The sequence below is a fragment of the Oenanthe melanoleuca genome, chromosome 14, assembly GCF_029582105.1.
Source record: "Oenanthe melanoleuca isolate GR-GAL-2019-014 chromosome 14, OMel1.0, whole genome shotgun sequence".
Classification (NCBI taxonomy): domain Eukaryota; kingdom Metazoa; phylum Chordata; class Aves; order Passeriformes; family Muscicapidae; genus Oenanthe; species Oenanthe melanoleuca.
This window is the reverse complement of record NC_079348.1, coordinates 2,384,724-2,630,219: the sequence shown is the minus strand read 5'-3', so window position 1 is coordinate 2,630,219 and position 245,496 is coordinate 2,384,724. Positions and strand designations below refer to the sequence as shown.

The following is a 245,496-nucleotide window of genomic DNA, read 5'->3' as shown; positions in this document are numbered from 1 at the left end:
TACATATTTCAATCAAGCCTGTGTCAAACAGGCTGGTCCAGCCAGTGCTCTGAGACAGGTCTGTTTCCAAACCTCACATGTGTGTGCAGTGACAGAAGTGCCTCAGCACTGCAGCTGCTGATGTTGTAGTTATGAATTTGCACTTTCTCCCCTTCTGTTGCAGTTGGTACCACAGATTTGGGGAATTCTACCAAATGCTGTCATCTTCAGTACAAATTCCCCAAGTACTATATCTAGCTTTTTAATATGTATCCTCAAGTAGGCAACTCACTGGTGATTACATCAAATATTATTTGATGCCAAAAATTATTCAACATGTGTTTAAAATAATTATTCTGTTAGAGTTCAGATCTATAAAACTTTTCAAATGCAACACACAACCTCTTCTCTGAGGAACTGATAAAGAGATACTATGGACCTTGTCAAGGAGTTGTATTGCTGTACTTGTAAACACAGTATTATAAGAGGATAGGCTTTGATTTCTAATCTCTGAAAACAAGTAAATTTGATTTTGCCACACTGCTAGGTACTTACTAAAAAAGATAATAGCAGGTACTAATGAGTTCTCTCTTCTTTTCAGGATTATGTAAACTTTTTCAATGTTTGTGCCACATTTTAAACAGAAAAATTAAAGATTGTAGTTAGGATCCTTTTCATAAATTTCAAACCTTCTGCTGTGGGGACTTTTCAGTGTATCATCTTGTAACAGTTAAGTTTTTATGCTATTTCCTTAAACAGGTTGTGAAACAATGTAAACCAAGAGATTTTAAAGAAATGAGCTACCCAGCAAAGCACCACTGTTCACCTGGAATAAGCTGTTACCCATTTTCTACAACCACTGGAAATCCTATTCCGGGCAGCTATTCCTACTTTTCTTTGCTATTGTTTGGGTTGTTGGGAGTTTTTGCAGATAACATTGGAGAGTTATTAAGAGGAGATGCTTCTTTTGAACTGCCCACTAAACTATGGCCATGTCGTGTTTTAGGGATTCAGGACTCTGAAGTGGCAGTGTGCTGACTTTCAAGGCATGACTGTTGAAGAAATAATTGCCTTTTTTTTCTTCTTGGAAGTTTACACAGAATCATGGAATTGTTAGTGTTGGAAGGGACCTCTGGAGATCACCCAGTCCAATCCTCCTGCCAAGGCAGAGTCACCTGGAGGAGTGACACAGGAACGTGTCCAGATGGGTTTGGAATGTCTCCAGGGAGGGAGAATCCCTGACTGCCCTGAAGAGCCTGTCCCAGTATTCTGCTACCCTCAATTTAAAAAAGTTCTTCCTCGTGGTGAAATTAATTGTGGTTTAGTTTATGGCCATTGCTCCTTGCTCTGTCACTGGGCACCACGGGAAAGAGTCTGGCACCGTCCTGGCACAGGCTGCCCAGAGAGGCTGTGGCTGCTCCATCCCTGGGAGTGTTCCAGGCCAGGCTGCACGGAGCCCTCAGTAACCTGGTCTGTGAGTCACATCTCTACCCATGGCAGGGGATGGATGGAGATCATCCCTAAGGTCCCTTCCCACGCAAACCGTTCTGTGATTCCTTGATTCTGGGACCCTCCTGGCACCCACCTTTAAGGTATGTATATGTATTGATAAGATTCCCCCTCAGTCTTCTCTTCTCCAGACTAACAAGGCCCAGCCCTCACGGTCTCTCCTAAGACAGACACTCCAGACCCCTCATCAGCTTTATGGCCTCCGCTGGACATTTTCACACGACCTACAAAACATAACAAAATATACATATAACATATATTATATTCGCTATTAAATATACATATACAGATCAGCTGCTCAGCCGCCCAAGGGCTGAGTCCCGCTACCGCCCCCTCCACTGCACGGGCCAGCAGCTGCCGGGCTGCCCCGCTGTGAGGGCGGCGCGGGGCGGGGCGGGGCGGGCGCCCCCCGCTCCCGGCGTGCACCGGCGCGGGGCTGCCTGGCCACGTCCCCGGGCCACGTCGCTCGGTGCCCGCTGAGCTTGCGCCATCTTCGCTCCCCGGCTCCGGCTGCGCCGCCGCCTCTGCCGCCGCCGCCGCGCCATGAACATCTTCCGCCTCACCGGGGACTTGTCCCACCTGGCGGCCATCATCATCCTGCTGCTCAAGATCTGGAAGAGCCGCTCCTGCGCGGGTGCGTGCGGAGGCCGCGGGGCGGGACCGGCCGGGCGGCTCCGGGCCGCGGAGCCCCGCGGGAGCCCCTCCGGGGCCGGGCGGCGTCGCCCCGAGCTCGCCGGGGCCGCGGGGTGCTGTGATCGCCCCGAAGGACCGCGCCCGGGGAGAGCGCTGCGAGCCGGGGCGGTGTGGGGGGGTCGCGCCTGTCTCTGGCCCGGGAGGCGGCCCTGGTGAAGCGGGGAAAGGCGGGGAGGGGATTGACCCCGCCGGGGCGGGCGGGCAGAACTCGACCCGGGCAGGAGAAAAGGGATGGTCGCTCCCCTCCGTGCAGAGGAAGGGGCTCTGCCCTCCTCCTGACCTCCCCGCGATTCGGCCCCCTCCACATCCAGCGCTGGCGGAGCGGGCGAGCAGCCGGCAGAGGGGGAAGGAGGAGGCGCATCCCCGCTCCTGGGTGGGGGTGCGCCGGCGGGAGCTGCCATTCCCTGAGAAGTGTTGCGGTTGCCATTATTTGTACTTTAATCCCTGTGCACCGCCGCTTCGGCTGTGTCCGAGAGGGTCGCTCCTTCCTTATGTAACTGCCCGGCGGCAGGCGAATGAATGGGGAGGCCGGTTTGGAGGAGGAGGGGGAGGAATTCGTCCCCCGCGGGGCGGGCAGCCGCCCTGCCTTCATCTCTGTCCCTCCATCCCTTCCCTCGCCTGCCCTGGCCGCGCCCGGGCCTGTGCCGCCGGTGTGCTCGGCAGCGCCGGTTCGGTGCTGACTCGCGGTTCGCAACCTCTGAAGTTTCCCCGTCTCCGCTTCCCTCCGCGGTGGCCTCCCGCTCCCCCTCTCCTTGGCTTTTGTGCAGGAGCCGAGCTGTGTTCGTGCCGCTGTTCGGGCTGTCGGCAGGGCCAGCCGGCAGTAGGAAGCGGCAGAGGGAGATTCCCGGCGGGAGCCGCGGGCCCGTGTGACGTGGCAGCGGGAGCGGTGCCGGGTCCGGCCGGGCGAGCCCCGCTCCGAGCGCCGCGCTGCAGTTCCCCGGGCCGGGCCGGGCTTTCCCCCTTCGGCTGTACGGAGTGGTGGTTGGAGGGAATTGCAGGCAGTTCCATAACTGCAGCGTAGCTGATTTCTTGCAGAAAACTGGGAATTGTTGTCATTCAAAATGGACATTTGCTTGCGGTGTGTGTTATGTGGATCGGACCAGGGAATACCGGTGCATTTGTGCACAGGAATTTGACTGTGAACTTGACTTTGCCTTCTCTCCACTGAGCTTCTCCTTCTTTAGTGAGGGTGGTTGTTCTTGAAATCAGTTTACCATGTGTTGATGTTCAAATACCGGGTTAGCACTGTTGAACAGATATATCTGTAAAGTTTTCAGTTAAAAAGCATGAAGAATTAGTTTAAGTTGTACCCTGAAATAACTGAGAATGGGGAAATGAAAGAGATTTACACTGCAGGTAGGAGGAAGTACAGGTTCTGTATGTTGTTGTGTCAAATCACTGGTGAATCATTTGGTAGCACAAAAGAAAAGTAAATTAATAGTTTTGTTTTTTAAAAATAAACTAATAGCTTTGGTTTTTTAACAGACTTTAAGTAAAAACTATTCTTAACTTTACAAAAGAAGTAACTCTATGGCCTGCTTTCAGTGGTAGTGCAGAATTATTGTTCCTGGGGTCATGAGCACAAGAGCACCTTCCTGATGAACTCACCTGGCTCAGGCTCTAGTGCATCACAGGAATCCTGCCTGGACCTGGCAGGAGAGGGCCTTGCCTCCTCCAGCTCTTGTGTAGAGTTTAGTCCTGTGTTTGAGAAATGCAGTTGAGATTACATACAGCAGGAGGGTTAATGATCTAAAGACTGAATATCATTTACTGTCTGAAGGAAGAAAATGAGAAATTCTGTTGCAAAGGTGAAATTCAGATAGGGTTTGAGCCAAGAGATCCGTAAGTGACCTTTGGATGTGAGGTTATTTGCACAGTATAGTACAATGTGACCTGGTCCCATTTTTCTGTTTAAAAAAGTGATCTGATGTTGCTTTCCTTAAGCCAGTTGTGATTAAGAATCTGTAATACTAGGGGCTTATTCATAAGAAAGCAGGCTCACACCAATCATTGATACAGCCTTCTCCAAGACAGAAAAGTAACCCAGGCCTGTATCACATTGTGATGGAGCTCACCCTTTCCCAAATTAGCCAGCGTCCCTGGACACACACACACATGCATGAGCTCTTTCAGTAGAAAATGTTTGCTTAATTCATTTTCCTGAGGAAAAAAAAAAAGAAGCAGGGATGTGTTTGTCAGGAGTTGTTTCTTTGGTGCTTTCTAGTTCTGCCTGAGTCCTCAGGAGTAAATCCAGATTCATATTGGTGTTTGAGGCCTAACAATGAGAATTTCTCTAGAATGAGAAAAACATGAATACCTCAAAGGAACACAAGCAAAGACTTTTATTTTGGGGGCTCTATTCTATTCCTCCTAGTGGTTCATTGTTGTCAGTTGGGATTTCTATTGATGAAACCTTTGTAAATATACATTTGCATATGTTTGTAAAGTCATACATGATAATAACCCCTAAGTAGTTACCAGTTAATGTTGAGCAGCTATGAAGAGCCTTTTATTAGAGGGCTTTCTGCTATTTCTTTACAGTGTATGGTTATTAGAGCCATTTGTAAATTAAATAAACTTACACTTCGTGGTTATTGGTGACTAAGGAAACACGGGCAAACCAGCTGCTACTGTACTGTGCACTTTTGAAGCAGTAGAGGCTTTGAAAATAAATAAGGGCTTCTAACTGCTGACTGGATTGCAGGCTGTGATCCATGAAGAGCTGGCAAAGCACATGGTGCCGACTCCTCTCCTGGTTGCATCTGTGTGTGAGGCCTTTGTTCCAGGAGAGCTCAGAGGCCTGTAAAAGCAGCTGGAAATGAGGGACACAGCCTGTGCACCTCTGCTGCAACCTGCTGTTTTTGGAGACTCATAGTCCCCATTTTCTATCCTAAGAAGTGACTCCTCTAATTGAAGAAGATAGGTAAGGCTAGGCTCATCTGCACTTTGAACAGTCTGTGTTTTCTGTGTTTGAAAAACTTAATTTTTTTTTTTCTTACTTAGTTAGTCACTTGGTTGAAAAGACAGCAAAGGAGAAAGCAAATCCAAATCATGACTTAAAAATTCGGAGCTGGCAGGGAAACGGTTTTTTTGCATGTCTGGTTATTTGAGTTTCCAAATTTAGAATTTGGAAAAATGTTGGCCACTCAAAATAACAGTTCAAAAATCATTAGGAAGAGCCGTGGAGAATGTAGAAGATAACTCCATTATTGACATCCTGTCATAATTAGGAAATTCATGAGACTTGAGGAATCCTGTGCTTTCAAACATTGTGCTGTTCAGTCTGTATTTTCTTACCTATTTCAAGTCAAATTACATTGTTTGCAGTGCAAATTACTGCCTGAAAATTGATTCCCACTTCTCTGTGCCATTTATCAAGTGTTAAAGGTGACCTGCAGTTCCAGTGCTGTCAAATTACATGCTTTATACTCTTAAAAAAGTAGTGTAGATAATAAATGTGTAGTACTTTTGCTAGGTGATATAGCTGTAACTCAATTCTATGTGTCTATTGTGGACTAGATAATATGCTAAATTAAGGCTTCTGACAGTACTTTGCCATAGGCTGCTGCTAATTTGTCTGTATTTTCTCAAAAACTGCTGCTTTAGGTAGCTTTCAAGTTTTTTCTCTCTCTTTGAAGGAAAGTATTCCTTTCTCAGTTGGAAAATTTGTCTTTAAAATTAGTTTGGGTTTTTAAATTGGAAGCACTGGAGTCTTAATGCTGGTACTTGTTAGCAGAACCAAAGAAGTGGTTCTGTGGCTGATGTGGACTTGGTACAGAACTAAACTACTTTATTTTAAAAAGTCTGTGAAGTTTCCATGGGAAAGTATGGATCAACCTTTCTTAGAAGGACTTTTGTTTGTAGCTTTTATGGCTGTGATGTGCAGTTCATAGTTGGCAAGTGCTGTATACACTCCACAGTTCAATGCCTCTGCTCCTGCCTGCTACTCCTTACCTGACTCACCACAGCAAAATGAAGTTGATAAAAAAATGCTGCAATTTCAGCTCTGCCCTCCTGCCTGGCTGTGAAAATCACCTGAATTAAAGTTTCATGTTGTGGCTTTCAGCCAAGCTGGAGCGCAGAGGTTGAAGTTTTTCCACATGTGAGGATGAAACAAAACTGAGAGCTTTGGCTCCCAAATTTAAGCCCAGAGCTTTGGAAGAAATAAAAACATTTTTATTTAGTTCAAAAACAAATAAGTGTTTGTGGGAGTAAAAGGAAAGGGAGAAGGATGAGAATAACATCACAGTAGCCTCAGTGTATTGCGGTTGCCAGCAGTGAGGCAGGGTCAGTGCTGTGATGTATTGATGCATTTCCTAAAGTTTTGAAGTGCATCAGCTGTGTGTTTACCTGTTCTCTCACCCTGTTTTTGCTCATGGTTTAGATGTTTCTCCCAGTTTGCCTGTCCCTTCATGGGCCTTTGGTTTACAATTTAAACCCTGCCTAGTCTAGGCTACTTAACATGAAAATTAGTTTCTTTTTGGGTCAAGAGTGGGATTTCACAACTATTCTAAAGATTCAAAAATCAATGAGATTGAAAAGCCTTAATAAGCCTTAATAAAAATTACAACTTTGGGGTTGAGGAGGTGAGACTGGCAGTGGCTTAGAAGAATTTGTCAAGTATATTTTATGTATTAATGACAGTATATCCAGATCCAGATTTATAGCTCTTATCAATAATTAATGTCTCTCATATGCTTTTCTTCTTTTTTTTTTTTTTTTTTTTTTTTTTTTTTTTGCTGTTCCCAGTTATTTGCTAAAAGAAAATAGCATGCTAAATAATTTAGCTTAATTATATTCTGTAGGGTGATGCTGTTCTGTAATTTGTCCAGGTGGATTTCTTTGTCCTGTGGATTCTGACCTTAGGACAGCTTTGCTTGCTGGAGGGTTTTATTATCAAGTTGTGATGCCAGCAGGCACACCTAGAATGAGCCCAGAGTCCTGCTTCAGCTGTCTATGCAATGTGGTTGTAGTTCAAGAAATGTCAAATGTATTTTTTTCTAAATTTTGGGAGGTGGTTGGTTTGTGGGTTTTTGGTGGGTTTTTTGTTGTTTGTTTGTTTGATTGATTGTTTTTGGTTTGTTGTTTTTGTTTGTTGGCTTTTTTTTTTTTTTTTTTCTGGGAAGTGAGGGTGTTTTGTTTGTAATACTTGCAGCTTGTATTTTACAGCTTTACAGCCTGCAGGTTTTGAGGTGGTTTACATTCCCTGTACTGCTTTTGGGTTGTTCTGTAGGTGGCACATCAGGCTCATCTTGCAGACATTTCACATATGAAAGTTGCAAACACCACCCTTTCTAATTGTTACTCTTTCAGCCATTCTTGTACTTCATAGATTCAATTCCTTCATCTGGAGCAGTTTATTCCATGTTCCTTAAGCTGGAGAGAAAAAGGACTTCAATGGCCATAGCAGATTGCCTTGTCCTAATTGCTTTATGGCACTGTTAATAAAAGCTTTTCTAGAAATATCTCTGTATAAAGGGACAGAGATTTTCAGCCTTGCATCATAACCCTCTCCTACAGAGTATTTTCCCTCTTGTTTTTTGAACGAGACTTTCATGCTTAGCTGAACAGATTCAATTATATTCACCCTGGATGACTGAAAACAAGAATAATTGGAATAACAAGATAGAGGCACAGAGTGGGTTGTTTTGTCCCCTGCTGTGACACACCACCACATCAGTATTATGGAGCAATGCTTCACCTCAGTCTTGGGAAGCTTTTAGTGATTGACTGTGCAAAGCTTTTATGCTTCTAACTGTGCTCTAGTGCTTGAAGTTAAGTACAAACAAACGTTTTGACATTGGGGCTTTGACCTAGAATCGAAAGTTGCTTTGAAGATGCAGTGTAGATGTCTGACATTTTATCTCACTTCTCTCTCTTTTTAAAATTTTGTTTTAGTACATAATAACACATGGGTTTGATTGTTTGATGTTTTTCTCACCATGTGGCAAATTGAGTCTGTGTATTGAATTGCCTTATGTTTTAAAATCTATTAATTCCTCTAAAATCCCATTATTGGTGCCAGCATACCTTCTGCTTGTCACTGAGTCTGCCTATTGCCCTTCTACCTTTCCAGCTATTCAGCATCTAAAGATTGTACTGAGGCATGTGACAGCACTCTGAGAACTGAAAGCTAGTGCAGTTTTGCCCAGTGTTAATACAGAACAGATAGCTTGCAGGTGATATTTTTGGAGATGCTACTACCTGCTGTGAGCAGCTTCTAAACCTTGTGTAGTGCCAGCACCTCTTCCAGTACAGGGTAACTTATGTTCACACTACTGAGCTATATGGGCTTAAAATTCTGTTTGTGCAGCTTGAGAACTTGGATTTTGTCCTAATTTTATCATCAACTTGCTTAAAAATAAAGGATATATCCTTTCGCATCCCAGACATCAAGTGTTTCAAAGCACCTCATCACTTTCTAAATAATTAATTATTTCCTTTATCACTTTAGGTATTTCTGGGAAAAGCCAGCTTCTGTTTGCACTGGTCTTCACTACCCGTTACCTGGACCTCTTCACTTCATTCATTTCATTGTATAACACATCTATGAAGGTAGAGTATACTGGAGAGTTAGAAAAGCTAGTGATGTTGCATGCAGAGTACATAATTTCATTAATAAAAGCCACTTTGAATGGCACAGTTGTTACAGAGCAAGTTCTAGATGGGCTTTAGATAAAGAATGTGGAAGACGGACTCAAAATCCTAGCTTTTTTTCTCTGTACTCTACATGCAGTTTTAAAAAACTGTTTATATCAGGACTGTGACATTTAGAACAAGTGGCATTTTGGTTATTGAAAATACAAACATTTGGAAAAATGGCTCAAATAAACGGTGTTTCTCAATTGAGACATTAAAGCTCAAGTAAATCTCCTTTGATACACCACAAGCTAAATCAGTATTCAGGATGCACTGCCAGAATTGCAGCTACTGTCTGGTCAGAGGCTGATCTAAAGCTGACAAAAGTAAACTCTAAGGAATGTAGCTTCTGTGAGTTATATCCCTGTCACTTGGCCACTGAATGTCAGTGAGCCTGAACTTGAGTTTGTTACTTATTCATTCCTGCAACTTCTGGTGCTGAGTACAAGAAAATAAAGCAGTAGTCTGGGAGAGGGCAGTATGTGTGTACTTTTTTAATCCAGTTACTTTATTCTTGGATTTTCTTGATGTTTTTCAGGTTTAATTTAGAGACTAGCATAACTTTGCCAAGGGGAAAGACCAAATAATCAATAATGCAGAATGTACTGAAGAATTAGCAAAATAATACTGTAAAAAAAAATTTTGTATCTTAAACTCACACTTGCTTTCCAGCAAGTAAAATGTGTGTGCTTAAATTTTAATATTAACAGTGTAGATGAAGAGTGGATTAAATAAAATATTCTTGAAACAGAAGCTTTTTCCATATGTAATTCCTGATTGGAAGGTACCATTAGGTGCACTAAAGAAGCAGGTAGGGGTTTTTTGCCATTTATTTATTTATTGGTTTTGATTCAGGGCCATGACCACATCTGTGTTCTGCAGCCCTCCTAATCAGAAAAGGAATGAATGTGGAAATACTTTCAAAATGGTAGCCTCTATTTCAATTTCAAAGGTTACTGCTTAGAGAGACTGTTGGATGCAATTGTCTTTTCAGCCCATTGTTACAGTGTCAAGATGAAGCTGCTTGAGTGTCCCAACACAATTTTGTGTTATATTTATATATATGTAGGAGTATATAATGTTACAATTGTTGAGAACTTTAGCTGAGAAGTTGATTCTTGAGACAAAGAAATCTGTAATATAAGGAATTTGGATTCATTCACACTTCCTTAGTGTCTTCTATGACCATACCTGCTGTGATTAGTTTACACTCATAGTAAAGGTTCCCTGTATCCTCTGCTGTGGTTCTTTATCTCTGCTCAGCTGGGGTGCTTGTGTAGCAGAGCCACTGCATTCTGAGCTCCTTAATACAGTATTCGTAGGATTTTGTGTTTGTGAGCAGAGCATTCAGTGATTGAATAGCATCTGCAAACAGTGGGATTTTTAATCTGTTACTTCTCTGTTGCAAAGAACCCTTTTTAATGTGATAAATGATTTGGAACATTTAATCTTTGTGCTGAAACTGGCTGAAGCTGAAATATTTGTCTAGTCTGCTGTACTGTATTGACTCCAGGACAATGAGCTCTGTCCTGATGATGGCAGATTGACCTTTAGAAAGTCTTAGATTCTCTCTAGTTCTGTTTTCTCACCTGTAAAATGAAGTTTTTTGCTTATTCCACAGGGAATAGCTATAAAGTCTGCTGTGCCATAACCATTCAAAATGGTTAGACATCAGCTCAAATTGAATTCTGGTTCATTGCTTCTCTCAGTTTCTTAGTCCTGCAGGTTTTGTTTTGGTTGGTGAAGAACAATGTCCAATTGCCAGTCCTCAGATTTTAGAGATGTTTAAAGGTCCAAAGCAAATCAGTTTGTGATATGGTTGTCTGAATGGGGCTTATTGAATATTTTTTTTTAATTTCCACATGAACCACACCATGCTGGGTTTTTTGGATGTAGAAAGGCCCCTTCCATTATTACTGTGTGTATGCACCTGCACATTTTTAACCCAAATGTTTGGGGCCAGTGCTTCCCCTGCAGTTGCAGAACATTCCTTCTTCAGTCACTTCCTTAGTTCTGGAAAGGGTCTTCACCTTTGGCCAGTCACTTCAACCATGGGCATGTGATTCCTTTAAAGCAACAAAACAAGCAGAGCCCAGAATCACTGATTTGGAATTACTACTCTGCTGACAAAAGCCCAACAGCCTGCAAAGCCAGTGCAAAGAATCAGAAAGGCCACACTTACTCCTCTTAGTGCTCATTCAGGGAGTGTGATTTAATCCTGGAGCCTCTGTGGATTGTTTTGGGGTTGTTTCTTTCCTTGCCCCCAGCTCATCTACATCGCCTGCTCGTACGCCACCGTGTACCTGATCTACATGAAGTTCAAGGCCACCTACGATGGAAACCATGACACCTTCCGAGTGGAGTTCCTGATAGTTCCTGTTGGTGGGCTCTCTTTTCTTGTCAATCATGACTTCTCTCCACTGGAGGTGAGTTGATTGTGGGCAGGAGATGATTTTTTTTTTTTTCCCCTAAAATACTTAGCATGAGCATTTTTAGCCTGACCAGTGAATGGTTGAAGGGTGTCTTATGTTTAGTAGGTTTAGGCTGATCCTTTCCTCGGTGAATCTGTGTGATGCAGGTGTTTGTGCAAATTTAAGGCACCTCAGGAGACCAGCACTGTTACCAGCATTGATTATTTTATTAAGCAGAAGACTCTGTTTTTCCCAGTACACTCTGATGGCTGTATTAATTCAGAATTCCTTTTGTTCTGTTTGTTAAAGAAATCCCTAGGAATGCAGTTTGGGAATAGTTGGTGCCACCTGGTGAAAACAAAAGGAATTATACTGCTACTTAAATTCTATAGAATTGCAAATCATCTAGACTATTAAAGGAATTGCATTATATTTAAAATGCAGCTATGTGTTTAATTGCAGATAAAATATGTTAAAAATGTAATTATAGACAGTTCAAACTGGTAATTTTTCCTATAAAAAAGAAAGTAACTTTGCATGGTTGTCTTACGTCAGCTGAGCTGCATTTTATGTTTGGATTGATATTGTAGAATACGGTAATTTGAGTTGCAACACTTTGAGACAGATTTTAAATTTTTTTTTCTGTGTTAACTCACTCTTAATCAAATAGATAGAAAATGGAAGAACATTAGGAGGAGGGAATAGACTTCATCTTCCCTGCAGCTTTCTCAGCATGGACTCTGTAAGCTGCATTTCATTTTAATGTGAACTGGCTGCACATAAGTTCCCTCAAGTAAACCTGTGTGTGCCAGCTCAGCAGAGATCTGGTTTGGAGAGTCTGCTGTCTGCCAGGAGAGTTCCCTCCTCCCATCTGCTGCTTGGTTGTGAAGCTTTCAACTTAGTTTTTCCTGTACCAGGGAAAGTTTGCCAAAATGCTGTACCTGTATGAATAGGAATTCATCCATAACATTGTTAGAGAGTAAAAAGTCAAGCCAAGTCAAATGTTTTCTGTCCTGCTATTATCAGTAAGACTGTTGGATATACCTGTGGCTTTTTCCTTTCAGATACTGTGGACCTTCTCCATCTATCTTGAATCGGTTGCTATTCTCCCTCAGCTTTTTATGATCAGCAAAACTGGGGAAGCAGAGACCATCACTACTCACTATCTTTTCTTCTTGGGTCTGTACCGTGCCTTGTACTTAGTCAACTGGATTTGGCGTTACTACTTTGAGGGATTTTTTGACCTCATAGCTGTTGTTGCTGGTGTGGTCCAGACCGTTCTGTACTGTGACTTCTTCTATTTGTATGTTACAAAAGGTAAGCAATGCAGTAACTTCCAGCTTCAGGTTGTGGAATGTAGCAGTAAACAGGTTCATAGGGATCTGCTACATCAGCATTACGAGCTCATTAATTCTGTATGCAAATTAGTTCTTAAATATCCTTAATTTATCAACTACACTTCCTGCTAGTGTGGGGCATTTCTGAGGGGTTTTTTTTGGGGGGGGGATGTGTAGAATGCAAATTTATAAGTGGTCTGATGAACTTTTGGAAAAACTTAAGTATGGCTAAGTATATATTGTTGTTGCCTTCCATGGATAAGCATGATCCTTCTGCTTCCCCTGACCATGTACACTGTTACATGTAAGTCCCATGCCTACAGTGATTTAAATACCATAAGAGTTGAAAGTGTTTTGGATGTTTCTGTTTATGCTGAGTGTAAAAGCAGGCACTTCTGCTGGGTGCATTAATAATTCTGCCCTTACTCACATTTCACCTTCCATCATGTAACCACAAAGCTGCATGGGGCTGTATTATTTTAGTCATAACTTTTAAGAGGCTGTGATGAGGGGCTGGTATGTCCTATGAGGATGAAAAGTGGAAACTCCAGGGTGCCACAAGAGGGCAAGGTTAGAATTGTTAATTCTAGTTTTACCAGTATGTATTGAAGAGAGAAGGGCAGCCTGGGAGGATTGTCTGCAGTGGACTCATTTGGTGTGAAAGGTTTTGGTCCCTTTGACATTTTAACAGTGTTTGTTTTTTGCTTTGCTGACTGTTTTCTTTCCCGCTTTTCCTTGCAGTTCTCAAGGGAAAGAAGCTCAGTTTGCCAGCGTAAGTGCCAAAACATCACCAGCATCTGTCCTTTTGGATGCTTGGACAGAACAATCCTTATCACAAGCAAAGGTGAAGATGCTTGAGACAGAAAGTCAGAAACACAGCTCTTTATAGTGCAGGTAGTCATCAGCGGCTCTGTAAGAACGGAGGAAAAACAACCAGCAGATTTCTGTTTGATGCATCTTGCCTTTATCTTTTTTATTACTATGTATAAAGATTTTTTACATAAAGAAACTTATACTGTATTAATAAATTCAGTGTATGGTTTCAATTGGAATAGTTCCAAAAGTGAGATTTTTGTGAGATTGTTTATGACCAGGAACAAGTGCAAACGTTTTTTTTAATTTTCAAGATTTTCTTTGAAATGACTGATTTTTTTTCTTTTTTTTTTTTCAGTGCACAAATATGTGCATCCTTGATGGATGGTAGTTATCTGTTCTTTCCCTTTGATTCAGTTTTCATTCCACTATATTTATTTTTTTTTCCAAAAGGCGAATATATGTCAACTCTAAATCTGAAACCACCGATGTTTGATGTGATGTGCTGGTGCCCAGTCTTTGTGCCATCTGCTGACATGGAGTTCCTTATTCAAAACATGTGTTGGTGCTAGGAGGGGAACAGTCACATCTTGTAGTTGTTCCCCTTCTAAAACAGACTGATGGCAAGAGGGCAGTGAGGAAATCACTTGAGGCCACAAGGACGGGCCCTTTCCCTGTTCTGCTATGGTGTCTGGGAAGATATTCCCAATAATGAAAGCACTTGGCAGCCCAGGCCATGAGGGGTAAGAGATGCAATTGTGTTAATTAGTGGCAAATGCTTGTGACTGTGCTGTTTGTTCAGGAAGAGAAGGTTTAATATCTTGAATGTCCAGCCCTGCTCCACCATTACAGCTGTAGGAATGGGACATTTGTGAGTTGTTGATTACAGAAATCTGTGGGTGATCATTTTAAACAATATCTACATTTTCTTATTAATGAATGCTTTATAAGCAACTTCCATGTTCAGCTTCAAGTGGTTTTCGATGTCACTTTTGGACGATTAATATTTTTTTTATAAACTTTTCGGAATCAGCAGCACCAGTTACCATTCTTCATCCTTTAAATGATTCCCTTTTTTTACTGAGCTGTTGCATGATTTATCCTGTGTTACCATCCTCAATAAACACTTTATGAAATGGTGAAAACGTTTTGAGTTTTTTTTCTTTTTTTCCTTCTTGAATGTGAAAGTTTTCTGTTTGCCTGGGGCTGGATGAAAAGTTGCGGTGAGCGTGAGTTGCTTAATGTCATTGCTGTATTGAAATAAAAAGTTTTTAAGGCTCTGAGGGGCATTATCACTGAGGGAAGCAATGATGGCTGAGCTCTGCTCTGGTAAGAGCTGAAGGCTTCAGCCTGGTTCAGAGGGTTCAGTGCTTGTATGTGTTTTGTTTTATCTTCGGTTTAATTTGCCGTCGTTATCTCGGTAGCGAGGGCTGGTTCGGTCAGTGCAGGACGGCGGAGGGAGCGCAGGGCACTGCCCGCTGCTCGCTCTGTGACGTCATTCAGCGGCCTTGTTGGAGTCTTGTTCCGGGGCGGCGTGACGTCACGGGGAACTGACATCCGGGTCCACGCCGCTCCCTCCCACTGGGCCGCACTGCGCACGCGCTGTGGGCGCCACCGCCCTTTTCTGCCGCGTGCGCGCGCCCCGGGGGGCGGGGCTCCTCAGGCGCATGCGCGGCCCGATCGGGGCGGGGCGATGTGCACAGGGCGGAGCTGGCCCGGTGACGTCACGGCACCGTGAGGCCGTGCCCGCCCCGGCGGGCGGTGAGGCCTGAGGGCAGCGCGGGGTGTGAGGGACTCGGGGGCCCCGGGGGACCCGCAGCATGCCGGGGCTCGTGCTGTTCGGCCGGCGCTGGGCCATCGGCAGCGACGACTTCGTACTGCCGGGAGCCTTCGAGCTGTTCGTCAGGCTGGTGTGGTAAGGCGCGCCCCGGGGCCGCTGCCCGGCGGGGTGAGCGGTGCCCGCGGCCCGGGCGCTGTCGGTGCCTGCGCGGTGCTGCTGCGCTCAGGGCCGCCGCCACCCGCCGGGCTCAATCTGCGAGTAGCGCTCGTGTGGTTTCGTAATTAATGCGGTGACTGCTTTGTATCCTCCGGCCGCGGTGCTCTGGGGTCTGAGGGAGGGAGGGAGCAGCAGCAGGCTCGGTCTGCACTCGGCTGAAGTGTAATTCCTGCTGAGTGTTGGTGTAGTGCTTTCATCCTGACACTTTCCTTATGTAACAGGTCCCTCGCTGGTAATCTTTGTGCAGTGCTTTCATTAAGACGCTGCTGCCGATCAGGTGATCACCTCGCAGAAGGCACTTTTCCCTTCCTGCTGTAACTGTTGTTATCTCCCTTCCCGGCAGGTGGATTGGGATTTTTGTCCTTTACACGGTTCACAAGGGGCAGTTTAATTGTCCCGGGGGAGGATTGCTGCACAGCTACCTGCTCGGCCTCATCATTCTTCTGGCTTCCATAATATGTGCATTGTCTGCTCTTGTATACGTCAGTATGCAAGGTAAATAGTTAATAATTATGTTTTGTGTTTATCTAGTAGGATTGTAACAGATGTGTGTTTTTAATCCGGAGCTGACATTAAAAGCTACCAAAAAATTTGAATTGTTTTCATTGCAGTCAGACTTGAAAAACTCCATCAGTATTAACATATTTGCTTTAATAGTATTACCTTTGTTAGCCTGGAACCTCACATAATAAATAGATAGAGCAGCTTAGTGCAGCTAATGGTTCATTGCCATGAGAGCATCCTGAAAACTCTCTGTGCACGATCTCTGATGTAACACTGCTCCACCTCTCTGACAGGAATTTAGGGAAGTGTATTCAGAATCATTTGAAGTATCCTGTTAGTTCTGCCTTGCATAAGCAGGTTTATTCATGTCTTGTGAAAGTCCCTTAGCTGCAGAGGGCTGCTTGGGGAAAAACGCACAGAAAAGTGAATTGTATAAATGTCATCATGAAACTGAAAATGAATACTGTTAAATAGAGCAGGACAGCTTGAAATGAATGGCTGAACAGAAGTAAGGACCCAAATGCAACTTGTAATTATTTTTAGAAATGGTTCATTTTGGGTTAAAATTGCTAGGAAAGCTTTTTTCTGGTGAGGCACCTGATCATCGAAGTAATGTTAAGAAGATTAATTTGAAATATATGTGGGCTCTGGAATTACAGATGGAACTCCACAGTTTCTAATATCTTGGTTCTCATGACTCACTGAAAATAAGTGTTTATGCTTCTGTAAATAAGTATTTATACTTCTTTCCCTTTAAGAAATTTTAAGAGTGCATGAAGAGAAACTATGACAGAGCAGAGGTGTGGATGGTAATCCTGGCCTTGAATCTGACTGCTGTTTTTCTTAGAGTTTGCAGAGGAGGAGAAGTAAGATCAGCCAGACTGTGATGTTTATATCAAAGTTTCACAGAATAGTCTGGGTTGGTAGGGACCCACAGCCCTCATCAAGTCCAGCTCTTAAGTGAATGGGCCATAGAGGGGTCAAACCCGTGTCCTTGGTGTTGTCAGCACCAGGCTCTAACCAAAGTTACAGAGGTGAGAGATGTAACTGTAAATAGCAGTGATAAAAGAACCTTGTTCAGTATGAAAGTACAGCTATAAGGCCACTGTAACTAAGAAATGGAAGAATTCTGAGGCTAGATCTCCAGGAAAACAAAGACTGAGGTGTGTTGGACTGTGGTTGGAACGTGTGGGTTTGGGTGTGCTTGCAGCAGCCCTTGTGCTGTCCTGAGGATTGGTGATGCCAGCAGGAAACCTGGCTGGAGCCTCACACCCTGGGGTGGTGCTGAGAAAGGAAAAGTTGTTTAGAGGACACACAGTTCCATCTAATTGTGTCTGTGTAAGCAAGCACGCTGCTGCAGGACAGTCTGCAACCTGGGAATGGGAAAAAGAAAACTCTGGATCAAGGGCTTTTGAAACAGTTTTATCACTGGGTGTGAACTGTAACTTTGTAATTGGAGAGCAGTTCCCAAAGTTGGTTTTTTTTCTGCAGCCTTTCCAAATTACTTGTCTACACCTGAGCACGCACACCCCACTACCTCATTGCCCTGGTATCAGCAGACTGGTTTAAGGAGATGAGCTGGCCAAAAGTTACTCCTTTTTTATTGCCTTAGAGTGCTAAAATGAGAGGTTATTAGTAAATTAACAATACAGAAAATAGTCTGAGAAGTGTTTGTCCTGGTAATGGTCCTGGTTTTGTTCTCCTGTTATTATTTAGTAACTCTATTAAAAAAACTTCATTGTAGCCCAGCAAAATAGCATCTGAAAATGAAATATTAACCAGCTAAAAGGAATAATAAAAGCAGTCCCCAAGAGTCACAGGGAGCTGTAGGTGAGCCAGTGCTCCTGGATGCAGCTTTGGCTTACGTGAGGCACAGCACTACTGCCTCAAGTTCAGTGCAGAACTGTCTCTGGCTAGAGTTGTTTTGGGTTTTAGCAGAGTATATTCTAAGAATCACAGCTACAAATCCATTGTTGTTTTTCTTAGCTTCAATTATAGCTTTTCATTAGTATGAAAGAACTTCATAGTTTCACTTACATTTCCTACTTTCTGTAAAATGCAGAAAGTTCCTGTTTCCAGACAGGATTTCATGTACTCGAGGTGCATTCGTGAACAGTTCTTATTTAAAACTCTCTTTCTAATTTCAGGAACAATTTCTAATCCAGGCCCAAGAAAATCACTTCCCAAAATACTTTATACTCGCCTGCTTCTCTATTTCCCTGAATTCATCTGGGCTGTTGTAGGAGCTGTGTGGGTGTCAGACAACAGCGTGCAGTGTGAGAAGACTGTGATCAATGGTGTCATTGGGACAGTTATTGCAAGGTAAAGGTGCCTCCCCACAAATCTGAGCTTGGCAGTGTATGGGAAAAGGAAAACGAGTTGGGATCCTTCCCTAAAAAAGCTGCTTGCCTTGGAAAAGAGAACATGTCCTGCAGTGAAGGAAAGGAAGTGAATGTCAGAAAGGGTAAGAGGGGCAATGGGAGTGTAGAAAACTGGATAAATATGAAGAGAGTAGTAACCTGATCACTTAGCTGGTGGTGAAAAATGGAGCTGCCACTCCTCTGTGCTGCTGCTTCCAAAGCACTGGGCTGTGATTACAGGTTTGATGCCCTGTGTGAGCTGAGCCAAAGCCTTGTTCTGGTGCCCAGAGCATTGCAAGCACAGTCCAAAGAGCTGCAGCCTCAGGACAGCAGCAGAGGCCTCCATACAGAATTCCATACCCAGCTTGGGTTTCAGTCTGCCAAGATCTGTAGTTGGGATTTCTTGCACACTTGTCAGAAGTGTCTGGTTTCACAGTCTGTTATCCCACTCCCTCCTGTCTGGCAGCTGGATTATCATCGTCTTTACCGTCATTGGAGTTGTCATTGTCTTTGACCCCCTCGGGGGGAAGAAGACTTTCTACCTGGACGGTGTGAGCCGCAACCTGGAGAGCAGCCAGTCGGGGCAGCTGCTGTACAACGTGAAGAGCTCTGCCACCAGGGTGTGGGAGAAGAGGATCAGGCTGCTGTGCTGCTGCATCGTGCAGGATGATGACCACAGGGTGGCCTTCACCAGCATCGCCGAGCTCTTCCGCAGCTACTTCTCAGTAAGGGGACAGCCCTGCTCGTGATTGCCACGTTGAGCTGTGGGATGGTTTCACATCTTCCATGTCTTTGTACAGGACACTGATCTGGTGCCAAGTGACATAGCAGCTGGTTTGATTCTGCTCCATCAAGAGCAAGATAAAATGGAAAATTGTCCCAAAGAGCCTGAAGAAGTCCTGTGTCATTCTCCATCTTCTCTCGTGGTAAGATAGGGTTGGTGCAGCCACTGGTGTAATTCTAGGAAATGGTGCCAGATCAAATTGCAATACACTTCTTTCTGGGGAGGGTTTTTTTGTTTTGTTTATTTTTCTAATAAAATTAAACACTGCAATTAAAATTCATAGCAATATACGTTATTAATAAATGCAGTGAAAACAAGTTTGGGGCCAAAAACATTTTTCTGCTTTTGCATGAGTAGAACTTTGAATGGGGAATTTAGTGCAAAAAAGGAACCATTTAGGACATTTGATTATTACTGAACAGTTGGGAGAGAAAGGGAACAGAGGGAGAATGATAATTTCATGCTGTTTACATAGAAGTGAGAAGGTAATATTCTAGTATGTATTGTGGGCTGTTTGTCTGCTGCAAATACCCAGACAAGGTAAGAAGCAAAAATAGCACCTTTTAAATGATTGCAGGTGGTGAGTTAGTTTGCTAACTGGTTTTTGCTGGTCTTCAGTGGAAAAGTACCTTTGTAAATTTTTTCCCCTCGTTTTAGCCTGTGTTTCATAGATGTGTGTAGTTGTACCTCAGCTAGTTGCATCTCTGTCAACTTCCTTTTGAATCCAGCCAGTGTCATGGGGTTGTGCTTTAAAAGTCTGTACCAGAGAGATCTGCTGCAGACTCTTTAGCCTTCCCTTGGACATCCTTAGGTAACATATTTGAGTGAATGTTTTCAGCATTGAGCTTATCAATGTATCAGCATTGGAAGAAACTGATTCAGTGAGTGCTTTTCAAGATCCTTGAGCTGTGTAGTTACATAAATAAACACAGACTTTTTCCTGAAATACAGAGTGGCTATTTTTAGTTCCTCTTAGACCTTGAGGTTTTCCTTTTGGGTAGTGTGTATTTCATCATGCCTTGATATTCACTAGCCTGTGTTCAGTTTTATTCTGTGGCTGCCTAATACACCTTCCTCCCTTTCTCTGCTTCCTTCTCTTTCCCTGTGTGCTTCCAGACGGATGATTTGGATGTTGAGCTGGAGAATGCTGCTCACTACATGCTGTTTGCTGCAGCTGCCTATGGCTGGCCCTACTACGTGTACACCAACCCATATACTGCACTCTGTAAGCTCAATGGTGACTGGTAGGTTTGACCCAAGAGCTTAAAAACAAATAGCTGCCTTCTATTTAACTAGTCTTAGCAGAAATAAAATAGTTATATTATATATATATAGAGATATGATAGCATTATTTTTGTTGCATGAAATTATATCACTCTTGGGAGTACATGAGCTTGACTGCTAGAGTTATCTTTCAGAATTTCAGAGAAACAAAATTCCAATGTCTCTCTACCCTCACACAGATTGGCTTTTTTCATGGGAAAAGTTTGTGATTGAGATAAAAAAAGTCATTTAGTAAAATGACACAGAAAGAATTCAAATTAAATAAGACATGTTTTAAAATGAGGCTTTTTAGAGGTGCCTTTTGGGCACAAATTTACATATAGAAATAAAAGTTTATCAATAGTTTTCTCTGTTCTAAGGAATTAGCAGAAGTTCCCTGTCCCTCCAGCCTCCTTTTTGTTCCTTTTTACCCCTTCACTCAAAAATATTTATGGTTAGTATGTAATTTTGCATATTGCTAGGCAGGATTACTCTATGTGATCACTGATACTTGTGACTGAAATAATTATTTTTGTAATTCTTAATATTAAATGTTCACATAGTCTACTGAAATATAAATTCCTTGGTGAAAAAATTATCACATAATACTGTGGGTAAAACATGAGGATAAGATTGCTGTGCAGGTTGAATTTCCTTTTTCCTTGTTTGTATTTTATCTCAGTGGCTTGTAATCTTAAGAATTCTTATCTTACTGCACTGTTTGCTCTGCCAATGATCCTATAACAAGGCAGAGGCAACATCTTGCATCAGAATTTTTACTGGTGCTATTGCAAAATGAAAGCAGTTTTGATTCCTGGCAGAAGGCCCTCTGCAAATTTAACTGAGTTTGATTCCTTGAAAGGAAACCAAGCATGAAAGTTTTTTCTCTTCTGTGTTTGTTAGTTGCAGAAACAGACCAACAGATTCTGATATAACGGGCAGTGATCGTCACAACTTTCACTTTGGATCCATCCTAAAAATAACAGGACTGCAGTACAGAGATTTCATCCATATCAGTTTTCATAACAAGGTAAACAATCTGGACAGGCATTCAGCAAGCTGTAGTGACTAATTCAGGGAAAACAAGGGGTGAAGTTTGCCTTCAGTATTTATGAAGTGTAAGAATGCAAAGCCAAATGAAAACATTCAGTTTGGATTTCTTTTCTAATTTAACAGAACAGCCACAAAACCATTGATGTAAATCTGAGTATTGAAAAAGGGCACTTAGACTAACTAAATAAGAGACAATTCAGCTTCGTTCCATAGTACAGTATGGAGCTCTTTAAGAGCTTCCAGAAGGTGAGAACAAGTGCTTGCCCTTACAAAACTTTGGTGCCTTTACTAATTACATTTTTCTCCTCCAGATCTATGAGATTCCATTTTTTGTTGCTTTGGATCACAAAAAAGAAGCTATTGTGGTCGCAGTGAGAGGAACCTTGTCTTTTGAGGTATCATCCACCTGATATCAATAATTAGCTTCATAGAAATGAGTGAACTCCCAGTACCTAGTGGAAATTGTGTTACACTGACACATATTAAAATAACTCACTCAGAGATAGGAGTCTTCCAGGTTTAAGCTGTAAGCCCCTCTGCCCTTGGATGAGTAATATTCCCTGTGCTACTGGAAGAGAGAGGGGAGGACAGGCAGGGGTAATTTCAAGTCACTGTGAGTGGAAGTGCATCTATAATGGGTGTCTGCAGTTGGAAGTAGTTGCCAGGCCTGGAGCTGTGGTTGCTGTGTGTTTGCTGGGGTTGGTGCTGTGTGGTGGGATGTGTTGTGCTGCTCACACACCTGGCAGCCAGCTGGTGATGTCCCTGTGACAGGGCTGAGCAGCAGAGCACAAGCCATGAGCCCCACAGCCCTGCAGGGAGCTCTGACCAAGGCTTTGTTCACAGGACATTCTCACTGATCTGTCAGCAGACTGCGAAGACCTGACCCTGGAGGAGGTTCTGGAAAATGGGTTTGTGCATAAGGTGTGTGCAGCCTGTGGCTCTTTGTAGATCAGCTCAGCAGCAGCAAGCTATAAACACCTGGATCCTTAGTTAAACAGAAGAATATTCTTCTTGTCAGAGGGATTGCACAAATTATTTGAGTGTTTGGTGTATCAAATACTGCACTGCAAGGTAGAATATTTGATCCTCTTGTCAGACTTCATATCCTCATGAAATACCCCAAAACCTTTGTAACTCATATGTACAATACATACAGACCTCTGTCAGGAGGATGTCCAGGAGAAGACCAGCTTTGCAAAAAGAAGTTTTGCTGTGATGGTGTATTTAAACTATACATGTATCACACCTCAGATGAGGCACCCTTCTAACCTGAGCTGCTCTCTTGTAGGGAATCACTCAGGCTGCAAATTACATCTATCGAAAACTGATAAACGATGGAATTTTAAACCAGGCTTTCACAATTGCTCCTGTAAGTTACCTTCCAAATAATTTGATTTGTCAGAAAAATGACCCACAGATTTTTCTGTGTCCATCTAAGTTTGTCTTTCTGTCTGCAGGAATACAGACTTGTGATCGTTGGTCACAGTTTGGGTGGTGGGACAGCCTCTATCTTGGCCATCATGCTCAGGAACTCCTTCCCCACACTGAGGTGTTATGCCTTCTCTCCCCCAGGAGGGCTCTTAAGGTGAGACACTTGGTTCTGTGTCTAAGCTCTAAAAGTCAAGACAGCTGCCAGCTGTGTTAGTTGGTAGCTGTGGGCTGACTGTGGGAAGAGTTTGTATGTTCCCCACTCTCCACTCAAATTAATTTGCTCCATCTGGAGTTACAGTCGAGGTCTTGGCAGAGCATTGCAGAATGAAACACATCTGGGGAATTCTGTCATTCAGTATAATGAAGAGTTTAAAATAAATGTTCCAGACCTGACTTGTCTGCCTTGGCCTATTGGACATCTACACACCCTTAGAGTCAGCACTGAAGTTACTCTGTCACCCTCAGCAAGGAGGTCTGAACACCCACTGAGGCACTCACTGCAAATGGTGCTGTCACATACTTGTATTCTTACTGAATTATAATGATCATCATAAAACTAAAGTGTGCTTATCTCCTTAGTGCATCTAAACTGCCTTTTTTCTTTTCTTTTTAGCAAATCACTTGCAGATTACACTAAGCATTTCATTGTTTCAGTCATTGTTGGAAAAGACCTTGTTGCAAGGTGAGATGAAAATACTTTTAAACTGATATTTTGAGATGTGTTTCATAGCAGACAATGGGAGGCTTTGCTTCACTTTGTTCTGTGTGTTTAAACAGGTTAAGTATGCCCAACATGGAGGATTTAAAGAGAAGAATAGTGAGAATTGTGGCAAACTGCAACAGACCCAAGGTAACCAAATGCAGTTCCTGGCTTAAATTGTGGAATTGTTACCTGGGTTATGCCATGCCCAAATTTAATGCAGTAACTGCTGGTGTGTGTATTTTTGATCTTAAAGCTGAGAGCTTAAATTGTTTCAGAACAAAATCTTTTGTTTTTAATTCAGTGACATTTGTATTATTTTCCTGTCCTGTGAGGTTGTGTTGTTGGAAATTAGGATTCAGTAAGCCTCCCAGTATACCAGTTTACAACATCAAAGACTTGAAATTATCTGTTTGCTAGTTTTGCTGATAAAAGGAAACAGTTAAAAATGGGAAAAAATCAAAACCCTGAACAGCTAAATTGTGTAAAGTCAGTAAGATTACTTCCTTTAATAGTGTAATAACTACTGCCAGGAGGTGAACAAATTATTTTTACTTATATATTACTGTTAGAATTCATTTGGGAAGCAAGCACTTCTCTGTAACAGTGTTAATTCTTTACCTCTTTTTACTGTGAGTGGGAAGCAGTTTTGAACAGGCTGGATCAGTGTGGTGTCAGCAGGATGGTACTGGGAATACAGAGGTGTGGCTTAAAGATTCAGAACTGCCATTTTTGAACATCTGAATCTGCCACACCCACAAGGCTTCCATGATGTCCCAGGGATGAGCAGAGGGTCTGTGTGACATCATAAATCCAGAATAAGATAATGGACATTTAGAAGTTGCAGATGCAAGAAAAGTTAAACCTGCAGAGCAGAATCCACATGGAGTAATTCAGCTAATAAAGATAGTAATGTTTTCTGTAGTATTAATGAAGGCTTAGCATCCACACTGTTGAAATGAATGTAACTGTGGGAAAAATTCAGGAAGGAGATAATTACCAAACAAAATTTGGGGAGCATGTGCATAAAGTAATCTTTTATCTTTTAATTGTATTTTCAGAGGAAGTGTGTGCAAGCACACAACTAGAATAAGTTACTTGAAGAGATGCCAGACCTCAATTGGACTGTTCTTCTCTCTGATTTCAGTACCAGATTTTGCTGAGGGGGTGTTGGTACGAGGTGTTTGGAGGAGATCCTGATGACTTCCCAACAGAGCTGGATGGGAGGAGCCAGGATGCCCTGACCCAGCCCCTCCTGGCCGAGGAGAGTCTGATGGTTCATCGGTCGCCTTCCTACAACGCCCTGGAGGAGGAGCCACACTTGAATTCACCCCCTCAGTATCCTCATCTGTACCTGCCTGGAAAGATTATCCACATTATTGAAGAATGCAGCTCTAGGAGGTAAGTGGAAAGATGAATTCCACTCTCCTGTCTCCTTAAAATCTACTTACAGCTCCTTGTCCCTTTTGAAGTACACATTTCCAACTTTGTGACTTACCTGCATCTCCAGTACCCAGTTTTGGCTGTTGCACATTGCCCAGTTTTCAGTTTCTATTCTGTCCCTCCCAGCTTCCTTCTGTTTCACTTCAAGCCCTGAGCACTTTTCTCTTTATGCCTGATCCCACCCATTTATTGCAGTTGCTGAATGAGGACTTTAAACACCAAGACTGGCAAGTTCAGCTTTGCCAGGCTGCAGTTTCTGCCCAAGACTGCAGATCTGCAGTGTCCTGGTAGTGGTGAAGTGCTAACAAAATACCTTGTTGCTGAGCAGTGCCATGAGTGTTGGTGATTAGAAAGATGTACAACAGTGCCTGTAATGCTGACCCAGAGCTGCAGCTGTCCCAGCACCCAGAGTGTGCCCACACATTCTGTGGCTTTTCCTGTCACTTGCTGCTTTTCTGTGGATGCAGGAAGCTGAGACAAAGACACCAGAAAGCTGAAAGTGCTGGAAATGTGAGAATTGTGGCTTTGTTGGGGCAATGTTGTGTTCAGGGGTTTTTTTGTGTGTTTTTTTGTTGATGTTGGGTTTTTTTAGACAAAGCAACCTGAAACAGCCCATAAGCCAGGCAGGCCCTGATATCCTCTCATGTTCTGAAACCGAAATAAGGGCATTTCTAACTTGCATTTGTCCCTTACAAAGAGGAAAAGACTTGGGAAGAAATTAACTTCTTTCCTCCCATTCAGAAGATCAGTGTCTTGTTTAAGCTTCACATCTTTAATTTCTAACAATTTTAATACTGGTTTTCTAAGTTAGGTACTTGAACACCTCTGACCTGGACAGGTTTTCCCAATGGCTGCTTTTCTACTTTACTGAGTTAATTTCTTTTCTGTCTTTTACTCCACAGCACAGCAGTTAATAATGAGAGATTTTTCTAAGCAGACCTAGCACACAAGAGCCCCCATAATGTATTTGGGATTTAATTTTAAAGAATGGTGCATCCTATGTGCAGCATTAAATATATTGCCTGTCTCCTATTGATACCACTGTGTCTTGCTCCCTAAATTTGACATTTACCATGTGAGTGTGCAGTGTTTAATGCCCTCCCCCTCCTTGCTCAGGCTGTATTCTGTGGTTTTGGGAGCAGGATTATTTGAATTTTGATGGCTCCTTTCCCTGTTAAAGCACAGGGTAGTTTGGTGCAGTTCTGCCCTTGGGGACATTTCATGGCAGCAATTCCAGCTGTTTGCTGAAGGGCAGAGCTGCAGCTCTCTGGGATCCCTCCTGCTGCTGTGAGAGGGTTCCAGTTCCTCCCTGAGCCATGTCCAGTCTCCATGTTGTCTGTGCAGTTCTGACAGAGCCATTGCATTTCTGGTGTGCTTTTTCCCTAGGTTGTGTTCTTCAGATATTAAATATACGGCAAGGTGGTCAAACGAAACCGTCTTCAGCAGCATTTTAATAAGTCCCAAGATGATCACAGACCACATGCCAGATGTTGTGCTCAAAGCTCTGAACAGTTTGTCTCAGGAACATGGATCGTGTCTGTCGTGTCAAACGCGAGGATACAACCCCAGTGCAGTATAACCACAGCTCCAGGACGGCCTGGGAGGCTTTTTGCAGGTTTCAGGTATTCAGGACACATTCCACTTTCATGCATAAGTGGATTTCAGTATTTTTCTCACATTGCATAAAATGAACAAGGGTCTTAGTGCCCGTGCCTCTGCAGTGACCTCGGGGACTGTTGTGCTGGTGAGAGCACAGACTGTGTCTCTGTGCTGAAGGCTGGGCTTTTCCAGAACGGGTCAGGACGAGAAGCTCCAGCCGAGCCCGTGTGCGCTGGCGCAGCAGCCGAACCCTTGACCAAAGTGAATGTGTGGGGCCGCACGTGGGGCCGCGGCAGAGCCGAGGGAGGGCGGCGCTGCAGCTCCGGGCTGCGGCCGAGGGAGCCCGGCCGGGCGGGGCTGGATCCCGATCCGCCTCGGTCGTTGCACTGTTTCCTTACAGATTGTGCTGGGATCCCGGGGTGTGGGGGAGGGCTTGTTGTGGTTAAATGCTGCTTGGATATACATGTGCAATATTCTTTAATCTACCTGTCTTTTGTATGTGTTGATCTACATCACTGCTTTTATTGATTTGAAACTAAAACAACTTAATGAGAAGGAAAAACATACCATACAGACCATGGCATCATGTTGGTCACCAGCTCTAGCTCCAGCTAGTGAGCACCACTCTGATTCTGCCAAGAATGTGTAACCAGTTGTAACAATTTTTAAAAAGTGGATTCCTTGTTTCTAGTGTATAACTATTTTAATTCTTTTTTTCCTTTTTAAGGCTCAGCAGCATTTATTTAAAAGAAATTGATGTAAGTAAAATATGATGTGGTTGAGAATTAACTGTGTGGATGTTCCTGCTGTGATACTCGATATGGAGACAAAATTAAATACAGAATAAAAACGTGGCTCCTGTGCAATGACAGGTACCAGTGCTGGCTGTCAGAGCAAAGAAGTCAGTCAGGGACCGAGCTGCTTTCCAGGCCTGTGGGTCCCAGGGCACCAGCCACTCTGGAGGAGGGGAGGCAACACACAGAGCAGGGCTTTCAATAAAAGCCTGGAATCTGGGGCATTTAAGCACAAACTGTGAGCGGTTCAGAGGAAAAGCATTTCTGTTTGCATAGAGGGGAGTGGAACAGAGAACCTGCCCCCCACTGTTGGCAGCTTTAACCAGTGCACAGGCAACAGCAGGAGCTGTAACAACTGCCCTGAGAGCAGGGCCTCTGCAGAGCTGTTGCCAAGTGCTGTGTTTAGTTTGGGTTCTCAGAGCAGCACTGCCAGCCTGGGCTTTGCACACTGCCCCTGAGAAGCCACACAGGGCTGCTGGCATGGAACAAAAATGTGTGCTCAGAGTGGCACAAGAATGAGACTCACTCAGAAACTCAAACATTACCACACTTGTGATTCAAGGATTTATTAAGTCATACATGCAAAACATACTGCCAATTGCATTAGCAAAAGATCAATGTAAAAACTTCACAATTTTGCAACTTTTATTTTTAAATTTTGCTTTAGTGGTTGAAAGGGTGTAGTTCAACATTATATTCCTGCCAGTTTGGAAGGTACAGAACATTAGCACTAATTACAGAACCTCACAGACCCAAGTTACTGTTACGCAATCGATGCTGCACATGGAGTGACAGAAAGAACACTTGGCTGCATTAGTCATGTTACAGTGGGGGGACCTTGCAGATAGTGATGGTTGAAAGGTTTGTCAGTTACAGAGGTTTAAAATATAAAAATTACTAAAATGTGTAAAGCTGCTTCACATGATTTTTACACCTAGTTAATAGACTAAAAGCTCCTCAGAAAGCATAACTTACTGGGTCAGAAATAACAGGAAAATGAGGATATGCTTGAACATTCTACTCTAAAAAAAAAAAAAAGAAAAAAAAAAGCTAACTTCTATCAATCAGAAGGTTTTAAAATACAAGTTATATTGCTCAGTAAGAAGAGATTCTACAAGAAAAGCATTTACTACATAAAAGTGGGAATGACTGATGCAGAATTGTACCTACATGAATGCCCTACTTGAAATTCAAAGGAATTTACCCATGAACACCAACCTCTCTCCACCACTGCACCTCTGGGAAAATGCTGAGCTACTCTGGCAGTGTAGTGTAAGTCAGCTGTACAGTGTCAAAATACTGTCTGGCACTATCTCCTGATCCAACCCAATATTCCACTTATTCATCACAATACAATGCTGTCAAAAGGACTAGATACACTTCAGTAAGAATAGGTTTTTTTCAATCACAGCAGCAAGAACTAGATTGCAACCAAGCCCTTACCAATGATAAAGCATTTACACTGTGACTCAGGGGTGTCAGTCATTGCCAGAGCTGGTGCTGGAGGCACCACAGGCAACGGCTGCGCTGGGAAAACAGTTCAGAATAAAACACATTAGAGCAGTGTTCTGCTAATTCCCCGGTACTGTTACTTACTGTGAAAAACTAGAAAGAGATTTTGCATTTCCTACCAGAAATTAGAGTCATTTTCAAGAAGAATCTTTAAAAAACAGTTTAGTGTTTGTAGCACAACAATACGGCTTAGTTCAGCAGATAGTTTGGCAACATTTAGTTGAGCAAGAAGAGGATTTTAAAAATAAGGCTTTACATAGGTGTGTCTTTTCAGTTTACTCTTAGAAGGATGCAAGGTAAGAATCAGACTTTAAATGAAACCATGAAATTGTCAACTGATTCAAGAATTGATGGAAGAGAACTAATTTATAACAGAAAAAATTGGCATGTGAATGCTCCATTGTTTGAGCAAAGCACAGGGTTGATGGGGTGGGGGAGGGTAACGTTTACAGCAGCAGACATTTTCTCTTCCTCTTCTTTACAGGAGGGGGGCACAGCACTGCTCGGATGGCTTCATCAAACACTGTCTTGAGGCCTCGCTGCGTAAGTGCTGAGCATTCGAGATATTTCACTGCGCCTGGGGGAAGCAGAGACACAGTTACAGAGGTTACAGCTCCAGCAGCACTGCTCCCAGCTGGCCCCACAACAAAAGCCAGGCATTCCATTTAATTAAGGTACAAGGTCTCCCACAAACACAGCCTAGATCCAGCCCACAACAGCCCTGCTGCTGCCATACCGATCTCTTTTGCCATGGCAAGGCCCTGGGGGTAGGTGATGGGAGTCAGCTTCTTCTCCTTCAGCTTCTCAATCGTGTCCTTGTCATCCCGCAGATCGAGTTTGGTGCCCACGAGGATGATGGGGGTGTTGGGACAGTGGTGCCGCACCTCAGGGTACCACTGCAAAGACAAATACAAAATGGTGTCTCTTGTGTGGGGCAGAGCTCCCTGAAGGCCCTGGAACAGCACATCTGAAGGCTCCCAGGCCTTCACTTTTGGTCAGTCAGTCAGTCGGGGTAGAGGGACGATCCAGATCCCATCAGGGCAGGATTAGAAAAGTCACATCACTGTTAATGAAGCCAACAGCTATTTCCATATATTTTAAAATGTAGCCCATTAAGGGATGTATTTTCCTCACACACCAGAAGAGCCCTGACCCCACCTTCCCCATGGAGGCACCTCCTTCTGCAGATGAGTTGTCAAGAGAGGGAATACTCCCAGTCACAGAGCACATGCAGAAGGATGGCTGATGCAAGGAACAAGTGCTACCAACCCAATTTTTACATGCATTTGTTTTAAAACTCATTTGTTTCAAACTATACTAAAAGGAAAGCTCCTGTTTGTGATCTCAGCACCTTGCTGGCTGAACACTTAAATTACTGTTATCAATGCATCAAGGAACAATTCGCACTTAAGTGTGTCATGTGCCCTGAACTTCCATGACTCACAAGTTAGGCAAATGGATTTCTGCTTCTTCAAACTGCATTTCATGGGGCACGTGGGAAAAACAATTTAAAAAAGCACCTAATATTTTCCAAGCTCTGCTGTGAAGTGAACAGTATGATGAACATTCAGAAATAAAATGGTACCAGCTCATCCTTACCTTAGCACGGACATTTTCAAAGGAAGCTGGGCTCACGAGGGAAAAGCAGATTAAGAAGACATCCTACAAAACAAGTTGACAGAGGTCAGCCCAACAGAAACCACTGCAGAGTGTGATAACAGGCCAATACCACCAGTGCCTCCATGACACTGCCAGCTCTACCAGACTTGCAAAAGGCAAGGTCAGCTACACAATTGCACATGACAATCAGAGGCAGCTTTCCCAGTGGGAAATCCATTCCCAGGCAGCTGCAAGCAGCCAGAGAGAAAGGGGGAAACAAATAACAAATAGAATGCAGTCAAATTTATAATCAGCTATTGCAGTAGCCAGCAACTAGGACACTAATACCACTGCCTTTCAAGGATTTTTTTCTCTAAATGTCATTTCTTCTTCACTGACCTCATCAGCACAGGATGTTGCGAAGTGTTAACAATTAATACACAACTTTAAAGTAGCCTTAAATTGCAAAGGCCAATTTCAACGGTATGAAAAAAAAAAAAAAAAAACAAAAAAAAACCCCACACAAGAATTTCTACAATTATTGTTTCCATACCCAAATCACAAGCAGCTTGTTGAACTTTTTATAAAACTTCACTCCTACTGAATGCCAGTAAAAAAAAACATTTTATAACTTCTCTATAACCAAATTAGGATTGAAAAGGTCATTAAAAATCTCAAAGCTCCTCCCTTTCCTTTCTAAATAATGAAAAAGCAGAAAGAAAAATGGCCATTTTTAGGGATCTTGCACATCTTTCTTTTCAACTGAAGGCAAAAGATTCTGAGTAAGAGCAGGTAAAAACACTTCAGATCACATGTTTATAGTAACCACAGGATACAATTCAGGTTTCATAGATGACAAGCTCCAGCTCTTCAGGCATTCAGAACACTCATTTCCTCTGTCTGTGCTGATGTAAACTTGCTGTATGACCCAAAACTTGGTAGGTGTCTCCTGAACAAGCCCAACTTTCCCCAACCTACCTCTGCATCCGTACTTATTCTGGTACCAAACGTGCTACAGAATCAGGCATTGCAGTGTGTTAGTTGATTGTGCTGCATTTCAAGGCATTTTGTTAGGTCAGCAGCTGACATCTCACTGCTAAGCACTTGCAACCCAGTTGTTCATGCATCACCCCAACCAGTTTCCGTAGCAGCGTCCCAGAAGAAGAAAGAAACAACATCAAATAACGTGATACTATGGCCACTACTTCTGTTTTCCAATTCTGCAGGTTTGTGGGGACTCAAGGGCTGCACTTGAGGAGACTCTGTCCTCCACTAGCTCCAGAGATCAAAAGATTTGGTGTAACCACAAGGAATTACTGGAAGATCTCAGGTGTCTTGCACACTAGTAGGAAAAGCTATTTGTTTTCAAGAAAATATTTAATCTTAGCAACTCATATAAATTTGGTAACAGAGTTCTCAGATCTAGCAATTTAATAGTTCCAAGAGAAGTATTTGTTCAAAAAATAGGGGCCAATTTATCACTATCATAGGCAAGACAAGATGACAGAACTTGGAACTGAAGTTTATTTAAAGTTTTACATACGGCAATAGGTTGATCTGTCAGACTGGAAGATATATTCTTACCATTGGTTCCTCCAACCTAATAACAGTAGGAGATAAAGTTACTCCTCAAACAGATTTAAGGGAAATGTTTTCAGTCAGCAATTTCTGCTCACAGATATTCTCAAGGAGGATTTTCTTCTTAAGAGAGACGCTGCCCTGTAATTCAGCACAACCAACAGCACCCAGAGCAGACACCAGCCTTCCCCAGAAACCAGTTCTGCACTGTCAGGGGAAACCTGCAAGATCAACCCTCTCTTGAAAAGCACCCAACTAACAACTTCTCTTTGGTTTGGTCTCCTGAGGAAACAGACCTGACCACCATTTCTGTCCCAACTTTTTCCTTCCCCAAATATTTGGAAATAGTAGTAGGTTTCAAATGCATTAAGGAAGATATTAAATTCCTGCATATTTTAAGGAATAAAATAAAAACATGAATGAGAAAGAGTTACAAATTAATGCCAAGCCCTCACTGTGAAGTTACCAGCTGTTAACTGCTGGGTGGCTGATCCCAGCACACGCTGCCCAAGTAACCAACACCTGCTGCTTTCACCTCGCCCACAACATCCTTCAGGTGCACAAACAGGGAAAGGAGGGCCACAGGAACATGCAGGGGCTGAGTTTTAAATAGCAAGTGAAGGAAAAGGGAGGCTGAACACAGATCCTAAAAAAAGTCAGGTTTCGTCAGCACCACTGTTCTCTTCCTCTGTGCTTTTTGTTAGTTTTGTGGGGGTGATGAATCTGAAATCTGAAGAATTCTTCACTTCAAGATTTACCACCCTGTTTCATTTACTGCTGCAAAAAAGCAATCCAAATGACTGAAAGTACTCCAAACCTGTACTGCACAGTCATACATCCTTGCACAGACAATGGAATTATTTTGCAGTCTACCAGAAAGCCACAATTTTAGCAGGCTGAAGACATGCATGTGCATTCTGTCCCTTTGTCACAGACACTCTGTCCCTACTAGAGATCTTCCATCATACCTTCCTCTACTTTTTTGAAAATATTTTTACTTTTATGATGTTAAGCGAAACTGAACTTTGAAGTATCCTATAAATATCTAAGTCTTAGAGAAAAACAGCTTTCAATTGTCTCTCATTCTAAAATATACAGGTATTTCTGAGATTTCAACTACAGTTGCCCACAACTGGTAAATTCATATCAATCTTGTGTATCATAACTGATGGGGAAGCCTAATGACTGTAAGTTAGTGACCAGTGAATTAAGGAAAATTGTGAATAAAGGACAGATTACTGAAAATAGCAATAGAATTCCTTAAATAAGATTCACATTATTCAAGAGAGCAGTTATGCTGTAGAGTGAAACAATTTTGCATTTTTCATTATTAGCATTTTAACATATTTGACAGTCAACAGCAAAAGTATTCAGTGCCAAAAAACTCCTGCAAATTACTGTTTCTTTACTCATAGCACAGCTCCATCAGGTAAGAGCCATTGCTCTAAACAGATTACAAAACACCTCTACAAAGATTAACTATAGCTGAAGTCACACTAGAAAGAAGAGAGTAGATCACTTCAGTGTTTTCCTTGAACATGGAAAGATGCAGGATGCAGGCAGGACTTTACCAGGTGCACACGGAGAAGACAAGCACATTTGTATTGATGTCACAGCACAAACTACAGCAAGCAATAAAATAACCACGGGCTCAACTACATTGGAAAGCTGGGACACCACAGCCTCTGTCAATATCAATAATCTCTTCATTCAGTGCTGCCTCTTTCACATGTAGAACATCTTCACATAGACTAAACAATATCAAGTGCTTAGCAGTGACAGTGTCAGGTTGCAGCCAAACATCGCCTAAAACCAAAAACAAACTCTGCCTTTGGCAGGCATGCTAACATTAAAATAAATGGACTAGCTGATGGGACTATTCACCAAGATACTCTGAGATAGTTTTGGAGTGTTTTTTTTAATTTTAAATCAAGCATTCTAGACAATTCTGAGGCTCCAACTACACAAAACCCAGCAAGTACAAACACAAGTGTATTTGTGCACACAAATACACAGGGCATGCAAATTTTAACTTTTTTACAACTGCACACACCCCAGAGATTATAAATTACAGCTACAGCACATGAAATGAAAGAGGTCACTGTTACTAATAAATGCAGCTCCAGGTGTGACAATGTTGGCCATATGTTGAAAAGGAAGAATGCTAATGTTAGACAAAGCTGTAGAGACTGCTCCTGGTGTCACCCTGCAGCTCTTACTGTTTGTGGGTAGGAGAGTGGACGTAGTCTGTCATAGTCCTCTTGACCAGCTGTGTCCCACAAACCCAGGTTGACCGGTTTTCCATCAACCATTACATTGGCAGAGTAGTTGTCAAAACTAAAAATAAAGAGAGAGTTAACTGCATTAGCTTGCAGTAAAATAAGGCACTTGAGGATTTTTCCCTCACAGAGCGAAAAACTGGGAAAACTGGGGAAGGGAATATTTTCATTGCATCCACCAGCTCCCCAGAGACAGCAAAGTTGTTCTTCCCCTAACAAGCATGATATTGGGTAATGGAATAAAAAATTATACACAACAGACTCGAATTTAAGACCAAAAAAAAGGAAACAACAGTAACTAAGGCAACAAGGCCTTGGACAGGTAACAAAACTCATCTGCAAACCTCACTAGAATGTATTTTGTTGTCTGAAAAGCTCATCAATACTTCAGAGAGCACCATAACCAGATGAAAATAGAGAGACATCTCTAAAAAGGGCAAAGAAGCTGCATATGTATAAAACACCCTCAGCAGGCCCTAGAAAAGAGAACTGCACTAATACTGATACTGACAAATCCTTATGTGAAAGAAAAAGGGAAGCACCAGAATAAATGAGTCTCCACAGTCTCGCCTGAGGAGCTAAAGAGCCGTGGCTGGCTTAGCACAGGATTGGCAGTAGCACAAAAAGTGGAAGGAACAAATAAACAAAAAATCACCAGCCATGTAAGACAACTATTTCTGACTATGATATAATGTTTTACAAGCTGTTCAGCCTTGGGACAGCTTATTATGAATGACATTAGAGACAGAAACACACTATTTTGGAAGAGAACAACATCTGGTAAAATGTTAGCAAATGTTAGTCCCTAATCTGCCAGGCCCAAAGGGTACAGAGAGCCAAAACTCAGGGACCATCAGCAAGCACTGGTGTGACTGTGCTGCAGCAAAAGCTCAAAGTGTTCCTTACAGACACCTGAGGGGTGCTTGCAGCCAATTCAAACAATTCAGGTAAGGAATCTGAAATGGCAGTAGGCATTGAGAAGCTGACAGAAATGAGTTTTTTGGATTTTATAAGTACTTACACCGTGGGTATATACTCTCCAGGAAATGCATTGGTTGTGTAACTGATGAGTAGGCATGTTTTACCTACAGCACTGCAAAAAGAGAAAGTTCACATGTAAAACACATTCATCTTGAATAACGAGAAATAATATACCTTGTAGGAGGAAGAAGACTAATTACATCCAGACACCCAAGGACAACTGAACATCTCCAGTCATTACTGTGCAGGAAAACAGCTGACAGACTGCAGCTTTAAAATTACTGACAATAAAAAAAACCCTAGTATAAACATCCATTTTGTGAAGTGATAAATTACCAAATTTTGCTCATTTTTAGTCACAAAAACCCCCAACAAATCCATATGTATTAATTAGACTACTAACATCCCCTAGTCACCTGACTGAATACTCAGAAAGATGGCCTTCTTCCAATGCTGAAATTAAAAAAACCTGAGAAGAATTTCCAGACACCCTTACACAATTCCAAAACTCTTATATTTTCCAGAAAAATGTATACTTGCATATAAGTGAAGTTAAAGCTTGAAAAGTGTAATTTCTCAACACATCATTACTTTTGAGTATTTAAGGAATGAATACAAATGATAACTCTCATATTATTTACTGCTATTGCAAAGCGACTCCCCACATGTGTGCACCCACTACTCAAACATTTCATTAACTGATTTACAGATAAATTACATTCCAGTAGTGGAAAACTTGGAACACCAAACCTCTTCCTACTGATCTAATTCACAGGAGCCTCAAATGAGGGCAGGACAAGGCTTTGTTCCAGGATCCCTTCAAAACTCTGGCAGCCAGCTCGTTCCCTTCTCCACCCTCCTCCCCACATCTTATCTGGAGTCAAACATATGATTAAGGACAGCATTCAATTTTTGTTACAGTTTCAATTAAGTGTTGGAAAACTTGAGATTGGGCCTTATTTCTTTCTTAAAATAGCCTCTGCAAAGAGTGTTCGTGACACTGCAGCCTGGTTCCCTTGCAGGCTTCCCACTTGCAGTGCATAATCCTTAGAGTGTGAGAGATTCCAGGGGTGCGCTGGCTCCTCCAAGGACGCTGCCAGACAGCCCCACAGCCCGACCCCCTCCTGCTCCCAGGCAGGGCAAACTGCATTGTCTTGCAGATGTTTTATCACTACAGCGATTTGCTCAAAGCCAGTCAGCAGCAACTTTGAAATCCTGCTGCACCTACAAGTATGATCGTGCCATTAGTGTGAGGTTTGACTCACGAGCCTCCTGAACTAAATCTTTCACAAGTGAATTTAAGCTGTGTCATATCCCTAAGTCACAGCTCAATCTCGAACTAAAGTACCTCCATTCAACTTTAAGCAGTTCCTCTCTGCATTAGCCCAAGAAGGTATTTGACAGCAGCTTCTGAAAGCACCTGAAACACTTGAGCTATGGAAGAGATGCTTCAGTGTGCAAAATTATCTGGGATTTTGTCCCCCATATCATTTTAACTGTAATTTGCTTTACATTTCTGAGCCAATACCTGGCATAACACCCTATCTGCTGCAACCCTGATCATACCATGCAGTTTTCCACCCTGCTTTTCACACCTGCTTCTAAGACACCAGCCTCACATAGTCTGAGGGATTTTTCCTTTCAGCACACACTCTTTTTACCAAGCTATAATAGCATCATGAAAGGAGGCATTTAATTCTGTTCCCATTAAGGACAATCTCTGAACATTCCCTTGTTGTAAAAGGTCTGAGACATACTTGTGCTCAAAAGTAGATGGATTTACCCTTAAAAAAAACTTGTGTGGGAAACAATCAAGGAGTAGTTCACCACACAGATACCTGTTCAACAGCTGTCAAAAGAGGAGATCCCATCTTAGATCCTGAACTAGCATTCTAACAAGCCAGAACAAGGAGTTAAGGAAAGTTATTCCTCCCCCATAAGGACAACTTGCTATTTTAGCTGCCTGCTGATGAGTTAGATCAGTTTGGATGTGCTGCTGAGTTGCTCTCACATCACCACACAGCCGGCTGTGCAGGGCCAGCTCACAAAGGACAGGTGGGAAAACCTTCAGGATCCCAGGCAGAGCAACAGCCAAATGCTTTGGGAAATCTCTCGAGGCACACAGACACGTTCTGGAACCTGTCTGGGCTGACTCTTCAGCTTCCATTAAAATCATTACAGGTAATTTGAGCTTCCACAAAATTAAAGTTGAACTCAACACTTTCAGCAGTGGATCGAGAACTGTTCTATGAATCCAGGCTCCTCTGCCCACCTTGCACTGAAACTCCCAGGTCTGCTCTGGCTAATCAAAATAGCACAGGAAGGTGGTGAGAGAATTCATTCCAAGTTTAGAAGTGCCTGTAGTGTGTTTCTGCAGCACCAATCAGCCAGAGTCATTTAAACAAGAGAAAACACGTTCAACAACCCCATTTCAGACTTACTCCATCCAGGTTTCCTGCTTTCCTTGCCTTTTGGCTCACTGCCACACAAACCAGATCATCATGGTCACCAGTCTTAAAAATAAACACTAATGCCTACCTTTATAAAGTACATCCTCTAAGTGCTTTATCAACTTTTTAGACTACTAATTTCTGTAATATAGCAACTCCCCTAAAGAGAATTCCAACTGCTTGGCAAAGTTTAAATCCTTGTACATAAAGGCTGAGACTAAGAATCTAAAATAACACCAAGATTAGTCATAAGATTTCTAGCAACTACTTAATCACAGCTCTGTCCACCCACTATTACATAAATAAAGCTAGCAACATTTGACTGTCATTAAAAACATGGCCTACAGAAATCCAGCTTTAAATGCTTAACAAAACTACCTTAACAAAAGACAGCACTGAGTCCCTTTTTGATTCCAAGTAGCACGCAGGAATCAATGTATTTATATAACCACATATGTATTGATTCCTAAACACAAAACATATCTTCTCTTTAGTTATGCTAACAAGTTTTATGAAATTTCCCCACAGTAGAGCTCCTTGGAGCCATTTTTTACCTGCAAACAGGTGGTAACCCTCACAAAAGGCTTTGCTTGAGCCATTTCTTTCTTTCTCTGATGCACATGAGCAAACTCTCTGGCAGACATGATGCCCAACAGCCCAGGTCTTTGGTGAGACATTGGAGTAACTGAGATTTCCCTAGTACCACCCTCAGATCAAGAGTTCAGTGCTGCTGCTACAGGAGGTTTAGCTACATGAGGCTCTCAGATAAACTCTATTACTCACTGTGCCACACCCTCTCCCAAATATGCTCTTCAGTACTTATAAAACAATTACTTTTTAAATCACTTTTTTAGTAACACAAGTTACCAAACTTCACGTCACTGCACTTTCTCCAGACGGCACGGGAGGGACCCGAGGTGCTCAGAGTCTCACATGAACACTGCACTACCCTCAGTAAAAAGCCAATCCCCCTACACATGCCCTCCCCTTCTCCCAGTCATCAAAGCAAATACACACAAAAAAAAAGCACAGCTTTAGCAGACAAGGCCTCAGATAAAAAAAAAATTTCAAACAAGGATTCCTAAATTACTGCTCTTACAGTATTGCCACAATTAAAAGATGCCTACAAAAGAGCATGAAGTGCAACAACTTCTGTGGCATCTAATAATTGGTAATTTCTCCAAAACACAGAACTTCTTCTGGCCTTACACAACATCACTGGAGATTTTGTACCACTTAGCAGCTGCCTTTCTGGAGTGAAAACAAAAGCTGCTAAAAATAACTTCCACCAATGCTTGTTCTCAAGTGTCAATCAACAGCAATTCCTGCAGTTACTCCAGCGGCTGCTCTTCATCTGTCCTGCACATTCCTCCTGCTCTCTGTCATGACAGCTCAAAGCAACAGTTGTCATTTATTTTCCCCCAAACAATCCCCACAGCGAAATAAAAAAAAAACAAAAAAAACCAAAAAAAAACAAAAAAAAAAAACAAAAAAAAAAAAACCAGAGGAAAATACAATAGCCCAAACTAGCACACATGCCACACTTTTCTAGTCTAGTTGTCTAAACATCCAGTAATGAAAACTCTAAAGACAAAACGTGAGTTACATATGAGAAACAGCCTCCTCATTAACAAATTTTAAAAATAACCACAGGTACTTCTAAAGCTTTGTTTATTTTTGTTCCTAGCAGATCTTTGTTGAGGGTACATAAAACAATACCCAAGTTTTATATTACATAAGCAAATCTTTAACCTGCATTGTTTTACAGGAACACTAAAACTTTGGCCTTATCTAAGCCAAACACGACATTTCCTAGAATACCTGCAATGCTGGAGCTCTTGAAGGATCAATAGCACAAAGGAACACAAATAGTTAAATACATTTTAACAAAACAGTGAACAGAGCATTCTCATACAAAGCTACCAAAAATGAGCAACAGTATCTGAAAAGAACCTTAAGAAAAATTTGCTTCTAACTGAAGAGGAAGGAAAATAAATTAAACTACTGTATTTTGTTCACACATATGTAGAAAAGTCAGGTAGAACTACACCACCTACATTTCCAAGACAAAGAAAAACAAAAATGCTAGGAAGAGGGATGGTTTACAAAGCAAATGACCCAAAGAACTGTTCTGTTGAATGTGTTACTGAACATTATACAGCTGGTTTGTGCTGAGTTCTCACTTCTAGAGGAGGAAGTAGACTGAGCCTTATCCCCACCCAAACATGATGCATCACATTTATTTACAGCACTGTAAATACAGAGTTCAGATAATTTAAAAAAAAATTTAAAAAAAAAAAAAAAAATATATATATATATATTAAAAAAGCAATTTTGTTTGGTTTAAATTTAATATAACCAAAAGAGCAGTCCGCAGTTATCCTATCTGGTATCAAAGAATTACACTACTATGACAATGATTTATTGAGATACCACTTTCATGTTCATATTACTCCAAATCTTACACAGCAAGTCAAAACAAATTTGGCACAATGTAAGGTTCATCTTTCAGCCATATTTAGCTGCCTTTTTAAGGAATTCTACATCATTAAAAACAAATCAACAAACCAACTCCTTCCCACCAAATAACTTGAAAATTAAGGCACCATGTTAAATTACAGACCACTGTGGTGAGTCCATTTAGCTACACTTCACTCCTCTGTCATCTACAGAAGTTTGCTGTGATACCAATTATGCTCAGTCTACACTGGGATTTTTGTTTCTCCTAAAGGAAAAAAAAAACAAAAAAACCAAAAAAAACTCAAACTGCATAAGACAAGTCTTGTTTTCCAGCTGGCCCGTGATGTTCCCCTGAGCTCTGACATCGAGTAAGAGAGAGAATCCCTCTGGGCTGAGGGGAACAGTATCATGGAGAATATTCAAAAATACCAAACACACAAACTCTTTTCTCAATTCCAGCACTCCTCACACTGAAATCCAACTGCTAAACTTATGGGTTAACTCAATTCTAAACAGCATTCCCAACTTGTTTCACATATAGGTTAGACCATATTAAGATACTGTAGGTGTAAGAGCTCTTCACAGACAAGTATATCATTAACTATTTGTATTTCAAGGGCCTATCTGTCTCCTTTAGACAGGAGCCTTACAAGACCAGTTGTCTGCGGCCAAAAAACCAGTTTCTGCCCAAAAGCATTTATGATCTGCATGGAGTTAAGTATATTTCACTCAGTTTTACTGCAAAAGTCAGACGTCAAAAATCAATCTCTTAAAAGGCAGTAAGTTTGTTACTTTCACAAAAAGTATTTAAATCAGTATTAATTTTCTCATATAATTAAAACAGCAGCAAATATTTTAACACGTTTGGACGACTCCGGTGATGCAAGAACAGCAGCAAGCAGTGGCAGTGCAGGGAGCGGCCCGGACAGCCCAGCACACCCCGTCCATTGAGGCGGCCGCTTCTGCCCGCACCAAGGCGGAACGCTCGGTCCCAGCCCGGCCCCGGCCCCGCAGCAGCAGCCCCGCGGCGATGGGGGCTCGGCTGGGGAGGCGCACGGCTGCCGACCCCCGCACACCCCGCTCCGGGCCCGCCGTGCCCGCGCTCCCCGCCCCGTCCGGCAGCACCAGCAGCAGGAAGCCGCGGCCGCCACCCACCCACTCGCCCCTGGCCCCGGCCGCCCGCCTCGGCCCGGCCCCGGCCCCGCTCCGGGCCAGCCCCGCTCCCTCAGGCCGGGCCGCGCCCGCGCCGGGATCGCCCACACCCCGCGGCGGGGCCCGGAGCCGCTCCCGCCCCGCGGCCCGACATCCCCCCGGAGCGGCGGAGCGCCGGGCCCGGCCCAGGGTCCCTCGGACTTACCCGTCGCCCACCACCACACACTTGATGGCCTGCATCGGGGCTGCTGCTGAGCGGAGCAGGGAGCGGCGGCCGCCTCCGCCCTGAGCCTGGAGCGGGGACGAAGCAGCGGCACCACCCAAGGCGGGGAGGGAGAGGGCGGACTGCGGGCGCAGGAAGCGGCGCCGCGCTCACATCCGGCCGGGCCGCGCCGGGGCCGCGTCGCGGGCGGTGCCTCGGCTCGGGGCGGGAGCGGGCGCAGGGCCGGGGCCCCGCTCCTGCACGGGGTCAGTAGCACAGCCCCGGCCCTTGATCCGTGTGTGCTGTGTTCAGGCGGAGCCGTTCCGAGCGGGGATGGCGGCGCTGGCACTGCTGGCAAAAGCCCGCAGCCCGGTCAGGGACAAGGGGCTGGGCATCGTCCCACAGCAGCCCTGTCGCGTCTTAACGAGTCGCTCTTGAACACAGAGCTGCCGTTGACACCACCATGTGTCCCGTCTATCACGCCTGGCACCTGTCATAGAGAAACCTCATTCCTGGCAGCTCTTAAGCATGTTAATGTTGTGTTTACCCCACAGACGTACTCAGCACGTGTAACTCGGGTCACCGCAACGTTCCCCCTCTGCTCCTGTGGCCAGGTGCCCACTTTCCCCAGCCAGGCATGTGCCATGGGACCATCTCTCACAGTGCCACCTCTGCAGAGCCAGATTGTTTCACTTCATCCGTGGATCTTCACACTATCCTCCCTCCTCGTGATAAGCTGTGTGTAACATTAATTGTGCTGGCAAGTTTCAGATCAGATCAAATCAGTACATATCCAATCTTCTCAAGATGGGACAACTCAGAGATTGTCAGGCCTCACAGAGCTTTGGGTTTCTTTTTTCCCTCAAGCAAACCAGTTATTTCCATGAAATAGTGAATCAGAAGTCAAGCAGAGAAGGTCTGATGATCCCAAGAGTCTTAATTTCTACAATTAGTTCTTGCCATAGTTGTACTTGCCAGAGCATGTCCTGGTTGAGCTGATGCACAGAAGCACTGTTCCTTTGTTTGCACTGCCATCTGCTCCTAAAGGAAGTGTGGAGAGGGGACCCATGCACAGACTGATCCTGCAAAGTGAGGATGAACAAAACCACCATAGAGGGTGGTTTTCCAGTGATTTGGTCTTCTCTTAATTTCAGAACATTTCTAAATTATTTTGATACCACACAATGCAACTTCATCAGTGAGCAGAGCATTCCAAGACAGTTTCATTTCCTTTCATTTTTCTTTCATTAAGCAGAGATAATTCTCAGATATTTCCCATCAGAGAGGAAATCCTGTCACTGTGAACCGAAAGGCTACTTTTGCAACACTTGTATGTCCGTGTTCCCTCACACAGATGGAAGCTGGAATGGGTTGTCACTTAAGCTAAATATCTTTAAAGCCAAGCCTTTGGCGCTGCCATTGAGCTGGCACCGGCTCTGTGCCCAGCAGGAGCGCAGCGAGCGGAGGTGTGGGCAGGACCGAGGGAGGGGCAGGATCCCTGCAGGATCTCTGCGCTCCTGCTGCTCCTGGCTGCTGCAGCAGCCCCTGGGCCTCTGGGATCCTGCACAGGAACACAGCAGCACCACCAGTGTCTAACTGGTGTCAGACCCACCACATGGGGAGATTCGAGGGACATGTAAAACTGCTTCTCATTTTCCACCACCTGTCTCTTCCTTCACTGTTTCTTTTTTTATCCAGTGTATAACAGAGGGATGATTAGAGCTTTTTCTATGAAAAAGAGGTACAACAGCATTTACAATATAATTACAAAATAGCACATAAAGACAAGGATGAAGGCTGTAAGAGACAAAACACTTTAGCACAAATTGTTTTATGATCCTGTCATGAGAGAAGCATTATCTTTTTACATATGTTCTTTTCAGTGCTCATCCACCCTATTGTTTTGGGATCAATTATTTTGTGCTCTCAAAAATACTTAAGTTAAACCACAGGGCATGGTTTAAATAGGTTTTAAACTGACAATTTTATACTGAATTTGGTAAATAATTGACAACATTAGAAAATGCCTAGATGAATATTTACTGTTAGTCATTAAAAACAATATTACAGGTTGGGTAGATTATAATAATGGCAACATATTTAGACAATTGTCCTCCACACATTTGTGAATATTTATTTCCTCAAATGTTATAAAAAAGGCCATTTGGAATTTTTTAAGATTTTGCATTTGAAATCATACCTGATATTTCTCTTACAGTAGCTTTATTTGCCCTGGCAGACAATTGTGTGTATTCTCCTTAAAATATATGATGTTATATTCTATTGTGAAATATTATTATAGTTCAGCTACATTTTATTTTATTTTGCATCTATTTGGTTTACCTAGATGCAGTGTGTTTGTTTTTAAAGAGAAAAAGATAACTCGCATCATGCTACAAATACTCAACACTTTGCAGGTATGGATTTTCCCCTGAGAATGAGAAGAGAGAGCAATACGGAATACTTTGAAACATTAGTTTAACAAAATAAGCTTACAGGCAAAGGAGTGAGAAGTTAACAACAGACAACTTATTAGAATTCTCAGTTTGATACATATGACTGCAGTGCTGAGTTGTATACAGAATAGTTACAAATGCACCTCAGAGGAGTAGGATGGAAGTAAATAACGAGTGGCAGTGACAATAACACATTATAAATCTTTCCATACCTCTGATAAAACCATGAATCATACAGCTGAGGCTTAGATCAGTCTTAATATTATTCCACGCTCTATCACCTTGTCTTCTCTCACATTACAATTGTTGAGAGCCTTTTTCTTAGACATCAAGAAGAAATCATTATTTAAGATTGTTTGGGATAGTGCCTGAATGTGTGTATTGTGTGTGTGCTGGCAATGAGGCAGGATTATTCTCCTTTGTGGATGGGGAGTGGCAGGGTAATCACGCTGATGCAAGTCTAGAAAGTTCTACTCACCATGACACAGACTATCAACATTAGAGAGACAATAATTATTTGCACTTTTGTTATATCTTTCATCCCCAACTATTACTGTGCTCTGTAACTGACAGCTCATTAATGAAGCCACAGGAGTAGAGAAGGCCCAGTATACACTCTGAACAGGGAAACAACCAGAACACCTGGCAGTGATTCATAGGTGTGCTCCCTTTCTCACAGATGACACCTCCTGCTGACAGCAGTTCTGTTCAGTTGCCTCCAGGACTCAGCATGTACAGCATTGAGGTCAAAAGGAACCTTCTGTCCTTAACGATAGTGGAAAAACTGGTTTAGGGTAAAAAGCTGTAACTGTAATTCACAATCACTGGAAACTGGGCCTTGGACTGAAGTGCAAAAGCCAATTTTACATGAAGCAAAGGTGTGAAGTGTCAGAGGGTGGAATAAGGTTTTCAGCATATTGCACTCTTCTCTCTTTAGATAATTTATTTTAAAATCAGCAGCAAAAATCCCCCAAACATCACAAGAAGCAGAGAGACTTACCTTACAAGAGAAAACAGGGTTTCCAGATGCTTTTTCATCTTAAAATAGCTGACATAGTTGTCTTTTAGAATTGTAATTAAGGCTTGGCCCTAATTTGAGTGGCAAAAGTAAGGAATTTAATGATGCAGTATTAGGTACACAGTAACTGGTAGAAAAAAGTCAATGTCAGACAGCAGTGGGCATCCAAAATTCCTTCCTGGACTCTAGTTCCAGCTGTGGTGTTATCCATCTTTCTGGCCTGTCACTCCCTGAGCCCCTCTGCCCCCCTGTTTTTAAATCCAGACAGTAGTACTTGTTCCAGCTGTTTGGACAGTAACTGCCACTTAAAGCTTCTCACTTAACAGTTGCTGCCTGAGATTCCAAGTCTTTTGCTTAATGATGTTTGAATTCTTTAGTTGATATATCTTTGTCAAGCTAATGGACCACAGATTTTTAATTGGGGAAAGTGACACTATTGCTGTGGAGGAAATTCAGTTATCTTCACTTGGAACTTGGGGAGGTACCTTGACATAAAATTAATATTAGAAAATATTCTAATCCACAAGTAATGGATAGATATTCCAGGCAAACAGCTTTAGCATGATTAGCTTCCTGAGTGTTGAAAAAACCCTGTACTTGCATGTGATATGTATGCTGTTCAAATATAGCAGTCAGTCTGCTCTAGAGGAACCAAAGCCAGCAATAAAAAAGGAACCACAACTTTTAAATGTCAGCATTTGCTGCATCAGAGAGAACAGATTAAAGAAGCGTGAAAATAAAATGAAATAATGTAAATCTTTACATTATTAATAAAGCATTGTAAAATAAAAGCATCCTATTCATGTGATTCTAGCATAGATGATGTCTCTGGTATATGTATAAAACAGAAACAAGTCCTGTATTTCTTTAGGTAGCTTCTGACAAATCTTTCTTCTCTCAGGAATTTCAGTTACAAAAACCACATAAGGCTTTGCATTCACTGATGTCTACCCTCAGGTTTAGCAAGCAGTAACAGACAGTGCTTCCACTGTTGTTGAAGACCATGGGACTACACAACAGTAATCCCTGTATATGACTGCGAGCTTTTTGGAATAGAGGCATCATTATATATTTATAAACAAGGACCTGAGACTTCTCTCTGTGTCTCTATCATCCTAACTCCCTCAGCAGAAATATTGGAATAAGCCTTTTATAGGCATCACATCATGCCCTGAGTGAGGCATTGCTGAAACACACACACATGTAAGCTGCAAGTGCCCTCAAGTTCTGCCTATCTTGACATCAAGCATTTCACAGAAATGAGCATTAAAATATCAAGAAAAAGGATATAAAGGTTTAACCATGACATAAGCCCATTTGGTATTACTAGTTTTGCTGCCTTCCATTGCCCAGTCATTTTTCACATGAATAAAACTGAAAGTCACAAGCTGTGATCTGGCCCCTGCTTTCCTTAGAAAGATTTAGTGTTTGTTTTGCTCCAGACTTGCAGACAAACTTATGGACTTCAGCAGAGCTAGGACCTAAAAAAGGACCAAACCTTCTGTGGTCGGTTTGTCTGAGAACAGATGGAATGGGAAGGAGCTGACTTCCCCCTGTCATGCTGCACAGCTGTGACTCACATCCCAACTGAACAGCTTCTCTTGGAGTGGAAAGCAAGACAAAAACCAGACAGCTTCAAATGACACATTAGATCAAAGCCGGAAATTAAAATCAGGGGTTCATCATATAGCATGGCCAACATTTGAAACAGAAATGCACATTTATTGCAGAAATAAGACAATTGTCAAAAAATGATGATATATTCTGGAAGCTATTACTCACTGGGATTATTTGTGGAAATTCTGAAGAACTTTTAAGAGTAATAGATATAACAAATAAATGCAAAATAGCTTATTTTAGCATAAATAGAATATACAAATTGTATTAAAACCTACAGTGTTTTTTTCCCCAGTGATATTATACAGATAAGATGCTAAGTTATAATTTTGGGGAAGAGGAAAACTTCTCAAAATAAGATATTTGATTTATTCCCCATGAGAAAGATTAAAGAAATGTTTTGAAAATGTAATACCTCAGAAATGTTGACTCACAATGTTTTTTCTTTGAATAGAGGAATATCTGAATACCTGAGAAGAAATTTTAAGTAAAATGAAATAAAACATGAACAGTTTAGAAAATATGTTCTCTGATCCAAACAGAAAAACACAAGTCAGGGTTGAGAAGCAAAAGTGAGATGATGGCATTTAAGTGATGGAAAATAATCACTACAGGCATCGGCTGCAAATTGCATGTCAATAGTTTTGGACTTCTGCATACCAAAGTAATCAGTGTTTTAGCTAAACTGAAAATGATTTTACCACCATGACAGAGCTGAAATCAAAAGAGGAAGTGTGGGATGCTTTGAGGTTTAGTTTCACTATAAAATAATTAGCTAATTTCCAAACCTTCATGTGACAAAATCTCTGGTAAATCTCTTCAATTGGTATTGAATTGCATTATCTGCTAATTTCTTTGTTGGAAAGCTAAAGAGTGTTTCTTCAATCTCACTATTTAATGAAATCATTAGATCCAAATAAATACTGACGCTAACTTGTTATTATGACCTAATTTTGTAATTATATTGCCTATTTTAGTGTAGAAAGTAATTTACTCTTAATCAAGATTTAAAAATTGATACTGTCTCACATCTGTTGCAATGTGCAACATAAGCCAGAACTAATGAGACTGGCAGACATCTACTGGTAAATACAAAGTTAATCAGCTTCCTGATTTAACCTTTCTGTATCCTACATGTTTTTCCAATTAATAATGGAAAGCTGCTAAATGTGCTGTTCTGGAAATTGTCCTGTCTTTGTACATCAGCTTGATTCTTTGTCAATATAATAGTATTTTATAAGAAGTTTAGATCAATTTATTGATTTTTCTGTTTCATTTCAATTATTGAAGCTGATTGAATGGAAACTGGAAAGAACAGTTCAAGAGGAAAAAAATGGGGCTGTGTCCAAAAATTATAGTGGTCAACTGTTCATCTTTTGGGACATTTTTGCCACTGAAAAGTGTCATAATGGGAATTTATCTCGAAGACCTTTCTAGAAAATGTTTGCAAAATGTTTTTAAAATTTTGTGTGTAACCCAGACCTGAACAGTGTATTTTTAATTCATTATGTAACTCAAGTATTGGCTTGAAAGGCAAAGCAAAGCATTTCCTTGTGACAGTAGCTGGCTCACTGAATTCTTCATGTGGCTGTGTAAACAACAAAAATCACAATAAAACGCACCAAACCCAGAAACCATGATTGACATTTCACACTGAAAGAGAGTGGGTTTAGATGTTTGGAGAAAATTCCCCCATGTGAGGCAGGTGAGGCCCTGGCACAGAGGCCTAGAGAAGCTGCCCCAGCCCTGGCAGTGTCAAGGGTTGGACAGGCTTGGAGCCATGTGGGATAGAGGAAGGCGACACTGCCCGTGGTCTGAAAGGTCCTTCCAACCCTATGATTCTACATCCATGCCCCGTGCAGGTGTTACTGAGCAGGCCGGACAGCACACCTGGGTCACGCCCTCAGAAAATGGGTTGAATCACGGTAACCCAGGATTGGTTAAAATCGGGTATAAGTAGAAGGCTTTTCCCCGAGAGGGTGGGGCTGGAACAGACTCCCCAGGGAAGTGGCCAGAGCACCAAACCTGACAAGGGCCCAAGAAGTGCCGGACAAAGCTCTTAGGCACCTAGCGGGACTCCTGTGGAGTGTCCTGTGCGGAGCCAGGAGCTGGACTCGACGATCGCTGCGGTGACCCCGCGCGCTCCCCTCACGACACCGACACCCGAGGGCGGGGCCGCGCCGGGGGCGGGGCGGCGGCGCGTGAGGGCGGCGGGAGGGCGGGGCCGGTACCGCCCCCGCGCCAACGGCCCCCGCGCCGCGCCCCGCCCGCCCCTCGCGCATGCGCAGCGAGCAGAGCCGCGCGCTGCCGCAGCCCGGCCCGGCCCGGCCGGCGCACGCGCGGTGCTGACGCGCGGCCGCGCGCCCCGCCCGGCGGGCACGCGCAGCGCGGGGAGGCGGCGGCGGCGCCCGGGCGCGGCGCGGCCGCGGGAGCGGGGGCGGGTTTATGGCGGCGGCTCTGTCCGCGCTCGCTGCCAGGCTCTCCCAGTCGGCCGCGGCCAGGTCCTACGGCGTCTTCTGCAAGGGGCTCACCAGGACCCTCCTCATCTTCTTCGACCTGGCCTGGAAGCTCCGCATCAACTTCCCCTACCTCTACATCGTCGCCTCCATGATGCTCAACGTGCGGCTGCAGGTGGGCGGGGGCGGCGGGGCCGGGGCGGGCTCGTGTCCCGGTGTCACCGGCCGGGCCCGGGGCGGTTCGCAGCCGCTACCCGAGTAACGGCGGAGCGCGGCCGGACGAGCGGCTGTCCCTGCCCGGGGCGGGGGCCGTGCCCTGCCCTGTGCCACCGGGCACCGTCCCGCGGCTTGTGCACGGATGGATCCCCGCAGCCTTGCTCTTGCCGGTGCCCCGCTGTGCTGCTTGCTCTGCGTGTCACAGCAAACGTGCCACTTTCCTGTTCCTTTTCCTAAGCCATAGTTGACTTAAATACTGGGAATAAATTGTGACTATGTGCACTTTGATAGCACGGTCCTAACACCTTGTAAGGAGCGAAGAAATAATTTTCCTTCATCATTTATTGGGGTTTTTTAAAAATCAAGAACAGTTACAGCACGGAAAATACAGACAGTTTTAAATACAAGTTTATTGCATGAAAAAGACGGTTCAGATTTAATTTGTATCTCTTCTGTTTTGAGCCTGTTTCTACAAAATGTGGAACTCTCTAACACAGCTTTGACCTGTTGTGGGGTTGAAGTTTCGTTGTTTTTGTGATGAAATGAGATTTGCTTTTAACTTAACTGGCAACAAAAGCAGGCTGTGCACTGTCACTACAAACAACTGTTCTAGCCAAGAATTGGACACTTTCTCCTCGTAAACATAGCTGTAATCAAAGTTTTGACATCTGGCCAGTAGCCAAGGGTTGAAAAACAAGTCTGGTGGGAGTTTGTTACTGGTAAAAGATAATTTGAAATGGGAAGAGACCAAAATGTGGCATCTTCTATTTTTGTTTTTGGGATTTGCCCACAGTTCTGAAGCCTGAAAATGAGCCAGATGGCCAGGAGTTGTACACGTAGCCTAGTAACCTTGGTAGCTGAAAAAGCCTTGTCTTTGCTCATTATCGGTGTTGAACAGAATGGTTCTCCTGGAACACCACCAGCTTGTCCTTTGTGCTACAGCTGACACCCGCTAACTGCTGGGGCAGCCAGTCTGACCAGTTCCCTCTGGGAAGCTGTTGATTTCCAGTGCTGTGTGTCTGATTTCAGCTTGCACTTCTGTTTACAGGAGGATTACTTTAATATTAACCTTTTATGTTAAGCCCCTAATCAATCCCAGCCTGCTTTTCTATTGGTTAAATGAAATGCTGCTGTTACACAGCAGATCCCTCTGGCTGCTCGTTTGCTGACTCACTTTCATGCCTGTCACCAAAAGAGAATTTGTAGCAGATTAAACTGAACTACAGAAGGGCAGCTGGTATTTGGGCGTACTTCCTACCCCTCTGGATGTGCTCAAGCAGCCTGTAGGGAGACTCGTCTGTTGGGACAACTGTTACTTTCTGTAGCTGGGTTATTCTTAATGTGAAAGATTTAAAATTATTTTTGGTTCAATACACTGGGAACCAGGAAACTGGGGTATCAGTGTATTAACTCCCTGCATTCTCTCTCTTTAGGTCCATATTGAGATCCATTGACTTGTGACTTGGTGTGCTGCTTCTGCTGTATGCTGCAACTACAGTCAGTCACACTTCAAATCCAGCCTGTTGAGAAGCAGCAAAGCTGTGCTCTAGGACTATGAAGAAAGAAGACTTTACCCAGAAACGAGTATGTGACAATGGCCCAGATGATCATAAGCCGGCAGCTCATCTGACACACATGCATTCCATGTTGGACAGTTCTCAAACTCATAGTAGCAGTTTACAAGAATTATGTAACACCAGGAATTGTTCTCTCTGTAATACCATACCTCTGTCTTCTGTTGGCAAGGAAATGCCTCTGAGTTTCAGTGAAACAGCAGGGATGAACTCAAGTGCAGCTGCTCCTTGGAAGGATTCATTTCATCTGCATTTTTCTTCTGGGCAAGACAGTCTCAATAGGGTTTCTCACTGCATTGGTGGCATTTCAGTGACAGGCTGGCTGGAAGAAGCTCGTAGCATTTCTGGAGACTTCAGCTCCTGCTGCCCAGGAGACAATTTTGTACGTTTTGCACAATTCTGTCTGGGAAATTTGCAGTATAATAAAAACCTGTGGCTTCTGGAATTAGAAATGAGCAGTAGCAAAGAGAATGATTTGCAGTTTGTATTTTTTAAAGCATTGGAGCTTGGTGGACTCCCTGATCCCTGTTCTAATTCAGTTCCCTCTCTGAACAACTCTGCTGCAGGACTCTCAAACAACCAGAAACCATGTTTTATTCTTTGTTGCTTAAACCTTGTATCTTCACAGCAAACACTTGGATATGAGCAACTGCTTTTGCATATACAATATGTGACTAGTAATTTTCACATTGCACAGCTAGTAATCTCTGTGCTAGCTTTTGCACTAGCAGATCTCTGGTATGCAGTAGTGAAGGTAAAAAAGTACTGAGATTTTAACACTATTTTTAATATTAGCAGCAAATAAGTGAGACAAGGTTACAGTTCAGGCTTTAGTGAGAATTAGATAGCAGAAGTAAAAACTATAGTTGTATAATTGCTAGTTAAACTGGCTCTTGGAATAATAGGGACTTTTTTTGGTAATGAATAGCTACATCTGAGTGTAAAGAACTTCATAATCTTCAGACTTTGGGACTTCTGCAGGTCTGGTGTTAACACTAACTACAACCCAATTTGATTAGAACAGATCCTTTGTTTTCTATAGAGTTTGTATTAGTGGAGTGTTCTGGCTACTATAATTTATACCCATTTCAAATGAAACTTGTTTCTTGTAGAATTGAATTCCTGCTCTGAATCCAACAGCAACTAACGTATCAGTCCTTAGAACACTTTGAACTGGAAAGCTGTTGGGAGGGTGGTCTTCAATACAGCATAATTCTCAGCAGCATCCCTTTCCAAGGATGGTACTGCTCGTAATTTAACAATACCTTGTGAGCTTTATTGTGCTACAATAGACACTGTAAACAACTTTGTAAACCAATTTTTTTTCCTTGATAAAGTGATTATTGCTGAAGTACAGTAATAACTTCTGGGTCTGTTGACTTTGGCACAGGCTTCTGACAACGAGGTTTGCCAAAGAACAGGGCAAGAAAGCTGGAATCCATAGAGCTGCTGGTGAATAGAATTTTGAGGAATAAGTTACTGTTGGCACTTCAGTGGAAGAACTCATTGTGCAGTAGGTCAAACTTTTGAACTCAATGTCCAAAATTCTCAGCAGGGGCATTGTTGTAGGTCAGGTTAGTGTGCTATAAAGGCTCGCGTGAAGAGGGAGGTATTGGTGTGTGGGTTAGGATGCATTTTCAGCTTCCCCTTGACTCTGACTTAAAAGTGAGGACTTAATGTGGAGTAAAGCCAAGGCAGTGATTCACACACTAGGTATCCTTTCTGCCAGCTGGTCTTGCCTTATCTTGGAAAGAGAGGAAATTATGTTGCATTTCGTTTGAACTGAACTTACCTGGAAAGCCAGCAGAATTTCCAGTGTGGTGGTTATTGGACTGTTAGCACACATGTGTAGAGAAGTCCTTGATTATGAAGATAAGATGCTGGTTATCAGTCTTAGGGAGAGAAGTGTTGAAGTTTTAAAATCTTGAATGCTGAAAATAAGATATATTAGTTTTTATGTTAAATGGTATGTTGCGTTTCATGATCCCCATTGGCTGATTCTTTCTTTTGGATGCTAAAAGAGATGAAAAGCCACTTACTTTAATTTAGAAAATAACTTTCCCTGGTGTGCATTTAAATGATTGTTTAACTTGTAGACCTTTGACCATGCAATTATCTGTCACAAAGTGACCAAAAGCCTCAAAATAATACTGGATTATGTATTTTAAGTAATTACCCTGACAGCAACAGTTCCCTCTTAGTCAAGCTATTCACTCTCATCTCCACTGCTGGAATTTATCAGCCTTGTGTGAGTGGTATTAACACAATTTAACATGTGGTGTTGCAGAGGTTCAAGATTCCTGAAGGGATGTGGATCTCACATCCCAGAACACCAGAAACAAAGACACTTCTCCAAATGTCTCTGGCTTGGAGTTAGTGTTAAGCTGCTGTCTGCCTGTATCTTGACCCGAAAAAACACTTGGCAGAGCTGAAGGCAGAGGAATGAAGGCAGGGAGGGGTTGAAGCCTGTTTAGGCTGGCTTGATTGCTAAAGACAACGTTGTGTAAGTCCATATTAATCTCTCTATGCAGCTCCATAGGTACAGCCATACCCTCCCTGTATGGTGAGCCTTACCTTAAGATGTGCATGAACACAGTCCTGCACCCAAAACGTGGGTGCTTGGACCTCCTGTACAAAGGATCAATTGGCACAGCTGTACCTGCAGTTGTTACTTGAGATCTTGTTTGTGCAGCTGACTGGTTTGGCCTGGAACATTCTCTGCTGTGTCTCATTTCGGATCTACATGTTTTGGGAACCATAGTTCTAGCAACTTGTAGGTGAGATTGTCAGGTTAATAGGCAAGAGGAGTAGCTAAAGGCATAAAAACATCAATCCAGTTTTTAATGCACCTTTTTTTTTCGTGGTGATTTCAAAGGGGGGGAAAATGAAACATTAGAGACACCACCAATAAACTCGAATTTAAATGTGTGTACAGCAGAGTGCCTTCTCCTTATTGACAAGCCTATGGAGGAGGAGATCTTGGAATATTGAACTGTGTTATGGATCACAGTCCAGCTAATACAGTCCTGTTTTAAGCAAAATCTTGTTTGAGTGTGTGGCCTTTCATCACTTATTACAGGATCACTTTAAATACAATATAACTAAGTGAAATTATGGATGTTTGTTGTGTATTACATGTATATTGAACATAAGATACAAAGAATACTTAAGTAAGTGGATTTAATCCATTTTAAGATAGTTCATGTAACTTGCCTTGAATTTTATTGCTTGAAACCTAAAAGGTAATTTTAACTTGAACATTCCTTCTGAAATTCAAATAAAGGATAGTTTGGTATGTTAAAATCTCATGTAATATACTGCACTTTAAACCTGGGGAGGCCATGGATTGAAATGCTGTTCTTGCACTAAGAGAACTGCCTGCCCTGACTGAGACAATGTTTAAATGGCTTTTCCTGTCTGCAGAGAGAATAAGGAACCTGAAGGATGGCATCCATCCTTTGAAAATATAGTTAAATCTAACACTATGGTTTAGGACGTTGTTCTCTTCTTACAGATGTTTTGATATTAACTCATCTCAAAAGATGGAAGGAGTCCTGGCCAAGAACCAGTTTGTGTGGAGTTTCATGGCCTCACTATGTCCAATGTGGAAAACTGAGTTAATGTGCTGTTAGGGCTGTCTCAGATGATTATTATAGTACAAAAAAATAACATTCTTAGTAGGGTAAGGGACCTTTATACTCAACCAGGAGTTGCCTTTGTATTTCTGTATTTTTGTCTCTCATCCTTCTCTAGAAAGAGGTTATTTCTAAGCAAAGTGTCAGGGTTCTGCTAAACAACTTGTGCTATATAAATTTTCATTCATTAGCGTCCAGATCCTCCCTGCACTACACAGCAAAGTTTTATTTCTGCCATTAGAACAGAAATAAGAAAATACTCAATATTTAGACAATTTCCTAGTAGTTACACTTGAGTGAAAATTTACTACATGGTGTACTGCTTTGAAAAGAAAATATACTTTTAAATGTGTGTGCACAGAGCTCTGCATGCAGATAAAGTGTTTTAGCACAGTATGATGTTGGGATGCTTATGCAAATGCTTATTTACTTTCTGATGTTGCAGTGCTAAATGCAGTAGAGATGGTGCTGTTACTTCTCCATGTGGTTTTAGCCAGTGCAATCTTAGCAATCGTGTGTCTGCATCATCCTGCACAGGGGACAGTTCTAGCTGTAGACATTTTTTAGCCTTTTGCTTTTTCAGTGTTGGATTTGGTTTTGCTGTTGTTTGAGGTTTGGTGGTTTGTTGTTTGTGGTTTATTTCTCTTTTTTTAAAAGTTATTATTAGGGCTACAAAGACAGCACTTTCTTAAATTTTGCCAAAGTTTGCTTCCTTTCTTCTTCTCTCTATCTTTGCCCCTTATAGGTATAAACATTTAATTTTTGGAAGAGGCAAGCCTGTATGTACTCTCCTAATATATAATCTCATTCACAGGTTGCTTCTTTTGTTTTCATGGCCTGGTCATGCATATAGTTCTCTCCCTGTAATTTCTCAGCATAAGCATATGCTGATATTTTGTTCCACCTCAGAAACACTGTCCTGTAATTAATTATGCACAACAAATTGACAGAAACCATGTAGAGATGTAAGACTCCATAATCTCTCATTAGGTTGTATGACAGGTGGTATAACTGACAGAGCAGTATGTAGTCAATGTGACATTTTTCTGCTTTTTTCCTCTACAAAACAGCTGCTTTAATTAAAATCCAATATATAATTTGATTATGTGATACCTCTGACAGCTGAGAATTGCAGCTAGAATTTGGGGCTTACAAAATACATTAAGATTAGAGCTTAGTGTAACTTTTCAAAAAAATTAAAGGGCACATTCACAGGAGTATTTTAAAACTTTTTTTTTCCCCCTAAGAATGCACAGAATAAAATGTGTTCTGCCACTTGTTTCTGTGATGCACAGCCAGTAACTGAGGGTGGGGGGAGAACCCTTTTTAGACTGTAGAGCCTCTAATCCTCAAGGAAGAGCTGTACTTGATAGAACTTTAAAATCAACCTATGAATATACTGATACTTATGATCAACTCATATTTAAATTACAAGGTCATAGATATCAATCTCCTGACAGTGTGAAAATGAGAATAAATACAGAACTCCTAGAATTATGCTATCCTTTACCAGCCTGCACTGGTAAAAGCAAATCCTATTGTATTTTGAAATTAATCCTCTACTGCATCCCAAAATCTCAGTCTTTTTGGAATTAGTGATACAAGATTCAGACTAAGATGGATATTTCATTGTTAAAAATAAAATAAATTTAAAAGCTAAAGCATTTTAGAAAAAGACCAGAAGGACTTCCACAAAGAAAATCTGCCTTGAAAAGGTCCATTTTATTTTCTTTGTATGATCTCTATATATGTATAGTCTGTTTTGCAAATTCCTTCCTTCTTCATGGAAGATTGCTATAAACTTGATAACAAAAGTGGTCAAAACCCAAACTTGCAAAAGTGTAAGTTTAATTTTATGTCAATTTTAGCTATTATCAAACATAATTCCTAAATGTAATTTACGCTTTTGTTCTTAAAAGTAGGGAAATTGAATATTTAGTGCCTGATTCATCACTTGAAATTGAGTGAAACCATTTCTTGAAAATGGGTTCTCCTACCTGATGGTGACTGATTTTCAAAGCTGATACTCAATACTTCCTGTAAACTGTGATGTCATCCCTGCAGAACAATTTTAGTCCATGGCCTTGGTCTTTGGCCCTATTTTTTTTAAATTATTATTTTTTATTGCAATGTGGGAGGTGAAGAAGGCTGGCACAAACCATTCATTTTTTTTGTTCCAGACAAATATGTTTACAACTTTGTATGTATTTTAAAAATGTATTGTGACACTTTTAACTTGGGAGAGAAGTTTCCATAGTAGACTTGAAATCTGAACTTTGGAATATCGGGAGTGCTCCCCAAGCTGCCAGAAGCTGTTGACTGTGAAGCTGCTCACTCACACCACAGGAGGGAGTTACACATCAGTCTTTGGAGTATTTTCAGTTATGGCATTGTTAGTACATCTTAGTACAGTGCATTTCAGTTTGCCTTGTCTTATGGATTGTCACTGCAAGTAGGTTAATGTACAAAATCAATACACAGCGGTAATGTATTGTAACTGTTTACAATTGAACTCAGAGTACCAATGGATGGGTTTTGTCAAGCTATTTAAAAACAGAAATAAAAATCTTTTTTAAAAGACAAGTGGTAGTTTTGATGCTTCTCATTCCAATTTTTCACTGTATAAATTGAACAGATGTACTTGAAGAAACTGTGTTTCTGACAATGTGAAGTCAGGCAGGGAGTGGTTTTTTCAGAGGTACAATTTGAGAGATGTGTGTTTACAGAAACCAAACAAATTAAAAACTTCCGTGAGAATAAAAGGGCTTAACGCTTATACCTGATCTTGGAAATCTGGTATTTGAACTTAAGGCTAGTTTAATGATGTTAGCCACAGTATTCGTTAATGTGCATTTTTACACACTTTTTTTTTTTAAGAAGCCTTAACAAGCCAGTTATTTTCAATGGAGTTCCAAGGTATTTCCTGACTAATTTGCTCCAGTCTTACAGCACAGCTTCATTTTAAAGGGGAAAGCAAACCATGGGAAATACATGTAATGGCCACAGCAACTCTTGCATCATCCAGCATAAACATTGCTGGTGCTTCTCTGCAGTTAAAATCACCATGATATCAACAGATGTGCCAGAGCTTTTGTTTTTTTTGCTGAATGAAATACTCCCATTAAAGGAGTAGAATAAACACTTATCCTCTGTTTAATGTTGAGCACTAAATGTATTAAAACAGAAGCCATTCACCCTTCAGAGATCTCTCTTTTGAGAGCTGCTATCAGGTGACTTTTTGATTCTGGACTCAAAAAACTTAGTTTTTTTTTTGGTCTGGAGTCCCTTGCTGCCACAAGTGATAGTTTTGAGGAAGAATGTTATTATTATGGGCTGTATTCTGAAAAGAACTGGTATTGGCAACCCTGAAGAAAAGGCTGATACTCCGAGTACAAAATTAATGTGTACTATTTTTCTTAATGATGAATGCTGAGATCATATTGTCCCTCAAAACAAGCATTCAAACAGAAAAAAAAAGAGAGGACAAAACTGAATACAATAAATATAATAAAGTTCTGTAAAGTTTTGGCATCTGGTTAGACCTCCATGGCTAAGAAAGTGCTATGAGTAGTCCCTCCACATCACTGTAGGTTCCCCATGGCTTTTTGTATGGCAGATCCTGAAACAGTAAATTGTAACCTTTGTCCACGATATTCCAGCCACCCACTATGACAGTGATGTGATACAGCCTTAATTACTCATATTGTCATCACTTTCAGATGGTTTATCAGTAGTTTTGCATGCATTTATATAATTGGGCATGATACCTGCAATGGGGAATATTAAGGAATTCTCAATGCTTTTGCAAATAAATTCAGAAATAGACATGCTGCTCTGTGCATATCCAAATCTCTTCCTATTAGGATCTGAAATGCTTTGAAGTCGGATTTAAGTTGGTGGCCTAAGACTTTGTGGTAGTCTCTTTGTTCATCTCATACTGTAAAATTCTGTAAGAGTAACTCATCTGAACAGGAGCCCAAATTTCCTCTCTGCAAAGCTGAGATTGCCAGAGGAACCTCTTACCAATTCACACTCATCACAACATTTATCTCTTCAGTATGTTTCTTGGCTCTTGCTTTTTCTGGCAGCTATTACAGCAACTTAAAATTTAAAAACCCAAAAACCTTAAACCAAACACAGGTATTAAAGATTCTGCTGAAGATATTCACATTTCTTAGATGATTTTTTAAAAGAGGTTGGAGTGCTTTATTTTACATTTAAAAAAAAAGTACTGGATGGGGATTTTGTTATCAAGAATTGTGGAATGTTTGTAAAGTGCACTTGCAGTCTTGAACGTTAGGAAGTGCTTTGTCTATTTGTTATCACAAGTATTTTTTAGACATATCAAAATACTCTTTTATTTATCTTTAACCTCGTAGTTCAAAGAAAAGAAAAAAAATAAACACATTTTGGAATTCTTTCAAGTATTATGTTTTGTTAAAAGTGCCCCCAAGGGCAAAGGACCAAAACCAACACAGACCTCTTGCTCACTGAACAAAAAGCCAGCAGCAATGACAAGCAGGATGTTTCTGATGCTCTTTGTTGTTTTTTTTTTTTTCTGGGGCTAGTGGCTGAAGCCCTTAATCACTTTAGCTGGAAGTTATTCACAAATAACCCTTCTGAGCTCAGTAATCCTGTCTTGCTTTGTATCATAAAAAAATCTTTTCTGCAGCAGGGATTCCTAAATCGCCTCTCAGACCTTAGCCTTGCATTCCAGTACTGCATGCTGACTGCAAGCACGTATGACCTGCTCCAGATCTACAACAGTTACAGCATTTCCAATTTCTGCCTCCTTCCATATAAAAGCATTTAAGAGTAAAACAAAAAGTATTTCATGATGTTGTATAGCACCTTCTTAAGGGTTCTCTTGTACCCCTTCAGGTGTTTCTCACTTTAAGTCAGGTTTGTAGATGCTGAATTTTCTATCACGCTGAAAATCAGAGACTAGCACAAAAACTTGTCAAAACAGAATGAAAATTCAAACCTTTTTTTGAAGTTGGACAGCCTTCTTTTATCTTCTGTTCCCTCTGCTTTCTGAGTGAGAACATCTGTACAGACGACAGCAGGTTTCAAGTCCCTCACTTTGATATACGGTGTATGTTCCCAACAATCTGTTGCTTAAAATAAAAGCTGTCTGGTCTGTGTTGTCACTGTCAATCATAATTTTCAGAGCTCTTCCTCACATTTTCTTTCTGGTTTATAATAATTCGTTTGCAGTTGATAGCTGTATCTTCTGCTTTCCTTCTTTTTAGCTAAACTATTTACTTGCCAGCGCTGGCAAGCAGAAGTTTGCAGAGACTTCCATCACTGGATATTTTGTTACAGTCAGTTCTTCAAGCTTTTTTTGCTACTCACTCCATTTACAGTTAATTCTAATATATTTCCATTAGGTATCCATAAGTAATTCTAGGTATTCCTGAATGGGTTTTTGAACAGTTTCTCTTTCAACCCATAGGAATTGATTTTTCTAAAGGCCCGTATTGAAACAACAGGTTTAATTCCATTTTGTATATGGCTATTGTTACTATACTTAGTTTAAAAGAATGATTTTATAAGTGAAAATATTTCTGGTCAATCTTTGTTATTCACAGGTGCCATGGTAAGATAATGTGATACACAAGATGACTCCTCTCAACCTAACATACAAACCTGAGAGGCAAGGAACAAACTCATGGAGAGAAAACCAGAAAGACCAAAGGATTAAAAAAGAGTGTTTTGAACATATTCTTGGTTTGATTTGATAGGGTATTTTGTCAGAAACATGGGATGAGAAGGCATGAATTAAAACTTGAGACAGGAAGCAACCTAGACATGATTTTCCTTTATAACAGAAATTGTCAAGTAGTTCAGATCACACAGGGAGGGTGGGGTTAACTAAGGACTGGAAATGGGCTCAGAGGAAATAAATAAAGCACAAATATTTTACAACTTTTTGTGAAAAAGGAAAACCACACTTCTACTATTATTCCCCTTGAAGTATTTCTGTTGTCCCTCCAGCCCCACATGCACCTTATCATAATGGTACATGGAGAAAGTAAGGTTAGGATTTTTTTGGTTTTGTTTTGGGCTTTTTTTTTTTTTTTTTGCATTTCAGAAAGTGTAATCAATAAGAAAAGAAATCTGATAGTGGGATTTATCTGTTTAAGTACCTTAGAGTGGTTTCAGTAGGACAAATCACAGCTCCAATCCTGTAATCCAATCACACAAGATCAGTACTGATGTCTAGCCCTGTTGACTTAATCAGAGCTCTGGAGCTGAGGATCTGCCTGCGTGAGCTGAGCTACAATGCCTGGACTTGGTTATTTATGGGAATATCATTAAATTTAGCCTGGGTTAAAAGTGCAGCCCTACACACAGCAGAGTCAATGTGAATCTTCCCAGCCATTCAAATTGAGACAATATCATGTTCTTGAAGGGCCTAGAAATTCATTGCATGCATTCCAAATACTGTACTCTATAGAACAGCCATCTCTAAGTGTATTATCTTGAAAAAAAGTGACAGAATTCACCATCTGACAACTATAATAATAATAAGTATGTAACATGATGTGTGTAATACATCACGTCTAAAGTTATAGCATATGAATGGTTTTCTAGGAGAAATCTCCTTGCAATTCCAGTTTATAAAATGGTAACATTTGCTACTTTGTTTGAATGATTAAATTGATAACAGCTTTAGATAGGACATTTTACATAGCTTTAAGCTCACTACTGCTTTTTAATCTTAGACATTCTCACTTGGAACTTCTCAAAGTAATTGTTAACAAGGTCATTAAAGCTTCATGAAAAGGATGTGTAACTTTTTTATTTCCTGGAGTACTGAATTCTTATTTTTTCCTTTCTCAGCTACACATTGTTCATTTGTGATATGCTGGGTCTTGTATTACTTTGCTTGATGTTGGTGCTAATATTTAATGTTTTTATCTATTACTGATCAAGAAAATATATTGGCATATCTTCTTGAAATGGCGACTTAATGAAGTCACATCAAAATTAATTAGAAAGTCCTTTCAAGAACTTAGGCCACTAGAAGAACTGGGTATATTTTCAGAGCACCTCTTCTTACCACAGTTTAAATAACAATAAATTATTTGTTCAAATTAATCTGACAAACACTGTTATTTTCTATAATTTCTTGTCACTGTAAGGAAGAATCCACAGTTATTTTGCCCAGTTATTCTAAACACTGTTATGACTGACACTTTTATTAGCAGATATTTATATATTTATAGTGTCTTCTTGCAATCTCCACTTAGAACAAAAGACAGCCCCATCAAGAGTAAATTCAATTATTCAGGGAGAATGTTAAATGATATCTCAAAAAGTTGCTGTTTTTATAACGGAAAAAAAGTACTACAGACGTGTTAAAAAACTGTTGATTGTTAGCAGAAGGGGAGGAGACATTGTTTTAATGAGGCAGACTCCAAACTCAAAGGTGGAGTTTGTGCCTAAACTTTTACTAAGGGGCTCTGTAAGGAAATGAAAGAATTCCCGTTACCCAAGTGACTGCTGGAATATGAGTGGACAAGCCTCTGTTCAAAACTAGCCTGAAACCAAGGCAGGATGTCCAACCAGCTTTGCAGCAGCACTCAGGGAGCCTTTTGCTCATCATGTTCCCAGCACACCTCTAATATTGTGATCTAGAGATAAAAGACCATTTCATTAACATAAAACATGAAACTGTAGTTTTCCTGACTGTGTGTAATAATTATCTATAAACACATATAAACATACACATGCATTAATATCTGCTTATTTAGATCAAGGATAAATTTCTGCTTAAGTGCTTTCCATAAATGATTAAAAGTGCAGTAGAAAGAATGGAAACACACCCCAAGTGTGTAGCTGTAGATGCTGCACTAAGCATGGTAAAAGCACACCTTTCTTTGCTGTTGTGTTATTCTGGAGTTAATACAGACCTTCCAAAATCCCACTGTGATAAAGATACTGCTTTACTCATTGCTGTTGCCTATGGAGAGCATTCTGGAGGAACATCTTTTATAGACTAGCACTTTAGATTTCTAAGAATACTGATTTATCTGCATTATCAGTTTCATAATCTAATAAAAATAATATTATCTCATTTATAATAGGTTCAAGGCAGCATTTCAATTTTTTTAATTGAAGAATATGAAGAATATATCTCTTTTTAACTTGTATCAGAATATTCCAGCTTTACTAAAACAAAATTAAAATGACATGTATAAAGGGAAAGCTTTGTACAAATTGTGTACAGGAAGTTCAAACCATTTCAGGAAAAAGTAGCAGCTAGAAAAAGAACTGCCAGGCAACTGTATTTTGTTTAGAGTAAATATGGAAATTCCACAGAAGCAATCAGAACACTGGAGATTGAAATATAAGAAACACAAAAAAATACTCCATGGAATGATTTAATGTATGGAGGAGATAACCACTATTGTCAACAAGATGACAAGGTTTTAACTGTGAATGAGACAATATTTAAGAACATAACTAGTACTTGGCAGTGTATTTATCTTGCAAATGTGATTAAGATGTTGAAAAAATTATCTGTTTGTTTTAATTGTAGTTATCTGCCATCTTGTTTTTCAGGTTTGGAGTCTTTCTTAACTGCTGAGCTCTGGAAAAGCCTCTCAGAGTAAAGAGCAAGGGCAGGATTTTGTTAGTCATGGGAATTTAGCTGTGCTCATTATCCATGTCCTACTGGATACCTCTTCCAGCAGGAATACCAGAATGCAGGCCTCAGCAGGCCAGGGGAAAGAACATCCTTGCAGGAAAGAATTCATTTGTTCTCAGCTGGGACAATAACTGAACTAAGTATCCCAGATTCTCATGTTTCTGAAGTGCCTCCATCAACAGCAGATTTCAAAGACTGCAATGGGAAAGTCTTTCAGGCATAACTGTACTGTTACTCCCTAATGCTTTCCATTTTTTCCCCACAAACATTAAAAGAATTGGAGAACATAGTCTATTTAAAAACCATGTTTTTTATCCAGTGTGAAAACATTGAGCAATCCACATTTACTTGAGCAGCTTTTGCATTAAAACTGCAGTAAAGTAAGTAACTTATTATAAAATATGCTTTAATGGTTCCATGATTTTGAAATAAAATTATTTGCTTTCAAAATGTAGCTCCACCATAATTGTTCAATTTTGGATATTTGGGGATTTCATATATTCTGCTGAATGGCACACCTGATTGATACAGACATCCTTAAGAGGAGAGCTTCCACCTGCAAATAAGATTTCTGCTATTTGAAAATATAACAAAACTTTTAAAGCTCCACATTAAAAGTAAACAAAAAATGTTTAATTTAATTACTTTGTAGGACATTCTTGTTTCTATTGTGTTTTGTACATTAAGTCAAATTTTTTTAATGTTACATTCCTTGTTTAGTCCAAAGCATGGCAATCTGCCATCCAGAGCTTTTAGTGATAAATTCTGCTATACAAAGCAGAAGTTTTTATATGTGAGGCCACTTCCTTCTGCTATTTTATCATCTTCCTGGTTTTGTCTGTTTTCAATAAATGCCTTTGTATTTTCACATCTTTTATATGCTTGTATACACAGACACTTTCCTCTGTATTAAAACTGATAGTTGCAAGTTGGTAAGGATAAAAAAGACAGACTGTTGACTTAAATTTCATTGCACTAACACACTAGATGAATGCTTTAATGTTACAGTATTAAAAGATCTTAAAATTGATACTAAAAGTATTTCCTGAATTTGGCAGTGGGGTGGAGAGGCAAGGATGATGTTTCATAATAAGGTTTTAAAATGGAAATAATCTCTGGATACAGCTACACTTTAGTACTACAGATTGGCACATGAAGGCTGGGCTCTCACAGTGAATTTGCATTATTTTAAAGCATCTCAAATTTAAATATATTGAAATTTTAAAATCTAAAAAGAAATTATTGTGGAGGCCAAACATTTCTCCTTTATCTGTCCTGAGGGACTGAATATTTCTGCCTGAGGAGAAAAATCTAAAAAAAGTCATCAGTAAAGAAAAGTCACAGAGACCCCTCTACACACCATGGAACCCAAACAATCTTGAGGGAAAGGAGAATTTGAATTTGAGGTGGTCAGAGGAGAAGGATGAGATCGAAGGGGAAAAGCTGAAGTTGCAATGCAGCAAACTGGAGGAAAGCTTCTGGAACTTACAAAAAAGAGAAGCTGTCCCTGCTGTCCCTGGCCATTTTAGCAGTCTGTCATGAATTCCCTTTTCCCACAAAAAAAATGTTACCAAGGATGTAAGCCACAAATCATCATGTACTAATCTTTTTATGAAGACCTTTTTCTGTTATTCTGCAGACCTATTGTTCTTTTACAATTATATTAATAGACTAAAAATAACAAGGACAGTTCTACTAGACATAAATTACAATTCTGTTTCTTAAGAATTATTATTTTATACTGTGCTGATTGAGATCACAGAAATCTTTTTCTGACCACAGACGTATAAGGTACCAAATTCATCCTTCCTGTAACTGTACTAAGGTAAATGGAGTTACATAAGGAATTAATTTGACCTGTCTCCTCCATTTCCTTGGAAAAATTATTTTTTTTAGCTCTTGCCAAGTTTCAACTTTGACTTTCCCTTGCTTAACATCTTCTTGTACCTAGAGACAGTTTTTCTTTAAGACTATGAAGAGAAATACAGCAGGGAAAAGACAATTAAGGTGAGGATCTTCTTTTTAAATTGAAAGTACACTTCAATAATGGTAAGAAAATGCCTAAACCTTTTTATTTGGTATAGATGTGTATGGAATTATTCTTACATCTATGAGGATATGAAAGGTATAAAACAGTACATATAACCATGAGAGGGTAAGGATTTAAGTAGTATTTTTCTGCCTAAGAGCCATGTGTTTATTTCTAACTGCAACAGCTGTAATAAATGGGGACCTTTCTTGGGTAGAGACCATAAGAATTTAAAATATTACACATCACCTTTTAACAATGAATCATCCCCTTTACCCTAGACTCAACAGGTATATTCAAAAGTAACCTATGAGAGAAGCTGAAAGCCTACTCTCAGCAGTATATAACTGCAATTTCATGATGCAATAAATTTAATTTTTGGATGGCAATGTGGCATGAAATTTGTACAAATTCAACCTGGCAGTACAAAGCCCAAAACCCTCAAAAACAAGGACTGGTGAGTGGTTTTCCCCCACAAAAAAAAAAATAATTTTTTTTTTTATTAGAGTTGATATCATCTGTCTTCCTGCTGCCAGGAAAAAGCCAGGAAAAAGCTTGGTCTGAACACTGTAACTCATAGTTCACTAGCCTTGAGAAAAATGCAATTACATGTTCATATTTAATCTTGATCAATTTATTACCACTAGATGATCTAGGATTGCACAGATGAGATATAACAAGCATGTAAGCCTGAATATAGGCTCAGCTTGACCTGGGCTAAGCATGAGGGATCAGAAAGTGAAATTAATGGAGAGTTTCTAGTGCAGAATAAGGTTCTAATTGTGCAGGGATATTGTCCCCTCAGACAAACTCACAACCCAGCAGCCTCCTTTCTTTCTTTCCACACCATCTGTGTGTCAGTCTACCAGTGCTGCAATTGTGCCAATGTAACTGTTCGTGGGTCCAGAGCATGAATTAAATCAATGGAGCAATTCTGGTTAAAAATGATTAGACTAGATAGAACCCTAAAAATCTGGATTGAGTGATTTGATTTACAGCATGGCTTCATGAACAGCTGCACAAACAGCTCAGAGGCCACAGTAAGTCAAAATCATTAGTTGCCAGTTCCTGCTCCTGTCTGAATTTATGGTTCCATGTTTATTAAACCCAGATTTGTGCACTGCTGAACTAGCCAGCAGCAAGATTTGAGCCAGCTCATGTGGAGATACGCCATTGCACTTCACTCACTGGTGAATCAACAAGAGCACCTGGTGTGACACTTCTAACTCTGTGTGTCATGAGCAAGTACAGCTTGTCACTTGGCTGCCACCTGTGCCAGGGGATGCCAACCCTGCTACACTGGGACTTGGCTGAGGAGGCTTCTTCAGGCAGGGAGAAGGAACCATGGGGGCTCCCATCCATCAGCTGCTGCCATGTGCATGCAGCCAGAGCAGGACTCATGCATGGTTTGAATGCTGCAGCTCCCACCGCAAGATGAATCAGGAATTTTAAATTCCCAGGCCTTGGTGAGACTGAAGAGTAGTATGTGAGAATACATCTAACCATGCCAAGCTGGAGTTAGCCAGCAGAGAAGAATTCAGACTGTGGCTACTTCTCAGGGTGGGAACAGTCTGGCCTTAATCAGCACACTCTCCTTTGAGAATTAATTTACATCAAGTTCTTTCACTTTCCTAAGATAAACTCTCTCAAGCTTCATACAAAATTCCATTCATGATCTGTTTCAGACCCTGTCCTTTGAATCCAAGTCCTCTTTTTCTGTCATTTTAGGCCCAGCTTTCATGCTAGAAAGCATCCTGCTTGTGTCTAGTACAGTGAATAATTAATACAGGTAGAACAAGTTCTAATGCAAAGTGTATTTCAGATCACAAGCATTACAGAGGTGGTGGACTGTTGGTCCTGAGGCTTGTGGTGGTCTGACCTGCCACCACCTTGGGACCACATTGGCCAAGGGGAATGTTGAAAGGATGGGCTTGATGGAGTAACTCAAAAAGAAAAGGGTTTAATGACAAAAATAACAAACAGGACAACCCCAACAGGAGTGCTCCAAAAACCAAGGTCCAGGCTGGATACAGAGCATATAAAAGACAGGCTGGGGTAGAGTCTGAGGGTGAAGGTGCAATGGGGAAAAATTATTAGGAATATGGAAAACACTGCACCAAATGATAACCACTCGGGGGAAGAAGTGGGGAACCTTCTAGAACCATAACCTTATATGAACAGAGCTATTACCATATAATTTCCCAAGAGTCAAAGCTGCTTGAATCATGCTCATCCTAAGTACAACACTGGTTAGGTTAACTACAGACCAGATGCCCACAGTCCCAAGCTGATGCCTTCAGGCAGCCCAACTTCCAGAGTGAAGCTTTGCAATTTTTGATGCATTCTGTTTTCCTCACTGGGACATTCTGGTGTTTTTTCCTCAATGACTCACAAGTGGCCCTATCAGTGTTACACAATGGAAACATGCACTGCCTTCCAAAACCAGTCATATTTGATGCTAGAAGTAGATAAAACTCATTTAGAAATCTTAAAAAACCACACACCCTCAAATGTGTCAAGAATAGGAATTGAACTGCAAATAAAATTCAGGATATGATTTCAAAGTTAATCTGAGAGAAACCCCTGCAAAATTCTTAGAAGAGAGATATCTTTATTCCTGGGGGTTTTGACTATTTTAATGGAACTAACTTCCTATCCATACAAAAAAGCACCATTCGAAAAAGATGTTTGACTTGCTAAGTTTTCGCTTTGATGTTCCCCAAAGCAATATAAAATACCTGCATGTAAAATTTTTTTGGCCTAAATGAAAGGTGCAAGCACTTCTGAAACCTTTGAGACAACCAGCAAACAGGATTTTCTACAAAAATGTTTTTCCAGCTGAGAAAAATATGATAAGTGTGACAACATAAACATTTTAAGAAACAATGCATGGCTAAAACCCATCTTCCAAGCAGAGGAAGTCAAAGAGTTTGCCTGAGGGGTTTAAGAATACCAGATTATTCAAGCACTGATAAATAAAAAAATTTAAAAAATAGGGAAAAAAAAGACATGCAATGGTCTAAGACTTTCCTGTATGGAAACTATTAAGCAATGTTTCTTTAAAAATAAAACCTGTTTGACTGTCTAGATTTGGAACAAAAGTATTCTTTAATTCAATGGCTGGGACACTGCACAACATCTGTATTGTTTAAGATGTATCTATATTTTTGGTGTATTTTTGGAGCCTTCCAACACTAAGGAGCATTATTCCATCTTCCTGTGGCTGATACTGACATCCAGTCTGATGGCCCTACAGTTACTTTATTTCTTTCTGAACTGAGAAAATTCAGAATTTTATTTCTTATACCTGAATACAATGCTACTATTCATGTATGAACATCCTCATAGCTTATCCTTTTGATTAGAAAGAAAAACTTTATTAAATCTATAGTCATAAAATTTTTATTTTCATTCACTGCTCTTGGAATCTGCTTCAAACTGAAACCCACAGAAATGGTTTAATATTGAATGAGCTTTATAGACCACAAAAATGTGATGTAAGGGTTTCAGTTGTCTTCACTGACTCTCTGTACAGGGACAAATGCCATAACAGATGTGCTTCTCAACCCTTAAAATGAAAAATGACATGATAAATTACTTCTTAGTGGAAACTGAATCAGAACAGTTACTGTGCTATCCAAAGATGGACAAAAAAAATAAAAAGACAAAGTATATTACTTGAAAATTCAGCAAGTAACCACATTTATGATTGAGGAATCAACCTTGCCAACAGCAGGTTTTGGAGAAAGCCCAATTCTCCACTAAAAATAATTTCAACAGACCTGCTATTAGACTATTATTTACATGAATGACAGACTATGAAGTTCTTCCAACAGAAGGTTAGACTTGTGGACATGAAACTGGCAAAACACACTGGTAGTAAAAATAGACCTAAGACTATAGAAGATACTGCAAGAAGGAAAAAAAAAATCAAGCAATCCTGAGAAAACTATTGATGGAAAGTCTCAATAGTACAAAGAAAAAATTAAAATTCACATGTACTTCAATGTACTAGATGCAACAAAATTATTCACATGAGCAGGAAATAATTTATTGGAGTTTGTCTTGGAATTTGCTGAGATTGTAACCTGTATTGCTTCCTAGCATCTTTGTTGGTAAGGAACTACCCTGTATTTAATGACAGCAGTGTTGGTACTGTTGAATTGCCAAAAACTAGGGAGGAGTTCTGCTATGGTACAACTGCTATAGTGATGATGCAGAACTGTGACTATAATCCTTTACTTGATTTTACACATTTTCAAGAAATCTACTCCTGACCTACTTAGGGTTACAGCCAGACAAGTTTTACTTTATACATAGGAAAATGAGGCAATAGGGTGAAAGGTTTGATCTTCAAAGTTTCTGTGACACCTGTCACCTACAGACTGAACAGCTATGTCCACTGAAGCACCTTGTACACAGAATTAACAGTTTTATGCTTAGAACACTTGTAGGATTAGGCTGATACAAAAGTAAGTCTTTTTATGATACACACAGCATGAATGAAAATGTTTTAAGGAATATCTGCAATCCTTTCAAAGATACATAGCATTGGAGAGAATACTATAATTTTTTTTTTTACTATAATCTTTTGTACTATGTCTCATTAATAAGTATTCTACTAAAGCAGGACTGGAAAGAACAGATTCTTCTTGAGAGGGCATTAAATAGCATATATTCCAGAGTTGCAACACAGTAAGCTATATATTCAGCAAAATATTGAAAATGTCCCTCTTCAAGTTAATAATGAAGGTATAATAAAGAACCTCATCCATATCTCATGAGTTTGGAATTGGATTTCACCAAGAAGTTTATATAAAATATAGCAACTGGTCACTTGTAACCAGGAAGGAAGGAAGGAAGGAAGGAAGGCTAACAGAAACAAGAACATAAAAGCATATACTTTATAAGAGGTGTAAAACAACATGAATGCATTCATGCAATGAAATGAAAGCAAAGAATCTGTGATTGATTATAAAATTAGAACTTTTCTCATGAACTAGACTCCCCACTAATGTAAATGAACAGTTTGCTCAGTGTGCAAAAATATTCAGAGCCCACTGTCAGTTCATCTTGCATTAAGATTTATTTTAAACCATCCTGTAATGGCAATTTATAGACATAATTTCAAAATAAATCTCTTACCAAGGTGATGCTTCTGTTTTATGTAACCATATCCTTTTTAAACTAACTTACTGAACCCATAACAATATTTAATCTCAAATATGAAACACAAAGAGGAGTATTTTAAAGGTTTATGATTTTTACATGAGGTAAAACACTTTCTCATCAGAGCAGCTGTCAGTCAAACCTCAGCTCTCAGAAAAATGGGCTGTAATAACCACTATTAGCACCAGTGTCAAGAGGTGAGTGCTCCTGACACAGCTTCCTAGATGGTGCTCTGTCCCATGCCAGCCTACAAAAGGAAAATGAAAACCACTATATTTTCCTGTTGGCTGACCCCTTCCTCCCACTGCTTCCTTTCTGAATAAAATTTTGACACGAATGGTTTTTAAAAAAAAGGGGAAGGAAGGAAGGAAGGAAGGAAGGAAGGAAGGAAGGAAGGAAGGAAGGAAGGAAGGAAGGAAGGAAGGAAGGAAGGAAGGAAGGAAGGAAGGAAGGAAGGAAGGAAGGAAGGAAGGAAGGAAGGAAAGATGTGGGCCAGAACACTTCTGCTTACCTTTACAGACTTTGGAGGCTGTTGACATCCCGACTCCCATGGTAGGTAACTCACTGAAGATTTTCACTGAAGACCAAAGAAATCCCAGAGATGCTCTGGCTCCTAGGGCAGTAAGGAGGAGAGTCCTTTTTGTTATCCACAGACGATGCTCACCAACACAAACCCCTGCACAGCCCATGAGGCGCAGTCCCATTTCTACACCAGGCTCTCCACCGCCCCTGTGGCAAGGGGAGCACCCAGCACCGGACCCAAAAACAAGGAACAAGCAAGACCAGCAGAAAACATGCAGAAACGTCAGAAGTCTCGGGTTCTTTTCCAGAGACTTCAACTCACCTCATCCCCCTGCACTACGCTGCTTCAGGCCAGCTCATCCCTCACCTTCCAGCCTCTTCCCGCTCTCCCCCGCTTCCCTCTATGACCGCCAAAGGAGTCTTTAGACCTCCACAAAACAGTCAGGGGCTCTGCAGACATTTTCTGCCTCTTGCAGACCCCAAAACACGACCCCAGCGGGCACCAACCCAAGCGACTCGGCCCAGGCTCCCCTCGCTCCCGACCGCCCGGGCGACCCCCGGCAGCCCCCGGGCAAGTGGCATGAGGGGCCTGGGCGCTGCGGGGCCGCGCCGTGCGGGACCTGCCGGGGAGAGAACACCGCACAGGGCGGGGGGAGGCTCCGCTCCGCTCCGCAGCGGGGCTCGGCCGGGGCGATGAGGGGACGGGCAGAGCAGCGCTGGCCGCGACCCTGCGGAGCGGGGGTGGTGGCGGAGGGGCCGGGCGGGGCCGCCTCCCCTCCGCGGGTCACATGAGAGGGGCGGGCGGCTGGGCCGAGGCGGTGGTGGCTGCCGGGGCTGAGGTTGGGCTGGGCTGGGAGGGACCGGTCTGCGGAGCGCAGCGGCAGAGAGCGGCGGCGGTAGCAGCGGCGGAGAAGGAAGAAGAGGGGAAGAAGGAGAAAGAGAAGGAGGGGAAGAAGGGGCAGGAGCGGCCGCGAGGCGCCGAGCGAGTGGAACGAGCCCCGGGCCTCCCTGAGCCGCGGCCGCTGCGGAGCGCCCTGCCCGCGGTCCCAACATGGACGAAGAGGGTGGCGGAGGTGGCGGCGGTGAGTGCGGGGCTCGTGCGGAGAGAACGCGGCCCCGCTGCGGGCGGCAGGACGGCGGGAGCTCCTGAGAGCTGCTGCGGCCGCTGCCCCTGCCGGCGCTGCCCCGTCCTGCCCGGCGCCCCTGGGCCGAGCCGCTGTACCGGCGCTCCCGAGCAGTGCCCGGGCGGGCGGGCGGGGGCCGGGCCACAATGCGGGCTCTGTGTCCCGCGGCGGCTCCGGGCGCTCCCGAGGGCGGCGGGCAGGGCAGGCGGGTCCGGCCCCGCCGCTGTGACAGCCCGGCGCTCGCTGCTGCGGCTGCTCCTCCGCTGCGGGAGGGGAAGGGGCAAAATATAAAAAAGTAGACGTCTGGCTGTGCAGGAGCGCAGAAAAGAGTAATTAAGCTCTGCGAGGGTTCTGTTTGTGTGTGTCATCTTAATGGAGGCTCGGTGATAATCACGGGGTGGTTCAGCCAGTTTAAACAAGGTGAACTGTTTCCAAAGGCTGCGGCGTGAACCTTGCCAGATACTACTTTTAGAAAATCCGGACTCGCATGTTGGGGAAGCTTTTATTTGTATTTTTTTATCTTTCGGATACCGGCTTGCGCGCTGCCCTAGTTTAAGGCACTGCAGACGTGCCACACGCTTCCCTCCTTTAATTTATAATGTGTTTGTGAGTGCGTGTGTAAAGCTGCTGCCTGAAATAACCAGTTCTTGTGTATCATCAGCGATAATGGTGGCTGAGCAGGAGCTGATCCTGCCCTGAGGCAGAGGGATCGACTGCGTGGCCTGCCCTGTACTCAGTGTGTCTGTGACCGTCTGTGCCGGGTGTGCAGAATGGAGCGAGCAGGGTTTATCTTAAACCAAATGCTAAACAGGCGGCCTTTGAATGCATTGGCTGATCTCTAAATAGGTAAAGTAAGGGCTAAGCATTGTATGATTAATAGTTGCGCGGTACTTGCTAATTCTAAATATAATTACCCAGAACTCGGAAATCAAGAGGGTGTGGTGTTTGTTTTGACAACTTGAAAAAATAATGCTATGATGAATCAGAAAAATAATTCTTGAAGCAGTGGGTTGGAAATGTGGCCATTTCTCAGCAGGCATTTCTGTTTGTTTTGACAGTGATAGACTTAACTCTTAAAAAAAAAAAGGAATCTGAAAAAGGAAAGCAAAAGACAAAGCAAGCCAGTCCTGAAAAGTTATTATTCAAAGCAGCTGAACACTGTAATTGTAAAGAGCAGAAAGCTCATTTAACTCAAAATGTGTTATTTTCACAGTATTATGGACTTGCATCTGTAGTTAAGGCAAATATGAACATGCTTGTTATTTGCACTAACCCTGTATAATACAGTACTTAATCACGTGCAAAATATAGACTAGAAAGGACATATTGCCGAATTAATCTTTCGTAAGATGTTAAGCATTTCAAAGTTGGATTTTCGCGGAAGGACAAATACTCGGGACCTGAGGATGACACAGTCTGTATTTTACTAAATGCTGGTTCTGTATGTGAAGCCAGATTTGTACCTCTGGCACACAAGCAAAACTAATATCACTTCAATAAACACATTGCTTTTTTGGGGCAAACTACAGTATAGTGTATGTTCAGCTTTGTTGTAAAACAGTTGCAGACAAGTAAGACTGGAATTTTGTTTTGCAGTTGATATATATGACATTTTACTCTGACTTCTTGTAAGTGTTGCACTTTGTTCTTGAATAGAGACCCAGTCTCACTTTTTCTTGGGGATTGCTGTCAATTTGGAAAAGCAGGATTAGTTAGGTCATTTCTAGCTAATGAATTGACAAGTTGTTACTTTGTTTGGGTTTTTTTCCCCTTTTTTTGTTTAATGACAGGAAACGTGTGTGGGTTTGACAGGCTGCTTTAAAACTCTGTATTGCTGTTGAGTAATGAGGCTTGTGATACCTGAGCAATGAGACTCCCTTTGGAGCCTGACCAGGGCAGCCCAGTGTTTTGAACTTCTGCAGGACATTCCAAATCCTCATAAAATTGACATTATTGAGTGAGAGCTAAGGCTTATCACTGTGCACAAGTACTTTAGGAAGTATGCAAAATTATTTAAGGGCTGCACAGAGTCACCCTAATTAGAGACTTGAACTAGATAAGTATGTAAATAAATATCTAGGGAATTAAAGTGTGATTCAAAAGGTAAGCTGCTATTCCCAGTTCAGCTCTGCCTGCTGCACTGCTCTTCAGTTTGATTTGCATCCTATGCTTCAGTTCTCTTATTTGTCAAATGGGGTCAGTTGTTTTACCACCTCTGATAAAAACTGTGAATGAAAACAGAGCTGTGTAAAGTTAAATTTTATTATTTTAGAATCACTCGATAGAAGAGAACTGCTAATTAAGGGAATTGTTCTCAGTACCTCCTTTTCTTTTGTATGTGAGCCCTAAACAGGGTCGTGCATTTATGTTATACAATCCACTTCCACACAAGCCTCCCATTGATTCCAGCAGAGGCTCTGTGCATGGATTATTGATGTGATATGATCCGAGTCAGTTGGTGTTTGGCTCAATTTTCTTTTGTGTCCTGATTAAAATATCTCTGTGGTTTGGGTAGTCCAGGAAATTTGTCCTCCTCCCTCTCCCCACTTGGTTGAAAACCACATCTTGTGTGGTTTGAGTGGCTTTTCTCACTGGCTCACAGTTAGGTGGTGGCAGTGCCAGTGGCCGGGACCCTCAGGTTCAATAGTGCTCGTGGTGTGCTCACACAGTGAGTGAGTGATCCTCTGTGAAAGGTCAGAATACATAAACAGTCAGTGCTGCAGGCACAGGATAGAGCTCCCGTTTGTTTGCTGAATTTGACTCTAATCATTCAGCAGCTTTTCAGCCCCAGTTCAATTCTGTGCCATTCCTCTAGAAAAAGACTGCAAGATTGGGTACTTACCAGCTTCTGTATGTTTGTTTTACTCTGTCTCTACAAAGGGCTCTAAACAGACATGCCAGAAGGTTAAAGTCCTGCTTCTATTTGACAAATAGACCAAATTATAGCACTAATTATGGCATTGAGGTTTCACTATTGTTCCCCAAACTCTGTGCTTTATTTCTGAAAGCTGAAGCTCTTCTGGGATAGAGCAGTTGGGTTGCCAAGCTCTGTTAGCTGCTGGCTGTAGTTGCCAGCAGTAGTGCCAGGTAGCACGTTGGGTCTGTGATGAGGACAGAATGGAGACAGTGCTTCATTAGGAGAGACACCAAGAGACCAGATCGTCACACAGAGTGGATTTGCTGCCAAACCAGACTTAGCAGGATGACTTCTGTTCTTCTGCAGGGCAAAGCAGTTACCTGCTTATAGGTAACAGCTGTTAAATGTAACAAATGACCCAGCTTTTTTTTTTTTAGAAAAAAGTTTTAAAATTGATTAAAAATATCTATTAATATTTTAGACGTAAGTATCCTTATCTCTTCTTTCCACATTGTAATATCTTTCAAAGATAAACCTTAAAGATACCAGAGTCCATGAAGCCTTCTCATGGTTATTGACATTTGCTTTGCATTTAAGACTAATTCTGCATGTTTTCTTACTTTATGAATTTCTTTTATTATAACCAAATGTGTTTTAGGGCAGAAGAATGTTAAATATGTTTCACTCCCTGGTCATCAAAGTGGATAAGTTGTACCAGTAGTTAAGTTGACCCAAAAGTCCTTCAGAGGAGGGCTTGTAGTTTTAAATAACACTTTGAGGAAATCCCAAGAATATGAAAATGCACCTGAGTGTTGTACTGATCACTCTCCTTGGTTCTAGGGTGTGAAAAAGAGCAGATAAGGAGATAGTCTATTTCTGTAGTTTAATTTTTTGTGTTCTTTTGCCAGCAGAGCTGCATGCTAAGTATCTTTTTTGCTAAATAGATACTTCTTCATGCTAAACTAATCTCATATTTCTTTGGATTACCTGTCAACTCAGTAGGATCTTCATTTTTAGCCCAAAACCATTTAATCTTTTAGCACAGCAGTAAAAAATGTTGTAATAAAGTATTATCAATTATGTTATACATATTAGTTATATTTGCTGGTATCAGAAAATGCGCTTGTTAATTGCAGTAACTCGTTAAGTTTTTCTTAGCCTAATGTTTAATATTTTTAACTGTGACTTGGAAGAAAATGTGAAATTTTTGCTGATAGAGTTTCCAGAGGTGGTTGGTTGCCAAACTTGATGTATTGTTATATAATGGTATTTGGTGACATGCTTAGCAATGTAAGCACGCCATGGATTTAGGGGAGCAGTGTGCCTGTAACAGCATCTGTCTGCACTGTTGCAGCTGGGAAACAAAGCTGTAGGATTTACAGGCAGGAACAGAGTGTATTTTGCAGAACAACAGCTGGGAATCACAGTAAAAGCCACATGAAAGTGGGCTTCCTGTGGGCCACTGTTACCAAATAGATATTGCAATCTTTTAATAAATATCACTGGAGTTCCAAGAGCTTTCACCAATTGAAGGGCTGCAGAAGGTGAGACTACACAGTGATTTTCAAGATGTATTCTGCAGTTCACCTCAGATTTTTCAATCCATCATATTTATTGCTTCCCCTTCTTTCTTTTTATGATTTTGAATGCTTTTTCAAGGGAAAATTAAAAAATGGCTTTCCTCCATTTTCTTCCTTTTACAAGGGTGTATGGTGATAGGATGAGGGGTAATGACTTTAAACTGGATGAGGGTGGATTTAGATTAGATTTTAGGAAGAGATTCTTCAACGTGAGTGTAGTTAGACACTGGCACAGATTTCCTAGAGGAGCTGTGGCTGCCCCATCCCTGGCAGTGCCCAAGGCTGGGTTAGACAGGGCTTGCAGCAACCTGGGATAGTGGAAGGTGTCCCTGCCACGGCAGGAGGTTGGAATGAAAAGAGTTTTGAGGTCCCTTTCAGCCCAAACCATTCTGTGATTCTGCTTGGTCTTTTTGTCCTACAAGTCTCTCTTTTCCTAGTCCAGTAATGGTTTGAGAAGCTTTAAAATGTTTCACCTAAGCTGTGGCTCCATCCTACATGCTGCAATCTTTTGCCCCATTCTTTTCTCTCCCAATGCAGAAATGGGTTAGTCTAATTCTTTATACGCCCCTTTGACTCCAAGGCCAACATTTGAGCTATTACTGGTCTCTTTTCCTTGCTGGACATTGAACAAGATGTTTGCTGTCACTCTCTGAATTCAGAGTATCTCCTCGAGGTTTATCCTAGGTCTTTTCCACACTTGTACTGACCTCTTGTACTCAGTACATTCTTTTCCTCCTCTTTGTACTGCCAGCTGCCTCTAGTACTGTTTACTATATTCCTCTTTTTGAAATCTTGCCTTTTTTTTTTTTTTTTTTTTTTCTTCTTTGACTGTTTCCTTCTCCTCCTCCTGTTTTATTTGCTTTTTCATTTGGAAGATGATCTTCCTAGTTCCAACTTTTTAGGTGAAGATTTGCAAGACCCTGTTCTTGCTTTAATGCTCTCTTCCTTCTACATCTTGTTTCTGGATAACCAAATTTGCAAATAAAAGTGGTACTATCATGTTTAAACTAATGACTCACAGCATATACTCTGTGTGCTCTGGATCCACTGCCATCTGTCCCAGCTAAAATGTTGGCTTGTTTGACATCTTAAGATTGCATAATTGTCATCTTAAGCTTAATGAGTCTGAAACAGAGCTCTTAATGTTGTTGCCACCCACTTCCTCTTTTTGATGTCTTTGGACACATGCTGGCATCCTGAGTGGTTATTGACAAGTAAATAGTGAGATGTTGTAATTTATTGTTCCTTAAAAAATAGTCTGTAGAGAAGTTGTAATAAAAATGGCAGTGAAAGGGCAATGCAAGAGTATTGACATACTTAAGAAATAAGTTATGTTCCCGTATGCAATGTTAGTTTTCCTATTTTGATATACAAATAGATTTAATCTGGTTATGGGATCATGTTTTCTGTAGACTTCTGCATGGGAGCAGCACACAGGTTAGCATTTTGTGGCAATTGAGTGAATCTATATGGATTTTTTCCTTATTTTTAAAATAATGTGATAGTTAATGGTTTCTTCTTCACTTTGTCTCCCTGTAATTCGCGAGTACTGAAGCATGTACAAAAGGATTGCACTAATTTTAGTGAGGAGCCTGAATCTAATGACCATGTGCTTCATTCACAGAGGATAAAAATAAATCCTTAGCAGCTGGATTGTTAGGAAAACCTGTCGATGTATAGACTTGTGAGGCAGGGATCCCAGGGAAGTGAGGAACATGTGGTGTTTTACTTTGTTTTATAGAAGCAAAAGAGAAATTGTGTGAACAGATGTGTGGTTGGCGTTTCTGACTTATTCATTCTGCATTCTTTTAGAGCAATATACTGTATAGGAAAGGTGTATGAGTGAGGTAGTAAGAATATTTATGTAATTTGTATAATTTTACATCTACCAAATGATTTTTAATTGCCTATGACTTCCTTCTTTTAATTTCAACAATTTCATGGGAAAACTTAGTATTGCAAATTTTTTTGGACAGCAGTGTTTCCTCTTAGTGGGATAGACATACAAAATCTGCTAGAAAACCATGTGTTCTGTGGTCCTCTGAGATTTGCCTGAAGAAGGAAATGGCTTGACCTATTTGGTTGCTATGAAGTAAAAACATTCTTGTTCTCTCTCTTTTTATTTTTTTTTTTTGTGAACATCTGTGTCACATTTATTTCGTTAATTTCTGAAGTTCTTTAAGCACATTATTTGCTAATACAAAGTTTTATTTAAAGAAAGTAAAGTGATACATAGCTGCTTCCAAAATTTCCTTGAATTTCTGATACCTGCTTTTAAATAGGTATGATATAAGTGGATAGGCTTTCTAATCAAAGTTGACATGTTGAAAAGCAAACACTAATGTTATCTGGTATTTCCTAGGAAAAAAATGTATTTGACAAATTCAGTAGGATCATCCTGGAGGTAACAGGAAGTGTTGCATGCTGGAACCTTGGGAAATCAAAATTATAATCTCATCTGGGATTTGAAGGTGTTTTGATTTAATTTTTCAACAGCTTGGCCTTCTTAGTGTGGTTTTAGTGATTAGCCTCATTTTCAGGTGTTTATAATAAAAACAAATAGTTCTTATGCCAGGGGTATGGAAGAATTGAAACTGATTCTGTTATTTAGCAGCATAATGGAAATTGTCCCAATGAGGATAGATTTGATTGATTGTACTAACAATTCTTCTGAATTACATTAGAAAATTCTTCAACAAGAATCTGAGATCAGTTCATTTGTGAAAATTGAATCTGAATTCAAATCTGTCTTCTGTTGTCATGCCCAAGGAGTTGGTTGGATTTTTGATGCAAGTTCTTAATAAAAAAGGAGAACCCAGTGTTGATTTTTAGATGAAATATGTTGAGTGTCTTGACGAAACAAAAAAGCTGTGTGAAAATGAGGAACCGTGAGTCTGCTGGTCTCAGGGTATGGAAGAGACTAACAGTAACTGTGGGAATTAGTTTTGGTGGTTCTTCTATCCAGCTGCCTGTTCTCACACAGCTTGTAGGAACAGCATCTGCTCAGTCAAATTAGATGGAAATTGAATGCTGTTCAAGGTGTACTTTGGAAGGAGCTGATGGGTAGGAAAACAAATGTGGCCAATGTCTTTTGTGCTCGCTCTTGTTTTCACACACATGCATGCACAAAAAAGGCTGAAAAAATTAGCATATGCAAGTAAGGGAACTGCCTCACACTGTTTTCTCTAAGACGAACTGTGAGATGTAATATCTTCATGAGTCACCTCTAAGGTTTTTATACGACTGCCTCATTAGTGTAACTTCTAGAATGTAGATTTTAATTTTTTGTTTTAATATCTGATTCATATTGCAAAATACCATTGATGGTGTTTTCTTGTTAAATTCCAAGTATTCAAGAGTGTATTTGCTGTTCCATTTTTGCTTTAATGTACTGTAGATATTATGTTCCTTAATAAGGTCCTTGTTTAGCTCACAATCAGTGTTGTCTGTAGTCAAATTCTGACATAAACAGATCCCATTGCCCTACTTACAAGAGAGGGGGAATTCTCAAAAGGGGTATTTGTAGTTGCATTAGTTACTATGAAATAAGGAATTATGGTTGCTTGAGACAGTATTTCTTATATTCAGCAGTCAGATTCCAAGTAAGTTTTTTTTTTTTCTTTTTTGTCTTTCTTACTCAAGTAAGTTTGTCCTAATGAACTTCCTGCCCAGTCATTCTGTTGCACCGAGGAGGAATTTTCCCACCAGGCCATGTACTCAGAGTACAAATTTGACCACTTGCAAATAAAATTTTTGAATTTGTAAAGCTGCTGCATGTTTTTGTTCCACTGTTCAGCCAAGGGATGTGGAGGAAAGCTTTTTTTCCCAGGAAGTTGAGGTTAAACCACAGTGGCCATAAGAGAGATGGTGTCTCTGTTAGGGAGAAACTCCATTCCTGGGGAAGAACTTTGCAAGTTAAATACGTTCTCTGACCATGAAACTCCTCATGCACACAGGACAGGGGCTTGGGTCCTGCACAGGACCATGCTCAGTCTTTCTTGAGAGACCAGAAGGACCTGACTCCTCTCTTGTACCTGTGCAGTGCTCTTCTGGCTCTGCTCAGGCAGGAGCTGCTATATGCAAACCCTGTGTGCTGATGATCCATTCAGCAAATCTGTGAATAAATCCCTGGACTTTACTGCATCTCACTACTGCTTTGTGGCTCTCCCTTTACCTTTTACGTATTTTTGGTTCAATTTTTAAAATGATTTTTTTCTTTTCTTTTAACTGAAAGGGTTCTGCTTGATACCCACACAAAACAAGCACTTCATGTTTGCCTTCAAGAGCCTGTATGAGGCTGAAATAATCCTTGCTATAGTCTTGTATTTTTGTAAACCAAGTGTATACTAATTGGGGAAAACTCATTTTGCATTTGGTATCTGTCATGTAAATGCATAAATGGGTAGTCCCTATTATGGAAGTATATATTAATAGACTCAAAAGTAACTGCGTTACTTTATAGACCTTTTATTTAACTTCCTCTTCTGCTATTCAGTTCTGACATATTATACCCTTTTAGTCATTAAAATGATTATATAATGTAGTAGCAGCATTTTAAAGCAGCATCCAACATTCATGTGGGGACAGGGACAGTATCTGTGCTTGTGTTCCCACCATCTCTTATCAGTTGTGCTGCTGTCCCTGTTGCAGTTTGCAGAGTACCCATTTCAGAACTGGAAGCTGAAACTGGTAGCCAAGGCTAGTCAAAGTTTAGGGAATTGGAATTCCAGGTACATGTGAGTAGTTTATTCTTTTTGTAGATATTGCTGATTAATTCTGTAATCTCAGAATTCTGGGAAATTCAGGCTGAGTCTTAAACCTGTATTCTGTGTATTATGTGTGATCAGCCTTTCTAGGCAGCTGACATTTCAGTTTGCTGTACATGTTTTAGCAAGGATAGATGAATGGAGCATATGGAGTTGATTATTTTTTTGGCTATAGGCAGTGGATTTTTGTGCATTAAATATAGTAACTTTCTTTTTTTAAATATCAGAGCGGAAGCTTCCCCATTCCCAGTGATTTTTTTTTTTTTTTAATAAGAATTCATGCAACTTTCTTCACTCTCATTTTGTGCAATGTAAGCTGGAAAGACTGCAATGTTTAGTCTTGGTCTTGTACCAATAAATGACATAGTATCACATGAATGTTTTAAAAGATTAGGTGATAAGAGCAAACATTAAAAAAAGACTGGTTTAAGTCCTTCTGCTGTAAATTCACTGGTATTCAAAGTAAAGAGAGTATGCATTATGTTGTTGTTCTTATTCTGCTGAAAACTTACTCATTTTTCTTTTTTATCTTCTACCTGAGCAGTAAACCTGTAAAAGTAACATGTGTTATGAAGGGGAAAGGTTAGGTGAAATTGGTAATCCAAATTAAATACAAATAATACTCTCAAGTTTATAGAGCCTGTGGGTGGGTGGACTTGGCAGATCAATCCGTTGTGGTATGTTAGACTTGAAAGAGCATATGGAGATGATTATTTTCTGGCATTTTGTAGTAAAAGTTTTTGAAGAAGGAAGTTTTATTTTTTTTAATTAAATTTTTTTTTTTTTAGAAATGAGGTGAAAAATAGGAAGAATAACATCTTTTGCACTGAGTAGTAAAATAGTTTGTTGTAGTAGCATATAAAAAAAATTTATTTGAAGGTAAGCTGCTAAAAGAAATTCTCCTACTGTTTTCCTATTGGCTGTCTTGTTTTCTGAAGATCCTGTGCAGCTGGGACTAATACAGGATCCAGCTGTAACTTTTTTTATTGTTGTTCAGATGTCCGGTGATGGTCAGATCTAAGTTATTGTGTGGAAATTCAGTAAAGGAAAAGGGTAGGGTGGGAAAAAAGTGACTCTCCATAAAAGTATTCCAGTAAAAGCAACAGGAACTAGGAGTATCCATTTCAGAGCTCTGCCATAAATCCCATCCTGAAATACTTAAACGCCTTCAGATTTTGCTGTAGACTTTAAGTCATCTGAGTTTTTGGCTAATTTTTTAAACAGAAATGAAGTTAACTGGCTGGAATGGGAGGGTGCCTATTCTTTCACATCACTTAATGGAAGAAGATGCTGTTTTCTCATCCCCAGTACAAGGTTTCAGTCTCTTTACTCTCTTTACAGTATTGGTGCAGTATGTAATGCTACAACATGGAGTAGATCAACAGGTTTGGGTATACTCCTTTCACTTCTGCTGTGTTTTGCTAGTCTTTGTTTTACAGAACCTAAGGATGTAAGAAGGGGAGAAGCCTAATATTTTTCTGTAGAATTTGATTTACCTTTGGTGTATTCGGTGCTTCCAATTCTGTCTTTTAGGCATCTACTTCTTTTCCAGGTCTTTATTCCAAACTTAACTTGCCCAGGGAGTCTATCAAATAGCTGCTTGAATTTCAGAGTTCTCTTGCTGTTACTCCAAGCCTTTAATTTTGAATGTCATTACTCAATCAGTTTGTAATTACACAAGTCTAATTTCAGAAGTTTAGTAACAATAGGAAATCAATTATAAGTCCTGGTTGACTGAAGGATACCTCAAAATACTGTAAGTTATATCCATCAATACTGACAGTGACATGGATCTTAAAACATAATCACTGTCTCAAACATAACCTGGATTCTGCATTTCTTTCCATGTTCCTTAATTGGTTGTTGATATTAATTTTTTGAGGAAAAAGAAAAAAGATTTATGGTGGGTCTGTTGGCTGTGGGAACAGCCTGGCACTTTGCCCCTCAGTGCTAGAACAGAACAGCAACAACAACTTATTTTCCTTCCTGAGCAAGTAGGAGCTGATCTTTGGCTTCAGAGTAGAAGTAAAATGTGGACAAATGCTGTGCTTTGAAGGCAGAACACTTATAACACAAACCAATTGCAATGCAGAAACATCTGTGATGTCCTTGTTTTACATACAATATTTTAAATGAATACCATGCAAATAATTCACTTTACTTTTCTTTCCCCCCACTTAATTTGCAGGGATTAAATAACCAGTACTACATTTTGTTCTTGTTTAGTAAGAATGGTAGTCAGAGTTCTTTTCTCCCAATTTTTAAAGACTATGATCTTTATGTGAATTGTGAAGAGCCTAAAGGAATCTCTTACAGTTAATTGTTTTCTTGAAGTGCAGGTCAACTTCCACTGCATGTTGCAAAATTTTGTGGTTTTTGATGGTTTTATGTAGACTGCCACTGTCAAATACAGCAACTAGAATTAGAAACTTGGCTTACAGATTTGCTTTAGGATGTTTTGGCTGTATTCATGATACATTGTAAGGAAAATTAAGAAAATATTTGTGGCTTAAGAATAAAATCTGCCAGCTAAGTTGAAGAAAGTAGTATGATAATGTCTTATGATAATCCTGGAGAGGGAGAAAACACTGCACTGCAACTATTACTGTATTGTGTTTTTCTCTGGAGCTCATATGGACTTTGAGATGATTTTCTAATGGGAGAATATTAAAAGGTCCTTCTCACATTGGAAAAATAACAGCACAACAATTCTAGCAAAGTTTTGGCTTTTCACTACCTCATTTTACATTTTGAAGAAAGGGTTTCCTGCTGAACAAACACATGTTAGTCTGATAGCATTTTCCTGTATTTGAATTGTGAACAGTCAAATGACTCAAAAAAATGTATGTTGAAGTAGATACAGGGTTTTAGCATAGAATATGTGCATACAATAAATCTATTCAACTAATCAGTCTGCTTCCTTTCTCTCCCACCCCCTTACAGCTGGAAGTTCATCAGCTTCTGGTACTACATCCAGCTTCCTCTCGAGACTTTCTGGTTTAGAGTTAACAGTGGTGGCAGGCATTAGTGAACAATGTCGTGATTATATTCTGTGGGTCTGTATAAGTTGTCATTTTCCATTGCTGCTGTTTCTAATGGAAAATATGTCATCTATTTAGTAAGAGCATATTATGTGTGCTGTGCAAAGTTGCATGCTGCAGGGTTTAATGAAAGCATGTATATAATCATTAAATCAGTATAAAATATTTCTAGATTTCATTAGTGACCAATTTGACATTTAAAATGGAAAATTTATGGTCAGGTTTTATTTTCGTAAGTTCTTAGCTAGGATAACACAGGACAGCTAGACTTTCATTATTAGTTCATAACTAATTATGCTTTGAGGTTCTTTAGTATATGTTAAGACATTGCTTTGAGGTACAAAGAATGTGGAAGAATTCAAAAAAAGAAAAATTAGATGCTTCCAGTCCTCTTATCAGTTGTGACCTTCATGACAAAATACTTGCAGTCAGATCTACTGGAATCCAATAGCCTGATTAAAAATTGTTGTGACTTATTTTTGTTGACCTTTCTTCTTTAAAGGATCACAATGGAATCTTTCAGAAACAGCTTCTGGTGAAGCTGGATTTGAAGATCCTGGTAAAACATCTGCAGGGTCAGTTGAGTATGGCACTTGGATGTTCTGGTTGAGCTTCGAATACTTCAACAAAGTTTCATGGTCCACTTTATTAAGACATTTAGAAAAGGTAGAATAGATGCTATGACTGAAGAATCTTTAAGAAGTAGTCTTTGTATGATTTTCAAGAGGACTGTAGACTGCCTGTGCAAATGTATGTCAGAATTACTGGGGACAAAAATATAGGCTTAATAGTGCCACTGCTTTTATTACCAACCACTTCTTTCAGTGTTCAAGAAATTGTTGCAGCAATAAAGGGGTTTTGTACTCGCTGCTGCATTGTCCATGTCTGTGATACACAGAAGAATTTCTGAACTGCACTAGTAAGTTTTCCCACTAATAAGTTTTTCCACTTGTTCAGTATGTGAGCTGTGTGAGTGGAGCTGCAGACACTTGCTACAGACTGCTTAACAGAGGTTACAGCTTGGTATTTCTGGTTGCCCTAAGGCAAATTTAGGATAATTGCAAGTATGTTAATATGAGTCAGATTTTTCCAGTTTTACACAAAGTTTATCTTTGTATAATGAAAGCTTGTGCCAGGTAGAGCACTACTCTGAAGGCACTACTTCTTTGGAAAGGTGTTTAGCAGAGGCTGCATCTGACCACTTCTGTCAATGGAACTGGGAGCTGCAGGTGAAAAAATCATGATTTGCTGTAGGTTTTACCTGTTTAGGAAGTGATATCTTTCATTGTTACCTTTTGTGCCATGTTGACGGGTAGCAGAACTAAAACATATAGTCCTACTTAATTGTTTCCTACTCAACAAAAATGTTTAGTATTTGAGCATGACAGGATGAAGTGGAAATCTTAGGAAAAATGTTTATTAATAGGAGCAGTAGGAGCTGGTGGACTTAAACGAGATTGAGAGTTGAATCCTGGTTAGCTGCTTACATTTTCAGGGGAAATGCTGAATCTCAGATGTCGAAAATAATAGAACTAAATTGCTTAGATCTTTGAAGTTGTATGGATATGATTTTTTTCTTAGTAGGTACTTAGCTGAGAAAAATGACCAAGTTACTTGAAAATAAAGTACAAAAGATTATGTGTGCAGATTATTTTTCACTGATCTCTTGAAGGAATGCAGTGATTTTGCCAGTAAGGGGCAGGGAAAACAGCTTAGAAAGGGCAATGTAATATTTCAGCAGATTTAGTTGAAACAGTTGGGGAAAGTTTAAATAGGAAGAATGTATTTATTCAAATGAGTTTTTGATCAGAATGCCAGGAAGTCTGCCTGGAGTATGAAAAATCTTTCTTTTTGTAACATATAACTTATGTCTGTACTTAGAGTTTCAGCAGATGTTGAATGTGCTCTGTTTTGGAGGTATGGTGAAGCAGATTTGGTGTGACTGCTGATGGTCTTTGCCAAGCAAAGAATGAGAGACTGGGGGTTTGACCTTATGGTAAGTGGATCCATCCAACAAACTTGTTTTCAGTGGGCCAGATAGAAAGCTCTTTTATATCTGAATTAGTGACCTGTCAGGCTAATTGTTTCATGGTGTCGTGGCAACCAACAATTCACAAGAGCTGTGTATATTCTTGTCTGAGGAATCTGAAAATGCTTCACAGTGTTAAACAAAGCTTTGCTATTCCTTCACCAACAAATTCCTGACTCTCTGCATGCCCTCTCAGACTTAAGGCAATGTGACCAATGGGCCTGTTGATGTAATATTAAGAAACTGGAGCAATTCAAGCCTTGGATAGCCAAGCAGCAAGATGCTGCATTAGCTGTAGTGCATTTCTGTCCAAGTACTGCAGCTCAGTGGTTTCCATAGCAGGTATCTCAGTTTCTTTTTTTGGAGGAGACTGCAGGAATTTAAAAGGCTTACACAACATTGGACATCATATTGTGCACAGAGTTGTGCATCCTGGAATCTGTCTTGTTTTGGGTCTGTTCAAGTCATTACTTGACAGATGAGCAGTCCTGTGTGGCACTCCATAGCTGCCTTTGGAGACATTCCTCAGGGAAGGAGGATTGCTTTCAAATCTGGCGGTTGTTCCACCTCCTTTAGTGTGCAACCCATCTTGGAAAATGAATAAATAGCAAGCTTCTGCAATAAATACTGTTCTGAAATCTAACTCCAGAACTGTGTCAGGCAGGGATGGGGGAAGGGGAAATATCAACTTTGCCTTGCTTTTTCTGAAAATTGGATTGTGTGCCTTAGAAACAGCCGGCAATCCTAAGTAACAGCTAATGCTCCTCACTAATGAGTGCAGCACTGTGAGCAGATCCCTCATTGCCAAGAGTAGATGTTACTGGAAATTTGTGACAGAAAGCCTGTCTGAGCCCCAGCTGTTTTGCTGGGAACACAGTGGGTCTGATGAGCTGTGCCTGAATATTGAGCAGGATTTGGGGGTATTGCTGGTGTCTGACCACAGGGTCTGGGTTCCAGGACCCCCCTGCAGCTGCTCAGTGACATTCCTGTCAATTTTCTGTGCTGCTTCTCAAAATTGATCTGACAGGAATGTCTGCTACTACTCTGGTGTGTTTGCTTTTCAAGTCTATTTTCCAAGGTCTATGCTAGGAAAAAATGTAGGTACCTGCCAGCCAACCACTTCTCTTCCCAGTAACTCAGGGTGACTGGGGAAACACAGCCCTTCTGTAAGGGTAAAGCTGAAACACATTGCTACACTCTTATTCTTTTTTCCTTCTCATACCATTTCAAAAGCTGAAGGAATCAGTGTTTTTGTTTGCCTCTTTCTCACACAGAACGGGATTAAATAATCTCTGCTTTAAGGAGGAGTTGTTCCATCCTTGGTGTGAGTTGCTTGGATCCTGGAGCTGAAAGAATTCTAGATTGGCAGCAGGACATGTGTGGTTAGTTCAGTTGTTCGCAGGGACTGGGAGCTGTGTATCAGTGGAAGATGAAGTGTCCCTGCTTTCCTTTTCATCCACACATACTCCTGAGATGGTTGGGAGAAAGAGTCCTGTTCTCACTGACAAGGAAATTGTCAGAGGAGTATTTGCTCTTCTCCTGTCAGTAGTTTAAGCTTTGCCTCACACTCTACAGAGCTGCTGAGAGTCATCCCAAACATGCTGAAGTGACCACAGAACCAAATCCTGAGCAGTGGCTGCAGTACTTCAGGCAGTCCAGCTTCCCAGTCTGTATGGGTTCCCACTTCTTCCACCCATTTTCTACCAGCAGTCTGAGCAGGTCACTCTCCTGTGCTGGTCATCTGGAGTTGCTTAAAGTGTTTTTTAATTCCTGTCAGTGTTGTCTGTATGCTTGGCTCAATCAGAAGTGAGCTGTGCCGGTCACAGAAATAAGTCTGGACCATCCAGTCCCTTTCCATCCAGTTTTTTTGTACAATTCTGTCTAGTAATATGCTATAGTTGTATTGGGCAAAACCATAAATGCCTCAGGTTAAAAGGTACATCCTGCTTCAATTGTGTGGCTTGAAAGATCTTACTTGTGGAAAGCTATTGCATCTACACATTTTAATTTCAGAATTTTCTTTTTTTGCTGCAGGCAAGCAAAATCCACTGCTCTTTTGCTGCCCTTTCTTTGCTCTGTAGTGAATGAAGGGTTTCAGCTAAAGACATGATATGTCTGATGTGCCACTTATCTATCCTGTGCATAGTTGGCATGGTGATCTGTTCCTTTCACCTCCCAGACAGTGTTGAGGGGGAGCCCTGATTTCCTTCCCAAGACTCCCACTTGAAAAGTGGCTGTTGTTCTGCACTGCAAGTGGATACATAATGTGCTATCAGCTGTTATCCGTGGTCTCCCCATGTGTTATTGCTGGATCATTCTTTTCCTCAGGGCGTGCTAAAATTTTTTGACCTGAATCTTGCCATGAAAGTGTACAAAAGAAATTCAGAATTTGCAGACTTCCACTCTGTAAAGACTAAATTTGTGTTAATGCGTACTATAAATATAATGTACTCTAAGGAAAGGCTTTCAAATGCAAACATCAGAGAAAATTTGTTTGATTTCAGCTGTGGCACTACATAAGTTCCCCATTTGTTTCTCCAGTTTTACACATACAAATGCTCCACAGAGAGAAAATTATTACTGAGCTTTCCCAAAATTATTTATCTTCTGCCTTGCAGCATGCATAATGAGGATGGGAAAAAAATTGTTTCTGTTTGACAGTATTCTGTTGGTCTGATGCAGTGTAAAGAAAAGGCTTGAGGCCGCTTCCTTTTGGAAGAGTGATGTTTATAATGGTGGAATTACTACAAAAAGCTGACTCTGATCACCCTTCATCATTATTTGCTGTGCAGAAAAGAAATCTGATGCTGTCATTTTGTTAAAAAGCTGAAAGCAGAGTAAGAAAATTTTAAGGCAGTATAAATGCCCCACTGTCCCTAAGCCAGCAGGACAGTACAAGACTGTTCATTTTTACTTACAGTGCTTGGCACTGCACAGCATTGCATTTGTCCCACATTAGTTTGATGTTACTTTTTTCCGTGTTGGAAGAGGACTGTGATGTTGAGATGTGATAGTGTTGACAGTGTGTAGCTGTAACACTGAAATCAGGATGGTGATTCACCAGAATTCCTGAATAGTAATTGGTAACTGATGCTGATGAAGGCACATGTTATGTTGGATAGTATTTCCTGTATCTGTGCTAATCTGTTCATAGCCCTCTCTTAAACACACACCACTGCAGTGTGGCCAACATCTTCCTTTTAAATTTCCACGTTAGCTGGCATAAAATTTTTCTGCACTTCTTAAATATGCATGGATATGCATATTTTAACACTTTATATTATTAATGCTAGTATTAATGTATTTGGGTAAGAGACTTAGAATGTTAAGTTAAACTCAGCTTTCTTTTCATATTCAGTAATTTGTATTTACATATTTTAGAAAGAAAAGTTGGCCTAGAAGCATCTTCTGATCTTGAAGCAAGAGTAGAGTGACTTCAAAAGAAAAATGCTTCTGAAAGGAAATCCACGCTTATCTATTATTAATATCAGGTTGAACTAGTTTTAGTATTTAGAGAATACAGCCTGTAAGGGTGGGGTTTTGGGGCTGAGCTAAGCGGGTTTTAGGGCTGGCTGACCTCAAGAGGATTGCTGTCTGCTGTACCTTTGTGCTGCCAGGGGTTTCTGCTGTGCCTGTTTTGTTGTCTTGGGCAATTCTGTGATCCCTTGGTTGAAACCATTTCTCTTGCTAAATTGGAGAAAAAAAAAACAACCCAGGAAAAACAGGGTCCAGGCATGGAACAGCAAAGCAGTGCAGGAACATAGAGGAGCAGGTATCAACTCATTACCTGTGAAGTCTTGCTCAGACCTTATCTCTGTAGGTTTTTCCTTCTTTCTCCCCAAGTGATTATCCTTTATGTGATTGAAAAAACACTTGGTTTCCTAATGGAAATACATAAAAACGTTGAAATAAGACACACTGTTGAGTTAAAGGAGGTAAGTATAATATAATTGTGACCTTCAAATGCCTGCTCATGAAAATAAAGAGCAGGGACAGTAAAAAAGAAATACTCATTAACATAATCACACCCTGCTTTCTTATGGCCAGTATCTGTGTCAGAGACCCAATTAGGTTCTAAAAAGCAAGGGAGATGCCTTTCCAATTGGTGTGCTGTATCTGTATAGGAAGGTGAAGCTGTGGAAGTTGTTGTAAAGCACCTCTTTGTGCTTTGCCGTTAAGAAGGGCAGCTGATGGCTCCCAGGCAGGATTAGCAGCTCATGCGAGAGCTCTGGGAAGCCTTTACACTCCTGTTCCCCTGCACAGCTGTTGGTGCTCTGTTCTCTGCACACAGCTTGGAAAGACACATCTGCTGTTGCTGCTGACTCCTCTTCCTTTTGTACTCCATAGGCAGAAACATTGCAGGTACCATGGCAGGGCATGTCAGTTGTGATACCTGAAACAAGATGGATTTTGGGAGGCAGGTAAAATCTTCCTTCCCTCCTGATCAGTGTTATCTGGACCCCGATTTTGCCCAGTATTGTGACTGCCTGCTTTCTGCTTGACTAGAGATTAATAAATTAATAAATTAATAAATTATGTCTGGCTATTTCTGGCCAGAACAAAAATATAATCTTGCCTTGTTTGAAGTAGTTCTTATGGATTATAAGAAATACTGTTCATTTTTTTACAAGAGATGATTTCACGCTTGATGGTACTGTCAACCCTGCTGGATCTTTTCTATATAAAACAAAAATGTAATTAATATTACCAATTGTTTATGCTTTTTTCTGTTTTAAAAAATCCTACACAAATGTATGCTATTGATATAATAACCTGCTTTGCAGCAGAAGTAAAAGAAAAAAATCTCGAATGTGTAGCAGATCAGAGGGAAACAGTTTCCTCTAAATTTCTGAAAATGCATTTTTATGTGGTAATGGTGTTAATATATTTAGGGTTCCCTCCCTGCTAAAAGCACAAAATGATAATATCTTTACTCTGACTTTCTTGCAAAGTATGTACTTATCATAGGGAAAAAAATGTTTTCAGGAACATCTTGTAAATGGTGTGATTTCCAGCAGCTAAACAATGAGAATGATGGATGTGCGTTGGAGGTTCTTTGCTGGGTTTGGCCACTAACGTGATTTCTGGCCACAGAGTCCCTTGTGATTGAAAACTCAAAATAACTCTGCAAGCCATGGATTCTGTCCTAGATTCCTCATACCACCAACTGGTGATTTTTTTTTTGTGTGTGAAAGGATGTTGTGTACAGGATTATTTCTCCCCTTAGTTGAAGTGTCATTGCTCCTATGCTGGAACATGCTCAGCAGTGACTGAATGGCAGATTCACATAGAAAGGTAGTTAAGGAAGCAGCCAAATCCAGCTGGTTTTACTGATGGAATTTAATGCAGATACAGTTTGTTTCTGCACTGTGAAGTGAATCCATTCAGAAGGATGTCCTCCTACGAAAACTTCTATGGAATTTTTAATAGCCACAAGTGGTTGGAGCATTGTTTATACATCTTGTCTGAAAGCTGGAAAATGTTCCTGTAATCATGTTTTAAGAAAAGGGAGCATGTAGGGGGAAAGGAAGAGAGAATAGCCTGAGAACGTCCGTTGAGGCAAATGTTCTAAGACAATCAGATTTGTTCTCAGAGATGAATGTATATTATTTTAAGGGCCAGAAGAAACATTTCTATCCATTTTGTGTATGGGTGAGGAAAAGTTTGTTTAGTTTTAAGCCTTGCATTGTGTAAATATCTTTACACTTGCAAGATGTTTCAGCTGCAGCAAAATTAAATTCCATCTAATTGTTCTTTGCTTGGAATGCAAATACTGAAGACCACTTATTTGGGACTGACATAGAAGAAGGAAAATGTTTATCTTTATGAAACCAAGAAGTTAGCTGAGCAATGAGAGTCAGGGTGTTGTATTGCTTTGTAAATGGGGTTACAGAATTCATGTTTTGTCTGTGTTGGATACTGTTGGATGCTTGCTTTCTGCTGGCTGTGGATATTTACTGTGTCCTCTTGAGAGACTGAATTCTGAAGTCAGGTGAAGGGGTCAGGTGAGATTGCTTTAGACTTTGGCTGGTGACTGGCAATTGAAAGGCCAGTCAAAGTTAAACACAGGAGTTCTGCTTTTATAATACCATTGGAGAGCTGAAAAAGATTTAAATTTTACCACTGAAAAAGAGGAAGGTATCATGATTATGGACTTGGAAAGTACTAGATTGCTGTTTCCTGTTCTGGGATTTGCTTCTGGTTTTCACTAACCTGTGGGAACTTTCTTTGCAACCTGATCTGCAGTTCTTTCTCAATCTCTGAAAGTTTTGGGGTTTTATTTGGTACTTGCTAGCTTAAAAATGCTTCATATTGAGAGTTGAGTGATAATGCTCTTCTTTGGATATTGTACTTGGGCTGTCCATAGTGGAGAATTATTCAACCAAGCAACATCACAACTGATGCACAATACACTGATTTCTGTGATGAGATTTATTTGTTTTCCCTTTCACAGTGTAGTAAACAGAATTGTATTAAAAGTGTGTTCTGTTCCGTGTTGCATTACAGGATCTTCACTTAAGTACATATAGTTCAGTTACAGGAATTGAATTCTATAGGCCAAGTTGGAATATATTAAGTATTTTTCTGTTTTTTTCTGTTGGTAGTAGTAATGAAACATATGGTATTGTGTGATTCTGTTTGGGCAAGAATATAATTTGTATTTTCAACAACTGTTTTCCTCATAAATAAAATATCAGTAGTATATTGACTTCTTATTTAGTAGTACCTGAAGCTCTGAAGTTTCAGAAAAAGGAAATGCTCTCCCTTTAAGCTAAAAGATTTCACAGAAATTACTTATATTAGAACATTGTCTTTATTTAAAGATTAGAAGATAGCATGAAAGAATGCTGCAGCTGTAGCTTGTTCACGGTACTAAAATGCTTTTGTTCTTCTTTAGTATTTAAATGTTCATGCTAACTCCTCCCATCCTGTCTACTTTGTAGAGAGTGAATATATATGGTTTGCCTTTTTTATAACCAACATTGGGTAGTAGTATTAATTTTTTTTGTCAGTACTCAGTTTGCTAGTTGGAATATTTGTCTTGTGTTTATGTACACAGTGTGTGTATAGTCATTAATTTTCTGTGTTTTATGATCTTGTAATACAAAGATGTGATGTAGGGATGTGCATTTGTAAGGTTTGATGAGTAGAGAATCCTACCACTATTTGCATGCAAGAAATTTTTAGGAGAGAGTGGCTTTCTGACAAGATGAAGAGAATAAGCAGGTAAACATATTGAAGTCTGGTATTTGTTCAACAGAAGACTGTCATTTCCTAAACTGAAAGTAATTTAATCATGTTTGTATCTGGAGTAGTTAAATGAAATCATTTGCCATAATTACTTCATGTCTAACAAGGTCTGTCGCCATTTGGATTTTGTAATGAGTCCGATCCTAAAAGGAAAGGAGCTTAACCACTGGATGTTGAAATAATCAATATATTTCATTATTAGGATTTAAACAGAATCCTGATAGAAGCTCTGTTCCAAATATGTGTTTCAAACTGTCCTCTCAAGCTGAACTTTTCTTTGTAATCCTGTTGCTGCAGTCTGTTATGTGTGTATGGGGCATAAAGCAGTGGCCTTGACCATCCCAAATGACTACATTTGTTGTGTGTTGCTCTTACATACTTTATTAATTATTTTTATTGTTCCATTTTACTGAGCTGGAAGGAAAAGCTGTTCTATAATTAAGGAGCAATTTCCAAGGAAGTGGGTAGTATTGGAACTTTTATTCTAGAATTGTTGCACAGGAGGTGAATATTTGTAGTTGTTGTCTAGTGCTGTATAAGTGAACAGAAGTAGTCTCTGTCCAAAGAAGTTTCTTGCTAGGTAACATCTGATTGTTCAAAAAAATTAAACCCAATGGTTTTATGCTGATGATTTTTGGTCTTTGCTGATTTTCAGACAAAGACACAGGGTGAGAGTAGGATGAGTGACAGTCTCACATTTGCATCCTCAGTAGCAACTGATTTTTATCAGCAGGGTCTCATATATTTGATTTAGCAAGGACAAGGAGAGACTTAAAATTGCCTTAAATACTACAGACTCACCTAAATGATGTTATGCAAAGCCCATGTTTTGTTAGATCACTGATTCTGCTGCTGTGTTTGTGTGTCCTGCTGCTGGGAGGTAAAGCAGCCAAATGAAGGGGCACCAGGATACATATCTTGTGTATAGCATTGGCTATTCTTTGGCTTTTTTGCTCTGGAAGATAGTAACATCTTCTGAGTCATAACTAATTTACATGAAGAATTTTGGTATGTTACTGATATAATAGAATTGTATCTGACTTGTATTTGGCAATTGAGCTGTAGAATCAAATCTTGCCACATCATATGATAACAAGATTCCTTTGATTGTCTGTTTTTCTTTTGAAAGATAGATTCTGCTCATAGTCATTCATTCAATTATCTTACTTAGGATTTTTATAAAATATATTAGGTATAAAATATATTAGATTTAGGTTTCATTTGTGTTCTTTGTATTTATTTGTTTTGGGTTCATTTCCTGAAAATTACGTAAAAGAAATGTCCTGATGTTTCATATAAGCTTATTTATCCTAATCAGTTTCTTTAAAATTTTCTGTGATGATGAGGTATGTTTGCAAATGCTAAAAAATTGTACATTTTGCTCCATTCCAGTGCCTGATGACCTCTCCATGGAAGAAAGAGAAGAGCTTTTAAATATTCGTCGCAGGAAAAAAGAACTGATTGATGATATTGAGGTAATTGGTTTACTGTAAAGGTCCTTAGAAGACTCCTTCAGTAGATTAAGTTACAGAGCTAAGCTGCAGACCTAAATATGAATTTCAGGTAATGGTTTTAAAAGCATATAAACAACTTAAACGAAATACTCCTGATAGCAAACAGGATTTATGCATCATATGTGTGCTTTTAAAAATATTAACTTCTGAATTTATGTAATGCAATATATGCAGATGCCCACGTTTGGTTTGTGTAATCAAAAACTCATTAAATATCAGATTTGCATCCAGAATAGGGGCAAGTGAGAAATGTGAGTAAAGAAATCCTGTTGAGTGATAATGGCAGCTTGGTCTTGGTGCTCTGGCATGAGCACATACAGAGAGTGCAGGTTCATGTGTTTTACAGTCATTCAGTTGTGATAAAATCTTTAAATGTCTAAGGAAGCCCTAAAATTGTTCACTTTTCTTCAGGTAATTAACAAATATTAGAAAATAAAATCTATTTAATCATATTATTATATGATAGATTATTTCAAAATATGTTCTGATGTAGGTTAATGTATTGTCCTTCCTTCTTTTTACAGAGATTAAAATTTGAAATTGCTGAGGTTATGACTGAAATTGATAATCTGACTAGTGTGGAAGAAAGGTAAGTAATGCCAACATAAGAACATGATTCAGTAAGACCTTGGAACAGGTCTTCCAGGAACAGCAAGCATGGGAACCTTTCCCATGCTAAACAAATAATGCATTACCTTTATTTAGTCTATTCTAAAACCTGACTTTATCCCATGCAGGCGTGTCATTTGTTTGGATAGAGAATATGTTGGATAGAGTGTAATATTTTACTGTCCAGTTGATAAGGATATGGGTCTCTGAAGCTGCAGTCACTTAAAGGAGTTGAAAATATCATCATAATTTTCTCCATTATAAAAAGTGAATGTCTTGATTTTGTAGTAGAAAATACAAAGTAGCAAAACACAAATTAGAAGTTCACCTAGAAGTCTTTTTGTAAAAGAGTGACTGGTAAGTGCTTGTTGTTTCTTCTTTGTCTCCATATGTAGCAAAACTACACAAAGAAATAAGCAAATAGCCATGGGAAGGAAGAAATTCAACATGGACCCTAAGAAGGTAGAGAATTTTCTTTCACTTGTCAGGAATCAAGTTTCTGCTTGTAGTACAATCTATGACAAATACTTCTATGGTTTTTTTTAAGAAATATTTCTGATAATGTAAGTTCATAAGCCTTACTTTCATGTCCTGTAACTCACTGAGCAGAGGGTTAAATTGGAAGCAGCATCAGGTCAGGTGCCAGCTGTGTGCTTCTTTCATTCAAACAAACCCTTGATAATGGAGGTTACTTATCAACAACCAAATATGCCAGGTATTGATTGACCTGGCTTGCTTTGTAGCTGATAGAGGTGTTCTGTGTTGATATGTCAAATATAATTAAAAATTTTTTCATGTGTGGTTATTAGTGAGTTGTCATATTTGTTAATTGGTTCTCATGCAAACTTTTATATCTGGATAACTAAAGCCTCTTTCTGAAAAAGGCATGTGTGAACATCTGTATTTTTGTATATGCATATATACTTAGAGATGTGTTCCTATCTGACTTGTACAAGTTTGGTTACCAGTTTCAAAAAATGTGCTCTGCATGCAGCTAGGAAGTCATGCAGTTCTTTCTGAAGTGCCTCTCTGTTTCTTAAATAGTTGTTCATTTTCTGGAAAATTTGGGGACCTGCACATTCTCTTACAGACCTCCCCTGCAATATTTAAAAGAGCATCTTTGACATGTTTGACCTTTAGCTTTTGCTTTTCATATTTCATCTTCCTTGCTGTGTTTTATTGTCTTCTATTGTTTGTAATTGAGGTTACATTTTGTATTTGGGAAGAGTGTTCTTTAAGATCTTTTTGGAAATCGTTTAGCATTTGTTTTTCTGTGTTCTTGACATGCTTTCTTTCCAGTTGTGTTGAGTGCAGTTACATTTTGGTGGCTTTTCTGAAATGTTCCAAGTACAGCGATGGCTTCTGTTCTTCAAACTATTTCCAGTTTGCCAGAAATTCTCAAGTACAAGAACCCTTTCAAAACCACTGGCCATGTCTTTTAGTTTTATTTTCCATTTTGGTGACTGCTTAATTTCTGTTGAGGGCAGAATACCCCCAAATATCCTGGTAGTTTCCTGTGGTCCTCCAGCCCTTTCAAGTCCTGGAAGTCTGTGGCAAAGTCACAGGATGATGTCAGATGCTTTCATTCTAGCACTAACGATTTTTTGTTACGGTCCTTGCTGAATGAAATTATTTCTATAAATAAATGCTGTGGCCACATTGCTACTGTACATAATTTAAATGTGGTGAGCAGACTTAGAGCAGTAATTTCTTAATAATGCCTGTGATCAGTGGTGGCTGCAGTAGCTGTCTGCTCTGAAGCTGGGTCATGGTGTTGTTTGCAGCTGCTGTGTTAAGTTACAGACAGCTGAAGTACACATCCTTCTGGTGCTGGGAAAAGCTGCCTGGGGCTCACAGGGAAAAGGATGTTTTTCATTCAGAAACAGGAGGGAAGATGGATTTAGGAATGCCAAAGACCTGGAGTAATAATACTTGGGTTGAACCCACCAAATTTCCTCCTCCTTTAAAACCAGATAGCAGAGGTCTCGTGTTTTCATATTAGCAGGAACACAATAAGGTAATTTTCTTTCATCACTACTGTTTGAAGACCATTACACATGTGTGTGTGTATAGCAATTCTCCCTTGCCCCCTTTGAAAATAGGTGTGTTTTATGTACTTCCATGATGTTGTACCTGGGGTTTGGATTTAGTGAGCTCGTGAGGGAATGGTTGTAATGGTAAAGTTTGTAAAACGCTTCAGGAATCCCTGTGCAGAGCCAAAGTTGTGCTGGAAATTTGCTGTCCTGAAGTTGGTACTGCCTGTGTTGGGCCCAGGAAATGAATTCTCTGTGACAAAGGCAAGGTTTAAATAACTGCAAAATTTATAATTGAATTACCGTAAAAGCGATGAAATTCAAAGCAGGTTTCATTGCAGTGATGTAAAAAAAAAACCAAATAAATCCATGCAATATTTGTAGTGAATATGGAAAATATCTATAGCCATGAGTTTTGTGTGGGTAACTTAAACTAGTGCAGCTGTCATCTGTCTCCTGTCAGTCTACAGAAAGAAAATTTGCATTAAGACAAAAGCTGGCGTAGGAGGTGATGGGGGTTTGCTTGGCCTATTTTGCCATTTATTCCAGACACTGGAGTTGTTGTCCCAGACAAATTACTTTTCCTGTTTGACTTCTGGTTCTTTAACATCTTAGGAATAATTAAAAAAAAAATAAATCCAGGAAAAGGAAAATTAAATTGATTTTTGCAGTGTGGTAAAGTGTCTGCTTCTGTACATAGGAATTTGTTTTCCATACTTCAAGTCATGTCCATTATCAGTAACTTGTACAACTTCAAAAAACCTATTCAGATCAGCCTGTTTATACTAAGCATGAATAATATGGTCCAGGTGTTGAACCAAGGGAATGTGCTATTTCTGATATCAGAGGAAAGATTCCCTTTTTGATTGTCAGAGATGAGAGCTTTGTGTATAACTTGGGGTGTGAAAAAGTGCTATGTTTTGTAGTCAAATACTGTACAAATAAGCTTTGAAGGGATCAGTTTTGAGGAAAGCTCAGCAATTTCTCATCCAAGATATAATGGATATATTCTTTGCAAAGAAATCATGTGTGTTGTGAAATGACTTATCAAAATATTAAGTTGTCAGAGTGCCAGAGTGGCATCAGAAATTTTCAGATGATGAAATTGTTCTGAGAGAATTGCATTCCAGACTTTCTAAAGAAAGCGTAAAGCTTAAACATCACTGTTTACTTTTCCTGTTAAATTAGGTCAGAAAACTGACCATTTTTTTGTCAAGCAGGTAACCATTTTATTATTAAAAACTGGAATTAATCAAACAGAAGGATGATAACTTTTTAAAATGCTACTAGAAGGCCATTTATGCTATTTAAAAGAGGGATTATTTTCAGTTGTAATGAAGTAAATAATACTCCACTTGCAGAAATTGAAAAACTAGTATTCTTGAAATTCTGAAATAGTCTAGTATAGGATATTAGTAATAATTTATTAGCCTCTCTTGTACGTATTTGGAATCCAAGACATTAAAGCTACTTAAAGTTTCCATTTCTACTTTTCACCAGCATGTTATTAGAGTTTGAAGAAATCAGCAGGAACAGCAGCATCTGTGTTGGGGTCTGTGGGCTGTACAGAGGATGGTTATCTCTGCACGACCTGCTCAGAGTCGCAGCAACATCCCTCCCATCCTTTCCAGAATCTCTGTGTAACTCTCAGTCTCCTTTCTTTGCCACTTTCCAGAGGAGTCTCTGGGCTTCCCTAGCGTGTGCCAGTTGTAGGGCAGTAATTTATGGAGGATAGGACTCGTGGGGCTTCATCAAGTACCCTCTGAGGGACAGGGTAAGACTCCACCTGCCTTTGGTAGCAGCTGACTGAGCAGCCCTTTGTGAGTAGTGTAGTTCCAGTCCTTTGTGAGTAGTTTAGTTCCAGCACAACCAGAATTCACTGATAATCCCAATGTCAGCATAAACTCTATTAAACCAGTTTCAGTATCTTCAGCTGTGACTTCCTACTGCAAGTAGTGGCTTGATGTATTGGGTTGCAGTTTGTAGATTTTACCAGATGCTTTATTTTGTGTCATGGTGGTGATTAAGTTGTTTCTATGTACCTCTTCATTATATGATTTTGCAGATTATGGCTCTGCAGACATTGGTGCAATGTTGGGAACAGGCCAGCTCACACATTAGCTCCAAAGAGCAACATGCAATCATTATTCAATTAATATTTGATCTTTCAAATCAAATATTTAGGGTTGAGGGATTCAAACTGCCACCTAGTACTTCTAGCCTTAAAAATGTATTCTCATTTTCATCTTAAAACCAATACTAAATATTGCTCATCTAACTGAAAAACATTTGTTTACCATTTTATTAAAAGAAATACAAGTCTGTAGATAATATAATTCTTAATGTGCTAGGCATATGTCTATGTTAGTATATTAATACCAAATGTTAGGTGATACTTAAATGCTTGTGGAAGAAGGCATAACATTCCTTTTCTTCTGGAATTTCTTTTCTTAGGGAATACAGTTTCTGATAGAAAATGACCTCCTGCACAACACTGCAGAAGACATTGCACAGTTCCTTTATAAAGGAGAAGGATTAAATAAAACGGTGATTGGAGATTACCTTGGTGAAAGGTAAAGACATTGGAACTTTGCTCTTGAGCTTACAAAGCACTTTTACAGGTTTTGGGTAGTTCCCTTGTCCTTCACAGGCTGCAGGAAAGAGCTGTTCTAGTACTCTGACATCTTAAAAGCTACAGTGGGGATGTAAACTGCAACAGTATTGTGACAGGTTTTCTTCCTCTTAGGTGGTTATTTTTAAATGGGTACATTATGGAATGATATTTAATTAACTGTAGTTTAGTATTATGAGTAAACATTTGTCTGTAGTGTAGAATTCAATGCCATGAGCTTTTGGAATGTCTGAGAGTTGTGTTGCAACACTGCTGGTAACTCTTAGTGCTGTGTCCAGAGGAGGAGTGATTTACAGTCAGTAATAATTGGACAGTAAAGAAATTGCTTATTAAAACAGGTACTTCCTGGGACAGTAGTTGCAAGCAAACTCTGGTTTTGCCACTTCCCTGCACGCACACATCCCATTGCTGAGCAGGTGTCTCCAAGGGCAGCTGCACCCTGTCCTTATCAGTCCTGGTACAATAAACATGCAGTGTGCATATTTATGCACACTATTGCAAAACAGAGAATGCAAATGGCTTCCATTGCTGTGTAACCCAAGAATTGATTTTAAAAAGGCAGCTGAGAGAGGCAGCAGTGCAGTGGGTTGGAGTGTGTGTATGCACATGCTGGCACATGTTCCAGTGCCACTTAGGGAGCTCTCAAAGGTGACTCACTTAGGATGTGCTGCTGTGGTGATGGGTTGTGGCAGGTCTCTTTTGAGACACTCTCCAGTCTGGTTTCAGCAGCAACAGCATGGTTTTTGCTCAGCAGTTTCCTCTTGGCTTTCATAGGTTCAGTGAAAGTTTTGACTGTAATATGAGTATTTTAGATCTTTGTTATGAAGTCTCTATGCAGAATACGTAGACATGTCAACAGTTTTTATACAACAGAATTATGTCTGAGGTCATTCTCTCATGCTTTGCCACCCCCTCCCACAGGCCCATCATAAATTACTTCTGTATTCCAGCTAAATATAGCTGGAGACAATACCAGGTTAGTCAACAGACTGAAATATTTATATAACATTCTGCCATAAAGAGATAAATTCTATATTACTGAGTGTTATAGTCTTACAGCACTCAGAGAACTGAAAAAGTGAATGGTGAAATGGAAAAAGATAACACTTAAAATTATAGCAAAAAATTATAATAAATTAGAGATGAATTGTATTCTAAAAAAAGAGTTATGGAGTTTTTTTCTATGTGGGTAAGTCTTCACTTATTTTTTTAAGCGTCTTCCTGGAGCATTTGTGTTATTTGTCTTGTGTCTTTGGAGGTGTACCCAGCACAAGTACTCTATAAGCAAAATAAATAGTTTGCTTAAAGTAAAAACATACCCCTCTTTTATACTCTTATTCCACTCTCATGCCACTTAATTGAAAAGCAGTTGCCCTGTTGAATTGCACATTGCTAAATTTGATGAGAATTGCTTGGATTTGCTGACAGAACTGGTGTGTTCTGTAAACAATTTGGGAACATGCTAATGAATGAACAGTTGGTTTTAGGGTATTTACTCCTGAGTTTTGCAGGTTAGTCTGACTATGCAGTTAGTCAGCAAAGCAGCAGATAATTCCTGGTGGGTGCACACCTTCTGTTTTTGGGTGGAGGCTGATACGCAGCATTCTGTCTTGGTGAGGTATTTAAAGCACACCCTGAGGATTATAAACCTTTGTTCATCTGGCACAGGAACTCAGTGGTGTTGTAGGCCAGGTTCTGTCCATCCACATAGTTTTGTGTTCATTAATGCTTAAATGTTGCTTTTGAATTTTAACACCCTTGCATCAAACAAAGCAGGAATTGGCTCATGATTTGGTTAGTATAGGAGATGGGTGAGAGGAAGCCCATTCAAAACCTCTTCTGATTTTAGTTAAGTGTAGCAGTTCTTGGGAATGGAGTAAGGGTACAGTACATGCTAAGTAGCTCTTTTCAAAAGCTCTTCTTTTTCTTGGATGCAAGCAATAGAAGCATTTTTGTTTATTATCTCTGTACATAATTTAAATACTGCTTTAATACTTTCTGTTCTTAGAGTGGAAAAAAAATAGTTTGTTGTACGTTTTATGGCTAAAGAAATTAGTCTTGGATTAACCATTGTTTTAAGAATTCATGACAATTTCTGCAAAAGGCTTTTTGCTGAATAAATTTCTCAGGCAACCTCCTATGTCAAGGCATGTATAGTAATAATAAATGTGAAGCAAAGAAGGCACAGCTATTTTTAGGTCATTTAAATAAGCAGTTCTAAAATAAGTTCAAATGTACTGGCTTTTGCTAACCTACCAGCAAAAACTGGCAAAGCACTGCTGTTAAATATGAAAATCTCTCTTAAATAAATGTGTAGATTATTTCTGATGGCTTTATTTATCAGTATGATTGTTTATTTCCTTATTTCTTTTCAGAAGCAAATTGAGATAACTGACAAGTCTTTAAAGGTCAGAATTGTGATTGTCTATTTCCATTTTTGTCTTTCAGAGATGAATTTAATATTAAAGTTCTTCAGGCTTTTGTTGAACTCCATGAGTTCGCTGATCTCAATCTTGTACAAGCCTTAAGGTGAGTAAATTCTTTCTGGTTTTTGACCTGAGCTTCCTCTATCAAATTGCATGTTTATATGAGTCACTGTGTTGATTTATTCGACAGAAAGCTGCTCTACAGCTCAGCACAACTGTACAAATTACTGTGCAAGTGAGCAGAGACAGCTCTGTTTAACCCTTCTGATGCCTTGTGTGTGTGCTGCCTCTGAGGGTGAAAACTCCTGGTTATTTTCAAACACAAACAGCTGTTACTCTTTGGTGTGCCTGCCATATGTGGACATTTGAAGACCTGCTTTATATCTTAGCACAGAGATAGGTTAAAAAAGAAATAAACTCTTTACTTAAATAAGTAATTTTCTTCCTCCTTTTATTCTACCTCAACTTGTCCTTCTGGGCAGGGAGGGGGAAAAATCCACTGACTGTAGTCACTGATTGTGTTCAGTCACAGAGAGGTAAACTTTTTTTCCTTCTGCTTGCCTTAGTTTCCCACTTGTCATGTGAAAGATAGTGTGATATCTTAATTTATTTTTTTCCCTTGCTACATGAACAGCTCTCTTGATTTATCTGGGATGCTTGCATACACTGACCTTGTGAGATCCCTTCTCATCTTGATGAAAATCCATAACAGATCAAATTAAGTTGGCTTAGACAGTTCTGCCTGTTTTTTTGCTGCAAGTGACTCCCTCCTGACACCAGATAAATGGAAATGTCCGTGTGATCTTTGTTTCTGGTGCAGTGCCTTGTGATGTGGAGTCAGAACAGCTTTGCTATGGTTGAGTGATGTGGTGATGATAACTTGAGCTGCCTGAGGCTTGGGCCAAAGAAGCCTCTTCTGTGGCTGCTGAAGCTTGTCTGGGAAGCTTCATATTCCTGTCTCTTTTACCTAATTTGATGTTAGGTGTAACTTTATTCTTCCTTAGCAGCTGCTACTATTAAATGTTTGTATTTTGGTAGCTTACAAAATTGGTGATCTGGGTTGGAACCTTGCACGAGGTGAGTAAAAGATAGTACATAGAGCTGCCAAACTAAAGATGGCCTGTCACACTTGAATATAATGTCCTAAAATGAAAACTGATGAAGATAGGAGTAAATGGTTGTTATACTGGCATCCAGTGTACAGGGAATAGTGAGAACTTATTTTGCATGGCAGAGCATGTAACTTTGCTGGTTTAGATCCTGATTTAATTCAGACAATTCTTTTGTTAAAAGATAAAAGAATAAATGATGAAGTTAATTGGAACATTTTAGTGCCACAGTGTGCCAAAATAAATTTGTGACGACTTCTGTCCTGTATGCATTCCAGTGTATCTCTATGTAGAAATAATAAGTTACAAAAGTGAACTCTGTATTTCAGTTTATGCTGCTAAGCAGCAGCAAGATCTGCTGCATATATTACAAAATTACTAAAATGATGACATGAGTTTTTCTTTTTAAGGCCCAGGTCTGATTCTTGTAGGGTGAGCTTACAGTAGACAGGCAGCACCTCTCTAAGCACTGGGGTTTTCTTCTGGTTGTTACAATTTTTAGAAGGTTTTGTATGAATTTAAGTAAATATGTCAAATCCTTTTGTATTCCTTGTTTCTCTCTCCTTACACCAGAAATGTTATGTATAATGTGTCTTTTTACATTGTGAATAAAGTCTAGCTGACTGTTCATTGCTTTTTGTAGCCAGGAAACCCAGGGAGGATTGAACTCATTTTTTCCCAGCATAGCATTCTCATGGCAAAAATGGGATGCATACAGAAAATTGTTTACTAGTCTGGAAAAAAGAGAGATCCTCAGAATATGAACTGCCATATTATCTTGCCTGATAGCATGCAGTGTTGCTGGCTGAGTTACTGGGCTAGCCATCTGTGCATGTTGCTTTATAATAGCTCCTGACTTGTGTGTTGAGAGATTGAGAACATATTTCTAGGACATTCTATATAGACAATGCTGATTTTTTTTTTTTTTTTCTTTTGGATTGTTTTGGATTATTTGTAATAAATATTTAATATACAAATATTGGAATGAGTCTAACAACTATTCTTCCCTTCTGTAGACAGTTTCTGTGGAGCTTCAGACTCCCAGGAGAGGCTCAAAAAATTGACCGTATGATGGAAGCTTTTGCTTCACGTTATTGCCTTTGTAACCCAGGAGTCTTCCAGTCTACAGGTCAGTCACAGGAAACCACAGCAGTTCTTAAGTGCTTGTATGATCCAAATATATATTTATATTTGTGTGTGTGTGTGTATGTTCTGCTACATCTAATGCAAGGAGATAATGGGCAGCTGAAAGTTAGGAATAAAATAATGTGTGAAGTGAGAAATACCTGAGAACTGAGAAAATGTGACTGTCTAATCCAGGAGGTGCAAGCTTACAGTCAGAATGCATTTTCATTTATAAAACATCATAGAACTGGACAGGATGCCCTGGCATTGCTGTTCTGTTTGGTTATATACACAGATAGATTGCTCTTAATCATTTAATTTAAGGAACAGATAGGATGGGAAGAGGTTGGTGTAAAGCAGGTCTGTGACAGCTAGAGAGGGAAATAGCTACTGAAAACAAACTGCTGAAGATGCAGGCACATTTTTCCTCTCTGTAGCAGGTTTTCATCCTGCTTTTTCTTACACAGAATTTTGTACTTGAATTCTGGGAGAATTTGCAATAATCATAACCGTGTCAAGAGGCATAAAATTTCCTTTGTCATCATCTGATATTATCCAGTAGTGCTAGCTACCTCTGTATGCTAAGGAATTGAGTCAATGTAATTTTCAGTCTTTTTAAATGTAGTCAAAATATTATTTTGAAGAGATCATTCTTTCTCTTTGGAGAAAGCTTTGGAAATACTTTGAGTAGGAGGAGGCTGATGGACCAAGTTTATTATAGCATCCACCACTATGATTTAGGCAAAATCTGTGCAGAGAACATTTTGCCCAACACTTCAGCGTTTCAAGTGAAATGTTAATTTAAGGTGATGGCAATGATTTCATAAGAGTTTAAATTTTTTTGGATTCTCATACAGTTTTTCTTATACTTGTTTTTTATTTGATCTGTAACATTTTTTTCTTGTTGGGCTTACTTCAGCAGCTTAAGGATTTTAGACTTTTATATACCGTGTTCAGGATTTTTTGACTGTTTATTTTTCCTTATCAGTCAGGATGAGCTCTATACTAATACACACAACACATGGGAAGATAAACCATTTTTCAAATGTGATTTCAGATACATGTTACGTGCTTTCATTTGCCATCATTATGTTGAATACCAGCCTGCACAACCACAACGTGCGAGATAAACCCACAGTGGAGAGGTTTATCTCCATGAATCGTGGGATTAATGAAGGTGGAGACCTTCCAGAAGAATTGCTAAGGGTAAGTTGGGCAAGACAAAGCCTGGCTTTGTGTTTTTAATAGCAGACTTGAAAGTATGTACAACAGTTCTCAGGCAAATTTGTAAAGGGAAGGCAAAAGAACAAAATATATGTAACCATTTGAGTAGCTAAAAGAAGCTTTTTTTGTTACTCACAGCTTCTTTGAGCTGGTTCTCCTTATATCCAACCTTTTGTTGGGAACAGGCTGTTTCAGAGAAAGTGCTCTGTGTATCTCTCTGTAGTTTGCTTATGGCAAAATTCTTGTAGAATTGGTTTCTTATGAAAAAAGTCGTATTTCTATCAGAAAACGTAGTAAAAATTATTTTCTTCTTTATTGCCTCTCAGTTTTCCTTCATGTCTTGTGGAACTGCCTCCTTGAGAAATCTGTAAAAATAACTTCTGTAAAACAGTGTTACAGGCTACACCATTTTCTGAAAACCCAGATTCATTGGCAAAACTTGTACTAAATGAAGCTCATCTTGAAATCTTTGAAATATTAAATGCTGAAGTTAAAAGAATTGTCATTGCTAGGAGTGCATAAGAAGTTTGTACTGAAGAGAGACTTGCTTATAGATTAAGTAGTTTGATTTTAAACTTGATCAAAATAGTAAACGAAGATGGACGGGGGTGGTTCAGAATTTCATGGACAGCATTTCCTGTTCTCTTTACACTAATAGTCTGAGAAGCAGTAACATATCCTGGTTACATTTTCTGTTAAGACATTTATTAATGAGGTCTTTTTTCCTCTTTTATTTTTCTAGAATTTATATGAAAGTATTAAGAATGAGCCATTTAAAATTCCAGAGGATGATGGAAATGATCTAACGCATACATTTTTTAATCCAGATAGAGAAGGTTGGCTGCTGAAATTAGGTTAGTCACAAGGGCAGTTCTACTGCTGTCTGTTTGTTCTTTGTTAGCATGTTTGCTGCTCCGTGTCTTCCTGCTTTCTTGTCAAGGTAACAGGTTTAACTTTGTGTTTTAAAATGTATGAACCAAAATAAGTAGCTCCTTTATGTCCGAAGGCTGTTGCTTCTTATTTTGCATACCCAAATTAGCAATCTCGTTTCAAACTTGGGAGTTTTATTTCTGAGATCTGAGAAATAAAAACTCGTCGACAAAAAGGAAACACCACATGGTATTTACCACATGCTGTGACTGATAAATAACAACTAAGTCTCCATAAGGTCATTTCAGAAAACTGTGTGGTGTTTCAACACAGTTTTCTGTGTACAAAAAGAGGATTTCTCTTCAAATAGCTATTTTTGTATGTCTTTATTTTTCCATATTATTTGTGAGTTTCTCTTGGTTTGGTTTTGGCTATGATTTTTTAATGAGTGGTTTAAATGTGCCTTCTTGTTTTCCTTATGGCCTATGACCTATCACCTTTCTGTTCTGTGACTGGCTGTCTCTGCTTATTCTGCATTAGGAGGTACGTATCTGATTGCTTTCCAGCCCCCTCTTCTTCAGTTGCTCATTCTTTTATTTTCTTCCTCCTTCCTCCTGGAGTTTTCTTTTTTCTTTTTTTTTTTTTTTTTTTTTTTTAATCAGATTCGTTGTAGCATTTTGCTTTTTCACTCAGTGTCACTAACAGTGTCATCAGTGGTGCTCTGGGGGACTGGCATGTCAGTGTCTGACTCACATGCAAGTGTGTTCTGCAAAAGAAGAAAGTTTTTACATGCAAAGCAGAAAAATAAGGATGACTTCAGCACACTTTTCTCATTCATGGAAGAACATAACAAGGAAAGAATCTCTGCTAAGAGTAAACAGCATATCTTAGTCATGAAGTTTCAGTGTTTTTGTTACTTGTTAATGATAGTAGATTATTGAAAGATTGATTACATTTGGACTATGTATTTGTAACAGCTGTTCTTTTTCCTTCTTACAAGCTTTTTTACCTTTTTAAATAATATATTTAGCTTATTTAGCAGGGTCTTAAATGAGCTTCAAATTTAGGGTTGTAGAACCCTCAGGTAGCTCAGTCTCCTGGCAATACAAGATGCCTTTGTTTTTACAGACTCATGTAAAGCCCATGGGATTCACTTTTTCGTTTGCCCTGAGGGAATTATTTCCCTATATAAAGGACACTGTCACTTTGTTTTAAGAGTTGTTTTTTCAAAGCAATATTTTTTAAAAAATTTAAACACCAGCACACACTTCACTAGAGCCAGTTGTTGGCCACTTGAATGTGTTAAAGTGGAAGGAACTTTGCACTGGGAGAATGGTAACTGAAGTGTGGAAGGGCATGTGTGCTGGGGTGCACATGGGGAGGATGGTGAAAGTAGAGCCTGCTGCTTGCACCTGGAACTCGGTGGTCATGCTTGTGCTGGAAAGAAATGGATGTGAAAAGGAAACATTTGGAATTCATTCACGTGCTCCCCAATGTCGAATTCTGACCTTTCTGCTACAGATGCTGTGGAGCTCCTTTTCTAACTAAAAGAAGCAAAGCTTTTTGACCTGTATTGGCACAATTTCAAACATGACTTTGCAGCTTTTCTCCCTTTGTAGTATGAGATGATGTTTAACAGAATAGCCTTTCAGGCTGGTGTAGGTGGAATGTGTTTCTTGGAGAAGAGGTTGAGTGCAAGGCCATCCTGTGCCTGTTGCTGTTGCCAGTGCTCCCTCATGGACTTACACACATGATGAGAGTGCAGGCAAGTGTGAGTGTGTGTAGAGGAGTGACAACATCCTCTGTGGAAGAAACTGCCCATAAAGGACATCTAATAAAAAATAGAGGAAGAGAGACATTGAGGAAGCGATGACTGAAAGTAAGTGAGAGCTGCCAGGAACTTCTGCACAGTCTGTCTCTGGCTCTGGTGCAAAGTCAATAAACCACAGGACTGAAAACTCTGCCTGAGTCTTCAGTGTGTAGGATGCAGATGAGGCACAATGCACAGAAAACCCAGTAGTAAAAGGGTGTGTGAAGCAGAAGAGTGTTACACATAACACTCCCACGATATGAGGGTTATTTGAATAAAGAAATGAAACGTGTCCAGAAGCCTCTGGTGAATCAGCCTGGGAATGCCTGGAGCTGTGCTTCCATGAAAGACTGCATTTTTCCACAGACACAGACTGGTACAGACTAATACACTGCTAGTTTAGATGCAATGACCAGAAATAAACCTGGCAGTCTTTTTTTTTTTTTTTCTTTTTTTTTTTTCCCTTTTATTTCTTTCCTCTCCTTCGAGTTTCCTATTTGCTAGGATTATTTAACTGTATGTTGAGAATGCTGTCTCAATCCACATAGTTTGCATTTTTACAGTACTTTCTCTTGGGAAGCACTTCTTATGAAATGGGTAGGGTTTCCTTCAGTTCTAGAAAGGTCTGACATTAAAAATTTGTGTATTGTTGAAATGCTAAGGAGGCAAACTCACTGTATGAGGGTTTAAGTGCTCTGTTGTGATAACTTAAAAGTTGTAATAGGAAGTTTTTATATAAAACTATAAACATGACTAAGACTACTTGCAGACCCTGAGTATATCAAGACAGTATTTTGTATATGGTGTTTCTTGTAGTCAGCTCTTCCCATTTAGGTAGTTGTGCCCCTTTTTCAGTATTCCATCCCTCACTATATTGATTTTCTCTGGGCAGAAGATGAATATCATGAAACTTTCATATATTGTAAAATTCATCTGTCCAAAAGACCAGTCTGGGTTTTAAAAGGCTGAAAGAGTGCAGAAGGTTTTAGGAGAGTTTGCTGCTCTGAATTGTTCAGAGGTTACTGCATTAAATCCAAGTGCTAAACCTGGCAGCCCGACAGCAATTCTGGTTTTATCTATCTAGACTTAGCCAGTGCCTTTAAATAGACACCTTTATCTTGGTAGGCCTGAATTATCATTCAGTTCTGCATTGTTTGAAGCATGGTGTAATGAAAATGAATGCAGCAAGTTAAAAACTGAAAGCTGCTGAGTGCTAGTGAGTCCTCCTTGGAGCAGCTTGACACATTATGAGCCTTCAGATTTTTCTGCATAATGAGTGGTGTTGATACCATGAAATTTTCTGCCATCCACTCTAAGGTATTCTGAAATTGTTGCCTGTGCTCTTTTTGAGAATGCCCAATTTAGAACCGTTTTGCCAGGAAGGTGTGTCCTTGCCTTAGACAGCTTCTCTTGGCAACTTGCTTGGTTTGTGTAATATTTTCTTCTAGTTAGAGGGAAACTATGACATTACTCCCCCAAGCTGGAGAGGAAATGATTCCAGCCAGACACACGAGTGTGTTAATTTTTTCTGCCAGCCAGGCGGTTACGGAGTGCTTGGAGATGTTCCAACAGCTTCACATCCGGCTCTGTCCCGCCAGCGGTGCTCGTTCCAGCACATCTGTCCTTGGGAGGATGTTCTTCCTCTTCCCTAATCTGGGTGGGAGAGCAGTGCTGCTTGATCAGGAAACCAAGTGCCTTCCGGTACCTGCTTGGCTCAGTGGGGCCTGGGGCTCTTCCAGTTGAGGCAGTCAGTGCTGTGGTCAAGGGAAAATGCTTTTTAACTGAAAGCCAAGCTATGATCCAACCAACTGTGTAGTTCCTGAGGCTCTTCTGTCTGGTGCTATCTAAAGTCAGGAGAAAACAAACATTCATGGTGTATGCATCTGTCTGCTTCAGCTCTAAAACTTTTATATAAATGAGCTGAAAATTTGGGTAGAACTTTCTAACTTTAGATACCTTTCTGCCTTTAGCCTTAAGGCCTTTTTTACTTTGGAAATTTATGTTTCCTAAGTCATTGCCAGTTGTTTTCCCCTTTATTATAGATGGTTTCTTTTACCTTATTACCTAGTTTGTACTTTGCCCAGAGTTAAAAAAGAAGTAATCTTAAGTTACAAAGGTGAAGAGGATTTCTATTCCTGTTTCTGTACGTTTTACCTCGTAGCCTTTTCTTGTAGTTTACTTACATTTCCACCTACTGTGGAAAATACTGTGCTTCTATATTTCATTATTTGACATGTCTGTATATTTTTGTAATCAGCTTGATCTTTCAGAAGTATGTCACTTATCTCTCCACTTCTGTAGATGTTTATGGATTCATGCTCTGGTTTTCTTGATCCTCCTCTGCTAACTTAATTCCTTCCAGTCTTAATCTTTAAAAGGCTGGGAGCTGGAATAAGAGATGAAGTATGGTGCTAAACCCTCTGTTGTTATTTTGTGAGCCTACAGCAGTCTCAGCTGAGGACAAGAATGTTTTGTTATCACATGTTTTTACCTATTAATCTCATGTGCAGTTTAGAGGCCATGGTGCCTTATCAGCCAACAGTCTTGGCTGCAGCCCATTGTGAAGGCATATTAAACATGTGTGATGTGGTGACCCTTGCAAAATTGATTAGCACAGATTAGATTTTGAGCTTTATTAGAGTTTCTTTGCTGTTGACAGCTGAAACTCAGTAATGGAATGGGGAAACAGAGGCTTATATATGAGAATAGTTCCTTATCCTGCCAAAAAATCCTGCTTAACTGCTTTATTTTGGGGGGGAGTTTCTTTCTTTTTTTTTTTTGGAAGAGTAACTGATAGCTTGGTGGAGCAGGGACTTAAGGTCTATTTCTATGACTCCCATGAGTGCTGTTGTGAACTACTGGCTGTTGAAGGGAGCAGTAAGAGGGATGTTGTTGGAAATACTTAATCTTCTTTGTGGCTTCCCTAGAGCTGGGAGATGTTTCATGACAAAAGCTTCCTCAAAACTGCAGCATGATTACAAAAGTTTTCAGGTTTGAGAAATCTGGCTTTTCCAGAGAGAGTGGATGTTTTCAGGAAAACATTCAGCAAAGTCAACTGCTGCTCACTGCTTGGCAATTCATATTGTTCTGGGAGTGTGTGTTTTAGGTTTGTTTCTTTCTTCAATTATAAACCGGTCTTCTTTTAAATATATGATTATTACTGATCTTTTATTGTGTTTTGATATGTTATCACAGTTAATGAGAAACACCTTTGTTCACTTTAATCTGCTCTGTGATAGTAACCTTTCCCTGTTTGATTCCTTCTCTCTCCTCATGAATTATTTTCCTACTAGAACTGGGCAGGCCATGACCTCTGGTAGCTGATGTTACCTGTTAGCCTGAAAAACATGGTTGGTTTAGGGCCATAAGAATGTTCAGTGCTGTTGATGTGCTGACCTTGGGGAGCAGAACGTGACTTAGAGCCGTGCAGTGGGTGCTGGGTGGTGTGAAAAGCAGTCACGTTGTGCTGCTGGCAGGGAGTGCCCTGCACTCACCGTGACTCGGCGGCTGCTTTTCCATTGCTCTGGAGGTGACTCAAGCCTGAGTTCATCATCCCAAGCCCAAATACTTCCTGATACTTGAGCCAGCTCTCGGTCAAGGTGATGGGGAATTTTTCTAGTGACTTACGTGCCAGTTTGAACATCTCTGCAATGTTTTATTTAAGGATCTGTCACAGTGGTTGTACTAAAATGCCACCAGTTCTTCCCTCACTGTCTCCAGTTCACTCAACCATTCATTGTGTCACGGCTTCTGCATCTTGCACTATTTTGCCTTCGCTTATTTCACCACACCTGCTTGCAGATTAAATTTTTCTTAAGATACTGAGTGCTTCTGGTGGAAACATCAAGTTTAGAGTATGTTGAATGTTGCAGTGTGTTAGCACTGGGTTATTCTGGAGGCTGTGAAACCCAGCAAAAGGAAGGGTGCAACATGCAACATACTTGGTCTGCAATGCAAATATGCAGGAGATTGGTATCAAGAAATGTCATGATATCCCTAGAATTGTTCTTTAATTTAATATGATTTGGATTTCTGTATTAAACAAAAACCCAGCTAGCATAAGCAGAACAAAAATATTTAAAAATTATGCTTATGTCTTAAATTTGATTGTATAACTTGCATTAAACTAGGTGTCTTGTGTGTATTGATGGTGCTCTTCTATGCACAGGTGTTCAATAGCAAGATCAACTCTTTTGAAATGTTGGTTTAATGAAATTAAATCACTGCTGAATGGATGATGCACAGGTGGTGACATAATCCTGAAGTCAGATAACTATGGTGGATCTAAACCTTTAAACTAATAACATATGCATGCTCTATCTACAATTGTCTTTCTTGGAAATTAGTTTAAAAATGATGTAATGTGGGAAGCCAGGTGTGTTCTGAAGCAGCCAATGGCAGAAAAACAACTGAAAAGGCCAAAACAATACTGTTGTTTCTAAAAGGGAACTGTTCCCTACAGGGTGACATTAACAGGTGTAAGGAAGAGGAACTCAGTGGTTGCTGATGTCTAAACAGTTAACGAAGCAAAAATTGGCATTTTTGGAGCAGTAGATATTTCTTCTGTCAAGTGTACTCAACATGTATTTCATGTATTAACCCATGAAGAGAAGATGTTTTTAAAATATTGAAAGATGACAAATACTAAATATGGTAAATTTTGGCATAGAATTTGCTTCTCATTGATGACACATCATATTTGCTCTGTTAACGTTTATGAGTACCTTAAGCACTTGATGTTAAATCTGGAAATAAAGACAGATTGTTAATCACATGTTTGCTTATGGGTGGAGTGACAGGAAGGTGATAAAATGCCCTTAATTTTATTGATGAGACCCTTTCCTTGCCCAGGCTGTCGAGGGGTTGCTCCTGTTGCAGTTGCTGGTTCTGCAGCTGGTGCTGGTGTCAGAGCAGCCCAGGGCTGTTCTCACTCACACCTGGCAGCACTGGCTGTGTCCAGCTCTGTATTTTGGTATTTTGGTGCAGTGAACACATGTGAGGGCCTGGGCAGAGGGAGCAGCTCTGGCCACTCACTGTTCCCACAGCTCTGATGGCACCTCCATAGTTGATGCTGCCTCAGGACAAGTTGCAGTAACAAGTTCCTTTAACCTCACTCATCTGTGCCTGATCCATTTACCATTAAGCAATTAAACCATACTTGGGAGAATAAGCAAAACTTAATTGTTTCCTTGCCCTTTGTTGAAGGCCTGACAGCAGCACATGTTTAATTCTGGAATACCTTTTGTTTGTAGGGGGAAGAGTAAAAACATGGAAACGGAGATGGTTTATTCTGACTGATAATTGCCTCTATTACTTTGAATACACAACAGTGAGTATATATATCTTGGTGAATTTTCTTTGTCATGAAGATTTATAAGTTGCTAAAAATGTGATATTTTCCTAATTTCTTTTAGGACAAAGAACCTAGAGGAATTATTCCATTAGAAAATCTTAGCATAAGAGAAGTCGAAGACCCTAGAAAACCAGTAAGACAGTTTAATATTTATTTTTTAAATGAAGATGAGTAAACTATATGGAACTTAATTGTACTGTTGAATGAATTTGTCAGTTTTGTTCTGCTCTTTTAAATTTAGTACTTCATTTCTACCTTGCAGAACTGCTTTGAGCTCTACAACCCCAGTCATAAAGGTCAAGTAATTAAAGCATGTAAAACTGAAGCTGATGGTAGGGTGGTGGAAGGCAACCATGTAGTGTACAGAATATCTGCTCCCACCCCAGAAGAGAAGGAAGAGTGGATTAAATCTATCAAGTGAGTTTGAAGTCTTAAATGTCTCTCAAAAATGAAGTGTAAGCTCTTTTCAGAGTATGATACTAAGAGAATTTGTGTAACTTGTTTGAAGAACTCTGATGTGGCAATGTCCTTGAGGATTAACAATGAGCACTGTGGGGTTGATGGATCAGGATACAAATCTGTTACTGTTTGGTCCTAAGGAAATCGTGCTGCTAACTCAAATGAGGAGAATATGGATTTATTGTTCTGTGCAAATGTGAAACCTTGTGGGAATTGTCTTTAAACCTAATTCTATTGGATTCTTAGTTCACCCAACTTTAGTGACATGTATCTTAAGCATGTTCACAAGCAGCTTTGAACATCTACAGCTGGACTTTATGTTGGAAGGTTTCTAAGCACACCCACACTAAAAGAAATAATATTCAAGGTGTGAAGGTGTGAACTCTACACAAATCACAGTGGAATAGCACCTTGTGCTGAAGAAATATCTGTGGTGTTTAGAAGTCAGCCATCCATCTTTAGAGTGTGGAGTCATCCATAAGGAAGAGAGAACAAAAGTTTTAGTGTTCAAAACCAGGTATTTGTTAACCAAACCAATGATTCCTTTTTTCTCTTTCAGAGCAAGTATCAGCAGGGATCCCTTTTATGATATGCTGGCAACAAGGAAAAGAAGAATTGCAAATAAGAAATAGAATATGATCAGCAACCTATAACTGAGCATACTGTGGAGTGATGAATTGGACAAACTAAATGAAGACAACTGTAAATTTTATATATATATATATATATATACATATATATATACATTTTACTATGGCATAAAAACTTGGCATAACTTTTGGGGGTGAATAGTTACTGGTATATCATTTGAAGTAAGCTTCAAATCCCAGAGAATTATTATATTGAACTTATTTCAACTGAACACATGGAAGATTTTTTTTTTTCACTTGCATTAGTGACAATTCCAGTTTACTTGGGCTGGGAGGGAAGGAGTTCAGGGCTAACACTAAAATGTCCTCTACCTGTTACCTGAGCACATTTCCCATAAAAGAAGGAGTGATTATAAGACTTTGAGTTCTCACTAAAGTGCAGCACCAACAGTGGAGCACAGCATGATCTGGCACTGCATTTTCCTGTCAGCAGAAACCTCACAATCCAATGTCAGTTTTCAGTCGTGTGTGTTTCACAGTAACAGCTGAGTGCAGCTCTCATTCAGGATTCCTCTCCTACCTGTATGGAAATAGCTTTTCTTCAGAAACACAGTGACTGGCAGCTCAGTGGGTACCTTGTGGTGCCAAAAGGTTTGTCAGTGTGCACTGAAACCCAGGCAGGGCCCAGCAGCAGAGGTTTGAGACTGTTGCTGTGACATGAAGTGCCAGATGTCATCTGGTGTTTGCCAGTTGGCTAAAACTCATTCCTGTCTGCTCATACACTCACAACAAACACTAACAAACGACTGGTTTAATCTGCTTTTTATATAGTAATGTCCTTCTTATGTTTGAGATGCTATAGTTTGATTAACACTAAGTTACTACTAAAGGAGAGAAATGACAGGGCTTGGGTGATTTTAGGCCTTGCATGTGAAAACCCCCCCAAATAAATTCAGATGCATTGACTGTTTTTAAATGGAGAAGCCAAGAAGGTGAATTGTCTCTAAGATGCAGCCCTGCAGAGTTAAGCAAGCAGGATTCATTCCTTTGCTTGATAACAAACTTGGGACATACAGAGTTTGTGCAAGTTCATACAAGTTCAGTATTTTTATTGCATTCATAAAGGCAATTTTCAGTTTGTGCAACAGCAGTTGAAATTGAAAAAAATAGACATTTTTACTAAAAAATAAAGTATTGATTACCTGGTGCAGCTAGACTTCCCCACAGGCATGTCTCTCTGCTTTTGAAACCTGTAAAGATCTTTCTGTGATGGGTCTTTCAGGAACACATCAACTGCTGCAGCAGATTTTACTCCAATGTTTTTCTGTTGATAGCACACATACTATTCTTAAGGTGTAAAGCCCCTAATTCCACAATGGGGGCAAAAAATGGGAGGTTTTGACTCTACTGCTTCTGTTACTACTCAGTTTTTCCCAAACTTGTTGAGCCTGAGCCCTGCCTACTGTGCCAGTGAGTGTGTTGGAGACCCAAAATGTTAAAGCAGCTTTGCTTGTTGGTTATGGGAGCACCTCTGGGTCTGCTGTAGGGGGATGTGCTGCACTGGCAAACCCACAGACTTACCAAGCTGATCTGTTTGAAATCTCCTTTGAACTTTAAGGGAGAGTCTGTTTCACTGTTCTGTCTTACTGATTTGCCTTGTTTTGCATGGGGTGTCAGCCTTGTGAGTGTTTTGCTTTATTGCATGTTTGCAAAAGAGGCTGGGAGGAAAAGAACAAAGTAAGCCTTCCTGCATTTTAGATTTTCCCCAGGGTGTGTGGAATTCCTTGGGTGAATGTTTAAATCTTAGTGCTTCCAAAGGAGTAAAACTCAGCCAGAGGAGGTAGAATCCTTGAATAAGTGTCAGTGTGGGGATCTTTTCTTAATGGAATACATTTAAACTCTTTATAGAAATTAAGTTGTGTGTCCTGTGTTTGCAAAGCAGCACAATGATGGAGCTGCTGCCAGCTCTTACTTTAAGTCTTCTGTTCTGCAGTGACATTTTTTTTCAAGCACTGCCTACATCAGTCTTGGCTTTGGACAAGTAGATTTGTAATGCAAATGGTGACAAGCCAAATCAGTGGTACTAGTGAGCATAAAGGTGAAAAACAGAAAATACAGTATTTCTGGAGAAGTGTGAGATTACAAAAGCATTAATAAGCCATGAAGCACTTTTGTATCAATTCTTATCTTCTGAAATACCACCTTTGAGGAAATCTATTTATTTAACCAGGTGAGGATGTCTGCCTATAAGCATGAAGGAAAGGCCTTGACAGTTAATTTGCTGTATTTAGTTTGAAGTTCTTATATCCAGCAGAAATAATTATTTAGAGTAACATGTAACTGAGGATATTATAGCAGGAAATATATTGTTTCTTAGCATTGAAATGCAACATCTTAAACAGCTACTTGTGGTGCTCAGTGTATCTATTTAATTTACCAAAGCTAATGGAATAGCATTTTTGTGTGTTTTAATATTTGATTTCAAATGTTCTTTGTAACAGTATTAACAGGGAGTGAAACTGGCCCAAAATTTCCACTGGCCACGAGGCCAGTAAAACAAAGTGGCTTGTGAAAATTTTGGCCATATCAGGTACTATCCACGAGGGTGAAGAAAAATCTCTCAACCTTTCCCTTTTTTATTGGGCTACAAGTCCAGGAGTGGCTACTGAAAGTGGCTGCTCTGTGGCCTAAAGCAGGATCTGTTACAGTTTGGCCATGCTGAGGAAAAGTCCTCTGGGGACAACAGGTTCTCCCTTCCTGTGGCACTGAAACTTGAGTAATTCTTGAGCTCTTTGCTTTTGACCCTGCCCTCTACAGCTGCAGGGACAGTGAGAGCTGTGGTGCCAGTGCAGCTGGGAGGGAACTGTACACAAAACTTAAGCTCAGCTGGACTGACTTAAATTTTACAATGTTCTGAAAAATAAGCTCTGCGTCACTTAGCATTTTGAACCATTTTAAACTGGTACAAAACTGAACCTTTATAAAGTGAGCAGCATTTATAATGCTTCATATATTAAAAAAACTGCATATTTTTAAGATTTATTACATATCTATGTAGATATGCTTGCTGGAAAAGCTAGGTCTGTTGTAGACCAGATACTACAAATTAAGACTTGTGGCTTACCAGTTTCATTTCTATATTTTCTTGGAAAATGTTTCTAGCTAGAGTTTAAATATAAAATGTAAATATTGTACAGGTATGTATTGATATGAGTATTACTTGGTGTATACAAGTGATTTGCATGACATTCTGTATCAATCATTGTTATAACGGTGATGTTCTGTAAAGCCACTGCAATATTAATGTTTTCATTTATCATTAAGAAGTGTTGCTTAAATCTGTCAATTTTCTCAAAAATAAAGTGTGAAACTGTACTGTCTTCTCCTTTACCAGGAATTCATGGAAGGCAATTGCTGACTCTTAAGAGGTTAAGGTAAAAGGCCTCTTTTCCCTACCCTTAGGCACAGTAATTTAAATTATAAGTTTTAATTTTTCAGAGAAAAAACCCTTCAACTGCAAAATGTTTCAGTAAAGTGTGGTACCACAGGAGTGTGACTCCAGTAAAAGCTGGTTTCCCTTGAGAGCCACCCTAAATTGAGGTATTTTATCCATTCCCTGCCAGGAGTTTCAGTAGCTGTGGGGGGAAGTGGATCTCTGCTCCTGGAGCATTAATTAGTTTCCTCAATTAGCAATTGGAAGCAGGTGCTGCTGCTCCCAGCTCTGGGGCAGTGCCACCGAGTGCAGTTCCTCCCTCTGGGGCTCTGAAGGGAGGCACAGCAGCAACACAAACTCCTTTGAGACACTTGTGCTGGAGTTACCCATCAGACAAAGGACAAGACACCAAATCTTGCAGCCAGAGGACAAAAGAGGAAAAAAAAGCCAGATACAGGACAGGAACGTTGGTTACTTTGCCATGTTACTTTATGTAACGTCACATAACTGTTGCCATAGGAACATTATGCAGGTACATTATGGTTTGGCTTAATGGTGTTCTCCATGTACCAAAATATTACTTTTTAAAGTATTTAGTGAGACATTAACCTTGCTCTCTTTTACCTTTTTTTTGTTTGGTTTTTTTTTTTTTTTGTCACACATAATACCAAGCTCGTGCTGAACTCCCAGTTGGGTACCTGGCTGTGGAAGCTTCAAGTTCAAAGGAGAAGCCTTCTGCATCCTTGGCTAGGCAGCTGCAGTCCCAGGTTACTGATCTTCTCTGGCTCTTACCAACAGCATCTTCTCCCCTACACTGAGAGGAAGATGTGACTTCTCAAGTGTCAAACACACTCTGACAGCTGTCAGCTCCCATCTCACAGTGCACGTTAAATAACTCAAGTAAAACTCAAGTAAAAATCCATTTTAACTTTGCTGTATTTATATACTATATAAATTTTACATGCTATATATTTACAGTGGGGCAAGTGCTTTTTATCTTTAAAAAAACAAAGATCAAACTTTAGACATCTCTGAACAACACAGCTTGTATAAACCAGACAGATTATTCAGATGAACTGTATTTAATACAGGTTCCCCACTCATCTCCTGATGCAGGACCAGTGAATAATAAGTGCATCACAGTTTGATAGCATTTAATAATAAAAATAAAAATCACAGTATGAATTTGTCTGTAACTAGACACTTTAGAGAGACAAAACAGACAACTGAGACTTAAGACAAATGACAGTATATTAAGAAAATGTAATAAAAACATATGGAACAATATACAAATAATCTTGAGAGATACATTCAGAACTGCATATTCGTTGTTTCACAATGCTGAAAACCAGAAGATTTTCTTCAGATCTTGAATATAACTCAATTGTGAAGTAAATTAGTTTCTAGTGTCAGACCACAGAAAAAAAAAAAAAATGAAGCTCTTGCAAAACTCGTGAAGTTTTAAATAAGTCTTTAAATTAAATATACAGACTGTCAGTTGCAACTTTTATAATTCCTGGTCGCTCTTGCACCAGATGTCTTAACTTGGAGTAACATTACATGAATAACATAAAGTCAACCTGAGTCTGTAATTAAGCAGCATTTGAGATGGTCTATTCCAGGGCATTATCTCAGCTCAGTGAGATATTCATGTGGTAATTTACAATGTTCAGCAGTTGTAAAAAGTTTTCACCCTTTTGGATTAGAAGTATATTTTAAAAAAGAAAGTCTCAAGTTAAAAACTAAAAAAAAGTTCTTACATGGTAAAATTCTGTACAGAAATGTTAAGCACCACTTATGACTGGATTTTGTCTTGATGGTAATTGATAATAAATTTTAAGTTTTGATGGTCACTGGTAATGTCAGGTTTGAAGGTAAGAAGTCGTTGGTTTTGATGATGAGAAGTTGTTGGTTTTGAAGGTGAAGGGTTGTTGGGGTTGGTGGTCAGAAGTCCTTGGGGTTGGTGGTGGGTTCAGTCTGAGTATTGAAGGCTTTCTTCAGTCAGCTCCACACCTGAAAGGCAAAAGGAAACAAGGTCAGTCCTGCTGTGACATTAAAGATTAAACTGGCTCTAAAAGACAAGCTCAGAGCTGCCCCAGCTCCATCTGCTCCCCCAGGACAGGATCCAACTTCTCACACAGCAGCTGCACCCCAGTTCTAGGCTCAGGCTGCTGAACTGTACAGAGCCTTAGGACAGAGCCACCTGCTTTAACAGCAAGTGTTGGACCTTGGCTGAATCCAATTTAATTGAAGTTTTGCCTAGAAAGCTTTGTTGTTTTAGTAACAATCTTGTGGTCAGACTGACCAAATCATAGCCACAAAGGCAGAGCCTTCAAAGAATTGCTTCAAAGCTGCTTCCCCTCTCCTGTGTAAATTTTTCTTAAACCACAACTTATCACTAGCTGTTTTCATCCTTATTAATTTATTCAAAATAACAGGAGTCAGATGAAAAGGCACAACCCCACAATTCCTCAGTGGCTCCCTGCCTGTCCTTTAGATGCTCCAGTACTCCAAAAACATGGCCAAAGTGGCCTCTTTAGAAAGCAGCTTTCATCTTCACAGAATCCTACTTGAGACCCATTAAAAAAAAAAAGAAAAAAAAATAAAGATACTGACCTTCCAGAAGATGGAGCTAATTACCATCCAGGAAGGATGAGGAAATACTAAAACTCTCAAGACTTAAACTGCTTCTGGCAGCCCTTGTCTCCCCCTCGTGTTGTGAGCAGCATGTTCAGCAGTGAACAAACAGCTCCTTCTCCTCCCCTGCCCTGAGCAGGGAGATGTGGAACATTTAATTCCTCACTAAACCTGACTGGTCTGGGAAAACCCGAGTTTGCCACCTGCTGGCCAGAGAATCACTAAGGCCAAACCACTACTGAGCACGAGCATTTTATTCTGTTCAGTTCCTGATTCAGCTAGAACAGAGCCTTTTAGTGCACTAAGGGTTATTTTGGACATGAGTATTATAAAAGAAGTCTCCTTTTACCACATTAGGATTTGAAAGACTTCAGTTCTTAAATTTTTCACGTTAAAGAATAATGGGTGAACAATCAGCTTTCCCTCCACTCTCTGTTTTTAGAATAGAACTTTTGGTTATCTCTGTCTTCAAGTACAATCAGTTTTCCACAAATGCATTTCCCCTTTGCCTTGAGTAAACTTTCCAGTGCAAGAATTCAGTGAACTGACTGTGGCAATTTGCCTAAGTGTGGCAACCCCATGAAAGAAGTTTTAACTTTTTAATTAAACTTCTTCAGTTCTCTTGTTTTCTGTGCTATAATAATGACAGTTTCAACATGACTAGAACCATGGGTACATAGAAAATGTAGAAAATTTAAAAATGAAACTGGCTTTTGGATAGTAAGCTGTTTTCTTCAGGGATGACTTCACTTAGCTTTTGAGTAAATAGTTAGGGGATTGTTTTGGTTTTCTGTTAAAATAGATGAGTAACTGGAACTGGTTTATGTCAGATAATAGGCATTTAATAAGGTTTTATTTCTATAATAAACACTTCTGTTCAGCAAAAATTTCATGGGAAATGTTGTCAAGTTCAATTTTAAATGTTGAATTTGTTGCAGTGTGCAATCATCTTCATTGCATAATTTTAGAGCTAATTAATTTAAACTAATTAATTTATCTACTGCAAGCCCAAGTTGAGATTATGACAAGCAACAGCTGAGAGCTTAGTGTAAATTTAGGCACACAAATTCATATTTGGGTTTTTTTGTAAGAAGCCAGACTTTCAAGTATTATAAACTGGGGAAGAGCTGTTTCCTCGGCCCACCTCTATGTATTGTTAAGCCTACACTAACAGAAAAGCCCCATGACTGAATAAAAAAATAGCAGGAATTTAACACTCTCCAGGTGTTAAACTGTGAATGTCCTCTGGACGTTTGACAGCTGTGCTTAGGAGAAGGCACAGCTACACCTGGACCAACAATATTTCAGTATTATCACAACTCCTGTTATTCTGAGTGAGCAAGCAGCACTATTTCTATGCTATGAACAGCTGAATGGAGTATTTTATTTAAATTATAGTATAGTTTGGGTTGGAAAGGATCTTAAAGATCATCTATTTCCAACCCCCTGCCATGATACCGTTTGGAAGCTGTGATAAAACGCAGGGATTTAATCACACAAGCATTTAAAGACTGTTATGAATAACCAGGAGTGCTGCCAACATCCCAGGGCCCCTTACCTCTGACATACTCAGTGGATGCCATGGAGCTGTATTTCTTGCTGTCACCTGCACCAGAAGGCTTCTCTTCCTTGTAGGGCTGTTTACTGCCCTGGTTTCTGTATTGCTCACTTAAATGGTCATCTGGAGAACGGGACTCTTCCTTCTTCTCCCATGTTTTCTTCTGGAAACGAGGATCTAAATATTCCAATAAGTCTTTCAGTTTCCTTTCGTGCTTCTTTTTCTTCTTTTTCTTATGTTTGCGATTGTCATTGTCAAAGTGGAGCACAGAGCAATCCAAATCATAAAGTCTGAAGGAAACATGCAAGTTAAAAATAGAAAAACAGATGTGGCACTTGATGTATATATGAAATGTTATTTATTTACCACAGGTGACGACTTGCAGAGTGTTTGCTACTTTGTGGTACTTTCTGCACATCTAACTTAATTTAGACGCAGCAACTTTAAGCCCTCAGAATGAAGGCCAAGAGGTCCTGGATTGTACACAAATCGTTAACAGGCATATAGGGAGCTAAAAAAAAAAATTAAAATTGGAACCTAATCAAGAACGGTGTGCAGATGTTATTCTGACTACATTGTCCAGCTCTAGTGTTCTAACACAATTCAGCAACATCTTTCCTATCTTCTCTTGGCCAACCTAATAGCATGATCCCGTCACATTATGACAGATAAGTTACTTAGAAACAATGGAAAAAAGGCAGACATGAGAAATACCCAGAAAAATAATTAGGAAAAACTTGCTGATTATGCTGGAATCCTTGCTTACTTGTAATCCTTCTCTCGATGTTTATCTTTGGACTTCTTTTTCTTCTTGACCTTCTTATACTTTTTGATTCTTTGGTCATCTGTCTTTCGGCATTTCTTTTCTATGTCACTTCCACTTTCTTCTTGGTGGGAGTATTTCCTTTTGCCATTTCTTAGTTTTTCGTTTTCCCGGGAAGAGTCCTCAAAATTTGAGTGAGCTGACACTGGTGGAAGTGCATGCCTTTCACGAGAGTATTTTTCTGAGTGCTGCTGAGGTACTGAACAATGGTGGAAGTTTGCTCTGTGGCTGCTGAAGTGATGCACATCCTCCTCTCGGGAGAATGTGCTGTGAGCCCATCTGCTTTTGCAATGATAATCCTTGTGTGACCTGCTGTAAGCTTGGTTTAATTTGTCATAGTCTTTATCACAATGAGAGGACCTCCTCTCCCTACCATCCCTTGTTCCATGGGAGGAATAATAATCATTGTAGTATCTGCACTTTTCCCATCTCCGTGGTTCATCTTGATAGTATCTCTCTCTAATCCAAGGTCTGTCTCCTTTGGAATAGTAATACCTATTCCTGTCTGGATCTGTCCTTTCTCTGCTCCGGGATCTGTAACGGGAATATTTTCCTGAGCTCCTGCCATTACTGGGACTGTTTCTTTCATTGTGGGAGGATCTGTACTTGCTCTCACTGCAATACTCCTGCTTATGACGGCTTTGCTTGTTTGTTTCCACGCTGTGAGAGCTCCCCCTCCTGTGGGAATGATCATCTGGTTTGTTTCTGGTTTGCCTCTCCCTCTCCTCAGTGTCCGAGTTTTCTCTCTTCCTCCGGTAGTGCTCTTTGTCAGTTCTTTTAGAGTCATGGATTTTTTTCTTATTCTTTTTCATATGTTTATCATCATCATCATCATCACATATTTTATTACTCAGCCCCTCATCTGCTCTAGAAAATTGACTTTCCAATACCTTATCCAGCTTTGTAATAGAAGAGTCATTAACGGGTGGTACCTCTACATAGTTATTAGAAATGTCCTTTGTATCTTGGCATTTATCTGTAATATCTAGAGATGCAAGTTTTTTAGAACTACATTCAATGTCAGGCTTTATAGAGGAAGTTTGCCCTAATTTCTCTTTGCTCTCAGGAGACCCTTTGATGTACAAAGGATTTTCTTTTGAAATGAGTTCAGGTTCTTTTGATCTTCTTAGCTTGTCTTTATCTCTGTCTTCAGACTCACACTGCCCAAGGAATTCACCTTCAGTATCCAAAGATTTTTTCCTAACCTTGTGCTGACCATTGATATTGAGATGTGCATTATCAGCTTTTGTTATAATACTTTCAGCAACTTCTTCTTTGGTAAAAATGGTTTCAGAATCTGATTGAGTAAAAAGTTTCTCAACCTCACAGCTAAAGTTGGAAGGAACCTTCCTGGATTCTTCATAGGCAAACAGTGCTTCCATCACTACAGTTTCCATAACTCCATCGTTGTCAGAAGATTTCTGAGGTCCAGAGACACTGCACAAAAATAAAAAACATATTTTTAGCTTGTAAAAGTCCATCTAAAACTCTGAAAGATAGTTTTTAGAAAACCATTCTTACACCTCCCTCAGTTCCCATGGTAAGTTTTTCTTCTCTCAATTCTGCAGGTCTTGCCTTAAAAAACCCATTCCCAACACATCCAACTCATTCCACTTACAGCTCTGAATATCATCAATAGGCAGAACAACTGTATTTACTCTCCCAGTTAGAAAAAAGGTAAACACACAGATTTCCCACTCTCACAAGTGGGAGAGCAGATTGCGGGAATTTACATTCACTCATGCTAGGATGCAAAAAAAGGGAAAGAGGATTAGAAAAAGTATTCCAGACAATGGAAGAAAAATGTAAAAACATCCTGTGAAAGTATCTGCTTGTATTTAGCATCAGAATAATGTGTGCCCAATGCTGATGTCTGCAATGCCAGATGCAGAATGTGCAATTCTCTGTATTGATGTAAATCTCTTAAGCAGTATTAGTAGATGGGTAAAATAGTAATAAACTTGTAGGAAATCTTGTTTTAATCAGAGTATAGTCATTTTACCTTTTTTCCTCTGACAAGCTGTTCAACTGGCTGTATGTAAGAGATTCTAAGATACCTTGAGGATCTGGTGACAAAGCTTTAGGCATCTACAATTAAAACACAGAAGTTAACAAGCAGAAAGAAAAAGCTACTTTTTAGTAGAAAACTACTGCTGACAAATATTAGATGTTAAACAAGATCACACTGAGTTACCTGCACTGTTCCCACTTTCCACATCATCCCCCTCTTCCCAAAAATGTATTTTATGAAACTTATGAAGTATTATCTCCCTCAACTTTTCTTATGTTGACATATGTCATATGTCAGCTCAGCTCTGCAAATTCAGTGGGATAATAGCACAAAGGGTTAGGATGAGATCTGTGCCGTTTTCTTGGTATTCCACATTGTAGTGCTGATGAATATTGAATATATCATAGGTGAGAAAGTCCAGATGAACAAATGTAACTCACCGTTTCAAGCACTCCATTTGCTTTAGAGAAGAAAATCTCAGAAGGTTTAATGGGTTGGACTTGGCAAGTGGAATCATCAAGTTTCAGTCCATTTTCTTTATATTCATTATCTAAACTAATAGCACCATTTAAGGAATCAAGTTTTGGCAGCTCATGCTGGGATCTTTCTTCAGCATTCTGAGAGGATGAATGGGAATTATGCAATGTACGGACCACCTTCCCAAGCAGGATTCCATTGGAAGATATGACATTGCAATTCCTTTTGAACAAGCCCTTGGACTCCTCGGCTTTTCCTGAAGGTTCTGCCCCGTAAGGGACCATGCTATCAGAACAGAGCTTAGGGTTTCCATTCACTGCTGGCTCAACAAAGATTTCATCAGGAACCTCCTGCTTGGAGACATTAGTAGCAACTGACACTGTGGAGAGGTTTGAGGTAGGCTCTGCTGTGGAAGAGTTTGTAATTGTGGCTGAAGGAAGGGGCTTCAGCTCCTCCTCCTCCACAGCGCTGCTCGGACACTCGAGCGGCAGCGCCGGCCGGGCGGGCAGCTTGTTGTGAATACTGATGGTGATCTTCTGGGGCTTGGAAGGGTCTGCCATGGAAGGCCTGGAAATTGCCCAGTTCTGAACACAAGCTGTTGGTGGAGCTGAAGAAGGCCTTTTCACAGCAACACCAACAGTACTGGGATCTTCTTTTAAGGGTCCATTTCCATTTAAACGACTTGAATTCTGGATTTGAAGAGATTGTAAGATGGACATGTTCAAACACAAAGCATTGGAAGCTTCACATTAAATTCTCACACTAAATTGTTCTACAGATTGCCACAACATCTAAGAAGAAACCTCATATCCCTTCCAATATAAATGCACGTTCAACAAGTGTGTGTAAATCCTGCCTTTGGTATCAAATCAGCATCAGTTTGACACCCCCCAAGCAACTTAACATCAATGAAAACTATTCAAAAAATATTTATTCTCCTTTTTAAACACTCTCCAGCAACACTGGAATAATTCTCCTAGTACTCAGGAAAAAGACAATCTGTATTCTATCGCTGTCTCAACTAAAGTGACACTGATAGGGACGGGGCATATATTTACTTTTTAAATTTAAATTACTTAGGCATTGATAGACTACTTTTAAAATTTCAATTATTTAGGCATTAATAGACTGCTTAAACTGTCTCAAGAGCACAGATCTCAGGCTTTAGAAAGCTGAGCTGGAAGGGTATGACTGCACAATTAAAGATTAGCCACTGTTTGAATAATCTGGCTCTAGCACGAGGGCTGTGAAGAAACCCGCAGCGTGGAAGGGAAAACAAAACTCAAAAACCCCGTTCCACATCAAAACCCACTATAATTTGGTGGTGCTGTCTGCCCCCTTGCAGTTACCTTGATCATGTGAGGAGGAAGCCGTGGTCCCATGAAGGCAGCCTGCTTGCTGTTGGCCCCGCGCTGGCCCAGGAAGGAGCGCGGGTAGGAGGGCGCGGGCAGGTAGAACGCTCGCTCGCCCAGCGTCAGATCGTAGCGCCTGCAGAGACAGCAGCTCTTCTTACAGCCCAGTCCTGCCTTAAACCCCACCCCATCATCTCACAGCAACAGTGTAATGACACCAAAGACACATCTGCAAGATTCAGGCAAGACTATAAACTGAAGATTAGATAATGGTCTTCCTACAATGACTGTCCTTTGCAGAGCAATGACTCAGCCTCACACCATCTATGGCCATGATTTCTCCTCTTTTCTAAACTGGCCAGCTACAGAGAGCAGATAGAAAGCAGCATGCCCAAGTGCAGGAGTTTAAGGTCAAGCAATGAAAGGTAATAAATGACACGGGGAATTTCCACTTAGACAGAAATATACAAATAGTAATATTTTCCTATATTGAAATATTCCTATATTCCTATATTGGGTGAAAAGAAAAAGACTTGAAAACAAGAAAAGTATCAGCAACTTGATAGTAAAAATATTCAGAGCACATCTAGTGTAATTACCTGATATAAAAAAGTACGTAAGCTTGCTGATTGAGAACTGTTTTGATATCAGAAAGCTCTACTGAGGCATCATTCATTCGGTACCAAAGTCCATTACCAGCCTGCAAACAAAGAATATCTTCAGATGAATTGCATGTGTTCCAAAGGACATCACAGATAGAGCACTGCAGAACAAAGCATACTAAAACAAAGCAAACAAAGCACATGATGCAATGTTTTTCCCTAAAACCAGTGACTACCAGTAACATTTTAATTTTTTTGCCAGCACAGGTTTTATCCTATTAGAAGTTGAGCTGATCCCTACCTTAATGAAGCAGAGATAGTGTCCAGCATTACAGTTGAAGCCACTATGAACAAGAACTGCATATAAAGCATAGATAAGGGGTTCTCCAATAGATTGGGACATATATGCTCGAAGATCCAAATATTCAGGGTATTTTACATCCTAAACAAAGACAAAGAAGACTCAAAAGTTATCCTGAAATACTTCATGGAACAGCCTGAAAAAGACACAGACTAGGACTATATAAATATATTTTTCAATTAACTTGAAAAATGCCTATTCTCAGAAACAACATTTAGCAACTTAAGCTGCAGGGAGCTATTTTCTACAGAATTAGCTCTTAAAGGGCAAAGTATGTTCTTATGGTCACACAGGAATTGTATCAGTATTAAAAAGAAAGCAACAGCCACAGCTGCTAAGTTGTCATATCGACTTCTCTTACACTGTAGTTACTGTCTGAAATGTGAACATTAAAATGAGTATTCCTCTTTGGGAAATGTCCATTCTGAGAAGATAAAGCAGCATTGCAGCTGCAAACTTACCTTGTTGATCTTTCCACCTGTAAAATTTGCAAATCTTTTCAGTGATATTGTGAGAACATTGGAAGAGCGATGTATCGTGTACCTCTTTGATGCTGGAACCATCTTTTTACACCTTAAAAACAAGCACAGACATATTTTTAACAGTGTATTATTTTCTCACCCAGAGTCAAACAAATTTTCATCTCTCACACATGCTTATGCTATTTGAAAGATATTCTGCTTCTATGCTAGATCTTCTATATGCTAGATCTTTCCTTAAATCCATAGACTGCATTTCAGCTTTGTTAATAGAGAGAACATAGCAGGATATTAGAGACAGCTCTACAGAAAAAAGAATAAAGGAATTAGGACATTATCTCTTGACAGCCAAATAAATGCCTGAACATGTATCTTTCTTATGTCAAAAAGGTAAGACAGTAAAAAATGTAAAAAAATCACTGGAAGGAAACAGCCATTCTGCAAGAGGAGACATGTGACAATATTGAGTTTTCTTGTACTGAGATTTCCTGGAAAGATTGAAACCCTTCAAAACAAAATTGTTAATTTTGTTTGTTTCACTGCACACTCAGAGGAGGTACAGACTAAGTCCTGAAATGCAACCTTCAGCACAAAGACTGAAACATGTCACTTTACATTGTCAAGAAAATACTGCTGAGAGCTAACAAACAGAAAGAATTTAACAGCCTTCTTTCAAACAGGTATTAAAATACAAGGCACAGAATTCCAAACTGATGGAGAAAGCCAATGAACAAAAGAGAGCCACCCAGGAGGAAAAAAATAAAAGTAGTTTATAAAATTATGAAACTTGTATTTAGAGATGGAGGTTTCAGGCCATACTAATCCTTATTAGAAAAAATAATGGTAGAAAACAAAAAGGAAACTGAAAAGTAATATAATAGTTTGCCAGCAATGGTAATTACACTGTACATACACCAAATCTTTCTTCTCAAACTTTTTGTGAAACACTAAACTTCTGGATTTGTGTGTGACTAAACTGGTGTTGCCTCCCACCCCAAATCCTTGTCCATATCCCTGTGCTCCAGCTCACACTTCTTATCAGACATGCCTTTTACCTTCTGACCATGAGTATTTTAGTGTAACTTCACACTCATCAAGGCTGACAAGCCTCAGCACAGACAGTATTAGGAATAAAAGTCTAATGTGAGCAACACAATTTTTATAATGTATTTCCAAATATTCAAACAGAAATATAAAAATTACTCATTTAGAAATAAGTGCATTATTTTCCAATCTTTGAATGATTTCAGTAAATTAGTTATGTAAACAAAACTAAATGAAATTGCAAGCCATGTCTGTCTTATTGCTGAACAAAGTCAAGAGATAACTTATCCTCCAAGTCATGCACTGCATTGAACATGTATCTTGTATCAAGGTGTAATTAAAAGTAATCTTACTTGCTACACTTGTAGCTATTTTCACCGTCCAGCTGTTCTGGTTTCACAAATTGTTCTAGAGCTCTGGTGACAGATGTAACTGCCTGGATGAGTAAGAAAGTAGAACACTAAGTCACAAAAAATGCAAAGTTTCAAGCACTTAAAAGCACTTTACAAGAGAACCTTGCTAATTTATACTTAACTGAACCAGCAAACACCATGAAGGAGGAGACAGAAACAAAGTTCATTGAATATTTGCCTTATTTCAAAATGACCCCACTTCAAAATGAATGAATTTTGCAGTGCCAGACAGTATCTGTGGTATGTCTTGGCATCAATAATGAGAGCAATCAAACCCATCAATCTAACAATAGATGTATATTGAAGTAGAATAACTGAGAAGTATGATTATATCAGTGTTTGTGTAGCCATAATTATTATTTTTCCAGCTTAAATCCAATCCAAACATGGAGAGCATTTCCATGGCTTCCACAGAACAACAAAGTCCAATACACCACCATCCACCACCAAGCTGTTTTGATTCAACAAGATAAGTGTCTCAGCAAAATGACTTTATTTTATGAAGCTCTACAAGCCTTCACACATCTCAGGCCAGGCCCACAAACACTTTACCTTTATATCCAAAGTAACATCAAGAAATGGCTCGTAGGTATCCGACACTGCTTTGCAGTTCAAGCACTTTACTGGAATCAAAAGACAAATGCTTAACATCATGTGAGTGAGACTAACTGCATGAATTTAAATTATTAATACACATCACTTTAGTCAAACTACAAACTCCTTTGCTAGAGACAGGCAAAAAGACACACATCAGTTTGAAAGACAGTAAATTTTTTACAAGTACCTCGAGATCTTAGATATCCTCCAAATATTTGATAAATAAGTGTGGTGGCTTGAGAAGATCTGTCTAATCTGGAAATAAATTAGAGTCAGACCTCAGTAGACTGAAAGTACAGAGTTAATTCTTCAAACAATTTTTGGTTATATGAAAACAAATGAGATAGATTTTAATCCATGATAGTAAATATAGTAGTAAGAAGGGCTAGAAAAAAATTAAATTTAATTAATTTATGCTTACTTGGTGCTTCCATTCAAGCAAGCTTTCTGTAAAGCATCAACAGTGAAGCATAAGAATTCATGTGCATCCTCTTGACTGCCAAAATGGAAATGTTTTCCTATTCCTAAGAAATGAAAAGGTCATCATATATTTATTTCTTATAGAATGAAAGAAAACACACATTTCTAAAATACCTCTTCTTTAAAGTAACAAAATTATTTATATGCATCAAATAACTCACTGTAAAATTTAGAAACTTAAAAATAAACCTATATCAAACTACTTACTTTTAAGGCCATTGATAACAGACGTGGGTTTGATGGCATTGTTAGAGCAACACAGGACCTGGTTGATGTGACTTTCCATTGTGCACATCATACAGAATCCTTCTACATGACCTAGTGAAAGAAGAAAGCATCTCATTCTAGTCAAATACACATTGCTAAAAAAAAAAACTCCACCCCAAAATAATAACAACCTAAGTTGTGAGTGCAATATCCACTCTCTGTGGTACATTCTCTTCTACTAAGGTGTCAATATCCCAACAGTTTTGTGCCATTTTATTATGCAGAACTGTACAGAATAAAACTGCTTAAATCACAGACCAGGCTGCTCAAAACCCATCCAACCTGGCCTGGAACACTCCCACTGAAATGTGTCCCTGCTCATGGCAGGGGATTGGAACTAAATAACTTTGAAGGTTCCTTCCAATGATTGCATGATTCTTAACTGAAATAATTTTTACATATGGGAATAAAACACAATCAAATTTCTAGGAATAAATATTAAGATACCAGATTAGAAAGCATACAGGTGCCTTAGGAAAAAAACCCACATTTATAGATTTGAAAAGAAGCTCCCCTAGGCTTAAATAAAGTCAAGTATAAAAAAATTCAAAGAACACAAATTCCAGGCTTTAAAAAATACAAACTTAATTATTTAGAATAAAATCAGCTTAAATTTTCATACAGTCTCCCCCAGATTTCTACTTGAGTTTATAAGAGATTAGTTGGTGGTGCTTCCCAAAATGTTTGGGCTTTTTAATGGGTCAACATGGAACGTATAATTTATCACAGCATTAGTGCACTGCAGTATATCAGCTGTGAAGAATCTTCAACACCAACATCCTAAATTTTATCACCTTTCTACCAGCAGGAAACCCAAATGCCAAATGTTCATCAAATGCCTCACTTTACAATGTACTTTATTATTCACATGAAGCAAGAAATGATCTTTTCTCTAAGTTTTACCATGGCACATTAAATTAACAAATTCACTTTATATGCCTCCTATAATTCTGAAACTCCTGTTAGCAGAATCATAGAACCATTTAGGCTGAAAAATACCTTTAAGCTCTCGCTCAAGAACTACTTCTATAAAATAAGAAACTAAGAATTTCTTCACAGAACCCGTTTTTCTTTCACCTCTGGAGCTGTCCAACAGATTTACAGTGTTAGAAAATACTCACATGACTTGGTGTGCTCAAGTGAAAGCATGTAATTGGCAAGAGGAGGCGTGTAGGTCAAACACTGGAGAGTAGAATTAAGGAAACATGTGTTGCCGAGGTTCTGCAGTCCAACCCCAACACTCTGTGTTTGCTGCCAATCCATACAGATTTTCTCAGGTGGAAAAAGAATTCTTTGTGGCGGAGCAATCCCATCATTAACAACTGCAAGAAATTTGTATTTTTAAAAGAGTTGTACTGGATTTGTTTTAAAGAGGGTATGTAAAAAGTAGGATTCTGCAGGAGGAGCCTGAAGAACCAGCTCTACTCCAAAACACAGCAACACATGATGCACAGCTTTAACACTGTGAATTTCCTGGTCAACACTCTCTTTTGGACAATAGTTTATTCATCTGTTTTAATTCTTCTAGTAAAGACACAAACTACCACTCTGATTTTAGTACCCATTTTCTTTATATCCTTTAATATCTTAATTAAATTATTGGATTTTTTTCCTTATTGTAACTTAAACCACAAACTTGCACTTGTGGTTTTGCAGTAAGAACTCAGACAGACAAACAAGTAAGCAGCACAGAAAGTAAACCCATAGATATCAGATCTCTTCCTGGGCAGTGTTATTATTCAAAGACTTGTGAATAATGGAAGCCATGAATAGACATGGAAAAATATATTTTTCTCTCCAGAACAGAAGAGACCTAGGTACATCTGTGGATTATGAAAAGCTCCCCATATTTGATTTTACATAAATAAAAAATACTTTACAAATCAATTGTAAATAGATAAACCCAAGTTCTGCAACACTTATCCCTGCAGCTGCCTTAGGGGATGCACAAAATTGAAGTCTGTGGCTGAACTCTTGATTCACTGTAATCTCATTTTATAGCAATGCAACAACTAAAATCTGCTTCTACTTTGGTTTTGCTTTTAACAAAAAGGACAGAAAACACTTACCTAGATCTCTTTGGGCAAAAGGCTTTGATTTTTGAGATGATCTACAATAAATATGCCCCCCAGGACCTTTGTCCACAGAGACTTTGTTTGGATCTTCTGTAGGAGGTACCCGGCCCAAATTTGCAGTGCGTGACGTCATTTTTTTAGTACGGGGTTTCATAGATTTGTCAGACCGTCTTGAGGAAGATTTTTTAGACTTTGAAGATTTTGGCTTGTTAACTATGGTCATTGTTCATATCTGTAAAAAGGCAAAAGTTCTGTTTGACATAAGGACGTCCAAAGTATTCCAGAAAGGAAAGATTAAGAAAAATCCTGTCACTTAGCCTCAAAGAATTTGAAGAACTAAACAGCTCAGAATGATTACAAACAAGGGAACAAACCCTCAAAACTCAAAAAAAAAAAAAAAAAAAAAAATCCACCCAATGAACAACTAAATTCAAACAAAGTAGATTTTTTCCATCAAAACTGTATCAATATTGTTATTAACTTCTGCTGAGCTAATGACTGGTGGCATTTCTTACACTTACATAGGATTTTAAACCACTATATTTACCAAGATCTTTTTGTTAAAAGAAGTGGCACAATCAAGTGCTGGCCTGTTGAGATCCAGGAGGAATTGTCTGGCCAACATTTTCCTGCTCCTGGGAACCACACACCCCTGATGACACAGAGCATGGGATACAGCTCTGAGAAATCTGGGAAAAAAGAGCAAGAAAACACTTGCAAATTTATTTCCACCTGGGTTTCTTTTGCCCTTCCAAGAAATATTTGTTTGGATACGCTTTTGGCAGCACTCCTTGAAGTATTTTGCACCCAAGGTTTACAATGCTTACTTAGAAACCAAGAAGTTGAATTTAAAAGCATCTTTTTTAGTTCTTATGTGAAGTTGTTTAACTAGGGAAAAACAAAAGAGGAATGTAAACTATAAAAAGAAAATGATGACCACAAAAGAAAGCAAAACTAATCCTCAGCCCTCAAGAATAAAAGCAATAACTAAGTCCTTTATAAAGTGCTGATTATGTTTCAAGATGGTACCTCTTTAAATATGTGTAATTTTGTGTGCACAGTAAGCTGCTGAATAATTACATGATCAATTATCAACTCCTATATGTAAAATTTTCCTTCTATCATGCTATATAATGTAGGGCTTTTTAAGTTTAGGTAAACTATAAACTAAACTGAGTGTTTAAAGTATAACCTGCTTTGTAATACTAAACTGAGAGAACAAAGCATGAAGCAGTTTCAGATTCATGGCACAACTTGATTGCTAATGATAAAACTTTGGGTAGATTAAACAAAGCACAGCAAACCGCAGAACTTCCAGTCCCACAAAAGACAAATTATGTGTGGAACCTTTAATTAGATTTTTTTCCCCTCTAAATTTTCAATTTAAAATCTACTTTGTACACACTTTCCATTTTAAAGATGATTACAGAAAAAAAATGAAAAATTCACTCATTTTACTGAAAAATGAGGACATCCTTTTCCATTTCAAAGACTAAGATGACAGTTCTTGGGCTTAGTGATTTTCAGGTAAGATCCAGACTCCAAATTGCAGATACTGGTGACATCTCCTTTACCTGATGGAAAGGGAAGGGGTTTCAACAACATTCTAGGAACTTATTTGCAGGACAAAAACCAGAATCAAGACTGCAGTGACAAGCAAACAGAATATTATCACAAAAAAGCTTTGGCCTTATACTGACCAGTAAGGGGAGCCTCACATATTTTTAAATTTATTTTTGACAACTGAGCAGCACTGTATAGCTTGCTAATTAATTTTGACAACTGATTACCAGATATCAAACACTAGACACCTGCAAATATCAACGGATGTCCAGAATAACTCAGATCCACCACTTTTTCAAAAATCTGTCAATATAATAAATTTGGATGTAACATCTCTTTGGTGAAGCAGCACAAACATTACACAGGTGATTTTGCTCTCCCACTGTTCACTGTAAATACAGGTTCTGTTCCTGTAGCACTGCTGAACATAAATTCACATTGCCATGTTTACTGAGTGCTTTTCACCTCTGCTATTCCCATAACAGACTTCTCCCAGTATGATACTGACAAGCAGAAACACAACAAATACTTGCTTTCCTCCCATTTGGAGAGTTACATCAGCGTTGTTTAGATTCTTTTTTCGCAGTCTCATCACAACACGCATCAGTTAATACTCGGATCTAAATATTTATGTTTGGCCTCCGCTTTGCACACAATAAATCACAGCTCAGGAGGGTTTTACACAAGATCCCGCTCCCAGAACCGTGTTCAGCCAGGGAGTACGCGCCTTTATCTCAGTACAAGCCAAACACTTCCAGCAGCGAGTGTACAAAAACAAGCGCGGCATTGGGCAACACCGAGGCAGAAACAAGCAGCGGGAGGAAACTCCTCGGGCAGCAGCGCGGGCACAGTCACCTCGCTCCATCCCCGACCGCACCGCGCCGCGCTCGCCGCCGGGAGCAACAACACCCCGGGGCAGCGCGGAACACAAACACACGCCCCGCGCCGGTTTTACTTTCGGTACAAAATGAAAGGCAGCAAAGGCGGAAGTAATTAATGAGTTTACCCGTGGTGAGCAGGCGGCGGGGAGCGCTCCGAGCTCCGCGTCCCGGGGCCGTTGGTTGTGGCGGGACCGAGCCCGGCGCCGCGAGCGCCCGCGAGCGCCTCGGTACGGGCGGCCCCGAGCCCCGAACCCCGCTCACAACCGAACCCCCGCCCCGGTACCGCCAGCGCCAAGCCCGCAGCACCGACCCGCTTTCCCTCGCACTGCCATGCCGAGGAGTCCCGCTGCCCGAAAGCGTTCTGACTCCGCGAGTAAAAAGGCCGCTGGCAGGGGCAGGGACGGGCACCGCACGCAACATGTCCGCGCTCAGCGCGGCAAGAGCCCAAACACACACAAAACAAAACCCACCCCGACACGCAAACGAGGGGGACCGGGAACCGGCCCTGAAGGAGCTCCCGCCTCGCCCTTCTTCCTCCAACCCGCACACCGCCCGGCCCTCAGCCCCGCTCTCCCCGCCCGTGCCGTGCCGGGCCGCCTCCGCCGCCCGGCCCCGTGCTAACCTGTCCGGGCCCGCGTCCCATCCCGGCCCGGGGGCAGGACCGCGGCGGCGGCGCCCAACGGCGGCTCCGTGCCCATGGCAACGCGGTGGGGGGGCGGCGAAGCGAGCGCGGAGCCCCCCGGGCACGGGGCGGAGGGGCCGCGGGAGCCGCCACCGCCACCGCCACGCCGAGCGGGAACAACGCGGGGTCAGGCGGGGCACGGCGCCGATCCCGCCCCGGGACGTGGGGCTGGGGCGTCCCGGCCGCCCTCCCGCCTGCGCCGGGACGCGGGGCAGCCACGCCGAATCCCCCACGCCGCCAGCAGCAGGAGTAGGAGGACGGAGATGCGGGCGCCGGCGGGACCCCGGCGCGTAACGGAGAGGGCGGGCGCGGAGGCACCGCCGCGCCGGGAGGGGGCCGGTCCCGCCGGCCCAGGGGGTGGCGGCGGCGGCGGGGCTGGGTCCCTCCGCCGCGTGCTGGGGACGGCGCCCCGCCCCGCCCGGGGGTCCCACCCCCTCCGGCTGCCCGCCAGCCAGGAGGGCAGCGGCCGAGCGCCCGGCCCGCGCCCCGGCGCGGTGGGCTGGGCTGGGCTGAGCCGGCTGCTCCCGCCGGTCGCTTTCCCTTCCCTTTCCCGGGCCGGCCCCTCCCCCCGGCCCATTGATTTCCAGGCGGGAGGCGCACGCGGTGCCGCCGGGCTGTGCCGGGGCCGCCGCCGGGCCCGGCGCTGCCCCCCAGCCCCATTACCTGGCTCGGCCCCGCTTGACTCGGCGCTGCCGGGTCCCCCTCGCCGCAGCCCCCGCCTCAGCCCGGCCCGCTCCGCCTACTGTTACAGTCCGTCGGGGAACAATGACGTCCCTCCGCCGGCCTCTTGCATCCGGGGCCCGGCGCCGGCCGGGCAGGCGGGCGGGCGGGGGGAGGAGAGGAGGCGGCGGCGGCGGCGGGGGGAGCAGCGAGCGCCTCCGGGTCACACGGGGACCGGCACCGCCCCTGTGCCGCGGCCGGGAGCCGCTAGAGGGGGCTCGGCGACCCCCGGGCCGGGCGCGGGGCTCACGCGGGCTGCGGGCGGTGCCGGTCCCCGTGCGCAGGGGAGGGGACGCTCCGCTCCCCTCCGCAGACCTTCCGTGCGAACTCTTGCCCGCCCGTCCCCGTCCTCCTGGGCCGAAGGTTCCCCTCCCGGGTTTATCCCTCCAGTTCATGTTTTATCGCTCCGCGCTCAAAGAGCGGCCATAAACGCTGGCCCGGCCCCCGGAGCCGCCCACGGGGGGCCGGGCGGGCCCCGCCGGCTGTGGCGGAGCCGACCCCGACGCCCGGCAGATGAGGGGCGGGAGGGCTGCGGCCATGCGGGCGCCGGTGCCCGCCATCGAGTTCCCTGAGGAGAGCCCGGAGCCGCGCTTTGACGGTAAGCGGGGCCGGGGGTGGGCGAGCGGGGAAATCGCCCCTTTCTCCCGGCTGGCAGGGAGGGAAGGAGGGATAGAACCGCCGCCTTCCTCTTCCCGTCCTTCCCCAGCGCTCTGAGGCAGCGGCGGCCGCGGGGTGATGCAAGAGCGGGCAGGCCCTCAGCAGCGCCCTGCCCTGAGGCCGCCGTGCGAGCTCCCCCTGCCTCGGGCACGGGGCACCTCGGCATCCCCGGGTAGCTGCTTTCCCTGCGTACTTAAAAAAATTAATTAGCGTCCTAATTCGCCTCTTGAGCTACTCGCTTAGTGGCAGCCCAAGTGCTGCTTCTGTGAGCCGGGATTGTGTTGAGGCTGTGTGGCTGTTCATTGTTTTAATGTTTAGGTAAATAGGTGTGTCCTGAGACCTAAGTTCATTTGTCTGGCTGTTCTCTTTCAGACTCGGATGTGCCGGCGGAACTGCGAGTTGCAAACAGGTCTCAAAAATTTATGAAATTCACGTCGACCATCCAGAACCAACTGCTGCTTGTGTCACTGCTGGAGCACCTCTGCCATATGTACACACACAACCCCGTTCACTCCAGGGGTTTGTTCCGAAGTTAGTAAGAGGTGTTCATTCCTGTCTCTCAAGCTGCCTTACTGCGATGTGTACCAGACCCTTCTGTGCAGAGTTACAGTGTAATATCAATACATAGCTGTAGGTTTCATTCCACTGGGACAAGGATGATTCTGTGAAGAGGATGAATACCTCGAATCAACTAAATTGGCAATGACAACTTGTCTTATTTTTGAAAACAGTAACACACTGTTGCTGTAGATGTAAGGATCTGACAGTTCTGTTCCAGCTAGATCGTGTGAGTTGCATCATGAGAAGGGCAGCAGGATAAATTATATTACTGTTAAATGTGATCTAAAAATGGTGGTAGGAGAGTCATTTAATAAAATACTTATCAAGAAATAGTTGCAGTAGCATATTGACTTAATATATCAAAATTATATTCTGTGACAATCTGAGTAAATGCCTTTACAAGTTCTTTATTTTGCCATGAAGTCTCTTGATATCGTTCAGGGAATTCTCATTTTTAAGTGTGAAAAAAGTGTGATATTTTAAAATATTTTCTTGGTATATGACTTACCATGGGTATTTTGTTCATTTAGGCGTATACTTAGTGCATTTAAGAAAGTATATCCAAGGGTTTTGTCCTTACTTTACATGACTCTAGAAAATAAAATTTAATGTGTTTTTCATAGTTAAAATTTATGTCATTTATAACATCACAGTTGCATCCATCTCCAGCATTTATGAGGTTTTGTTTGCCCAGTTTTACTCCATATGAGAAAGATTAAATGGTAGAAGGGAACAACTTCATTCTGTGTTATGAGTATGTGCACAAGTGTGTGGGTTTGGATGGGAATTAGAAAATCTTGACATTGCCGCTTTTGATTATAAATGCATCCTCATAGTTTTGAATCTGCTTTGAATTTTTCTCTTCACTGAACAAAATTAGTCGAAAAGTAAATTGTAAGTGAATGGCTGGATGCTTGTATAACCCATCTGCTGAGGTGAGGAAGAAGAGGAATGCAGTTGTGACCCTGGAAGGCATGGCAAATAATTGGATTATGTGAAAGGATTCCCGTAGAGCAGCTCTGGTTTGGATTGAATTAGTTTTAATTGCTGAAAGTTTGCACGGAAACAGCATTAAAGTAGGAGGGATTTTTCAGTTTTTCACACGTCTTTCAAATAAGATTTCTTGTTTCAAAACTTCATGTGGTCTTCTTGGCTAGCTTTATTTAATGTTTTTCTGACCTTTCTCTGTTCCTTTGTGCAGTTCTTCGTCACACTTTCACAAGAACAGGGTTACTTTCCCCTTTTGTCTTTTGTGATGAATTCAGTACTATAAGACTGCAGCACAACAGAGCCATTACTGAGCTGATGAAAGCAGCTCATCAACAAGTACTTAACGGGGTAAGCTTTGTTACATGTATTTGGCAACCTCTGCAGTAAGGAGCTTTTGTTTAGGAGTTCTTCTAATGTTGGGTGTTGGGATTAGGTGTTTTAATAATTTTACAAAAAAGCTGCTTAGCTGTTTGGGATAGAATGCTTTGGTTCTATAGGTGCAATCCAGTTTTTGAAGCCATCAATATTTTGTACCTTAATAATAATAAAGCAAGTTAAAATGTTTATAAACAAAGGCAAGGTGTTGTAAGTATTGCTACAGCTTTTTTTGACAGACATCCATTTTCAACTTTAAACTGTTGGTCCTGCTAACACTCATATTTATGTTAGTGAAGGGTGTAGTTTGTGTACTTGTACTTCAGGCTCAATCAGACCTGTTTGCTTATCTTGCTGCTTGAACTAAGCTGGTTAATTTTTGTTAAGCACATTTTAGAGCTCTTATTTTATCCTGCATGCCAGCAGAACTCTAAAAGGGCAGTAATGTTATTCTTTTTATATGGCATGGTTTTATATTGGATTTTGTTCTTTCATAGGAACTTGATAACGGAGAGTCTCTTGCAATTGGGTATGTATTCAAAGCATGTAGAAATACTAAATTAACTCCTTCCCTAAAATTCTGTGCTCCACTCTGAATTTAATTAATATTGCATTTCATATTTTGGGTCTGAAACACAGGAAAAAAGGTAAAGGATCCAAATTCTCAAAATAATGTGGTAATTTGTTCTTCTCGCAGTCACTGCCACTGTTCAAGAAAACAAGATTCATCAGGCATCAGTGTAAAATAAATAATCTGAACATCTCTGTTAAAACAGAGTATGGATTTGTGGCACATGTGCATGCTCTTGCAGTCTGCTGGTTTTCAGTATTCACTGAAACTCAGGCTGGTACAGTATGGTAATGTCAAAGTACTTCTTTTTGTAACATGAATAATATTTTTAGAATGTGTACATCTGTATCTTACTTGTAAGTTGTGATTTAGTTTATTGCAGCCTAACTTTTCTTGATCAGGGAAAAAGAAGTTCTCTTTGAAGCACAGACTTCACGATACTTGAATGAATTTGAAGAGATTGCAAGGCTAGGAAAAGGAGGATATGGCAAAGTATACAAGGTATTCTCTACCTCCCATATAAAACTGCTCTGTTTATATCTAGTTTTTCGTTGGAATTTGGAGTTACTGTTTTAGCTGTCCTGCCAAATGTTTTTTGAATGGGAGAGATGCAAATCTGTATCTTAGAAGACAGTTGGTGTTTCACTTCAAAAGCTGTTCAGCTGTAACTAGTTTTGTTTGTCAGCAGCAGGATATATCAGATGTTTTACTTTGTATTTTTTGACCATTTTAAAGCTAATGAAAACTCCTTATTTGACATGTGAAGTGTTATGATATATTGACTCTAAACAGCACTGGAACTGACTGGTCTGCACACCCCAATGCTTTAGTTGTGGCTGCTTTTAAAAAGTGAAGTATGAAAAAAAACTGTCCAAGCCAGTGTTGAATTGTGTTAAGTACTAGTAGTGTATGGCCAGCCCAGGGTTCCCCATGAGGTGTATGTGCCATGTGGAAATAACAAGTGTAGTCTCACATATTTATTGAGCTGTTAAGCAGTTATCAGGACCTATCAGTATCCCTGTTTGACAGCAGGGACCTAATCCCTGTTTCAATCCCTGACAGAGGTGATACTCCATAGAAATGGAGTGCAGAAATAAAATTTTAGAAAATATTGCATTTGAAAGGATTTAATTAATCCAAGCACGTTAACATTTATTTTTTTCCTGTTGTAATTGTGTTTTCAGGTCAGAAACAAGTTAGATGGTCAGTTCTATGCTATTAAAAAAATTAAAATTAAGAAGGCTACAAGAAGAGATTGCATGAAGGTATTCTTTCCTGTGTTTTGTCCCTGTTTTAACTCCTCTGTAGCTTATACTGTTCTAATTTATTATATGTAGCTAATATAATTTTTTATGCATTCTGAATTTCTAAAGGTTTGAGGCTATCAATACCTAGCAGAAAAAAAGTGAATGAAACTCATTAAAGTCCATGAAAAGAACTGTATTAATTACTTGAATTTGGTCATCTCTGCAGTGATAAAAATCAATTTATTTTAAAGCTTTCAGTTTTTTTCTGTTACTGTAACAATTTCATCTGTTCTTTCTCTCTAAGAAACTTACTTTTTGTTACTTTTCATGTTTACTAAGCACTCAGAATAAAGGAGTGTCACACTGTGGTCTTTTTTGGTCTTTTTAGGTGCTCCGAGAAGTCAAAGTGCTGGCTGGGCTGCAGCATCCCAGTATTGTAGGCTATCACACTGCTTGGATGGAGCAAGTTCAAACAGTACATCCAAAAGGAAAGTACAGTTCATTGTGTAAATCTTCCTTGCATCTTACAACCTCTGAAATGTTACTTTCAGGAGAATATTACTTCTCTGGTAAAATATGTAATTTTTTTTCCCCTCCTTAAAAGAAATGGAAATTACAGGTGATCACCAGATCCTTCTGTGCACTAAATGCCTCCTTACCAAATAATTTATCTGTTACTTAATGATTAATTTGGAGCTGTGGAAATATTAGCTTTACTTGTGGTAAGACATGAGGAGGATTTTAAAGTTGTGTGAAGGTCAATGAAATGCAGTTAAAAACTTTTAATGCAAGATGTAGTGAGCTGATGAGGAGAAGAATGAATGCTGAGGAATGAGCTGCCTCAGATATTTGGGGGAAAGTGATGGAAACAAAAAGCCCACAAATTTGCAACTATGTTTGTATGTTCATCTCTAAGTCTCTGAGATGTAGCAACACGAGAAAAAGCATTCTAGTATGCTTTTCTTCAGATCTGGAAAAGATCTAAGAAAAACTGAAAGAACTTGGAAGCAGATCCTTTTAATGATAAACCCCCCCTACCAAAATCTCTTTATTTTGCTTTCCAAGTTAGACTTTTTAAATTTGATTAAATGTGTTTCATAGTTGTGCACAGACAGAGCAATTGGATTTTTTTGTGTATCACCTGCTGTCTGTAATTGTTGAGAATTTATCTACTTTTGTTTTCATTTTACACCTTTTTCTTGGTTTTTCTCTTCAGGCTCTTTGTTCTCATCTCTTTGCACACTCTGTGCTTTGGTCCCTTTGTAACCCTAATCCATTGGTCCCTTTCTAGTTCTTTCCTGAAATGCCTTTAGCAATTAAATCTTTTGATCCTCTCTTAGTGGGAGGTTTGGTTATGCTCTGTATAATTTTATTGCTTTCCAAGTCACTGACTTGATGCCCAGCCAGCCATAAGCACAAAAGAAAATGCATAAATATATAGGAAGCTGACAGTAGTGTAAAACAGGCAGAACTTTTTAACCAATGATCCAGAGAATCTCAAGCAATAGTTTAGTGCTGGGGGTCCTTCAAAAGTATTTAATGGTGGTAATGGAAGTGCATCATGAAATCTATAGGTAGCTTCTGTGGTACTTAATGGTTTCCCTTGTCTTACAAGATTGATGTTTTAAATTTGCTTCTGTGTGCTAAAACAGCTTTTTCATATAAAAATGCAATTTTAATGACAATATTTCCAAGATATCAAGTGTCTTTAAAACAGCAGCAGTGTGATGTGAAGGGTGATGCCTTGTGGAGCTGCTTCTTTAACTGTGTGTTATTCTATACACTGTAAACCCTTACTTTGAACAGGCTGACTTCTGAAAGATGAAGTCTAAGGAAATATCTAAGAAAGCCCAGTACAACCCTTCTAGTGACCTTGTACAACACTTTTTTTTTTTTCATTTAAAGATAAATTAATACATATTAGGGTAGCTTCCTAGTAGACTTTACAAACCCCTATTGCAGCAGCAGAAACAGAGGTAATCTAGAGTTATCCACAGGTAACAAAGTTAAATTCAGTGAGGTGCTCTAGCTTAAATGGTAATTTTTAGTAAATATGTGGATACATTCTTTGTTTTTTGAAATACCATATTTATCTTTGCATTCAACAGGTAAAACAATAATGGAATTGCGGCCATTATCTTTGGAGCAAGAGAGTAGCAAGTAAGTATTACTAATCTCAGTGATAACATATATTGAACTTTAATTTCAGCTGAGACATTGCTGTCTGGTATAGCTGCCCAAAATTCCTGCTAAATCAGCTGGAGCCTGCAGTGACAGTTATGTAATCCTGGAGTTTTATGTGGAGAAGCAGCTGAACTCTTACTTGGAGTGCTGTTTGCAGCTGGGGGAAAAAAATTCAGTGGTGTATGACAACTAAATGGTATGAAGCTGTGTGCTTATTTGGATTTCTCTCCCTTTGTTATTTTCAGTGATCACTGTCACATCCAGAGTGTGGAAAGTGGTAGTTCAATTATCTTTGCTGACCTTACCTCACAAGAAGAGAAGTCCTGTGACAGTACCAGTCTTAAAAATGTGCACAGAGAATCAGTGCAGAATATGGATGTAAGGAATGACTTTACAAACAGCAGTAGCAAAGAATGTGTGAAATTAGATAAATGTGAATTATCCATAGAACTACAAGAAGGCTTTGTAAATAATATTAACAGTTTATCAACTGGTGTGGACAATCATTCAACACAGGGACCTCATTCCAGTCTGGATCAAGATGCTAGGACTGAAAGTGAGTCCAGCTCTGAAAGCAAGTCCTGCTCTGAAGGATGCTCCAAAAATGAGGTAGCACTCTGTGGAGAGTTGGAGGTAAATACAGTTGTCTTTAAGTATCCTTATCTGCTTTCTAATTTTGTGATGTTTTTAAAGTAGTTCAGTAGACAGTGGAAATGAATGATTTAAGAATGGAATGATTGCAAGTAGAGCCAAAAGTTCAGACAATTTTTACTTAAGTGGGTAACATCATTACAAGGAAGCTGTCCAGAGGAGCTGGCAAAGCTCAGCATCTATGAGTAACTTTCCATGTGTTAGGCATCTTGAGTCCTTTCAAAGTACCTGCATGAGTAAAAAAAAGCTACTGCTGCATTAAATGGCCCATCAACATTGAAAATCTTTAGCTTCATTAATGAAAGCTCAAGCAGCTGTTAATGATGGAAGTGTGTTGGTATGTAATGTGGTGCCCATGCAGTGTAGGAGTACATGGGAAAAAGATAAAAGCAGATTTGAGCAGGGAATCACTTGTGCTTCTAAAACCTTGTTGTCATTTATACCATACCACTGATATGTTTTGTATAACACAGCCAGCTCTGGAATGCTTCAAGCTTTTGCTATCACTTGGAGTTCCCTCTTGCAAGAAACACAGTTTTACAGGTGTCTGCTTGAGTTGTCCAGGTTATCAGATGAACTGGTCCATTACCAGAAACTGAGCTACATATTCATATGTAATATGAATTATATGGTTATAAATCAAACAGTTGGACTCAAAGGTCTTTTACAACCTAAACAATTCTGTGATTCCATAAAATTCTGTATAAGGAAGTTGATTTTTTTTCTACTATTTTATGTTGATTAAGCTGGAATAAACCTTTGTTAAGTATTTCTAGAAGGTTTCAAACTCTAATTTGAATATTAAAGATGCATCTGGCAGTTTTGTTAGCATTTATCATATAACAATTGTTAAAATTTGATAAACAAGCAAAAAACTCTCCAAAACTAGATTGCATTTTTGAGTGCAGTAGATTACTAATGCTATACTTGATGTCCTTTTGGTGCCTGTTTTTGGAGGTTTTTTGTTTAATAAATTTTGGGTTTATATGCTTTAAAGAAAATAACTACTGTTTTCATGTTACAATGCAAAATTATGGACCATTATTTTTCTGTTAGGTGGAGTATCATTTGATGCTTCATATACAAATGCAGTTGTGTGAAACATCCCTGTGGGATTGGATTGCTGACCGTAATAAAAGATGCAACAAGAGATCAGAGGACACTTCTAGTAAGATTCATCATTGTCTTATTCAAGGAAATATTTTGGTGTTTGGTTTTTTTCTTTTTTTTTGTGATTTGAAGTGCAGTTATCTAATTTTATTGTACTTCAGCAGTTTATAATACGGATCTTCATTAAAGTCTTTATTAACTTAATCAAATAGCATCTTGTATTGAATTTTTGTATGATAGATGTTGGTAAAGGAATTTAAATTCCTGAGTTTTAGACAGCTCTTCAAAAAAGAATGACTGAGTGCCTGAGGCATAGTTGTTACCAGGGGAGATCAGTGTCTGGGCAATACTCCTTATTTGGAACACAGGTTTTTTATTGATAGAATCTGCTGCTTCTCAGAAAGCTGGTTAAAGGCTAATTTATCTGCTGTGGAAAATGCAACCATGTAATTTGATGCAGACAGGTTAATTTGTAATAGATTAAAGAATGTAACATCAACTTTTTCTGAGTGACCAGGGGGTTCTCATGCCCTCCTACCAAGGAGTCATCAGTAACTGTTGACATTTGGAAGAACAAATCCAATGTTCTTAAAGCAGTAGAGACATGTTCCATTCTCTGGGGTGGTTGTATAAAAGCAGCATATGCACATCAGGTTTTAAAAACAAATATGTGATTAATGTTTTATCTTGGTTTTAATCACTATTAAGGTAAATCTGTTCTTTTCATTCATAGAGCGACAGGTTTATCAGCAAACTGCTAGCTGACTTCCACTAATCTCTCTGTAATCATAATCTTTTAGCTTTCATGAGCTAAAATATGATGCTCCTGGTCAGGAAATGACAGAATTACAATGGTATTTGAGCTTGCTGAATACTGGTTTCACACATTTTCATGGAAAAGGTGAAAGTTGTTTACAATTGGACATGAAAAAGTAGAAAGTAAAGAGTTTGTTAAATTCATAATCAAATAACTATCTGATGGGGTTTGGAAGAATCTTTTCAGAGGACATATGTTCATGTTCCCTGAACTTTCCTTTTTGGAATTTTGATGTTAGTGACTTTTTGCTAATTCAAAAATAGTGTCTTGAGAGAAGCATGGCAAAATCCATATTTAAAATATGCTCATTCTGTTAAGAATTTATTCCGCAGCATAAATAAACAGAATTCAACAAGACATACCACCATAATCTTACATAACTCAGTAAAACTAGCTGAAATAATTGAAATTGTTTTCAGGTCCATACCATCTTGTGGATGTTCACTGGACAATGAAGATTTTCCAGGAGGTGGTAGAAGGAGTTTGCTACATCCACAGCATGGGAGTGATGCATCGAGACATTAAAGTAAGTTCATCAAATTATTACTTAAGGTTGAAGAAAACAAAGACCATTTACATTATGGGAGAATGAAAACAACTTCATAGTTGCATTGGAGATGACCTGGACTCTTAAGAATTTACATATGAATAACCATAAGTTGTTACACATGAAAAATAATCTCTATAGCAGTTCCATACTATCTTTACTATCTGCATAGTACTCAGTTACACTGACTTACAAGTGGATTTTAGGCTCTGGAGGTGTTTTCTTCTTTGAAGCCATTTTTCTGTTAGAAACAGGCATGGTCAGATTGATTTTCTTTTGTCTCAGTCTTTCCTTAACCAGGAAAATAATTTGTTAGGTAATTACAAAAATAAGCAAAGTCCCTTGACTACACCTCAGTTTGCTAACTGCATACAGTTAGACTTTGAAAATATGTTCTAGTTACTTGCTTACTGATAGACCTGAATAGCAAGGAAGTGAATGTGTGTTTTCCTACTTTGCTTCCTACTCAGGTTTTCTGCATCTGATACAGCAGCTGTATGAAGAAATCATGATTATTAAAACTTCACATGTGGAAGCTTGGAACTACTTGAAATCACACAATCTTCACTCTGGATTAATTTTCATTTTTCTGTCAACTCTTTCAGGGTGAACAGTTTTTCAATTTGCCTTCCCATTTAGCATCATCATGGCCTTATTGTCCGAAGTCTGGTAGTTATATAAAGAATTCCAATATTCCACACAGTTACTGCAAACCTGGTTTGAGCCAGTTCTCATGGTTTTCACCATCTATTCTTCTAATGGTGATTTTGCAGATACCTAGCAGAAACTGTAATTTTTGGGATAATATTCTAAGAAAGTCTTTCAGCGTGTGAATTTCTGAGAACAGAAGCCCAGTGGGTGGGTGTCCTGGATATGTTTTTACTTCAGTGAATGTGAGAAGCCTAGCAACTTGTTCAACAGTGCTGCATCTTTTAATTCTGCATTGAATAAAGGAAAAGAATGGAGATTGCCCATCTCTTATTAAACTATTCACGTCTCCTTTATACACTAATAAAAGACCAACTATTTCCTTTGTGCCACCTGAGCAAGTTGGAGGATTTTTCTAGATACATAATGCTTGCATTTCTCCTTCTTAGTGGTCCTAAAACCAAAATATATAGATAAATACTGTTTCAGTTTTCTGAGTCAGAGCTCTCAAGTCTGTCATAATCTGGCTTTTTTTTTTTCATAGTAGCTTCCCAGAACCAAGTAGCATATTGCAGCTGCTTATCATACAGAAAAGTATTTTGGTTTGTATTATGTCTAGCTCAATGATATTTAGTCATCCTTCTTGCTCATCAGTTGGTGAAATCTACTGTCCACTCTTGCCTGTTCCTGTTTACTGTTCTGCAAATTTCCCAGTTTCCGTTGGGGGAAAAAGTACTTCATCTTTTCACCAAATCTTGATTTTTTTTTTCTGTTTTGCTTTTCTATCTTTTTTTTTTTAATCCTTCTTTTAGGTGTGTGGTCTTTTAGCCCAAATGGTGTTGCTAACACATGATTTGGTATCAGCAATGACTATGTTTTCTCTCCCACTAATAAACAATGTTAAATAATCGTGTTATACATGTGAAACACTGGATTTTATAGACTTAAAAGCAGCTGAAATTCTTTAATTCTTTACATAGACATTTTAAGATTGTATTTTGTCTTCATTTACAGCCTAGAAATATCTTTCTACATGGATCAGATCATCAGGTAAAAATAGGTGACTTTGGATTAGCCTGCAAAGACCTTCTTTGGGCTGATGGAGACCAGTTTCAGACAGAACGGATAAATGGTAAGAGAAGGAAGTTTAATGGGTTTCAGTGTTTAGGTTTCTATGGTATTACAAGCATTAAAATGTTACTTGCAAGGGTTAACAACACTTGCTAAGTCTCAATTGCCTTTCGAAGGACTGGCACATACTTCAGGAGTGGGGACCTGCCTCTATGCCTCACCAGAACAACTGCAGGGATCTCACTATGATTTCAAGGTAGAGATCTTTGTTTTGCTTCTTTTTTCCTCTGGTAACATGATAGATAATAGAAATAAATCAAGCCTATTTGTTCAATAGACAATTATATATTTGATAAATACATAAATATTCTTCCTATTATCACTCCTATTGTTTTTGTTAAAACATGGATTTCAACTTTGCCTTCTCATTTGCTATTAAAGCAAAGCTTTTTCTTTTAGTATGTTGAAAACATATATAGATTTGAATTTGTGTTTAGTAGTGTCATGATACTCTTCGTATCATCATGAAACTTCATTGTTGTGAAACTTTCATATAATGATATTATGAGAAAAAGAAGCCCACTAAGCTAAAATAACAGTAATTCCAGAACTTTCTCTTCACCCCATTAACAGTCAGACATGTACAGCATGGGTGTTATCCTGCTAGAACTCTTCCAACCATTTGGAACAGAAATGGAAAGAACAGAAGTTCTTACACATTTAAGGACTGGCCAAATTCCTCACACTTTCTCCAAGAAATGGCCTACTCAGGCCAAGTATGTGAAACTCCTCACCAATCCAAGAGCTGCAGAACGCCCAACAGCAGCTCAGCTTCGGGACAGTGAACTCTTCCACACCACAGACCAGGTAAGCAGTGCTCTAACCCCAACCCTTACAGCCTAAAGGAACACAAAAAGAAAATGCATTTTGTATCCCTGCCTGCATTACAGTTGTTTGGCTTTGAACTTAATCACACATTCCTCTTAAGACTCTTTTTCTGATTACAGTATTTAGGCCACTGTATTATTTCTGGTGTCCTTGCAATGAGATATCTGGTCATTAAGGCAACTTTCTAAAGGCTGTACAGTTGAGAGGTATTTTTATAGGTCAGAAAAGCTTTCAAAGCTTTTCATCACATCTGCAGATTCTTTTAATAATTTTTCCTTTCTATGCCCCACTGCTTTGTGGATTCAGTTATAGTATCAAGAATGTAGAATAGCTAAGTGCTGCTGCATTGTCCGTATAGATTGCAAACACAATTTGAGGAGGTCAGTAAGGCTTTATCCTTGCTTAGCTATAACTGAAGTAAACTGGCTCTCATTTTCAGGTTATTTCTAACCTCCAACAGAAGGTGCGGCAGCAAGAAGAAGAAATAGAGAAGCTGAGAGAGACAATAAGACTGCTTTCTGAAGAGCAAGATGAACAAACAAAACTAGGCTCTCCTGTTTAACTACAGGAAGACCTAACCTCAATTGTGTGTTAAGTTGTATAAAGTTTTTCTTTTTTTACATAAATATTTGAATGCATTTTCATTTGGCTGTCTGTTCTTAGAAGGTACTTACTTATCCTTTTGCCTTGTCCAAAGGCTGCTGAGAAGAGAATCATGTTACAGTGGAAAAATTAAGAGCACAGCTTGTATTTACACAGGATTAATTGACATACCTTAGTCATTGAACAAACATGTGTTATGCAAGAGTTACAAAAAAGGAAGGTCACACCCAAAAGGCAGCTGTAATGCTTTTATTATTTTAGGATTCTGTCCAACTGTAATACCTAAAATACATCTCAGCAAGGACTGAAACACTACAGCAGGCATGAGGTGGAGTAAGATTAAAACAACATCACCATGAAGGGTATGGGCTCACTTGAGCAGCTTCATGACAGAGCTGAAAGGTGCCAGATTCTCACAGGACTTGATCCACCTCTGCACGTTGGCGGGGGCGCTGTTGGCAGCGCCCGTCTGCTGCAGCGCGCACCACGCCACCACATCGGCCACCGTCAGTTCAGTGCCCACCAGCCACGAGCTCCTGCCCAGGGCAGCGTTCATGGAGCGCAGCACTGCTCCTCTCTCCTTGCTGCTGCCTTCTTTCAGCTGCAAGATGGCTGTGTCCACCCAGCTGTCAATCAGAGTTGAGGTAACTGCATTGTACTTCTGCCCAAACAGGGAAAAGAGAAATCGAGCGATGTTCCCCTCTCCTTCTATAGGGCACATGGTTTGAATGCTAAACTTCATCTGGGGTTTGGGAACTGAAATTCAGAAAAGGAAAAACAAAGTGAACACAACATAGTAAAGAAATTAACTAGAATGGTAATTCCATGATGTACGTTTGTGATGCAAGCACTACTGTTAATATTAACCTGATGAACTGTTTCCAGTCTTGTGGGATAAAGAGATCACTTTTAGAAAAATTCAGCCAAATCTCCCCCGTAATATCTCTTCTAGCTACCTTATTTGTAGAAATTGAATTACATTTTTATTTAAAATAAATCCTGAGGGTACAAACAACCCTGTCAATGCCACACATATTTTAACAGCAGTAACTATAAACAAGAATCTTCCTCTTCTGGCCCAGCATGGTTCACAGCTACAAAAAGAGAACAAAAATGTTTCCTGCTTCTTCATATCCACCATATGTCAGCACAGGGACACCAAACCATCTGTGTGCAAGGATTTATAGCACAAGTTTCATTTTCTCATCTATTGTAAAATACTGATTTACAAATTTCATTCTTACCATCTTTCCAAATTAGAGTAAAGCCCAACTGATACTCATGACGTGGCTGCTTCTTAGTCTGCTCTCCAAAGCATTTCAAGAGGTTTTCTGGCACACTTTTTACTGATGAATGTGTGTGAACAGCTGACAGTATTTTGTACCGTTCACAAAGCAGACTGTGTATCACTAACAGTGACAATGGAGGTAGAGAAGGATTTGCATTGATGACAACATCTTTCAGGGCACCATAATCCTGAATGGGAAGTAAAACATTCAGGTAAGTCACACTCCAGGTCATAGTCATAACTATTGCTTTCATTTGACACCAAAATGTACATAGTCATGCACGTGTATATCTGAAATTCTAACAATATTTAAGTAAAGAAATTCAAGCCTGGACATTTAAAACTTGTATAAACCTTTAAACATCTTCCTTCCTTGACATGTAATTCAAGGACATGACTGAGGTAAATTCTACTCCAAGATTAAGCCAATGTTAAAGTTTCCAGTTTAGAAGCAAATAAGAAACCAACTGCTGAAATTTTAAAATTAACTATTCTTGCTTGAAATTATACCCAAATGAGCACATATAGAACTAGTATTTATAAATGTTTGTATCTATATTCTGGATGGCCAAAAGGAAATGGTAGGTTTTTATTGAGTTCTGATTGTCCCAGGTTTTAATGCCCCCCTTCCAACCCTGAAAATTGAATGTTTAGGAAGTATCTACCACTGTAACTTCTCAACTAAACTCACCTTTCCAAGCATCAGATCTAAATCTGCTCCATTTTTTGCCAAAGAAGAAAATTCATCAGTTTGAATAATATTTGTCACATCAAAGTCAGCATCAGGGGTTTGTATCATCTTGGAGAGCCCATCCACAGCACTCTTCAGTTCATACAAACGCTTCAGAATCTCTTCCTGGCGGGATTCAAGTGCTTGAAGTGATGGGTCAACCTCTTCCTAAAGGAGAGGAAAAAAACAAGGAAAAAACACATAAATGTTCACTCAACTCAGTCAAAATAGTCCACAGCTCACTTAACATTAAGTTTTTAAAGACTAAACACCTTCAAATAGCCAGACCATTGTAAATATCATGGGCATATGATGGCATATTTAATCAAGTCCTGAAATTTTACTGCTTAATAGATTTTTTTAAACCATTAGTTACAGCAAACTCTGTAACACAGTCATAATCACAGAGTTGGCAGTGAAGTGCTGAATGATGACTGAAAAACCAAAGACAGCTTGACAGGTTCTTTTCAGCCCAGAAGAGCAAAGTTAGTAAGTTTGAGGTACATCAGCCAAAGAAGGAAACTTTTGGACAAATCAGGTAGTTAATAAAAGTAAAAAGCTCTGTAGGTTTAGATGGATGGTATATTTGTGGATTCAGTCTTTATTTCAGAGGATATAATTACAGTGGGAAAAAAAAATACCATGTGCTTTGTTACATGTAGCTTTTAATCTCAATTACCTCACAAGCATCTCATCTTACAGTCTCTTTTAAAAGAAGATGAAAATTACATTCCTGTGGCAGGTTTTAAGTCTACAAGCTTAAAATAATGTTAAAGAAAAATCTTCAAGTAGCCTATTTCAAACCATCCTGAATATGGATTAACAAAACCCAAACTGGTTGGATGAACTCCACGGATGGAGATAACAAAGTATCTAAGTAAAATTTTTATATCCACTTAACATAAGATTTTCAAAGATGAGACAAGGGAAGACCTCTTAAGTGACCAATATTGAGGTGGTACACAAAATTCCATACTTTGCAATGGGAAGGCATTTCGTTTGCATTCCTGCTAAGTTCTGCCCCAAAGTTACTCCTGCTCAGTGTCTCCAGCACCAGCTGGGTGAGGGCACAGCAAATCCGTGAGGGCACCAAGCTAAAATTGGCCACAAGCGGCCTGTGAGAATTCCATTCATTCCTGGCACTGGAGAGAGACCGCTCAACTGGACTTATGTAATACAATATTTGGCATTTTTGTCTTATTTAAGGCAAAAGAAAAAAGAGACTCAGTGGAAATAGAGGGTGTGTAGCTGGCTAAAACCCGAGCTGAGCCAGCAGAGCGATGATGCAGCACGACGGAACGAGGCCTGCTGGGCACTCACAGGACCGACAAGGAGCTCGGCATGGCCATTCAAACGTAAAAACCGCGACAGAGACGCATGCGAGAGCCAAGAAAAGACAAAATGAGAACTACTAAAGCCTTTAAAAACATCACAGAGAATTTCCCGAAAACGTTGATTTTATTTAACCCTCTCCGCTCAAGGCGAGGCGGAGCCAGGGGCCCTCCTGCGGGCTGAGGCGGTGAGACTCGGCCCCCTGAGTTCTCCGGGACGGAGGCTCCTCCCGGCGCCGAGCAGGGGCTGCGGCTCCAACCGGAGGGAACACCGGCCCAGCGGCCGCATCACTGCCCGTGCTGGGGCAGCACCGCGGCCCCAGCAGCTCCTTCCGCCCACCCCCCGCTCCTACCTGCGGCGGCGCGGCGCTGCCGGGGGCGCGGTGCAGGTTGGGCAGGGGGTACATGCAGGTGGGCAGGTGCTCCGCCAGCACCCCCGCGCCGTGCAGCGGCCGCACCTTGTACATCGCGGGCATGGCGGCTCCCGCCGCGCCACGCGCCCCTCCGCCGCCGCCGGCCCTCCCTCCCCGCGCCCATTGGCGGAGCTGCGCGTTACTGACATGCGTGGCACCCAATGGGCTGCGGGCTTAACCGGCCGCCCTTCTGCCATTGGTCGGCGGTGAGTCGCCGAGTGCGCCCCACAGGCGGTGGGCGGGGTTGTGGCGCCGGGCCGGGTGCGCGGTCGGTGCGGGGCGGGCGCGCTGCCGCCGCTCCCGGCGCTGAGCGAGCGGGGCGGGAGCTGAGGGGAGCGCGGCGCGTCCCGCCCCGCCGAGCCCCGATGGAGGCGGCTGCGCCCTGGTGAGTGCGTGCTCCGGCCCTGGCCCTGCCTCCGCGCCCCTGCCAGGCCCTTCACGGTACCGCGCTCCTCGCACGGGCCGTGCCCCGGCGCGGTTCCGCCTTCCCCTCGGTTCCCGTCTCCCCTCCCGGCTCCTTGGGGAAGCCTCAGTGGGGTTCGCTGTCCCTCTCTCCGCAGCCCGCAGCCCGCCGGGCCCATCCGGCCCATCGAGCGCCGCTCTGTCCATCGCATCTGCTCGGGCCAGGTCGTGCTGAACCTCGGCACTGCCGTGAAGGAGCTGGTGGAAAACAGCCTGGATGCCGGAGCTACCAACATCGGTAACTCTTCCTCGATTTCATAACTTTCATAGGCTTCTAAAGCACGTCTTTTTCCTCAAAACCGAGTGCATGTTAACAAATCTGAGCAAATACTTCGGACCAAGGATGTTTGCATTGATTTTACAGCTCAGGTTAATAAAGCATTCTGATTCCCAGGCTCTAGTGCATTCCTAGTAGCCTGTGAAATTGTGTTATTTAATTTCTAGCATGTTTGGCCAGTAAAAAAAGTGTGTGGCCTATGCAGCAGTGCCAGCCGGTGGCCTTAGGCTAGCACAGGGTTGGTTTCCAGAGCTCCCAGGATGGTGCTGGGATAATTGGGAAAATTTCTCTTCGGTCAGAAGTTCAGTGAAGCTCAATTACCTGGAACTACAGACTGGTTTGCATTAGATTGACCTAACTTTGGACAGCTACTAGGGGGTTTTTTCCTTTTACTATTCAATTTTGACATGCAAAACTGTTATTTGAAAAATTGACTTCAAATGGAAAATTGATACCTAACACCAAGTGTGAACATAAAGAGTTAAAATACTTTATTAATCAATTTTGTAGATATAAAACTTAAAGATCATGGGGCAGAACTGATAGAAGTTTCAGATAATGGAGGTGGAGTGGAAGAGGAAAACTTTGAAGGCTTGAGTAAGTTGAAATTTTTTTCGTAATTTAGATGTGGGCATTTAGTTTAATCATATTTAATGGACACTTGGATTTTACATAATGTATGTGTTACCTGCAAGCCTTGAGCAACACTAGACTGATTTTCTGTAGTGCTCTTGTGGTTATAGTTCTTGTTACTCAGAAATAGTATTTGGTTTCTTTGCTTATTTAAATGACACAAGGAATACAAATAATCCCAGAGGAGAAAATCTTATAATTGTTCATGTGGATTAATTAATGTTTAATCATTGGTCGTTGTTGAAGGAGTTGAGCTGCTTTGGGAAAGTGAATTATAAGCTTGATGTGAGTGTTGAATAACAGGTGCATCCGAAGATTTTTAAAGAGATCTTGTTTATAGGAAAAAGGAAAAACAAGCAGTATTTTGTCTTTAATCGTTATGTAAAATACAATGAATAATACAGAAGACTTTTTGCTTCTTGACGTGCATACAAAATCTACTTGCATAGACCAGTGTCACTTTGAAGTGAAATATGTATTTGAAATATCTTTTTCCAGCTCTGAAACATTACACATCAAAGATACAAGATTTTTCTGATCTAATTCATGTTGAAACATTTGGGTTTCGAGGTGAAGCTTTGAGTTCACTATGTGCATTAAGGTAATTAATGTTATTTTTTAATAGTAAAAAGTTACTGCATGTACAAAACCACTACACCCTTTCAGTTTACAATTACTGATAAAATGAGGCTTTGGAAACTTCCAGTTCCTTACTCTTAGATAAATTTTGAGCAATAGTTTGCATAGCATCCTGAGTAGTTTCCCAGCAAAATTTTTCTGTGATTCTAAGCACCTAATTGATCATTTTATATACAAAATTTAGTGTTACTTAAGTGTGCAGATCTCTACAGGGTGGGATTGTGTATTTATATGAATATTTGATCCTCTGATGTAAAGTAGTATTGTAGAAGTATTTAAGTGCTGGTTGTTAGGTGGTAACTCATTACAACTGTACTTAAATTTCTTTCAGACCAATGATACATTTTAAATCAGCTTTTGTGCACAGTGCTGCTGGTATCTATTAGAATGAGGAATGTAATGTTCAGCAAAACTAGACTTTAAGTTTTATAAGAGAGGAGTGAAAGGGATACAAATAAGAATGTGTAGCTAGGAAAGTGTTACACTACTCTGAAAAGCAGGTTCTTCAGTTATTTATGGGGAAGAGTTGCTTAAATTAAATTAATAGTATTGCTGTAGTTTCTATGCTGCTTGCCATGAGGAATAGACAAGATAATATGGTGTTCAGTGAATAATTCTGTTGCCTATTTCTTCCCATCAGTGATGTTACCATTTTCACCTGTCATAAGTCAGCAAAGGTTGGGACTCGTTTGGTGTTTGATCACAATGGCAAAATCACTCAGAGGACTCCTTTCCCACGACAGCAAGGAACAACTGTCAGCATCCAGCAGCTGTTCTATACATTACCAGTGAGGCATAAAGAGTTCCAAAGGAACATCAAAAAGGTCAGGTCAGAAATTCTCAGTTCAAAGGAGTGTTGTCTCCCAGAATTTAATTACTGCTGAATGAAATTCAGTTCTCTGTAGAATGCATTGATTATAGACTATTTCACGCCAGTCTTACATCCTAATCAAATAACAAAAGTCTTCTTGTATGCTTTTCTCTTCTGCTTTGTACTATTTGGGTTTAAAGGTACATTCTGAGATTTTCAGATTTTGAAAAGAATCCATGTCATGATCACTTATCTGTGTTTTAAAACCAGGAATTGCTGCATTGTGGCTAAATATCAGTCTTGTAAACATCCTGTTTATTTTTAAAGTCCTATTTTCATATTTTTTTTAAGTTTAGTTTGTAAAGATTTTAAGAATAAAGCTCCCCCCTTTTGTTACCTGCAGATATTGAAAGCTTTGTTTATGCATTTTTGTTTTTAAAAGATAAATTTCATATAGATATGAACTTTCTTTTTCCTTTGACAGGAATATGCAAAAATGGTCCAGCTGTTACAGGCCTATTGTATTGTTTCCAAGGGAGTGCGGATTAACTGCACTAATCAAGTTGGCCAAGGGAAAAAAAGCTGTGTGATATCCACTGCTGGAAGTCCCAGTATAAAGGAGAATATTGGAGCAGTGTTTGGACAGAAACAGGTATTGTTTTGATTATTGAAAAGAGAGAGAATGTAGCTGTGTAGAGTGGTTTTTAGTATCAGATCAGGTGTAAGATGGAGTGTTGACCTGCAGCACCCCCTACAGGCTGACAGAGGACAGACACTGCAGCCTCCATGGCTTCCTCTGGATTTGTTCAGAGATGTTTTATGGAAGAGAAATTATTTAGGAGATGGCTTATGGCTTACTGTCTCTCTGAAACCGGTTTTAAGAGCTGTTGTGCCAGCAAATGGGCTGTGTGTCACAAGAATAAGCAGTTTTTAAAAATCCTTAAAATGGTGTGATGTGAAGGTCTTAACTGGAGAGCAGGAAACTGAGGTGTGTCCATTTTTGCAAGCTCTTCCTATGAAAGTAAGTTTTATTCTGGATAACCTTTGAATGGGATTGCAGTCAGCCCCTGTAAAGCTGTAGAATGTGATCTTTTCTAAGGAATAGCCATAAAAATATTTGTTATCCTCTAGATGACAGCAGAGATAAAGAAAGCTCAAAAACATCCTTCTTACAACTCTATATTGCAATCATCAAAAATATTGAGTGGTTGATAGCTGCTGGCTGTTGATAAACATTTTTTCCTTCCACAGGGCCCATACAGAGATCTCAAAACCTGTTCATGCTGTGCCTGAAAGATGAGAGAGAAAAATCTATATAGGTTTTTTTTATAAAAGGTCCTTCCCTTTTTCTTTTTTTTCAGTTGCAGAGCCTTATTCCTTTTGTTCAGCTTCCTCCTAGTGAAGCTGTTTGTGAAGAATATGGACTCAACCCTGCTGACATGCCACAAAATCTTTATAGGTAATTAGAAAAGTACAAACCACTGCTGCCTGTAGCACTTTATCATGAACCAAAATTCAAAATAAAAAAAAGTAAAAGAAATAAAAAGGTGTGATTTATAGTATTGAAAAAGAGCCAAGAACAGCACAGTAGATACTGGGATGCAGTTTTGTCGTAGCCTTTGTCAGACAAGGAATTGGGAAGGGAAATGTGTATAACCATATTCACTGATGCTGTATAATAGTGTTTCCTTAAGCCCCCTAGAACATGCTTTTCTCATTCATTTTCCCTTACTCTTACATTATTTGTCCAACAGTATTACTGGCTTCATTTCCCGTTGTGATCACGGTGTTGGAAGGAGCACGACAGACAGACAGTTCTTCTTTATCAACCAGCGTCCCTGTGACCCAGCAAAGGTCAGGGGGTTGTTTTTCTGTCTTCAGCCCCAGTAACTCAGTATTTTCTGAAAACTTCAGCATTAGTAGCTCATATATTTGTTTGTTTCTCAGTAGTTTTAACTAAGTTTCTGTCTTAGTTGTGTCTATTTGAGTGAACAAGATTTCAGTCATACAATATATGTTTTAGGACATTAGTTAATATATACTGCTGCAAAGTAGAAGATAATAATTTTGAAGTTTGTTGTTTCACCTTTTTCAGGTTGTCAAGATTGTGAATGAAGTTTATCACTTACACAATAAACACCAGTATCCATTTGTTGTCCTTAACATTGGGGTAGATTCTGGTATGTTCTGGATAATTTTTAGTAACTTCAGTAGAGGCTGTTACAATTTATTCTTCTATTATATTTGTATTGAGAGAATACTATCTTTTTCATCTGAATGACTTCCTGCACTCTGGAGATTTTTTAATGCTCAGTTGGTGAGGGAGAAATAGAGTCTAGCTGTGGTTCCTATTTTTCCCCTCCACCTTTTCTGTACTCAAAAATAACTTCTTATGTTAAGCGATCTTAAAAGAAAACTTGTATCATGTTTTTGTTTGCTGGAATGTTGAGACAGTTAAATCTGATTTGCAGACAAAAATGGCAAACAAACCAGAACTAATTCTGTGCAATAATGTTGCATTTTACTTGTAAAGCAGGGGTTTTTTAATTTTTTTTTTTTTTTTTTCAGAGTGTGTTGACATCAATGTAACTCCTGACAAAAGGCAAATTTTACTTCAGGAGGAAAAGTTTTTATTAGCAATTCTGAAGACTTCTCTGATGGAGATGTTTGGTAGTGATGTTAACAAACTGAATGTCAATCAGAAACTTCTGGACATTGCAGGTAGGACAACAAATGTGGAAGTTTTGAGTATGATGTATGGCAGAGAATTAAAGATGGAAAAATGTGTTTTTAAAAACCCAAAGGGGAAATGAAAAAAAAAACCAAAAAACCAAAAATAAAGAAGAACTCTAAGTTATTAAGTGATTGTTATGGAAATGACACATGCCAACACAGCAGGATTTACAGTCAACTTTGTGAAGAAAAAATTAACACAGAATTAATGGGCAGTGCTTGCAAAAGATTTCTCCCAAGATACTAGGAGTGATCTATGATTTTTTTATGAAAATGTCTTTGAGAAAGAATGGTTAGGGGATCATAAATAAAATATGAAAATTACGTATGAGTTTATTAGATTTTAAATTTGGATTCTTTTATGTTATCTACAGAAATTGATGATTCTCTTTTGACTGTGTAGTCTTTCAAGATCACTTTCCTAAGTTAAGATCATCTCATGCTCTTCCTTTTATTCAACAGAGCCCCTTCTAATTTTCCTTTTTGCTGACATGTAGAATCAGTTGTAAGCTGATTCTCACTGTTATTTTAAATTAACCTTCAGTAAAATCCTTGTTGGACTGGCAGTTGACGAGGCTGAAGTCCTCTAATGACCTGCAAATCCCATATGCTCTAAGTACCTATTGTGCCAGCTCTTTAATACTTTGCCAATGGTATTTTATAGTGACCATTAAAGTGTAAGAGCAATCCACTTTTCGTTGTCATTCTGTCATTAAACTCTTTTAGTAATATAAATTAATGTGCTGATTGGACTGATTACTGTTCCAGTTTAAAAAGAGACTACAAATTCATTCTTAATAATGCCATTAAATGTCTTCAAGATGTAACTGTTTCTTTGTTTGATATTAATGCATTTCAGCCCCATACTCATTGTCTGAAGCTTCGGGGCTCCTTTGAGCAGTTTGCTATTTTTCTACGTCTTTTCATTCCCTTTCCTAAAGAACATAATTTAATTCATGTTTCCAGCTAACTTAGAATCTTGAAATACTCTGTATTCTGATTTGATTAGGTAACTTGAAGAAGACAATTCCTGAAGAGACAGAAAAGCCTCAGGCAGAAATGCTGTCTGACTCTGAGACTGAAAATCCAAGTGGTGAAGGCAAAAGAATAATGACTCTTGCCAGATTAAGGGAGTCATTCTCTCTCCATCAAGCAACAGAAAGTAATTTTAAAAGCTCTAAAAAAGTAAAACAGCAGCACCATTCCCCTAGACAAAGGTTACTTGGTACCACTGGGGGTACTGTAAAGATTCAAAAGGCTGTCTTGCCTAAGGAGGCTGAGAGTTGTCAGAAGTTTGACTCAAAAGTGTCAGTTCCAAGGAGACATTTGAGAAAATTGGAAGTTACTGCAGATTCTGGATCCTGTAGCATTTCTGAGTCAGATGCTGGATGTAGTACACCAGAAGCTGTAAGCTGCATCAATAGTGAAAGTGCAATTAATTCTGAAGAAGAATTCTGTAGCACAGAAGAACAGATGGAGAAGGAATGTCTTAAAACTGGTGGATGTAGTAAGAAGTCATTGGACAGTGATGTTCAGGTCTTGGGCACTGAACCCAAGCTAGATCAAGTGAACGACTGGACTGATCAAAACAAGTTCTCTCAAGAAGCCAATAATTGTTCCCCAAGAGTAAAACGTTTTAAAAGCAGAAACTTTAAAAGTGAAGCAGATGATTCCAAGGCAGGTAAATATCCTGAAGTGGAGAACACTAGTGTTGATGTACTGGTGGAAGTTAAAAAGAAAATTGTGCCTCTTGAATTCTCTATGAAGGTTTTGGCAGAAAAGGTGAAAAAGTTAATACAGCAACAACAGAAAAATACAGACACTGAAAATTACAGAAGATTTAAAGCAAAAATTAGTCCTGGGGAGAATAAAGTAGCAGAAGATGAATTGAGAAAAGAAATCAGGTATTTCTGCTTTCATTTGCTTTATATATTTTGTTCATTAATTAATAAAATTAATTAAGCAAAAATATAAGATCTATCTTGGGTGGGCAAGAGGCTTACATGTACCTGTCTGTTTTTTATTTAATGTCACTAAAAAGTCTGTTTGAGTTAGTTCAAGTAGCTGCTCTGCCAGAAAACTAAATGTGAACAGAATGTGGAAAAAGACACTAAAAAGGCCACAAACATCATAGATTTAGCTTAGATCAGGCTTGTGAATTGCAGTTCAGTCAGAGAAACATCAAATTTCATGACAGAAAGCACACTGAAAAGACTGCATAGCTCATATTCCTCCCTTGTGTGAATGAAATTTGGTGAGACACCTGGAAAAATAAGTTGCATTCAGGACGTCAGGGGACAGCTAAAGTCTGATTTGTTAATATTTGGATTTAAAAATGTGTTAGGAAAGTCTTCTAATTGTGAAAAGAAGGCAAATATGTCAGTTGCCTTCAAAACCTCGATGCCATCTTCAGTGTTATTTGGGCTATTGCCATATTGTCTACTTCTAATTTATTATCACAAGTGGGGGGATCCTGTCTTAATGATGGATTTTGTTCTGCCAGAAATGGCCTCATCAGGCAGATTCTCAGCATTTATATCCTGTTAAAATGATCTTTTCTTTAAAGATAAAGTGTGTTCTGCAGGGGAGAAACAGAAGTTTTTAAGTTTTACATGATAATTGATAAGGGTGTAATTTATAATCTCTTTATATTTTTTGTATACAGTAAAGAAATGTTTGCAAAAATGGAAATCATTGGCCAGTTCAATTTAGGGTTTATAATAGCAAAGTTGAATTCTGATCTTTTCATAATTGACCAACATGCTACTGATGAGAAATACAACTTTGAGATGTTGCAACAGCACACTGTTCTCCAGCCTCAGAAGCTGATAGTGTAAGTATTTTCAGTGTTTTAACAATAACACGTTTTAAGCTGAATTCAGCTTTTCAGAAGGATATCTATGATTTATATTTATTTAGCATTTCACACATTCAGAACACTTGAGACTGAAATGGATTTTATATTCTGTGTTTCAGAGTCAATAGTCATATGAAACATAAATTCCATGGATGCAGTTGCAGTTATGCAGCAACTCTGATCAAACAGATTTCCCAGTGGGCTTTCACAGCAGCTCACAGTTTGATAGGATATTGGAGACTGTTCCTGTAACAAGGAATGCTGCCCAACTGACCTCATTTTGCTGAGTAACACTTGGACATAACTGTTCAGTAGTGAGATTTGTTTTTAACAAAGCAGAGTGCAAAGCCTTACTACAGAGCTCTATATTAAGTATTTCTATGTTGTTTCTAAAATGTGTCTTAAGTGCTCTGCACTGTGTACCTATGCAATACCATTTTTTTCTCTCTCTTTCAGGCCTCAAAATCTCAATTTAACAGCAGTAAATGAAACTGTATTGATTGAAAACCTGGAAATATTCCGAAAAAATGGCTTTGATTTTATCATAAATGAAAATGGTGAGTTTGGACCAGAATTGCTGGAAGTTCAAAGGTCTAATTTTATTTATTATGCAGAAATTCCCTTGGGTGTTATCAAAAGCTTTGCAGTAAGATTATTGTGTGTGGGAATTATTGTATATGGGATGTTTGTTTTTTGAGACTTACAGTTCTGTGGTCTCTCTGCATGATTTAACAGAACATTGTACATTATTTATCTCACCAGTTTTTTACAGAAGTTCTTGAAGACTGGAGTTACTCTTTGGCTACATGACTGGATGTACATTTTCTGGATGTATTGCATTTTATTAGTAATAATTTTCTTTGGTTTTCCTTATGGCTTTAGTAATGACTTGCTTTGTTCTTTTGAACAAATTCTGTAACCTGCAAACTCCTTACTGTTTCCCTTATACAGTGAAGATAATGAAAATGCAGTGTGGTACCACTTTGCTATCTGGGAAGTCACTACACATTTTTTCCATAGTCTTCATTCCAGAACATCCCAGGGTTTCTTTAGTCTAAAATGCTATTAATTACCAATCTCTTGCCATCATTAATCCTGAGTGATTTTGTAGTCACAAAACTCAAAAAAGTTTAATAAACCCTTTGTTCTTTGGAATTGAAGGGTTTGTTAGAAAGTAGGTCTTCCTGCTTTTGAGTTTGCAAACAACTTTTTGGATGATGTTAAAAGGATATCTGCCGTAGTTACCACCTTGGTTAGTTAATTACGTCCATCAAAAGATTAAATTTAAACATTAGTATACACACAGCACATCATAAATACCTTTTAAAGTAGTTTCTCAGTTTTTCTCTCAAGTAATTTTCTATATTTCTCTGTTTCTTTATTACCGTTGCAAACCTTTCAGCTCCCGTAACTCAAAGAGTTAAATTGGTGTCATTGCCAACAAGCAAAACCTGGACTTTTGGCCCACAAGACATAGATGAGCTGATCTTCATGTTGAGTGACTGCCCTGGAGTGATGTGCAGGCCCTCGAGGGTCAGACAGATGTTTGCTTCTCAAGCTTGCAGGAAGTCTGTAAGTACTGCACTTGGTGTTTGTGTTCAAATGAATAAATACCACATTTCCTCATGCAGTACAGCTGGCTCTGTCTGTATGTGTATTGCAGGGCAAGTTTATTTACTGCTGAGTGTCACCAGCTAATATCCTTCCTTCTGTTCATCTTGTTTTTACCTAGTGTAACTTGGGAAATATTTCTGCTAGTTTTTAATTTTGTTCCAAACTAATGTGCTCATGAACACCCTGTTAGCTGGGTTTTGTCTTCTGATTGTCTGGGAGGTGTTTTTTAATTTTAATGCCTTGCACAGAATTTATTTACTATAGTAGCTGAAGTATTGCTCTGGTCTGTGTTAGCTGGCAAATGGAAAAAGGAAATAATTAATTTTTTTTCCTTTGCTTGCAGGTGATGATTGGAACTGCATTGAATGTGCAAGAAATGAGAAAACTGATCACCCATATGGGTGAGATTGAGCATCCCTGGAACTGCCCCCATGGAAGGCCTACTATGAGACACATAGTCAGTTTAGATCTGATTTCAACAGAATAAGTCAGTGTCTGTTTGTTTATTAACATTTTAAATTTTAATACTTGGCAATATTTTGAGCTTTTATTGTGACTCTCTTATTTTGAGTAAAAAAATTTTAAGCAGTCTTCAAAGTTGGAAACAGGAGCACTTGAAGGCATTCAGCAGGGTTTCCTTGTTATTCCTGTTGAGTCCATACCAACATCCTGGAATTCATGTAATAACTTCTCTCTTACTGCAATTTACTGTGTGTTGTACTTCTCTGAGCAGCAATCAAAAATTTTATAAAATAAATATGTTTATATATAAAGATCAGGAGTAGGGGTGAACCTCATTTATAGCAAATACACTGCTGCTTAAAATTAAATGGAATGTGAATTTAAGTCACTAGCAATGACATAAAACAAATATTAGTTTTCTGTGTTTATACATCATGGATATGATAATTTTAAAGAAAATTAAAATTATACACAAGTTAAAATATTTTTTTCCTATACCAAAGCTGAGTTTCATTATATAATAATTTAGAGCTTTAATATTCTATTTAATGGTTAATTTCCTGTTATCTGTGTTGAAGGCTTGAATAGAATAATTAGTCTGGCATCATTACTTTAAATTAACATTGTTCCCTTCCACATTCCCAACTTCTTTTTCGAGAACAGAGATTCTTTTTCTGATAATGGGGGAAAAAAAAGCTGTCTTACCAGGCACTGCCAGTCAGATCAGACCAAATTCTATCTCAGTACAATCAAAAAGGTAGAAAATTATCTTTTTGAATCAGGAACCATTAAAACAGGTAGCTACAAACTTCCGGTTCTGTAGGACCAACATTTTACCTAAGAAATCTGTGTTTATGGGTTATGTTCCGTTCACACTCCATTTGCCGCTGATGGAGCTATGGCGGTGATGCTGCTGTTCACAGCGCTCCAAGCCGCCCGCTCGTTTCTCCGAGCGGCGTGGCAAAGCGTGCCCGTCGTACCCGGCCCGGCTGTGGCCGAGAACCTTCAGCACATTGTCCGTGTTGGTGTGGAGCCGCGATTTCGCAGCCCGGCTCTGCGGGCTTGGAACAGCGGGGCCGGGACCCCTCCGAGCCCCGGCAGAGGGACAGCGGGGCCGGGCCCAGCACCGCGGCGGCGTTGGTATGGCTACGGCAGCGCCGCCGCACTGCGCCTGCGCGGGGACGGGGGCTCGGTACCGGCCCGGCGGCCCCTCAGCAAGGGCTCGGTACCGGCCCGGCCGCCTCTCAGCAAGGGCTCGGTAAGGGCTCGGTTCCGGCCCGGCGGCCCCTCAGTAAGGGCTCGGTAAGGGCTCGGTACCGGCCCGGCGGCCCCTCAGCAAGGGCTCGGTAAGGGCTCGGTACCGGCCCGGCCGCCTCTCAGCAAGGGCTCGGTAAGGGCTCGGTTCCGGCCCGGCGGCCCCTCAGTAAGGGCTCGGTAAGGGCTCGGTACCGGCCCGGCGGCCCCTCAGCAAGGGCCCGGCCCGCTGTCCCTCAGCCGGGGCTCGGCACCGGCCCTGCCCGCCGTTCCTCGGGAAGGGTTCAGCGCCGTCCTTCCCCCGGCATCCCCGCTCGGGTGCCGGTGACAGCGGATTGAGGCTGGCCTTGCCAGCCCTCGCCGCTGCGGCACTCGCGGCTTGGGTTCTTGCACTAGCAAGCGGAAACCCGGCTGTGATAATAGGATTGCATCTGTGCAGGCAGTCCTGGAACTTTCAGGTAGCTCTCAACTACCTGATTTGGTGGTTGCGCTGTGCTGTGGTTCTATCTGCAACCCATGACTTGAAAAGCAAGTTAAATCAATAACAGCGCAGGTGTTACTTCCCAGAATTTGCCGAATGCATATCTTTGAGAAATGGCTTTCAACTTTTCCACATAATTAAATCTGATAGACAGCTAAAAATCGGGTACAGGTGGAGATCTCTGAGTGGCAAAAATAAGTCTAATGGCAACACTTCCATCACAGTGGTTGTGATGGAAGACTTGGAGGTAATTCACAGGCATTTCTCCCTGTTAACCTTGTGGCCTGCCTGCCACAAGCTGACACCACTGGCTTGAGGAATTGTTTAATACATGCATATGTAATAATCACAGAAATATTGGTTTGTTTTTGTTTGTTTTTGTTGTTTTATTTATTTTTTTTTTTGTAGTTGTCCCCGTGCTTTGGGTTTTTTAACTAGTTTATAGGGTAGAAATATGTACATAAGAGAGAAATAAATTTTAATTTTTCAGGAGGAAAGTACACATTGAGACAATTCAGCAGCTATGATAAAAGGCAAGAAGAAAGATGTCAAGAAGAAAGATGGTAAGAAGGCAGCTGGTGAGAAGTCAGAAGGCTCTGTAGTTACTACAGTTGAGAGTAGCTTGTCAACACTGCCAGATTTGCAGAATGAGTCAGTGAGTGAAGAAACTCAGGCAATTCCAGAGGCACCAGATAAAGAGCCAGATAAAGAGGAATCACCAGTCCAGCCTCTTCCTCCGATCCACGAGGAGCCTCTTCTTGCTCAAGTGATTATAAAAAGGTACACTTGTTACAAATACAGCAGTGAAGTCAGGAACTCTCATTGGGCTATCTCTGCTGTAGTCAGTGTCATACCAACAGGGATTTGACTTGTGATGTGAAGCAGAGAATCAGGTTATTCAGACCTAGTAGCAGTGACACCTTAGGAGATGTACAAGTGGAATTCTGCCTTCTTACATCCTAGAGTGCTGCTAGTGCTCTCTGCCTGGCAAAAGCCTCATTCTTTTAGCTTGTTCACCTTCAGTGAAGTTTTGTTAAAGTTTATAGACAACTGGTGAAGAAAATATATCATGTAATCTTTAGTTATTGCTGCCTTTTAATGCTTAAGGCTGCTGGTATCTCTTCAGAGTATCCTAAACTAAGGAAGCAGGCGAATGGCAATGTTAACAAAGTCCTTTTCTATTTCAATGTGTTGTTTATATGTAATGTTTCATATACCAGCATGCCTGACTGTAAGGTAGAAGGTGCTACTGATGTGTTTTTTCTTCTTAATTGAAGGCAAAATGGGTCTGAGGCAACTCAAAAATTATGTGGAATATTACAAGGAAGGTTCAAAAAATTGGAAATTTTCCTGTTGTTCGTTGTTCTACACAAGTTGCAACAGCTGACCTGTGTGTAGACCATGGTGAATCAAAGGTCGTTTATGATCAGTTGTGTGATTGTTTATGTGAATAAATGGTCATTTATGTGATTTAGATATATTGGTAGTGACTTGAAATCTTCATCTTTAGTTTGCTTTCTTTGTAGCTATGAAGGAGAGCAAGTCGGTGACTTCTATGAGGGTGAAGGATTTATATGTTTTAAGGGAGGAAATACTTACAAGGTGAGTGTACACATTTTTTAAAAAGTAGCAGACTAAGTTCTCTCTCAAGAGCACTGAGAAGTGTTGAAAGCTTGTTAGTTTCTGGCATTAAATCTCTTGATTTAAAACTAGTAGTTGGAGGGGAATTAACTTGTCATTCTTTTAAAATTAGGCTTTAGCTGGGGTAAGAATAAACCTGCAAATGATGCTATTCTCTTCATTTTGAAGGGTCTGTTTTCTGAAGGGCGTATGAATGGAGAAGGGACTTACACATGGGCTGATGGAGTAAAGTATGAGGTAAAGTACAATTTCAGTTTTAACTGAACACCATTGCACCCAGTTAGATGTGCAAATTGAAGGAAAGCAGATAAGTTGTAGTAATTGGTACAATACAGGTGGCAGCTGTAGAGCTGTGGCAGTGATTTCAATTACAAGCCTGACTTGTCCCAGAAAGTTGGGAAACAGAGTCTTAGTTTTTAATGTTGTAATTTAATCTTTCAGGGAACATTTACTAAGAATGTGCTGATGCATAAGGGCCGTTATACCTGGAATGATGGCAGTGTTTATGAAGGATCAATCCAAGATGGACTTAGGCATGGATATGGAGTTTTCAGGAGTGGTACTCATCCAATTTCTTACACTGGTTATTGGTGCAATGGCAAAAGACATGGAAAGGTCAGTAAGACCTAATGAGAGCATGGGCTCTGGTGATGTCTTCAGGAACAGCAAGTGTTACTGTTCAGAGGTTTTACAAAAGTGTTTTGTTCCGTTGCATGGTCTTATGCTGTGTAGAGATTTGTTTTTCCTAGGGGGTTTTTCTGAGTTTGTGAATACAGCTGAATACTGTAAACCTACTGTTGGAAGTCTGAATGGGTCAGAAAACTGATCTACCTCAGACTGAGTACTGTAATTAAGATGCCAAGGTTAGCCCTCTTAAAGTAATTCCAAGGGTTTTGAAAGACATGGTAGACTTTGATATAATGTGATAGGATTTTTCTTTTGAACACTTGGTGTTTTCTAAGGTCTTACCTAATATTAATCAAAAGAGGTTGCTTATTTAATTGTATCCCTTCCATTGCTTTCAGTACAATGAATCAAAGTGACCCAAGTATTAGAATGTGATTACAAGTGTCATATCATTTGTATGTGGTGTTTTATTCATGTAGATGAATATTTAGGTATTTAAACTGACTGTGCTCTTTGTTTCAGGGTTTGATTTATTATGATCAGGGACAGACCTCCTGGTATTCTGGTGATTGGGTGAATAATGTCAGAGAAGGATGGGGATCCAGACGGTAAATGTGATAACACTTCTTCTTACCCTCAACATTTTTTATTTTTGTATATTATGTTGCAGTTTCTCGTATTGTTTAAAGTGGGTACAAATGCTGTCATTTCATAGTAGTGTGTATCTTCTGCAGTGGAATAAAAATGTACAAAGCGCTTTATGATAAAAAAACAGACCTTCAGAAGTTTATTTTTATGTGTAGTATTTCTACTGACCGTTCATACAAAAGAATAGCTAAAGACAAAATCCCAAATCAGTTTTGGTAAACCACAATTCAGTATTGAAAAACAACACACTCAATTGATTTGAGCAGATGAAGCTGCCTTATGAATAAATAATTTATCTATAGAATTACATATAAACAAATACTGTTAATAGCTATGGCAAAGACTATTTGGGAGAAAGAGCTGGGTAATATTTTTAATGATTTCTAAATAAAAAATAGGACGTAAATGGTTTCTATAATAAAGCCTCTGTGTCCATGTCATAGTGAGTCAATTTTCAAATTAATGCTTACATTTAACCTTAATAAATTATAAATTTATTAGCAATGAGGTTTTACATAAACCTTTCATAAGATCAGCATAGAATTTAGTGTTAATTAATTTCTATTGTTTTTTTACAGCTACAGATCTGGAAATACCTATGAAGGTCAGTGGAAGAAAAATCTACGACATGGATATGGAAAAATGAAATGGCTGACAGATAATCAAGAATATGCAGGACAGTGGGAGTGTGGCATACAGGTATTAATTTCTTCCTTAGAAACCCTTCTTTAGTTCAGCATCTGTCCAGTACTCTAGGAAAGCTAAATATATTATATAATATATATATTTTTTAAGCACACTTTTTTTTTCAGCATGGCTCTGGCACCCACAGATGGTTTTTGAAGAGAATGGAAGGGTCTCAGTATTCTCTGTGGAATGAATATGTGGGTGATTTTGTGAAAGGGGAGCGCCATGGACATGGGATGTTCATTTATGCTGATGGATCAATGTACAGTGGAGAATGGGTGCATAATAAGAGGCATGGCAAGGTGAGTATTGTCAGAGCTACAGACAACAGCAGAGCAAGCTATTCTGCTCTGGATAGTGGATCTCTAGATTTCTGTACAGCAAACTACATTCAGTTTGCAGTGTGGAATCTCCACACAAAGGGCAGAGAAGTCCACTGAAAGCAGTAGGAGTCCTTCCAAGGACACAGGCTGATTCTGTGGTTAGATATGTTTTGGGTATACAAAACACTCCACATTTCACTGCGGAGATTTTCAGTGCAGTAGTTGCATCGAGTTCTGCAGTGGTTGGTCAGAATTTCACACTTTCACTGTGCACTAATAGATTTCAAGCTGTCCTTGCACAGAGAGGTTCTTAAAACCTCTAATAAGACTTTTGGAAAAACTCTGAGTGGAGTACCACATATACAACCTAAGGAGTGCATATGGGGGAGTTCTATAAGGAGCTCTGTATGAGGGGAAAATACTTTTCGAAATCAAGCACATACATGGTCAGTCCTTTATTCCAACAATCTATCTGTTTAATAGGTGACAAAATGCATTATAAAAAAGGGTAGGAAAAATTTGTTTTGCTATATTTTATTTAATATATTGCATTTTAGCCAATATTCTGAAAAGGAAATTTAACTGACAGAATTAGTGGTTTTGGGTTTTTTTTTTTGTTTTGTATTTATATTATAATTTATCTGTCTGTAGGGCATCTTTGTCTTCAAGAATGGTCATGCTTTTCAAGGAGAGTTTGTAAATGATCTTCCCGTGAAACATCCTGCTCGTCAAGGGTCTCCTGTGGAAGACAAAAAGCTGAGAGCCACTGGCACAAGAAAGCATTCTGGCACAAAATCAAGTGAGCAGCTCAACAAAACAAATTTTACTCAGTTCACGTTTTGTTATTCCATTTTACTATGATATGAAACTGTTTGTACATACTCAAGGACCAAACATATTTCTTCAAAGAACTTAGATAAAAATGGGAGTCATGGCTTTTGCTTCCATACTGTGTTTTCTGTGAGTGACACATCTACACCACATTTTGTAATGGATGGAACTGTTATCTGAAAGTTTCACATCTTTTTTAAAATGTATGCCTTTCCTTTTGGTTAGGAGTTGATTTGAAAAAATTTCTCTTTAGTTGTTCTGCTGTTGGTTGTGAAATCTCTACTTCTTATTGTGAAGGAATCTATTGATCCAAGTCAGTAATATACGAAGGAATAATACATGTTTTGTTTTCCTGTGTGCATATATATTAAACTATTTTAGTTTGTTCTAACTTATTTTATTTGCTTGGTAGAAAAGAACACAACCATTAATGACTTGGGAGAGATTTCTCTTCTGGGATCAGATATTGCTTTTGATTTATCCTTACTACTTGACTTGTTGCCAAGGGAAGACAGAGAGGAAGAACTGAAACATGTAAGTCTACTGTTTGATACTTTCAGTTTTCTCCTGTATTGTGTTTCACACTATTTTATTTCTGATTTATTTGTGTTAAAGTAACTCTTTCCATTAAACAATTATTCAAAATTCTGAAGGCCATGAAAACAGAAAAGCAGAAAGGATGAATAGGCAGTGGAAGCTCTTCTGAACTTCCACTAAAAAATGCCAATTAAAAATAGGTTAACATATCTGGAAGGGCATTGAGCAATCAGGTGTAGCTGCTCTGAGGTTTGTCTGCTGACAGAGGGTGATTTATTTCTATCACTCACCAAAATGTATGTATCAAAACTACTTTTGAGTAATGCTTTTGTGAACACTTAGCCAGGGATTTGCTATTCTAAGTTGCAAGGTCAAATAATGCCCAGTTACAGGATCAATATAAACTGATCTTCTCTTGCTTTGAGATGATGCTGAAAACATATCCTGGTTTATTTAGGTACAATTGGCTGTGCTGAAGCATATTTCAAAATTGAGAGAAGCCTACTACTTCTACAGTAGCTTAGGCTGCAGTCCTTCTCCTGATGGCACTTTCATCCTGACTAAGCTGCAGTTTTGGAGGTTTCTGAAGGACTGTGATTTTCATCTCTCCAAAACTCTCGCTGAGATAGATCGGCTGTTGAGAGGTTTGTATTCCTGGTGAGCAGGGTCTAGAATGGAGGAATTTTAATAATAAGCTGTGGAGAGTTGTAATAGCAAGTTCTCCTGGCAGCTCAGCTCTGGGAGTTAAGTGGTCCTGAGTCACTACCTCTGTGCCTGTGAGTTCTCAGTGGATCAATTTACATTTCTCTGGGCACTTTTGGTCCTTAGGTGAAAAAATATGAAATTAAAATACAGCGTAAAAAATTGCACTGAAGAGCCATCTTTTCAAAATATGTATTCACTCCTGATCTTGTCATTACTATTTAAGAGAGAGAGTTTTGATAGAGAAGTAGGAGAAACAAGTTGTTTTTTTTTTTTTTTTCAGTGTTCTTAACTTTGGTTTGCATGTAGTGGTTTTTTTTCTTCCATGGAGTCAGTTAATCAATCAATTCCCTTTAGACCTGCAGTGTCTTTAGTATGTGAAGGGCTTAACTCCTACTTTGAATCCCTTTTTATTTCTGTATATGCTGAGTGGATGCATTTTTAGAAAGAGAATTTTTCAAGATCCTGTTATAGGTGGACAGTTCTCCCTTGACCTTTGTTTGGAAGTGCTGCATTGTCTGGTCTGAGTCTTCCAGGAGTGTTGTTACACTGTGATAGGTGCAGAGGATAAGAAAGGCTGACAAATCAATATGCCTATAAGCATTTTAATGGATATGAGAACAGTAGAAATTTGAGTTTTTAAAAATCTTTTAGGTGATAAACCACTTAAGGATATACATCGTCCACTGGAGATATTACTGTTCAGAACATTTGTATCTGACCTTGTTCACCTGGCATTTCATATCTATCATGAAGAGCTCAAGTAAGTTTCATCTTCTAGTAAAATCTATTTCAGTGTAATCAGTTTGAATCTTCCCAGACAAAGAGTATTTTCGTTTCAACTATAGAGACGAAGTTCCTCATCTGGAGAAGTGTTTCTTAAAAATGATGTACAGGAATGTTCTGCCCTCTGCCTGTTGTGTCCAAGGTAAGCAATGCTATTTCTTCTGTGCAGAATTCATCAATTAGCAGTACACACATTGCAGTTTTATTGTAACTGTTATTTTTTCCCAATTCATTTTGAAAGGTGTCTTATATTCTGGTGAAGAATTCACATGTTTTGCCAGGAGCTACATTGAAAAATGCTGGGAAATATACAGAGATTTTTGTAGACCATGTCCCAGATCTCCATTTGAACCCACAATGAAGCTGAGGCAATTCCTCTGGATGTTGGATGTAATAATCTAATTTTGCTAACTTTTATTTTGTGTGATTAGATGTGCTTTCTTTGTTCAGTTTATATGAACCTTTTTAAATAGTCGCTGTGGCTTCGGCACAGCTGAAAAGGTGAGAGTGAGGTTATTTGTGCAAACTGTCCAAGGAACAGTAAAGGAACAGTTGTTCTATTGTTAACTACTGTTATTTGTGCACTTTTTCAGGATTTGAATTCTAATTTTTTACTTTTATCAAATCCTAGACAAACGTGTTTAAGGGAATATAAATATTTTTAATATAGTTGGTCCCCACTGTGTCTCCCTCTGCCCTGTCTATAAAGTGTATATATGAACATGTCCTATTGTTAGAACTTAAAGACTGACAGGTATTGAAATAACACTGTAAACCATTTAAATAACGTATTTACTACAAGAAAAGCATGAGAGTCTTTACTAAAATTCAGTAATTCAGGGACAGATCAAGATTACTATGAAAGTAGAGGACAATTCTCACTGATATGCCTGGGGTTTGGGTGCTTCACTTTATAAATCAGGAATTTTTTCACGAAGAAAGAATCAGATGGCAAAATTGTAATTTTTTATATTTTGTTTGTGAGCTTTCACAAGTTCTTTTGTAGCACTGCTTTTGCAATCTAGGGAAAATTCCCACTGGCTTCAATAGGACTAGAATTTCACTCTGCTGTCAATTACATATGTGGAAGTATCATTTGAAACCACTAGAAATTTTGGCAAAGGCTTGAAAGGGAGGTAGATTACGTCCATGTGGGGAATGCCTTAAGTGCAGTTAACATGTAACATTTATTCTTACCCAGGATTTTAAACTTCTCAGTGAACAATTAACTGCTCCAAGAGTTCTGGGAATATTTGTCAAAGTTGGTGCCTCTCTACCTAGCATCCGTGGTGTCAACCTGGAGCTGGAGGTGTGTATGGAAAAAAAAACATAGTCCATTGCTACAGGAACAGTTAAAATTGCTTTTAAAAACTGCTGCAAATTAAAGAATTAACTCGTACTTAGCAACAGTCTCTTGTAAATGACATGACTGAATCTGTTTTAAACAGGTCTAAGGAATCCATTATAAACCTAGTGTTGGGGTTTCTAGCCACATCCTATGCAATTAAAATATGATATTTGAGGTAATAGCTGTAGTTGTGTTACTTGTTAGAGAAATTTCTCATAGCTCCAGATACAACAAAAATCAATGCAGTTTTTTAGCTCAATATGACTTCCATAAAGTATCCTCTCCTGAATTTTTTGAGCTTCGGCTGTTTTCAGTTTTTCTTCAGAAGAAAGGATGTTTGACTAGACAAATGAGGCCAGGGGAACTTCACTACCACTTCTGAGTTCTTTGCTTGCTGAGGTACATAGGCCTGTTAATGAAGAGATTTTGTAAAAATGCACTAATTTACCACTGCATTTGTTTTACCCTAGATGGTTTTTCTGGAATTTTTTGAAGCTCTTCTTGAGTGTGCATTGGTGTATGTTACCGAGGATATGATCCTGAAGAAGGAAGCTCAAGATAATCAGAAAAGAAGTAGCTTTGAAATGAAGTTCTCTGAGGAAACCTCAGCTGTGTCTTTCACAGAACATTCTCCATCCCAGGTAAAGACAATGCAAACCTGTTCAATGTTATTATGTGTCCACTTAGAAAGCAAAGTCAGGCCCTGAAAATGTTCTTTTTCCTTACCATGGAAATCAGTTTCCTCTTTTTGCATAAACAAATATTTGATTGGGTCCTCCTGCTTTTTCTGTTTGTTGGTACTTTAAATTGTAATATCAGCGTAGACAGTTTTAGCATATTTGCACATTTTCCTGGATAACTGAAAAAAACACATAGAATACTTCTGAAGGGGAGCTGACAGATTGGTTGGCTGATGAAAGATATGTCTCTTCTGCATTAAGCTGAATGTCTAAAATTGTCCTGTAAAAATGGCATTGCAGCTGTTGCATGTAGAAAGCCTTGCTGTTTGCCAGCAGTTGAGCTGTCGTCTTTTTCTTTTTCCTAAATTTCTGAATAAGGATTTTGTAAGCTGTGAGATGCTACCTGTGACACTGGTGCAATTTGTGTATACAGAATAGTTGAAGACATGAATAGAATTGTTATTATTTGGAATTATGCACAAGATGAAAGTATTTTTATTAATACAAAAAGTATTCACAAATGTAATTTCACAGCCTCTGTGAGCCAATAATGCCACTGTACACCACCACTTCCCATTCTTTGGCCAGTTGTTCCTACCCTAGGCACCCATTCCCTTGCATCACTGCAGACAGTGACACAGTTGCACAGTGAAGTGGTCCAGTTAAAATAGTAAAAAAAAAGAAAAGAAAAAGAAAATCTTAATTTAAATGTCCTGAGGGTAAAAGCTTTCTTGTGTTATATTTCATTAGTGCACCTACAGCATAAGTATAATTGGTGCAGACATAAATAATGACATTTCCAAGGCAGCTGAGCTGTATACTCAGGAGCAGATGAACAATAGATGCACAATATGTAGAGCAACATGTTAGAACAGAGAAAAATGTCAAAGAACAGGAGCTTTCATTTTCTGTAATGCTGTAGCTCTGATAATCCTACTTGGCTGGCTGGTATTGAAGGTAAAGAGTTACCTGGTAATATTTGAAAAGGTGAAACACTCCTGCAACTTAAATATTTTGAGATAGGCATGATTGCAGGATGCATTTGGCTGGCAGAGTGCTTTAGAAAAGGGAGTTGGCATGACTCAAAGAGACTTGGGATTTCACTTTGTGATTTGAACACAAGCCCAGACTTTTAGTAACTGAATTTAAAACTTCTTGCCAGCCACCAAGACCTCATGAAGACACAGAGCCTGCTCATCAACCTTCTCTACTGGGTGAGTACTGTAAAAAGTGGCTGTGAGACTATAAAGTGGCTATAGGACAGTCACTTTTTTGCATGTTTCAAAACAATCAAACAGAAGCCAAATATAGAAACAGGTGATGTAGTACAGTTACAGAGGGCAGCTCCATTCAGTTTGGCAATTATGACAAAGTTTAGCTTTCCATACCTGCTGTACACAGATAGCTGGGCAAGTTGGAATCTCTGAATTTTCTGTGCTTTTTAATTATAAGCCATCACTTTTTCCTTAAAAATAACTTTAAAGGCTTTTTAAACCTTAATTCTTCCTGTTCTGTCTCACTCATGTGGGCATGCAGACAGGAGCTTGAACTCTGCATTGTGCCTTCATTATAAACAAACTTTTCATCATTTCAGAAGTATTATAACCATCAGTCTGGCTTTCAGGTAAGATGACAATCTATATTTGTTTGTGCTGAAGATCAAACTTGGAATTTCATGCAAAGGATTAAAGACTGAGTAATTTTAATTTTCTTTCTTTGCAATATCAGAAACTCTTCTCTCATTTTCCATAACTCCTGGAGGAAGCAAAGATGATGTGTCATTGCCCAGTGAGGACGTAAAAGAAGAACAAGATTCATTGAATGTAAAAGAAGGACAAGAAGAACAAGAAAAGGAATTGACAGGTAAAACAATCTCACTGTTTTAGGACTTACACACACAAATCTCTTGTAGCTCTTGAATTTTGAAGTTTTAATTGTATAGGCAAATTAAATCTTGTCACAAGAGGGCAGTAAATAAGCATTAATTCTGGAGGAAGATATTTTTAAAGACATATTCTTTAAAAGAAAATAAAACTTTGTGATTAAATGAGACATTTAAGTACCGACTTACATAGTTTCTCCAGTTTTAAAATGCTACATTTTATTTGTAGGACTTCTATAAGCTGTAATTTGTATTTACCATGAGAAACTCAAGCTGCAAGCCTGTCCATGGAGTGTCTTGGACAAACAAAATGTGTCACTGCCATATCCTGCTTCTTCTACTTAAAATAAGAATTATTATTAGTGGTGTGCCACGACTGGCTGGGATAAGATGCTTTGTTAGGACAGGCCAACATTCAGGTAAAAGAGATGTCAGTAAGAGCACTTTGGTACATTGAGGATAATAGTTTTTTGTACCATCTTCCTTCCAGCTGATCAGCAGGTCTCATCTGGTTTTTGTGTTTGTTAGATGTTTTCTGCTACTACAGAACTTAAATCCAAGGAGAGAGGTTGATAAGGATCTTTGTGCAGTCATCAGCTCTTTTGCTGAAATTTCATGGCTGAAAAGTTACATGTCTGAAAAACTGTTTGTTCCATCACCAGGGCCTGGCCTGTTTCCTGACATGGCAAGGGACACTGGCACACACCTGTTCCTTTCAGGTGGAAATGTTTGTTCCTCCCTTCCCCTGTGCACAGGAGTCACAGATACTGAACTGTCATCAGGTTACTGCAGAAAACTTATCACAGGATTAAAGGGAGGAGTTAATTGTTTTTTTGTACTATTCCCAGGGCCAAGTCACTGAAGCCTCACAAAAGGGCCACCCCCTTTCAGTTTGAAGTGTCTCACACTTTTCTTCTTCTGTACCATGCAGAAGACAAACTTTCCCCTTTTGCAGAGTATCAGAGCTGAAATATTGTAGTCCAAAACACATTTGAAATAGAAGTGCCCTGCTAAATAAATGTTTAATGTACATGTTGCAGATGAAGCAAAAGAATATGAACAAAAGGAGGTATTTAGTCTCTGGATACGTCAAGTGGAAATCTTTTTCACAACTAAGTTCTTCCCTGCTTTTGAGCATGAAATAGTGCTAAGGGATAAAAGAAAAGAAGTTAAAAAGCAGGATGCTGAATTAGCTGAGCTGAGAAAGATCCAGGCTGAGGAGCTGAAAAGGTGAGTGTTGAATCTTGTCTGGCAGTACTGTTATTTTCTACTAACAAAATCATTGAAAATGAGAAGTGTGCTTAAGAAAGTAGTATAGCATACTGTACCTGGAAAACAAACTCACAGATTTCATTAGTAACATACAGAATGTAACTCATGTGCTTTCTGTTACTGGCTGGAATAACAAATACAGGCTACTTTCAGGTTACAAACTCTTAGCTCTGGTATTTCCTGGCACTTGGGTCCTGCTCTGTGTAAAGGCAGTTAAGACATATTTTGACTTGAGGGGGTAATTAGAGACTTTCTGCTTCTCTATGCTGTGGCAGTTTATACTGCTCATACTATGACTAATATGTTAGGAGTTGCTTACCCAGTAGAAATCTGCCTCCCTCCTCTTACAGTACCTTAAATTCAAATTTTGTTCATACAGACTTATTGCTGAAAAAGAAATAGAAGAGGAGGCAAAAAGGCAAGAAGAAGCTGAAGCAGAAGAGGCACTTGCCTCATAGAGTGCCCAGGAGAGGAGCCTTGTCAAAGAAAGATGCATCTTGGGGGAGAGTCCTCTCTTGGAGAAGTCTCTAGCTGAAGAAAGAGGCCCCCAGAGAGAACCCTCACCAAAGAAAAGAGGCCCAGAAGTCAGCACAGAGCCTGAGAAGGAAGAGACAGAGAAGGCAGCAAGGTAGCAAGGCACCTGCTGACAAAAAAAAGAAAAAAAAAATCCTCTGCTGGCAACTGCTGAAGCTTCAAGCAAGTACTCTTCAAAGAAGGGAAAAAAAACCAAAACCAAACCAGAACAACCCCAGAAAACCCACACTTGTAGTAAGCTGTAAAAATGGTTCAACTGCACGCACATGAATTGCTGGTTTCAGAGGGAGCACTCTTTCACTGGGTTTTGGGTAAACTAGCAGGAATTTACATGATGCAAATGAACACAGATGTTCCTAAAGTGTAACAATTATTAGTTTTATTTTTCAGCAAAATATTCACATAACATATCAGAATGGAATGGTACAGGTGAATTCAGACTGGCTTATAATTAGTTTGCACATAAACATTTTTAAAATTTAAAAATTTTATGGTCAGAGTTTACAGATTTTAGTAGAAATTTTGATTCTTACAAAGCAAGTATTGCTTTACTATTGTCATTATTCCAGTCAATAATATGACTAATAAGTTCTTATGTTGAACAAGTGCCTGACATTGACATCTTCAATAAATCAGCCCTTTGCAGATCAATCCAAGAAGAAAATATTATTAAACTGTGTTGCACAAAGTTTCTTCACTTCTTCTGTTAAAAAAAAAAAAAACAAAAAAACAAAAAAAACATAAAGCTACATCAGTGTTGTATTTTACAGAGAAAATACAAGAAGAACTCTGGGGATTGTCATGGAGAATATAATTAAATTCAAACAGAAAAAGCCCTAAGAGTTTCTAATGTAGAAATACACTTAATATTACTCTGTCTTCAGGAGAAGATCAAGTCTGATGTCTCCAACTGTTTGAAAGGTGAGTTGTCTAAGTGGCTTAAGTGTAATTGATGGGCTTCTCATCAAACACTTCAACAGCAGCAGACTTGGCTTAACTTACAGTTAAGAGAAGTGTATTATAACCCCTTTTTCAGGGAAAGGAGGAATTAAGATATTCTGTTACAGTAAATCAAGTCTGCAAAACTTTTGCTTTGTGTTATTTGCTAGACTACACTTCCTAAGTTTATCAGGCACAGAAACATTCATTTACTGTTTCTGTATGGCAGATTTAATGCTGAAAGATAGTTACAGAAAGATTGCCAAGTTACACAACTTATTCCTCTTGTTAAAATGTAGGTTGCTAGGCTTTGGTCCTGGCAAAGTATTAATTCTTTCCCATTGTGTAAGTGAGCACATTGCTTCCTGTTAAAATGGAGAGCCCTAGAATTGCTGCAAGATTCAAACAGATTTTTAGAGAAATAGCAATGTAAAAGCTTATTGCATCTCAAAGTTAATTCTCACTCTTAGTCATAGTAAATCATTCTCAAAACCACATTAGAAATAAGACAGTGATGGATGAGGGACAGGACAGCCACAATATGTAACTAACCCTGCATCACTGACAAATAAAAACTCAGATGTAAATATATTAATCTCCCATCTGTAATACACTTTTAAAATTACTTCTAAACTAAGCTCACAGTTCTCTATTATTTGAAGGAGGAAGAATGACTGATTAATAATTAAAAATGCCTGCTGAATATTTATGCTGTCCTCTCACAGCTAGTAGCAGGCAGACTAAAACCTTAGGCAAACTCACCTGCTCTATCAAAGATCAGTCCCAGTCCCTCTCTAGATTTCTCATGAGATGGGTTTTATTACTTCTCTAGGGACATATTTTAGGAGTAACTGTATTTAAAAGTAATAAGAAACAATGCTTACCATTAACCTCAATCAGATTTACATTTTTTTGATTCAAAATAACATACAGTTCTCGCTGGTCAGACTTTTTCCCAACTACCCAGTAATCACTCATTGCCTTCACAATAATTTCCTCGTCTTCATCAACTCTGAAAGAAGTATTAAAAAGTAAAGAAGATGGCAGCAAGTTCATCTTCAACAACTTTATCTGTAATCATTAGGACAGTTCAATATCAGAAATTGTTGTTGTGCAGTCCTAACAACAACCAGATATAGTCTATAAAGCTGTCACTAACCCAGTACTTCCATAATATGATGAAACACACTTTTTTCATTTATAGAAAAATGGAAACCTTGTCCTTAAGCAGAGTGGGAAACCAGCTTATTGAGAATTAGAACTAGGGGCATCCCAGTCATTCAGCATTGTCATGTTCTTTCTTAATTTTTGTCATGACAGAGGATCTCTCCCACCTTGTAGCATGATACCCATTGACAAGAAGCTACTTAGCTTCTCTATCAGCAGGACTGCAGTAACTGCAAGGTTTGCATTTCATCCATTGTCTCACCCCTAGAAGCCACCAGCTGTGTTGGGCAGGTAGGACACAGGCAGAAGCAGATGTCCCTGTCCTTTGCACTTCCCTCAGAATCTTGTGCTTCCTATCCCATTTGCTATGGCTACTCTGCAGCCTCCAATAGATGAGATAGTTTCTTTGATAGAGGCATGAGCCCTCTTTTAATTTTTTGTTTAAAAGGACACTAGAAGTTTTTTCCTAAGATGGACTACTTCTAGACCAACATAAAATACCAAACCTAACAGCCAGCCATCAGCAAAAAGACTGGAAAGCACCACTCCTTTGCAAAAAAAGAAAAAAAATCTGCTTGACAGTAGGAGTTACAGACTATTTAACAGTTTAGCATTACCTGGAGAAGTCACTGTTGATGTCACCGAGAATCTTCATGAGGTCAGGGTGGACAGATGCAAGTGATACACTGGGTGTTTTCCTCATGTGAATGGTGCTTTTCTCTGCCAGGTTCATGTGATTGAAATAGATGAACTTAAACTGAGGTTCCTTCTCAGCCCTGGGAAGATTTAAATAGAAAAAAAAAAAAATATCTGTAATACCAACATGCTTTATAAGCACAGGCTTCCCAGAGACTGGGTAGTGAGCCAGTGTAAAGCTAACTTAGACAGCCTGGACTTATCTTCACATTGAAGAGACTTGTGGGATTGAAATTCATTTTAACACACTTTAAAAAAAACCAAAAGACAACTGAGCCTGCAGAACCAGCCAGTGTTTCCCCTTCTGCCACTCAGGCTGCCAGTAAACACACAGAGGGGAGTCTGAAGACTTTGTCCCACTTCACAGTAGTAATTAATTTGCATTTTTCTAATGAGCTGGTTTTTTTTTCTGGCCCCATTTTGTTCCTGCTGCTCTCCCCTTTGTCAGTCCAAGCTCATTTGAATGGATCTTGGGTCTTTAATCTGAGCAATAAGTCATCTTCTGTTCATGTCTTTGTTATTTGTTACAACCAAGAGAACAAACTCTTTCTTGAGCCAGGCAATTAGATTTTTTCCCCATCATTTGTGTGGGCAAGCAAGAGACTGTTTTCAAACTCCTGCCTTGGCAGTCTTCCTCCATTTCCTCTTTTATGAAGTTAATATAAAAACCTAGAACTGTATTTTTTTGTAGAAGTCATGACAAATTCAGACTGACCAAGAACTGGCTGCAGCACTTGCTACTTGAGGCAATGCATTATTTAGAACCAGGAGATACTGTGATGACACCACTCACCTTAGCAAACAACCAGATACCCCTGCTCTCTGTCACCCACATGCATTAGTGTCAAGGAACTGTATCATGTTTTCAGGACACCATGACATTAAACTTTTAAAGAGTTAAAGCTGCCAAAGCCAGAACCAGATGACATTTAAAAACCCCAAGTTTAATGATTTAGTAGATTGGCACAATTTCAAGCACATCCTATTCTATCCTGTGTGATTTTGTTGATTTGGGATGGTACCACTGACAGTTCACTCACACACCTATCTTTGGTTGAATTCCTTTTATGTTACCATATGGGATACTGTTTCTTGCTTCCCTAACTAAGAAATCTATCAAAAAATAAATACAATTTTACTGCAAGTAAGCTGTAGTTCTAAGTCAAGTGTATTTTTCAAAGCATTAGCATCCTTTTTCTTTTGACTGTTTTTTGCCCCTCAACTAATTACCTTAGTCCTGCAAAATAGAAAAATAAAAGACCTTTGTTTTCTTACCTACTATACATGGCAACATTTCAAGAAGCAGTAATTCTGGAAATGTCCTCAACTGTAAAGGTTCCATTGTAACCAAATAAATTTCCCATTTCAGCCAGACAAATTCCTAAATTAGTTTCCTAAATTAGTAACATCTACTGTTACTTCAGGGAGACCCAAATATACAGTAACATGCACTTTATAAACACTTAAGATGCAGAAAAGTAGACAAGCATTGTTTTAAGTACACCATTAATGCTTTCAAAATTTGGGCTTCTGCTACCTTCAAGCAGTTCATTTAACCTAACTTTTCACCAACTAATGAGGGAATGCAGCAGGAAAAGAAGTGTGGTACAAACCCTGATATTCTCTTGTTGATGTTGTATTGTTCACATATGTCTGATGCCAACACCGTGAGCTGAGGCCCAACAATGCTGTCCAGTTTTCTGCAAAACTCCAGTGTGGGTGGAATTGAAGCTGTGTCAGGCAGAGAAAAGGGAGATGTGAGATTCTCTTCCCACAGCTGAAGGTAAAGTTTCTGTAATTGTTTTCTTTAAACATCAGCCAGAGTCCAAGGACAAATTTCTCCCGTAATGAAAATCTCAGGGGTGATTTTGAATGTGGTTAACTGAAGCAGTATTTAGTCATTTTATTGTGTAAAATGAGTTACTTTTACCACTGGAACAAAGATAAAAGACTGATAAAAGCTCTCATGAAAAAGAGACTCAAATTATTTTTCAAGATCAAAGCTGTTTGTTAAAGTATTTTACATATAAAAATCGTGGCAAATAATTGATCCTAATAGGTACTTACCATCAATCATAAAGCATACAGCTGCACTCATGGCCTGGAACAAAACAAAAGCAAAAAAACTCATTTACAACAAATTATTTTAACTAACTCAAATAAATGACAGTACTTCAGTGAGGTCACACAGAGGTGAGAAGAGATTTGAAAATCTTTTTTAGAGGTAACACTTCAATAGGATAACCTTTTTTGCAGTCCTGCACAACTCAGGTTAGCTATGATTTTAAAATTCAGCCTAGTTAACAGTTTAAGTTGTTGGGGAAAGATAAAACTTGGTAAAAATGCACTTTATACAAAGGTATCTGCAAGAAACTCCCATTTAATGTCAGAACAAAATTTTTTTTTGTTTTACTGATTAATCCCATATAAAGCCAGGCAAGAAATCGCTTAAAGCAACAGAAGGCTGGTATTTTATTTTAATAAAACAATTACTTGTTTTCGACAGGGTACAGGAGAGGGGAGAATTCAGGATTTAAACCTTGTTACTAGAAATGCCAGTTTTCTGCCTCTTTGCTTTAACCTGGCCTTATAATGCACCTTTCTATACAATTCCTAACAACTTCACATCATTGTCACCTTCATTGCAAAGAGATTCCTAATTCTGTGGAGTAATTGCAGAGGAAACTGTAATACCTTATAAACAATTAAGTGAAGCTCTTCATAAGTGTCATCAGTGTTAACGAATATTTTGGGGAAACGGCATTTTGTCTCTGGATCATTAAGATTTAAAGGTCCAGTAAGAAACCTAGAAAATAATTCAACAGGTCAGATGGATTCTTGTATTTCAGTTTCTTGAATTTAACAGATGTTCTCCAAACTTGCAATTAGGAGTTCTTGTGATTAAGGATGTCCAAACCCACAATTATGCAAAATAATGTTGCCTGCTTGCTTAAGTACAGAATTCCTCACTGACATGTTGAGTACAGAGGAAGAATAAATAGATAAATCTTAGATTAAATCTACACCTTTGTCTGGAGTGCTTGACTGAAAAGAAATTACTGGAACAATTCCCAAATTCATCATACAGTGCATTAAGAACAACTGGGAAGACAAATAAATATGCAGTAATGTTAATGAAGCATTTTCTCTTTTTTCCAAGGGTCAAGTTTTACATTGCACCAACTATTGCATGACCCTCTGGAATGAGCTGTGTGTGGAATATGCACTCAAAATAAACACTCCTCCCAAATGTTTTGCCCTGGGGGGAAGAAGCAGTAGATGGTGACAGTAAAACAAGACCTACCTTCCATAGTGTTGGAGATTCCCTGGCATTTCTGCACGTATTGGAGAATCTCTTCCTGCTAACTGAGGGGGAAAAGAACAGGAAAAAACAGCTCAGAGGTAGAGAGAAGAAAGATTTCTCTTTGGTACTTTAGCCTTTAGTACCAGATAAACAGGAAGACAAAACCAAACACAACCAACCACCTTCCCCCTCAAAACCCCCAGCCCACTTACCTCAGGCTCCATGTGCCTTGGAAACAGAGATGTTGTGAGATATTTGTACAAAATTCTCATGTCATCTTGCTCCAGTCCACTCCTAGAACATTGTAGGGGAAAAGAAACAAATTATGTTTGTGCTGCAGTTTAGATCACACATTTTCTTTTAACTAGCTCAGACCAAGGCTTTTCTTACTGAATGGTAGCCTGACTCGTGTTCTCTCATTTTCATCCAATTCTGTCACTAATTTAAAAGCTTCTCTATTATGACACTTACTCATAGGATTAGAAATGGAAGACACACAAAAGAAGTACCTACCAGATAAGCTGGTCATTGTAGAGAAATGCAGTGTACTTGACTATGTTCAGGCTTTCTTCCATCCTATTAATAAATGACTGAATTTTCAAGTAAGTCATTTTATCCAGAGGAAAGAAGCTGATTCCACAAAACACATCCAACAGATCACAAGACTGTAAGTGCAGTGTCTGCAAGTACTGAGAGAACAATGACAGTTGGCTTTTAGAATTCAGAAAACTTAAGGTTTTTTTAGCCAAGGTATAGATTTAAACGACAAATCTGAGTCTAACCCTTAACAATCTGGACTAAAAATCAAAGAAAAAAAGTCTTTCTAGCACTGCATGTCTGATACACTCCTTCATGTGGCAACAGACCTTTTACAAAGGTTTGTAGTGATAAGACAGGGGTTTCAGACTGAAGGAGGCTCAATTTAGATAAAAAAAAGTAGCTTTGAGGATGCTCACACACTGGTTGAGCTTGCCAGAGAGGTGGTGAATGCCCCATCCCTGGAAATATTCACAGCCAGGTTGGACAAAGCTCTGAGTAATCTGATCTAATTGAAGATATCTCTGCTCATAGCAGGGGGCCTAGATGACCTTTAAGGGTACCTTCCAACCCAAACCATTCTGTGATTCCATGTGTGAGAGCATGAACAGTATTCCAGGTGTCACTTTGCTTTCATGTAATCATTATGAAAACAGCTTTTAAGGAAAGTTCAAGATCTTTTGAGAGTATAAGCAAGCAAAGCCTATCTTGCTGATATTTAATTTGAGATTCAGCTGTAGAAATAGGAACAGATGCTTTCAATGTGTAATGGAATAAATAATTTCAATTATTCACTTTATTGATGGACTGTAACTTTAGCAAGAGCTTTCAAATGCACTGTCAAGTAGTCTGTGGAAGATGCTTTATCCAATGGCTCCCTCTACAGTCACTTCACATTACTGAGTGCCCTCAAGTAATACAGACCAACAGGGTGACAGATCTCTGTCACAGCTTGTAAGACTCTTTGTTTTAGCAATAAAAATTTATTACTTTATTTTTTTATAAAGGTCTACTTTAATTTAGTCTGGACAGTAGCACACACCAGCTCATCATGGTACTCATTGTACAAATGTGTTTATTCTGGAGTCCACCACAAGCCCTACAAAAAACAAACAAGACCCTCCCCAAATGCACAAGCAAAGCCTATACTTCTGTTTGCACAACACTGTGCCATTCTAAAAATGTGTTAAAAGAACAAAATTTTAAACACCATTAGGCAATGTCTACACTCCATCATTATCAGAGATCTCAAAACCACCTAATCACAAGATGCTGACAGCAGTCCTGTTTCCTTGATTGCAAATAAGAAAAATGGAGGCAGGCAGGCACTTTTCAAGTGTGATGAAACTTCTCATCTAGGAACTCAAAATTCTGCCAGATAATACTACCGAGTCAGTTACTTTATGTGAAAAATAAGTTTTGCTTTTCATTCTTTCATTAAAACATCAGCTATGAAATTACATTCCAAAGACTAGTTATAATGCATGCAATAATTCCTAAAGCCTTCTTAGGATTGGCTACTAATTCCACATGGGGGCTGGAGTAGGGCAGAGAAGTTAAAAAATCTGTTCACTATTTCACAGTACTACAGGACTTTAATCCTGTCCATGCAAGTTGTGCAGTCTCCAACCCTGGAAGTTTTCAAGTCTCAACCACCCAAAGCTCTGGGCAGGAGAGTTTAAATTCAGTGTGCCGTGCTTTGAGTAGGAGGCTGAACTGGATGAATCCCCCAAATTCGTTCTAACATCAATGAATCTTCAACAGTCACTCAAATGGGTCTGTACAAACTGTTATCACAGTAACCAATTCAAACATTAAAGCAGAACTTTGAAAGAAGGAACACAATTCCATCAGAGAAAAGATCCAACAGTCTTGTTCCATCAAGCCATAACCACACTTGTGGTTCAACTCCACTTAAAGAACCTACTCTGTCAGAAAAAGCAGGAAGTATTTGACAAAATGAGTAACCACATACTTTGTGTTGACTCTATATCTTTGCCTGTGTTTTATAGTCACATTGCTGCCAGTTTTTCTTTATTTTGCATTTTATTTCCAGTGCAGAATCACACTGTGTGTGCCTGAAAAAGAAGGTCTTACCCGATGGAAGAATTTCTCTAGTCTCTCCTTTAGCACTTTCACACCCCCATCTTCCATGGCTTTCAGGAATGTGCCATTGAAAAGCTAACAGTTTAAGGGGAAAAGAATCAGTTAGTTGGGTAATCATTTACAGTAATTTTTTGTAACTTGGCTATGAATATAGATTACAACACAGCTCTCATTCCTCAACATACTCCACATCAATCCAAATGTATCCCTTCTTTATTGAAAAAACATTTAGATTTGCAGAGTCCAGATCAGAGGCAAGTATTTATTTATCATTGAAGTATCTCATGCTCTTGTTTTGTAAAAGGCCTTGAGCCTCCAGTGTTAACCCTACCTTGTACATGCTGTAGCATTGCTGGAGGACTGAACTATAAACCTTGTCCTGCAGGAAAAAGAGCAGCACATCAATAGGAGCAGAGGCAGAATTACAAGTATTCTTGCTGTTATACATAACATGTGTTTTCAAAGAACCAGCAAAGACACAAATGGGAGAAATCAATCTTGGAAAAGTTAAATGGCCTTTTCAGTCAGCCTCTAGAAATGTCTCTGTGCTTCCCTGCCAATTACCCTTCCAGTATACAACTGAACAGATCTAATGATTATGCAGGTTGGACAAGAAATCCTATCATAGTTATGAGCTTTTTTGGTTTTTCAGATTATTAGTAAATATTACTAGCAGTCTAAGAAAGTAATACTGGCACCTAATAAAAATACATAGATTTAAGAACTTAATTAAACAAACAGATCCTAAGAAATATTTACCCACTCCAAGCTAAAAGTCTCACAGCTGTATATTTCACCAGTGTTTATTCAATAATCTTGAACTGTTCTCTGGATAATTCTCTATCTTGTGCTCTTCTTTAAACTTTACTGAAAAGTACTTTGCTCTTTTTCCATTTATGGAGATAGGTATATGAAAATCAATTTGAAAGCAGTTCAAGAAGAATTAAACTAAGATATTTCTGGAAGTACTCTTATAAATACAACACAACTCATTAAAAAAAAAAAAAAAAAAAAAAAGTTCATTATTACCAGCAATTCTTCTTCCTGATATTCATAGACTGGCTTTCCATCTTTGTGTTTTTCTATTATGGGATTCCGTACAACCTAGGAAGTGGAACAGGCTGGTATTAGACAATGCAGAATGCATTGAGAACATTGCAGGATGGTGTTTTAGGAATATGCATATCACGTGCATAAGTACCATGACCATCCAGAAGTTTTCTTCAGGTTCATGGAAAAACTGTCTATTCTTCTGTGTGTGTAGGGATTTTGCAGGTTTCGTTGGGCTAAAGGTCCTGGAAATAAAACGTATTTGTAGATATAGATATCTACACACACTCACAACATGAAGGCACATAACTGAGATATTTAAATACAGTGATTGTGCCAAAACAATCACCCAAATAATCAGACTTCCTACCTCGTGAACTGCACTATAGCTTCACATAGCCCCACATTTCTAATTTTTTCATTCTTTTCCACTTCATTTGGATGATAGAAGAGAATCTTCTTTTCTTCCTAAAATAAAAAGAATCCAAGCAAATGCATTTTAACAAAATCAAAGAATGTTGAGTTCACAGTTTGCTTGTTTTTTAATTCTGTAATAACCCAGGCAGAATTTTATTTTGTACCAAAATGGGCTTCTGTAATAATGGATAAAAGGCATATTAGGCACGCTTAAGCAGTCAATCATCCCATGATATGTCAAAATACTTTGTAATTTGAAGGCTATTGAAATCACAGGCCCCAATCACTTCTCAGCCTGTTCAAAGCAAGACGAGCTTCAAAGCCAGCTCAAAGCATGGCAAGCTTCAAAGCCAGCTCAGATTGCTCCAGGCCTTGTCCAGTCATGTGTTCAATACCTCCAGAGATGGGAATTCCACAACTTTCCAGCCCTGCTCTGATGTAAGTTCACTTCCCTGTGGAGAATTTTTTTTCTACCTCATCAGAATTTCCCTTCATCCATCCTCAATCTTTCACTTCAAGAACCCGACTCCATCATCTACCACCATCCTTCAGGCAGGTGAGACTGCCCTCTGCCCCCTTTCCCCCCTGTCTCTCCTTCAGGCTGCGCAAATGCAGTTATGGTACACCACAGACTGCATCCCCCTGAGTGACTCAGGGCTTCTCCACTAGGCTATTTTGGTTTGCCAGTACTTTTCCTACTCTGGGAATCCCCGGAGGAGCACAGCACCCACCAGCAATCTCACATGTGCTGGACAGAGGGGAAGCATTGGCTTGGCTGGAGCTGCTGAGCCACCCTCCCTCCCACAGCCACAAGCGCTCGCTGCTGATTCACGTAGGACCTGTTGTTCACAGACTCCCTGGTCCTGTTCTGCAGAGCTGCTCCCAGCCAGTCCCTCCGAGCCACCGCGGTGAGCCAGATTATTTCACCCCACACACCGGGCCTTGCTGAGCTCCGCGGGGTTTGTGCTGTCCTCTGAACAGCGGAACAGCAGCTTCGCCCGGCCTGCAGTCACCCAGGAGCGAGTGGGGGCACGCTCAGCCTGCTCATCTGCCACTGCTCAGAATGTAAGTACACTGCTCTGCTCAAAAACTATCAAAGCCGAGCATGAACCACACAATACGCTCTTACCTAAAGCTAGTGACTAGAGCTTCTTGACTTTCCTTTCTAAAGGACACAATGCCGAATAAACACAAGCAGTAACTTGACTGTAACTAAGCTAAACAGTAATCTTACTACCATATTGTATCTACGTCCAGAAACTTATTTTTAGACAAAGTTAAAGCATCAGTAAAACAGTTGCTGACTATCCAGCTCTCCATCTGCGAGATACGCCCCGCTGCTGACACCACCTCCGGTTACTGTTTCTTTTCGGTCGGAAGCGGTGACAGACCCCAGTGGGAGCGGCAGTCGTCCCCGGCCTCGCGGATACCCAAATGCCAGGCAGGGATGCGGCGGCCGCGGGCCGGGCAAGCCGCAGCTGCGGCCGCCTTTGTGCGGAGCCGCTCCGCAGGGACAGCGCCGAGCCCGCACACGCTGCGGCCGGGCCTCGGGCACGGAGGGATCGCCGCGCCTTCCCCGCATCCCTGGGCGCGACATTCGCCCGGTACCTCTCCCTCTTTGGGCCCCAGCTTGGGGTTGTAGATGAAGAAACTGAGGAGGGTCGGAGCGAGTTGCTTCTCCTGGCCAGCCGCCGCCGCCGCCGCCATCCTGAGCCTGGGGCCGGCAGCCGCCAGACACCATCGGGGATCGGCCCGAGGCCGCTGCGGCACCGGCACCGGCCCCGCCGCGCTTCCAGCGGCCCCGGCCCGGCCGCGGTTCCGCCTCCGCGCCCCGGAAGCGCAGCAGCAGCCGGGAAGCGCTCCCGGCCCGGGCGCCCCGCAGCGCCCCCAACGGCGGGCGCGGGAACGGCGGGAGGGGGCGACTGTGCCCGGCGTTCCCTCAGCCGTAGGCTGTGCCCGGCGTTCCCTCAGGCAGAGCCCGTGCCCGGCGTTCCCTCAGCCGCAGCCCATGCCCGGCGTTCCCTCAGGCAGAGCCTGTGCCCGGCGTTCCCTCAGCCGCAGCCCATGCCCGGCGTTCCCTCAGGCAGAGCCTGTGCCCGGCGTTCCCTCAGGCAGAGCCTGTGCCCGGCGTTCCCTCAGCCGCAGCCCCTGCCCGGCGTTCCCTCAGCCGCAGCCTGTGCCCGGCGTTCCCTCAGCCGCAGCCCGTGCCCTGCGTTCCCTCAGCCAGAGCCCGTGCCCTGCGTTCCCGCAGGCAGAGCCCTTGCCCTGCGTTCCCTCAGAGCCTGTGCCCTGCGTTCCCTCAGCCGCAGCCCGTGCCCTGCGTTCCCTCAGCCAGAGCCTGTGCCCTGCGTTCCCTCAGCCAGAGCCCGTGCCCTGCGTTCCCTCAGCCGCAGCCCGTGCCCTGCGTTCCCGCAGGCAGAGCCCGTGCCCTGCGTTCCGTCAGCCGCAGCCCATACCCGGCGTTCCCTCAGGCAGAGCCTGTGCCCTGCGTTCCCTCAGCCGCAGCCCGTGCCCTGCGTTCCCTCAGGCAGAGCCCGTGCCCTGCGTTCCCTCAGGCAGAGCCTGTGCCCTGCGTTCCCTCAGGCAGAGCCCGCGATTCCTGCTGGGATCCCTCACAGCCCCTCCTGGCAGCCGCTCGCAGGAGCTCCGGCCGGTGGGCCCGGGTGTTCCGCGGTGCCCCGGTCATTGCACCGCTGTTCGAAGTGCAAAACCACTAGCGGTTCAACTCCTTCGGAGCTTCTTGGCAGCTGCAAAAAGTAGAAACACTTTATTTTTAGAGGTAGAATCCGAGATTTGAAAGATGAAATCAAGGTGGAGTAAATGGAAGAAATTGGCATGCAGCATCACTTAGTGCAGGTAATCCTTTCCTTCATAAATAGATACATTATGTCTATTCTGATTATTATTCCATTTTCTGTCTGGCGCTTTTAAGATAGTGGCATTTAACTAATAAAATAAGCTTTTCTATTACTTTTCAATTCCCTTTACAATAAAATTCAGTGCGAGCTAAACTACAAGTAAAACTGGCTACATGGCCAGATGTATCATTTTCTCCTCCATAGGAATGTGAAGTTTAGGAATCTGAATAAACTAAAGTTACATAATTGCTTAAATAAGCGCCTGGATAAGGTATAATGTGGTGTTTTCAGAGAGATCACAGCAGAAAGTGACTCCTTCCCCTTGCCAGGAAGGCAGGATGAGGGAGGGCCCTGCTGTGCTGAGCTCCCCAGCATTTCCCTGAGCAGTGCCTGAGGAAGGATCAGGCCAAATGTGTCAGGATGAGATATCTACATACAGTAATTCTTGTTTCCTACTCTACAGCTCTGAGTTAAAATTCAGCAGTGTGTGCAGAATGTCCCTTTCATTGTGGTCTGTCCCTTTGATGGGTGCAGCACACTTGAGACCATTTCTGGGAGCATCCATCCAGTCAGGATCAAATACATCAAACAAAAGGAGCCAAATTCCCTTCCTTGCTTGTGCTCCACTGCAGGTAGGGGAGAGGTGGGGATTGGGCCAGAGAGAAAATTAATTTGGTTATACTACTCACTTAAAGCAAAACAAGGTAATTCTTAACATTGGTAGTACTGATAGTCAAGTTAAATAATTTCTTATCAAAGAAATTAAAAACCAGCAGTGACTGTCGATTTTTGCTTGTGTTGGTTGAAATGTTTGTAGATGTGTGTTTGTCAGGACTTAGCAAGATGGAAGTCCAGGGCTCTGACTTGGGGTGCCTGTTTACTGCTACAACACAAACACTGGTGCAAGGGCTGTATTTTGAATGCACATAGAGTTGGCCACTGGGTACTCACTGTAAAGGGGAATTGCTGAGGAAGGTGTTTCCATGTCCAGCTTTTCCTAGGAAGGGAATTAATGTATGTGTAGTGATTGCTAACATATAATTCTGCTCAGTGCAACCTCATCTGTAACTTGACATTGCTTTTGGTGGAAGCATTTGTGAGAATCTACAATGAACAAGTGATAACATTCCATTAAATTATTACATTTCTAATGTACACATTAACAGGGCATGAAGAAACTTCAATTGTGGTTCCAATTTCATCCCATCTTCTTAATTGTATGTGCAGTAACACCACACCTTGACATTTGCAAAGTGGCATCAGATCACCCCGAGTTTGAAATGTGATTCCCAGCCCATGATTATGTAAAATTAAACTGCTGAATAAGTACATTGGGAATTTGCAGGACAACCCCTGCATCAAGGGTGCTTTCCAATTTGTTTTAAAAAATACATAGAAGTAAGAAATAATATTGTGTAGGCATATGTTTTGGTTTATTGAGCCTATTTCTGGATACTATTTTGAGCACTTCCATCAGCTGTGTAGTAGCAGACTTCACAGAAAGGTGTACTATAAATCACTCTGGGTGTTAGAGCTGACAGCTTTAAATAAATACAGCTGACAGCTCAAATAGCTGTTCAATTGACAGTATGCAGTCTAAATGTGTTAACAAATGCGTAGACTCAGCAGTTTGGGATTAGTTTAGCAAATAAATTACAAAATAATGCTGTGATCCAGCAAAAAGCACAATGCCTGTGTATCCCTGGTCTGTAGGCTTTGTTGACACTGCAACAGGCCTGTGGGGCTGTGTGGGAAAGCACAACAGTGCAGCTGGAGCTGGGCTCCTGCTGAGACAGCCCTCACATCCCCCAGACTTCTTCTGAAAGTGATGTCAGGGAATGTGAGCAGCACTGGGGGTGTCCTGGTGAGTAATGGTTTAATAATGGATGCATTTGCTTTGCAGGACCAGAGATTTCATAAAGGAAGGCAATAACTTCACACTAGCTTGGGTTATGATTAAGATTACAAAGTTATTGAAAAACTGCTTTAATGCAAAACATGAGATGTTGAAATGTTTTTGTTTGTTTAATGTTACTAGCTTGCATCTGAAGAAAAGCTGGGAAGAAAAGATGAGGAAGTGGCTAGGCAGTTAAAAGAACTTCAGCTCTGAAGATGGATTATATTAATATGTCAATTATTTCCATTCTGAGCACTGCGAAAAATGGGAATTACATAAGAATGATATCACAGTTTGACACATTTAAGGCATGGCATTTTTCTGCTTAGAGGTTGAATAAAGCTACAGGGTTTTTTATAACTTAATTTTAACTCTTCACAGACAGGGTAGATTGGCACAAGGTGTTAGGGGATACATAATGTGATAGCACTCTTGAGACCTGCAGTTTAAGAGAATCATAAGTATTCTGGTGTTTTCTAAAAATGTATGTTTATAGTAGTTGTGTCTAGTGAATAATTGTATGCAGTGTACAACTGGCAGTTCTGATAACCAGTTGCAACTTCTATTGCAATCTGTAAGCATGATTGCCAGTGGTGGCTGATTTCTGACTGTTGCCTTTCATGTCAAATTGTGGTGCATGCAGTAGATTGATTACTATTTCCATCCTATTCATAAATATATACTTACAGTGAGCATCCATATCCATATGTTAAATGAGTGTTGAAAATGGTCAGTATATTTAGTTTTTCCTTCCTTGTCAGTCAGTTAAACCCTGGGAGCTTTCTCAATTACAGGGGCCTGCCTGAAGCAGTGGGAATTCTACATACCATGTCTCTAGGAGCTTTACCAGTGGTGTTTTGTTTTGTTTTGTTTTGTTTTAGGCTAGGGAGCAGACAAGTATCTTTATCAGTGAATAAATTCAGTTGGAGTTATCACTATCACATGTTTTACAAGAGCATTCAAAAGTATGATTTAATGTTTCAAGGATCCCAGGGAAGTGATGTTTTAATTTTAAATGTTTCTTCCTACAAGTCAACAAGCTTTCCCTTACTTGAATCTTCTGGGGTAGGTGATGGGCTACTGAGTTTTTATGGTACCTTTTTCCTGATGGAAAGCATGGAAAGATTCTTTAACTGCAATACTTGGGATGTTTAAGAGATCTCAGAATATCTTGAGTAGGGCAGGTGTGTTTTTCTGTTTGGTGACCTGCTCCAGCATCCTGTTGCCTCTCAGTGGAGAATAACAGAATTTGTACTTTGCCTCCGGGTTTCTTTGACGAGGCCCACAGTGCAAAGGCTGAAACATTGAAAGGAACTAGAATTCAGAGTGCAACAGCACCTGGGAATTTCTTGATTTTACAGGCATTTGCCTGCCTGATGTAACTTGATTAGTCAAGGTCAGGACACTTAATTGTCAGTGAAATGGAGAGCAGTTTGTTTGTTGCTTACATGTGAACTACTCCAAGACCCTTCTGTCATCAGACTGATTTCATTGCCAAGAACACACTTTATTTCTTGTGACTGTCCTGTGACATCCATCTTATGTTCTGAGAATGGCCATGGTCAGTTCCTCATGGGTCAGACACTCAGCTTGTGTAAATCTGAAGTGCTCTGTTTAAATCACTAATAGACTTGAGACTTATATTCTAGAGTACATTTCATAATGTTAAGAAATATTATCAAAATCCAGTGTTCATTTTTTATCAGTTTATACTATTTTTGTACAATAAAAGGAAAATTGTGATTACCATATTAAATGTACTAAGTCTACCAGCTTACAAACAACTTGTGTGTCAAATTAATCTGCTTGAAAATGTCTTGAAATGATACAAAAATTCTGTTTTCAATTGCCAACTGTTAAGAATTGTGGATCAATATGTTTTTTGCTTTGCTCATCTATTAATTGGCTGATGTCAAAAAATGTTTTGAAGCTGCAACAACCCCATGCAGAAGCCACTTCTTAAGCAAAAATATATGACTGCTTTTCACTTGGAAGTCAGTGAGAGATTTCATCTTCACTTATCTCACAACTCTATCTGAGCTCCTAATCTTTGATCAGATCTTGCTGAGTGTTCTAAGAACTTAGGCTTAGTCCAGAAAGGCTTTTGGAAACAGAACTCTCACTCAATTCAAAAGATGTTCCATATATGATGATTTGATAAATTCAAGATCTTGGAGGGATTGAAATTTTTGGTTTAAGAATTCTTATGTTTCGATATAGGAGTAAAAAAAAATAGACACAGGCTACAGTATATGATTAATTTTTATTGGATATTTTTAAGGGAAGTGTCTGGTAAAGTAGAGGTCAAAACATGGTAAATAGTCCACACAATGAAAAAAAATCAGTAATCACTGTTTCATTATGTTGCTAAGGCAGTGAAAAATAACAGACACTGTCAAGATAAATAAGGGACTCCTGATTTTCAAGGTTTGGAAGTGTCTCGTGCAGATTCATCCCAATTCTATCTTGTTTAGTCCTTTTGACCCTCTAAGCCTGCACCATTTCCTGGAATTCTGTGAAAGATAAGAGAATATTTACATGAAAGAAATATTAACATGAAAGGATTAGGAGGAAAGGATAGTGGCTTATCAAGAGATTTAGAATAGGAATGAACAGAAAAAATTTATCTGATAGATGACCAGAGAAGAAACATGTGGACGAGAGGCAGCACCTAAACATTCTCTTCTAAACAACACATGGAAAGGCTGTGTGTTTTGCTGACTTACAGGGGATAATTAAATATTCAGGGTAGTTTTGGCCTTCTCTCTGCATAATACTGATCTTAGGCAAAAATAATGGAATGGCTTATATAAATTTAAGTAAGAAGTAGTTAAGAGCTCAAGTAAAAAAAATGAAAAGTGAGTCCATGTGTTTTATTCACTGTTTGTAATGCTTCAGACATTGAGAAATGTTGATTTAGAGCACAGTCTAAAGCTAAAAACACTGTGCAATTCCACATGCTGTGATCCTGGGGTGTTGAGTTGTGCAATAAGATCCTGTTTTTTTAAAGATCTTTAAAATGTTTGGCCTCCATGAATTAGAGTATCTGATCAGTCCCAGCCCTGAGTGACTGTATTAATATACAGATTGCTTCATAAATCATGTGTGTTTATCCTGGCATAGTTCCTAAGGAACTGGATTTAATTCCTTCCAAAGAAAGAAACAGAAGAGCTCTGTCCTGCTAGTGCAGTGAGCTGGGGAATCTGCACACCAGCACATTCTCTGCATGCTATTCCCTAAGCCCCTTTCATGCTCATCTTAGGCAGCTCACTGCTCTCATGGGGCAAGTTGCCATTAGCTGCAGGCCTTTTGTGTGTGTGCTTTGTCTCCAAAACAGGGCACAGAAATATGGAATTAGGAGATCAGAAGGTGTCTGTACCATGCAGCCATTTAATCACACCAGTGTTTCCACATGGTGAGTGTAGTTTGCTGCTTCCTAAAACCACTGCTCCTTCCTATCTGGTGCTTAACCTGCCCCTGAAGGTAAAGAGCAGCCATCCCTGCAGAGATCCTGCTGTGGGATCTCATACTGGGGTAGTGACACTTGATAATTCTTTCATCCTTATCATGCAAAACAAACACAGAACTACATGCTGCATATTAAGAATTATTTCAGTGGCCACTGGAATTTCTGTGGGGCAGTAGGTGCTGGAAAGGAGCTGATGTATGAGCTGTTTGTTCTCCTGTGTACAGCTGGTTCTCTTGTCCTTGATTTTACATTTGTGTATTCCAAGTGATGCCAGCGCTGCCTTACATTAGTGAAAGTGGGAGGAGGAGTAAGGGGCAGTTCCTTTCAGAATAACTTCAAATATGGGAGTGAGTGGCAACAGGAAAGTTCTTTAGGGTTTTTTTACTCGCTCACGCAAAAGGAGCTGCAGAGAAGAACCTATAAGATCAGGGACCACTTCCATCCTTACACAGGTTGCTACTCAAGGGTTCCAGTAAAATCACTGAGGGTACATTAATGTACCATCAACATAAAAGAGAATTCCACATCATTACAAACATCCTGAGGTGCCTCATTCTGTAGTTAAAGTAGTCAATACCTTCAGCCCCGATTTTACCATCCCCGTCATGATCTGCAGCTGCCATGAAGGTCTTGGTTTCTGAGGTGGTTAACACTCTGGCTCCACCCTCAAACCTCTGAAGGAAATACCTTGGGAAGAAACAACTTGGATTTAAATTTTCACACCATAGTATATTTTATGATTATTGTATAATCAAACAGATAACTATCTCTAAATAATAGCCAAGTTCTTAAAACACTACTTTGTTTGACATACTTGTATGTATTCCTGCTTTGTAAGTGCAACCCTGATTGAATTGATTCTGTCTACTATGAAAATCCAGTCCCAGGGTGCTCTTTTTTTCTATACTGAGCATAAAAGGCAGGTATTATTAATTTGCTTTAGTCTGTAATGATTATCTATTTAAATATATCTTTCACAATCTGCTGAAGGTTTTATCAACATTTAGCATAAATTGTGTTCACATTTACTTAAAGTTCTGGAATGGAAAATGTTATCTTTTTTTTTATTTTTTTATATCCTCCAAGTAGTTAAGAAAATCCTTACTTGAGCTCATCTTCCTCAATAAAGCCACTTTGATCATTGTCGAGAATCCGGAAGATCTCCTTGAGCTGGCTGCTGCTCTTTTTAGACATCCCACTGATCTGAAAGAATTTTTTGGGACTAAAGGAATCTGGAGCTGAAAATAAATTAATAAAGAAATTAATCCCAGACCACTGCATTCACTGTTCCTAAACGGTCTGAGGATGAGAATTCATTACATTTTAATTGTTCTAAACATGATCAGTAGGTGAAGCCTGTCAAAGAATGAATGAATTTGCAATACTGCCCCGTACACTCCTAAACATCCAACAAAACCATGTGGGGATAAGCTCCAAATTGACAATATAAGCCAGTAATGAACAAACATACTGTGACAGCTGAGTAAAGAGATTACAGAAATCTGTTTAAGGTATACACTTGTTCAGTATTCCTTTGGGACCGAGTGAAACTTGCCACTGGTTACACAAAATAAGAGATTTTGAGATTTTTGTTTTCTCACCTTGGCAGTCCCGCAGAGCAGCAGCGATGTCAGAAGGGGATAGAATGTCTGTAAGGCTCATTTTAAACCTGTGCAAAATAGAATATTGCAAACTGAGTTTTGAAATGCAAATGCATCTTGCAACAAATTGGGTTTTTCTGTGTTTTGAAGATTACTGTAAGGTCAACGAAAGTAGATCCATCTCGTTGATCAAAGTGACATCTGGTATTCCTTAACAAATTACAAGATTTAGTACATTACTTCCTTAAAAATAACAGTGCAGAAATAATGCTTGTTATTGAGGTGGATTACATTAATCATGTTGTGAATTTATTGATGAGCAATATTTTATCATTTACCTGCAATCTACATAAATACAGTACATTTTTAAACTCTATATAACCATTCATCTAAAAAACCATCTCACAGGAATGCGTGGAATCTGGCAATACAAGTAACAATAAATGCAGTTAGAAAAGGAAAGGTAAGGAAGTTTACTTCTGTTATCTCTCCGGACAGCTCTGAAGAATAAAAACTGATACTTATCTATATAAAGACCATCCATAAGTAATTCCAGCAATTAAAATAAAAACCTTAGAACAATGGTATTGTACTTACTACTGGTGCAGCTCTGCACAGTAATTTTATTTAATTAATCTCAAGTCACCTGCTCACCTTTAGAATTTTCTCAGCTAGGTAAAGGAAAAGTAGCCGGGGAGATACCAGGCAAAATAGTAATGCTGACTCTGGCTTGCCACTCTGTCTTATAAAGGATTCAAAAGGTGACAATAACCACTACTTAGGTTACACTTTCATGGATCAAATGTTTGAATTGAGACCTGGCTCAAATTTCTTCCTTAACTAATTAAACTTTTCTTTCTATTTATATCTTAAGATAATATGGACAAAAAGAACAGTTTTTAAAAGATAAATCCACTAGTACTTATAATGAAGTACATCTCTGCAATCGAAGCAGCCTTTCAGCTCCAAGTATGCCAACAGGTAACCTCTGCACCTGAAAGTCACTCTTTGGAACACAACTCCAGCAGTCAAATCCTTATAAAAAGAAATTAATTTGTCTTCCCGGGGTCTGTTGATCCTTTGGAATGTATAAAGGAGGTTGGAGATGACAGATCAGAGGTGGCAATGTGTCATTCTGACAAAGATGACTTGTCACTAGGGTAGAGGAAAGCATTTTCTAATTTGGATGATCTTTCTACAGTAAGTTTCATTTTGTATTTCCTGACCATTTTCTGAATTACAGAAACAGAAACCAATGTCTTCAGTGACAGAAAACTATGAACTAGGTAAAGCTGAATAAATTGATCTTGTTGTCAGTATTCCTTGAAATATTATCTATAATCAGTTTGCCTACTTAATAATCCATTTTGAATATTTTGAATGACATGAAATCAATTATAGGCTTGGTAGTTGTAGCAAGTTCTATAGGTTGTAGGAATCAGACTTTGTTAGAGTGGAAATAGTTTTATATAAATTTTATAACATATTCTCACAATCTATTTAATTAATTATGAAATTTAATAATGAAATTTTAATTGCAGGTATAAATAAATGCTTATTCTATATTTCCGGAGTATTACTTTTAGAACAAAAGACATTAAGAAAATTCGTAACAGCAGATAGGATGTTTTTCTTCTCAGACAAAAATCTGTTTCCATCTTTAAGGGGGTTTATATGGCAAAATTCTAGGATGATTTCCAATAAAACTCACACATATTTTGGTTAGTACTTAGTGTGTAGTAGTCAATTGTGGTATCTAAACCAATATTCTCTTAATCCGTGAGCATTGTTTTATTTTTAAACAAATGGAAAGCATGATATGCTAAAGAGGAAGTATTTTTATAGTAGCAATGGTCAAAATTATGTGGAGCAGAGTAATGAATAAATCTAAGCCTTGATGTAAGCCTTGATGTAAGTTAATAGACTACAGTGGATTTACTCCTGCTTGGTTTAATGACAGTGAGAAAAGTGTCAATCATAGCAAACAGTCCATAGTACTGTTTGAATTTGGGTAGAGAAATACAAGATATAAGTAACACAACAAGCAGGCATAATTTAATGATACTTTAAACTTTCTTGCTACCTATTTTGTATGTGACGGAACATGGCATAAATCACAAATATTCAGACTTACCTTTGGTCCCAAATACCAGCTGTCCAGGAACAAACAAATGCTCCTTCTATTGCTTCCAGCAGGAAAACTGATTACAGTGACCTGGAAGAACACTTTACTGGTAAGCCTAAGAACCCTGGGCTGTTGTAAATCAGTATTTTGTGATTAAAACAACTTAAACAGTGCTGATTTTTACAAGCTGAAGGTCTGATCACAGATCTTTTGGTATTCTTTCCATTTATCTTGTTCATTCAGTGCTACATATTCATGTTGCTTTCTGCCTGAGATTCCCAAGATATTATGATATGTCAGGCAGTGCCCTTGGGGATGAAGTTCATTCTGTGCTTTCTCCAGAATCATTCTAAAATAACTTTCATTCTGTTAGGTGCCTTTTTACACTCTGTTGTAGTTTCTCTTTTATGATCATCTCAAGCTGATACGAGTTTGAACAGAAGGGTTCTTTTTTTATTGCCAAGATGTTTCTGGAGAAAAAGGGTTTTTTTCAGTCCTCTGTGACAGTGCCATAGGTGTTTCTTTACAGCCAACTTCCTTTTTTTTCTGCTGGCTTCTACACAGTACTCATGGAACTGCTCTCTTTGTTTGACTTGTCATACAACACTAATTATTGACAGCTAATGAGAATGAGGGAATTAAAAAGGAGTAAAATGACAAGACCTAGGTGAGCATATAATGCTCAATTTCAAAATATATCTGAAACTAATTTGGTCATTGTTTAAAAATAAAAACACAAATGTTCAAAGAATGACATCTGGTTACCTCATGTACTCTGCCTGGCATATAGTGCTGAGCTTGTTTTATGTATATTCAACAGCTGTAAGATAGCCAGAATTAGTGTTATATTAGAATATGATCTCAAATAAAAGTGAGATAATTGCTATGATTGCTTTTGAAGAGATCTTTTAGTGTTTGAAATTCAATGCTGACAACAAAAGTGATGCTAATCCTGGCTGAAAGATGATTTACAAAAGCCTAAAAGAGCTGAATTTCAGAATCAAATTGATGTCACTGGACATTGATACAGGTGGGAATCTAGGGTTACTGGGTTTTATTTATTTATTAACGTCACTTCATCTGAAGTACAGGTTTCCCTCCACTACAATTAGAATACAATAATCAGGGGTTAGTATATTAAGGGATATTTTAATGAGATAATCTATTTTACATCTAAATTATCTACCTGTTTCCCTTCTTTCTTGGTTAGGTGTTAACTTAGGTAGTTGTAATTACTTTATGCATTCAAAAACTGAGATCTATGAAAGTGGTTTTATAAAAGAGGCTATGCAAATAATGTAACACTATAAAGAAAATCCCTGATAATTCTACCAGGACAACAGCCACTAAATAATGGGCAGTTAACAAGAGTGCAAACTCTGACACAGAATCTGACTATTGCACAGTTTCCAGGAATGTTTAGCACTCATTCCTATTTAAAAAATATATATATTAATTTTGGTTTGGTTGTTTTGGGGATTTTTTTTGCTCTACAAGCAACATCTTAAAGTTCTGTTGTGTTGATCATCTGAATACTTATGTACTTGCATATCTAATGTCATTTTCACCTGAGGTGTCTTTATTTAATAATATTCAAGCAATTTTTTTTCAGACTTCCAGAATTGGACTTGAAGGTGTGATTCTGAGAAATATAGAATATTCATATTGATAAGTTCTTGCTAAGGTTCTAGGTTCTTTAGGAATATAAACATATGAAACAATTGTCTTCAAATCAAGTGCTATTTACTTCTCTAAGTATCAGAGAAAAGCTGTGTTTTGGTAAAACACTGACAGGTTGAGGACTAGTCTTGTACCCTTTGTGTTCTGTTTGGCATAAAGTACAGAGTTAATTAGCAGTGGCAATCAACCAAAGCCATGACTTTGAGCAGATGCAAAAGAAACTTCAGCAGTTGTCTCAGGTGAGATCAGAGGAGAGGTGTTAACCTGAGACCAACTACAACAGTGTAAAGAGATGCTGCAGCAGCTGTTCTCAAACCCACACAACTCCATCTTTCAGCCCTGGTTGTGTCAGGGCCAGCGGTATCATGATCCTGGATAACAGATTCTGCCTTTGTAATGAGTTTGGAAGTAACTAAAATAGATACTCAGTAACCTCTCTGGTTGATAGTAGTGTTGATGTCTCAGTGGTGACAGCAGAGATCTTAGTGTGTTCACAGCTATAATCATTGAAAAGGACTTTGTCAACAAAATAAAGTATATCCTGCCACTTCAAGTAGTCTCTTAGGGCAAATGCTTTAATCATATAGAAATAATTGCAGCATTTCATTTGAATTGTTTCTTGGCCCCTAGTATTTTGCCATATTTAGCAGAGAAGTCTGAGCACATGCTGTAGTATTTGACTTTTTTGGTACAATGAAGGAGGAAAGCCAGGCCCCAGTGACAAAGCTTTTTTTCTGTGCAGCAGGTAGAGGATATTACCCAGAGAACTGAGTGGAGATCTGGACAAGAGAATCCAAGATACAAGATCGATTCTGCAGCACTGTGGGTCTGGAGCTAAAAGAAAACAGGTACTTCTCTCATGTTAGGGGAAATACCATGTGAACTTTCCTTGGTTCAAATTATGTTCTTATCATTCTGTGGGAATGAATTTGATTTCTGTTTGAAAATGACAGCAGAATAGACTAATATAGCTGAGTAATGGTGTTACTAATTAATGGAGTCTGGTCTGATAAACATATTTTTTTACTTATAAAGCTGTCCTGAAAAATCTCTGACAGCATTTGATATGTGTTTGTCTTTAAAAGTGCTTGGAAGCTCTTCTGAGACTCAGTAATGCAATTTTCTGTCTCTGACCCTAAATGTGATTGTCTAACATGTTTCTGTCTGCTGTCAGCATTATAGACAGTGTCAGATGGAGTGATCTTTAAAAATATACATTGTCCAGGGTTTCTGCCTATTTTAGGAATAATGTTGGAGACTGTGAAATAATCTGGATGCTGCCTATTGTGCCATGTGAAAGATAAGTACAGTCCTACTCGACTGTTACCGAAGGGTCTTTGCACATGGTTGCATTTTGCTGTGCCACATGGTGTAAGGAACCATGGCAAAATAAACCAAATAGCACTGAAGTGCAACTGCTTCTACTACAGGCAGTAGAACTGCCTGTCCTTATTGATTTCAGTGGGAGTTTGGCCATTAATTTCAGCAATTGGAGGATGTGTAACCCTTAGTGAGGTTTGAAGTAAAATTACTCTGTAATTAAAGCTAAATTTATCATAAATAATAATCAAAAGCAGAAATGGCCTAAAGAAAGGCGATTGATAATTCAGACAAGCTTTTAAAATACATACACCAAGCATGTGACAAAATTCTACTGACAAGAGGCAATCCCATATTTAGGGTCTCAGATCTCCAAATGTCTGATTCCAGCACAATGTTCTTTGCTCTAAGGGAGCTGTTTGGGAATGTATGTTTGTGATCAGGCAGCAGTATTTCCAGCTGAGGCTCAATTTGAAGAGCTTTCTTAAATCCCATGGTAAGTAGTTACAGAAATTTCACAGTACCTGACAGCCCATGTGAGTGAGAGGCAGAGAAGAAAAGAAGGTGAGTGTATTCTTGTGCAAAGAAAACAACATTTTCTCCTCTGATCTGCTTATTGGTAATGCTGGAAGAAGGAAAGGTTTAAAAACCTCTCTAGTCACAAGCTCTTCTTAACTTTCTGGAGTGATCACTGAAGCTGATACCAGACTTACCTTGTCATGAATTTTTTACTGTTCTTAATGGAATGGTAAGTGGTGAAATTGTCTTAGATTTGTAGGCCTAGCAGGCTAATCAGGGTGGAAGTAAGTGTAGTTAAATAAAGGAGCTGCCTGCTATCTCAGAAGTTATCTGAGCTGCCTGTACCTTTCTCTCTTATTTAGCCATTAACGTTGGTACAATACTTGAAAATGTCTGAGTGACCCATATTGCATGATGAAAACATAAAACATAATATCAGCTGAGAAACAAAGCTGATATTTCTGAAAATAATGAGAGCTTTTAGCCCTGCAGTCAGGCTGCAGTTATTAATTCTGCAAAATTTCCTTTTTTAATTGCTCTCCTAAGATGACATTGAAATAATGACTGTCAATTTGCTTGATGGATAATTCTTTTTTCACTCTTATAGAAAATTCTACAATGTTAGGACCTGATTCATTCATTGGAATTAATGGAAATACAGTTTTGGCTAATGTATAGAGTATGATCACATTATTGAGTATTCATTAAAATCTTATAGATTGCCTTAACTTTGAGTAATATAATGTTTTCCCCAGCAATGCATTGATATTTCCTTCCTTCTCCATATGTCTCATCATAAATACGTTGTGCATCAGAACCACAATAACATCAGCAGGCAATTTTGAAATTAGGATTTTTGATCTGCAGATATTGAAACATCTTCTTAAATACCTCCAACAAATACAGTATGAGATACTCATACCAGTTTTTGCAAGATTATTGTCCAAGAAAATACTTTTCAAAAACTCCAAATTTATTTCAAAGAGTACGTAGGAGCAGCTGTAATGTTGGAAGTATAATGTTTGGGATGGTTAAAGACATCCAGATTTTTAAAAGGCTGTTTGGATGTGCATTTATTATGGTCACATATCTAAGACAAAACCCTGATACATTAGGTATCATTAGGTACTAAAAGCAATGAATTCATTTTTGTAGTCCAGTTTGATTGCTCTGTGTGTTTATACTTGTCCTGGTTTGAAGGACAGGTGTCTGCTAAGAAAGGCAGGAGCCTCTCTTTGAATGTAAAGCCCCTCCCTCCTAATTATTATAGTTTTGAAATTTAGGGGCTCTCAGCAAAGATATGGGAATAGGAATAACGATTCTTTACTAGGGTAATTAAAATAGAAATACAGTATTACAAAAAACAAACCCAAAACACTGACAGAATACAGAATACAACCTGACACCCGTCAGTCAGTCAGGGTGTTGGCAGCAGTCCGATTCAATGGTGGCTGCATCCTCCTGCAGTGGCAGATGTGGTTCAGCTGGAGCAGTGCTCCTGGAGAAGGTGCAGTTTTCCTCTGGAATCCAGTGGAAAAAAGGCTGCTTTTGTGTTCCAAATCTCAGTTTTTATCTAGGTGGGAAAGGCTTGGCTCCTCCCCTGGCTGGAGCATTTCTCAATGGGATGATGTAATTTTATCAGTCATACAGTGGGACTCAATGTCCTGTTACAGATGATATGTTCCTGGAGGAAGGATGGGTTGTGAAAAAGATACAGACTGCTGCCCCGCTTGGTTTTAACGGATGGCCCATTAGCAGATAATATCTCCCACAGAGATAAGGGTCACTGCCCCACCTGGTCTCAAAAGATGGTGATAGAATACACACTTTTGCAATGCATCCTGTATTGCAGCCTAAGACAATACCGTGGCAAAATTTTGGTGACGTCATCACACCCATGCTTTTCAACCAGACCCCTAACCTAGTACACAAAATTAACTTAATGAGAAACTGCTCAGAATTTTGCATTCTCCACATTTGTTATGTCTGTCTTGTTATTTCCATGTGTCTGTAAAGAAAAAAAGATTAATTTCTTAACAGCTTTTTATGGCACTCTTCATTTTATTATACTTTCCTCACAAACATTGATGCATTTTAAAAGATATGAGCATTATGTTATTCCCAGTGCTGAGGAGAAAAACAGTAGAATGTTGATTATTTAGGAAGTATTCCTCCATTTGCTCTTATGGAGCATTGGGGACTTGTTTTTTGAAGTGCTTTTTGCAGAAGTGGCAGGTGGGACACGAGGAGTTTCTGGAATCCTTTTGAGCACACAGAACACTGTTTTAGCTTCTTGGCAGTGGAACAATAGTGCCATCGGGTGGGCATGAAGGTGAGGGATTCTTTGGGGAATTTTGAATGTATTGCTGTTTCAGTAATCTAAATTCATCCTGGATCCAGTTGATCTTAAATTGATGACTTAATTAGTGCAAGGTTCTGCAATATACTTAGTCTCTGAAACACAATTACTTGCGTAAAGAATGATAGAAAAATACATGGAATATTAAAATGCCTCTTATTAAGCTCCACTGCTACCAGTTACCATAAACATTTTACACTTGGACATTTTATTAATATTGGGGTTTTTTTTTTACAATATATGCTAGCTATTTATGCAAATATTGAAAATTCAATGGCCCACAGAGATGCTTTCAATTTCTCTTCTTAATATTTGTGTTTGTATCTTTAATACCCTAAATTCAGATTTGAGGAGTGAATTCAGTTCAGTCCCTCATGGCATAGATCTTTTGCTTAAAACATCTGGCAGCCTGGCTTAAGTATTTCTTGTACCACTTCAGATGTTTTCCAGCAATAAGAAACCACTTGCCAACAATTGTTCATGACCTTTCAGGGTACAAAATGTGTAAATAAATGGTATGTTTGCAATAGGAAAGATTGTTTACGGCCCATGTATCTTGGTCTTTATCTTGACTGTTGGTTACGATTTGACCAGAGCTTGAAACTCTGAAAAAAGAAGAAAAAAGAATAATAAAATGGGACCTCTGTTTGCAATCACACAGTCAAAATTTCTCTCCTGGTTTTTAAAATTAAAATGAGAAACCAATGCTACTTCCTCTGATAATCATTCCTTAAAGGCAGCCCACTGTGTATTCATAACAATAGATCCATAAGGCAAAGGAAGTGTTGCAATTTAGTATCACATTGGATCGCAGTTCACTTGCAAAAAGCAGTGAAATTATAGACTGAATTTAGGTTCCAGTCCTGAAAAAATCTCCATAGATAAGAAAAGGAACTGACCACTTTAGCCAGGGGCAGAATAGAGACCTGTCCCTATGCTGGATCCTCTCTGTAACAGCAGATCTGAGCACCTCAGCATCAGACCTATAACATCCAGTACATGGAGCAGGGCAGCTGCCCAGAGCTGCCTTTAGGAAGTCTCAAAGGCAGATATTACAATTTTAATAAGGCCAATCTTACCATCCACTCCAATTTTACCATCTCCATCACTGTCCCCTGCTGCCAGGAATGCCTTGGTCTCAGCATCAGTCAGAGCTCTGGCACTGGCTGAGAAATTCTTCAGGAAAAGTCTGGTAAAGGTGAGAGAACAAATGAAAGACAGAGAGTACTGGAAGTGTTCAGGGTTTGGATTGGAAATAGCTGCAAAATTTCAAGCATGATTCAGTTCTTGAGAACTATTTCAATGGTAAAACTTCCTCCAACTTCATTGAGAGTGAGGGTAAGGAAGTAAGAGGATGGTGCTTCACAGCCTATAAAAATCCTTGATTTTGATCTTGTTTCATTGTATTAAAAATGCAAAATTAACACCGACTGTAGTGGCAGGATTCATCTTCCCTCCTTTGTTATCTTCCTTCTTTCACCTAAGATACAGAGTCTCAGCAGCAAGAATTTTTCTAACCTTACTTTTAACTTCAAAGTCAGATGAATGTGATCTGGAAGGTAGAATTCATGTGACAGGAAGAAAGATGAGAGAAAAATAGCCCTTTGAATTCAGTCTGGTAAAAAACCTTACAATAATAAAAAGCAGCCATAGCAGAACTGCTATTTTTGTCTTCACAGTCTATCAGTTATTGCTACATAAAATGAGTATTTTCAGTGCTGTCAGAGTTTCCCCATTGTGATCCAGCCTTGCCTTTGTTATTTGAGTTGCAGCTCCTCCAGCACCTGCACTCACAAAGACACAATTGTCTCCAATCCAAAGGGGCAGGATCTTATAATGAATTTTTAGGTGATAAACCACAACCTTGTTGGTAACTTTTTAATTTACTTACTTCAGTTCCTCTTCCTCAATAAAGCCACTCCTGTCCTGGTCAAGAATTCCAAAGACTTTGGCAACTTGGTCTTTGGACTTGGAGTTGAGACCCACTTTGATAAAGAAGGTTTTGTAGTCAAATGAATCAGCAGCTGAAATAAGCAGATGGAAACAAAGAGACATGAAGAAAAGTAGTAAAAAATCTGGAACAAGAAATTAGCTTTTTGATCAAAAAGCAGCAAACTATTCTGCAGTACAGTGAGGGTAATTACAAATCCAAAGTAACAGTCTTTGATTTTCCTGAGTTTATATCAGATAAATGGAATTTTTCCATCAGTGATGTCTCTCAGCTAGGAAGGTAACAAAATAATGACTCTTGTCTTCAGCACAAAGAGCATATCCTTGTAAATAGATACTTCACTGAAAGACATATTTGTAGAACTTGATGATCAATATTGTGCTTGTATTGAAATCAGCATTAGTTTTATTATTGTTCTCTGAAAAAACAGGATTTCCTTTGCAGGATTCAGCCTTTGGATTTTTTCATCCTTAAAATTTCTGCAGTGCACAAATGATGATGAGCACCTGTAGTTTGGTTGGCCAAGATTAAAACTTGCATCTGTTCCAATACCTTGAGCCCTTTTTCTGGTTTTAGTAAGAGAGAGTTTTCTGTTTCCATTGGAATTGGGATTTTGGGGTAGCAAGGACAAAGGAATTTGATAGATAAGCTACAAAGCTAAATTTAAAACACAACTATTACCTTGACAGCTCTGTAGACCAGCAGCAATTTCAGCTTCTGTCAGGATACTGGAAAGAGCCATATCAAGAATACTGCAAAATTAAAAATATTGTTAGGTAGAGTTGCCACTGCTCTTGCTCTCTCAGATGTGGAGGTGCCCTGAGCTGAGCCCAGGTCTCAGGGCAGAGCAGGAGAGCTGCCCTGCAGGAGCCAAGTGCTCCATCCTTTAGTTCAGATACACATCGTGCATCTGAGTCACTGGGATTTCCAGTTAAGTCTTCAGGTGTACAAGATGAGGACAAAGCCAAATGTATTTATAGACCTGCCCAGCAGTTTGGCATCTTTGGTTATTTCCATGCATTTTTTTTGTGTGAATTATTGTGATGTCTTCTAAAGCTCCAGAGGAAAGATTGAACTCACCTGGCCACTTAGTTTTCCCCAAGCCAAGAACAGAAAATTGTCAGGTAAAAGATCTGCAGAGTCCTCTTGACTTAATTCTTTTTCAAATGACATAGAGAAGGACTTATATAGACCTTAATTAAGTCCTCTTGACCTTTTAAAGAAGTCCTAGAGGCACGTGATGGCTCAGATACCCCAGGGGATAAGTTACTGTGGCTGACAAGACCTGCTAGCTAATCAGATTGATATTTATATCCCAAAGGAATGTGCATGGTGTTTCAGACAATATGTAAGGTTTAGTGCCATATGAAGTAAATCCTCTCAGCTTGCACCTATTTTAGTGAAATGAAATTTTTTAATGCATAATGAACAAAAACATATATTTTTAATTGCTTAATAATAAAAGAAATGGACATCTTCAAAGCAGACTTTGACTTCTAAGAGCCCAATCCTGATATTAATTATTCATGAAACACTACTCCTGCAGTTGCCCTAGTAGTCCTCAAAACATACTAATACTGACACATAGATATATCTGATATACAAGTACAAGCTCAAAGACAAAACTTCTTCAGCCCAAATTACTTTTAATAAGTTGTTATATAAGCTTTGGTTAGCTATAAAAGTGTAATCTTAACAGCATTTGCTCAGCAGTAATTAATTGCATGGTGCACATTTTAAAATCATCTTAGTAAATGTGTCCATTTACAGAATGAAGGTTGTCAGTTGCTCAGCAGGACACAGGAGGGTGGATCAGTAATGGCCAGGAGGGAAACAGAGCAGTGAAATTTGGTTCTTCCTTGCTGTGCTGAGAAAATAAACTTCTGTAAGGTCTCAAACAGCAGCAAAGCTCAAACTGCAGCTTTTCTCTTACTGGATATTGATAGGAACCCCCAGTCAGTTATCTAATGAAATTTATTGGAATTTAATGGCTTTGAGAATAGTTGAAATTGGCCAATGGTGTAAAAAGCTATCGGGAGACTTTTCACACTGACACATATGTAAACATGGCTGGAATATTGCTTAGGTTTAAGTGACATTTGAGTGATGAGAACATTTAAAATAAAGCCTATCCTCTAATCACTACAGCATAAAGCTACTGTCTTTCAAAAATTACATACATGAAAATACAGACAAAACCTTATCTATCTCAGTTCCCCTTCATTTCTTTCAGAAAAGAATTTTTAAGAGAAGTACTGACTATGTCATTCTAAACCACTGCTTTGTGGTAAATTGAAAATGGTGAAAACTAACATTTCTGGATGATAGAAGATCAACTGAAAAAGTTACTTTTAAAGGCATTTTATCCTGAACAGGTGGAAATCTAAATTAAATTATTCTGTGCATTTGGCTTGTGTCCCTAGGAAATAATCAAGAGTATGGCCTGGTATCAGAGACAATCTGGTAATTGTAAGGGAATTACTGAGCATTCAAGAAGTAATCCTTGTGAGAAACCCAGACTGAGATTATAAAGCATTTCTAGCAAAGAGTTTTGGAGTATTTCTGTAGCAAACCACCACTTGCCCGAAGGTGGCACCAAAGACAGGCAAGTCCAGCCGTGACAGCTCTGCAGGACTAGGGGTGAGGGAAAACCGAGGACCAGATGAGAACAGGATAACAGGAGGGTGTTCATCAGAAGGGGGGAGAGGAAGGAACAGGTTTTTAAAAGAAAAAAAGTCTAGTCTACCAAATCACTTGAAAGAATAGGAATATAAACAGAGTAAATGGAAAAATCGGAGATAATTGCTGAGGACTTTCCTTTCGTGATGATTTAGAGGAATGGGTTACTTCATCTGCCTAACAAAACCATGGTTTGCTATGTTTACTTTTATGTTGGCTGAATTTTACAGTCCATTATGGAGATCATTGCAAATATAAAATCAATTTGTTCTGGAAGCCTGGGATTAAAGCAGGAAGTCAGTGTCTAGAAAATACAGCTGATCAATGTGTCATTGTGATGGAACTGATGTGATTCTCTTTGAGTCAAGTATTTGCATATTCTAACTGGACAGGAGTTCCCCTTTGAATTTAGGGTCAATAATACCTTTGCAACTGCACGGAAAGACATTGTCTAAGGGTATCTTCTTTTTCTGTTGTAACTGGAATGGTGATCTGTTTTTCTCTTCTGAAGCTTAATATACAAAACTGATTGTCTTGTTTTTGTGAGTGTAGGACATGCTGACAAACAAATCAAAAGTACTGGAGCAGCCATATCTCAGCTGCTGATGTATTCTATAGATCTGAGGTGCAGAAAGTGTCCCAGAAAGTTCACACCAATATAATGGTATTTTTCTGTGCTTACAATCTAAACTAATGTGGAAATTAGGTTTTGCAAAATGTGAACACTTTAGTTTGTGCTCTACAGTATCCTCTTATTAAAATATTTTAAACTACATGAAAAATTGAGCATGAAAATGTTAGGTACGTGTCTGTTCAGGGATTTAATCAAGATGTATCTATTTCAGTAACCCATTCCAGGAAATTAATCCGGCCTTGGCCTCCTCTGCCCACACTGTTTGTGTGAAGAGCTCCAGGCACCTCTGATGATGCTGCATCAAAGATTTTCCACAGGGCTGGCTGCTAACTCAAAGAAGAAACTGTACCAGCCTGTGTGTGCAATGAATGTTCTGACATCCCCTTGCCCTTTCTGTGCTCTCTACTTGTTAGAAGATGACTGAGATTTCAAACAGTTGGAGAGCTGAAATTGAATCTCAAGTTTACAAATGGCTTTTGGGTGGGGATTTCCAAAGGGTTATGAAGTTAGGGGGCAGTTTGCACTAAATACCAGGAGGTTTTATCTCATGTGTGGTTCTACACCTCATTCAGGGCAACCCAGAATTTTGGTTTAAGAGAGATGGTGAATTCAGTGGCTGGAGCACTAGGGTGTCTGGGATATTGATCCTGGCCCTCTGTATCCTTTTTCTAGGAGCTCATGTAGGAGTTCTTTGTGTTTTGTTCCTGCTTAAAGGGATCATAATACATCTTCATTTCATAAGAAGTATAGGGAGGATTAGAGATTAAACTGCTCACACATGGTGATCAAGGGACTGAGGTGTCTGAGTATTCACAGTCTTTGGGCCTAGTGGAATTCAGATCTGGACCAGAGATCTCAAGAGAAGCTTTCCATCAGGAATTACTCTCTGGTTCTGTATCTTAATTATGGTAACATTGTGATACCAACCATGTGTCTCTTTGGTACTTCAGTTGCATTTATATAGACATCCTGCAATGGAAGCTTTACTCTAGCATGATGGCATTGTCAAGTTCAGAGAACATTCCATGATATTCCCTAAAAATCTGAAAGCTGCCACTGACTTCATTGAAATTATCCTTACCAGAAAACATCATATTTTTGTCTCCTTTAGTTAAAAATTACTCTTTCCTAGTCTGGTTAAAATGTGGATCTAAAATGTGGATCCTAACAGCAACAGAAACTCTTAATAGAGAGTAAGTGGTATTTTTGCTGAAGCCATAGGTTTGGTGTTTTTTTTTTTTGTTTTTTTTTTTTTGTTTTTTTTGTTAAATCTGGACTTCCTAAAGTTGTGTTATAATTTCTTTGAATGAAATGACTGGATGATTTTAGTGAGATTTAAAACATCTTGCCGCTATTTAAGAAGAACAGATTTTCTTACAAGCATAGGTAAAGTTGCTGCACACACAAGGATTTCCTGATCCTTGGGAGTGCTTCATCCCCCTGTGGCAGCACAAGGCAGTGATGTGCAGTTGTTCAGCATCTCTAAAATACAGGATGGGCCAGTGTGCAGTCTTGCATTTCTTGCATTCCACTTGAGAGTCTCAGAGGTGCAAGGAATGCAGTGTCAGGTCTGTCACTTCTGGTACTGTGTGTGCCATCTGCTTGAAGCTAGTGACAGGATAGTTCAGTGATCAGCAGTGTGAAGAGCTAAGGTATACATTACATCTGGATATTGCTGTGGATCTGGGTTGCCCCAGGTTTTTTCTTTAGCAGAGAAATAATTAAGGAAAAGGAACCAGAGTCTCATCATTATGCAAAATATTTCAGTGCTGCAATTAACAGCAGCTATAATATAAGCCCAGATTTAACATCAAAGGCAGTGTGGATAGAATTAGGGTTTATATATATTATAATTTTGCCAAGGCTTCAGTGAATCTGATTGCTAGAATTCCTCTTTTGCATTAGCTATCTTAAATCTGTCGACCGGCTCTCTTACATGCCTGGGAATGAGGGAGCTGTGCTTGCCTCACATAATCATCTTGTAATTCATGGAAATGCCGACACTGGCTGTTACATAAAAGTTCCAGAAGGCTTTGTTTCTGCTCTTCTTCAAAACAGCTGCCAAATCATAATTATCATCCAGTTTCAGCGAAGAGTATTAAAATGACAGTCTGCTTGTGAGCTGGAGCCACAGCATAGAACAGCATGGGGAAGGAAACAGCTAAATTAGGGTGGGGAAATTTCTGATACACTCAGCCAGAGATGCACAGATCTACTCAGCCTGATGACTCTGCATTTAACTATGAACATTATTTACTTTGTCCATTAATGAAGACAATGCTGTAAGCAACTCTAAATCCTGTAAGACACTTATAAAAGGGAAGAATAGTTCTTAGTTTTCAGACTGAAGAAAACTGCTGATATTATGGAACATATAGATAATTATTCATATAATAAATGAAAGACTTGAGTAATGCCATTATTTAACAATATAAGAGCTTTAGGGCAATCAAACAGCAAGATTTGCTGTAGTTTCATCAGCAGAAAACACAGAAGTTCACAGATGTGGCAAATATTATCGTTTTGTACATGTTCAGAGACAATAAGCAACAGGCTCATGATCCATGGAAAAACCTCCAGGCCTGTGGCCCCGGTTGTCAGGGGACCATGACTTGTGACAGTGTCAGAGTAGGATTAGACCCTTCTCCTCTATCTCACAGCTGCCTTAGATTTCATGAAGATAAATCTTCTTAAGGGAGAGTCACATTTTAGGCCATAAACACTTTCTGACGATACCATTACGCTGTAATCTACTGCTTTATTTTGTAAAATTACCCACAATCTTAATCTGTTTTTTGAGCTATGTGAGAACTCCTCTTAAATGTTTTAATTTTTTTCTCATATTCACAGGGTTGGGACTTAATATGAATTATTCTTAGCTATCTCTTCAGCATTGCTTTTCCTTAAGTATCAGAGAATTAATTAGAAATAAACCTCAATTAAATCAGTACAATTATGCCTGAGAAGATATCATAAGGTTTAAGATCATCAAAACTGTGTCTGGTGAGTTAGCGTGCTCAAGTATGGGATGGAGAACCTAAAAAAACTTTTAAAAGCAGCTTTTTTCCTCAAGGGTCTTTCTGTTTAGTTGATTTTTAGTTGTTTTTTCCCCTCTCCCAGCCACAATTTCAACATTACCAGTGGAGGAAAATCACAAAGTGCCTTCTTTACAATGGAAATGTAACAATGCCTTGTGACCAAAGATTGCAAGATTTCTCAGCAATCAGGTGTGTCAGCTTCATGTGTGGGGAAATATTAATGCCTGAAACAATATAAAAATGTACAAACACATGCTGAGTGCGAAGTGCTTGCTGGACGAGGTAATTGGCAGAGTCAGTCCAAGGTTGCCTTTGGTCTAATGTTCTCTATGCCTTCACCAGAGACTGGAATTCTGTCAAAGAAGAAAGTGAAAAAAGCAGGGAATAAAACTCATTGAAAGTAGTTTTTTGACATCTTTAAAAAGATAGATAAAAATTACTGAAACTCCTAGGCATGGAGGGCTCCCAAAGTTATTATAACACTGCACAAGCTACTGCTAAACTGAGATTCTGGGGGTGTAACAGATTTTTCACTCCTTAAAAAGAGTAAGTGCAGAGAGGAGTGTGTCTGTAAATTTGTATTTGTGGGAAATCCTGCCTTAAAGGTAAACTATCTTTACCCCATTACAAACTCTGATAATAGCCAAGGAAGAAGAGCCTGTAGCTCTCAGCAGGAGGAATATTTTTGAGTTTTGTTATTCCAAATAAAAAACATCCATAGTGAAGTAATTCCGGAGTGGCAGATTCAATGGTTAAGGGCCAAGATCTGCATAATATAATGCCCTACTTGGGGCTCATAAAAGAAGCTGCAAAAGCTGCTGCTGAAGCAAATTCCTCCAACAGTGTATGTCTCTCTCCTCCCAAATCTGGCTAAGATTAGCACGTGTGTCTGTTGGAGTTATTGCCACCTGTCCTAGTTCAGCCGAGACAGCCCTGTTTTCAGCGACTGCATCTCTAATACATGATGCATAATGTCCTATTTTTCTGGGCTGCAGTTTCTAAAAGGAATATCCTGGCTAGTTCACATCATCCCTGTGAGGTTTTCTTCAGGAATTTGATCGAGTTTCTCAAAGGAATGGTTTAAACTTCCTCTAAAATATGAAATGGCTGCCTCTGTACCTGCCCAGTGAAATGTGCACTTATCAGATAATTTTCCAGCACAGAATTCTGTGCTGCACTGCTGCAGTTGCAGCCTTAAGAAACAATACCAGTTGTATTTTACTTTAGTGAATTAAGCACCCTGTAACAGAGGCCACTGTTTGATAGTGGAAGATGAAGAAATAAGTTTCTTTAGATAGAGATGTGTTTAAAAATAGAAGTGTTGTATGGCCAGAAATGCAGAGCATCTACTGCTGAAATGGAAATTCAGAGAAATTCAGGTGTTCTGAATGTTCCAAAAATCTGGCACAATGAATCTCTGGATCAGACACACAGCAGGATTAATCCCAAAGATGTTGTCATTGACTGGAAGACCAGACCCTACACTAGGCCTAAATGTTCTGTTGTTGCAACAGAGATCAAATGAGAATAAACCTATGAAAATAAAGGAAGAAAGGCAGAAAGTATCAGGCCAAAGTTCTCATGTGTATTCCTCATGCCCCAGTTTAACTGCAACCTGAAATGTATGCATTTTAAACCACAAATTTTATCAATTTTCCAAAGTCTTACCTTCCACTCCAATTTTGCCATCACCATCAGTGTCTCCTGCAGCCAGAAAAGCCTTGGTCTCTGCTGAGGTGAGGGCTCTGGCATTTGAAGAGAAATTCTTCAGGAACAGCCTGAAATAGAACAGGGTTCTGTGCTTGAGTTTTTCTCTCTGAAACGTCCCATAAGGTAACTTCTGCTCTTGTTATCTCAGGGAGTCCACACAGATTCAAGGAAAGACAAGGATTTGTGTTTTATTTTTAAAATAACATCAAGGGTTTTTTCAATCCCACCAAGCAAGTTCAAAGATTTTTGTTGTTTAAAGAAATAGAGCAGCTGAACAGTACTTACTGCAGCTCCTCTTCTTCAATGAAACCACTCTTGTCCTGATCAAGGATTCCAAAAACTTTCTTTATCTGATCAGGAGTTTTGGTGGATAAACCAACCATGGAGAAGAAAGACTTGTAGTTGAAGGAATCATCAGCTGGAAGAAACAGAAGTTATTAAATATTCTCCCTTGAAGTCACTACTACTGTGTGTATTCCTTGTGAATATGTATGTCTTTTCTTAAGCATCAGCCTGCTTCTTTCTCTCTTGCTCCCTGGTGTAGCAAAAGAACAGATACAGTGGATAATAATTTCCCTTTTTAATCACTCTGTGCCTGTGGTCATGTTTCCTTTCAGCCAGTTTGAAGTTTTCCACTACAGCGCACATTCTGCTAACTCAGGATTTATGCAACGTGTCACATACAATTAATAATAAATATTAAGAGGGTGCTACTGTGACTTGCAAACAACTCCTGTAATTCTTAATTCATTTTCATGAAGTCCTTACTTAGGTGAAGAATTTGATAGAAGAGTAAGTAATTCATGGACAAACCAGATCTTTGAGTATTTGGAAAATTGGCTTGATCTTACTGAGCAGCTCTTAAGAGAAGTGAGACTGATCATTGCGTCACAAATGACACTCTCATTCTGCAAGCTGAGGCTTTTTCTGAATTTTTTAAGGACAAGGTTAACTTTAAATATAAGTCTTTAACAGGTTTAGACACTGACAGCTTAGTGTTAAGCCAACACTAACTGAAACTGTGGCCCTTTAATTGCTGCTCACCCCTTGTGAAACATTTTAAATTTAAGGGGCTATACTGTAATGTAGCTTAGAAAGAGATCTCAGAGGGAAGGAATCTAAGGGGAAAATGATAGGCATGTCACCTTAAGACATGAAAATGATATGCATCTTCTGTCTGCAGAGCAACCATTCCTTACCCTGGCAGCTGGAGAGAGCAGATTCAATATCTTTAGCTGAGAGGATGTCAGTGATGGCCATTGTTGAACTGTAAAATAAATTACATGTGAGCTCCTTAGTCATTAAAATGACTTCTCTCCTACTTGCATGGCTCTATTTGAAGTTGCTGCAGTGACAGTGTGTGATAGGGGAGACATTATTCATCTGGTGGCAAGTGGAGCATGCTGTAACAGATGTCTGCAGCAGGTGCTTCCACTGAGAGCTGGGAATGAGGGAGGAATTCTGCACGCGGGAGCGTGGGGCTTCAGGAAGATCTGAGGATTTGCTGGGAGAGCAAATGCAAGGTGTCCAGCACCACAGAACTTCATGACTTCTGTGTGGGTTTTCCTGGAGGTGGCCTATTACTCAGTAAAACCCAGAGTGTATATTCAGCACACATAATAGATAAGGTTGGTATGTCCCCTAGAACTATAACTGGAGTAAATGTAATTGGCATATGAAAAATCTAGTACTATTATCAATAGATGTAGCTACCTTCACAAAGAATGAAAATATTAGTATAGAATTGCTAATAGTAATTCCACTCATGTAAATTTGGAGGGTGAATTCCTCCCCTGTTTAGTTGCAACAATAAATGTGTCTTGCTGGGCTGTTGCATCACTGTAAGATTACATTTCATGAGAGCTTTGTAAAAAAGTTTTTGGCAGTATTTTCTGGGGTTCTATTCTTCCATATACGTTGTAATAAACAATATTTTTTGCCCAGATTTTGGTATTTCAGTAGATTGTTGTCTTTAGAACAGAAGTATCATCACTTAATATTCATTCTTAGCAGAGTGGAGGAGGTGTTTTCTTCTGACAGAGCAGCATTTAATTTGAGAAAAATACTCTGTCCCATTCAGCCACCAAGAGCTGCAATAGTTTGCCAGTACAATGTGTATCACTTAACAAAATGCTGTAATTTCTAATAAATTTTTAGTTAACTGATGCATTTAAAGTTTGGTAAACAGCACACACCAGTGCAGACAGGTTACAGTTTAAAACATTACTCTTAATTCATGTTAGTGAAAGAAGGGGACTAAGGCATAGGGAAGTTATTCTTGAAAGCCACAAGAGAATAGAAATATCTTTGCATTAATCCCTAACTGGTCTTCAGCAACATCATTCTTCCTGTCTAAGCACAGACTGAGAAGGAGTCAACTGGTGGGACTCATTTATAGTCTGCACACTGGTTTGAGATCTAAACACAGGTTTAAACTTCCTCTAAAATATCAAATGGCTGCCTCTGTACCTGTTGGTTTGCAGCAGAAAAAATTGTCAATCGTTTCAGTCCCTTTCTGAATTCTCAGAAGTGGTTAAGAAAGTGATGGTAACATTCCCACTGATGGCAATGGATCCTTTCCCGGCTCAGGCAGCTGGGTTACTTTTCTTTTACAAACAATTATTTTGTTCCAGTGGATTCTTGTGCAAAACACTTCCCCCTCTCAGCATTAAGCAAGATAACTTCGAGCTCAGTTATTCACCTAATTCACTGCTAACAGGATTAAAAAGGGGAGTAGTTGGAGAAAAACCTAAAAATTACAGCATTTTTTACAAGGGGCATCATTCCTGTCTTTTTGCATCCTATGATCCCAATGCTGATTCTATTCTATATTAGCTTGTAAAGATACAACATACTGGAAGCTGAGATAAGAATAGATACTTTAATTGCTTTCTGTTTAGGAAGCATTTTGCTTTTGTTTTTCTTTGAAAGCAGAAGATCTAATCAGCTTACCTTGTGGTCTTCTTGACTGGATAAGGAAGCAGTCAGGTTGGGAGGAAGGTGCTTGCTGTGTGTCTCCAGCAAAGCTAAGCTTGCATATATATACTTTAAGTTGTATACCATATACAGATTTTAGATTTCAGCGTCACGGAGGGGGAATGGTGTCAAATGAACTTGCCTAACTAATCATCTTGCACTATTTTTATCTCAAGAGAATACATATGATATTTGCAAACGAAACAAGATAAGTGGCCAGATAGGCAAAAAGAACAGAGTCATGTCAAATTTCCTCTGATTTAAGCAGAAAACACCAGCTTCTCCATGCGATGTAGGGCAAGACAAAAGCCCCCACTATCTGATATGCTTGATCTGAGGAGTCAGGTGAAATGAAGCACAATAGCTTCTGAAGAGGTGTCTTTAATGACTGTTTAAGTATGATAACTTGTTATCTTATCTGTAGACACTCTGTGTGATAGAGTTTCATCATTGCAGCACTAAACAAAAAGAAAAAATTAAAAGTATCCTGTTCAGGTATTGTTTGCATAGCAAACAAATCAGGGGAAATAATAGCCATGTTGTCTCCAGAATGTCTGATCTGTTGTTTTTTGGGAAAAAAAAATACCACACACTGAATTTATTGCTATAGGAAGTAAAATAATACTATGTCAATCCATCAGAACAGTTGGTTGGGGGAGGGTATTTCATCTGCTTTTTTTCCAGAGAAAATCTTACAGTTCTGCAAGATTCTGACAACCTGTTTAGTCGGCTATGTATGAAGCAAAGGGGTTGTGATCTGCCCAGCTGTCTCTGAGACAGAAGTCCCTGAGCCCTACATGAAAGATCTTTGCTTTCAGAATAGAAAGAAAAATTTCAATAGCAACATCATCGCTTTAACAATATCTGAAGAGTGTCTTTTCACTTTTCAGCCTGTCTTCAATCTCTCTCAGAGAAGTGATTATTTTCTAGAACTGTTTTGCCAGTGCCGTTTCCCAGTGTTCCTTTGTGCTAGTTACTTTTTTCATGGATATAATTTGATCATCTCAATTTTCCTTCACGTATGTTGTAGCCTAACTGGGTGAGGAGCCTGTCAGCTTGGATCTCACTTGTGCCTTGAGATAAGAGAACAGTGAAAGACAAGTCACATGGATGACAGCACAAGGTATCTTTATGGCCAGGATTACGGGATGGCAAGGGATGACAGTGCAATTGGCATCACAGCTTGAGGTGGCACAGTAAGAGGTGACAGTGCAGAGACTCTTAATGTCAGAGAGAATACCAAGGTATCTTTTTTCCAAAGCATTTCCCTCTAAGATGGAAGACAGACCTAGCCAGCCTAGTCACTGAAGCCAGCCACTAATAAATCAGGGTGCCAGACAGAAAAGTGACAAATGGAGGGTGCCTACAAGACTTTAGTGCATCCAGCACTGACAGCAGCTGATCAAAAGGCAACAAAAGATCATTGCAAAATATTCTCTCTGTGGAAGAGGTGCTATTTTATTTACAGTATATAAACATAAGAAAAATTATTGCTAGAAGTTTTTTTCTTATTAAAAATTCTGCAAGTCTGTCCTCCATGAAACTGTTTTAGACACAGATAATTCTTTTGCAGAGAACCATTGGTTAAGAATGGCTGTGGAAGATTTCAGTTTTCTCTGTTTTCTGAAGGGGTTCTTGGCCAGCTGACGCTGAAAAATTTCCAGAAGAATTTGATGGAGAGATATTTAATACCAGCTCTTGTTGTCACTGGTGACATCTGGTAGAAGGGGTACAAATACCTCTTTCCGCCCTCAAACTCTTCTCAGAAATGACATTTTATTCTAAACGGGAAAAGATTCCTCTGCCTTTTACACATACCATCCTTTTCTCCCTCTCCAATTTGGAAAATTGTCTACATAGTGCCAACAACTGATGTGCAGTACGTAGGGTGTCCAACATAAAAACTGATGGCATGATATGACCTCATGAAGCTAAGTTAAGAGGAAGGCCAAATTCTGCTGAAACTCTTGGACTGCAGGAATCTGCATGGGAATTTGGTCCCTGGTGTCTGTTTCAGAGAATGCATTTGATTTTAGATGCAATGGCTTCTCATTTTGCCCAGAGCTAATTCCACATATGTTAACCCCTCGCCCCCACTCTTCCCTTTAAAAATAGCATTGATTGTTGTTATTTCCCTTAATGCCTGTGGGCTGTTGCCATTAGTTTGAACTTTATGTGAAGCACATCAGGATGAAGTCTTTAAAAGTGTGCTTTGTTTTCTAAGAGGCTTTGACGAGGTAATTCCTTTTGTTCCCTGAGATTTTAAGAGTAAAGCATGTAGTCAAATTATTTATGGCTCTGGTCTGTTCAGCTGTATTCAGACTCCAGCAAATTTTGGAGTCACTTTTGCAGTAAGATTGGAGGCACTAGAAATCCAAAGCATGTGCACTGTGAAATGCAAGGGGATCATGTAACTATTTACAACCAGCCTCCAAAAACCATTTTCTTTTCAAACCCTACAATTGGAGATTGTATAAACATCTGTCGGTCACTTTTACTTTCTTAAATCAAATACCATTAGGAATTTTGTGGCTGCCATCCCACTTGGTAGGGGAAGAACTGGGGAAATATGAAGAAGTAAGGAAAATATATCCCTTTCAGCCAGTCAGGTTACCACTAAAAGCAGTTTTAAACCCTTGGGCTTGAGCATTTTTCTTTGCTCAAGGCTCTTTGCCTTCTGGAGGCATGGAGTTGTTTTATTCTTCTCATTTTTAGCCTTAATTTCTTTAACATCTGAAACTACCTCCTCAGGTTGAAAAGCTGTATTTTAGCTCCTCATATGTTCTGTGATTGTTCTGTAATCTATTCTTGACATTCTTCGAGTGCAGTGAAGAGTTGTGTGAGTGCCTTCTTTAATTTAAATAAGTGTAATTTAGTGCCTTGTACATGCCTGAGATAATTTTCAGATGAATGAGATGAATGCTTCTGATAGGGGTATCCACGGTCATGAGTCAGGGAACAGGAATCACCTGACAAAACGTATTTAACCTATTGTTAAATGCCATGTGAGTAGTGAGAGTGAAATAGTCATTCAACTTGTAATTTGCTTTGGGAATATATGAGATGAAAGAAATTGTATAGATGTAATTTAGTGTAATTGAATTAATGCATCATATACCAGTCATTTGAGGAATGTAACCTATTTGTGAGTGGTTATAGGTTTATATTACTTAAGGTACTATCTGTAGACACCTCATAACTAACCCTCAGTAAAATGCTGAATAAGGAAGAATGCTGGAAGGGTTGCTATGGGGGGAGGCTTTGTGTGGGAAATACACCAAATAACATCTGGTTTATTTTTGCAAACTTGAATGAATCACCTAATTTAAGCCATTTACTTTTCACCAGCTATCATTCTAATGTCACATGGGTTCAACCTCTGAGGTAGATTTGCAGAGATTCTAAAAATTTACAATGCAGCTTTTCATTTCCTACTGCCTATAAAATGTTAATGTACAAAACCTTTTCAGTCATATTTTTCTTACATGCATAAAACATAATTTTTAAGCCAAGTAGATTGTTTACATAAATCAGACAATTTCTGGTCCTGCATATCTGAAATGGGAATTTCAATCCTGATTCCAAAATTTGAAAGGAATATGGGCCAGATGTAAATTTTGTGTGATTTCTGAAGCTGTAGCTCAAAACTTTTATTCCTGAATTCAACTTTTCCAGTTCACTTCCATTTCTGTTTCTTTCTAAAAATGTTCATCCAGTGATGCAGAAAGAAAAAGGCTTCTTTTAAAGAAAGAAATTCTCATATACTGATTTCTGAAATTGTAGATTCTTGAGTCTGTTAAATCTGATACAATAATTCATAAACAGACAAGATACTCCAGATGACTCCTTCCATAGATCTAAAATTACTTGCAGTAAGTGTCAGAAAACCTATAGAATCAATCTTCTTGCCTTAATTCTGAAACAAAAAGCTTACTATTTTTGAAAGTATCCAAATAAAAATGGCAATAACAAGATATGTGTAGGATTATCATGGTTTTTGTGTAGTAAATAAAATAATTCTGCCAAGGCAATCTTCTCTAGCTAAGTTGGAAGCAAAGATACATGCTGAAAACAGAACTTCTATTCAATATTTGATCTATCATATTCTGTTCTTGAGCTGTGTTCTTCAAATCCTGTATGGTAAAATCCCTCAAGGAGATCCTTGTTACAGGAATTGTAACCTTAGTCTGTGTGTTTACACTACATAGCCTGGTGCAGTCCTGCTCCATGACTGTGGTTTATAAGCACTATAAATAATCATCAGTTGCAGCAAGCTTTCAAATATAGATGTGTTTGAAATGAACTCAGATGTTTTTCAGCCTCTCTGTATGTTCTTGTATAGATGTTATCCCACTGTGTAAACAGTGGGTCCCACTATAAACAGAAACAGCTACTTGGGTTGTATAATTGCAGGAGCACCAAGTAAGAACTGGGTCATTATCTGTGCTTATGCTGATCTAGTACTGATACTGCTGCATAAAGCAGGGCCTTTGATTCTCCTGGCAGAGTTGCTTTTCAAGGAGGTGTATATATATATATATATATTCAGAGGATATATGGGTTTCAAAAATCCCAAATGTTGACTCTGACATATGTTTTCTCTGTGTGTGCACAAAGCCCAGACCCAATCTGATTTACAGGTGCCCAGTGAGGTATGGCTTAATTCCCTGCTCCTCCATTTGCTGAGATTGGGAAATGGTCAGGACTTGTCTCATCTCCTTCCAGCCTGGGGTGCTGGGCTTCTTTTCTATGCAAACTAGAGCGTGATAAGGGGTGGATGTGTGTTTGGGTATTGTCCAAATGTGGAGTCTCCAGGGCACAACACCCGGAACTCAGAAGCATTCCTTCGTCCCTCATTAGGCACTGCCAACAACACTGACAGTAATTAGAACGAGAACTATAGAAAAGTAAGCTGAATGAATATGGAAATTGGTACTAGAGACATAACAGCATCAGATATGAAAGCACTGAGTCTTTACAAACAAGAATCCATTGAGCATTGAGAGCTAAGCCTGGTTTAATCAAATGGTGCATCAATGAAGTGATTCCACTGTTCAAATATTTGAAGGATCAGTGGGAGGAAAAGACAGAAGCAGGCATTGTTCTTTCTATACAGTGCTGGATTTGTGCTGTAGCTCCTGAGTAATATCAATGTCCAAATAGTCCAGTGATTTCAAGCTTTATTGTATAGCATAGGAAACCCAGATAGCAAATGCAAGTTCTTTTTCATTTTTGGACAATTCCACAATATTTACTGTGGATTTTATTGGCAAATTGCTGCAGTCAGGTGTAAAGTAAATTACTTCAAGTCTGTTGCTCTGAATGAAAAATTAAATTTATGGTCTTCAAGTCACAAATTCACTTAACAGTCTTTCCTTGAATTGTAATGGCCTTCATCTGAGCTGAATTATAGCAGTGACTGCACCTTGCTAAAAAGGATACTTTTAAAAATAAATTTTACTAAGCTTAAGTAGAACAAGGCTAGAAAAGGCCAGGTGAATCTCTAGAGCAGGAGGCCTGTCACCTTTGGAACAGGAATTCCAGCCTGGCTGTGCCTGGTTCAAGGAAATGCCCTTGAACTGCAGAGGAATTGAGCTTGAGCTCCTGTTCACACAGGAGGAGGTAAATGGGGAGGTGCTTGATGCACTTTTGATTCTCTGAGGTAACTCATAATTTTTGAAGGGTTTCACTTATTGTTTTATTTGACTTTTGCATTTGGATATACCTTACAGCAATATCCAGATTTGAAAATCCAGATGGTGAGAGCAGAAGGTGTCTTGCTGATTCCCAAATTCTCCATATTGGCTTGTCCCTTTCTGAGTAGAGGTAGATGAAAGCAGGTGATAAGGAGAATAAATTCTTAAGTACTTTGCTGAATTCGAGAAGTAAGAACATTTTGCAAATGCATTCTATGTCCTACACTATGCTGAGCAGGGCTGCACAAGCTGTGGTTCTGGGAAAAATTTGTCACTCAGAATTTTTTCTGGAAAGTTAATTACTTCTCTGGCCAATGTGATGTTACTGAAATTTGATTATTAAGTGAAATGTGAAGCCTTTACTAAGAAATGCTCCAAAGCTGTTATCTCAGAATACCATGGCAAGGTAATTTCAGAATACCATATCCCAGCTACTTCCTGAAAATTACAGCTATATAAAACCTTACTGAACAGTGATGTTGAAAAATGCATGTTAATCAGTGCAGATCTTCCTCATCACCTAACCCTGTAATTGATGGTGCCATCAACAGCAGAGACAGTCATCTAAATTATGAATGTTTCTGGTTACGAATGATGGATTATTTTTTGACATAGGAATTAAAGAGTATGCATTATTAGAACTAGAAGAAGAATTCAAGTCATGCTTTGGAGAAAAGTACAAGGTTAGGCATGGTTTAACATTCATGAATATTTGGCTAACAAGCAGATTTTTCTATTAAATATGTAGGTATTACAAAACAGAGAGAAAAGCATCCATTGAATAAGATTTGAAAGTTGTTTCAAGCCTTGTTGAAGCTGATGCATAAGGCCAGCATTCTTAATTTAAAATCTCTATAAGCAGTCATGTCAGTGTCTTTATGGATGCAAGCAACTGAAATGATCAGCCTAGTCTTTATCAAGTTGTTCCATTTTGATGAAGGCAGTCCTGGGAGGTTTCTGGGCAGTGACTCTGCTGGGTCTGAGGGACAGTGACTCACTACACAGTGTGACCCATTGCTCATCTTCTATAGCCACCTTTTCTTGCAGAATATATCTCTATTTAGACCCTGAGTATATAAACAGCTCAGTGTTATTAACAAAAGGAAAACATGGAAACTTATCTTCTGCTGATATGGCCAGCAGGTCATCTTCCAAAAGAAGGATTTCCTTTGAGTGAGTGGAATTAGATTTCACCCAGTTTTAAAACTAGAAGTATGAAAAACATGATCTGATAATCAGGCAGCACTTGTATCTTGGTGTCCTAATTCTGCCACTTCTTTAGCAACCCCCTGGTGTTTTCCAAGGAAGACTGCATAAACAACAGCAATGGCAAAAATAGCAAGGCTGCTCTTAGAGAAACAAACACAATTAGTAAAATGGAAAATAAAGGTGCAATCTTTAGAGGTTAAAATGCTGTAACAACCTTTCCATAAAAGGAAGATCCATAAACCTCTGGAGGCTGCAGGCTGTGGAGTATCACCTGTGTAGGGATATTGCCAGAGAGGTGAGATTTGAGAGTACAGATTTGGGAATGAGCCCATGGTGCTTTGGCTTTTGTAATGTCAGGTTCACCAGTAAGCCCAGTTGAAGCCTGTGGCTCAGGGAAGTCGCAGCTGTCCCTGGACAGTGCAGAGCCAGTGCTGCACAGCCTGCTCAGCTGTGCCTCTGGGGAGGAAAACAGCCTGAAATTCAGCTTTCCCAAGAGAGCAAAACCTGTTTGGAGACACTGTCTCATGACTGGGCAGAGCTTGAGATTTTCCTGGCTTATTTAAAATAATCTGGGTAAGCCTCACTGAAATAGAGCAGCCATTTGTTCCCCTGAGGAGATCTGACGTCGTCCCAAGTGTGAGCAGTGCCTACAAGTGGGCCAGTTCCTACAACAGATTTACAACCCTGCCATGAGCAGGAGGAAGGCTGAGTATCCCAACCTGCTTGCTTGGCATGACATGGCCTTGATGTAAGAAATACAAAATTGAGCTAATGTAGTTACTGAACTGTCTCTTGGCATCCAGGGAATGCTGAACACATGTGAAGCAGATGGATGAGATTAAAAAAACATAGAATTATAGATGAGAAATGTTTACAATTAAAGCAACAAACATGAGATTTCTCTGTGTCTCTTTCCTGATTATTTTGAAGCGCATTCAGGTGAAAAAGGCTTGACATACAAAAATTATTGTTAACTTCATTTGCAGTCAAATTAATTTGACTCAAACAATACTTTTCAAGATTAGCATTGTTTCCATTCACTCCAGCCTAGCAAAGGAAAAGCAATGTCTTTAATACTACCACTTAATTTAGAACATTTTAAGTTGCCTGATGAAGCTGATAATTCAGCTTGCCCTCTACTGTTTCAGCTACTAAGGAAATTCCAGCTAAGGAACTGCTAGATCAGATATCCTGTGTCTCAGCTGACCCAAAATCCCCATGATGGTTTTAGCACCATTCTTAGGAGAACCATGCAGACTTAATGAATAACAGATTGTTTACCTGAATATGGCAGAGCATTCAGTTTAAAGAATATTTGCATAGGTACTAGAAAACTCAGAATTAAAGGATGATGTATCGAATATTCTTTATTTTTGCTGCTAGTAGCACAATTCATTAATAACAATTCAGTAGAAAACAAAAGAAGCTTAATAGCTCCTTTTTGTTGGAGGCAGTCTCTCCACCAAAATAATGAAGTAAATATCTTTCTATGACCCTTAAAAGCTTTTTTCCTAAATTCTGGTTTCTAAGGTTCCTCCCATTGTGCTCATAACTGAGCAAACCTGAATAATCCTGCAGCAAGAACTTGTGTTTGTGCTGCTGCTCACAAGCCTCGTGGTGTGATCTTGGTGCAAAAGCAATAGCATAAAACTGACAAAGACCATGAATTTTACTTCAGCCCCAGGATTTTCTAAAAGCACAGGCTCTCAGCCTAGTTTGTGTTAAGATTGTTTTTTCAGATCCCTGACAGGGTGTAAAATTACAGACTGGTCAATACAGATAAAGCTGGCACATATTTTCAAGCACAGTGAGAATTTAGGGCTATATTTAACAAAAGCACTGAGCTCTGTGTTTGGGGAATACACTCTGCCTCCAAACCCAAAAGAGTCACCAGAATCCAAATTCTCTCTAGCTTCTTCTGTTGATCACATCCCACGCACTGGTTTCAAATTTTATCAGATTGTGTCTGTTTAGGGAAAGAGGTATGTTCTTGAGGTAAATACATGTAGGATAGGTTTTTTAAATGCATCCAGTTTTTTAACTCTCAAGGACTCAGTGTCTTTTCTCCACAGTGCTGCTAAAAATGCAGCCTTGGATTTCCTTTTCATGCAAGTGAAAACGTGCAGTCTTGACAGGCTTGGGAGAAGGGACATATTTTCTGATGTTGCCTAGAGCACATCTGTGCACAGAGCTATTTCTGCCTTTATCTCACAGCTGATAACATTAGACTTGTAGAGTTAGGTTTTTGAAGGAGCTGCAGACCAAATGCTGAGTTTTACAAAACTGTCTGTAAATATCATAGTAGAACTCCTGGTGCAATGAAAAATCTGGTCAAAGTGACTCTTCTTAACACTGAAAATTAGGTTCCCTCCCCAAACAAATGTACTGCCTGTATTTTATTGACTTTTAAATATTTGCAATTAATATTATAAAGTCCATTTCTTTGAATCATATGTGACAGGAATCTTTCCCTGGTGGTAATGGCTATTTTTGTTCTGGGGAGCACAGAGCACTTTCCAGACCATTCTGAGATGGTTTGTATTACCTGATATTTCTGCAGGCAACATTTGCTTAGTGGTGAATTGGATTATAAATTCTACAGCTGTGAAATTGTAGGAAACAGGAGTCTTGGCAAATTTCTAAATAAAGCTCTGGTAAGGAATGGGTGGCAATTTAATGAATATAGATTGTGGAATCAATCTCTCAATGTGTTTTGATTAGGATAAAGTGCCTATATAATAAGGGTTTTTATTGCCCCACTAAATATGACAACCCTGAAATTTATTATGTGTTCCTATTTGTATTATTTTCCTTTGCTTTTCATTCTTATGAAACCTTTCAAATACAAAAGATTGTTTCTCTGTAAATTCTTCAGCTGGGAGGATTTAAATAAAAATAAAAAGTTAAGAGGCCACAATCCCAATGCTGAGAAACTCAGAGGTTTTATTAGAATGAAAAGCAAAGAATTTTTTTTTTTCTCCTGTGCATGGAAAGACAGGCTCTATATGTGTGTGGTATGTCAGACTTGACTTTATGATTTTTGTATTTATAGCTTTATAAGAAGAGGATGCTCAGAGAATTTCTTTGGTGCTTTTATTCTGCATTGAGGAGTCTCTCTGACCAGAAGAAAATTTTCTGGGCAAACGAGTCAGCACATCTCACCTTGGTTACCCTCATAGTGTGTCTGGGCCCAGCCATGTCCCTGTGTCCTTCTCCTCACACAGCACAGTGGCTGATGAGGGCTGGACACAGCTTTTTCAGAGGCTGCTGCTGTCATTCCCCTGTTGTCTGGAGAACAGATTGCAGAATGAAATTAACTTTCCCTCACAGGAATAAATACAACACAGTGTTCCTGGGGCCAAAAGAAAGAAATTCCATTGATTTCTACTGGGACTGGAGTAAGATTTAGTTTTGCAAGCAACACCATCATTTATGAATGATAGGGACAAGTATCTGAAATTTATAAATGCCTACTAAATGAGACTTCCTGTTTCAATTGAAGTCAGTGGCAAAATTCCCATTGACTTGAGTGCCAACAGGATCTGGACCACAATAAGACAAGTTTCCCATCAAAATTATGTTATAATTAACATTTGGAAATTGCTTAACAAGGTGGATCTGATAGCTACAGAAGCTGTGGATCATTAGAATGAATTGAGCCTTTCTTTGTTTCTCTAGTACTTTGATTGAAAATTAAGTAGCGTCCTTGTTTTTAACAAGATCTGTAAATTTTTCATCCTGTACCTCATCATGGTTAAAGCCATCTTAGTATGGCTTTGTGACCATTGTCAAAACACATGGAAGTTTCTCTTAAGGTGATATGGTTATTATCAGCCATAATCTTAAATTTACTTTCCAACCAAAAGAGGAACATTTCAACACATGGTCAAAAAAATATGGTAATTGTCAGTTGAAGGAGGAAACACATTCTTCAGGCAGCAATGATTGCAGGGTGCTGAGGATGGCAGCAGGAATTTGGCTGAATAGTTCACATGGCTGAGTTTAGGAGTAAGGACCTACCCTGGTAGGGCTCAAGAGGAAGTACAGGACTGGACCCCACTCCTGTACCTGTGTAGTTCAGCCTCCAGGGAACACCTGTCTTTGTATGTAAATTATTTATGCTTATCAGAGAGAAAAATGCAAAACCCTGTATGGACTGTCTGAATTCTAATTCTGATGTTGATATTGAGCCTTCCTGTGCTTTGTGCCAGTACCTCCCTGTGCAGTTTGCCACAAGCATTTAAGTGATAGGCTTTGTACTTAAAAAAAGGTGAAAGAAAGAGGTCAAAGCCAAAAGGGAAAATTGTTGATATTGTCTCAGTGTATGTTGAACAGATTCCTGTGCTACAAACTGCTTCTTTGCAAGACAGAATATTCTAGGAATCAGATCCTACTCAGTGTAAATGTATCACACAGGATTCCTATATGTCACTTAAGATGCTGTTTCTCTATAATCAAAACTTGGCTAATCTCTTTAATCTCTGAAAGGTTTGTATGAATTCTACAGTTACTATTTATTGTTTCTGGAGATTAAAAATTTAATTGGAATTGGCCAGTTGGTTTTGTTGCCAAGGTGTTTTTGTTTTGGATTGGTTTGGTTTTTTTTAACTATTAGCTTTTCTGTAAGTTATTCAGTTTGCTAAAAACAGAGTTTGAGTTACACTGGTCATGAATTTTTGCTTATCCTTATATCAACAAAGTTTCAGCTTTTGCCTGATTAAGGTCTGCCTTATGATAGATTTGGTCCATGTATGAATTTTCCCAGCTATCAAGATGGTAGTTTTATTTTAAGCTGAAATAGTTCCATCTGATTTGCTATGTAAGCCAATAATAAATGGCAAAGTACTCAATTCAGAAAAAGAAAATTCTGGAGATTTTTTCTCTACTTCATTTTGCTCTGTGCAGTTCATCTTGGGTTGGAGAGAGAAACAAATATTGTTATGGAGAGCAAAGAAACAGTGCAAATATGTTTATGTATTTCTAATTTTGTCTTGGGTGTTGAATTGCCCTGGGTCCAGTTGCATAATGATAAGTAAAGCAACTGGACACAATCCAGTGCAAAGTGATGCATGAAACCAGCACTTTTCCCCCCTAGTGTGTGAAAATTTGTATCAGCAAGAAACAGATAGTCTAACTTGTATGTAGCTGGAGAACTGCCTGCATTTTGATACCTACATTCTTTTAAAATGACTCATTCTTCAGTGCAGACACCAGATCCCCAGTGCCACATGCTGACACTGGGCTTCACTAACCCTCCATCCTCCCTCACCCTGCACTGACCTGACCCCAGCCGGGGACCAGAGAAACTGTGGGCAAGGCTGGGGGGAAGATGCTTATTGGGTGGGGCTAAAGTCCAATATTCCACCTTACAAATCCATACTGGAGCTGGGGTTAGAGCCAGGGTTAGGTCTGAACTCTGCCGCCTTCTCGTCACAACCCTTCACACCAGGTCCTCACACTGGATCTTCATGTGTGACTGCCTGGGGTGGCTTGGCTGCAACCCAACATCCTGCTCAGCCACCTTCTCCCAGGAGATGGGTCAGGGAGCTGTCTTTTAAAGGAAAAGGCCAGTCATTGCTTTTCTGTAACTAATCAAATATATTACATGTTACAGGCTCAACAATTATTTTAAAAATTCCCACCTGTGGTGATGATTTTGTTCTTTAAGCGTGTTTCACTGGGAAAACCTGATATGTGGAGTTCTGTGAACTATGTAACAGGAAAGGCTAATAAAAGGCCTTTAAAGGTATTTAAAGGAAATTACACTTTTTTAATAAATAAATTACCTTTAAAACAGCCCTCGAGGATGACATAGAATAATCAAAGAATAATTTCACTATTTTGCCTTTTTTTTAGAAAAGTAAGAAATGTAAAACTTTCTGGTTTTCATACAACTCCCCAGCAGCTTATTTTATGGCATAGAATAACAGTATTTGTGTGAAAGAAGGAGGAGGAGGTTCCATTCTACAATGAATCTCCTATTTGGTTCTGGTTTTATATTGTTTTTTTCCAAATCCACATCCAATCTCTGGGAGGTAGATCTTGTAGTAGGATTTGAAGCAGTGCAAGAATAAGTAAGTAAATAAGTCAGATTAGTGTCAGGAGTGGGGAATGTTTCAAATAATGTTACAGACTAAGGCAGTGTAAAAATGTGGATAAAGATCATGCAGATTTGGGCTGTTGCTAATCAGCCAGTCTGCACTTTGGTTTTTCACACTGTGACTCTTTTAAATAAGACACAATCATTCAAACATATTGCAGATTTATCTTTGGTAGGTGAAGATCTGGAGCCTAATTGTAATTAGTAGTAGCTGTTTGTGGCTGGCTTATAGACCTCCCAAAGCTGAACTAGCAATGGCAAAGCCAGCACATCCTCCCCCACTGTGAGAGGCAGCGCTGACCTTTGAGAGTTCAGCAGGCCTTTGTGAAACTGCTGGGATTTATTAATCACTTGGATTGTTTGGATTGACAAAAGGACAACTCAAAAGATGGTAAGTCATCATGAATGTGGGAGTTCATCTCTGTGATCTCTGAATGGTGTTTAGAGGTTCATGATTTGTTCCCAAGTGACTGAAGCAGCGGGGTGGGAACAGAGGTCTTCCCGCTTTTCTTTTTTTTAGATGCGTAGTCTTTAACTTCTGGATGAGGTGTAACTTAAACTGTGCTCTTGGAGCAGTCAGCTGTGGAGTATTCTGCTCTTACAATGGTCCAAGGAGTGCTGTATGTTGGAAGTCATTGATAGAGCAGTAGAGTGATCAGGCTGGGAAAATTGCTCTAACTAAAACCAAAGCAGAAGGATAAACACTGTCTCCTCCATCTCAGTTGAGCTATTCAGTGGTGGCTAAAAGCTGTCATGAGGCTGAGGGGCACAGTGCCATCCAAGGCTTTGTAATGGCTTTGGTGCTGCTGGGATACTCCTGGAGGGTGATGCAGAGCAGTGGCAGTGGACTTTTATTAATCCCAAATATGCACCTTGCACTCCATTATACATTCTTGGTATGCAACCGTGGAACTCCTCTGTGCTGTGTGCAAACTCATTGAATTCTACACCTACTTGACAGCCAGTCCTTGCAGATTAGATTATTTTTCTTGGAGCAGGCAAGATTTGGCTAAGAGGAAATGTTGTAAGAATAGGATGGAAAAGAAGAGCAAGTTCTGTTGCTTAAAGGCAGGTCCTGCTAGAATAGAAAGGATAATACACTAATCAAATTTTGACAAGGTATTAAGGAGAAAAGATGGGAAAGCATTTTTGAACTGCCTGCACTAAACCTGGATGCCTGAAAAATAAAGAAGTTCTTATGCATAAACATAATTTTGATTTAGTTGGCATTACCCAGGGATAAGTCATACATCTATAGCAGCCATAAACGTCAGCACATGAAAGAATGGGCCTCACACATGCTGGTGATGCCAAGAAATCAGGGAGACCACCTGTTCCACCATGAAGTACAATATAAATAAATACAGATACCTCATCTTGCCCAGCTGGTACCAGCACAGGTAGCACGTGTTGCATGTGATGCAGGTGGGCACGATTGTGTGACTGAAGCACACATGACCTGACCTGCTTGGACAGGACAGAAAGTAACAGGGGGAGTGATCATAATAAAGAACTGTTTTGGGAAAATGTTTCACTGTGATCAGTCTTCTTCAAAAAGAGGCTTCAGGGAAGGACAGGTGATCCATGAATTGCACTCTGCAGTGGGGCTCTGCTGCAGTCATGGTGGCAAAGATGGGGAGATCAAAGTATTGGACTTGTCAGTCAGGGCTGGGAATGCCCAGCCCGGCATCCTGCCATCGGGAATGCACAATTCCACATCTCGGTGCTGGGAATGCACAATTCCACATCCCGGTGCTGGGAATGTGCAATTCCACATCCCGCTGCTGGCAGTGCCCATCCCCACATCCCTGTGCTGGCAGTGCCCATCCCCACATCCCTGTGCTGGCAATGCCCATCCCCACATCCCGCTGCTGGCAGTGCCCATCCCCACATCCCTGTGCTGGCAGTGCCCATCCCCACATCCCGCTTCTGGCAGTGCCCATCCCCACATCCCTGTGCTGGCAGTGCCCATCCCCACATCCCGCTGCTGGCAGTGCCCATCCCCACATCCCGGTGCTGGCAGTGCCCATCCCCACATCCCGCTGCTGGCAGTGCCCATCCCCACATCCCGGTGCTGGCAATGCCCATCCCCACATCCTGCTGCTGGCAATGCCCATCCCCACATCCCTGTGCTGGCAATGCCCATCCCCGCATCCCGCTGCTGGCAGTGCCCATCCCCACATCCCTGTGCTGGCAATGCCCATCCCCACATCCCGGTGCTGGCAATGCCCATCCCCACATCCCGCTGCTGGCAGTGCCCATCCCCACATCCCGCTGCTGGCAGTGCCCAGCCCCGCACGCCGCCGCTGGGAAGGCGCAGTTGCCGCTGTCGCGATGCCCCGGTCCCTGCGCTGGGAGGCTGCTGAGCGCCACCTCGTGTGTGCCGCGCTGGGGCCGCGGGGTTTTCGGGAAGGGAGGATGGCTGGCTCGTCCCTCGGGCCGGGAAGCAACAGGAGCAGGCTCAGGTGGGATCAGGTGCTGAGCTCTGCCTTCCCGCAGAACACTCAGCACCGCCGGGCTCTGCGTGCGAGCGGCACAGACAGACTGAGGTCGTAGGGAGGTAAAGAAATCGAGCCTCTAAAAGCATTTGTAAATCGTATATTATGGAAAAAGCTGCCCCTCTTACACTGCTGAGTTAGCCAGGAGGATGGATATGAGGATTTGTTGATAGGACATTGAATTTTGCTCTGCAGTGCAAAAATCCAGGGACAAAATATCAGCAGCAAGGTCAAGGAGGCTTCCAGGGCTGCCCCTTCCAGCTGCTCTGTTGTTTTGTGTCACATCCATCTGTGGCTCCTCTGGCTCCCTCAGGTGAGCGCAGAGCTGCTCTGACATAACCCAGACCCCTTCCATCCTTCCAGGCTGTCTTGTACATGATTCTTCATGCCATCTTTCCTAGTGCATTTTTCTGCAGTGCAAGTTCAGTTTTCCAGAAAGATTTTTGCCCATAGTCTTGGTACTCTTATCAAGCTGTGAAAAGCTCCCATTTACATCAATACCTGAATCATACACTCATGCTAAACCTTATGTAGATGCCTTCTGTTATGTAGACAAACATTGGTTCCTCAAATGAATGAAGAATCCAATTTCAAACACAGCAGTTTTTTGGGATTTGAAATATCCTGCAGTGCCACATCCACTTGGACACAGGAGTGTCTAAGTGCACAGGCAGGGCCTATTGGAATTATGCTTATTCTAAGAGAAAAAAATCATCTTATCCTGACAGGGTACAAGTTACACAGGATTTTGTGATTAAATCAGAATTATTCATACCAATTTCGTGTTCAAAACTCCAGAAAAATAGGAAAATAATTCATGTGGTAGAAAACCAAAGTAGGCTGTGTGAGAGCCCAGAGTCGGATTATGATAACAGATTACGATATCATTGGGAAAGGGCTGAAAAGCAACATAACAGAGTGAGATCAAACCATGGCACATGTGTTGCTGCTACTGTTACCAATATTGTATCTACAAATGTTTGAGATATTGTATGTATTTCTCAGACATAACAGAAAGAATTACATTTGGCCAGGTAGTTCACAGTGGGATATGAGCTGGTTTTTTTTGTTTTGTTTTTTTTCAGTTTGACATGGAAACAAATAAAACAAACACAGCATTAGCAATTACTTGGCTTCCTGTTGAGAACATGTTATGTAACTACTCTGGCTTTCTTTGCTCGTAACATAGGGTGGGGAAGCTGATAACTGTAGAGAAAGGAATAATACAGACATTCAGCCACCCTGCAGTATTCAGAGAATCACCCTTGGCAGGTGCAGAAATGGTGTCCTTGAGCTTCCACAGCATCACAGCTTTATCGCATTCCATACTGTGATAAAAGTGCAGAATCAATAACTCAGAGAATGGGGACTGAGCAGCTGATGCTGAATAGAAGTCTTAAGTGGTAAAGGGTATTTGAGAAGAACATAATAAGCAATCCAAGTTTCTCCAGCCCTCTCTAATCCATGTTTAATTTCAGTTAGCAAAGGCCAGCCTACAGGATAGTTACTCCAGACTTATACCAATATAAGCGAGAATAGAAATAACAGGCACTTGAGAAATGAAAATTCAGCCATAAAATTGTAGATAATAATATGTCACCCAATGATTAGTTTAGGCAATGGAACAGAGTGCATTATGTTTGAAAAGGGAGAGCCACACTGCACTATTAGGTGCTCCAGTGCCATAGAAGGGGCCTGGAGGAGTGGCTCCATCTACACACCTACACAAATCCTTCTACACATCAGCACACCCAGGTGCAAATCCCAGCTGCCTGGGAGGAGAAATGCATCATTTAGCTATGTCTCATCCAATGTACTCTGCACTTCCCAGGGAGATTTAATATTTTGGAGGTGAAATTGAATAACTGGAAAAGGCCGAGAAATGTGAAAAAGCCTCAGAAACTAATTTGTGCAGCAATGGGGATGTGCTGGGTGGAGCCTGCTGATTCATTGCTGGTAACATTTTGGCAATCAGAAAACTGTGGAGCATGGGATCCACACACAAGAATTACAGAACAAGAGAGATCTAGACTTGTTTCAAGCCTCTGTTGATATACCCCAAACATTGATTGCCCACAGACTCATTTTCTTAGTTATGCATCTCTTCAGTGGGAATGTCAAGTTCCATATTAAGACTATTTAGATTCTTTGCCCTTACTGCTCCCTTTGAAAGACCATGCAAGTGTGTGATCTCCTTCAATAGCTGAAAGTGTTTTCTAACCTTTTCAGTCTAAACATGCTGTTGATCAGATTATAAAAATTTTATCTCATAGTCATGTTAACTTTTAACTTAGTCATGTCACGTTAACTTCTAACTATTTATCATAAGATCTATTTATAAAGGCCTTGCATAGATCTATTTATAAGGAACTTGCATATTGTTCCTCCACTGTCACACTGAAGAAGTCATGTTCTTTTTGTCTCTTCCTAAGACTGCTAATTCTGTAATTGCTCTAATAGCCAGTCTGCACTGATTCCAGTTTAAGCTAATCTTTTTCAACACTGTTGACAGGAACTGCATAAATATTTCACACAAAATCTTACCAGTGCCTTGTCTAAAAGTGCCAATATTTCCTTCTTTGCTAAAAATCTCACCTAACCCATCTGAACACCACATTATCTGTTTCCACAGCTGTGTTGTACTGGCAGATCTGGCACACTGTCAGTCTATCGGAACACTCGGATCTTTTTCCTTCTCTGTTGCTTCCAGCTGATGAATCCCAAGAACATGACTTTGCAGTTCACATTATTAAATTTCTATCACTGCAGGCAAGAAGGTCATCTAATTCCAGTGTGGTGATATGGTCCTTCTCAGGGTTGGAAGTACCCTCCAGCTTTATATCACATGCACAATTTTTGAGGCTGGGCCTGATTACGTTCCTAGTTCATGGAAATGTGGATTATACAGTATTGCTCCAAAGAGTGATCTCTGAGCAACACTGTAGGGTAATTTGCTCCATTCTTGTAACTCCTTTTTTATTAAAACTTGTTGCTCCTTCTTCACTTTGTTTTTATATTAATCCCTATCACCTCCACTTTCAGTAATGATTTCCTGCAGAGCACTGTATCAAATGATCTGTTTGAACTTCAGTAGACTGAGTTCACTGCATTATTTCTTTCTGGAGAGACAATTATCTCATTCAAGATACACCAGCTCAGTTTAATATCCTCTGCTCTGATAAACCATGTATGTTTTCTCATATTCTGTTTTGCTTCCCTACAATTAATTTGTTCTAAGACTTGGCATTGTACTGAATTTTTAACATACATTTTAGAATATGTATACTTTCTAAAAATACATTTCAGAATATAAACATTGTATTTGCTATGCTGAAGTCCTAGGCAAGCTTTCATTGAAATTCATTAAACACTGACTGCTTTTACTTGTAAATTCATATACCAGTTATTTCAGTATGCTAGGGAGGAGATTGTATGTATTCCCCAATAGTTTTTTTGCATGAAGAAATATATTCTGTTTCTCCTAAGACTTGTAATTTCTGTTATACTACCACTTCCTTTATATGTCATTCCCATCTGTTATTAACCTCATGTCAAAGCAAAGTATCATTGCCCATTCTCAAGCAACACCACCTCTTGTTAGCTGATTTATTATTAAAGAAAACCACCTTATACCATCCCTGTCTTTGATGGAGCTCTGCTATCACTGGTGGAATTAATTTTCTTCTTTAGGTCTGGGAAGTTAAAGTCTTTAAACACGGAATTGCAGTTATTACTTTCCTGTAATTTTACATCTCTTATAATTTATATTCAAATTTGAATAGGGGAAGGAGGCTGTAAAAGATCCTCAGCACTATCCTGCTGGGGCAGTTTTTGTCATCTCTAGTCCGAGTAATTTCCACCCAAACAGAATTTGTTTGGTCAGTGTGATCACAGATTTGGTTACACTCAGCCATTTCCTCAACATTCAGTGACACCCTCCCTCTCCTCTCATTTCTGTCTTCCCTAACAAACTCCCTACATACTGCATTAGTGGGGATATTCTGTTCTCAGCAGAAATGCAGAGGACCTCTCCATGCTCCAGCCAAGTTGCTGATAAGCTTCTGATATCTCACCTTGCCTTTGACACTGCCGTTCCCTCTGTGCAAGACAATTTTCAAGGGTCTGAGACAGGGCATGTCCTGTGTGAGGCCCAAGGGGAAGCTGTGCCCTGCCATGCCCAGATGGTAACAAAACACTTCTCACAGTCAAAGATGACCTGGAAATAGACATTTGATAGCTTAGCTGCCTGTGTGAACACCCTGACTACACAGGACCTCAGGCCCTGACACTCTCTCAGGATCATTAAAGAAAATTAATTAATTTTAATATGTATTAATATGAAGAAAGAGTACAGAAACACTGCTTTTTGAGCTTATGGATTTATTTCCCTGTGGATGTCATATTCCCAGTATTTTTCTGGCATTCACAGCCACTGTGAACAGTCAGAGCACTTCCTATGGAGAGATCTGCTTAAGATAATCTGCATGTCTAACCTGTTCTTCAGAGAAATTATTTTAGCCACGTCATAAAGCCACTCACTGAGGTTATAAATTTCAGCAGAGCTAGGGCAGAAATATGCTCCTAACATACCTGATCCCCTGAATCTACCAGAGATTTCCTTCTTGGCACTGACTGCAACATCAAACAAAAAATAAAGGATTTGTTGAGAAACGACATTGCTGGAGTTCTTTTGGCCCCAGTCACTCGTGCCTGCACACACCCAGTTGCTGTGGCTGGGAGCGCCTCCAGACAGAGCTGGATGATGCAAAGCATGTTCAAAATGTTTGCACAATGAAGAATTGCCATCATGGGCTCAGGAGCAACTGTTTTCAGAAAGTAAATATTGTGCATTTCTAGATTAGATGATAGCTAAGGGCAGCACGCGCTGTGGCTGGAGCCTGAGGGCAAAGCATAGCAGCAAGTCTGAAGAGCAGTTCTTGTCTCCTACACCAGGATGAGACTTAGGCTCAAGGAATGCTCTCCCTTTCACCCATTAACACTGGCTGCAACACATCATGCTTAATTTTAGAGATATAAAATTAAGTTAGACAGAAGGACAGCAGCAAAAGCTTCGATGAATTGGAGAAAGATTAATAATTTTATATCTGATTCATCTTCAAACCTTTCCATCAGATCAGAAGTAGCCCAGTTCTTTTCAAAGTGCAGCAGTTCCACACTGTTTGCAGTTTATCAGCTCCAGTCAGAACTTCTGCATTTCTCTATGTAGCAAGAACTGTCCTTTAACTGCAACATTATTAGTTCAGATACAATAGCTCTCCTGTTACCCGGTAACATTTTTTGACTATGTTTCCTTATTGCTGCTCTCATGTCTTTCCATTGTAGTACTTTACATAAAGAATTGGCATTTATCTGGCATACTGAATCTGCAAAATGCTTTAGTAGATCTTAATTAGTAGTTCTCAGAGGGTATTAGGAGGTAATTTCTCAATAGAGAGGATAGGAACAGCAATTTCAAAACTGAAATGCCCCACTAGTATTTCTGTGGGCTGTTTGATGCTCAGAATATTTTTTAAAGAGATAATATGATCAGAGGCACATTTTTAGAGGAGTTTGGGGATTGATTACTGCAAAAGGACAATACAGTATTTTCTAAAAAGACAAAATGGTTTTCAAAGAATTTTTGGCCTACTGGTAACAAAGAGTACAGCCCTTCTCCCCACCAGCAGAATGTCAGGAAATTCTGAAATTTCTTGTCGTCTTGGCAAGGCATCTGCATCTCTAAGAGTTCTTTTTGCTTGCCTGTGCTGAAAGGTGGCTGAGACAGGAGGTTGTTTCACCTGGGGGAAGAATTACATGTGGGAAGTGGCTGCTGAAATAAGCACTTGATCTTGTGTCGGCAGTTTTAGGGTGGAGAGTGTACAAGAGTCTTACCTAAAACTGGTGAAACAGTCCAGTTTATGTGATTCATAGCAGGAATTCCATGCAGGAATTCTGTGCATCTGTGTAGTGCTACTTGAGCTGGAAGCCCCATTGGGTAGATAGGATTTTGTCCATGATTTCAGCTCTTAGGCAGTGACTGCAAATAGTACCATAATTAAACACTGATGAATAAAATTGGGCAAATGTGTGCTCTGTTTCTGAACATCATCTTTCAACTCCAGCTCAGGGGGAGTTTTGCACACACAGCAGTATGTGACAGCTTAATAGAGATGGCAAAGATACAACAGTATTAATGATACTGTAATTAATACCAGCAGTATTTTAATAGTACCTAACTGCCAATATATGTCCCAGGTCCAATTCAGGGTGACAGATTGGTTTAGAAAAACATGTTGTTTTGGTGCCTCTACAGTCAAGGCAATTACTCTTGTTGTAGTCTGCAGCATCAATCCAGCTCTTTTTAAAGCATTATATTCACATTGTTTTTTTGACAAAATGAACTTTGCAATGGAAACTCTTGTTCTGACTGCCAGGCAGTTACCAAATCAGGGCTGTGACCCTGTAAGATGCACATGAGTCAGCATTGAGTTGAAGTTCTGACTGCAGAATCAAAGTGCAAAGACTTATTTGGCTTATGGGATACAGAAGCCTTATTCAATATCTCACATCTCATTCTGTAACCTGAAGATGCACAATGTGAGTTTCCAGGGAATGACTGCTTGAGGGCTGAGCAGAAAGGAAGGTCCCTGAATCTTCACCTGCTTTTTATTTTACCATAGACTCATTAGCATTTAGGGAAAATGCTTTATGAGTGATCACACACTTCTTTGTTCCAAACCATACTGTAGTGTGAACTACATGTCACCAAAAATACAGAATAATCTTTCCTGTTTACAGAACTAGACAGTCTAGACTTCAATTTATTTATGGTATGTATTTAAAGATTCAGTTTTGACCTAGATCCAGTTCTTATTTCTGAAAGCTACATAAAGCTCTGACTTGCAGCAATTCTCTTCTTAGGGCTGTTAATGTATATTTATGTAAAATCAAGAATTCCAGCCTCTTATTACATGAACCATGTAGTACTTTTAACAAGAGTAAATTGATTCTGTGTAAAATTATGCACAGGATACTGCAGGCAGGGGCAAAAAACCTTGTGGTCCACACACATTTGTTATTAACTGCTTTAACTTGACTTACCTGGTTTTATAAGCAGCAGTGTCAGGGGAATTAATTGCATCAGAGTCAGTGGAGAGAAAAATCAAGGAAGAATTCTATTCACCCCAAATTAAGCTTTAATACTGCAAAGCTGTCATTATGTGTATCAAAGGCTGTTGAAAGTCATGTTGCTGGGAATAACTAGGGGGCTTGTTAATGCAGTCATGATCATCTTTCTGACAGAAGCTCACTTTCAGGAAATGTGATATGAATTTTTCCTTAGGTTCTCATCTCATTCCCATACTGTGTTTATTTCACTCTTAGTGTGCCTCATCTTTAATTTCTCAGTTGGGAATAATTATCTACAAAACTGTATAATGAAATATGAGCAAATCTTAAGAATTTAAGTGAATGCAAGTTACATTTTCTTTTCCTAATTTTGCGAATGGGAGTTTCCCCAACTTATTTGGGTTGAGGGTCTTGTGTAAATAGGATCATATTGTGCTTCTAAACATAGCCAGAAATTCTGATTTCTGCTTCTTGTAGTTCCATTTAAAAGGCACTGTTTTCTTCCATTTTCTTTTTAAGTGGGTGTATTTCTTCCTTTCTAGTAATCTCTTCAATATCTTATCAGCCTCCAAGGGGCTGACCCTTCCCTCTGTGAATGGGCAGAACTGCTGCATTTAAACAAAGGGCAGAATCAATGAGGGATTCTCCTGGCAGCTTAAAGGCTTACAGAATTTGTAGCACTAATGTAGACATTGTTTCATTGGGATTTTTTATGCATTCTTACACATGCATGTCTATCATGTGCAAATCTATCTGTGCAATTCTGTCCTATTTTTCCTCAGTAATTTTTGGTTTTTTTAAGATCAGGCAGGAGCCTGAATTCTTCTGTCAAATAGTTCCATGAAGCAAAAGGCAAAAGCATATCAATAATTATGCAGTAGACACAGGAATGACTGTTCTACTTCAAATCCATTTGACTGTGTCTCCTTTATGCTGAAATCACTGCACAAAACAATCAATTGCAGTGTAAGAGTCTCTCTGTAAATAAACTAAATGGCTATATATGATAACTGTTCCCATGCCAGATGATGAATTAGATTCAAAATTACATACACAAAATGTGTGACCAATTGCATATTTTAATTTGTAATCATCACAAGTGCTTATGCTAATTGCTTGTTGTGCAGTAGCAATAAAATAAAGCATAGCTGGTTTAGTGCTTGCTGTTAATCCATTTTCAGTGTACAACAACTGATTTATTGGTCCACTGAACCAATGAATATTCTTTCTCTATGTGAATGATCCACATATACCTAGAAATCATTAAATGCAAGGTTCCTTCATCATAAGATCAGTAAATCCATAAGTTATTATATACATGCTGTGTTCCAAATGGTGACCTTCATATCTGTCTTATTTAGATTTTTGCCTCTAACAGTGGAGTGCATTGTGTTTTCATTGTACAGCACTAAACCTACTTTCTCTCATATTCTGTAATGTCATGCAGTTCTATACAGCAGCACAAAACTCTGCTTAAGGGAAGAAAACAGCCAGAGCCATCTGGAGAGGCATTGAATTTCTCAGTAGTGGACAAAGTGTGTTCCAGACAAGGACAGGAAAGACAGAGCAGAAAATAAGTTAGAGCACATATGGGAAATTATCCATTGTTGAGCTCTTTGGACATTAAACCAATCTGTGGCAGAGCTCCTGAGTGTTTCTCACTCAGTTTGCTCTACAGGGAGAACTGTGTGCTTTAATTGAGACACCTGCATAAGTGCCACAGCACCAGAGCATACAGAGGTGAGCCTGGGTTCAGGCTGGAACTGGTGCTGTTCACATCTCTCTGGGAGTCATTGACAGGGTCTCCTGCCTTGCAGTGGTCACCTTGATGTTCTAGAGACCTTCCTTTTCATTGTGGTTTAACCCCAGATGGAAACAGCCCCATGCAGCCATTCAGTCACACCTGCCCAGTGGGATGGGGAGAGAATTGAAAAAGTAAAGATGAGGAAACTCATGAGTTAAGATAAAGGCAGTTTAATGGGCAAGAAAAATCCACACACACAAACAAAGCAAAACAAAGAATTCTTTCCCCACTTCCCATGGGCAGTTAGGTTCAGCCATCCCAGGAAAGCAGAGCTCCATCACATGTAACAGTGACTTGGGAAAGCAAATGACCCCATTCTGAAAATCCCTCCTTCTCTATTCTTCCACTAGCTTTAAACACGGAGCATGAAGCCTTGTGGTGTGGGATGTCCCTTGGGTCAGTGGGGCTCAGCTGTCCTGGCTGTGTCCCTTCCTGGCTCCTTGTGCACCCCCATTCTCCTGGCTGCTTTGTGGGGTGAGGAGCAGAAAAGGCATTGACTCTGTGTGAGCTCTGCTCTGCAATAACTAAAGCATCTTGTGTTATCAACATTGCTTCCAGCACAAATGCAAAACACAGCCCATACCAGCTACTGTGGTGAAAATTAACTCTATCCCAGCCAAAGCAGCACACTTCTCCACTTTCTCTCCTGTTAGCACCTCATCTACAAGAAAAGGCTTGTGGTACATGAGACCAGGAACCCTCAGAGTGGATATTTCCTCTGCAGTGGGTCTGCCCCGGCAGGGAATATAGATCAGCATGGAGAATGTTAACAGATGGCTGCCAGGCTCATGTTTGCCAGCTGGAGAAAAGCACAATGCAGCAGGGATGTGTGTCCAAGACCTTTGCCAGTGGTAGGACCAGCCAGTGAAGAGAAAAGCTCTTGTAACTGTCCTGATCTCC

At 39.8% G+C, this 245,496-nt stretch overlaps 14 protein-coding genes and 2 long non-coding RNA genes across 27 annotated transcripts; 7 read left to right on the top strand and 9 right to left on the bottom strand.

The window, feature by feature from the left end:
- The first annotated feature begins 1,913 nt into the window (after nt 1-1,913).
- On the top strand, nt 1,914-14,525 carry KDELR2 (KDEL endoplasmic reticulum protein retention receptor 2). Its single transcript, XM_056503451.1, has 5 exons — nt 1,914-2,122; nt 8,636-8,736; nt 11,088-11,246; nt 12,296-12,548; nt 13,310-14,525. The coding sequence occupies exons 1-5, from the start codon at nt 2,032-2,034 to the stop codon at nt 13,342-13,344; spliced, it is 639 nt and encodes a 212-aa protein (XP_056359426.1). The 5' UTR covers nt 1,914-2,031; the 3' UTR covers nt 13,345-14,525.
- A 568-nt stretch (nt 14,526-15,093) lies between these two features.
- Nucleotides 15,094-27,383, top strand: LOC130259059 (diacylglycerol lipase-beta-like). The gene is made up of 15 exons (XM_056502966.1): nt 15,094-15,296; nt 15,721-15,872; nt 18,029-18,203; nt 18,708-18,966; nt 19,042-19,167; nt 20,142-20,269; nt 21,192-21,318; nt 21,653-21,736; nt 22,185-22,262; nt 22,630-22,710; nt 22,799-22,926; nt 23,386-23,454; nt 23,550-23,622; nt 24,620-24,873; nt 26,302-27,383. Exons 1-15 carry the CDS (start codon nt 15,202-15,204, stop codon nt 26,492-26,494), a joined length of 2,022 nt encoding a protein of 673 aa, XP_056358941.1. The 5' UTR covers nt 15,094-15,201; the 3' UTR covers nt 26,495-27,383.
- A 475-nt stretch (nt 27,384-27,858) lies between these two features.
- Nucleotides 27,859-41,946, bottom strand: RAC1 (Rac family small GTPase 1). The gene is made up of 6 exons (XM_056502967.1): nt 41,525-41,946; nt 35,298-35,369; nt 34,217-34,334; nt 30,420-30,482; nt 29,557-29,716; nt 27,859-29,397 (listed from the first exon to the last, which is right to left on the bottom strand). The coding sequence occupies exons 1-6, from the start codon at nt 41,557-41,559 to the stop codon at nt 29,267-29,269; spliced, it is 579 nt and encodes a 192-aa protein (XP_056358942.1). The 5' UTR covers nt 41,560-41,946; the 3' UTR covers nt 27,859-29,266.
- A 7,028-nt stretch (nt 41,947-48,974) lies between these two features.
- On the top strand, nt 48,975-57,076 carry LOC130259354 (small integral membrane protein 10-like protein 2A). Its single transcript, XM_056503581.1, has 2 exons — nt 48,975-49,243; nt 50,718-57,076. The coding sequence occupies exons 1-2, from the start codon at nt 49,058-49,060 to the stop codon at nt 50,736-50,738; spliced, it is 207 nt and encodes a 68-aa protein (XP_056359556.1). The 5' UTR covers nt 48,975-49,057; the 3' UTR covers nt 50,739-57,076.
- On the bottom strand, nt 49,675-62,706 carry LOC130259355 (uncharacterized). Its single transcript, XR_008841620.1, has 2 exons — nt 52,651-62,706; nt 49,675-51,297 (listed from the first exon to the last, which is right to left on the bottom strand). It is a non-coding gene; the product is annotated as an uncharacterized LOC130259355 (long non-coding RNA).
- A 4,715-nt stretch (nt 62,707-67,421) lies between these two features.
- On the bottom strand, nt 67,422-71,642 carry LOC130259353 (uncharacterized). 2 transcript variants are annotated; one of them, XR_008841618.1, is made up of 3 exons: nt 71,192-71,642; nt 70,859-70,960; nt 67,422-68,746 (listed from the first exon to the last, which is right to left on the bottom strand). It is a non-coding gene; the product is annotated as an uncharacterized LOC130259353 (long non-coding RNA). The 2 variants fall into 2 exon arrangements; XR_008841619.1 differs by lacking the exon at nt 67,422-68,746 and adding an exon at nt 69,787-70,594.
- Nucleotides 71,643-71,660: 18 nt separating this feature from the next.
- Nucleotides 71,661-118,646, top strand: CYTH3 (cytohesin 3). 2 transcript variants are annotated; one of them, XM_056503578.1, is made up of 13 exons: nt 71,661-71,951; nt 94,910-94,992; nt 95,556-95,620; nt 96,036-96,102; nt 100,128-100,246; nt 102,754-102,834; nt 104,857-104,969; nt 106,023-106,171; nt 106,932-107,043; nt 114,122-114,198; nt 114,284-114,355; nt 114,485-114,639; nt 115,241-118,646. In XM_056503578.1, exons 1-13 carry the CDS (start codon nt 71,921-71,923, stop codon nt 115,311-115,313), a joined length of 1,197 nt encoding a protein of 398 aa, XP_056359553.1. In that variant the 5' UTR covers nt 71,661-71,920; the 3' UTR covers nt 115,314-118,646. The 2 variants fall into 2 exon arrangements, with proteins under 2 accessions (XP_056359553.1, XP_056359552.1); XM_056503577.1 differs by lacking the exon at nt 71,661-71,951 and having other exon boundaries at nt 94,876-94,992.
- A 525-nt stretch (nt 118,647-119,171) lies between these two features.
- On the bottom strand, nt 119,172-137,759 carry USP42 (ubiquitin specific peptidase 42). 6 transcript variants are annotated; one of them, XM_056503572.1, is made up of 18 exons: nt 137,670-137,758; nt 134,428-134,569; nt 133,875-134,112; nt 132,927-133,127; nt 131,746-131,856; nt 131,480-131,582; nt 131,246-131,313; nt 131,014-131,084; nt 130,402-130,484; nt 128,987-129,098; nt 128,466-128,606; nt 128,162-128,262; nt 127,560-127,698; nt 126,174-126,899; nt 125,725-125,810; nt 123,666-125,159; nt 122,900-123,189; nt 119,172-120,717 (listed from the first exon to the last, which is right to left on the bottom strand). In XM_056503572.1, the coding sequence occupies exons 3-18, from the start codon at nt 134,101-134,103 to the stop codon at nt 120,677-120,679; spliced, it is 3,996 nt and encodes a 1,331-aa protein (XP_056359547.1). In that variant the 5' UTR covers nt 134,104-134,112; nt 134,428-134,569; nt 137,670-137,758; the 3' UTR covers nt 119,172-120,676. The 6 variants fall into 6 exon arrangements, with proteins under 6 accessions (XP_056359547.1, XP_056359546.1, XP_056359549.1 ...); XM_056503571.1 differs by lacking the exon at nt 137,670-137,758 and adding an exon at nt 136,947-137,084; XM_056503574.1 differs by lacking the exon at nt 134,428-134,569 and having other exon boundaries at nt 137,670-137,759.
- Nucleotides 137,760-137,771: 12 nt separating this feature from the next.
- On the top strand, nt 137,772-150,681 carry EIF2AK1 (eukaryotic translation initiation factor 2 alpha kinase 1). The gene is given in 17 exon segments (XM_056503576.1): nt 137,772-138,080; nt 138,082-138,237; nt 138,240-138,324; nt 138,756-138,914; nt 140,146-140,282; nt 140,807-140,838; nt 141,282-141,381; nt 142,065-142,145; nt 142,516-142,616; nt 144,237-144,287; nt 144,557-144,944; nt 146,019-146,130; nt 147,309-147,415; nt 149,099-149,216; nt 149,332-149,411; nt 149,789-150,022; nt 150,483-150,681. Coding segments are annotated over 17 exon segments (2,373 nt in total). The 3' UTR covers nt 150,606-150,681.
- Nucleotides 150,682-150,880: 199 nt separating this feature from the next.
- AIMP2 (aminoacyl tRNA synthetase complex interacting multifunctional protein 2) lies at nt 150,881-154,527 on the bottom strand. The gene is made up of 4 exons (XM_056503579.1): nt 154,349-154,527; nt 152,626-152,832; nt 151,891-152,122; nt 150,881-151,402 (listed from the first exon to the last, which is right to left on the bottom strand). Exons 1-4 carry the CDS (start codon nt 154,469-154,471, stop codon nt 151,017-151,019), a joined length of 948 nt encoding a protein of 315 aa, XP_056359554.1. The 5' UTR covers nt 154,472-154,527; the 3' UTR covers nt 150,881-151,016.
- Nucleotides 154,528-154,653: 126 nt separating this feature from the next.
- Nucleotides 154,654-165,209, top strand: PMS2 (PMS1 homolog 2, mismatch repair system component). Its single transcript, XM_056503776.1, has 15 exons — nt 154,654-154,793; nt 154,969-155,108; nt 155,658-155,744; nt 156,279-156,381; nt 157,060-157,243; nt 157,715-157,882; nt 158,592-158,689; nt 158,985-159,084; nt 159,326-159,410; nt 159,799-159,951; nt 160,973-161,867; nt 162,629-162,796; nt 163,277-163,377; nt 164,223-164,392; nt 164,778-165,209. The coding sequence occupies exons 1-15, from the start codon at nt 154,774-154,776 to the stop codon at nt 164,919-164,921; spliced, it is 2,616 nt and encodes an 871-aa protein (XP_056359751.1). The 5' UTR covers nt 154,654-154,773; the 3' UTR covers nt 164,922-165,209.
- An 857-nt stretch (nt 165,210-166,066) lies between these two features.
- Nucleotides 166,067-179,262, top strand: RSPH10B (radial spoke head 10 homolog B). 5 transcript variants are annotated; one of them, XM_056503771.1, is made up of 20 exons: nt 166,067-166,154; nt 167,122-167,411; nt 168,158-168,233; nt 168,441-168,509; nt 168,714-168,887; nt 169,422-169,507; nt 170,126-170,246; nt 170,360-170,536; nt 171,209-171,356; nt 171,801-171,922; nt 172,383-172,569; nt 173,282-173,390; nt 173,476-173,555; nt 173,655-173,803; nt 174,615-174,722; nt 175,232-175,402; nt 176,604-176,655; nt 177,170-177,304; nt 178,364-178,553; nt 178,975-179,262. In XM_056503771.1, exons 2-20 carry the CDS (start codon nt 167,155-167,157, stop codon nt 179,051-179,053), a joined length of 2,490 nt encoding a protein of 829 aa, XP_056359746.1. In that variant the 5' UTR covers nt 166,067-166,154; nt 167,122-167,154; the 3' UTR covers nt 179,054-179,262. The 5 variants fall into 5 exon arrangements, with proteins under 5 accessions (XP_056359746.1, XP_056359745.1, XP_056359749.1 ...); XM_056503770.1 differs by having other exon boundaries at nt 166,074-166,242; XM_056503774.1 differs by having other exon boundaries at nt 166,082-166,198.
- A 224-nt stretch (nt 179,263-179,486) lies between these two features.
- CCZ1 (CCZ1 homolog, vacuolar protein trafficking and biogenesis associated) lies at nt 179,487-191,185 on the bottom strand. Its single transcript, XM_056503775.1, has 15 exons — nt 190,954-191,185; nt 189,299-189,396; nt 189,080-189,173; nt 188,908-188,982; nt 188,210-188,257; nt 187,870-187,953; nt 185,749-185,924; nt 185,448-185,529; nt 185,236-185,297; nt 184,626-184,737; nt 183,999-184,032; nt 183,545-183,662; nt 181,853-182,011; nt 180,953-181,080; nt 179,487-179,832 (listed from the first exon to the last, which is right to left on the bottom strand). Exons 1-15 carry the CDS (start codon nt 191,050-191,052, stop codon nt 179,777-179,779), a joined length of 1,425 nt encoding a protein of 474 aa, XP_056359750.1. The 5' UTR covers nt 191,053-191,185; the 3' UTR covers nt 179,487-179,776.
- A 5,402-nt stretch (nt 191,186-196,587) lies between these two features.
- Nucleotides 196,588-199,231, bottom strand: LOC130259470 (parvalbumin, thymic CPV3). Its single transcript, XM_056503768.1, has 4 exons — nt 199,171-199,231; nt 198,675-198,807; nt 198,147-198,256; nt 196,588-196,613 (listed from the first exon to the last, which is right to left on the bottom strand). The coding sequence occupies exons 1-4, from the start codon at nt 199,229-199,231 to the stop codon at nt 196,588-196,590; spliced, it is 330 nt and encodes a 109-aa protein (XP_056359743.1).
- Nucleotides 199,232-206,785: 7,554 nt separating this feature from the next.
- LOC130259469 (parvalbumin beta-like) lies at nt 206,786-209,866 on the bottom strand. Its single transcript, XM_056503767.1, has 4 exons — nt 209,806-209,866; nt 209,065-209,197; nt 208,253-208,362; nt 206,786-207,778 (listed from the first exon to the last, which is right to left on the bottom strand). Exons 1-4 carry the CDS (start codon nt 209,864-209,866, stop codon nt 207,753-207,755), a joined length of 330 nt encoding a protein of 109 aa, XP_056359742.1. The 3' UTR covers nt 206,786-207,752.
- Nucleotides 209,867-214,933: 5,067 nt separating this feature from the next.
- On the bottom strand, nt 214,934-220,221 carry LOC130259468 (parvalbumin, thymic). Its single transcript, XM_056503766.1, has 5 exons — nt 220,138-220,221; nt 218,385-218,452; nt 217,471-217,603; nt 217,144-217,253; nt 214,934-215,828 (listed from the first exon to the last, which is right to left on the bottom strand). The coding sequence occupies exons 2-5, from the start codon at nt 218,443-218,445 to the stop codon at nt 215,803-215,805; spliced, it is 330 nt and encodes a 109-aa protein (XP_056359741.1). The 5' UTR covers nt 218,446-218,452; nt 220,138-220,221; the 3' UTR covers nt 214,934-215,802.
- Nucleotides 220,222-245,496: the final 25,275 nt, after the last annotated feature.

Coding starts and splice junctions, on each gene's coding strand:
- USP42 (XM_056503574.1), bottom strand. CDS start 134,103: ATGACCATAGTTAACAAGCCAAAATCTTCAAAGTCTAAAAAATCTTCC. Junction 131,314..131,479: donor TGCTTGAATGGAAGCACCAA/GTAAGCATAAAT, acceptor ATTTATTTCCAG/ATTAGACAGATCTTCTCAAG. Junction 128,263..128,465: donor ACTATCTCTGCTTCATTAAG/GTAGGGATCAGC, acceptor CTTTGTTTGCAG/GCTGGTAATGGACTTTGGTA.
- AIMP2 (XM_056503579.1), bottom strand. CDS start 154,471: ATGCCCGCGATGTACAAGGTGCGGCCGCTGCACGGCGCGGGGGTGCTG. Junction 152,833..154,348: donor GCAGCGCCGCGCCGCCGCAG/GTAGGAGCGGGG, acceptor CCTCTCCTTTAG/GAAGAGGTTGACCCATCACT. Junction 152,123..152,625: donor TAGATCTGATGCTTGGAAAG/GTGAGTTTAGTT, acceptor CTTCCCATTCAG/GATTATGGTGCCCTGAAAGA.
- PMS2 (XM_056503776.1), top strand. CDS start 154,774: ATGGAGGCGGCTGCGCCCTG. Junction 156,382..157,059: donor AGTTCACTATGTGCATTAAG/GTAATTAATGTT, acceptor TCTTCCCATCAG/TGATGTTACCATTTTCACCT. Junction 159,085..159,325: donor GTCCCTGTGACCCAGCAAAG/GTCAGGGGGTTG, acceptor CACCTTTTTCAG/GTTGTCAAGATTGTGAATGA.
- CCZ1 (XM_056503775.1), bottom strand. CDS start 191,052: ATGGCGGCGGCGGCGGCGGCTGGCCAGGAGAAGCAACTCGCTCCGACC. Junction 185,530..185,748: donor TACAATGACCAGCTTATCTG/GTAGGTACTTCT, acceptor ACAATGTTCTAG/GAGTGGACTGGAGCAAGATG. Junction 182,012..183,544: donor ATCAACAAGAGAATATCAGG/GTTTGTACCACA, acceptor AAATCTTCCCAG/GGCTGAGAAGGAACCTCAGT.
- LOC130259470 (XM_056503768.1), bottom strand. CDS start 199,231: ATGAGCCTTACAGACATTCTATCCCCTTCTGACATCGCTGCTGCTCTG. Junction 198,257..198,674: donor ATTGAGGAAGATGAGCTCAA/GTAAGGATTTTC, acceptor TTTCTTCCCAAG/GTATTTCCTTCAGAGGTTTG. Junction 196,614..198,146: donor TGGTAAAATCGGGGCTGAAG/GTATTGACTACT, acceptor TATCTTTCACAG/AATTCCAGGAAATGGTGCAG.
- LOC130259354 (XM_056503581.1), top strand. CDS start 49,058: ATGGCGGCGGCTCTGTCCGCGCTCGCTGCCAGGCTCTCCCAGTCGGCC. Junction 49,244..50,717: donor TGCTCAACGTGCGGCTGCAG/GTGGGCGGGGGC, acceptor CTCTCTCTTTAG/GTCCATATTGAGATCCATTG.
- LOC130259469 (XM_056503767.1), bottom strand. CDS start 209,866: ATGGCTCTTTCCAGTATCCTGACAGAAGCTGAAATTGCTGCTGGTCTA. Junction 209,198..209,805: donor TGGTCTACAGAGCTGTCAAG/GTAATAGTTGTG, acceptor TGCTTATTTCAG/CTGCTGATTCATTTGACTAC. Junction 207,779..208,252: donor TGGTAAAATTGGAGTGGATG/GTAAGATTGGCC, acceptor TTCTTTTTTCAG/AGTTTCAAGCTCTGGTCAAA.
- LOC130259059 (XM_056502966.1), top strand. CDS start 15,202: ATGCCGGGGCTCGTGCTGTTCGGCCGGCGCTGGGCCATCGGCAGCGAC. Junction 19,168..20,141: donor ATTCTCCATCTTCTCTCGTG/GTAAGATAGGGT, acceptor GTGTGCTTCCAG/ACGGATGATTTGGATGTTGA. Junction 24,874..26,301: donor GAAGAATGCAGCTCTAGGAG/GTAAGTGGAAAG, acceptor CTTTTTCCCTAG/GTTGTGTTCTTCAGATATTA.
- RAC1 (XM_056502967.1), bottom strand. CDS start 41,559: ATGCAGGCCATCAAGTGTGTGGTGGTGGGCGACGG. Junction 35,370..41,524: donor TGTGTGGTGGTGGGCGACGG/GTAAGTCCGAGG, acceptor CTCTTTTTGCAG/TGCTGTAGGTAAAACATGCC. Junction 34,335..35,297: donor GGAGAGTATATACCCACGGT/GTAAGTACTTAT, acceptor CTTTATTTTTAG/TTTTGACAACTACTCTGCCA.
- KDELR2 (XM_056503451.1), top strand. CDS start 2,032: ATGAACATCTTCCGCCTCACCGGGGACTTGTCCCACCTGGCGGCCATC. Junction 11,247..12,295: donor ATGACTTCTCTCCACTGGAG/GTGAGTTGATTG, acceptor TTTTCCTTTCAG/ATACTGTGGACCTTCTCCAT. Junction 12,549..13,309: donor CTATTTGTATGTTACAAAAG/GTAAGCAATGCA, acceptor TTTTCCTTGCAG/TTCTCAAGGGAAAGAAGCTC.
- LOC130259468 (XM_056503766.1), bottom strand. CDS start 218,445: ATGGCCATCACTGACATCCTCTCAGCTAAAGATATTGAATCTGCTCTC. Junction 217,604..218,384: donor TGCTCTCTCCAGCTGCCAGG/GTAAGGAATGGT, acceptor TGTTTCTTCCAG/CTGATGATTCCTTCAACTAC. Junction 215,829..217,143: donor TGGCAAAATTGGAGTGGAAG/GTAAGACTTTGG, acceptor CTTCTTTGACAG/AATTCCAGTCTCTGGTGAAG.
- CYTH3 (XM_056503577.1), top strand. CDS start 94,876: ATGCTAAAAAATTGTACATTTTGCTCCATTCCAGTGCCTGATGACCTC. Junction 96,103..100,127: donor TCAACATGGACCCTAAGAAG/GTAGAGAATTTT, acceptor TTCTTTTCTTAG/GGAATACAGTTTCTGATAGA. Junction 107,044..114,121: donor AGGTTGGCTGCTGAAATTAG/GTTAGTCACAAG, acceptor TTTTGTTTGTAG/GGGGAAGAGTAAAAACATGG.
- RSPH10B (XM_056503771.1), top strand. CDS start 167,155: ATGATAAAAGGCAAGAAGAAAGATGTCAAGAAGAAAGATGGTAAGAAG. Junction 168,510..168,713: donor CTGATGGAGTAAAGTATGAG/GTAAAGTACAAT, acceptor TTAATCTTTCAG/GGAACATTTACTAAGAATGT. Junction 173,556..173,654: donor CTCTGCCTGTTGTGTCCAAG/GTAAGCAATGCT, acceptor TCATTTTGAAAG/GTGTCTTATATTCTGGTGAA.